General features: G+C 49.5%; 4 protein-coding genes across 12 annotated transcripts; 3 read left to right on the top strand and 1 right to left on the bottom strand.

Moving 5' to 3' along the window:
* The first annotated feature begins 27,189 nt into the window (after nt 1-27,189).
* Nucleotides 27,190-30,854, top strand: LHX1 (LIM homeobox 1). The gene is made up of 5 exons (XM_086763143.1): nt 27,190-27,359; nt 28,124-28,350; nt 29,032-29,309; nt 29,974-30,139; nt 30,475-30,854. Exons 1-5 carry the CDS (start codon nt 27,190-27,192, stop codon nt 30,852-30,854), a joined length of 1,221 nt encoding a protein of 406 aa, XP_086619269.1.
* A 9,762-nt stretch (nt 30,855-40,616) lies between these two features.
* Nucleotides 40,617-93,714, top strand: AATF (apoptosis antagonizing transcription factor). Its single transcript, XM_086763309.1, has 12 exons — nt 40,617-40,701; nt 43,018-43,206; nt 43,832-44,260; nt 44,916-45,053; nt 61,106-61,220; nt 61,574-61,781; nt 62,516-62,680; nt 63,436-63,519; nt 74,286-74,353; nt 76,019-76,099; nt 79,377-79,448; nt 92,965-93,714. Exons 1-12 carry the CDS (start codon nt 40,617-40,619, stop codon nt 93,026-93,028), a joined length of 1,698 nt encoding a protein of 565 aa, XP_086619435.1. The 3' UTR covers nt 93,029-93,714.
* A 4,544-nt stretch (nt 93,715-98,258) lies between these two features.
* On the bottom strand, nt 98,259-227,444 carry ACACA (acetyl-CoA carboxylase alpha). 8 transcript variants are annotated; one of them, XM_086763185.1, is made up of 56 exons: nt 227,322-227,444; nt 220,528-220,574; nt 218,248-218,500; nt 206,097-206,229; nt 205,316-205,454; nt 204,982-205,091; nt 204,439-204,520; nt 203,940-204,038; nt 203,236-203,342; nt 202,361-202,471; nt 201,673-201,882; nt 200,975-201,145; nt 198,483-198,644; nt 198,042-198,205; nt 197,086-197,236; nt 195,465-195,568; nt 194,869-194,950; nt 193,562-193,707; nt 192,424-192,574; nt 190,962-191,096; nt 189,909-190,055; nt 189,586-189,774; nt 188,916-189,016; nt 188,258-188,346; nt 186,742-186,866; nt 182,437-182,550; nt 180,763-180,876; nt 180,047-180,136; nt 179,453-179,571; nt 172,010-172,033; nt 169,316-169,459; nt 168,596-168,692; nt 167,139-167,246; nt 164,895-164,951; nt 164,542-164,586; nt 161,844-161,885; nt 161,023-161,238; nt 160,371-160,526; nt 158,395-158,598; nt 155,889-156,044; nt 155,137-155,283; nt 143,043-143,312; nt 142,591-142,688; nt 141,349-141,469; nt 140,789-140,899; nt 128,160-128,303; nt 127,310-127,430; nt 124,818-124,914; nt 121,075-121,171; nt 120,258-120,393; nt 114,712-114,889; nt 112,912-113,024; nt 104,312-104,466; nt 103,451-103,621; nt 100,491-100,627; nt 98,259-100,005 (listed from the first exon to the last, which is right to left on the bottom strand). In XM_086763185.1, exons 3-56 carry the CDS (start codon nt 218,472-218,474, stop codon nt 99,879-99,881), a joined length of 7,044 nt encoding a protein of 2,347 aa, XP_086619311.1. In that variant the 5' UTR covers nt 218,475-218,500; nt 220,528-220,574; nt 227,322-227,444; the 3' UTR covers nt 98,259-99,878. The 8 variants fall into 8 exon arrangements, with proteins under 8 accessions (XP_086619311.1, XP_086619310.1, XP_086619313.1 ...); XM_086763184.1 differs by lacking the exon at nt 227,322-227,444 and adding an exon at nt 225,066-225,135; XM_086763187.1 differs by lacking the exons at nt 164,542-164,586; nt 227,322-227,444 and adding an exon at nt 225,066-225,135.
* Nucleotides 227,445-227,767: 323 nt separating this feature from the next.
* On the top strand, nt 227,768-233,522 carry C19H17orf78 (chromosome 19 C17orf78 homolog). 2 transcript variants are annotated; one of them, XM_086763337.1, is made up of 6 exons: nt 227,768-227,820; nt 230,076-230,156; nt 230,767-231,033; nt 231,476-231,589; nt 232,159-232,298; nt 233,478-233,522. In XM_086763337.1, exons 3-6 carry the CDS (start codon nt 230,862-230,864, stop codon nt 233,505-233,507), a joined length of 456 nt encoding a protein of 151 aa, XP_086619463.1. In that variant the 5' UTR covers nt 227,768-227,820; nt 230,076-230,156; nt 230,767-230,861; the 3' UTR covers nt 233,508-233,522. The 2 variants fall into 2 exon arrangements, with proteins under 2 accessions (XP_086619463.1, XP_086619462.1); XM_086763336.1 differs by having other exon boundaries at nt 233,316-233,515.
* The last annotated feature ends 54,174 nt before the right edge of the window (nt 233,523-287,696 follow it).

Here is a 287,696-nt window from a genome sequence, read left to right as displayed (position 1 = left end):
CCTCACACCCACAAGCCTGCCCCCTCACCGCGGCCCTAAACCTCCGTTGACAAGCAGGCAGACGGTGGCAAAGCTTAAATGAACTGCAGACAAGTGTCCATGTCCCCAGCCTGATCGCTCAATCTCCATGGCTGCCGACATGCTGCGTTATCAAAATCTGTGGAAGGCCACGCTCGGGCTGGGCTTTGGAGCTGAGCGACATCTTTGTCAGCTCAACGTTTAACCCAAAACCTTGCCTGTGTTCCCCTGCCACACTCCGTGCATCAGGAGTCGGGGTCTTTACAAGATGGGGCGGTGGTTCTGGCCTGGCACTGCAGATCAAGAGGCATCGCAGCCTTTCTCCAGCTTGGAGGTGGGTCTGGGGGGTCCGTGAGCAACCAAAGCCAGGGATGTTCCCCCCTTGTCCCGTGTGCCGTCTCACTGTGAGGATTCGCGGGGCAGAACACAGCACCACACGTGCCCCTCAGCATCCTCCCCGCGGCAGCAAGGATGCTGTGTCCAGAGCTGCTCTTACCAGTAGCTACAAACCTGAGGAAAAACGGAGGTGGACATAAGGGAAACTCTGAGGAGCTTTACCCAAAATACACAGAGATATTTTTTTCTCAATCACAAAATTCCAGCTTTAAAAGAAACGAAAGCTGCGAGCGTTCAGTAAGCTGGAACTTACAGTGCCGGAGGAGGCAGGAGACGGAGCTCACTCCCTTCGCGTGGTTTCATCTCCTTACCATCCACCTCTGTTGACCTTTTCCTTGGACATCAGATAGCCCAACAAAGTATTTTAGAATAAAAACTTGGAGAAATACTCTCCGCTCCAGACAGTGGCCTCTTTCTACTGCTAAAAATTGAAAGCATTGTTGGGGTTTAAGCAGATTAGGGATGAAGGTGGATAAATATTGAGACAGATGCACCTCAGTATCTTTCCAGTAGTTAAACATGCATTTCGTATGTATGGGCTTTAACGAGTGCTCAGAGATTTTGACCCGCTGGTATAGATTACTGTGAGAGAACCTGCCAGGCCCACATCATTGTTTAAGACAAGTCCGTGATGCAAATTGGCAGACAAAGCAGTGAGCAGTCAATACAGATTAGAATTAAGTCTCTCCTCTTCTCCGCAACCAGGGGCCCTGCATTGATCGCATTGCAAACGCCAGGAACCTGGGTTTTGCCCAAAGTGGCGGCGAGGGAGCGGGAGCTGTGCCCAGCTGGGATGGTGCCATTGCTTGACTCTCTCTCCTGATGCCTGGGCTCAGCATCTGCAGAAAGTGGTCCCCAGCCAGGCAGGTAGCGTTGACACCAGTTTATGCAGAGAGGCACTTCAAGAAATCCAGGAAGAGGAGCATAGAGGGGGTCAAAGCTGTGTTTTAGCACAGGTTGAAGACTGAACATCTGCATGTCCTGCACTGGGGCCTCTTCCAGCTACACAACAGCTGGCAGAAACATCTGCCAATATTTTCCTCTCCTCCTCCATCATTTTCCAAGACGACCCTGCTCACGCCCTGCTTTGCCTTTTCCAGTAGCATTCATATCAGTGGCATTTTTGTCTTCACCAGTGTGGAGAACCAGGCTTGTTTGTGTAGACCCGCACCCACAGGTGTTCGGAGGGTGTCCGCGCATCTCTGCCGGATTTGGTTTGCCCTGCCCGCAGGCAGCCTGTGCCCGCCGGCGGGAGGGGACCGTACCTTCCCGAGGTACCAGCCCCGCCGTGAGTAATGGCCGTTTCAAGGGGTTCAATTAGCAGCCAGCCCTTAGAGCGGCGTATGTTCACAACAAAACCTGCTTGAGTGCCCGAGAATAATGAGTGCATTCATAAAAATCAAAGTTTGCACTTTGTAATTTGTCTCGGGGAAGGAAAGGCTGTTTTTGTTGGGTCACTCGTTTCCTAGCAGTACTTTGCCTGGCTATAATTTCAGCCACAGTTCAGCGTCTGCCTCTTATCGCGTCGTCAGCTGAACGAACAGCAAATATATCCTGCGTCGGGACACCCCGGTGCGGGCCCGGCTTTGAGTGCCACCGAAAATTAAATCAGTTGGTGCCCAGTGTTTCTGAAAATGCAGCTAGGGATACGATATCAGTGGTGTTTGTTTTGCAGAGAGGCAAAGGGATAGGGCTTAATGATTTCTTGGTTTGCGTCGGCAGAGGATCCGTGGTGTCTTGCAGCGCTGTGATAGCAGATTTCCTCGTGCTGCAGAATTGCCCCCGAAATGCAAATATCTCTATCAGTCGGGATCCAGAGCAACAAAGCGCAGCCCTGAGTGACCCCCAGCCCTCCTGCTCGCGCTCTCGACCTCTGGTGCATTTTCTTCTCAAAATAATTTATTTGGTAGAGGCTGCAAGAAATAATCTATCTTTTTTTTTTTTTCCATTTGCGTTCTCATGCAAATGATTCCTGCTAACTTTTATTTTCTTTATTTCCCAATTGTCATGCAAAACTCATCTCGCTGAGCTGTATCTCCTCTCGATTTTTTTCTTCTCCCTGAGGTAATTCCCTCTATTATGGCCAAGGTCAAAGCTCGGGTGCGATGCTGGCGCTGGCGAGGCATGTTTCAGCAAAAGGCCACAAGCCTTTCTCACCCTGCCGGGGTCGGTGGGAAGGAGCGCTCTCACCCCCCTGCTTGCTGAGGAAACGGAGGGCTGCAGAGGTTAAAAGATTTGCACAAACATCTACAGGGGGAAGGAGCTACGCCGGAGCCAGGTCAGGTCCAGCCTGACGGCAGCATTAAGCTCCAGAGCTGGGCTCTGGGAAACACCTAGACTCAGAGCGGTGGGGATGTGGGGTTTCAGGGCGCCGGCACAGCTGGGTTTAAGTTACTGACTCTGGTCCCAGGCACCCAACGGTGGGGCTGGCTGTGGGCCATCCTTGCTCTTGATCGCTCGGCACCGGCCTTGTCACAAATCTGGGACTTGATTTGGTCAGCCCGGATGCCGAGCCGCGGCCGGCAGCTGTACCGGCCAGAGAGGCTCATCCCTTGCGTGAGAGTTTGGGGTCTGAGCGGTGTTACAATGCGCGTGCATCGCTGGAAGGTTTGGGGGTGAAAATGGAAAATATGGAATGACTGTTCCTTTCCTATTTCATAAAATCTATCTATGTAGTGTCTCTTAGCTGTTTTTTTTCCCCCCGTGAGATATTCCCATTGGGAAGCTCCTGGTTTTGCTGGGGGGTTGCCCCGGTGTTCGCCTCTGGCTGGGGCTCCTCCGCGCAGAGCCCCTGCAGCCTGGCTTAGCCCCTCCCGCGTGCCAAGATTTCCCCATAAACACCCCCTCTGGGAGAAAGCTACCTATCCAGGGCAAAAAAAAAAAAAGGTGAAAAAAGATCACAACAGGCAGTATTGTGCATGTAGAACTAAACCTTCGGCTGCTGCGGAAGAGCCCCCGGCAGCACGGTGGCCTTTGTTCGCGCTCCCTCGCCCCGCAGAGCCTGCCTGCCTCCCCTCTCCCAGGCAAGCCTTTGAATTTTTATGCCGGTGCTTTTCTTTGCATTGACCAGAGTTTATCACATATCTCTGGTTGGGATCCTGCCTAGCTTAGCATAAGACAAAAATGGGGAGGAAGAAAAAAAAAAAATCGTCTGAATAATAGGACGGATTTGTAGCAGCTGAGGATTTGCATTCAAATGTTCGCCAGCCTCCTCTGAGCTCGAGTTTTATCATGTCTTTACAGCCAACAGCTTGTTTATGAATAAAAAATGTGGCATGAAACCAGAGGAGTGAGTTGTCTTTGTTTTGTCAAGTGTGCGGAGACAAAATGCTCGCTTCTCACAAGTCTTCACTTCATACAAGTCTTCTGGGACGGGGGCAGCTGGCCGCGGGCTGCTACCTGCGCGTTGCCATGGCCAGCGGCACCTCCGTGCACCCCTCCATATGCATGAGCCCCGAGCCGGGACCTGCCGTGCAAAGCAGCCCCTGCTTTGACAGGCAGCCACTTTATTAACTCATTAAGCTCATCTTGTTCCTTTAAACGCAGTATAATTACAAATAAAGCTGTCACACTTTGTTTGCAGTTATATAATTTAGCTAAGTGCCGCTACGACCTGGGCTTCAAGGGGGAAAGGGAGGTTACGAGACGGGGCCGCCGCCGTGCACGGGGCGGCGGGGAGAGCCGAGGAACTTTGAGTCTGTCCTTGGCGTGTGGGGACGGGTCTGGATGGCAAACCGAAGGGCAAATCTGCAATAACCCCGTCAGCTCCGGCGCGTTGGCACAAGGAGCATCCCTCCTCCCTTCGCCGCTGCCGTGGAGAAGCACGAGAAGAGCCCCCAGGCCTGCCACGCGCCGGTTGGGCCGCAGCCGTGCGGCGTGCCTTGCGCGTTGGTTCGTTTGCAACTGGAAAAGCGCTGGTGCCATGTTCAGATAAAACGGGGAAAATCGTCCGTCTCTCTTCTCGCAGCGTTTTGTGGCCCTGCGCGGGAGGCGAAGGGCTGGCGAGCGGAGCGGGCTGGTGTGCCCCCACCTCTGCCTCCAACCGGAATACAGAGCAGGGCTGAGAGCGTCATTGGTAGTCAGGGCACAGAGCCGGGAGGGACGCGGGCTGGAAACCGGAGCGGGAGAGGGGAGGAGAAGCAAAGGAGGCGATGGCATTCAGAGAGCGAGGGGAAACGGAGGGGTAGGGAAGAGACGAGGGGGAAAACTTGGAAGGAAAATGTCATGAGCCCTGCACTTCATCTGCCTTCAGCGGGGGAGCGCGTGAGAGGCGCCTGTCATGAAACCGCGCTGACGTGCGGTGGGGAACGGGGGGTTAGTGCTGGGGAGGGGGTGACGTGCAGCGAGGGCCTGACAGGGGGTATGTCCCACTGGAAAGCATATTGGGTTGTTGGAGAAAAGACTTTTTAAAAATTATTTCTCTCCTTTTTGGAGAGCCAGGAAAAAAGGATAAATATTTCTACAGGTGAGAATAAACAAAATTATGCGTGGAGGCTTTTCTAACATCTGACTCAGGGGCAGTCGCCTTCCTTGTCGGAGAAGGAGGAGGTCTCGTTCAGCAGGAGTCCTGGCACAGCCCTCTGCCGCTGCCTCGGCTTTCGTGCTCCGTCTTTGCTCGCCCAAGTGCACTTGGAAAGAGGGATGGTGGTGTCTTGGGAGAGGGAAGAGTGGAAGGATCTGGTTTGTGAGAGATTTCGGCCGCAAACGCTTAAAGAAAGTGGATAATGCACGCATGTGAAAGCATCCCTGACTTTATGCAGAACGGACTTCCCCGGGCGCTGGGGAAGGAGCAGAAGGCCTGGTGTCCGCTCGTGGGGACAGCAGGGAACCCTTCTGTGTGCTGCTGGGGCGGGAACGGTCTGGCCCAGCACCCCGCTGTCCCTGGGAGCTTTGCTCTGCCTTCCCGGGTGCCGCAGGATGAGCCCCACACCAGCAAAGGTGAAGGCTGGTACCTTCAGAAGGGCTGAACAAATTAACACCTGATTAAGGTCCCAAATGTCTTTTGGCCTGCCGAGTAACCCCGCTCTGATGACATTAAAAGATGATGGGCTGGTGCTGGTAGCTGATACGCTCCCGGCAGAGTCCCTTTGGAGCTGGAGGGGGATCTGCAGCCCCACAGCATCCACGCAGGACCGAGCACCACCACGACACTGCCCCTTCCCCGGGGACACGCAGAGCCTGACGGGGAGCGGGGCCCAGCGTCGGGGCAGGATGTGCATCCCGCTCACAGCACGACAGCCCTGGCTACCCTTCCTTACACGTGGTCGGGGCAAAACCCACCTCATCCGAATGGGAGCAACGGGCTCCCGCTCCGGCTGGCACACACGTGTCCTGGGAGGACGAGGACCGGGCTTGTCACGCATGGCGCACTGTAATAAAGAGCAGCTCGTTCAAAAGTCCTAGCAAGGGAAACAATGAGCTGCGATTCATTTTCCTGGCTTTGCAGAAGCTCCTCTGCGGCCGTGTCCTAGATTTAGCGCAGGTTCTGATAAGGCTGAGAGAGATAAGTCCCAGATTGTACTGCTGTGCCCAACAGACTGGTTACACCGTGCTTGATGACACTTCAGCCCCGTTGTCGTGACCCCATATAATCTGGCATCCTGGACCATCTGACACACATTTACACTTAACATTTTGTTAGAGACTCTATAAATGAGATCTCTTTGACCTTCAGTCCTCGGCTAATTGCTAGTTTCATGTACAAGACTAGCCTAATTTTATGTGATAATTACCCGAAAGTGGCAATACATATGGCATGGCATGTTTGAAATGTCAGAACTGGAAAAATATCAAGTGGCTGGAGTCTTAGGCAAATGGAGGGAGTGGAAGGGTCAGAACAATATACTTTACTGCTCAGATGATGAAGAGAGACGATATATCACTATAAACCCTAGTAAATAGTGTACATCCGTAATAAATCCTGTGCATAATGTTTGTTGAAGGGGGTTGTGTCCGTGTGCGGCTGGATGCTAAGGCAGCCATAAACCAAAAAGAGATCTTGAATTTGCAAGCAGTTAAGTCATTCGTTCAATTTGTTGCTTTTCAGGGAGGAATCGCGCTCTGTCAAATAATCCGGAATTTCTTGTACCGCGTTGGTAAAAATCTCGCTGTCTCCCACCATGGGCAGTGCGCAGCACGGGTAAGGGGTGAGGAGCGGCAGCTGGGGCGCTGTCATTAAACGAAGCTTTTCATGTTTGGGGGGAAAAAAGGGGAAAAAAAATTCCCTGTCGCTGCAGCTGAGGGGGTGCCGGATGGGTTTGCGCGGTGCCGGGAGAGGGACGGGGCGGCGGGGAGCAGCAGGTGGGCAGCACCCCAAACCCATCCAGCCTGGAAGGACCCTCCTGGAGAAGCACTGGTGTCCCGGGTCCCCCGGCTGCTGGAAGTGTGATTATGCCGCGTGTTTGCTTACCAGGGTGTAGCCACCAAACAATGTCGCATCCCGTATTTGGATTTAATTAATTGGTTAATAAGATTATAATTAATGAAAATAAATTAAAATCACTTCATTAATTCACTGTAAACATTATTGACAACGCTTCCTAAATACTTTAAACTCAGATTTAGAGCCCTGGTTAAGGGATAGCGGGTGGCAGGATCGCTGTAATTCGAGGTGGAACAGACCTGTTGGGTTATTGGGCATATCCCCACGTAGAGGCAGGTTATGTGTCCGTATAGTTATATATATATGTGTTGTTGGGGTTTTTATCTTACCAGCTTTCTGCTTTAAATGGTCAGCGATGCTTCTCTCCAACAGATGTTTGTATTAAACTCATGAAAAGAACACGTTCAGGTTCTCACACATCCCCTCTGACCGAAGTAATCTGAAATTTTATAGGCTGTTTTTAGACACACAAACTTGTTTTATCCCCGAGGCTTCGTGTCGGCCCCACTCAGCGCCCAGGCTGAGGACAGTGTTTTTAACGTCTCCGAAAACGATGCCCAGCGCATGGGGAGTTTCAGCACGGGGCGTAAGGGGGGGGTTTCTCCCAGAAAGGATGAGAGGCACGGCGGCTTCGCCAGCACTTGCTTCTCTGTGTCTCTCTGGAGGCTTGAAAGAAATACAGCCGTAAAAACCCTGCTATCTCTTAGCGGTGTTGTTCTGCCGCAGCCTTTGGGGATGAGAGGAGGTCTTTGAGTGATAACACTGCGCCCGCGGCTCCGCTGCTCCCGTCTCGGGCGTTGGACTCTCTCAGGGCTTTGGGTCTGGACTCAGGCAATAGGATTCGGGCTGCAGCATCTTTCCCCATCCCTCCTCCATCCTTTACCCTGTCTTGTGGTGATGTAAATAGGGAAAACGCTCACTGGAAAGAGGCCTCAGGATAGGATCAGTTTGCAATTAGAGGCAGAGATAAGCGTGCGCTCCCATCCTGTGCCATCAAAATTTGCAGGAGCTGGGAAAGAAAAGCCCATGGACACGGACACGGCACCGTGCACCCCCTTCCGCTGGCACCTCCTGCTTCCCGCTCTGCTAACAAAGCCCGTTTTGTAGCCAAACAACAACATTCACGGTGTTTGCGGCGCATCTTCTCCTGCGATGTCTCGACCCCAGCCTCTGTTTTCTCAGTGTAAAAAGCTAATCCTTTTAGAAACATGTAAATTGGGAATCAGGCCCGGTGTCAGCCGGAATCATGTCTCCTCCCAGGTGTTCGTTAAGATTAAGCGCTTTTCTTCTCTGGCCTTCTACGCAAACTGATAAGCAGCCGTTTAATCAGATAATAAAATGGTAAACAGCAGAGTAAACCGGTTGGTAACAATTTTAGTGGAAAGGCTTTAGGGGAACAAGAGGTATTTGAACTTCAGCTTCCTGTGACCGCCTCGGCTGTGTCTGGACACCCCCCAGGTTGCTCATCTCCGCTAATTGTAAGCACGGACGGCTGAATCCAGTATTTCCACCATCCTCTGGGATACGTGGGCTTGGGTGCTCCAACACCCTCGCCTGGCGCGGTGGCTCGGTGGGTGCCATGGTGCGCAGTACGTTTGCCGGCGTGGTGCTGTTGGTGTCCGTGGTGTCTGAGCTGGCTCGTTCGGAGCCGGTGCAGAGCTTCAACCCTGGCTACAGGCTGCAATATGTCCTCACCCAAAAATGCAGCAGGGTTTTATCCTGTGGGAGGTTTGCGGTGTTGTTTTACACCTTCCAGGTTGTGATGGATAGATGTGTTTGGCAGAGAGCAGGGCCCTGTGCAGAGCAGCCCCGAGCTCTTTGCGGACCCGGGAGCGCGGTGACCCATATTCACTGGATCAAATCGCTGTGCTCAGCAGAAGTCCTGGTAAAAGGTACGGTGGCTTGAGGCTATCTTCACACCTGTTTGCCCCTAGGGCCCTGCAGAGCAGGGATCCAGCTCAGCGGCTGTACAAACATTTGGGCTGAACTCTCGTAACGGCCCCAGCCTGTGTGGGGACCTTCGCCAAGCCCAGGCACGCAGAAGCATCCCTGGGGATCCCCCTCGGGGCTCTCTGCGGTGAGGAGGTGGTGTTCTGTGGGGACAGCACTGCCTCGGTTCTCCTTTCAGCCCCACGGAGATGTGGGATGGCATCCACCAGCGGTCGGTGCTGGACGGGAGCAGACCCTTTTCCTTCATCCAGCTTCCAAAGCCACTGCTTTGCCCCATGCGCCCAGTCCCGTCTGGGCCAGCGTGGTGGGACGTGTTGTGCTTGAATCCTATGAGAAACACATCGGTACCCAACGGACAGAGGCAGGAGAAGTGCTGGTTTAGCTTTTGTTCCAAAGGCCAGAGATGCCCTTTAGCAGACCTGCTTCAGAGGAGCTGCCGAGCTTCCCCAGATGTTGGGGTTTGCCTGCTTTGGGTAGCAACAACTCATTTTGGAGACTCATTTTCTCTCCAGCCGCATCTGTGGGTGCCAGGCACGGCGCGCGGTGGGTAGCACGCTGTTGCCCTCGCTGCGTCGTGGCCGCAGGAGGTTGCGCAGTGCTAGGGTTGTGGTTGCGTTGTGAGCGGCGTGAAAGCTCAACGTGCCCCGCGTGCGGCACGCGGCCCAGATGCTGCCTCATGTGGGCTTGCCGCTTCTTTCAGACTTAAAGCCTGTATCATATTTTGTGCTGACTTAATACAACGCGGATAGTTGTACTTTCCAAGAAGCTGGCAACCCTTAATCAATGTTAATTGGCTCTAATTAGCATATGTTAATTAATGATATTTACTACAAATTAAAGGTATGAGTGCTCCCAGAGGGTTTCCTGTTCATCCAATTAGTGCCAATTAGTTGCAATTAACACGTGTAAATGAGATGCCATTGAACCCAAAACAAACAGCGCATGGGCTGCCGTACGCGCTTACAGTTGAACTTGGGCAGGCGGTGGCGAGGGGAGGGGAGAGGGACTGCAGAGGGCTTTTCCGGAGCTGGGAGGTCCCTAGCATCTATTTAAATGGGCTCATTATCTCTTATTTTGTCTCTCACCCCGTGCGAGCAAGTTGAAGGCAAGTTGATATAAATAAAAGCCCTTGGTAGAGTAAACAGGGACGTGTTTTCTTGACTGCGAAAAGGACACCGCACCGGTTTGAGCAAACTACCGTGTTCGTATGTGCACCCAGTCCTGGCTCTGCGTTTGGCAGGGGGGACCCGCAGCCCCGAAATCGAGCTCCGTCGCGAGTGTGGAGGGGACCCAGCCTAATAATCCGGTGCAGGCGTGGCACAAGGGAAGCCCCCAGCTGTTCCAGAGGACACTGACCACCTCAAACAGGTCCCCGGTCTCCCCTTCTTGTTATTTTCTCCCAGCCAGTTTCCCGTACCATCATCAAAAGGTGCGCTTTCTGCTCGGTTTTTGGCCTGGAGGTAAACACAACCGCAAAAGTTCCTTCCCCTCAGCTTTGATTGTGCGTGCAATCTGGCAGGCAGCAGAACAAATTGTCATAATTGTGTTTAATTAAAAAGCGTAAATGGATTATCTTCAGGTAAGGATGATTTATTTAACTAATCAGTCTGATCACAGAGAATGTGGAGTCTGGAGATGGAAATCACGTGGGGGAAACGGGTAATTTCTTTTCCCATTAGCCCCAACGTAAGTGGGGATTTTAGCACAAAATACAGGCTGGAGAGAGGGGCTAGGCCAAGCGCACAACCCTTCATCCCAAGAGATGGCTTTGAACATCCTCTCGCCCCGCGTCTCTTGCCCTGGAGTTACTCTTTTCCTTTTACTTCCCATTTTCAGATAAAACCAGCTGCCTAGCCCTGTTTTTGATGGTTTGTGCCATTCACCGTGGGCTCGGTGCCGGGCTCCACAGACACACAACCCCTCGGCCCGCTAATTCGGCAGGGTGGGGAGGATAACGCTGGGTGGGACGCAGCCGGCAGCACCGCTGCACCCCTTCCTGCGATGCAGGCGTACACAGTTCGGACGCGGAGCCCAGGGCCAGGCACTAGAAACACCAAACGAGCGTAATTAATTGACCGTCTGCTTGAAAAGCCAAGTATTGGGTGGCACCGGCGTACGGCTGCTGCGTCGTGAGGCTGTGAAACGTCTCAGGAAACTGGGTGCTTTGGATAGTGATGTCTCATCCATCCTGAGCTTTCCTTTGGTTATGTCTGAGCGCTCGTTGGTTTTGGAAGGCGGAGGTGCCTTGCGGCGTGATGCAGAGCCTGTGGCCGGGGGATTTGTCACCTCCAGGGACTGGCAAGGGGAGAAACCCTGGGGAAGGTGCCAGCCAGCACCCACACATCTGGAGAAGGGTCTTTGCAGACCTCAGTCCTCGCCAACCACATCACAATTCCCTTGTTGTGGTTTGGGGAATTATTTGAAACCATTACAACATAAGCTGGGAAATAAGGCACCTGTGGTGTTTTCTGTTATTCCTGAGAAAATTCTCCTTGTGTTTAATAGGTGATGTTTAATAAAAATGAAAATGAGCTTATCCTGAGCAGGCATGCACGCCAAAAGCTGGCATTTAAATTAGAAATTATGATTTAATAACTTGTCAAGAAACTCACCAATGTAACAGCGTGATAATTATTGAAAGGAGGCTTTATAAACACTGGAATGTCGTGATCTGTTATGAGACCCGAGCTCATAAACGCCCGGTGATCTCTGCGTGGGACTGGCCCTCACCAGGAGAAGGCTCTCGGAGGAGCCCTACCCATGAGGTCCTTGGAGCATCCCCATCCTGGGGTTGGTGGGCCTTCAGTTTTGGTTGCTTCACCGTAGGGTTGCACTGTTGCACAAACAGTGATGGCAGTTGCGTCCAAGAGATTCTCTGTGGGTGCAAAGGGGAGGCAGGGGAACGCGGGTGCTGGGCTGGGCGGGGAGGGCTCCTGATGCTGCAGCAGGACGGGACTGGGTTTGGAGTCACAAGCGGGGTGACGTAGCAGGGAACTGGGCTCCAGGGAGCCGAAACGGAGCCGCTCAGCGCTGGAGGCAGAGCAGACGGCGCGTGTCGGGGCACTGGGGCCAGGGAAGGATGTGACAGACGGGGATGGGGAGCGCGAGCGAGCCCACGCGGAAGGCGGCAACGGCTTTGCCTGGGGGAGGTTGGCCATGGCCCAACGATGGTGTTCGGTGTCCAGCTCTACCACACAGAGCCAGCCCCGCTGGGCAGGCAAACACGACTCCACCGCTGAAACCTCCGAGGTGCTGCTTGGAGACGGCCCACGCAGGCTGGGCAGAGTCTTCTGTTCAAATAATCTGACAACAAAAAATATTTATAGTCTTGGGAGGTCAAGATTGCTCCTTCGCACCCCCTGAGCCTCCTCTGAGCCCTTGACTGCTTTGCTAAGAAAAATTATCTTTGGGTGAGGCCTTATTCTTTGAATCATGTCCCATCTCTTAATTTAAACAAAATGTTCACATAAGGACTTCTTAATATATACTTTAAATTACAATCTTGACTTTCTGTTGGTTGATTGCGGCGTATGACTCTCAGTTGGAAGGCCATTATTCCTGCTATGATTTACAAAGCAGTTAAAGCGAAATCTGTGTCATAAATATTGAAGCATCGTAATAGATAATTCCGTGTGTTTAAATACGACAGACCCCTTGGCACAATGTTTGGTTGGCAGAAGGGCGTGAAAAACCCGGACAAAAGCAACTGACAGGCTCAAGTTTTGGTTTCTGGCTCAGCCACGTGTTTTGGAGCAGAGCGGCGTCCTGATGGGAGCTGGGTGCTGGGCGTCTTGGTGGAGAGCGGCATTCCCATGGGACCTGGGTGCTGGTTCCCACGAGCTGAGAGCAGGGAGCTCACCTCAGAGTTCTCCCGTTAAATGTAAGCCGTTCCCGTTATGTTGCTTACAGTAGGATGCCTTAGCGTGTGCCATGCCGTGGTAAGAATGGACCTTAAACACCACCAAATCGTGAGCGTGAGAGCCAGCGTTTACAGCAGATTCCTGCCATAAATTCAGGGAGTGGAAATGGACGCTCAATCCAGATTGGCTGCAGGGAAGGGAAACAAAAGAAAATGACACAGGGAAGCCGGAGGTTTACTGCAGCCCCCCCACCACCGCCATCCTGTGCCATTCAGCACGGAGAAGCAGGGCTGGTTTGGGGACCCTCTCTTGCTGGACACATACAGAGCTGGCCTGCTGTGACCCCATTCCAGAGGAAACCTCGGGATGCCGCTGTCATGCAGATACTCTTACTAATAATAATTAAGCAGCACTCTGGTACAGCTACTGGTTTCCAAAATCTAATGCATTGAGGTTTTCTGGTCAGGAGAGCTTTAGGGAGAGGGTTTTCCTCCTCGCTTATTTAGCCAGTTGGGAAAGGATGCTTTGAAGAGCTGCTGCGGTTTGTGCTGGTCCACCGCTCTCCCCTGGACGGACGCACACCCTCGGCACTCGGGGATGAACCAGCACCCTCGGCTCAGCCTGACCCTTCTTCCTCTAGTCTGTCTTTGGCTGTGAAGTCAAGTTTGAACAGCTAATCCCGTTTACACCACCGGAAATCCAGATTAAGGAGTCTCGGTGACACGCTGCTGTCGAATGCTAACAGCCACATTTGGGTGAAGCACAGAACGGGGCGTAGAGTAAGGGGTGCCAAACGGTCCATCGTAGCAACTTCTGTCTGAGGGTCTCAAAGAATTCCGTAAAGGATTACTCTTCAAAATCGCAAAACCCAGATGAAGCAGAGCTTTTATTTCCATTCTGCAGTGGAGTGATAGAGTCACGAGTAGGGATCATGAGGTTTCTGGGATAATACAGACAAATATTGGCTGAGCCAGGGCCAAAACGCAACCATCCAAGCCCCCTCCCAGGCTGCTCTCGCTCGCCCAGTCTCGCTGGCTCCAGGCTATCTAGTCAGCTTGTAAGGCTCATAAACTTCGGTTTTGCTGAAAAAACAAATCTCGTAGAAGCCAAGAAACCTTACTTTCACAAGGAAAATATTAAAAACTGGCTTATCTTGGTCAAATCCACTTTGTAGAATTAAAACATTTTAATATTTATTTGGAAAGCATCAGAAGCAGAATAACTTTGCTTGTTTCTCCTCGTTGAGATGCATCCTGGTTTCCCAGTGGTTCCCAACGCCTTGTTCATCCCACTCCTTTTTTTCTTCTTGTGTGACTGGCCATCCTGGAGGAAGCTCTTGGGGATGAGTAGAGAGAGGGAAGAAAAAATAACAAACTGAGAAAGTGATGAGGAAAAATTGCTCTCCTGTTTCCTCTAAACCAAGAAAATGTCAAGGAAAAACTTTCATACAGATTTTTCCAGTATTTTTCAGTGAAAAAATATGTTTCCTCTGAGAAATTTCAGGCCGTTCTATGACTAAATAGTGAGTCTGCTTATTATTCTGTCGAGTGCTCCAGGACTTTTTTTTTTAAGTGAAAACAACTTGAGAGAGAGAGAGAAAATCTCTTTGACACTAAAATCAAATAGATGTGTTTGAAAGTAATTGAACTGGCCTGGAAAAAAAATGCTTAGTCGATAATTTTGAATTATAAAATGACCATTGTGCCATACGGGGCTGACCGGGGAGGCTCGGTGGTGACCGTGGATCGTGGACGCAGCCTGTGTCCCCCACGCCCTCCCGTCCTCCTCCTCCCCACCACTTCCGTCCGCTTTGGCACGTAATGCGGCGGAGAGGCGGTGGAGCGCTGCGGAGCTGGCAGAGCCACTCCCTCGCTGAGCTGGGCCTGGCAAGATTAAAATTCATGACTTGTGAGATTGTAGGGCCAGATCAGCCGGGGAGTTTAGACCAAAAATCCGTCTTTTTGTTTCATTTTTTCTTATTTTTGCTTTCCTCATCTTTCCCTTTTTTCCGAAAGCGGACCGAGGTACCGCACCTTCGTTATTCAAAGGCGATGGCGTGGCCCGACGCCCCGCGGAACTGTAGGGCCGCTCTGCCCGGCGGGTCCTGCTGGGATGGGCTTGTGGTCCTTCCCGCCGTGTCGCCTCCTTCGGCCCGTGAAATGCCAGCGGTTTGTCACCGGCTCTGGCCAGGCTGCCACATCTCTCACCTCCCCTCCCCGTCAAACGTGGGGCAGGGAAAAAGGTTAAATTCAGGTCAGCCCTCCCCGATCACACGTTTCCGAGCGCATCCCTTGGAAAGCTGCGGGGATCCCCACGCCGACAGTGCGCGCCGACTCCGGCAGCTCGGAGTCAAGGTGAGAACGGCGACAGCGGGCGCAGGGACGGGTTCACAGCCCCGCGCTTCCTGCGCTGCGGCCCCCTCCAAACAAACCGAGCGTATGGCGAGCTGGGGGTGAGAGATGGATGGCAAACAACTGCGCCTTTGAAGAGGGGCGGTGAAATAAATCACCCGCGTACTTCGTTGGCACACTTGATAATGCCGTTATCGTAAAGAAGGGGCTGTCGGGAACTCCTGCCGTGGTGCCACGGCGGGGGCTGGGGATGCCGGCGGGGGGCTCGGGGTTGCCACCTGGCAGAGGACTGATGAACCGTTAGCCGGTGGCCATCGGTGTGTGGCATCCGTTCCACTCCACCAAAACCATCCTTGGCTCCGCCAACCTGGAGCACCTGATGTACGGACACCCATGTTCAGTTTTCCCTGGAATTCGACGGATTTGGGATCAGGGTCACAGCCTGGGCTGGGGGGTTTGTCCCAGGGTGGGAGGGATTTCTGCTCACCACCGAGCTGCGTGGTCCTTCCCCAGCCTGGCAGCACGTGGGTCCCTGGCCCAAAGCCGCTTCAGCACCTCAGCCCTGTTGGTTTCAGGCTCCTATTTGCTTAAAACTGGTGGGATTGGTTAAATTTCCTCCTGTAAATTCACCGGCTAAAGCTGAGCTGAAATAAGCTGGGTGTCAGCGCGTCTCTGGAAGTGGGCACAACCCTTTGTTTTCACTAAATCTGCGTAAAATCGTGCTTTTACCTGATGCGGCTCTGTGCAAATCCCGCTCCTGACTGACTCAAGGCAAATCTGAAGTAATCCTCATTTTAGCTGCGTTACGTGTATCCGGACACTGCTTTTCCTGCTGGACCCAACCAAGGCTGTGCAGGCTGCCCGCGCCCCTCCTGCGCTCCGGGTAAGGAATTCCCCGCTTTTCACTGGACCTGGATGGGGACAGGAGGATGGAGGAGGAAATGAGGAGGAGGAGGCTCCTTCCTCACTGAGACCTTCAGCCCTCACCATGGTGCACAGGCTTTGTCGTGGCTCAACTAGGACTTCTCAGACCCTGGGAGTAAAGTTAAGCCGGTGCTAAGCAGCTTTTCCTGTTGGCTTGAGGAGGAGCAGGATCTGGCCTCGGGTCCCCGCGGATTTAGGGCCAGAGGGCTCTGTGCCTCCCGCGCTCCTGCCCATGAGAAAGGAGAAGGGAGAGAAAAGGAAAGAAAGGGGGGAAAAATAGGGAAAAAAAAATGAGGAGTGCTGAAATGAAGTTGTGCTCGTTCAGCTCCCTCAGATGCCCGGGTCTCCGTCGTTAATATTAAGCAATCCCTGACAATACCGCTCTGCATTTTCCGAAAGAATAACTGTCAGCCTGGTAAACAAACCTGGAAGTGTACAAAATTCAGCAGAATGCCTCATCTAAGGAGGCTTTATGATAAATGTAACAAGGCAACAGCTATGCCAAAAAAAAAAAAAATTAAAATGTAGAAAATTGACATTTGGAATTGAGCTGGGATGTGCGCTGGAAACGCCGCCGTCTTATCGACAAGGGGGGGGACCTGCAGCCCTTTCTTAAACCCCAATGATACGGGCTAATTTATATGCAGTTATTCACGTGTGCAGTAAATTCCAATTATGTTTACAGATGTCTGCTTAACATTTATGGAAAAGGAACCTCAGCATGTCTGAAATATCCTTATAAGGGTTTGGACTGGGCTAGCTTTTTTCCTTCTTGGTTTTTTTTTTTTTTTTAACCGACACCAATTTAATTATGTTTTGCAGATTTAAAAAAAAATCCAGCTGAGCTCTCTGATAGAAGGTTTAACATCTAATGCATATATTTTGGTTTTATGACCATTTCAGAGATGTTTTAACTATTTTTTTTTGTTTTCATATAAAACTCCAGAGTTCAATTGATTTTTTTTTTAGACACACCACTAAAAGATGCATAGGTTTTCAAATGGCTTCCTGTTGTGCATTATTTTTATTCTTCGCCTTGGAGTTTCTTTATTTGGAATAAGAGTTTCATTGTGTCCGCATTGTGCGTGCGGCACTGTCAGACCTGGGGGTGCGGCAGTCCCGTCCGTCACTCGGTGGCATTTTGTCCTCCGAAGCCTCGCCTCCATCCTCAGGTTTCCCCGTAAAAGGTGTTTCTTGCCCTTCTCCTCCCATTTGCGCGTTCAGCTGCGGTTTTATACCACATTGTGCGCCGTCGCTGCTGACGGCCGTAGCGTTCGTGGGGCTGAGTAATTGGTTCTCCGGGCCCCGGAGCAGGGGGTCCCTGCCCGGAGACCCCCGGCCTGGGAGCATCCCGCGGGCATCCGGGCACGCACCTGCAGAGATGGATTTTCTTACTGTGGTAGGAATAAGAAAAATGTGTGTTTTCTAGATGCGTGGGGCAAGAAGCTGCAATTTTCACGCTCTCCCACCTGGGTCTGGGCTCTAAGGGCGGCTGCCGCCCAGTTTGGTGACAGCCTGGCCCAGCCTCGCACCCTTCCCCAGCTGGACCTCGCCGGGGGGATTTACCCCGAGGAAAAGGGTCTTTTCTGCTAATCCTCAAACTGCTCTGTTCAAACATTTTCCCTCCTCTTTCTCTCTAAATTCAAAACGCTCGTAGTTTATTACAGCACGTGGTGGCCTGGCTCTGCAGACGTGTCCATCTGGGGACAATGCGTGTCCGGCCGGGCACCGAGCACCGGGCACAGCCCAGAGAGGGATTTCCACACAAAACGTGAAGGGTTCTGAATGCTTTATTGGTGCCTGCCTCCGCTCGCTTTTCCTCTTGAGAGCCGAGGCGATGGATGCTCATCGCCTGGGGCTCCGCAGGCGGGATTTTCCCTGCGTCCCAGCCTGGTGTCCTGGGTGGCGTCGGGTCCCTCAACGCGCCTGTCCGTGTCCGGTGGCTCGTGTTAAGTATTGCCAGCCAGCCCGCTGGCACAGCCACTCGCGGTGGTGGTGTGTATGCTGGGGGTGCGGAAAAGCTTTTCCACGGTCATTTTTAAAGCTGAACAAGTCAGTATCTTATGTATGAAAGCATCTGAATTCAAACAGGGGAATGAGAACTGCGTCGGTGTTTGGAAATGGCATTTCCCTCCCAGGTGAAGCGCTAGCCCTGCAGAATATTAATCTGGGGTTTTAAAAGCTACGGTAGGAAATGGGCTTTCCAGAGCGCCCGAAACCATTCCTCAAACACTGGAGCAACCCAGCATCACCAGAGTACCCTGCCCCGTGCGTCTGCTCGTCCAGTGTGCCGAGGGAGGTGGGAAGGGACCCTCTCCGTGCATTCCCCGTGCAGGGATGTAATCTCCTGCAGGTATGCAGAAAAGGTTTGTTTCAAATTAACACCGTATTGATTTCGTGTAAAGACATCCGAGGGAACGGCAGCGAGCGGGGATTGTGCGCAGCGCACGGCAGGCGCTGGCAGTGATCCGTCGGCACGCGGCCCTGCTCCACTCTCCCGCTGCATTTCACCTTGTGCGCGGAGGCCACGGTGACGGAGCCGCTACAAACGCTGCGGGCTGACCCTGCGCCATGAAAGGAAACACTTCCCTTGGCCATCTTTGGAGCGGCTTCTCTGGTTTTACAGGAGAAGTTATAACAGCCTACAGGCATCACCTTTGGTGTGGGATTAGGCTGGTGTGAGAGTAGGGAGTTGGTCCAGGACTCGGAGATCCATCCCAGGACTCCCTGCCAAGCTCAGGTCAGGATGAGGACAGACGCCCAAGCTCCTTCGCAGGGGCTATGTGCCGCTTTGGGAGGCCCCTCTGGCTGGCAGCAGGACCAAGGGCGACAGGGTTTAATATCTAGAGTGCTGGGTGGGAAGAAGTGCTTCTCGTAATCAACAACCCAGCACGGCAAGCGTTAATAACGAGAAATTCCGGAGAGGGGGAGAAGAGGAAGACCATGCTGCGGGTGGAGTATCTTGTTTGATCTGAAAGCATATGTGGAATAAATGTGCCAGATTTTAAAAATGAGTTTTGTTTATTAGCACACCCTTAAGGAAATAAATCGTACATCATTAGGAGTGATGTCTTCTCACCAGCCATCTTCATCATTATTAACGCATTTATCTAATAGCCATGCGAATTTCTTTCAGACATTTATTCTGAAATCTTACAGGCTTTACAAATCTTAACTGGTTACAGCAATGAAGATTTTATTTCATAGAATCATAGAATCATAGAATGGTTAGGGTTGGAAGGGACCTTCAAAGGTCATCTAGTCCAACCCCCCTGCCAGGAGCAGGGACATCTCCAACCAGATCAGGTTGCTCAGAGCCCCGGCCAACCTGGCCTTGAACGTTTCCAGAGATGGGGCCTCCACCACCTTTCTGGGCAACCTGTTCCAGTGTTCTATAACTCGCATCGTAAAAAACTTTTTCCTAATTTCTAATCTAAATCTACCCCCCTCTATTTTAAAACCATTACCTCTCGTCCTATCGCAACAGGCCCTACTGAACAGCCTATCCCCATCTTTCTTGTAGGCCCCCTTGAGGTACTGGAAGGCTGCTATCAGGTCTCCCCGGAGCCTCCTCTTCTCCAGGCTGAACAGCCCCAACTCTCTCAGCCTGGCCTCATAAGAGAGGTGCTCCATTTCAACAACTGAAAAAAAAAAAACCACATTGGTAGGGAATTCTGCAGCTCATAGTTTCTGAGCCTGAACACCTCAGGAAGTTTCCGTTTCCACACGCACTGGACATCGCCACGCTCGCAGCACGAGGCAGATCGGCACGGAGGAGCTCCTTCGGATAATTGCTGTCAGGGAAAGCAGCGTGATTTCACAGGCAGAGCGAAGATACTTGGCAAAACTCTTCGCCAGGGTTTGGGCTTGCTCCCGAAGGAAGCGTAGATAAATAACGGCCTCTCCATCTGAAACAAGCTCCTGTGCCTTCGCCCTTACGCTGGTTCGGGGTTGGATGTGTCAGCTCTCCGGAGCCACCTTCACCTGTGGATACAGAGAGGTGGGAAGAGCCCACAGGGACCCGGCGGATACGGAGCTCTCGGTGCCCGGTGACTCCCGAGTGCCGAACTTGGTAAGGAGGTATGGCAGGCCGTCAGCGGGGAGAGGAGCAGGGCAATGTCTCCCCAGCGGGCTGCTCAGCGATTCCGGTTACGTAGCACTGTGCGTGTTTCTGGGAGCAGCTGGCAACAGAAGCTGTAACGTGCGACGTTAACAGCCTGCTGACAGGAGTTCGGCAAATAACCCTGCCTTGAAAGTACCGGATGGGAGAAAGTGTGGTTCAGACTGCGGCGTAACAAAGCAGCCTTTCGCGCGACCTTTTTGCTACATTGGAGTGATGATACCGCTGCAGAGCAAGATGGCCCCACCAGTGCTGCTCGACTCCAGAGCCTCGTCCAGCCCTGGGGAGGGGAACGCAGATGGGGCTGGGGCCGGCGGGTCCCCATCCAGCAGGCAACACAGCTTGAGGGGTGATGGAGCCTGAAAGGTGCGGTGCATCCACGTGGGAGTTGGGAGACTTGAGATGTGCCTGTCTCTGGGTGGCCCTGGAGAAGCCACTCCGTGCCCTGCACCCTCCCAGCCTCACCAACACAGCGGTGCTGGCGAGGATCTCCGGGCCCGACTGGCATACAAGTGAACGATGACGTTGAGGAGTGTTTTTTTTAGAACCATGTGGGTTTTTCAGAGTGAGCTTCTGAGCACGGAGAACTGGTCCTCCATGAGGCCGATGTGCGGCTCTGCCCTGCGTGAGGGGCTTGTCCCAGAGTGCAGCAGAGCATCGCTCACTGGGACTGAGCTCTGCCCTGGCTCCTCCTGGAGAAATCAGCTGAAGCTAGTGAAATTTCACATTCTAGAATGAAATTATCCATTTTTTTTAATCTTAAAAATGGTATATCGGTGCATTTCAGAGTAACGGGATGGTGGCTGTGCACGCCGTACCCTTGCTGTAGCGTTGAAAGAAGCTGTGTATGTGTGCAGCCCAACTTAGAGCGTGGCTTCCGGCTGCACAGAGGAAGGGAAGGCAACAGGGGGGTTAAACTTGCGGGACTTTGCTGGGCTCAGACTGCACAAACCCAGCTGCCTCCATTTGCGGGCGTGTGACAAAGCAGGGAGAAAGAGGGGCACGCTGGCCAGAGCCTCCGTGTCCTGTCAGAGGCCTTAAAATAGAAGCCCGTGTACATGGGGTGTGACACGGGATTCTATAGCAATTGGTATCAAAGCGCAGAATCTGTCTGTAGAGGAAGATCAGTCAGAGCTCGGGATGAAGCAGACGGACAGAAGTACAGCCAGGAGCTCCGGGCTTGGATTCACAAGCGGCGAGGGGAGTTTGCGGTACCGCGGTACCTGGTCAAGGTGAGACGGCGTCTCGCCCCGCGGGCGAGGTCAGCTCCCACGTCCGCAGAGGTGGACAGAGCGCAGGGCGGGTTTCCCACCAGCGCCGCCACGTTATCCCTGGATTTTTATCGGGGTAGTCCTGTTCGGTGTGATTTCCGTTCTTTTTCTCAAGCGCTCTGCGCGCCGGTGATGTCAGACACCAAAAGCTGACGTTCTGCCAATGACATAAAACCTGGTGCGTTGGGAACCCTCTGCTCCAGCTGCTTGCGCAGGGCAGGTAACGCAGAGCCCTTCTTCTGTACGCGCACGGGAAGCCAACGACAGCGCTCGGTCAAGGAAAGTCCACGCGGTGACACCTTTCGAAGCAAGAAGATACGTTCTTGGTGGGCAGGAGTTGCCCACCCTCAGAAACAAGAAAAATACAGGATTTGCCCAGAGCCAGGCAGCAGGTGAGCGGCAGGAGCAGGGGGAAAGCTCCGGACACCCGCTGCCCTGCGACACTGCCGACAGCCCCGCTGCCGGGGCGCAGCATCGCGCATCCCGCGTGTAAGGTGGGCGGGGGGGACGGACTCTCACTCCCAGGGAAGTTCAGCGACTGTGAAATTAGTAAATTACCCAGGCCCACCAAACTTAGAAAAACAATATAATCCTGGGGGTACTGAAATAATTAACTTGCTAATCAACTACACATTGGCTTTTTTTTTTTTAATTTGCAAACAGCGCTCTTTTTGTGCTATTTTGTTTCCATTTTCTGCTGTAGTTTTTTTTTCCCCATTTCAAGGGAAATACCGCTCAGGGAGCGCGGTATTTCGGGCAGCAAAGCCGGGGGGCCCAGGGCAGGGCCAAGTGGGGTGCGGGGCACGGGGAGAGGCTGCCCTAGTGCCCCAGTGACCCCAGCAAGAGCTGGGCGATGCTTTTGGGGAGGGGGAACCTCCCTGCGCTCTGGATCCGGCCACCAGCTCGCCGAGCTGCGGGGTTCCCGCGGATGTTTTGTGCTGGTTTTGTCTCCCGCTCTCGCCGCACCGTTGTTTGCTTTAAATCATGTCAAACGCGGAGGTTGTCAGACAAGACAATTAACATGGGGAAGGGGGAAAGTATTACCATCCATTATTTGCCATAACATGAATTTAAGCCGGGAAGTCAAATGATAAAATATGTGGTGAAAAGTGTCGGTGGTGGGAGTGCCTACATGAGTGATAGCCTTGGGCTCCCGAGCCTTGAACTTAACGTGCTAAGTAAATCCCTGAGGTCAAAAAGTATGAAAATTGTTGCAGCTTGGGGAGATATATTTTAACTTTGCAAAAGGTCCTTGCAAATCCGCTGCTGGGGTTCGGTGAGAGGCAGACGCAAGAGCAGCGAGCTGTGCCGGCAGCCGGCTGCCGCTCCGGAGCAAGCTGCTGGGGTCGGATCGACAACGGGGGGGTTGGTTTTGCTGTTTGGGGGGGGGGGGGGGGAATAAAAGGAAATGAAATTAAATAGAATAGAATAAAACAGAATAGAATAGATTAAAATAGAATAAAATAAAATAAAGTAAGGAGTGTGCTGGCAGGGGGTGATGGGTGCACGCAGGGCATTCTGTGGGGCAGGATGAGCCGGGAGCGCCCTGTGCCCCCGGGAACGGCTCCGGGGGCAGATAAAGGATCGAAACAGGCGCAGGGATCCCCCCCCCCCCCCAGCATCCCCCACCCCCCCGAGCCGGGGGTCCCTGCTCCGCCGCGCCTCCCCCCGCGGCTCTGCCCCTTTCAAACTCCTGCTCCCGAGGGAGCTGACCAGGCGGGTGAATTTATGGAGAGGGAGGTTTTAGCAGAAATCCCCCCGAGCCCCCCATCAGCCCTAAATCCCCAGCCCGCTCTCCCCGGGAGCCCTCCTGACACGGAGCATGCCAAAACAGCTCCGCTTTGCCTATGCATTAGCAATCCATTCTACCTTTCTGACATCTCTCACACATAAAACCGTAAGAGAGAAATAAAATATCTGTCTCTGGGCGAAAATAAAGCTTTGCCTCCCTCCTGATCTATAGGATATAAAATAAAGCCATGGCTTTGATAGTGGCTTTTCCTGATACCGGAGTTGCTTTTGCACACGCGGAGACAATGAAGATGGATGGGCCGGGGTGGCTGCATCCTCCCGGGGTTTGCTTCACCCTCTTTTTTTATAGTCGTCCCCCCTACCCCCCGCCACCTCTTTACTTTTCTTGCTTTTCTCTTTTATTCGTCTTTTCTCCGCCCTTTCTCTCCTCACCCACGCGAAGGATCCCGGGCAGCTGTCCCACACCCCGGTTCGCCCCTGCCCTGCCCCGCTCCCCCCGACCCACGCAGGGACCCGCTCCCGGGGGGGGGGGGCTCGGGGGTCCCTCCCGTGTCCCGCCCCCCCAACCCCCCTCCCCGGGGCCGCCCCGTCCGGGCGCTCTCGGGTCTCAGCCAAAAGCAGGGACGCGCACCTCGGTTTGTAATTATTTATTAACTCTGTTGGCTATAAACAATGCATGAGCTCGGAGCGTAAGCGACAACATTTAGCGACGTGGGAGGAAACCCGGCGTGGAAGGGGGAGAAAAATAAATAAAAACGGGAAAAAGCGAGCGGACCCGGGAGGGACGGAGCGGGACCGGGCGTGTTTATCCTCAGCATCGACCCCAGCGCGGCAGAACAAACCGGGAGCCTCTCATACATCATTTAAAGATTTTTTTTTTTTTTTAATTCCAATCTCCTTTTAAAGCAAACCTGGCGCGGTGCGCAGCGATGGATCCCGTCCAGCGGTGCGTTTATCGCGCGGGGGATGCTCCGCGGGCTGAGTTACCTCCTCACTTCAGGGTTTGCTTGGTGCGTTAGCCGCAGGCGGATTTAATCGGGCGGAGGGGCTCATCCTGCGGGGGAAAGTTGGGGGGGGGGAGAGGTGTGACCCCCAGCCCTCCCCGCGGGCTGTTCCCCTGCAGCCCTGGCCGGGAAAAAAAATAGAATAGAATAAAATAAAATAAAATATACTAAAATAGAATAGAGTAAAATAGACTAGAAAAGAATATAGTAAAATAAAATAAGATAAAATAAAATAAGATAAGATAAAATAAAATAAAATAAGATAAAATAAAATAAAGTAAACGAGGGAGGAAGGAAGGCGACGTCCGGGAGGAGCGGGCCCGGTGTTTGTACAGCACTGGTGTCCCGTAAAGGAGAGAGAAATCCCATTACCGAGCGCAGCGGTGTAGAAAGGCTGATGATAAACAGGGTGATGTTTAACTAAAAAGACGGGAACGACACCAATAAAATGCAAATTCCAGCTCGCCTGAAGGGGACTTTTTTTTTTCTTCTGTATTAGATTTAAAATAAATCTGAGTTTTAGTTCGGTTTGGGTTTTTTACTCTTTTAATTTCCCCCCCTTTTTTGTTTCAGCCCCGGCTCTGAAGCTCCCCGGGCTGCGGGTGGGCTCGGCCCCGTCGGGCCCGGGCGAATTGCAAAATATCATAAAAACCGAAAATAAAACAAACAAAAAAAAACCCAAACAAAACAAACAACCGCCACCCCAGCGGCGCGGCCCTGGGAGGGGGCGGCGGGCGGACTCGGGCACCCCACGGCCCCCATCTCCCGGGGGTGTCAGCCCCCCTCGGTCTGCGTTGCGACCCCCCGCAGTGGGGTTTCGGGGGGATTTGCCGGGGCGGGCGGGGACCCCGCCGGTAAATCAGCGCTGCCCGCCCCATCGCACCGGCTCCGCTCTCCCCCCGCAGCCCCGCGGGTTTTGGGGCGGGGGGGCTGGGGAGAACCAGATGCTTTCGCTAACGCCTGGGAAAGGGAGAAAAAAAAAAAATCGCTGTGAAAAACTGGTGTTTGATGGACAAGGGATGCTGATCGCCTTCCCCTCATCCATCCCCGCCAAGGCGTCACCGGGGGGAGCGGCCCCCGACGGCAGCCCCCGCAGCTGTCGCCTTCCCGGGCGGCGGAGCGGGGCCGCCCCGCATGAGAAGCGGCCCATATGCGGGGGGACCGGGCTGGGGGGGTGGGGGTGTGCCCCGGGCTCTATTGATCCCCGCAAACGGCGGCAGAGCGACCCGACAGCTGGGCGGGGAGGGGAGAGCCCGACGGGGCGGTGATGGCCGCGGCGCGGGGCACCGGGAGACCCAGGGGGTGGGGGACCAAATGGCGGACGCGGCCCCGGGGTTTTTAAACACCCGCAGGGGCCCGGGGACGGCCCCGCAAACTGTCCCGCCGGTTCTCCCGGCCCGGGTGAGCTCCGCGCCCCCCGCCCGCTCTGGCACCGCAGCGGGTTTTCCTGCCTTCGTTTTCCTTTTTATTTCCCAATTTCTCCCTCCTCTGTTTTCTTTTCTTTTTTTTTTTTTTTTTTTTCTTTCTTCCCTTCAAGGACGAGGAAAACCCGACGTGAAAGAGAGCGCAGAGAAACCGCGTCCCTGCCAACTGCCCCGGCCACCGCCCGGCGCCTGGGAGGGGAAAAAACAAATCCATTTTTATTTGCCAAAAATTAAAAAAAAAAAATTAAAAGTACCTCAGCGGCGGCCCTGGATCACGGCGCAGTGCCCGGTACTCGCCCGGCCCTTCCCGCACTTCTTCTCCCGGGAAAGGCGGAGCCGTGGCGGGCTTTTGGGGGGATTTTTTTGGTTATTTTTTTCCCCGGGACCCGCTGTTTAGGATGGGGAGAAGCCGTTCCAAACCGGGAACTCGTTTGACGCCGCATCCCAACCGGCCGCTCCGGTGACCGGCGGCGGGGCGGGACCGGGCCGCTGCGACCCCGCAACGGCTGCGCGACGCCACAGGGCTGCCAGACCCCGAGTGTCCCCACACCCCCTACACCCCACCGCGGACCCACGCACCTACCGGGCTGCGGCGCGATCCCGGGCCTCCGAGCAGGGCGCGCCTCGATCGGTCGGTCCGTCCCGGTGCGGGGCGGGTGCGGGCGGAGGCGGCCGGTGGCGCCCCCCGGGCCGCTCTATAAAGGGGGCGCGGACGCCCCGTCCGGTAGCGCGGTGGGCGCGGGAGGCGGAGGGTCGGGGGCGGGGGCTTGGGGGGGGGGGCCGGGAAGCGGCGGCGGCGGCGATTGGCCGGGCGGGGCGGTGACGTCTGCGCGCGGTGCATAAGGCGGCGGGCGCGGGGCTGCCGGGAACACGCGGGGCGCCCAGCGCGGCCGGGACGGCGCGGCCCGCGCCGCTCTCTGCGCTCCCGCCCCCCTCCGCCAACCGGCCCCGCGGAGGCGGAACGGAAACCCGGTAACGCCGGGCGATGCCTCGGCGGGAAAAGGCGGGCGGCCGGTAGCGCGCAGGGGCGAACCGGGCGCCGCGGTACCGGCCGAGACGTCGAGGGAGAGAGAGAGAGAGAAAGAGGGGGGCCGGAGCGAGAAGCCGCGGAGCGCCCCCCCCTCCCCCCTCCGCCTTCCCCCGCGGAAGGAGCGCGGCCCGCGCAGGGCCATGGCGCAGCCGGAGCCCTTCTGAGCGCGGCCGGGTCTGCACGTCTGCTCCGGTCGCTCGCTGTCGCCGTTCCTGAGCCTCCTGCGATGTCTCCGGGAAAAGCACTTTGACTCCTGACTGCTCTACCTCAGACCTGAGAACAAAACTCACCACGCTCGCTTTCTGGCGTTTTGGTTTTTGTTTTTAATTTTTTAATAATTTTATTTGTATGAGCGCCGATCTCCACAGCCGCCGCTGCGTTGCCGTTCCCGTTATTCTGCCCTCGCCGCCGCGGCTGGCAGCGGCCGCGACTCCGCGGCTGTGCCGAACCGCTGCTCTCCGCGGGTTCCTCCCGTCCATCCCTCCTAGGACACTCGAACGAAGATTTTTTTTTTTCTTCCTCCTTTTCTTTTTCTCCTCCTTCACTTCTTCAAGGCTTTTAAAACATATACACACACAAAAAAAAAAAAATCAAACCTACGCCGGTGTTGTCGTCTTTAAAAAAAAATATTGTTTTTTATTGTTTTTTTTTTCTGCTTGACATCTGGGAAACCAGTACCCCCCCGCTCTCAGAAATAACCAAAGACAATGGTTCACTGTGCAGGCTGCAAAAGGCCAATCTTGGACCGGTTTTTGTTGAATGTACTGGACAGGGCTTGGCATGTGAAGTGTGTTCAGTGCTGTGAATGTAAATGCAATTTGACAGAGAAATGCTTTTCGCGAGAAGGCAAGCTTTACTGCAAAAACGACTTCTTTCGGTAAGTACCGGCCCCCCGCCCGCAGCCGTAGCTCCTTCGCATCCGTTTTTCATCTCCCTTTTTTTTTCCCTCTCTTTTTTTTTTTTCTTTTCCCCAGCCGTTGTGACCCACAGACGCCTTTTCCCTCCCCGTGCGCTCCCGGGTCTGTCGTTATTTCTCCGGGGTGAGGGGGGTCAGGCGCGGGGAAGGGGCCGCCCCGCCGGATTCGTTGTTCCCAGCGCGACCGGATCCCGGTCCCTCCCGTCAAACCGGGCCCCGGCCGCCTCCCCGCACACCGGCACTGCCCCGGCCGGAGCCGAGCGCGGGGGGCGTCCCGAACCGGTACCGGCGGCTCCTCCGGCCGTGACCCGTTAATGACAGATGAGAATTCCTGCGTAACGTTTATTAGAGCGTCGTTAATCAGCGCGGAGGGGAAACCCTGGACAACGTAGCCCCGGCATTTAACTAATCCCGCAACAAAAAAAAAAAAAAAAAAAAAAAAAAAAAAAGGAAGGAAAAAAAGAAAAATAAAAAGCACTTCATCCTCTGGAAAAGCCCAGATCGAGTTGTTGTATTTTTTAATATACAATTTCAGGCATTCCCCCGTTAGAAAGGGGAACGCTGTGGAGGGATGTTCTCTTTGATTTATTTCGTATTTCATTTCGGACAGCCGAGCGGTGCAGCTCGCCCGTCGGGGCCGGGTCCCGCGGTTCGGGTGGGGGCTGCTCCCCGGTCCCCGGGACCCAGCCCGGCCCCTGACCGGCCCCCCCGGCCTCTCCCCGCAGGTGTTTCGGGACCAAGTGCGCGGGCTGTGCCCAGGGCATCTCCCCCAGCGACCTGGTCCGCAGGGCGCGGAGCAAAGTGTTCCACTTGAACTGTTTTACGTGTATGATGTGTAACAAGCAACTCTCCACCGGCGAGGAGCTCTACATCATAGACGAGAACAAGTTTGTCTGCAAAGAAGATTACCTAAACAACAGCAATACTGCCAAAGAAAACAGCCTGCATTCAGGTGAGGGAGCGCGGCCGCGCGGGGATGCGCTGGGCGCCGGCTCCTCGGCGGGGCCAGCGCCGGGCTCCTCTCCGCTCCCTTCTCCTCGCCTTCCTCCTCTCCGATCTTTTTCGTCTCTTCTCCTTTCCTTTTTTCGCTTCCTTCTTTTTCCTCTCCTCTCTTCTCTTTTCCTTTCTCCTCTCCTCTCCCTTCTTTTTTTTCTCTCCCTTCTTTCTTTCCTCTCCCTTCTTTCTTTCCTCTCCCTTCTTTCTTTCCTCTCCCTTCTTTCTTTCCTCTCCCTTCTTTCTTTCCTCTCCCTTCTTTCTTTCCTCTCCCTTCTTTCTTTCCTCTCCCTTCTTTCTTTCCTCTCCCTTCTTTTTTCCTCTCCTTTTTTTTTTCCGTCCTCTCCCTTTCTCCTTTCCTCTCCCTTCTTTTTTTTCAGTCCTCTCCCTTTCTCATTTCCTCTCCTTGTTCCTCCATCCTTTTCATTTCCCTTATTTCTCCTTTTTCCTCTTCCTCCTTTTTCCTCTCCTCTCCCCTCCTTTTTCCTCTCCCTTATTCCTTTCCTTTCCCATCTTTTTCCTCTCCCGTCTTTTTCCTCTCCTCTCCCTTTTCCCCCTCTCCCCCGGCTGTACCGCAGCCCATCCCCCGCCATCCCTATCCCCCCCCCGCGCTGACCGTGTCCCCCATTCTCTCGCCTAGCCACCACCGGCAGTGACCCCAGCCTGTCCCCCGACTCCCAAGACCCCTCCCAGGACGACGCCAAGGACTCGGAAAGCGCCAACGTCTCCGACAAAGAGACCGGCAGCAACGAGAACGACGACCAGAACCTGGGGGCCAAGCGGCGGGGACCCCGCACCACCATCAAAGCCAAACAGCTAGAGACTCTGAAAGCCGCCTTCGCGGCCACCCCCAAACCCACTCGCCACATCAGGGAGCAGCTGGCCCAGGAGACCGGGCTCAACATGCGGGTCATCCAGGTACTGCGGGATGCGGGGGCCGGGGAGGGGCCCGGGAGGAGCCCCTCCGCACCAAAACCCGCGCGGGGAGGCAGCCGAAATGTTACAGTGTCTGTGCATATATATTTATATATAAAAAAAATTATATATATTAAAAAAAAATACACGGCCCGGCAGCCCCCCCCCCCCGGCTCCCCCTGACCGGCAGGCGGGTTGCTTTTGGAAAGTCCTGAAGAAGCTAAAAATGATACCTGAATTATTAAAGGCGGTCTGGGAATTAAAAACCGTATCGGAATTAAAAACAGTATGAGGATTAAAAAAGGTCTGGGAATTAAAAACGGTCTGGGAATTAATAACCGCCCGTGCGCGGGGCTGATGGAGAAACAGAAACGGGAACGCGCCGGGGGCGAGGGGCCGTGAAAGAGGAGAGCCGCAGTGTGGGGGTAATTAGGAGTCAAATTGTCAGGGGAATAAGAATTAACTCCATCCGTCTGGACCTGCGGGGAGCGGGTCACGCGTGAGCTCGGCCCCGCGTGAGAGGAAGGGGAGCGGGGCCGCCCCCGCGGAGAGGGGGAACGAGGAGAGGAGGGGAGGGGAGGGAGGATCGTTCCCCCCGCGCGCGGGGAGGTGAGGGGGGCACCCACCCGTGACCGCATCTCCCGTGACCGCGGCCTCTCCCGCGCAGGTCTGGTTCCAGAACCGGCGCTCCAAGGAGCGGCGGATGAAGCAGCTGAGCGCGCTGGGCGCGCGCCGCCACGCCTTCTTCCGCAGCCCGCGCAGGATGCGGCCGCTCGTGGACCGGCTGGAGCCCGGCGAGCTCATCCCCAACGGGCCCTTCTCCTTCTACGGAGGTGGGTAACCCCCTCCCGTCACTCCCCCCCCCGCACCCCGGGAACGCCACCCCCCCTTCCCTTGCCCCTCGGAGGGTCGTGCCCCTGCACCCCGGGGGCTGCTGGACCCCCACACCGCGGGGTTTTTTTTGGAGACCAGGGTAGTTTCATGTTGGTGGCCCCGCTGCTGGCTGGGGGGCTCTGCTGGGAGGGGTTTCCTGGGTCTCAGCCCAGCCGTGGGCGCATTTCCCCCTTGGCTCAGCCGTTTCGAGCCCCCCGTGCCGGTAAGGCCTGCTCTCGTGTCTCTCCCGCTTCGCCCGTGCCTTACCTTCGCTCCATCTCTCCTTGCCCACCAGATTATCAGAGCGAGTATTACGGCCCTGGCAGCAATTACGATTTCTTCCCGCAAGGACCTCCGTCATCCCAAGCTCAGACGCCCGTGGATCTCCCCTTCGTGCCCTCCTCGGGGCCGTCGGGCACCCCGCTGGGGGCCATGGACCACCCCCTGCCCGGACATCACCCCTCCAGCGAGGCCCAGCGCTTCACCGACATCATGTCGCATCCCCCCGGAGACTCGCCCAGCCCCGAACCCAACCTGCCCGGGTCCTTGCACTCCATGTCGGCGGAAGTGTTTGGCCCCAGTCCTCCGTTTTCTTCGATATCCGTCAACGGTGGTGCTAACTACGGCAATCACTTGTCACATCCACCAGAAATGAATGAAGCGGCTGTGTGGTAGCTTTAAAAACAAACTGGGTCTAAGTAAGTGACGATCCTCTAGTCTGCTTATTGTTACGGTGTACAGAAACGAATAAATAGAGCACCTCTCCTGCCCTAAGACAGTGTGACCTTGGGAACGAACTGAACCCGAATCGCTCCAAGGCAAGCTTTGCGCTAGACCAGGACAATCTTCGTGTTACGGTTGTATCAGACGAGCAAGGGGACTTTTTTTTTTTGTACCGTTGACAAAAGAAACTGGTGAAGCTGTACAGTAAAGTGCTGCCATACCGTAGGATGGCGTAAGTTGGGTCACCCTGTTGGATGTCATCCTAAGAGCCACAATCCTTAGAAACTTCTCATTTAAAAAAAAAAAAAAAAAAAAAAAGAAAAAAGAGAGAGAGAATAATTGAATGAAGGAAAGGTCAAAGAAAAGGGGGAAAAAAAAGCGTCAAGAACTCTAGCGTTCCCGGTTCAGGATGGTTCTGGCGTTATGAATTTGTTTGTTAATTTTTGTCTCTCAGAAAGTTCGACAGCAAGGAACTCTTTTTAGCTTCAGCCATTTCAGCCTGCTGACTATCAGGTGGGACAACTTTCTTTTTTCCTTTGTTTTTGTTTTGTTTGCCAAAATAGCGAATACTAAATGGTAAGCCCTCAGCACCAACTCTTCTACCTTCACAAAGCTACTCGTACAAAACCTCCTCCTCATAGCAAAGGTCGCCACCCAGACCTCTAGCGAGAGTGACTTGAAAAAAAACAAACAAACAAAAAGTATTCTACCTTCACAGAGAGAAAAGCTAAACAAAAAGACTCTATTGAACTAAAAGCAGTCAACTGTTTACGTCTAATGTTAAATTCAGGAGCTCGATGTTTTACTAATAAATCCTGTTTTAGAACCTCTTGTTCAAAAGCAAAATATTTTGAGCAGCCAACCAAAATAGTTCCTTTTCTTTTCTGTAGGTGTTCTAACAGATTGCAGGGCTTGTGGTTCACTGTGCTAGTTTGTAAAAGGTGTTGTTTACAGAAGGCAAAGAAAAAAAAAAATAAACCCACGAAACCCAGACAGTTGCCAAATAAAGTAAATATATAGCACAAATACTGTAAGGTGCTTTGCACCAGCAACCCCAGAAGGTGTTTCAATGTGTTACAAGGTTAAACAGACAAACAGACAAGCAAACATCTTTGCTAATTTTTAGTCCTGTTGAACATTCATGGAATTGTTAATATGACTTATATAGACCCACACAGGTTTTATTTTTGTGTCTTTAAAATGAAAGTCCAAAATATTTAAATTTTATGGTCAAATATGCAGTCAACAGCTGCTACTTTTTTCTTTATATATTAAATTTCTCATATGTCTTTTATTGTTCTAATAAACCTAAGCTTGTGTGACCTCCAGTGCATATTAGACCATTCACTGTATGAAAGAAAACATGTTGGATAAAATTTGTGCGTTTTTAATAAAATTAGAAAATCTGATGTTTAGATAACTTGTGTTTCATTTGATGTTTTGAGCAATTTTTAGATGGATTCTCTTTAGAATAGCCCTGAGAAGGGACGATCGGCTCGCTGCTGACCCTGCGTAGCACTCTCGCTTTGGCAGGAGGCTCGGACCCTGGTGCCGACGCACGCAGCGGCCGCTCCAGCCGTTCTTCCCGTCGGCAGCCTCGGCGGTTGAAGTGCCGGTGATAGGTTAGGCTGTACCTTAAATTGCAAAATTGGAAACTAAGCAAATGGTCAGCTCCATTAACCTATTCGTGGTCTATGCTGAGAGAAAACGTGTTCAAAATGCTTATTTTTATGCATAGAAAATGTATTGTGAGTGTAAAAAACGTGCAAAGATACAGTTTTTAATTGACCCATTTTTAGTGAAATTAATTCTCCAAAGGTAATTTTTCTTTTCTTTTTTTTTTTTTTTTTCCTAATTGGATGGGTTTCAACACAGCGTAACCTCAATGCCATGAAAGTGATTTTCATCCCTTTGTAGAGCTGATAGCAAGCCAATTGTTTGATAGCGTTTGGTATATGCGAAGTTCTCCGAAGGGCGGTGGGGGAGAATATTTTGCTTTGCACTTAGATACGTACTAATTTTCTTGGAGAAAAATGAAACGAAACAAAACAAAACATGCTGGAACCTTGTGAAATGACAGATTTAATGTTTGAATTACAAATGATGGCAGAATCCCAGATATTCAGTTCTCCAAAAGCAAGTGTCTCCCTGATTCCCAGAGGACTTTGACCCGTGTTAGCCACAAAGGATTGGGTTCGGTTCTGAGCAGTCGCTGGTTTAAACGTTTTCCACCTGCTGAGCTAATAGAACGCGATGAGCTATAATTGCCTATTTTCCTTGATCTCTTAACTAATCGTCACTCTGGCTTCTTTTTTTTTTATTTCGCGTAGACACAGAAATTTACACTGAAACACAGACTTCTTCTTCCCCGGTGATTCAATTATTTATTTCTTTGGACTGAGAGGGGGGAAAAAAAAATCAAAATGCTTTAAAGTTGGATGATTTGTAATTTTCAATGGTGATTTTTGATTTTGTTCACAGCCTCGTTTCTCTGCTCAGCAGAGAGGCCACCTAGATGAAGCAATAGTTCACTTTAAACACAAAATGTCTTATATAATAATATAAAGATAAAAACTATCTGCAAGGGAACTGTTAGTGTTTCTAAAAAAAAAAAATTCATGCTTTATTAAATACAGGGGAGACTTCTTAAACTCACGGGCTCCGTGTCTAACTCATTTGTTTGTCTTTTGTATCCTTGCTGTGGTTTGTTGCTCTGTTTTGCATTTATATAAGCCAAGTAACGGGCGATCTATTTATTACAAACTTTTCCTTGGCTGCGCAAGTGCTAGTGATAAATCCCGCTGTTCGCGCTTCTGCTCTGTGCTGCTGGTTATTGCTGGATCAATTATTTTGGAGGAGAATTTCACCAAGGCTTAATTTGTAGAAAATATGTTTGGCGAGTGTTTTTTTTTTTTTTCCCATTTTTCTTTCTTTTTTTTTTTTTTTTTCCCCTCTTTGTAACAAGGTGCTTGTACGGTTTACTCCCTGTTAATTTAGGCAGCGATGTGATACGGTTCAGTTTTGGTCAGCGGTTTATAAAAAGGAGGGAGAAGAGCCTGTATTTTTCCGAAGCTCCTGTCCCTTCCGTAGGGCTTTGCCCATCTTCGGAGGGGAGCCCGGGAGGCGTTCCCATGCCGAAGGCCGAGCGCATCCCTCGGTGCTTCCCGGGACCCGCTCTGGAGGCCCCAGCGCTTTGTGGATTTGAATTCTGTGCTCCTCAGAGCCAGCTCGGTTTTTCTGAAGACCCTAATCCGGCAACAATTGCCCAGTCAAAACTCCTTTTGAAATCATTGTGACGTCGGGTTCTTGTAAGCCCTTGTTTACAAGAGCGTTTCCATTGACTTCGGGAGCGTTACTGGGGTGAATAGAGGTCTGCAGGAGAAAGGCCACCAAAATCCGCGCTGCTTGGACGGCTGGTACGTGCGCGCGTTAATTTTTTTCACAGCGGAACCGCGGGCGTGACATGTATGCAACTACACGTATGTGCGATGTCATTTCAAACGTGTTTTTAGAAGTAATTACTCTCTTTTGATCTTTTTCTTCCCTGGGCGCTGCTGGTTGCCGTGCCCTTCCCCTCGGTGCTGTGTCCCGGCGGAAGGGGCAGCCCGGCGCTGTTGGACCCCGCACCGGCCCACGGCCGCTCGCCCCGTTTGGGATGGCGCCCGTGGCGTTGGCGGGGCGAGCGGTGCGTGGAGGGAGGCCCAGCGGTTGGCGGTGCGAGACTGAAGCCGTGCACAAACCCCGCGTGTAGGAGCATTTGCCGTTGACTAGGAGAGAGGTGCAAGGCAAATACTGTAAGTATTTTCCATATTGAGCTAATTTACGGGAGGGAGATGTTCTGAGGGTTAGTCAACGAGTCTTTAGAGTTTCCAGCACCCAAACCACTCTGCTTTTGGCCCAAACCGGTGGCGCGGCCTGTGCCCCCGCGCGTCGCTGCGTGGTGCTCCTCACTGCCCTGTCCCTTCGTCTCCGGTCCCTGCTGGTCTCCCTTTCCTCGGGGAGCGGCAGGGGATTTGCCAGGATCTGCATCCCAGGAGTAAGCGTGTACTTAAACGACGGTTTGTTGACCAATTATGTATGTTATTTTAACACGTATATGCGTGCATACCTAGATGCCGAGCGATGGGTACACGATAAAAATCCATAAATAAATGTAATTTTAGAGTATCGGTGGTGATCTACATACTTTTGCCACCCTAGGAAGTGGCAGACACTGCAGCGTCCTCCCAGGAGCAGTTCCTTTTGCCAGAGTCTGGATTTTTTCCCTGCACGTGTGTTGTATTTAAGCTTTGCATGTTCTTACGTTATTAAATACGAGCAATTGCAGTCTCCATTCCTGTTACTGCCCCCAGTAGATAAAGTCACGTATATTAAGATTAAGTGATTGACACATATCCTTAAACGCTGCCGAGCTGGGAACGGGGAACTGCGATGCTGGAGCAGGTTCTGGAAAGCCTTTTATTGGTGTCTGTCAGGGCAGCGGGGTGCTCAGCGTTCCTCGTGCCAATAAAATATCCACGAAGTTATAAATGAGGTGAATGGGGCCATTAAAAATATATATTTTAATTATAAATCCTTCTGGGGTTGCTGTCTTCTGTTGCTTTTTCAATAGTGTTTGTGGTGCTTTTTGCTGCAGCCCGTGGGGTCACGCTTAGAAAGAGTTTGTTGTTGTCTGGAGAGTTTTTCATTCTCTAAAAGCAGAAATTGAAGAGTTAACATGGCCTTACAGTTAGCTGACCTTCAGACTGCCAAACCCCTGGATCTGGGATTGCGGTGACGGGAGCGGCGCGGGCGCGTTCCTGCGCTGCGTTTGCCGTTGGCGCGTGGGAAGGCTGAGGGTGATGCGGGCGGCTGTTGGTTCTGCACATCGCGGTCTGGTCCCCGGAGAATCCCGCTGGCCCTGGGTATCACCCTCCTCGGGGATGCGCAACTGATCCTCTGAACTCTTCTGTTCCAGGCTGTCCTCAAATTCAGGGATAGCTCCGCTCTGATGGCATTGGGTGCACCGTTTAGAGATAATTAGATTTTTAATTTTTTTTTTCTTCCCTGATTGCTTTTACACAAGCTCGCTTCCTGCAGAGCCTGACCCTTCAGAGAGGCCGGCGGCACGCGCGTGGTTTGGAATGCCATCCTTAGCACCGCTCCCGCAGGAGGCCCGCGTTCGCAGGACGGGTCTGGTGTGGTTTTGTTGGAAGGTCTCCTCGTGGCGCGAGAAGCGTCGTGCAGCACCGGCTGCAAACGCGAGCCGGGAAACACGGCCTGCGCGGCGCGGGAGCGAGAGGCGTGCCGAGGCGTCGCGGGGAACGGCCGGGAGCGCAGCTGAGGGCAGGGGCTGCCGAGCGTGGCGGGGCCGAGCGTCCCCAGAGCGGCCACGTGCTGGTGCGGCTGTGCACGGAGGGTGCACATGGGGAGATCTTTTTGTGGGTGAAAAATTAGATTTTTTTTTTTTTTCTCCATCTAGTAAAAGGTTTTCTTCTAGTTTTTCAATTGTCTCCGGATGGCCTTAAAATTCTTGTCAGCTGGAAGCATCTCTAGGCTGTGCATCTAGCCAGGCACTCGGTACTCATCGTATTTTTAGAAGTGAGAACAATTACATTGATTACGTCTTTAGAACAGTTGTGTTTTTTGAATGAGTGATGGGTGAGGAATATCAAAAATACTCAAGTAAATAAAAACACGGAAGAAAAATGGTAATAAATATTTATAAGGAGTGTGGGTTTTTATGTACCTAATCTAAATTTCCTGTTATGTAATTTCTTTTAGTGGATATGTTTTACGTGTGCTCTTTGCCTCTTCTCCACAATTTCTTTTCTCTTCTTTTTTCTCTTTTTGGCTGACAAATTGTGTTGCTGATTTAAAAAGAAAATCTCAAAATGAAATAGCACGACTGAAATGAAAAGGGTTGGTTTGGGAAATTACATTGGCTAGCCAAAGCGCTGGAAAGATAAGCTCGTAGCTATTTTTGGACAGCATGCCGTCCTCTGTATGTGGGTCAAATTCTGCCGTTGATAACGCAATTCAATTAAATGCAGTAGGCGCGACTCGGGCGAGGGCAATTCCCGCGGATCTCTGTGGGAATCCCGTCGCGGATCGGTGCCTGCAGCCCACCGCTCCGCTCGCCAAGGCAGGACCCGCGCCGGGCGCTGCTGTCTGCAGGGCGGGCGGGACGGGGTGGGGGTGTCTGAACGGCTTGGCATTCCCAACACCATTCTTTATTTATGTACCTAAGGAAAGAAATGCACTGAAAAATGGGTTCGTATTAATAACCCGTAATTATAGCGACGCACAGGGATGATACGGTCTTTCGCTGCCAAGGCTCCCATCTAATCTGACAATTTCCTAAATGATGACAAGCTCCACAAATACAGGGGAGCAAAGGGAGCCGGGTGTGAGAAATTAAAAGTGCTTCTTTTGTAGCACAGACTATTCAAAATCCACTTGTTTGTTTCTCTGCTCTGCGTTTGGGGTGTTGTTTCCATTTTAGCAAATAAGCATGTAAATAAAAAGTGAAATTAAGAGGAAAAATGCCAGAGAAATTATGTCAGTTGGTTTGATGGCTTCTGCTTATAGTTTATCAACAGACAGAGGGGTTTACAGAATATACCGTGATGCAGAAAGAGGCTTTCATGGTTGTCTTAAATTGAACAGTATTGATAGCATTTTGGTACAAATATTCCCCCGCATGATTATGAGTCCAAACCGCGGCAGCATGGTTTGAGGGCACGTGAACCAGAAATTAAAACCGAGCCCGAGAGTCTGATTTAATTGCCCTGCTAAGTGAAAGGCACAAGACAGAGAATAAAGGGCGAAGGAGAGACTGTTGGTGAAATATTTTAACAATCCGTGACTTTTGTACGCTGCTTTTTCTGTTTGATGTTGGTTTACGCTGACGGAATCTTCTCATCAAAAATTCTGGATTAGCAGCTCCTGCAGCGGTGTGCGTGCCGGTGAGTGGAGCTGGGGTAACTGGCACATGTCGTGGGGTGTGGGGGTCTCCCCGCGTCCGCCCTGTGCACCCACGCAGGGGAAGGCGGGCGCGATGCCCCCGCCGCGTTTGTCTTGCACCGACGTAAGCGGTGGGCGCAGGACGGAAAACAAACATGTCTACATGCTCCGTCAGAACCCCTCGAGATTACTGTCCTGCACAAGCGAATTTTAATGCATTCCTGGATTTGGGATTTGCGCCGAACAATTGTCCCGTTAGCCGCAGTGGGTGAAATCCTGATCTCGCTGGCCCGAGTGCAAAAATGCTGTGGACTCCCGGAGGCCCATTTTTTACCCCAAAGGACTAATGCCACCCATTACGTTTATGAATTATGTTGGGTGTCTGTTATTCAAGCATTGCCAAAAGCCTCTCTCCCATTAGGAACGGGGCTATTTGTTATCTGGTAGGTTAGAGAACATCCCCTTTTCACCCTGTAAGAGCGCAGAGGTTGGAAAAGGCGGTTATGCAGGGGGTCCTGGTGCTCGGGAGTGGTCAGTTCCTGCTAGGTAACGGTTCAGGTAAGCACTTGTTTCTGCTGCTTCATTTTCTGCAGATTTATTTCTCCAGGCTCCTCCCTTTGTGTATAATGGCATCTTTTACTCTGGAAACAAAATACCTACAAAGTAAAACCAAAAAAAAAAAAAAAAAAGAAGAAGAAGCAAAGGCAGGCAAGGCACATTGTACACATCTCCTGTTTTATAAGTTTCCTGCTTTATAAGACCATGTCTTAGTGAAAAAAAAAAAATGTAGCAGTGCTTAATTTCACATTGCTGGAGCAATGGCAAACCCTCGTAATATATAATTAATATATACTGCAGAGCATTATAGCTGTCAGTCAATGAACAAATAAATACAAACTACAAAATAAAGTTGAAACAGGATTGAAACACTCGACAGCACAAAATCCGAGGGTTTTCCTTGCACTGAAAGCATGCATTTTTAGCAAACATTGGTTTGCAGATAAATTGCACTGTGTATTTTCTTCGCAGCACACAGTGTCCCACAGGTTTATAGGGCGAGTCGGAGGGCGGTTGAGAGGGGGTGAGCTGTTTGGGGCTTTTCCAGGCGTCTCTCAGGACTCCGAGCCCCCACGGCCGCCGATGGGCAGCCGCAAGCGGCGGGGCTGGCGGCGATGGCAATTAATGATATTCCTCTGCCCTCTGTAGGAAAACTGCCTGCAATGAACGCCGCCGCCTGCCCCGCGCCTCGCTGCAGCCTAATTAGGAAGCCTGGCTGGATTAATTTTTCATAGCATTTAAAAACAGATAAGGAGTGGGGAAGAGCCTTGCGCTGACAAGAAGGGGATGAGCGAGCAGCCCGTGCAATTCGTCCACGGGCGAGGGCTGCAGCCGGTACCCAGCTCTGGTTTGCAGCTCGCTGGTGGCGGCTTCGCCGGCAAAATCTCCGGGCCGGCTGTGGAGAGCCCAGCTCCCGATCCCCCGGAGCTGCTCGCTGAGGGGGTAGGACGCTCAGACCCGCGCCTGCGACTCGGGCCCGAGATGCTGGTTTGCTGCCTTCTAACAAAATACACGCCAGCCTCTGCCGCTGTTCCCCGTTCCAGGTCCAACCTCGTCTTCTGCGGCCACCTCACCCCACAAAGTGGCCGGGAGAAGCTGCCAGTGGGTGAACCCCAAAAGAGCTGGGTTCTTGTGAACGCCCTCAGCTGCTCCCTTCTGCATCGCTTCGCTGCCGGGCCCGAGCTTGGCAAAAGCCCCAGGAGCATGGGTGCTGGTACGGATCCACCGAGGCTGGTGTAACACTGGTGCACGGATCCTGGGGTCAGGACCCACCTGGTGTAACCCTGCTGTAGGGATCCTCGGGTAGGGATCTGCCCGGTGTAACCCTGGTGTAGGTATCCTGGGGTAGGGATCTGCCTGGTGTAACACTGCTGTAGGGATCCTGGGGTAGGGATCTGCCCGGTGTAACCCTGGTGTAGGTATCCTGGGGTCGGGACCCACCTGGTGTAACCCTGGTGTAGGGATCCTGGGGTAGGGATCTGCCTGGTGTAACCCTGGTGTAGGGATCCTGGGGTCGGGACCCCCTCCACGTGCAGGGACGGGGTGAACCGGGGAAGCTGCCTTTCAGCTCTCACTGCTGCAGGAGGGGCCTGGCTTCCACAGGGGCCACAAAATGTTTAACGTGTGGGACAAGAAAAGCTGCGATTCAGTTCTGCGCGTTAGCAGCACTGAGAAGCGCGCTGTTGACTTTAAAAAAATAATTGTTGTAGCATTTTTGCATGCCATAACATGATTTTGCTGTCAGTCCAGTGCTGTTCAGCTTGAAAGCACGGGGCAAACACCGGTTCTCGTGACCCCGATGTACAAAACTGTCGTTACTCCGCCCTTAACGGCGGGGGACGGGGACGCCGGTGTACACGGGTGTATCTCTGTGGATGTTTCTATTTATTCCTGGCCATGCCGCCCGCGCACCTCAGCCCAGGCGCCCGCCGGGCACAGGGCGGACACTCGCGAAGCCCCGAGCCCCGGCGGGCCGGTTCCTCCCGCCCCACGGTGGCCGCTCGCCCCGGCGCTGGGACCCGGCTCCGGTACCGGGCCGAGCCCGCCGCGCTGCCAGCCGGCGGGCGCTAGGACCCTGCGGGCCCCGTCCCGTCCCGTCCTGTCCCGCAGCCCCGGCCCGGGCCACAGGCCACGCCCCGCTTGTTGGCCACGCCCTTTCCGCGCTCCGCCCGGTGGCTCCGCCCCTCTCTCCTTCCCGCCCTCCCTCACAAGATGGCGGCGCCCTTAGCGCGGCAGCTGGAGGAGCTGCTCAACCCCCGGCCCAGTCTCCGCGACCCCGAGGACGACGCGGAGGAAGGTGAGGGGGGGGCCCGGGAGGAGGGGTCGGCGCCCGCGGCTGGCGGGGGAGGGCTCGGGCGGGCCGGGCGCTGCCGGACCGGGCGCACGTGGCTCCGCAGCTGGGGCGGGGGCGGGCTGGGCCCGGACGCGGGGCTCCCTCGGCCGTGGACGGGGGTCGGCTCTCCCCGCTGAGCGCCCAGCCCCGGGCGGCCACGCCACTCGGCGGGCCCGGGCTGCCCCAGGGGTCGGGGTTACCTCGGGGGTCGGGCCTACCCCAGTTCCCTCAGGGCTGGCCCGGTGCAGGCCCCGCCGGAGGCCGCGGTGTGCGGAGCGGATCCGGCTGGAAGTCTCCAGGAAAGGAGGCAGAAAAGCGCAGGAGTGCTTCCCCTTCCAGTGCAGCGCGGCCGGTGGGGCTGCGGGAGCGGGGCGGAGGCCGAGCGGGCGCGGTGGCCGATGACACCCCTGTGCCGCACACCGAGCGCTGGGAGCAGGCTGCAGCGCTGCGCGTGTCCTGTTTGGCGCTTATTAGCGGCCAGTAATCACCTTGTCTTTTTAATCAACCTCTTTTTGCCTTAGGTGTGACTTTTGAGACTTTCTCCTTTTCCCCGTGGCATGTAGGTGGCAGTGCCATCTTCTGAGTTTCCAGGCTGGTGCCTGCTGTTCCCTTGAGCCTCTCCAGAGCAGAGTTTCCCCACGGGCCGCCGGACCAGCCAGGCCGTGGGGCAGGACCCATCTCTGGACCACGTCTGTCTCGCAGTTCCTGCGCTCGCACCTTGAGATAGCGAGTTGATCGCCACGCACTGGCAGCGATTGGCTTTAGGAGGTAGCAGGCACCGGTCACGGTAGATGTTGTGCCAGCTAGCCTGTTTCTGCTATACAGGTGTCTGTGAGAGCAATAGTATCTTGTAAGCAACGTCTTGGTAACCATTGAGGAAATGAATATAGGCAGCAGAGGCATTTTCCTGTTTCAGTAAGCATGGTTTAGTTTCAGGCTTAGTACTTTAATGGTGCCAAGACTGAGAACGCCGGAAAAATCTGTAGAGTGCCATGGGTCATTCAGCATCTGCCCCTCCTGCCCAGCCATTCCTTGGTCCCGAGCATCTTGCCATCCTCTTGTAGCTGGAGTGACTGTATTTAGACATGCTCTTGTTGCTTGGATTACGAGCAAGAGATTTTTTGCTTCCCCCCTGCCTCATGTAAACACTGTATGCGAGGCATTAACATTTCCAAACACACATTAAAAGAGCACTTAGCGATGTGCAGCCAGTTGGATCACTCAATTGGTTGAACAAAGGTAACCCTGTAATTTTGCATACAGGGTGTCTTGCACATGAATGGGAATAAGGAGGGAGTATGGGATGATGTGTTCTGTTGCTGGACTGCTCTGTTCCTGTGTCCTGGAGAAGATGGGTATGAAAGAGCATAATAACCACAGCAAAATTGGTTTCTCTGTTAGCCATTCTAAAACACTTGTGTATTTCTGTGGCTCATGTATGTAGCAAGAGGCCAAAGGGCATCTGAGTTGCAGTTTTCCTCATTTAATCCGTAAGGGTGAAGTGGTTGAAGGCATTGCAGCTTTACTGAGTCCTCCACCCCTCCCTTGAGACCCTCATGAATCTGTGGAAGGGCTTGGATAGGCTTTGTGTGGGTTCTCTAAAACAAAGAAGAGGCAGGGAAGAAAGGGTGAATGTAGGCAATGTCCGTTAAAAAAAAAAAGTATAATTCAGCAGGCCTTTCGGCATTTGTTAATAAACGTCCATCTCTACGTGGCATGTGAGCCATGTGGTACCAAACCTGTATATGGAGAAGTCCAGAGTACTGAGAGGAGGGACTGGAGTTGATCAGTTTGTGTCAATCTCCCTTCCTCCTGCAGAGGTTAAACTGACAGGGTGGATAACACCCCTGGTTGCAGAGAAGTCACAGGATGTTTTCTGAAAAATACCCTTGGAGCTGTCTTGTCTCTTCTGCTAGATCTTAAGTATTACTTTACTCGTAGTTTCTAGGCAGAACTGGTGCTGATCTACACAAACCCCAGCTTTGAGGCTTTTTCTCTGCCTTTGCTTCCCCAGCAACCTTTCCCTCTTTGTACAGAATTAGTGTCCTGGCTTTCCTTCACCAGGCAGGGAAGAGCCTAGCTCCCTCGCAAAGCCTAAAAGCCAGACTCTTACGTGAGGCTGTGTTGCCGTCTGGCTCACCTTTGCGTTGTATTTTTGTTTGTAAAGCATGAGGAGTTTTCCATGAAAGAGGAGAGCTTCTTCCTACAGCTGGTTCTTCTAGTCTGAGATTCAATTCAGTTCAGACATCACTCCCCACCTCTTTTTTTTTTTCCCCACAGCTACAGTTGCTAAAGTGATTGACAAATTTGAGGATGAAACTGCAGATGACATTTTCCCTGTTGGTAATATACGGAAAAAAGCTTCAGCCTCTCTCTTGGAAGCTGATAAAAGGTACCGTGGAAAAGCTACATCTCGCAAAGCCTTGCAAGAGGAACTCTGGGGAGATGCTCTGTCTGAAGAAGGATCAGGTAAGAAATCTCCTTTCTCTCAACTTTTCACTCTCTAGTGAAAATTTGAGGGTAGCATGTTGACAGAGTTGGTGCCATCTGAACTGAGATGACAGACTTTAGGTCCCTGTTAGAGAGCACTAGACAGGTACAATTAAGTTGGACACCTTCTTGAAGTGCCTTCCTGAAATTCAGGCCATATTTCTGGCCTGAGGGAAGGGGAAATCCCAGAGAGGAGCTCCACTTCTACAGACTGAAGAAAGAGTGTGACTAAGTGTCAGGTGAGGTTCAGCATGCTGACTGAACGTTGTGTGGAGGAAAAGAAACAGCTCCCTTTTTTAAGCCAATATGTACAGATTCTCATTTTAAAATGCATATAGCAAATTCTGACCACCTTGTTTGCTTATCACGTCATTGTTTCATGGCAAAGCTGAGCCATGGATTTACTAATCTTTGCTGCGGAGAATGTGAGCTGAGGTATTTTTGTGGATATGGCCTAGTGTTTCCATTATTTAGCCAAAACAAAAAGTAAGGTCATACACAGATAAAGCAGAGTTTGCAGCTCAAATACCCTGAACCGGTAGCTACTGATGATGTGGCACGACTTGCTGGCCAGTAAATAACTTTTTTCTCTTTTAATTATTAGCTGAAGAAGCATTAGAAGAGTGGTACAGTGGCAGTGAAGATTCAGAAGAGAATGGCAGCTTAGGCAGCAAGACAAAGGATAAGCCCAGCAGTGCTGGCAGTGACCAGGAGGATGACTTGGAAGATGATGAAGAGGCAGATCGGTCTGTCAAGGCTAAGGCACCAAAGTTCAGTTTCCAGAATATCTCAGACTTTGAGAAATTTACGGAGGGGATGGATGATGTAGGAAGCAGTGAGGGAGAAGATGATGATGATGATGAAGATGATGCCAGCATGGAAGAAGGAAGCGATGAGGAGGAATGTAAGACTGAAAACCATGACAATATAAAGGAAACCAAAGACAGTGAAGATGATGGGGGCGTGATGACATTCTCAAAAGGACAAGAGGCTGAAGAAGTAGAAAAAGGAAAAGCTGTGAAGAACCAGCTAGGTTTGTGCGTGTTTGCTTTGTATTTTGACAAGAATTTCACCTTGCTGACCTATAGAAACTGCCCATGTTAGGAACCACTGCAGCACGTTAACGTGCTGTTAGTGTGTACTACATGTGCATGCGACAGCAGCGCTGGTCGTTTGCAAATGTTCTGCCAAAGCTGCCGTGCAGGCTGGTGTCACTGCTGGTACAAAATCTCATGTTCTGAAGTGTATTTATCCACTGGCTTAATTGAACCAGTACTGAATATACCTGTAGTATTGGTGGCGATAGAGACTTCCTGCGCTGGTTGTGCCATGCAGTGATGCTGATAGCGCTTCTGTTTCTTTTCAGAATGTAATGCTGAATGCAGTTTCTGTCCTGTTAAGCTATCAACCTCCATTTGCAGCATGTCCTTTTGAACAGTAAAACAAAGGGGTGTTTCTTTCTGTGGATCACAGAATTGCAGTCAGGATCATAGGATGGGATGCTGCTTTGCCCAGAGACACCTTGTGGTACCAGTTTTGTGCTGCATCAGTGAATGCAAAGATTTGCTCTGATCAGGATTCACATAGCCCAAAGGAGAGAGCCTGTGCTGTTAAATCAACAGCTCCTTCACGAGGAGCGAGTGCTTTGGCTTGCTAAATAATTGTTTTATTTTCCCTTTGTTATGAAGCACTGTGGGATCTACTGTTGGAAGGGAGAATCAAGATGCAGAAGGCACTCGTGACAGTCAACCGGCTTCCGCAGCCAGATACTTACCCAATCTTCAGAAAGGAAGGCGGACAAGAATTTGACAATGCTGTCGAGAACTGTAAGAATTCTTTAATCTCTCTACTTTGGGTAGGCTCTGCTGTAGCCAGGATGTTTTGCATGTGTGGGGAAGAGTTAATGGGAAGGTGAGGGCATTGAGTTACACATGTCTGTAGTACTTGGTAGTTGGTTTGTATTACCTTAATCATTAGTTAGGTACCGTGCAAACAGAAGCCGACAAGTGTTTCCTACCCTAGACAAAAAAAAAAAAGGTCTCCTGTCACCCAGGTCTGTATATGCCTACTTGATCTCTGCTGTGGCCTGTCATCATTTGAGTCATGTCAGAAAGCCTCAGCTCAGATCCTGCTGCTATTTCTAGTTCGTGTGAGGATTGAAGTTTACTTATCAAATTCACATTTCACACTAGATCTTAGGAAGAATTGGTTTGGTTATTGCAGTGCGGAGTTGGGGTGCTTCTTTGTCCGTAGACACCTTGTGGTACCAATTTTGTGCTGGGTCAGTGAATGCAAAGGTTTGCCCTAACCAGGAGTAATGTAGGCCGAAGGAGAGGGCCTGTGTTATTAAACAGCAGCAGATATATTTTCAGCTTGGAGCTGCTTTGTCCGTTTATTTCTTAGGATCACTGTTAATGATACTGATCTGATGAGATTCTTAGTAGATTCTCCAATATGGCAAATGTAATATGCACACTCCAGTTAATAAGTGCAAAGTACTGAACTTCAGTGTGTTGTGAATCGATTTTATTTTTAGAACTGTGCACCTTTTTACTGGCCTTAAGGTAAATGCACAGGGAGGTAAATGTCTGGTGTGTTATCCTTAGGAATAAATACAAACGACTGCGGATATCAGTTGCTGTCCATTTCTCCCTGACATGTTTGTTGTTTTCTGTCAAAACCCACACAGATTACAATGTCAATACACAGATATTTCTTTTTTCTAATCCCACTAATCAAAAGTTAATGAACTTCCTAGGATATTCTTCCAGTGATTTTGAATAGTAAAGATAAGCCCAGGAGCGTTTTAAAGTTTGCCAGGTCGGTTATCCCTTTCACTTCTGTTTCTTCCTTCCCAATCTTGAGATAGTGCTCGCTTTCCAGAACGTTTGAGCTCCGCAGGGGAGCACCTGGTGGAGGATCCCGAGAAGGCCCCTCATGTGAACTGGTCGGTAGGAAACACTGGTGGCGTCTACAGCCTTTCATGCCGAACATCAGCGATGTCGGTTTGGTTTGCTGTGGCTGCCTATCCGTTCCTCCACACCGTCGGCCAGTTTGTATGTGCTGTAGTGGTAGCTGCGCGTTGAGAAACTTTGGCGTGGGCTGGCACAAGCTGTCTTAAACCTGGTTTAGGAGCTCTCGCCATCGTCAAACCTGACCCTGAGTCTTGCCCCTACGCCAAGTTTTGACTGTGATCTCACGGCTTATAGCTGATCTGAATGTGGTAGCTAATCAGCTTATCTGGAGTTACAGCAGGTGAGAGACTTTAAAATATGAAGTTAACTCTGCTGCTTTAAGCGAAGTGATTAAGGGAAAAAAGGCGAACTTCCAACAATACTAAGGTGACCTTTCAGTGAAATGCATGTTATTAATGTATTTAATGAGATGCATTACAAACTGCACTGAGCACCGTGTTTCATTACAGGTCTAAAATGCAATATCGTTAAAGACCTTTAACAGAAACAATGGTTGACATTTTGATATTTCCCATAAGCAAAATATGTCCAGGAACTTGGAGTATAATACTGTACGCGGTACGGCAGAGAGGTTAATCTTTCAGTTGTTCGGACCGCTAAAGGAAAATCCGCTGTTCGTAACTGCTCAGTGATTCCGTCCCCACCCTCTTCTCGTAATCTGGGCAGGGAAGTTGCAGTCGTCTACTCTGATATTCCTGATAACCTGGGTTCGTGTTCTGTGTTTTGTCTGTGAAGACAGCAAGAAAATAAAGCTGGAGTGACCTGGGCGAAGTTAGCAGAGGAGTCACTTGGACTGACAGATGGAAGTAATGAATTTAGGAATATTCTGGTACTACTACACTTGTTTAGTGTTTTCTAATGGACCAAATTTATATTTCTTTTTAATTTCTGGGGTTTTTTTTAAAATACAGTCTGTAATTGTGCAGTAAAGTAGGTTACAATAAGTAGTCATTTTTGGTGAGCTGCACTGTTATCCAATGCAGTTACCTTTCACTGCTCTGCAAAGATGCTCTTTCCAGAAGTGCCAAGCATGAAGTAAGGAGTAAATTTACACAGGAAGATCTTACGAAAGACTAGGGATGTAGTTGGTGTTATGTGGCAAAGACCCATTTCTTTCTCCCTTTACTGTCTTGGACCCTAGGAGAGGGATTCATGTCTCGTCAGCAGCTCGAGCTTTACCCTGTGGGCAGTCTGAGCTGTGTTACATCCTCACTCACGGAGGTTCTGTCTGGGTAACAGGGCTGTGACCTGTCAGTTCAGGAGGTGAAACACTGCTTTCTGAGAATATACATCATAATATATTTAAAGTTTTTTCATGAATTGGTGCACCTTGATTTAGGGGGGAAAAAAAGAACCTCACTTATTATAAATCAGCTTCCAGTAAAAGTCCTAATTTTTCACTGATCAAGTGGCTTAGTGACTTCTGTAGAAATACATTTTAAAAATTATTCTGAACAGTGATGTAGTGGGCTGGGTAAACATTTCTGGACTCCTGAGTTCTTATCCCAGTTGTGTTACCAGCTTATGGGTAGGATCTCGTTCCCCAGACAGGAAAATTAACAGAATTGTGCATGAGAAAGTTTAAAGGTGATGGAAGACAGGACTTTGTAAATACTGAATGTTGAGGAGGTTCCATTGTGTGTGATGTGCCTCAGTGTTGGACAGGGTTTGGGATAATCATGGCTTTGATGCTGGTTTGGACTAGATGATGCTCTCCTTTCAGGGACGCTTCAGCACTTCTTTCCAAATCCACAAAATAAATTTGGCATGCTTTCATCATCTTCGTTGAATAGGAGGAAATGGTTTGATGCTCAAGTTGCACAGAGCAGTCGGTGCCAAGAACTCCAGCCCCTCAGTGTACGCTGTAGCCTGCTGAGGGCAGGAGAGCACAGAGGGGTCTCGGCACCCAGCTCCCTGAGGTCCTGGGCGAGTCCCTTGCATCTCTTTGAAAGCTGCCCCAGAATGCTTTCAGTAGTTTAGCCCAAGTCCTTCTGTTGCTCGTGAAATTTCTGCTCTGTGCTCACAGGAAGGATGATTTTTTTTTTTAAGTGGAAAACAATCCTTCCTATATGTGCCTCTTTGGTATCTCACACTTGTGACAACCCTCTGTGCAGCCGGCGGTGGCAGTGAGATTCCCGAAGGGTTTGAGTATAATTTTGTTAAAGAGTAGACAGCAGTGCTCTGTACGTGTGCAGTTTTAAAGCCAAATCTGAGTGAAAATGGTCAGGCTTATTTTCCAAATTTTGAGATTGGAGGTTATAAAAACCTCAAGTGTTTAATTTTTTATTTTTGTAATCTTTTATGAATTTTTTTTTTAAAAAAAAGGTACAACGTGCCTTGGACAGTCTTGGATTCCTGAGATCTCAGGTTCTGGTGGATGATTTACTGCAAAATTGCTTATAAATTGAAGTAGAAAATGTTTTGCAGACCTGGCAGCTTTCAGGCTTCACACCCATTTGTCACCCAGCATTTCCCTTTGTGTATAGAACAAGAATTAATTAGGCTGCACTGCAGGAAAAGTTTATGGCCATAATTTATATAGGATGAATTTCTGTTTAAAGAGACAGCATTGCTTTGTTTGCACTGTCTTACTTTTTCTTTCCTTTTTTTTTAATCTTTAATTAGATTCCAGATTTTTTTTCTGTCACCCTTTTTACATACAAATTGGAGACCAAACCGTGGTCATGGAGCTCATGTTTATTCCTGTTTTGCATCCATGGAGAAAGTCTGAGTGGTTTTTAATACTGAAATCACAGTGGCTGCGCTCTGAATGCAGTGGAAATGTTTAATGCGCTGCACATGTGAACTCCCACGGCTTCCGTTTCTGAGGTGCTGCTGCCTGGAGTGGTCTGTTTCTCCAAGATACATTTGTATTCTCTTGCACCGTATCTTCCAGTCTAGTCCAGGGCTTGAGATGTTGCCTCTGTTTGGGGTCTTGCACGTTCAATTAATGTTTTTCATAATCAATGCAAGTCAGAATTTGCAATCTGCTCCTGATTTGCACATTAAAGAGACCCATTAATTAAAAATTCCAATGCCTGGCATGTTCCCGCAGGATCCTCGCATTATTTACATAGAAAAAGAGTGCAAGGTGCAAGTTTCTGCGCTGCATCTCTGCACAGATTGCATGCCTGCCATTCATATTCCTGTGTATGTTTTCAAGGGGGAGGAAGGTTAGAAGTGGATCTCATGAAAGTGTCACCGAAAATTACCTCGAGGGCAAGAAAGAGCTAAAGAAGAGGTGGAAGCAACATCAGTGAAGCCACATCCAGTGTCAGGAATTAAACAAGTCCTAGGGTTGGGGCTTGTTATGTTAAATCTCGATTCAGTGACAAAAAACCCACAGCTCGTTGGGGGGCAAGGGGGCAACAAGAGCTTCAAGAAACGATCTCTCAGTCAACAAAGGCGAGAAGCTGCTGTTGTATGGGCTTCCCAATATGGTCATGTAGCTCTGTTCTTGCTGTTTTAATTATTTTCTGTTTAGAATTCTTGTTAAAAAGACTAAGCTGGGGATGTTTCAGTGACTGGTAGTTAGACAGTGATACTTTGTGCTTCACAGAGCTGGGAATTCTAGCTTTTAAATAGTATAATACGTCATTTTCAGTTTTTAGTTGTCGAGATGATAAATTAAAAACATAGAAACGCAGGTGAGGATCTTGCAGAAGGCAAGATGCCTATGGAAACAGCAAGACTTTAAAAGGACAAGCAGTTGTGTATGTTTTCATATCCTTATGCTTTCACTTTCCGAGAGTTCAGTAGGTCCCTGAAATGTAAACAACCAGGTGAATTTTTGTGGGTTTCTTTTGCTTTGACTCCATCTGTCAGTGGATTAAGAGAAAACACTGGAATGCCACATTTCTGTTCTTGAGCATAAGCTCCAGATAAGTTGTTGTGGAGAAGTGGAGAAAATACAGGTTTTGGTAAAAGGTAGACATGCAGAGTCTGTAAGAATGGATTTGCTCACTGAAGGGACGAAAGTGGGGACAACAAATATTAACTGTTGTTTACACTTTGTAGAGCTGTGGAGAACCTATAGAAAGGTTTGTGATCAATAAGAAAATAAACCTGAATAAAGTGAATCAGATAAAAAAGCAAATTAAATGCTCCATGTGCTTGCAGGGCTGTTATTCCCAAACCTGCCGGGGTTATTAATGTACTCGTGGAGCAGCAGCAGCTCAAACTTTTCAGCACAGTGCCTTGTCTGCTGCTAATGGATACAAAATTGTACAGCTTTTAAAATTCTGCTGAAATTTGCGCATCCTTTATCAACTCAGTGATGTTTGAACTTTAATTTGTATTCTCTGTAGTCAGCTGGGTCTTATTTTCTCTATCACTCTGGTGTTACTCGAGATGGTTCAGGCATGGACATTCTCTGGCCGTGAGCTGGTGGCATCCTTGCAGAGGATGCAGTTCCTGTGTTCCTTGTACTCAAGGAGGACGCATTATCCAGAAGAAACCTGGTTTCCCCCCTCGTATACCATTTCTATAGTATCCCCTTTGAAATCCCTCTGGAAGGTTTGTTGTGTTGGGCTGACTTGCACAAGATGAGCTTACGTTGGAGACGGCTGATGAGCAGTGCTGCGGTGCATGACCTTGTCCGCCCTGTGAGCACGCTGCACTGGGGCCCAGAGATAGCTGAACAGTGCGTTTTGCCTCTTGGGAGCAAGTTAAATGTAATGATGGAGACCAGTCCTTTTTTGTACCCTGCCAGCGGTGCTCCTTGCAGCCCGTGTGGCAGTACGGGTAGCGTGGCCGCTCCAGGGAGGCAATTACACCTTGAAATGGGAAACAGCAGTTGCTGCCAGAACAGTGGTTCCCAGCCTTGCCTTTCCTTTTCTGTTTTGAGTTGGGACTGCAGAATATTAGAGCGCGTGCACCTTTCAAGTCCTTCAATATGTATTTTAAATAGGGTGCTGTGAAGAAACTTTGTTCAAAAGGAAGAGGTGGAAAGATGAAACAAGGGAAATGAGTGTGAACTACTTGTAAAGTTTGCAGGAAGCAACTGACTGTTCCTAATCTTATTGTAGCCAGTTTTTCGACTCCCAGTCAGTTGCTGGATAACTTGTTTCAGGTTGATTAGTTGTTCCCTTAAGGTGGTGTGTGTCTCAGGTGCCAACAGTTGCTAGTTAATTATGTTCTATTGAAAAGTAGAGCTGAAAGGAGCACTTGCAAAACTTGGCAGGATTTGCCTGGTGTTCGGTGCCTTCTGGAAATGGAGGTGCTAAGTTTTTGTTCCTAAATGTACAGCCATCCAAATGCTTCAACACACCCAGAAGTGTCTGTTTCTGGGGTGGAAATACGTGCGTTTGTGGTGGGTGTGCTGGTGAAGGACTGTGCTCCCACCTGGAGCTGGGAACCCTTACAGTAATTGCCTGAGCGGGGCTCTTGGTACGCCAGACGGGTTACCTGCTGCTGCGACAGGTATGTCTGGCTTGTGACTGAACAGCGCGTTTGCGGACAAGGCCTCTGAAGGATGTGATTGAGAACCCCACTTACATTCATGGCCGCCAGGAGACCTCCAAAGATGCCATGTGTTTCCTGCTTTTACATTCTTGGGTATTAAACATTGTGGTATGAATGCTTCACACTGAATATCTTTCTATTCTTCTGGGTTATTTCTGCAATGTTTTGCTGAAAAGGGACTCAAGACAAAGGGAAAGATTCTAGTATCTAGTATCTATTTAGTGTATGTTTATGTGTTCTCAGTGTCTTTTTAATAGAGGATTTTTGCTGGATTCTGTTACTCGGATTCCTGATCTTTAAAAAAAAAATTGTTTTATGCGGTATCCAGGTGAGTTGTGTTAAGTAGCTGACTAAGCATTGACTTAACATCAAATGGGATCAAGTCTGCTTTAGGTACTGGGGAACCTGTTCCACTTCCTATAAAAGAGGATGTGTCTGGCAAGGCATGCTTCTCTCCAGTTGTGCAGCGTGCTCCGTCTGCTGGGCTCGCCCTCTGCCTCACTCCTCGGCCTCGCCTGGCTGCCATTTTACACATCTGGTTAGAGAAAAGCTGTCAGGTGAAATGTGCCCCATTGACATAGGCCTGGGATTTTTCAGAGAAGGAATCGCCTGCCAATAATTCACTCATAATTTTGTTATCATCTCTATGTGTGGATCACTTTTAAAACTAAAACATCTCCGTACGTACATCTGGAGATGATAACGCGTTCATACAGGGCAGGGTAGGTGTCACAGGAGTGGGGGAGGAACTGAGGCAAAGGCTGATGACACAGTTTCCGGAGGCATAGAGCAGTTGCAGGATTAATTGGTGCTATGCAAGATCATGGACTTAAATATTCTTGCTTTGAAGATTTTACTGGGAGCCTGTGCAAATACGTGACAGCAGAAGTGGGTTTCAAGCCTGAGTATGAATTATTGTGATCAGATCTAGCCCACTTAAAACTGGTAGTTCATTTTAATTGAATTGTATTAGTCCAGACACTTTATGAATAGAGAAAAACATCCTGCTTGTCAATTCGTGCAGGGTTGAATTTGATTTAAATGGATGTGGATGCAGGTGTCCCCAAATTCCACCTTTCCTCTCTGATCTAATGAAGAATCTGTTCAGCTCTTTTTGGGACTGAGCCAAAGCCTGTTGACATTAATGAAGACTTTTCTCTCGACTAAAATAAATGAATGAATCAGACCCTTTTTGTAAATTTTGTTGTAATGATCCTGTGCCTTGGAGAGCTGTCGGTAAGAACTGGGGTCAGTGAGTGTGATAGGCTCCTGGGTTCATGGGTGGCCATTCTGCGTGTGTGCCAGCGAGTGAGAGGGAAGAGCTGGGAAGTGAGAAGCTGTAGACGAAGGCACAGGTCTCCGCTTTGGAGCTCTGGTGTTGTTTGTGTGCGTGTTTAGGTGGTCAGTGGGGGCTGTGAGGTTCTGCACACGTGCAGAATTCGGGCTGTGCAAGGTGCCAGGAAGGTGTTTTGTGGCCTGTCATTGCTGTCTGGGAATTGTTCGGAAATCCCATGTAGAAGGTGCTGGAGAAGCGTAGGATGTGTCTTTAACTTGCAGATTGAGGGTTGTTTTTTCAGGGGGAAAAAAACCGCTCTGGCCCTTCCTTACTGAGTGCCGAGGCTTTTAGCTTGTCGTGTCTAGTCTCCTTGAGCAGAATTTCTGTCGGTTTCTCTTGTACAGCTGTGGTAAAATGGAAATGCTCCCATTTTATAGGTTATCTCCACAGCCGTGTGTGTTGGACGCCGTTGGCGTTTGAGGTTTATTTTAAAGCTGTCTTAAATTCTACTGCAAGAAACGCTAGGAGAGTCCGGAGTCATTGACCTGCTGCACCCGAACTCCGGGCCGTGGAATTGCACCAGGCGTTAAGCACATCGACTAGGTTTGCCTACACTTGAGTTTCCTGAGATAATTAATAGCTAATTAAATTTAGTTTAGCTAAATACTTGTGCATGTTATTCTGTATACTCCACAAAGAAGATGCAGGGAAACAAAGGCTTGCAAAGCATCCAGACAAGCGTGTGCAAATGTCAGCTAACTCGGATTAATTGGCAATTGGTTACCTTGAGATGGGAACTCGGTGCTTGTCATGATAAATGTAATTAATGGCCTGGTATTATATGGGGAGGTCAGTCTAGATGGGCTAATGCTCCCTTCTGGCCTTAATATCTAGATAACTATGAAATTTCACATTTCTTCTTCCTTTTTCACTCTTGCATGTGTACTTGGGGATTCCTGCCTGGCAGAGACAGGAATGCATGCTGTCAGCTTCTTTACATTTACAGTAATGTAAAACATCAGTTTTTATAAATCTCATTTTTACAAGCCCCGTCCCCTCCCTGGTTTGGGCTGATATCAAACGATGACGGTTGAGGCGAATCAGTAGAGCATGAACTTCATGGAAGTGTCTCTCTTTCTCTCCCTTCTCAGCTTTCCCCCTCCCCCAGTCCCCACTAATGAAATCCTTGAATACCAAGCCTTTTATTCTGTTGTTGCATTTGGTTATTTTCTTTACTTTTAGTAAACTCATCTGTGTCTGATCCTGTTGTCCTTACTGTCACATGCAGTAATATTAGAGTGAAAGGGCTAAATTGAGTCCGTTCTGTAACTCTTTGGGAGTCAGCTGAACCGCTTGCGTGAAAGGGGTTTGCGGCGTTGGCTCCTTTGTGCTGGAGGAATACAATTTTCCCCTCTGCAAAGGCTTTTGCATCATTTGCATTCCAATGGAACCAGCAAATTGGGCCTTTGCTGTGGAGCAGACCCTTTTATTGCAATCTGCAGAAAAGTCAGCCTTTTCCCCACTATAATTTGATAAAATGCCACAAACTCAGTGCTTTGGGAAGTGTGAAGAGAATGTTACTCCTGCGATTTCCTAAAATAACCTGGACAGATTTACAAGAGCTTTGTTCTAGGATTCAGCTGAAGTCTGTGAGAAACATGTGTGTGACTATACCACCTCTAAAAACTGGGATCACTCTCTGCTGCCAAAGGACTTGGAGCCAGCCTGTCATTTAGTCCAGGCTGGCTCTTGCAGCTTCTGTCGTACACTTATCCGTGACCTTTTATTTGGGTTTGGGGCACCGGGACATACGAGGGTGCAAATCTGAAGGCAGTGGAAGTCCTGTCCGCGCCGTACTGTTCATCCTAGAGGTACTTACGCGTTGGGGATTACAGAAAGCTGTTGTCCAAAGCCCCGTGTTTAAGATGCGATACGTGGAAGAATTCCCTCCGCCTTTTCCTGGCTGGTAAGGTTGCTCTGCTGTTGGGAATATAGAGCAAGCTCCAAAAGTAATACTGACAGACTTCAGAATTATGATACACTGGAGCTCTGGCGTAATTCTTTGTTGAAGAAGTTAGAGGCCTAAAATGTTAAGGCTTATTGTTATTCTGAGTTGATAATCTCTGCCTTGCTTTAATAATTTTTCCTCATGCCTGGATAGCCTGCGAGTTGCACAATAATCACTCACACAGCTTTGTAATCAATGCCCAAAGTAATAGGATTCCGCTGGCCAACGGCAATTAATAAATTTGTGTCTTTTTTAAAACACTAGCAAGTCGGGCCTGAAATACGACTGACTGGCTTTCCTCATTTGCATATTTATTGCAGTGGAAAAATTCTTGCCGAATGATTGATGTTGAGCCTGCCTCTTGAATTCCAAACAGCACATTATTATGAAATGAAAAATGCCGGCCATACAGTTGATTAAAGTTGAAGACAGTGGAATCGGTGTTTTTTAAGATTGTGGGAGAATTAAAGGCATATTTTAATAGATGTTGACAAGAAGTGAACTAACAAAAGCAAAGCAAAGGATTTGCTTGAAAAGATTTAATCAAACGTGTTTCTTGGGGGATTAATTGCTGGGGATGACTAGTGCAAGTGGCTGGCTTGTGGATTTGAATGAGAAGTATTGTTCTCGGGCCAGTGTATTGAGTGCCATTTTGACCTGTCGTTTAACTCCTGTCCCACAGTCGTTTGAGAGGAGTGAAAATTCCCTGTCGTCATCTGAATGTCGGGATAAATGCGGGTACCTGATAAAGATACTTTTCATTACGTGCAGCTATTAAAATAAGAGGTTTGATTCCTCTCCTCCTTGTAATTTGCATAATATGACCGTTGCGCTGGGCACGGCGCCTGTTCCATGCGGTGGGGACACGGTGGCTCTCCACGGTGGCAGGGGGAACTCTCCCAATATTTGGCAGCTCGTCTTTTGCTCTGCGTGGTGGTTCAAATGCCAGCCTTGTTCCAGCTCCTCTGTGCGAGCGCTTCACACAGCCTGTGGAGGTACATAGATAATTAAAAGCTTGCGTGCCAACGATATTCCTGTGATGCCAGATCCTCAGATTTAATTGAGGGGAAAAAGTAGTTAATTTCCAGCTTTGAGGTGGGCTCTGGCTTTCCGCCGTGTCCTGTGCGTGCGGTGTTTCGTGTTGGTACATCACGGTAAGGATGCTGCCACAGCAATGTCCCATCGCGCCCTGTAAGGTGCCATGAACGTAGGGCAACGGAGTGAAAATCCTGTGCGGTTTGCTCCACTTTTAGGATTCCATCCCTGAGCGTGCTGCTCTGAATCTGCTGGATGGATGCACCAGGGTTAGGCGGGGAGGAGGTTTCCTGGTGGAGCAGTTTTGGGAATCCCACTGGTTGGCTCTCCATGAATACCTTTGAAAGCCTGGCCTTGAGACACCGGCTTTTTTCCATCGACTTAAAGTGTCTCTGCGTGAAGTCGCTCCCTGCTGCTCCACACCAGCTGCTGCTCTCTGCAGCTGCTTGGGAAGATGAAATGAGACCCCACTTTTAGAGGTCGTGAAAAAGAGCGCAGATATTTTTCTGTGCAGGAAACAGCCTTGCTGTAGAAATGCTGAAACAGTGATGGGTGAGTGCAGAAACCGTCACGCCTGCGAGTCCCCAGCGCGGCAGTGCTTGGGTTCCAGCGGCAGAGAGAGAGGGCTGGTGTGGGGAGCGCTGGGGGGTCCAATGCCCTGCAGCCAGCAGCCCCCCCACACAGAGGGGGGACGCCAGCAGCCCGTTTGTCCGTAACCACTGGCATTGACAAAATTGATTTTTGTGGTTTGAGAGCAGTAGGACAGATTTCATCTCTGGTAGGTCTCCTGACACTTTGATGCATGGCAGTGCTATCCCTGAGTGGAGCTAAATACTCCAGGGCTACTTTCTGACTGGGTGAAGGGATGTATAAAAGGAGAACGTACAAGAGAGTGTTAACAGAAAGGCACACTTTGATTTACTGATGCTGGCTCCCAGCTTTCTTGGTGGATTGATACGCTGTCTGCTGGATCTGGGACAACTTTTTCACTCCTCCACACGAAATAAAGGGGCTCCCATTGACTCTTAAAAGTGACTCTTACGAGTTAGCGTCTCACCACAGACACTGAGTCCCATTTAAGCTGTAAGTTGTATTCAAAACACGTTTGCTATGTTCTTGGAGCAGCTGCAGATGGATCCCACTCAGCATGGTTTTTCTTTCCCGAAGGGCAACTTTAGGAAGGGTTTGATGGAAGAGCAGTTGCGTGTTGTCGTGGGGTTCCTTGGCCTCTCCTACACACACTGGGGATTTCAGTTGCTCACACTGAAATGCTGTAAAGGGATGCAGCTTCTTTTGGTTTAAGGCAGTGCTGAGCCACCTGTCCTCAAAGAGCACAAGTCAGACATGCAGAAGTCCCTCCTGGGAAAGGAGAAAGTTTTGAGATTTTTCTCATTGATTACCTGTGGCCCAACGTTAAAGATCTCAGTTGTGACACTGAGGTCGATATACGGTAGGATATTTACCCCAACACCTTCCAGTGCAGACTGGAAGAGAGATGCAGCAAACTTGCCAGCAGAGAGTGGGAGAGAAGGGGTGGGAGAGGCATGGACTGGAGTTAACTGGGGCAATAGACTGTGCCTGCAATGTCAGGCCAGAAGAGTTTTACATACCACGGATGAACAGTTGCTTTCACAGCACTGTGCCTGTAGTCTCTGGCCACTGCCTGGTGCACTGGACTGGGAAGGGGCAGCTGGGGGACGTTGAAGCATCTGTAGTTGGCTGAACATAATAGAGCGGAGTTAGTGTAGTAGCTCTGGGAATCAGCTGTTGGCATCAGGATCTTCCCACTGGTGAATGAGTGGTGGGAGGGCACTCACAGAGCTTTAACAGCGTTGTTTCAGCCTTGGCCAGGTTGTGGTGCTTGTGAAAACCATAGTGTTGATACCTTCTTGGCTTTAGAAAGTGAAAATCATCAGGGAGTGCCCAGGAGCTAACACAGGTCGTGGCAGTGGGAGGCCCCTGCTGCGTGGTCAGGGCTGGCGTTGCCTGTGCTCTTCGAGGCTTTGCTGGCTTTGTTCTGGGAACAGAGCAGGGAAGGGAGCAGGAGGTACAAACCTGATAATTGCCACATGTGAAAGCTGCTCCTTGGTTGCCTGGATGTACTGGTGTGCTTGAAAGCTCCATGTTTGTGACTCTCTTCTGCTTAATTGTCTGTTTCAGACAAGGAGCAGCGTTTAAAAAAAAAAAAAAGTGCTGGGAGAGGGCATGAGAGCAGGAGGGTTAGCGTCCGGCTTTCCTTCAAAATGACATAGTTTGCATCTATGAAACAGCTTTGTTTCATGCCGCCTTCGTTCACAAATGGATTCAGTCTTTTCCCCAAAGCAGACGGTCTAAAGGCAGATGAGGGCATTAGAGGGAAGAGAAGATGAAGAGAGAGAGGAGACTGGGAAGAAAACAGTCCCTTCTGGAATTAAACTGAAATGGATAGGGCAGGGCTGGATGGGAAGAGGGCAGGGGAGGGTGGCACTTGGCTTCTGAAGTTGAGTTTACAGCGCACTTAAGCACCCAGCAGTAACAATGAGAATGTCGTCCAATAATGCCATTAAATACACAAGAACTGAAAGCGCGGAAATTACCCAGCTGTAAGAGGCTCATGATGAAGCCACTGTCTGGAATAATTAGCCCTCCCACCTGGTTAGACGCACGGTCATTGTCTTCCCTGCCCTCTCCATCCCCTTCGCTCCAAATAAAATTGCTCCCCATCCCCACTTCTGCTGGGGTCCGTATCTTGTAGCCTGGAGGAGCTTGAGCCTGTCTTTATTCCGTGCCTGCTCGCCGTGGCCCTGCTATACCCCAGAAGAGCTGGAGTGCTACTCCAGTTGTAATTGACAGGATCAAAGCCGCCTGGGGTGCATTAGCACTGCTGCTGGAGGATAGGCAGTGGGTAGAAAATAAACAGTTTCGGAAGCTCTGGGGACGTTTAGCTGTGTTGCAGGCACCGGGAAAGATTTTTACTGTTGTAAGCTGTGCACTCAGGCTAGGGTGGGGGCGCTTTCCTTTTGCAAGCGATGCCTTAGCCACAGACACGTACAGCAAATGCATTTTTAAGGGCTTTTGTCTGTTTGTCTCTTGGAATTGTTTTAATGCTAACACATGGCTGTTTTACAAGTATGGCAAAGCTAATCCGTTAATAGGTTTATATAGAAGAGCTGTCAGAACGTATCTGTAATGAACCGCGGCCCAGGGAGGATGAGTCCAACAGCTGATCTGCAACAAAAATCTTAAAGCATCTTCTCCTTGACATTCCTGTTACTGAGGTCAGGCCGTAATTTATCTGGAGATGGTGACAACTGAGCAATATCACAGTGGTAACATGCAGGAGATTGAGACCTCTGGATGTCTGGGCTGATTTCTGCTTGCGCTGTCTCTGTCTGGCTGATGAAGATTTGCTGTTCACTCTACCCATGATCTCTGTGTCCTCTTTTTTCTTTTTTTTTTTTTTTTAAAAAAAAAAATTAAAAAAATAAGAAAAAAAAGCAAGTGCTGAAAAGTTATTTCTGTTCTGTTATGGTAACTCAAAGAAAGAAACAGGTTTGGGAGTTCAGCAAAACAGCCCCACTGACTTCATGTCAGTGGAGGAACTGGCAGAGGGGAACGTCCTGCGACCACGGTGCTCCTCCTCCCTCCGGACAAATCCACCTGGTCTGAGAGCCAGGGTTACTGCTGCCCGCGAGGGTGCTGCTTCAGGGTGCCTGTGTGAACATATCCTGCAAGAAAGCACTTCCTGACGCGGTGTGCTATGTTCCTCCACGCGGTGCATTTTTTCCCCTTTCAGTGGAGCCTCTTTGTAAAAGTAGCAGGCAATACACCCGTGTCAGGTGTGCATGAATTGATCCGTGTGAAGTTCGGTTTAGGGGTTTGCGTAGAAGCGTGCTAAGTGTTTTACCTGTAAGAGCTGACGCTGTGATTGACGTGTACCGACGTACAAAGGCAGAGTCTGTGTAGGCCTAGACAAACACTTGTTTTGTATCAGAGCATTCTGCAGGGAGACTTGTTGGTTCCACAAAAGAACTGTTTTTAAAGAACAGATGCTGCAACAGTGTGCAGTTAACCCTTCCCACAGTCAGCTGCAACGGTGTGTCCTTGGAGAGCATATGATCATTGGAACAGAGATTGTTTTCTCTGCATCTGCATAGATACAGGAAAGCTGTCGGCCATGAAAGCCTTTGGATACACAGGATCACATCTAGAGTCGGGATTTGTGTCTGCAGATACCCTGGAAAGGAACTACTTGTCCCTGTAAAGCTAACCTTCACACCATGTATTGATCATTTTGTACACCTCTCCACCCCAATCTTTTCTTTGCTTTCTCTCTTTCTAAGGATCTCTGAGCCTGCAGTTCTCCTTTTCTGATCAGAATCCTCTCACTAACTTGCCAGGTCGTTGTTTAAGTTTCCCCCATAGATGAGATGTTGCTGCATTTAATTTTACTTACAATCTAATTTCGTATACCTCCTACGTGGTGCGCACAGCAGCGTAGAAACCAGCAGTAGTCACAGCACTGCAGGAGTCTGGTTTTTCTTCTTCCCTTCCCTCCGTCTGCTCCCTATAACATGCACATTATGCGCAAGAAAGAGAAGTCAAGAGGTCAAGTGTAGACAGGATGTACATATATACATTTTCCCTTGTGTTGCTTCATATTATTCAGCTGAAGCTGGCCTCTGCTGCTGAACTTAACCCAGGAGATAAACAATAAATGAGTTAGCAAAAAAGGCTGTTGTCATACGCATGTGTCGTCAGACGCTTCTGCACACAGTACTTGCTGCTTCAGTGTGTTAATCCTTTGGGCTCTGTGCTCTGAACGTTTGTCGATGAAACTTTAGAGCAGTGTACTCTCGATGTGCAGCCAGGCAGATGTTTAGAAGGCAGTCCTCCCTCCCTTCCTCCCTTTTTAGGAAAAAAGCGTTCTTTCCCAGCATGGTAGTGTTTGACATTAACACCTATAAATCAGTTTGAAGATAAACCACAACTCTCACTGATTACAGAAGAACAGTTAATGGGACATGCAGTAGCTGTGGCAGAAATTCAGAGTCAGGATGAGAAACTAAGCGCTGCAAAGCTAAGTCTTCACCAGAAGCAAGGATCAGTGGGAAATTGTCACTTCTGTCTCTTGTTCTGCAGGTTGTAAAGCCCTGGAGGCATTGCTGGAAGTATTAGTGGACCTTCAGGATGAGCTGCTCTATCAATACCCAGGCACGAGGCACCTGGTAGATGGAAAGCAGTCAAAAACTGACAGGTGAATACACAATAAGACAAGACCTTTTTGAATCCTTTGGTCTCCAGCTCTCCAACGAACAGGACAACGCACAGCCTTCCTAACCATGCTCACTGTCTGCTGTTCTCTCAGTTGCTGCTGGATCTGGGTGGCAGACACTCTGGAGAAATGACTATTTGAATTCTTTCTGCCAGTGTGGGAAGTCTGTTTTGTAATCTTTCTGATAATGGAGGAAGGGCTAAACCTTAGGTGCTTTAGCATAAATCTCACCACGGTGTGGAAGAAGCATGGGTGGTAGTGGAGGGGCCATTAAGCACTCACACATGTTGCTTCAGAGAGGTGAAGGGTGTTTAGTCTGCATGTTTTTGTTCCAGTGATGATGAAATCCCTAGCAGTAGCGATGAAGAGCAAGTGGATAAGGTGCAGGAGAAGAGGAGGAGGAGCCCCCCCAAACGAAAGCTAAAGTTTGAGGACTACCCAGAATTCATAGCCAAGCGGTATGCCGACTTCAGGACGTATCGGAACAACGTCTTGCAGAAGTGGTATGAGAAGACAAAGCTGGCATCTGGCAAAATGGGAAAGGCAAGTCTTTGTTTATGTGTGCTGACGTGCTTATTGCTTAGCAGAGGTTTGTGGGACAAGCTGATTGGAAAGTTTTGTGTTATGATGTTCCAGGTGAAGCCAGGAGTTACAGCAGTGAGAATTAAATACAAAGATACACACTCTTGCACAACATTAAAGGAGTTTGGAACAAATCTTAGCCCTCACGTTTCAAAGGCATAAGCTGCTGTCTTTTGTTTTGAGCAGATGGGCAGGAAATTTTTCAGGGCCAAATGGTTTCCAAGTTTTGGGAAAAACTCTTGGATAGTATGAGTGTTCTAACCAGGCATCTCATCACAGCCAGTTTCCAGCAGCAAAAATGCCACTATTGCAGATCAACAAGCTGTTTGTGAATGAGGAGGCTCTGTGGCTCTCATTCTCCATGAAGTGTAGACTTTAGTACAATGAGTAGTCATTTCACCCGAAGATCCAGCGTCTCCTAACATCAGTAAGTTAGTATGGATCACTGAGAAGTTCATCTGAACCAGAACAGCAAAGGCATTTTATTAAGCCAGAAGTCAGGTTGCCTCAGGTTGGGAAGGGAGGGAGAGGGAGAAACAAATAAAAAATTCTAGCAAAAATCCCTGCCACAAAAACCTAAACCCCCTCCTCTTGGGATGCTGTCTGCTTATCCACTGACATGGAAAGATAGAGGAACATTGCTGCCTTGAGGAAAATCTTTCTGCATTATCTGACACTGGTTAATGTTGTTGCAGGGTTTCGGTGCCTTTGAGCGTTCAATCTTGACTCAGATTGATCATATTTTGATGGACAAAGAGAGATTACTACGGCGGACACAGACCAAGCGATCAGTGTATACAGTGCTGGGAAAGCAGGAACAGGAATCTCATCCAGTCCCTGAACGTGTGCCAGAAAATTCGGTAAGGGTATTTTGTTTATATAACTGTAGAACAGTGAAATTCTCTGCAAAACAATTAGCTTGAGCCTTTAGCAGGTAATATTCTTGTTTGTGAGAGACTGATGAAGGAGATACCTGAGTGTTGATTCCTGTAATGTAATGGCTAAGAAAAAGAAAGATGTAGGCATTTCAGTTCAAGTTTTATGGTGTTTGCATTATCTCCTGTGCCAGTTTTTGACAAGGTTTGGTCTGTGATTGTGCCTCTCCTGTGCTGTAGGAACTGATGCTCACTAAATCTGTTTTGTGAGGTAGCGGCTACAAAACTTTGTTTTTACTCTGGAGTTTAGAATCTTTAACCCAGAAAGTCACTTCTAAAATCATACTGCATATAACCTACAGAATATATTAGTAGTAAGTCTGTTATTAATTTAGTATTTAAGAATGAATAAATACTCAATTCTGAGAGATCACGTAGAATTACTGCACTTGCAAGATGTATTTTTGCCATTACATTAAAAATATCTGTAGTATTTTGCCAGAAAGACTTTGCACAGTCCTATTTATTTCCCAGTAAAGGTATCATAAATCTGTTTTGGCATTGGCAGCATTTCTGCCTTGCCTTTAAATGTATTCCTAGTCCTTAAAAACTTGTTATGTTGGGAGCTTTGCTCTATTCCTTCGTATCTTCAAGTGTGTTTACAAACTGCTGCGTGTGATGTCATCGGAGTCAGGGATAGAAACCCATTTGAGCTTTCGGTATTTCCTTTGTGCTTCCAGGAAGCCCTCCCTCAGTCAGATTCCAACAGGCACCTGAAGGACATAGATGAGGAGATATTTGATGACGATGACTTTTATCACCAGGTAAGTGATGGTAAATCTGTGTTGGAATTATGGCTCCAGTTGATTTTTTAATGCTTACAGAGCTAATGCAGTGGGTTCTGTGCTCTAAATTTCTCTGGTCAGTGAAACTCATTTATCTATTTTAACATTTGAAATCTGTGTAGATACCTCTGAGGACTTCACTCTCAACTTCTGATGTAGGACTGTGTAAGCTCGAACTTGCGTTGTGGATGTTAACTCACCGCCGTTACTGGCAGTGCTGTACTTGAGAGTCAGGGCTGCAGCAAAAGGTCTGTGCCTGTAGTTCTCTGGTGAACATTGCTACACAAGAGAAAAATTACTGCATTCTCTAAAGGTGACTGTTCTCTGTGGGTGGAGTCCCGCTATGGAAAACAATTCTGGTAGATCCTCAAAAGCACCTCAGTTACTCTTGTCTCAGCCGAGATCATCTCGTCTGCCTACAGAACGAAGAAGCTGCAGGGCTTCTCTAGCACTTTTCTTGGAGTCGTGCCAGCTTGGATTTAGGCCAGTTGTCTTTTTATTGGCAAAATTCTTAGAAACAAGGAATCTGCAGCCAGTGCATGGAGGCTGCAGCTTAAGGAAACAAATATCATATCATTAGAAAGGCGGAATTTTCTAATCTGAATAGTTATTAGAATGGCTAGTAAAGTGTTAGGGCGGTGGAACAGAGCTGTTGCCGTGTGACTGTGCTCTGATAACTGACTTAACCAGAAGCATTTGAATACTTTCAGAATCTGGGGGTTCATGTACAGAGCCAGGACTAAAGATGAATAAAAAGATGTGTTAACTTGGTGATTCTAATCCATGTTTTACAGTAGGAAATACAGAGAACTTTAATGCTGCCTTTTTTTTCTCCTCCAAGATTTTCAACAAACTTCTAACCCTTTTGCTGTAGATGTGCAAGAAATTTTTGTTGTAGACCTTACATAGTGCAGAATTAGCACAATTTGAATATTGAATGTTTGTGGGGGCAGCCTGCCTCAGAGCCAGGAATGTATTCCCAGCTAGCTCCTCTCCAGGCTGTGTATTTAGGGTAAGAGCATCTCTGCTGGTATTGCTGGGAATTGAGCAGCATCTCTTGGGCAGGTGAAGATGCCAGGTTCATCTGTGTAGACTCTAAAATGGCGATCAGAGCGTGCCTGTCTTGTTGGCAACAGTGGTTGAAGAGGCCAAATCTGTAAGGCCATGAGAAAATACTGAGGTGAAATTTGCAGTCCAAGTGGACCAGAAGCCCAGCTTTGGGGCCAAGAACACAGAACAAATTAAGTTGGTATAACAAAAATTGTAAGTGGTCAAGGAGAAATAGCTGTGATTGACAATCCATAGACCTGCACAGAGAAAGTGCTCATTGGCCATGAAATGCCAAATTTTTAAAAGGAAAATAGCAGTAGATGAATGGCCCATCTTCCCTTCTAATAACTTCAACTTCGATAAATCGTGATTTCAGAAATATGACTAGTCACAGCTTAGCTTTTCCCCTCACTGGTTAATTGGGGTGCTGGGGTTAATCTAAATTAAAACTTAAACTAATAGAGGTCATTGAGAGAAGAGAATCACCTGAGTAAAACAAATGGGTCTGCCAGGCACAACTGTATCTTGGCCATTTCCCAAGAGGGAAGTGGCAGCAAATTGGAGTTGTTTCAGCATTCGGTAGAGGTGAAGGATGGGTGACACCGGTTTAATGTACGGCACCTCCGGAAACATTCCAGATTGCATTCCTCGCTGTACCAACTGCTGCCTCCCGCACACAGTGAATAGGAGCAGGACCAGCCAACAACATCTGGCAGCACAGCAAGGAATGGGTGCAACTTTCGAAACCCCATAGACTCTAAATATGGTGCTTAGCCTGGTGGAGGCTTTAATCACTTACCACTCTTTGGCAGCGGGCTACGACAGCTTATCCTAGCCTCGTACATCACGCACAGACATCTGCTGAGCCGCGAGGCAGCTACACATTCATTTTCCTTTCCTGCTTGTGTTGGTTTGTTTTTTTTTTTTTATCCCTCCCTCCCTCCTTCTTTCTCTCTCCCTCCCTCCCACCCTTCTCCTCCTCTCCCGTCCCCAATATGCTTCTTGGGAGAGATGATCTGTAAAGATTACTGCTTCATTGTGTGCAAGTAATTGTGGGGATGCCAGCCCCTTGCCAGACACTGCGCAGCACCTGTTCCGCTGACCTGGTTAATGTCTTCTGTTGAGTGGGATTTGGCAGAGATTGGAGCTGAAGCCAATTCAGCGATAAGGCTAAAGAAAATGGCTGTATGTTTTCTGTCACCTCCCAATTAAATGGGTTTCATAAAGTGCTTTCCTTTATTTGTCAGAGTGGTAAGCTGAAGCTGAACATTGCATTCAGAAAGGGCAGAGTGCATGACAATAGAGCGCTGACAATACAGCAAATGTGTTTTCTTTCAGATGGGTCATAACTGTGCAGCGCTTTTGTGTGCCTGTGCATGTGTGATCGCGTGTGTGGATGTACATATATAAATACAGCATAGAAAGGGAACTGATTCTTCAGGAGTAATCGGCAGTGACGTCTCTGGTTGTTGGAGCTGAGGTTGCTCAGAAACCCTGACCTCTGTGCGTAGTACTTACTGGAAAGTGTACCATTCAGTGGGTGCTGTTGTCTTTGTGTTTGCATTTAGATTCAGACTTTTTTTAGTATCACTTACGTTTTTCTAAATAACATTTTATAATGATTAGTTTATTTTGGTTGCTGCTTATTGTTTATTAAAGGTAAACATTCAGATAAAGGAGGACATTGGAACCAAATTCCTGTGTATTTCAGTGTGAAATCAAGCAAGTACAAGTGAACGAGATCTTATGAATGTGCAGAAGTTCATGATAACAGAATAAGTAGCTGTACTCTTTTGTTATAAATTATAATACAAAACGCTTCAATGAATCTGTTTTTCCAGTGGAAAAACAATTTTATTTTCCAGGTCTTGGTATTCAGTGGAATTCACCATGTGGGTCTGGTGGGATTTTACGATGATTCAGGACTTGACTTGGTTCTGTCTGTTCATCCCACTTTGCCTTTTCTAATCTTCTTCACTTGTTTTATAAGCAGTTATAATTTTTATTGTGGTGGCCCACGTTGAATGGTAATGTAAAGCGGAGCTGAATAATGCAAATGAAATATTTTTATTTGGGTTGCGCTGGCTGTGAATAGTTAAACTGTTTCAGAAAGATCCTCGTTACTGATAGCAGTGAGAGGCTAGACCCCGTTTCCTTTTCTTTTAAACTCTCCTTCATAGGTGGTTTTAAGGGAAGAAAAAGACTCTTTATTTCTAGGAGTCGTATTTACGTAGAATTCATTAATGCTGCAGTATCGACTGTAAGACTTAAAATTCCAGCCTGCTACCAGAGAGCTGCTGGTCTGACATGCTACAGTGGAGATTTTATTATTAGGTTGAAATACTCCTCTGGTAAAAAGGAGAGAGTGGAAATTGGTTTATTTCCAACAGGAATTAGGTTAGTGTTCATATGCTAAGCGTTCCACTGGTAGCAGCTCTTCCCAGAACAAATGTTCATCATTGGTGGCAGCAGGTATGCCTAAGGAGAATGAGGAATATACATAATCCCTGTTTTTCTCCGCTCTCCTGCTCCCTCCTCCCCCTGATTTTGGTTGTGTTGTATGTCACCGCATTTTACAACAACCCGCAGTCATTGGTTTTGTCTGTGATCACCACAACTTCCAGAAGCTCAGCAGAGCCAAAGTGGATGGGAAAGGCTCAAAGAAACGCTGAAGCCTTCCAACAGAGATGGCAATGGTTGGCCAGGAGGAGAGGGCTGTCGTCGCACAGCTATTGCATCGTGTTGAAATGACCTGTTACTGTCTGGGATTTACTCCCAAAGTGAGTGCCCTTAAATAGCGAGAAAGGGGCTTGTTCCCTTCTTTACCTATATTGTAATTACCCAGGAAAGGAATCAGTCCTGTAGAAAATGTTGTTCAGTTGTAGGAGTTGTAACTTTCTTTGTTGTTGTCCCTTGTGGAGTGGCACTCTATGAGCCTCTAAGAGTGCGGAGCTCTTGCGTGCTCTGTGTGACAGGTGTGGTTTTTACAAGTGCACAAGAGGTCTTACCGACTTCTGTCTCCTAGCTTAGTGCCCAAAATGCCTGCGTTAATCTGAGTAACCACAAAATGATCTTCTGAGTCTTGAATCTCTTGTCAAGATACTTGCAGCTCAGTTTGCTTTTCTCCTGTGTTGTACTCGTGTCTATATGCCATTGTTTGGCTTTTTAGAAAACTTTATCTGATGGGGTAGATTTCTCCCTGCGTCCCAAGCGAGAGTTGGCCTAACGCAGTTCCGGGGCACACGCTGTGGTTTTCTCTCCCAGGTATTTGATAACGCCATAAACAAGTAATTACTAATCCAGTGAACTATTAAAAGTCGATAGTGGTGAAGAATAGAGAGAAGACTGGCTTTCTGACAAGCTGGTTTACCTTAATTAAACTGGTGAGTGATTAATATGGACAGCTGATCTTGTGGCTTTAATTAGATGCATTTAGAGTTTTGTGTGAATAAGAGATGTCTCGAACCATCCCACAGGTTAATGGCAATACAATACTCTTATCACAGGCATGTATCTTTCAAATGGCTGGGTAGATGGTTAATAACACGTTTTAAAGCTTGATTTGAAACTTCTCTTAATGGCTTATTAGAAAATACGCAAGTCTGCCTATTTTATACAGAACTGAATTTTAATAAAATGGTTTTTAAAAGGAGACTGTCCAGTGATTTCATCTTGCAGTGTAAGTTTTTACATTATAAATAGATTACAGAACATTGCATGTTAAAAAAGTGTTTCGAGGGGATTTAACAATTTACAATTTGAGCTGCTGTCTAAATTTTCTCTGATATTGCTAACAATCCAAATGCTGTTATGCTACTACTGAGTGGGAGCTTGAAAGGGGAAAAGAAACAGCTTCGTTCTACATCCAGGCAGAATGCAGTGTAAAATAGATGCTGAAGCAACCTTTTCTTAATGTATGCTGGTTGAAATAATTGTATGGTGTGTAAATATGAAAATGAAGGAAAACTTCATATGATTTATCATGTGTATGGAGAAAAAAAAGTATTAGAAAGTATTGAAACTGCATTGATAAAATGCAGCTTTGTCAACTTCCATTCAGTAGCGGAGTGACTTTGCATTTTCACCAGGAAAGAGGAAAAGCATTTGGTGTTTTTAAGCTTACTTCTTTACTTGGACTTGACAAGTTGTACTTAGCTTCTCTCTTTTTGTTTCCTGCGGTGACTTTGTTAAAAAATAACTGTTGTTTAAACTGTTGAAGGATAACTTGACAATAGGACATTTTTCAGATGTGGCATGTCATGTTGCGGCTTTGCGAGGCAGGATGAAGGTGATTTGCCTGAGCTTTTGAAGGGATCCTGTGTTAACAGACAGCGGAGTGCAGGATGTAGCCCTTCTCACCACAGTGATTGTTTGTTTACTGTCTCTAGTAACAAATACACATTTAGCTGTGAAAGTCCACAGAAACAATTTGCAGATGTTTTAGAGTTCCTCACTAATAAACTGAGTATTTTTCTAGCACAATAAGTGTGAGTGTTCTAGTAAAGGTAAGCAGCCGCTGGTAAACCGAAGTCTGAGTTTCCCACATTTTTCCCATTGTTTCAGAATCCGTGGATAGTCAAATCTCTTTCTGTTTCTGTTGCTTTCAGCAAATGGCTAAGATGGCAGAAGCAGTACGAGGTTCTGCTTTTCCATTGTTCTGCACAGTTGTTTAAAAATGAACATTTTTGGCCCCTTGTTTGGGATTATTACTGGCGCAGGGAGCCTGATCGGACTGTTTCGACTTCCTTGTACAGCAGCCAGCGCAGTGCCCGGGCTGAGGCTGTGTCTCACCTCTTCGCACACCTGACTCGCTGGATTCAAAGGCAGCGGAGCCACTTGAAAGAGAGAAGAGGTGGCTTTGATGCACCATAGCAGAAGTGACCCGTGCTTTTACTGGCGTTTCTGAAGATTTTAATAACATGAGAGAAAAAAATATTCCTTTTGTTCTGAGGTTTGTAAACGAAACTGTTTCCTGTGATATCCTGTAGATCAGCTTTTGCCAGGTATTAATTTTAATTGGGCTGTGAGCTCTAAGAAAAGTGAGCCTTTTGTCACGAGGCTTATTTCAGCTATACTTAGCTCTTTGTCTCCACTGGAAATTCTTAGGGGTCTGCAAATCAGAAAGGTCAGCAACTGTAGTATTAGAAACACTGATAGATAGTGCGTGAAAATGAGACCTAACCTCTAAAATGAAAATTGACCTCTAAAATGAGAAATGAATCTCTATTACCCTTGAACAACACCCTGATGGCATTTCTAAATCCCTCTAATTTTGTCCAATGTACTTTGTGTGCATCTCTTTAACCAGCGTAGAGAGGGAGTCCTTTTAAGGTGAATTCTTCAGAAAGCACACATCATTGACTGCAGTGTAAATTTTAACAATGGCTTTGGTGTCAGCAAAGGCAGGTGAATACTAACCGCTGTGGAAGCTCTTGTCTTTGGACATGTTCCGCCTTGCTCTTTGTTAGGGGCTGCAGATTTTAAGCTCTCTCGCGCGCTGAGGGCACAGGAAGGGCAGTCAGTTCCCATCTGCTCCGAGTCCTCCATGAACGCGGCCCGTGGGCCGTGGCAAACCGCGCGACCTCCGTGTGCTTTTCTTTACTCGTGTGGTTGGGTAGTCTGTGGTTTTGACTGGGGAGTCTGACGGGGTTGGTTTTAACAGCAAAGCTTCGTGGAGTTCAGAAACACACGCGTGCAGAAGCACTTGTGGCAAGCATTGCTGCTTTGTTCCAAAGACAAATAAAATTGATGTTAGCAACTTTCTTCCGCTTACTGTTGCCCGTTTTCCACTTTGAACGGTTTGTCCACCTGGTTCCAGCATTGGTAGGGGGAGCTCGGAGCTGGTAGTTGAGCTGCAGGCGTGGTTGCACTTCGTTGCAGGTAGGCAGTTGTGTTTGCGTACGTGGGAGGCTGAGCTTAGGTTTTTGAAGTTCAGGGAAGATGTGAAGAGGTGAAGGAGGGAAAGCAAAAAAGGATATGTTTCAAATCAAAGCCTTTTGATGCTGAGATTGCCTGACTCAAACTCTGTCTTCACACATCAGGGCTTAATGCTGATAGTGATTTACTTACACTTCCTAGTTAATAATTAGACGTTGGGAGACACCATATATCACTCCTAATGGAATATATGGGGCCTGATGAGAGTTTTCTGTTTTGACTAATAAATTTTAACCAGAATCACCAAGCTTAATGAAATATTACAGCTTCGGAAGTGTTTTAAGTCTTGTGCTGAGAAAACAGTGTTGCTTTATTCAGTAAATGAATTTATCATTCATTCTGTATCCTGAGCCCTAGCTTCCTCTGGAGCACGGGATGAATGCAAGACTCTGAACTAGAAAGCGGAAAAACTAATCAAATCCTTAAAGACCAAAGGCAGCGAGGCAGGTCTAGAGTGACTTTTTCAACGGTAGCCTCTGGCTACATCCACTTTTATTTTAGTAACCATTGTTAGCATGATGTATAACTTCAGCTTTAAGATGTATACTATTTAGCTGTAATAAGATGCTTTGCAGCTTTTATTTCTATTCCTTAATTTCCCTCTTGTCCCTGCCTTTTGAATTTTTTTTTTTTTTTACTTCCTCCTCATCTTTGACTCCCTCTCCTCTCCCCAGCAGCGTCCCCAGTCCTGCAGTTGATGCTGCATTGAAAGAACATTTCACTGTCAGCCCCAAGGTCGACAAAACCATCTCTGCCTCAAGTAATGGCTGATCGACTGGTGGCCTGGTTAGTGCAGAGGAGACAACTGTGCAGGGTTTGGTCTCCTACTGCTGCACAAAGCTCTTCCCTGCTGATCCTGGTGAGAGGATCCTCTGTAGACAGAGGAGGGGACGTGCCCCTCGGCAAATAATGGGATCCCTGCTGTCGCCCTGCTAAGCGACACGCAGTTCAACTCCAGGCGCTTTGCAGCCGTCACAGGAACGCTGCCTTGCCAAGAGGAGAGCGATCCCGTCCAACAAAGTCCTGCCTGCTTCCCAGGTGCAGCATTAGGAACCTGCTCCAAAAATGCATCTCGTTCTAACCGGCGTGGTCGCAGCTGTAAGACCGTGGCCACACTCCTTATTCTGTCCATCTGTGGATTTGGTGGGACACCAGGAAGAGCCAGTCCTGCTGAAAAAGTCTTGTTCCTTAGCTCTCCAAGAGTGTAGGACATCTGTGCGTTATTGTCCTCGTGTGCCTTAGCCTCTGCCGTTACTATTCAGCAGTTTTTTCTGTGCATCGTGCCGAGGAAGCAAGATAAGAGGAGACAGTAAACACACCTTATTGCCGGTGCAGGAAGGAACCACTAAAACCTTGCTGCACCGTTTCTCGCTGCTGTTAAAACCCTCCCTCCCACCTTGCTTTTGACAGAATATTGACTAGAAACCAAGATCCCATTTCTGCTTAGCCTTAAGGGCAGCTGTTTACAGAGTAGCGCTGTTACACAGGTTTACTGTGTCGTATGTCTGTGTAACACTGGATTTGGATCTTGTATTTAGCTGCCAGAAGTGACTGTGATGAAGTGGGAGAGATAAACTGATAGATTGCGTGCCAGAAAGACGTTGGGAATCAATCAGATAAACAGGGCAGAGAAGTAGCATGCTGTTTTCTAGTGATAATAAACCAGTGGCCTCTCCTGGAATTTTTAGATGTAATTGCTGTAGTAATAATCTCCAAAAATAAGCAAAAACAAGTCATGGTAGGTTTTTAATTATGCTTGAATCTTTTTCTTTTTTTTTTTTTGTAATATGATGTATGCCTTGAAGGAGAGGAAAGATGTGGACAGGTATAAATATTTTCTGTTGCTGGAGCATCTCTTATTTGAAAACAAATAATACCCATCTACCTTTATGGCATTTTTCTTTTGTGGAGTGCACGCCTTTTCCCTCCCTCAATCCAGTATGGTACTCAAGTGATCAGAAACTGTGGGGGTCAGGGAGTTTCTCCCGTAGCACTGTGCCCAGGACAGCTTTTGGTGTCAGCTGTGCTCAGTGGGGCAGCGTCGGTGCCCGGGAAGCTGTCTGGGAGCAGGCGGCTCTGAGCACAGCAGTAATTGAGAGCTAAGCTGTGCTCAGAAATGCTGTCGTCTCACTTGAGCTGGTGTTTCCTTCTCCACGTCCCCAGCTGGAGCCTCTTTCTTGTCCTCTTGCCTTGTCTGTGTGTGCTGTCTTGGGTCAGGTGAAGACTATAACCAGGACCACGGCTGGCCCCAAAGCCCTGCGTTCCATGACTGTTACCGTACCTCGGTTGACCATTGCACTCCAGCTCTCCTGCTTCAGCAAAAGTATAGGGTGGAGGAGAAGCGTTTTTCATGCTTTCTTTGGCATCTTGTTGGAATTGTCTGGACTCTCTGGTTTTCAGGTGGGTCTATTTCGGGCTCTTTCTGAGCTGAGGCAGTAACTTTTGCTAGTCAGTGAAATGTCACCATCCAGAAAGCATTCTGTGCCGCCCAGCTTTGGAGAGTTTATTTCTGTTCCTCGTGTTAATGTGCTGGCTGATACCCAAGGCGCAGCACGTACAATTTACAGTGAGTGGTGATAAACATACAGCACTGGTCAAGTATCCAGAAAGGCTGTTCACAATATTCTTTGGCTGCAGGAAGCAAAAAGGACAAAACCCAACCCTCAGGACATGAAAAGAAATAGGAAAGCCTGCTTGAGCATTCCTGCCCTAGCTATAAAAATTATTTTGCTGTGCTGTTCCTCAGAGTGAGCGTTGCTGCCCAGCAGTGCTTGACTTCTTTTGGGTGAAGTGCTTCAGTTCCCCCCTGCCCTCCACACTTGAACCGTGGGGCGAGACCTGTGGGGCAGAGGTCTTACTGCGGATCCGCTGGTGTTACATCTGTTGCCCTTGGGAGCTGTGTACACAACAGCCTGTGAATGTTCAGGCATTTTTTATCCTTCCGAAGTCCTGGGAACAGTACTGGCCTCTGAAATACAAGCGGAGTTCTTCATTCTGCCTCTCCGGGTGAGAAATGGCCATCTCGTGTCAGTCTCAGTTGCCACATTTCCCCAAGCTTGTGACTTATTTGCCCGCTGTGGGATTGTGCACTTTGCTCTGGGCTCCCGGTATCGGCAGTTATCGAATGGTTGGCCCATCTGACAATCCCAGAGGGGCCTTTACAGTGTCCCCAGGGCTTCCAGTCCTTTGCCATTGCTTAGACCTAAGATCGTCACGTCGCTTTGCCCATGTGGGGCTGCTTGTGCTTGGACCACGGTGCTGCTAAGTTGTGCCACTCATGCTCCGCATAACCTTTTAGGTTCTCTTCAGATGAATGGCGTGATGCTACATGTCACCTAAATAAACCATGATGCATTGAAGGGAAGACTGTGTTGCTCCTAGATCCATCTGAAATTTTATGCAGGAACTCCTTGTTGTGGCCTTCAGTGTTATGCTCTAGTCACGTAGTCTATGGGGACCTTTTTGGAAGAGGGGGATGATCTACAGTTACTTAAACTTTTAGAATAGGGTTTTGCTTCCTTGCTTGAACCTTTTCAGAGCCATCAGCTTTTTCCCTTGGAAAACTCTTTCATGCAGAGGAAATGTTAAAAAGCCTTGGTTCTTGGCTTGAGGTTTTCCAGGGAGTTTCGAGAAATGAGGCATGCAGGTTCCCTTGGGAACTTGGTGGCTAATTACTTAAGTCTTCTGAGAAACGCGTACCTGTTTGCATCGACATGTCTTTGCTATGCTTTTAAATGGGATTGTTGTCTTTCTTCTAGCTCCTTCGAGAACTTATAGAACGTAAAACCACTGCGTTGGACCCCAATGACCAAGTAGCAATGGGCAGGTGAGTAGGACGTTGCCTGTAATATCGCTAGCTTCACCCCACCATTGCATCCCAGTCCGGAAGGGCAAAACTCCGTGTGGGCTTCCAGTCCAGCTCATTGTAGAGGGCAAAATTTTGAACGACTCTGGAGAAAGCATCTAGGTGTAAGAAATTGCATAACAAAATTTTAAAACAGTATGACGTTAGACAGAAAAGTCATCCTCTGTGACATATTCATTCGTTATGCTCCCGACCCTAGCGAGGGGGAACTAGGCAAAGCGACTGCCTGCTGCTGAAATTTGGCTTTTCTCATAATGAGCTCTGGTTTGTCATTGTTTTAGAGGGGCAAACCTTCTGTCGTGAGATCAGTTAAAGCAGTTCCTGCGTGTGCTCTCTCACTGCTGTAGGAAGAGGTGTTATACAATTAAAAGAATATCAAGGAATGTTTCCTGCATGCAGAAGTAAAATATAATTCCGTATAGAGAAGCTCTTCTTTTTCTGTTTAATTTTATAGTTAGAAAATGAAGAATCTTCCAAATACCACTTAACGAACAGGGTACATTTAAATAGCTGTGGCTGTAATTTAGAAAAGCGTAAAAGCAGAGGAAGGCTGAAAATGTTGGAGTAGGGCTCTCCACTGAAAAAGTGCTGTGGGGGTGTGTGTATGGGGAGGGGAAGAAAATGCATTAGGAAATTTTGTGATGGTGAAAGAACTTTTATCGTTGTAAAATATTACCCAAATTTTAGTGCAGTGTGTCAAATTTATTTTGGGTATGTCTGGAATATTATAGAAAGCTATTCACTATAATTTAACATGATATAGACAAAATTACATTTAAGTGGTGATTACATTGTACATTTATCTGACTTTACAATAAAATAGATTACAGTAATTAAGATTATATTAAGATTGCAGTAATTGGATTTTGCTAGATTTTTTTCCCTGATGTCGAGTTTCATTGTATAAATCAGGTAGGATGACGCTCGCTTTCGTAAAAAAAAAAATAAAATATTTGTAACTAGTAGAAGTTTTCCCCTGCTGAAAACTTCTTTGACTTGAAGAATTTGCATTTGAGGAGTTGAGCTCCCCCTGCCAAATACGGTCAGGGATCAGACAGCACTTTCTGCAAGTGTTTATTGCTTTTCTTTCTTCTGTAGCTTTCTGTAGTAAGAGTTGGAGCATTACGTAGGGCTTCTTGCTGGATTGCCAGGTTTAAGTCAGAGATGGTGGGGAGAAATACTTGCTTATCATTTTCAATATACTTCACAAAACTGAGGGACGAAATAAATTCAGAGCACATCTACTGCATAATGATAATTCTGTTCGTGAAGTTAGCATAACTTCTCTCAAAGAATCAGTATAGGATGTGACCGCTATTCTGTTATGGGCTTTCTGTGTGCAAAACAGAAGTCATTCTAGTCATCAAGGCTGAAACAGAAAAGCAGTACTTGTAAAGACATTTTTTACAGATTTTAGCATTTATATTTTGTAAAGATTTTATTTTTAATTCTGAAGATTCTTAAAAAAATGCAGTAATCAAGAAAGTATAAAAAATGGAGCCAAGCTTGTGGCATCCGTGGGTTTCCCTGCAGGTAGAGTGCTCTTCCTGAACAGCAGTCCTCTGACTGCCATCAGCAGGGCTGGTGGCTCTAAAAGTTGTGTCGCTGTCGTTTTGCATTCCTCAGGCAATGGCTGGCCATCCAGAAGCTGCGAAGCAAAATAAAGAAGAAAGTGGACAGAAAAGCCAGTAAAGGAAGAAGAATCAGGTGGGTGACTGCTTCTGCAAGAAGTTCTGATTTTGCCAAATGAAGTCTGGCTGCACTGGCTTGCCTCTGGGGTGCATTGCTGGGCTTATTCATGCCTTTTAGGGCAAGCTGTCTTGCTCTGGGGCATCCACTGGGGAACTGCAATGTTCTTTGAGCCTGGAATCAGGGCTTGGTTGGATGTAGCCTGGGAGCATTGCCCAGATCAGTCTTGGCAAGAGTGTTCATTGGTCTCAGAAAACACTGGAGAGAGATGTTCAAATGTCCCTGAGTGGTTTGGGGCTGTCACTTCCCGTGAAAGCCAATAAACACCTCTTGTGCAATGTATATTTAGCTGACAAAAAGGTGGATAGCAGCTCCAGGGGAAGATGCAGAAATGCCTCAGTGAGGCAGATGTCTGTTTCCTACTGACTGTCAATTGGAATTTGCTGTCTAATCTCTCTTTATTTTTCTAAGTCCCATCGTAGCTTTCTTTAGCTTCAAAGCATTTCACATCCTGACTCCTGGATCACTAATTTGGGTTGATCTCTCTCATTGTGTTTCCAGTGGAAGAATCTTCCACACAGCAGGATGGAAAGGGAAGCAGTCTGGAGAGGATAGGGTTTGTTTTTTTTTTTCCCCTTTGCAGAGCAGATATATTAGTCTCCCTGAGTTTAGCATGACTGTATGATTTGTAGTGGAGGAGGTATTTGTGGCAGGGAGGCATGCTGAAAAGCTGCACCGCTTCCTGAAAAATCTGCAACATTAACCATCCTTTTGTGAGTAAACTATAAATCGTGAGTTTAGATGGCATCTGATAGAAAGTCAGCGGAGTCAGTCTGGGTCAGGCCTGGCATAGCAATTTTTAAGATAGATGTCATAAGATAATTTATTAAAAGAGGGAAGAGCTACTTTGTTGGCCTGAAAAGCCTATAATTATTGACTATCAATATTCTTTTCTGTCAGCATCACACATAATTGGATATATTCATGATTCAGTCAAAACTACTGACAACATCACACAACTGAGTCAGACTCGTAAACCTCCAGGAATAATGGGGAAGTCTCTCATTGTGTGCAATCTGTGCGCTTCAGCATTCCTGAGAGATCAGCTATCTCGCCAAGTCAATTGCCTCTTAGATCTTAGGTGCCTTTTTTTTTCTTCTTTAAATAAAAGTTGCACTGACCCTGCAAGGAAAATATCAATACAAGAAAAAAGTGTCATCGTCTTTGTTTAGGATTAACATGCGGTTAAGCTCCAGCATCTTTTCAGAATAGTTTGGTAGAGTGTTTTTAAAGTAGTTGGTTCTTCCACTGAGGGACTCAGTGTCACCCCAAGCAGATCACTTACCCTCTGTTCATCTTTTTCCTTCTCTAAAATTGCAGCAGCAGTGCTTCACGGTGTTTTTGTGAAGGACTTTGAGACACTGGAAAGCAAATTGTTGCATACTAAGTTTCATCTGTCTCCTTAATTCTTCCTTTTCAGCAATCCTTTAGCAAACCTTCAATGTCATAGCATGTTTGGATGAAATATGCTGTTAGAGTGCTATTGTAGGGTCTGGGGATCTTCAAGTGCTTTCAGAAGTACCTGTCACGAGTACCTGTCCCCTTCATAGACAGGGAAATTGGGGCACTAACGGGGAAGTGAGCTCATCCTAAAACTGCACAGTCAGGCTTTGGAAATCTGGTACCTAGAACTCTGCTGTCACTCACTAGAATGTGCCTTTTCTTGAGGTAGAGATGGGGGAATGATGTGTGCACAGCTTTCTGGTCCTGTGCTGCATGAGATGTCTTGCTGTGAATGAAATTAAATATTTTATATCTACTAGACTGGGATTTTTAAGGTCCTGATTTAAAAAATGTGACAGTAATGAGTTCTGGACAAACAGCTCACTTCAGAGAACTTCTCAGAATTGCTAAGTCCCCTTGCCATTACGCAGACTCCCTGTATAAGCTCCGATCTGTATGAATCCATCAGCTGTTAATGTCTCATAAGCGAACTGTAGTATAGTCCAGCCTATTGACCTGTTGTTTGTTGCGGTACTAGCCCTGCACGGCTGTGTCTGGTCCCTGGCTCAGTCATTACAGCCTTAGACCATGGCAGTTGTTTCCTTCACGAGTGACAAAGAGATTGTGCAGAGGAGCCCTTGTGTAAGGGTGAGCATGTGCTGTGCCTGAAGAGCCAGCCTGAAATAGTCTTGTGAGCTAAAAATCCCCTCAAAGGAGTGTTCCTGCATAAGCAAACGAAAGGGAGTGCAGAGGTGACAGAGTGGAAAGGTGACTCTGGGCAAATGCTTGTGAATCCTTTTGCCTGCTATTTGTCAAGCTCTAAAAATAGCAGCAGCTTGGATAAAACATTTCAGGCTTGGGTAGGCAGCAAGGTAGTGTACACCAAAAGCCGTCGGTTTGGAACCCCTGCCCTTAGACACTAGGGTTTAAAGCCACCTTTTCAGGTAGAGGTTTTCAGTACTCTGTTAAATTTTATATGCCAGGTCCTTGAATGTAAGTCATGAAAAGCTACTGCAGGTTCCCAGCCCAGTGTGGAAAGTGGGAAGGGAATCCTGTATCTGGAGGTGCAGTACAGCTTGCAAAAATATTTTGGTGGATCAGAAGCCGAGGCAGGTGCAGCACTGTATCACCTTGGGCATGCCCCATCTCTTCTTTGCACAGGTCTTTTTCCTGTCTCCTCCTTTCCTGTTTTTACATGGAAGTTATTTTTACATGTAAATTATTCAGAGTGAGACTTTCCAACTACGAATATGGCTAGCAGAGCAGGATTTTGATATCCTTTAGGGCCCCAGATACCACAGAGCAATGGAAAAGTGGTAGCAGATGGATGCTTGAGAAGATCTGATGCTCCAGTGCCTCTGCTGCCTGCAGTGGGCTCTTTGGGCACAAATTCCAGAAGGTGATTAAGACACCAGCTGAAGGGAAGGCTGAAAACGAGTTCTTGTTTCTCTGTCCCTGACTTTCCAGGGCAGTCTGTCTGCGAGGCTGATTAGGTACTCACACACAATTAATGGATGCTGTATGTCCTCTTTCTAGCTGTGATAAAAAAAGGATTTGCTTGCTATTCAGTTCATTGCATCATCTGATTATTCTTCTGTCCATGTTATAAGAAAGGAGGAGGAGAGAAGGGAGGGGGAATTGCCAGCTACAACTAGTGACTCATGAGACACCAGCCACCAGGAAAGCCAGTGCTTTGCATTTCAGGGACGGGTGTGTTTCTATTCAAGCAGCAACGTTTCATTTTCATTAATAGTTACTAATGTGCTGCCTGCTTATTTCCTGCACTGTTCAGGTATCACGTCCATAGCAAGCTGGTGAGCTTCATGGCACCTATTGACCACTGTACAATGAATGATGATGCCAGGTGAGTAATAGATTAATTATGTTTCTCAAATGGCTCCATGACAGCGTGATATTGACCTGTTCTTCAGTCTGTCGCCCCCTCCATTTCTTCTTATCAGTTAACCATTTGTCACTGGCATCATAGCCCGGGTGTCTTGGTCACATCTGTCCAGCCAGTCTGGCTGAGCTTTCACTCTCTAATTACCGTGACACCAAACAAGAAATTTTCATAAATCTCAGTACCTACATTTTGATTCCTGCTTTAAAACTCCGATTTTTGAAATCTTCTAGTTTTATGGAATTAATTTGGAAACAGACAACTTAGTTATCTGGTGTCTTCAGGTATCATTGAAACCTTCAAAGACCTTGTCTTTTAATAGAAATGGCAACTGTTTAAATTCTGTTTAGTATGCATTTTCTAACATCAGTTAATAACTGGAATAGGTCAGATAAGATTCACTCAAGACCTAAATAAATGTTGTTTGTGTTTATGTCTATTTAAAGAGTGAGGAATTTTATTGGAAAACTATTATTTTTTAATGTGCTGATTAGTAAAAAAAAAAAAAATAAATAAATCAATGAAGTTTTGTGCATAGTTACCCAAATTTCCTAAGTGTCACATTTTAAAACTAAATCTCAAAATGCTGAGCTTTTTGTGGGAAGGAGGTGGGATAATTTTTCCAGTGAATGGATGCAGAGGGCTTGAGAAACATCTTTCCCCTGGGTCGTGGAACATTGTTTGTGCTTTGTGAAGAGAGAGATGTCATTTGTCTGTTTGTGAAATGGAAGCCAAATACCTGCTGTTCTTAGACAATTGCCTTTTGGGGTATTGCATCTTTCTTATGGTTTCTTGACTCTTTCTTTTTTTCAACTTAGAAAACTGCTCTCATTTCTGAATATTGCCTAGATCCTCTGGCTACAAAAATAAACGTGTTGGGTGAAAGCTGTGCCTCCAGCTGTATAAGGTGGTCACTTCTTCCAGCATCTTATTGGATCATAGGAAGAGAGGAACAGAAATGGCCTTGGCACTGTGAGATTAACCGTACACATTTTCGTCTATTTGGCAAATAAATCAAGTGCATTTTTGTTTCTGCTATGCAGGATCAGAGCAAGCAGCTCTCCGTGCTTCCCAGCTGACAGGGACCTCCTTACCTGCATGGAATTGGGGACTTTGTTGTTTTGGATAGCTCCAAATAAAATGTGATGCAGGACAGACACACATTCCTGGTACAGTTGTACCATCCTGTAGAAAAAGTTCTGGGATGTGCTGCTCATTCCCCACATCTTTCTGTCTAAGAGCAATTACCAGGTGGTGTATGTGTTCAGGAAAAACCAGTTCACACCATATGCGTTAATGATACACATGACTCTAGTATTTTTCTATCTTAGCCCCCGCTCTGTCCCCAGAATGAAGGCAAGCTCAGCTTGCAAGGAGCATGCGTGATGGGGAGGAAGGTGAAAAAAAGTTGAGGCTGATCCTCATAATCTGGGAGTTATACTATGTTTGCTGTCCCCAGAGGTGCCTCCTTCGCAGTGCACCGCGCTCACTTGTGTTCCAAAAGTTGCTTAGAAAATGCGTTCTGGAAGCCAAGATCCTCCAGCAGGTCAATGCAAACATGAAGCACATCGGAACAGCTGGGCCAGTGGAGTTGTTCTGCACAACGGCCTTCTTGGGCCTCAGCTACGCTTCATCTGGCTGCCATCTTCATAACCCTTATTTCCCCGCTTCTCAAGAGGCACCTTGAGTCCACCATAGGCTGCCCGGGGTCCAGCTGCCCCTCAGAAGCGGTTACGGCTAATGGGACGCTATCTCCGTTACACTGTGTCCACACGGTTGTCGTTGTGGTAGGGACAGAGCGTTTGACATTTGGTTTCCAGGAAATGTCTCCTGGGGGTTTCTCCACGTTGAGCGGGTGATTACATCGCTTGCATGTTTTACTGAGTCTTTGGTGGCAGCAGCTGTTGCTGCTTATTGTCTGGCTGCGGGAACTTAGTTTTTACATTAAGTTTAATAGTCACTTTGGAGGCCATACTTTCTGTTAACGGCGTTTTCGCCGCTTACCTCCTGATGTTGGTTAAGCTTCTAGAGTCAGACTGTCGGCTGCCGCGTTCGCACACCAGCGAGCGTGCCTGAGGGTCGTACCGTGTGGGCAGCCGTACGCCGTTCTGCCAAGATCAGGCTTTCAGGCAAACCGTGGACGTGGATGGGGCGACACCGGAGTCGGGCTGGGCTGGTTCCTAGTTCTGCCGGTGGCTTTGTGGGTGACCTTGGACAGGTCGCTCTGTGTTTCTGTGACGCTGATTCCCCTTCTGTGCAACTGAGGTCTGCTGTTGAGAAGTGCCTATAAAAAACAGTGGCTTAGCAATAGTAGTATTTCATTTTTTAACATACTTAGGAGAGCTTTTGTTTCAGACAAGACACAGATACACAAGGAGAAGCCTAAGCTTTCCTTGCTGTTTGCCAGATGCCCACTGGTGACTTGTAACACAAAGAACGTGCCTTACCTTGGCCTACTGCAGGCCTCACAGAACTCCTTAAGCAGTTTCTCTGCACCTTCCTCCCCGTGTATGTGCTTTGGCATTGTTTAGTCCTAATGTTGAGCTTAAATTTCCCTCTGGTGTAATTTAGGCCCATTATTTCTTGTCCTCTTCAGTGTGGGCTTTGAGAACAGATTCTGGTTTCCTCTTCGCAGCAGCCCTTCCACGTTGGGGTGGATATCCTTGCTTTGCACACTGAAAATCTGGGCGTTATGTAGTTTTGCTTCCCTTCCTCCCTCGTTTACACCATTTATGTTTGCATCCAGACGTAAAACATATTCAAAATAATGGCGTGGCCAGTATCTGAAAATTAGACCTCTGTGGATGTTTTGGTGCAGCTCTCCCAAAGTGAAGCTATCTGCTGCTATCAGTCATTTTTTTTGAAAATCACAGCCGCTCTCTAGGGGTCAGTTCACATCCCTGTTTGAAATGTCCCTGCCCTTGCAACGGGGTGCAATACCTCTCTAGCAGCACGCAGATGTACCAGACAAGGCAAGAAGAATTCAACATCTGCTTTAAACTGCAGGTGAATTAAAAAGAAAGGACCGGGCCGGTATGCATGAGCGGGAAGCAGTAATGATAACAGCTTTCCTTTGTGACAGAAGAAGGTAATTTTATTGTTTGCAAGTGTGAATTACTAGATTGAAAATGCAAGTATACACTTCACAGTGATGTGATCATGCTCTGAGCTGGTTTTTTTTTTTTTTTTTCTGGTCAGGCACTTAAAAGGCATGACCCCAAAATAAATACACATCTGCACAAGGAGGGGCCCTGCGTTGTAGTGTGAGAAATTTTAAAGTGTCAGTGAGCTGTAGACAAACAAGGGTTGTGGAAACAGAGCTGGCAGAACATTCCTCTTAAGTTCTACCAGTGGCTACAGTGGCAGGTAGATAGCTGGAAAATGCCAGTAAATAAATATTTCTGTGCAGATGTGGATGGGCAGAAGCTTGAGGGGATTAATTAATTAACTAATGCAGCCTAGGAGTACATTTGGGGCCTGATTCTCCTGCACATTTAAGCCATTTTATGCTACTCTGGCTGCGCAGAGACCTTAACGTAGCGCAAGGACCTGCTAGCGCTCCCCTGAGGGGCCCTACGCGGTGGTGTCGTGGCTGTGGGATGCCCAGGACTTCTGGGGACCTGGCACGTCAAATTTATCACTTGCTGCTGCTGGCTGGGAAAACAGAGCAAACGCGTTTGAGGAGAAGCAGCCTGAGCGCTGCGTGGAGAAGGGGATGACTAGTCACTCCAGAATTGTTTTACAGCCTGAATTTGAGAAAAGAAACGTGTGAGTGTAATAACTGCCTTTGTCAACATCACTGCCACTTTCTTTCTTATTCCTGCTGCTGGTTGGAATAATAGCATTCGTGCAGGCAATTAATCTTCCACTTGCCAGTTTTCCGTGCACCCTACGCATGGGCACGGCTGTTTAACCTTGTGCTCACATATATTATGTTGTAATGTGTGGGACACGCGCGGCCTCGAGCCCTCCTCTGTTTTAACCCCTCTTGGTAGTATTTTAAAACATACACTGGAAAATGATTTTTATGGTTGTCTTGGGGTGTATGTTTATAGACTTAAATACATTTATTGTACTCTGGGGCCAAGGTTTTTCTAATCGGTCCAAGGTCATTGCTATGTAAGTGGGCCTGCCCTAAGATGAGGAACCTGAAGGCGAAAGCTTGAATGTAAGCGCGCTGTAGAGGTTGTCCAGAGGAGAGGGCGGGAATTACCCAGGATTAGAGCAGGGTTGATCTCTTCCTGGTTGTGATTTCGCCTGAGTTTGAGGGTGGCATCACGTGGTGCCACTCCTTGGACTTCCCTTGAAATATGCTTGTCCCATCTTCGTGACCCAGGATACGTTGCTGATCCCGTTGCTCCAGTCTCTAGCGTAGTGTAACCTTTAATATCATCATCCTTCAGGAGCACCATGTGCAGCAGAGTTGGGAAGATGCCAGCCTTCTCTGGTGTACACGTTGGGAGATGAGGCGCAGAGGAATGATAGCCCGTATCTCCAAAGGCGTTTGGGTCCAGAAATCCGTGAGTGAGGAGCCTCAGCGACTTGCCAAAGGTGGCACAGCAGATCTGGGCTAGCGCTGAGTTGAACCCAGATCTTCCGTGCAGTCACCTTCAGCTGGCCCAGCTCTGAACAGCCTCATGTTTTTGGGAGATGAGACACCTGTGCAGAAAGCTCCTGTGCTATGTGGGTGCATTTCTTTATGGGCAGACTGAGGCTGGAGATTCCCACTGAAAGCTGCAGGTCCGTAGACAAGCGAGCACATTTCCAGTATGTGCAGCGTTGCTGTGTCTGCGGGAGTGGATCCTCTAAACAGCCTGGTTGTGGCAAGGTCAGGTGAAGTCTGTGTTCTGGGGAAGAGCTGTGTGTGGATTTTGGGTTTGTTACATCTCTCTGTCAGCTTTAATATATAGATCTTCAGATCTCTGCACTGTATGTGAGTGTGTGGAACAGAGACTAAACACAGGTTAAAAAAGGGTATGCTATCAAATTACTGCTAAGTTTGATGAACATCACTATTTCACCTCTGGAGGACAGTGACTTGCAGGAGAGACGTTCTTTAAGGACACAGATGTTTGGTCCAAACACCTTTATCTCCCAGGACGGCTCAGGTTATTGTGACAGGTAAAACAAGATTGTGCAAATATGCAACAGTGATCTAATCAGCTGGAACAACAGCAATATTTTAACTGGCGCTACCTTTTAACAGCATCATTAAGGGCTCTCATTACTCTTTTATTAGAGGCTCACTCTATTTCTTATCAGATTACAGAATGAACATAACTCATGGCACTGATTTGATCTCTTGTTAAAGAGGATTACAGCTTTGCATTAACTTGGATTGACACGGTTTATAATTTGCTGTTGATACACATGCTGGCGGTGTCGCATGTGTGACCCGCTCCCCACAGCACCGCCGAGGAAAAGGACACCCATACATCATCATTAAAGATGGCACCCAGTGCAGAAATGGGAGGCAAAAGGAGCCTTTTCGGCGGTAAAGTCAGGCAGGACAAAGGAGACGTGTTCTCAAGCGCAAGCTGAAATTCTAAACGGGGGTTTCTGACTGGGGGAAGGTTGGGGAGAATATATTGGCTGTTAGATAGGTTGCTTTTTACCTTGGCAAATGGTTCTTCATTACGGAGGAGGACTTCCCATCTGTTATGAGCCAGATTAGAGGGAAGAAGATGACCATGATGGGACTGGGCCAAACTGTGTGGTTTCACTGCAACGTGAGGCACAGAAGCCTTTCCAGAAGCTGGGGAAATTCCCCCTGCTCTTCTCAGACCTCTCAGCATGGTGATTGTCACCAGTTAGTGAACCGGTGGGCAGTGTTGATTGTACACCACCAGCTGCTGGCATTAGTTTAGCTGGATAACTTGTTTGCCTGCTGTAGAAGTCACCTTGTTGTCATGTCTCTGGTTTGTAGGAACCCCAGGCAACTGGGACTTCAAGCTAGGGGCACGTGTCCATGTTGTGGCTCCCTTCTTCCACGTCCTGTGTACTGCCCGTGCATTGTAGGACTGATCACAGTGTATTTCCTCTGCTTTTTTTTCTTTAGCGTATGGTCGAGTGCTGACCCGGTTTTCCAGCGCACACTAGCATTACTGTATAGATACCCGTATGCATATGCAGATGGGTAAGCAGTCTCTCCACAGCTCCGCAGCTGCCGTGGTATGGTTTGTGTTTGACTTTGGAAGGGCAGACTTGCAAGGCAGCAGAACTGGACTCAGAATGAAATCCCACAACCAAGTGCGAGAAATGAAGCCCATGACTCCACAGTCCCGTTGGCCTCGGATCATGCTCGGTAGAAGAGCATCCAGCCCGCTCGTGTTCCTGCACGAGCAGACCAGTGCCTGCTGGGAAGCTGAAGTAAGACACAGATTATCCAGCTGCCAGTGAGGTTTGGATTAGAGCAGTTCCCTTGGATCCAGCCAGGATGTTACGTATTTTCCCAAGCAGCGTTCTCACTCTTGGACTTAATGCAGTTGCTTTGTCACAGTGTGTCTTGCTGCAAGCAGAGGGGGGTCCGTAGTAGGAAATCCTGGTATTAAAAGATTAGTTTACTTATATGACATAAGAGTTTAATATTAAAAAAAAAAAAAAAAAGTTGGTGAGATACCAGCCTTTAACTTAGCTCACTTTGTGCTTTGGGAATTAAAACACCATGGGACTAGATTAATGGAGGAATTTGGGCTCTGCGCTTGTCAATCCAGTACATTCACCATGACAGAAGTCCCTGAAAAGAGGCAAAGCCCTTCTTTCTGGAACAGCCGAACCAGCAGCTTCTGTGCTGCGCGGCACAAACCTCGGGTGGGAAAAATTATTCTAAGTTTATACAGACACAGCCTGTCTAAACTTTTTAACCCTGGTTGTTAGAAGGGCCGGTATTTGAACAGGGAGTCTTTGCGTGTTTTGAAGCTGGCGGCAGCGAAGCGGTGTACGTGACCCTGACGAGTGCTGATGGGCTGAAATCATCGTGTCCCAGCATTTGATGTTTGACATCCCCGGTAAGAAGACAGACGCCTCTGTTATGGAAATTTCCTTTTTAAAGGGAAAAAAAATAACCTGTTAAGAGCGGCAAGATGATTTGTCGTCCTTCCTTTGTGAGACAATTTGTCTTCTCCTGCATCAAATCTGTTATAAAACAGGCAAGCTGTGAAAGAGGGAAATCATCCTAGGAATATGGGATGTGAAGGTACACAAAGAATGGGCCCGTCCGCGCGGCTGTGTGCGCGTCTGCGCAGGGCACTTCACACGCAGCATTACAGTGGCTGCTCTGCTCAGATACCCATCTAAAACCAGAGACTGATAAGGCAACGTTTTATGAATTTCGTGAGGAAATTATTGCTGCTGGAAAGCATGCCAGTGGAGATTTCTGAACCTCCCTGTGTTTTCTACTTCTCCAGCCACTTGTCCGCATCTCTTATGCTTTGTGCTGTGAAAGCTCCTATGAAAATGTGAATGGTCTTTGGGCCAAAATCGGGATGGGAGAGGTTCCATCCCTCTTCCTGTTAATGCTGCCCTGAGCTCGAGGCTGGTGACTAGGCGGGTGTGTGCTGGTGACAGGGAGATGTCCAGAACTGGTGGCAGAGTGGGCAGGCCCGAATCCCAGGTCCGGTTAAGTTTGGGGGACGGTACGCTGAGCAGCAGCCCTTCCGTCTCTTCGCTGTCCTTTCGCTCCCCACCTCGTCCCCGGATCCAGCCTCACAAAATGTGCAAGTCCCTTTGTTTAGGGCAAGAACCAGCTTTCTGAAATATTTATAAATCTTGTGCCTGGTCTCATGAGACAAACCAGAGGTCACATGTCACCTTTCGTAATTTAAAGCCGTGGGGCTAAAAGCATTTCCACAGACTTGAAGGACCCAATCCTGACCTGCCTGAGCGAGAGGGAATTGCGGCAGACCTTTCTGAATCTCCTTCAAGCGTCGGGCAGGGTGATGAGAGCCGTCTGGCTGGGTAATTTATAGCCGGAGTTGCACGCTCCAGTTTTGGGCCGTGGCGGGGAATCGAGTGAGAGAGTGCCATCTCGTGGGGCTGCCTTCCCGGCCAGCACCGCGCCGCCCGCACCGCATCACCACGCGTTGCACCCCCACCGCACGCCGGACACCCAGCAGCGCTCTGCTCTGCGTTTCAGGCCCCTCGCTTGGAAAGCACGGGTATTTTAATTCTGCTTTGATGATTGCTGCTGCTCATTTTGCTCCGCGTCGTTGACCGTAGCGTGGGTTGTAGCTGCGGAAGTGCCGGAGTGGGGAATGCGCTTTGGAAGGCGTGTGAATACAGAGCCAAACCAAACCCCACGTGCGTTACACGCAGGGTGATGCCTTTGACTGGAAATTGAGAAATACAGGGCTGCAGCCTGTTTTCTCTTCCTGGGAACCTGCTGTGCTTGTGGGCACCCAGTAAGCTGAATTTCACACTGCTGCACAAGAGATTCCTTAAGATACAGACAGAAAGTTTTCCAAGAAAATTGTCAGCCATCTGTTCCACAGCCAGCTTCAGGTTTCATCGGGACACGTGTGTTTTTCATCCTCCCTTTCTTCATGGGTATCCATGTTTTGTGAATTAGAAATTCGTTGTTCCCAGAGGAGGATGGCAGTAGGAATGGGGTGGGTATAGTTATTTCAGCACTGCTTGGGGCATATTCTAAATTATCTTTCTTTTTCTTTTTTTTTTTCCTGGAAGAAGAGAAGAAGTAAAAGGTACATGGAAAAAGGTACAGAAATTTGTTGGAGGACATTTTTACTAAAACAACACAGCAGCGACTCATGCCGTATTGCTGTATTAATAACACTCTGAAGAAAACCCACCAGACACTACATTTTCACCCTTTAATATTGTTCTTCTACTAGTTTACTATATTTAAAAAACCCAAATAACGTGACTTATGACGTGAGGTAGCACAGCGTTGGCCACTCTCCTCTCCCGTGTGGAGGTCTGTGTTCTCCCCTTTGGTGGACCAGTGCTACTGCAGATGGGCAAGGCAGCTTTCTGGAGAACCGTTAATGGTTTTTATGGTTTATATTTTGATGATTCATGTATTTATCAAATGTGCTGTTGCTGTTAATACTCATCTGGGGCACTCCTGCCCTCTGTGTGTTTCCTTGCTCTCCATTGCAAGGATTTTCCCTATAAAATGTGTGCAGTAGCAATAGGTGGGGTTTGGAGGGGGCAAAGTCCACTGCTCAGCACACAAAGCTCGCTGTGAAGTACCTGCTCCTTCTATTTATTTCTTAAAAATACTGCCGTTGACATGAAATCACCAGTTTGCGTGGTGTGGAGCCGGCCAGCATTTCTGCGCCGCCGTGGAGTGGGAGCTGCACACGGGGCTGGGGCGAGCCAGCCTTGGCACCTCTCCTGTGCGCAGCCACATCCTTTGTCTGCGACGTGCACGGTGCAGCCGCGACCATGGCCGAGCTGTGCGAGCGTTAAGCCGCAAATGGGCAGCCCGTCGAGCTGCTGGCTCGGGGCTTGCGTGGGGAATGCCCTCCCCAGGGTCCGCAGTGCGGCTGGCGCGGTGAGCGTCCCTGCCTGGCTCTTCCCAGAAAACCAGCGTAACCACAGCCGCCTTGCAGACTGCACAGAAAACAGGATTCTTCTACCGGAGAGCAGAATAGAACACCTTCCTCACGCAGACCTGTTGTCTGGGGCTGCCGGCGCGTTGAAGGAAGGGCTGTACAAACTTTCCGGGTGCCTGCGGAGCAGGGCCCGGAGCTTGGGAAAGGGTGAGTGCCTGGGCGCGGCGCTCCGGCACTCGGCACCCGTGCTGTCCCCCGCCTTCGCAGCCGGCTCAGAAGAAAGGCATAAATAATTAAGGCAAGGTACTTACACACACATGTTTTATGGCAAATGGCTGTGTGGTTCGTGATCATTTTTTCCAGAAACAGGTTTTATGATAATATAGTAAAAATATTAAATTAGAAAATGCCTCACTAAGGGTGATAAAACCTTACTACAGTGGAAATAGGTAATTATCCCCTCTGCAGCCTAAATGACAGTTTAAAAGAAATAAAAATGTTAGTGCTCATTACTTGCTTTTGTGGGTTGCAATAAAGGGTAAGTTAAATTTTAATTCGAGGAAGACCCCTGTATCGACCTGCTTCTTCCACACTCTCTTACCAGAGGTGTGAGTACCGTTAATTACTCGCGCAGGTTATTCCTCGGCGCGTCGCTGGGGCCAGTTCCTCTTTGTGCTGAAGTCACCTTTCCTTCATCCGCGGGAGCGGACATGCGCTGGGGGGGGTTGTTTCAACTCCGTGGCTCAAGCCTGATGTTTAATATATGTGGATGGAGGAGAGAAATTTTATATTTTGTAACCAAAATCCGGGTTCATTATGCGTAGCCTTAAGGGGCTGGAAGTATTAAAATCCACACTTCCCCTGGTGAATTGAAACAGAGACAAGGTTAAACCTGGAGGATTGATGAGTTTTACTCTCTGCATGGTTAAATCCTGCTGAGGGGAGAGGCTGTAGAGGAAAGGGAGCCTGGATGATGAGAAGAGGGAAAAAATGGTGAGTTTTGGGGTTGTTTTGCAGGGTGAAATATTTGTTCTGTTTTGGGGGTGGTGGGGCCACCTGATTGCCTTCCTTCTCCCATCGCTCTCGGCCCATGCTGTGTTGTTATTCGAACAGCTCCACTTGAATTTTTGCTTCCGCAGAGGTTGCCGGCGTCTTGCCAAGCAGGATGGGGGCCGTGGGGACGCTGGGCTCGGCGCTGCAGGACCTGCCTGTGGGTGCAACCCCTCTTTGCTCCCATGAAACCTGGGCCACGAGTGTCGGCATCTGCCAGCGCTGGCAAAGACAAATTCTTACTTGAAGTCCCCCTGGGCCCTGCCTGCTTGGAAAACGGCTGTTTATTTAAAATCTGTAGGACTGGAGCAAGTTCAGCATTGATCCCTGGATTCTTGTATCTGTCAGAAGACTCTCAGAAAACAAAAATAAAGACAAAAAACCTGAGGACACTGGTTTTCCACCAGTGTGAAAAGGCCAGGGCAAGGAATATCCCCACGCTGGGCGGCTCATGTCGGTGGAGGGCAGTGGGTGCCCCCAAGCTACGGCCGTGTCTGCAGAGCCAGCTGATGGGTCAGGACTCGGGGGTGCGATGGGGTTTAGGTTGGCTGTACGAATCCCGTGGGAGAGCCTGCAGAGCGCTGGAAAGGTGCGGAGACCACGTCGTTCCTTAGCAAAGCCCGGAGGGATGGGAGCGAGGCCGCGGGCGGGAGCTGTGCGTTAATAGCTGAGAACCGCACTTCTCTGGTCGGCGCCTGCGCCCAGCACACACGTTAAAGCAACCGACCTGCAGGAGCTGTGCGGGCTGCGAGCCCTGCGCCGGGGCGGCGGCAGGGAGAAAATAGAAATGATCCTGAGATCCCGAGAAGAGGAGCCGCCAGCTTTCCTCTGGGTGCGTTTGGTGGTGTTATTTCTGTTTTCCTCAGTGCAATTAAATCGCCCTGTTTCAAACGAGGCATCTACCAGGGAGAGGGGAGAAGGAACGAAACCGGTGCTGTTTCGTTGACAGTACGCAAGCCGCTCAGCTCTGGACAGGAGCAAGCGGCGAGTGTTTGTCAGCTTTGCCCACCTGAGTGTGAAATGATTTTCTATCAAAACACTAGTTTCAGCATTTCCCACTCCGCTCCCGACGCGTGAGCCGCGCTGCGGATGGGAGCTGCCCGGGAGTTTCACTGGGATTGCAGTGCGGGTGGAAACGTTTGCTCGGGGTAAGGACGGGGTCTGAGCCAAGCCGGCAAGGCCGGGCTGGAGGGCCGTGGTTGTCGGAGGGCTAAGTAGCATCGCTCTGCGTTTCCCTTCCGCTCACTTACAGAGCCTTAAAGCCGCAATGTCCCTGTGGCGGTGGCGCCGCTTGCCATCCGATTTCCCAGCTGAAACAGCAGAAGCCAGTTACGTTTGTAATGGTCAGGAAAGATGGAAAATGGTGTAGGCTTGGGTAAGGCGTTCCTCTCCCTCTCTTGTTTTCTTTCAAGTTTCAAAGTTTTCAGCTTTTCAAGTATCAGTTCTGGTTTGATTTCGCGTTGCTGTTCAACTTGCCGAAGCCTGCGTGCGCGCTCCTGACGTAACACACGCTCCAGCTGTGCTCCGTCGCGCCCAGCTTTGCACACAAAACCTGGCATCCACCATTTTGTTGGGTACGGAGACACTGCCCTCGCCACAGACTCATTTTCTGAGGGCAGAGCAGCTGATTGGTTAATTAGCTTCTAAATGAAAATTAATTAGAGAGATGTGGCCTTGTGAATCAGAATGGTTTCTCTTCTCAGTGGTCCACGCGTGGCTGTCCAGCCTCCCGCGTCGCTGGAACGGCTGCGTTGTTCCTCATCTTCCCGGGATTAATGGCTGGCGTTCTTCTGCCATCACCATTCACAGCTCCGAAGTTCCCTCTTTCAGGAGGCTGACGGGTGACTCTCCGGGGGAAGTGTCTGCAAGAAGCAGACAGATTTCAAACCGGTTGCCATCTTTTATTGATCTACAAAACAGCGCCTAGCGAGAGTGGTCCCTGTTGTGATCTTAACTGAGGAGGCAGCCAAAATCCCAGTTCCTCTGTCAGCTCTGAGTTTCGTCCTCTGAAGCCGTATTTTACTCATTCTCGAGCGGCGGAGCAGTCTCTTCCTCTGCCTGCCCTGACAGTTTTCCTGGCCTGGCTCCCGCAGCAGCTGCCGGCCCAGGCGCTGGCCCTGCCGAGCCATCGCAGCGCTGGCCCACGGCAGCAGGATCGCTGGTTGTGGTTCTGACAATCCTTGCGCTCCGAAGGGAAATCCCGGCCTCCGTGGCCCCAGCGCTGCCTGTGTGTGCAGGCTTACAGCGGGCTGCTGCTTTGGGCAGTGCACGTGTGGGACACAGTCCTCTCCCGGTGCCTTTTCCTTGATTTCCGGGGATGTGTGATTTATAAAAGTGCTCTCTCCTTTCCCCCATCTCTCATCAGGTTACTTCGGTTTTAAAATTAAAGATAAATAACGCCAGCCCACTTATTTTTTTCTTTTTAAAGGGAAGCTTGCTCCTGTTGTCAGAACTGCTGCGTGTGTGATATCAGTTGGAGTCCTCTGCTGGGTCACTCCCATTGTTTTTCAAGTACCCTCAGGTCCAAGAAAATGTATGAACGTGAAATTACAGTTCGACGCAGACTGATTGAATCTTCCGTAAGGCTCTGCAGCCTCACACGTCCTGTTAAAATATTCCATCTTGCTTTCCCACGTGAAGAGCCTGTCTGGAAAGGGCAGCCGTACAGACACCCCATCCTCTAGCGATGCCGAACCCAGCCACGCCGAAGTGGTGACGTGTTTCTGTACGGCCTGTGAGCGGCCTCATGCAAGTGCTCCCCTTTGCCTGTGTTTATTAGTAAAGGTTGTTGAATGCGTTTTTAATTGCACAAGGCCGTTTCATTTTGAGCAGTGGATAGTTTTGCTGGCCGCCTCTTGCTGCCATTTCCACCTTGAAAAGTAACTTTTCCCCCTTCTCCTTCCTCTTTTCCGCAGGACGGAGCTGTATCGCTCGCTGTTTGGCAAACTGACGAGTCCTGAGGAACCCGAGCAGAATTAGCACCGGGCCTTCGCGCCGGGACGGAGCGGGACGGAGCAGCGCCGCCCCGGCCAGGGTACCTCTCGCTGCGCTGGACGCTGCCCCGGCCCGTGACATCCCCTCTGCCCGGCCCCGTCCTCCTGTGGTCACTTAGTGCTGCCCGGGAGCGCCCAGAGCAAAGCCTCTCCCCTCTGGTTTGGTCCTAAAAACCTCGCCGGAGGAACATCCAGTCGGTCGCTGCTGAATCCCCCCCGGCTCCAAAGAAGAGCATGGGTTGAGCTTGGCTCAGCGCCCTCCTCTCCAGCTCTAAAATGCACGCTGCTCCCTCCCAAAGACACTCAGGCCGCGTGTGACTGTTCTCTTTCGATTCCTGACCTTCGTCTTGCAGGCTGCTCGGCGTTCCGCTGGAGGCAGGGCCCACCGGCCCCTGCAGTCAGCTCACCCACGTTTGCGTTAAATCCTTTGAGACTTTTTATTCGGGGGATCGGGGCATGCTGTTCTGGTCGGTGGCTGCGTATCTGCAATGTGTGACTTTATTTTCACCGAGTCAAGAGGATTTAAATGTCATTTACATAATTAACATGGCCTTAGAACAGAGACAAGGTGCTCTCCCTTGCAGCCACCCAGAGCCCCCCGTTCGTGCTCCCGTTTCTGACTGAGCGCTCGCTGCACGCGGGGACGTTTGCTGAGTGGCGATGAGCACAACGCGGGGTGCAGCCGGGGACAGTCCTGCGGTTAGATCATACTGGGGAGGTTGTCAGTCCAGTACTGGCCCTGTGCACTTAATGATTTCTGCTGGTGGTGTCTGAGCCAGCCTGCCTTCACCAGCACCGTGACACTGCCGACGGATGCCAGGATGGAGGGCAAGCTGGCCAGAGGAGACGACTCACTGGAGGGGTTGTGTGGGGTTGTTATAGCCGGGGGCAGAAATTAAATCCCTGTAAGGGGACTGTGTGAGCCTGCTGTGAGCAATCCGAACTGGGGGTTATCCTGCGTAAATAACGTGCGTGTGCGCCACACGACCTGCCCTGGCTTTGGTTCGGGTTTTGCACAACCTAATTAAAATCTTCTGTAAACGGATTGTCCTAGCGTGATCCGTGCAGAAGAGCTGCCAGCAGCCGCGGCCTCTCAGCCCCGCGTTACTGCGCCGGCATCTCCGGTGTCCCTTTGCACAGCGGCATCGCTGCGCGAGCCCCTCGCCCCACCAGGTCCCGCCGGTGACGGGAGCTTCTGCAGGGGCGTGTGTCTGAGCGTCCCTGCGGTGCTGCGGGCCTGTCGGCGCTGAGCCGAGCGGCTTCCCCGGCCTCCGACGGGCACAGGGCGGCTGCCAGCACGGACGTGTGGAGGCCTGCAGTAGAGTTTACATTTCTGTTCAGCGACTGCACAGCCACAGTGCGGGACAAGGGGCTTTTTTTTTTTTTCATTTATTTTGCCCTCTATAAGTTAGAGCTGACCAGCTTCTCAGTGGGCAATTAAATTTTACTTTTCTAATTTTTCTTAATATGCTTAGATAAAAACCCATTCCATTTGTCAGTACATAACCAGTTAGGTCACAGGGAGGGAAGCCCCTCCGTGATCCGTGCTTCCCTGGCAGGCGCGGCCCAGTGCGCAGGAGCGATGATCCCGGCTGGGTCTCCTTGCTGTGGCCGCCGCTTTCCCTCCGCTCCTGCCATCCTTCTGGTCCTGCCTCTGCTTGGGCGGGGATGTGTTGCACCATGGTTTTATCATTTGTTTGTTTATTTGTTGTTTTTTTTTTTTTCTCCTGCGAAGACTCTCTGTAGCTGCATTGCTGCACTTCGCTGTGTCCCTAGAGCCGTCTGCGGCGCTGCGACTAATTAATCATTTTTGCACCTCATCATTACAGAGTTAAGTCTCTCCTCCAGCCACCTGTGTCCAGCACATCGTGCCCCAGTCCCCTCACTGCTGCACGGAGCAGAGGCCCCACCACGGCAGGGAGAACCAGCTCAGCCGCAGAGCCCTGCCTTGTGCCGCGGCTGCTGTGTGGTGGTCTGGGTGTAAAGCAGGAGAGAGCGCCGGAGTACGGCCCAAGCCCCGGCTGAATCCCACCATCGGCAGGTGAAGCGGCCTGGGCCGGCCCTGCGCAGGGGATGCGAGGGACCAGGTCCCAGTTACAGCCATGATTGCTTTGGGTTAGGAGGCAGGGTGCTACCCCAGGCCGCTTTTGTGGCTTTTTTTTTTAAAAGCACAAAAAGAAAAAGTGTGATAATGATGTCCTCAACCCCAGCTCCTCTGAGCAGTGCACCCAGGAGCAGTACCTGTGCCTGGAGTTGTCCTGTTCCTCAGGGATCCACGAGCCGGGTGCCTCACGCTGCCAGTGCCAGGAGGAGCTGCTGGCTCCGCAAAGCCGTCGGAGATTTTCTCCCTGTTCCTCCCTGGTGCTGAGCCTTGTCCCCTCCATCAATGCGGGGAGAGGCGGCAGCGGAGGGAAGCTTTTTTTTTTGGCTTTAAACATAAGAGAGTATTGACTGTGTGTGGCAAAGCCAGGTACCACGCATGAGTAGCTCACAGGGCCGCCGAAGCTGCAGCTCTCAGGGGTAGGTGTTGGTTCTCCCGGCCCCCTGCAGCTCGCAGCTCTCTGGTCAAAATTCGTCAGGTGGAAACGCACTGAACGGCACCGGCAGCTCCTTCCTGCTGCCCTGTCCGTGTCAGGGTCCCACTGGTGCCCTCCTGTACAGCAAAGACCCCGGCGGTGACGCTTGGCCCTCCCACAAAGCTCTCAGACGCTGCGGGAGTCACGGCAACGCTCCGTCCGGGGACAAGACCCCAGAGGGTCCAGGGCTACAGGGACAGGCTGAGTTTTTAAGACACGGGTACCAGGTGTGGTGAGCAGTCCCACGCTCGAGACCCAGTTAATGTCATTGAGTGCGATGCCCGGTAGCGGGCTGCCATGTGGTCATCAACCATCCTTAAGCTCTCGTGGTTTAATAACCACAATTCCGAACGGCATCAAGGGGAGTAAATTAGGTGCTTCCAAAGTTTGTGTCGGTGGAATGGGTTCATGCTGCGTGCGCTGTCAGCACGATATTAAGGACGTTTAACAGGAAGCCCCGGCTCCCGGCCCGGCTTCGGGCTGTGCTGTGCTGGGAAGGGTTCTGGCCTGGCTTTGGGGCTGAGCTGGGGCTGCGCGGACACTGCAGCCACACCGGCCCTTTCCAGCTTGCCTTCTGTGTCCTTTACAGTTGGAGCACCAGCACACTCGATTTTTTTTTTTTTTTTTTTTGAGAGCTGACTGTATGTTACAAGGGCAATATGAACCACTTCAAATGTGATAACTTCTCGTTCGCATTGTTTGAAGAGATGAGAGTCAAAGCCCCCCCAAGCATGCTTTTGCATTCAGTTACCAGTGCCGAAGCGGTGCCGATGTCCCTGTGTCCAGCAGCAGGGCAACTGGTGGCCCCGTGGCTCTGCCAGGCCGTGGCGGTGTCCCCTTGCACTGCCCTGGGGACAGCCCGGCAGTGGCAGCCCCCAGCGAGGGGTCACACGCGTGTGTGGGAGGCGGCCAGGCTGAGTTACCCACCAGCAGCTCCAGTCCGGGTGAACTGGGCCAGGCTCCGCTCACCCAGTGCCTGCCCAGCCCCGGCAGCCCCAGCACATTGACAGCGCTGGCGTCCGGCATCGCGGGGCTGGGGCACAGACAAGCAGGATGATTGCCACTCAGTTTTCCTAAAGCTGCCAATTCACAGTAAGTGAGGTACGCACGCCCCCCCCCCCCCGCCCCCCCGAATATTAATTCTTTATTAATTCATGATACAGCTGCTAATTAGTACCTCCACAACCGGGCATTGCACCTTTGCAAAACCACACAGCAGCTGGGCGTTCTGGGGAATGACGTCTGCGACGGGGGGACAGAGGGGGTCTGTTAATCCCCCCCAGCCCCACAATAGCGAAGAATTTCAACTTTCAGACAAACAACTTCATTTACAAGTGTGTCTCTAATTAGCTGCAGAATTAGTAAAGCTGAGTTTTCCCCCCATAGATCGGCCGAGGCCCTGAGGGAGGCTGTGGAATAGAGAGAATCGCATTTCCAATTATTTTGTTGAATTGCTAATTTAGTTATTGTGCCTGGCGTAATTGTGATGGGTATTGGGTGTGCAATTCAATTTGTTTTAAATATTTGTGGGAAGGCTGATCAGTAATGGAGCTGACCTATTTCATGGCCCAAATTGAGAGAAGAGACTAAAACAAAACAGCTACAAAGCCACAGTTTGCCTCAGTTTGTATTTTGATGTCTCTCATCCCTCTCAAGACTGTGGATACAACAAAAGGTTCGCATTAAAAGATGATGGCACTTTGATCTCGGGCTTTGGAGAGCTTACAGCTCTGGTACTTCTCTTGGCATTTTAATGTGCAGATATTTGAGGCTGAAGAGTTTTAAATGCGTTTCCGGAGTTCAGTGGGGTCCATCCCCTCACCGCCCCCCCCCCCCCCCCCCCCATTGTATGAGGTTTGTTAAGGTGATTTCTGTTTTCAGCCATCAGGGTTCTGGATTGAGAAATGCGTGAAAAATAAACACTGGAGGTGCATTTGCGATCACGGGCAACGTAATGCGCCGCTCCAGTCCGCATCCTGAGCGCGGGGAAGGGTCACTGAGTCCGGGAGGGGACAGGCACCTTCCACCCGCAGGGCCTGGCCGCTCCATCCCCGTGGGCTCCTGCTGACCGGGCCCCTCACCCGTGGGAGTTCTCCTGCTCTGCCCAGAGACAAGCGCTGGGGTTCGGCTTTTCCCTTCTGTTTGTTTCAGGCACTGTAACGTTAAGAAAATCAACCCATGGAGAAGGGCCAGGATCCGCTGGGATGGTGGCCGTGGGCTGGGAGTTACGCCCGGAGCCTTGGGCAGAGCCCGCAGCGGGACGAGGGTGGGCACGGCGACGCTCAGGGAAGGGTAAATCACGCCGGTGCCTGATGGGCGTGAGCGCTGCTTTGCTCTGGCTGAGGTGTCGGGGGGCTCTGCCCTGCGGGGTCACAGCTCAGGGTTTATTTCCAGCATCTGCAGAGCCCGAGCACGGCGGGAGCGCGAGCGGGAAGAGGGGCCTGGCCAGAGGCAGGGTGCCGTGATGAGCCCGAGCAGCCCAGACCACAGGCCCCTCGGCTCCGTGTTCCCCCAGCCCTCGTTCAAGAGGAGCCGCGTAAAAGCCCCTGCTCCTGCCCGAAGGAGCGGCAGAGCTCCCTGGGGGCAGCTCAGGACGAGGGGTGACAGATTCCACTCCCGGCCACACAGCTGTAATTCATTTTCTTTTTATTAAAAGAAACTGAGGTAAGTGAAATACTTCAGCACCAGCGAGAACTGTACGTACCAAGGGCGCGCCCCTGCCCCGCTGCGTACCTGGCCCAGCCTGCGGCACGGGGGAGCACGGCCGGGACGTCAGCCGGTGACGCTGGCACGGTGCTGCCGCAGGCCTGGACCTCCACAGGGCTCCGGGGGCTTTTCTTACCGCGAGGAGGCCCACGAAAATAAAGAAGGGCAGGAAGAAGGCAGGGACCCGGGCCGGGGTCCGCCCACGGTGAGCTACGCCGCCGCCACACTCCCACCAGGCAGCCCGGCGCGGAGCCGCGCTGCGCTTCACTGCAAACACCCGCCGGGGACCACCGGCTGCAAAGAGTCCCCGTTGGAATGGGTGAAAAACCAGCTGGTGCTAAGGAAGGGGTCACCAAAACCAACTTCTCTGATATTTTCATCTTCCCAGGTGAGTAAGAGCATCCCTCCCCAGCGCCGGGCAGGCGCAGGCAGCTCCGCTCAAGCCAGCTCCTGGGCAGAGGTGAGTGATGGAGAAACAAACAACTTTGCTCAGATGCACCAGGCAGATTTCCTTTCGCAGTTACACCCCCGGGTGTATCTGACTGTCCTTTTCCCTCCCTCACCCTGGCAGGCTGTCAGCTTTCTGCTTCAGGCAGCTGCTCACACTTCCACGATGTACACACAACAGCGGGGCTGCCCCACATCCGTCATCCCTCAAAATAATGCAGGGAAGGAAGAGCGGAAACGGCTGAGCAGCTGCGTTTTGCTCTCCTGCCTCCTCCTGGAAGGGCCTTTCTCACACTTTACTGACCTGCTCTAACAGAACCGGGCACAAAGGCAAAGCCAGCGGGGATTCAGCCTCCAAAATCCTGCCCCCGCCACCTCCACCCTCCTGGGAAGCCCCGCAGCCTGCCCGGGGCGTGGGGACAGCCCTGGCCACACCGGCTCAAACGCTGGTTTTCCTCCACTTTTCCAGTAACAAGACAGACGTCTGAAACAGCAACCCCCACCGGCTGCCAGGGACAAGCGGGCTGGCGTGCGGGGGGCTCCGCTCTCCCCCAGGACGCCAGGCGGGAGGATCGCGGCTCCCGGGGGGCAGCGCCCGTCCCTGGCCGCAGCGACGCTCTCGCAGGGGCTGAGGTTGGCACTTGTCGGCACAAAGCTGCCGCTACCGGGCGAGGTGCGGAGAGAGAAGGAGGCAGGGGCACGGGGCGCGATTTAAACGAGCCCGTGCGTTGCTACGCCAAGAGCTCAGGGTGCCGGCGCACCCTTCATCACCTGGCTGCAGTGCTTTGGGGTGGCAGCCGAACAGCAAGCCGACGCCTTGGTCCAGTCACGCCTGGTTAAATAAATAAGGTACAGTTAGGCAGCCGTCACTCAGTTCTGCAGGCGCTTGTGTTTATACATTTGCCTCGTGTCTCTGGCCAAAGAACACACTTCCTCTGGTCAGTCTGATTTGAAAAAAATAGAAATGTCACTGTTCCAGTGTTTCCCTGAGCCTCCCCGTCTCGGTACAGTGGTCGCAGTTGAGCAGACAAAGGGCAATTCTGAGCTGCTTTTCTTTTTTTTTCCTCCACTGTACCAGGCAGGGGGAAGTGTGGGAAATCGATGCTCTTACGTTGAAGAAGGCGAGTCCATTGTGGAGAGGATCCGCACGATCTCGGCTCGCTGAGTGGGTGATATATGCTGGGTCATGTGCACGATCGAATCCATGGCAACCTCCGGATTGGCCTGCACCAGGCTGGAAAGGGGCGAGAGTTAAGCGACGGCAGCACCCGCACCCCAGCGCGGCCGACAGCTCCCCGTCCGGCCCCGGGGAAGGGCCGAAACACGGGGTCTGTGAGGCACCAGGCAGGGCAGCAGGCCCTCGTGCGAGCTGGCTGCGGGCAGCGCGACAGCCGTGCTCACTCGGAGGCCCCTCGTGCTGCTCCATCTGCGGTGGCAGAGCTGCTCAGACTACCAGCAGCACCATCAGAGGCTCCCCAGAGCACCCACGTCTCCCCCTCCCAGGCGCCGCAGAGCCCTGGCCCTCGCACCAGCGGGAACGACGGGAAGAGACGGCCCACGGCACAGGACATGGAACCACAGGAGCTCCGCTCCGCAGTTCAGTACTCCCCCAGCTCCCTCCAAGGCAAAGGTGCTTTAAGAGCCCTCCAGTTTAGGACATGAAAATGAACTTTTGAAAACCCCCGCTGCGCAGGGGCAGCGCGCGTGCCGCCGGCTTACCTGCGGATCTGTTTGAGGATGTAGTCCCTGGAGATGTATTTGATGTTTTCATCCACAACCGAGCGAACGCCTTCCTCCTCCGCCAGCTGTTTTTCCAGCCACTCCACCAGGTCCTTATTGCTGTCCCACAGGTACGCCTGCGAACACACCGCACGCATCACCCGGCGCGGCCCCGCGCCGCGCGCGCCCTGCTCCCCGCGCGCCCCTCCCCAGGTGCAACTGCTGGTTACTGGCAGCGGAGGCTGGCAGCCCTCTGTGGGTCGCCCGGCGCGCGTGGCTCTCATAAACACGACTGACCACGAGCAAAGTCTATCTCATTCTGCATCTTCCTCCACAAACGGGATCGAAGGGGAACCAGCGGCTGCCGCCAACCCAGCCGCGCCAGCCCCAGCCGCGTCCCAGCTGAAATCCCAGCGTCCCGCTGCGGACAGATCCCCGATTTCTGGTGAAATCCGGCTGCCCCCGCGGTGAGGGCGCTCAGAGACGCGGCTGATCCCGGGCTTCTCCCAGTGCCGAGCTGTCACGGGAGCCAGGAGTCCCCGTCACCCCGCGCCGGTGTCCCCCGGGGACCGCGGGATGCCCGAGCCAGCCCAGGAGGCCGGGGTGTCCGCAGCCCTGCGCAGCCTGGCCAACAAACCCTTTTTTCCTTTGGCCCGCTCATTTCACCCGGTGCTTGCCAGGTAGCTGACCACATAATAACTCAGGAGTGCGCTGGACGCCTCATAGCCTTCTCGCTCCTCTCTCCTCCTCTCATTTTCTTTACAAATCATTTAAGAATCGTTTTGTTAATGGTTTCCGGAAAAGCAAGTACCACCATTAGCACTCATTCATATTTATGTCATTTTATTTGGGTAATTAAACACAAAGCTCGTCATTTAAAGGTGCACTATCCTTCTCTGTTATCACTAACGAAGCCAAAGTCGGAATGCCAATGAGCTCGGCGCAGCAACGCAGCGCGGGGCGCGGGTGCAGACCCCGGCAGCCACGGGCAGCGGAGCAACCACGGCTCCAGCCGGGAATCCCGACCACCTCCGACCCCCGTGGCCGTCCCCGTGGCCCGCCCGGGCGCAGGGCGATTTCGGGGGCTGGCCGGGGAGTGGGAGCCAGGAGTGCGCGACGGATGGCGGCACTCAAAGGCGAAGCGTGTTTGCTAAGAGCGGCAGCGGCGAGGGCAGCAGAAAACCTCCCTGAGCAGGACTCTGCTCCACCGCACGCGACGGGTTCCTCCAGCCGCGCCACCTGGCATCGCCTCGCCACCCCCGCTCTCCAGCACAGCGACGCCTGCCCCTCCCCAGCCCCAGCCCACCACAGCCTGCCCACAGCGGGTTCTCCCCGTCCTTGCCCGTACCAGGGAAGAGCACAAGGGCGGCACTGGCACTGACCAGCCTCCTCACTGCTCCCCCTTTATTTACATATTTAATTACCAGTCTCCAAAGTCCAAGCAATTGTTTCCCCCTTCCCTGGGACTCTGGCGGGTGGCGCTCCTTCCCCGCGTCGACGAAGGTGTTGCTACACCCACGGGTGAGGGCCGGCACCGCCGGGAGGACGCCCGAAGCGCAGACCCCGTTGCAGCCCCCAGCAGCAGACCCGCCTCACGCTTTAATAAAAAACCTGGGATTTTTGTTTCTTTCACACTGGGTATATGGCTGCCTTAAAACAGTGATGGCACCTCAACCTCAGGATTTTGCCTATTTAATTGTTTTTCCTTATTATTGTTTTAAACTTGTCAGGTTTTGCTCCTTGCTTCTGCCCCGAGACACGACAGAAACGCTCCCTGCATGCAAAGTAGGGCACTTCGGAAAAATCCAGGGAAGGGGGAAAAAAAAAAAAACCCAAGCAGCTGCCTTACAGTTGCAGACCTGCATAAAGCTAGATTTACCCGAGAATCCCAACGCTTTTAGTTTAGGAGAATATTTAATACTCTTATTAATCATTTTTAATCCGTTTGCTTTTAATTAAGAAACAGCATGATGCTTTCCTATCAACATATGCCAGGGAGCAGATTAATTGTGGCTTAAGATAACTCTCCTTGATTGGTGTAATGTATTAGCTAACGAGATGCCTGCTTTTAAAGATGCTCAGACACCACCTTGGAAAGCTTGCTGCCCTCCAGAGAACAGTTCCCCCCCTTTTCTGGAACCCCTGAGTGTTCGTGACTTTAAAAATAGAACAAAATAAAATAAAATAAAATAAAAAAAATAAAGAACTCGGATTGGAGAGCTGTGACAAAACCAGCCTAAGAGCAGCTCCAGAGATTGCTCTTCAGAGACTGCCAGCTTCAGAGCTGGCGCACAATGAGAGGAGAAATCCTCAGCGCGGCTATCAGGTGAGGGCTGTGGCTGGCGCCGAGGCGAGCCGCAGCCCAAGCCCCGGCGCTGGGATGGCGCAGCGGACCCCCAGCCCTGCCCTCGACGGCGTGCTGCTGCGCGGGGCGTCAAAGCACCGTGCAACCCGGTGTAGCCACGGCCCGCTCTGCAAGCAGCGGGACGGGGGCAAGAGAGCCTGGCCGTATATCTGCCCCACAAAATGTAAAAAGAAAATAAAAACCCTGCTTTCACATCCCCAGGGTACGCAGGGACTGCTCTGGAGCAGGAGCAGCTCCACAGCGCTATTGTGGGCACGCTGCGCGCAGAAACAAGGAGCGGGTCATGCTCGGGGCGGGTGCACGGAGCACCTGTTGTGGCTCCCGGGGTTTCTTGCGCCAGCTCTGCCGGCAGCAGCACCCCTGCGCAGCCTTCGCCCCACACGCTGCCCTGCCTCGCTCTGCGCAGAGAGCTGCTCGTCGCTGTGAGATCCTCAGATTTTCATAGCAACGGTGCTACGTGCTTGGGAAAAGCCTGGTTTGCTTTTCTGGCCTGCTATAAAAAGCGTCCCCACAAACCAGAAGTTCTCCCTCATCACCTAAAACGGTTTTGGCCATTACGATTACAAACCAGAGACAAAACTGCTTTTCCATTTACCTTCACTGTCCCTTCAACCTCCACGAACCAGCGCCTCAGCATAGCCTGGATCTGCCCGTCCGTCAGCTCAGGGTTGGCATCGTGGATCTTCCTCTTGACCACATCTTCTAGAAGAAGACGTCTTAATCTCCAGTAGAAGAAGGTACGGGAAGTTTTCCAGTCTAGAATGTCCTGTCCAAGAGACAAGTGGAGAAGGAGAAATGAGTGAGGGACAACACTTACGAGGAGAAGTATAGATGCTTTATTCCCAACGGCAAAAAAAGGCTTGCACTCGTTATATACTTAGTGGTATCGCTTGTGCAAGGGAAATTCAAAGACTCCCACGTCTGAGCTCTGAAGACTTCCACCCTGCCATACCAGAAGGCACATCCAGCCCCCTCTGTCACCCAGAAATCTGCTCCCTTCTGCAAAAAGAGAGACAGCTCCCCAGATGAGCAGCACAGCCCAGGACACGGGCATCCGGGGAGAGGGAACCAGGCAAATCCTATGGGCCAGGGTTCAAACCCTGACGTGACAGCAGCCCTTCCCGTCGCCGAGGGTGCCCAGGGGCACAGCCTCACCACGCTCCCCGCCTCCCCTTGCTGCCAGGGCAGGCTGCGGTGCGCTCTCGGGGGGTTTGATGTGGTTGCTAGTGAGCTCACGGTGAAATCTAGAAAACGTGGGGTCTCAAACGGACAGGGATCAGGTAAAGGTGCTAAAAAACATGACGGGCTTGTGTTCCGGGCCAGAAAAGAGCTGGTGGAGTGGCAAGAGTCACGGGGGCAGAGGTTTGCAAGCAGCAGCTTGCCCCACGGGAGACCGCCCTTTCCCAGGTGTCAGACCCTCCGACGGCGTCCCCGAGGAAAGCCCCGCCGTACTCACAGTTATGGCGCCCTTCTCCTGCATCCTGCCCGGCGTGTCGTGCAGGTCGGCAAACTGCATGGCTACCTGGTGGTAGATGGGAACGAGGAACTCCTCCCGCTCCTTCAGCTTGGTGTCCAGCTCTTTTCGCTCCGCGGGGCTCAGCTCGGGGGTACCTACGAGCAGGCAGAGCCCGTCAGAGAGCCCGGCGGGGCGGGACAGAGGGCTGTCCGAGGGCTGCTGCGCGGAGGACGGGCGCGCAGCTCCGGGCAGCCCCGAGGGAGAATGGAGGTGTCGTCTGCCCCTGCGTACAGGCCAGACCCGGGCTGCGTTTGGCCAGGACCAACGCCAGACCATCATCTCCCAGCCACGCCAAGCTGAGTCTTGAGTCAAAGGTAAGTGTTCCGGTCCAGACTGCCTGCCACAAATTCAGGCAAGAGCTCCGGAGGAGCTTTCACCATGGGGACTCTATTCCATTTAAATGCCGACGAGCGGAGCCATCAATTCAGTGACACTTACTGGACTTACTCCTAAAAAAGAACAACGCCGCAACACACAGTTCATTTAGCAGGAAGCACGGACAAGGTAAAACCACCTACACAGTCTCAAGTTTTCCTGCGGGCTGGCTCCTGCCAGCAGCCGTTAGAGCCACGGCCTCGTTAAGGAAAACACACCAGTCATGCTGCAGACACCAAAACCGCTCACGTTCACCCGACCAGTGATCAGCACACACTGGTCTCCACCACGGACTACCCTGATGGACAAGAATAAAACTGTGTCAAGAAGATAACGTCCTGTGCAGTTAGTAATTTTTAATTTTTTTTTAAAGCATTCAGCTCAGATAAAGTGAACTTTGATTAAAACAAAAACGTGCATTAAATGGTTTCTGATTCATTTTGGAATTCCCTGACCCAGGCTAAGCCAGGAAGGGGAAACACATCGCTGCGGGCGCCTGCCGCCGCAGAATGAGGAGCTCCTTCCCCGGCTGCCCCCTTACCGAACTGGGAACGTACCTCCCCTCTCTCCCCGTAACGGGGCACGGGGCGCGTAACCGTAAGCGCAGCTCTCCACTCAGCCCGCAGTAATTTCCACCAGGTCAAAGTTGGCCCAGAAGTAGGCTGATGCCTCTCCACTGCCTCACCAACGCATGCGTGAGGTCCTTGTGCAGAGGCAGAGGATTCGGAGCCGGTCTGAGTTCAATTTAAGCAAAGATTGCAATCTGAGCCAAATTATACGGTACAGGATCTATCTACTGAATTGCGCTGTTTCCTAACCTCCTGCCCATACCAGAAGCTCTGGTTGCAAGTTCACGGCCTCGGGGACAGCTGCCTGCCACCCGCCTCCCCTTCTGACGCCCAGGGCGCTGGCGATCTGGAGCCGCGTCACAGAAGAGTCCTGCTGGAAGCACTGGTGGGTCCTAACATCCCACCGTCCAAGGGCACCTTCCATTCAAATGTTAATCTAACCGCCCCTGCGCCGGGGAGACGGCAAGCGCGACCGCTCTTCAGCATACGGAGGGGAGCTGGGCTCTGCCACAAAGCGCTGTCCTGCCCAGGAGCACAAGAAATCAATGGCAGAACCTGGGACAAAAGCTGGAGCCATGATGCAGCCAGAGGAAGCCGCTCCTCCCCTTGCCATCCCGCAGCCCGTGTACCACGACCGCATTTTGCGGTGCGTTGTTTCTGATCTTTCTCCCTTGGGAAGGAATGTCAATGGGATGAAATGCAACATCTACCGCTACACCAGCACCTCTTGTTACAGTGCCACACCTCCAGGCCGGGTGACGCGGACGGTGACGGCCCAGGGGAGGCAGGAGGAGAGGCTTCCAAAAGCCCCAACGAGAAGGAACACGTTCACACAGGGCAAAACCAAGTGGCAGGGCCCGTTGCCACAGGAGGTCCCGAGTGCCAAAGAGATACAAACGGGCTCACAGAAAGCCATCAGAGAAATTCATGCAAGGAAAGTCCTTCGCAGGCTTCTAAGCACGAAGACGCAGATACAAATCTGTTCTCAAGAAGCCTCTAAACCACAGGACTGCTGGAAGCCTGCGTTTGCATGACGGCTCCGCTCTTTCCCCGGCACGGGCGGCTGACCTCCCACGGCCGCCACGACGCAGGGCCGAAGGACCCGAGGGCCCCGGGGCTCCCACCCTCTCACCGGCGGGCGCAGCGCCGCAGCGGCTCACGCACGGCACGGCGACACCGGGGCTTTGGCTCAGACCCACCTCTGGGGGCCCGGCGCACGCGGGCCCTGTTCTTTTCCTCTTTGCACCTTTCTCTCCTTTCACCCTCCTCCCGGGGTTTCTCCGACAGGCCTGAACACGCGCACGTGCATTTCCAAGCCCCAGGCCAGCCACACGGCGATTCTTTCAAGGGAAGCAATGTTTTTATGTGCCTACCGATGTTATAAATGCCACCTAACCTTTCAAACGCTAGCAAGAAGGTTTTAATTAAGAGAAGCGACTCTCACAACCTTCAGAATAAAAAATTATCTGTATTTATCCATGCTGAATTCCCAGGTTCCTACACCTCTCTGTTTTAAATGGCAGCGCGCGCACTTAAGCCAGCGACGCTCGTGTATTCCGGCCGACCCGCCGCGTACAGCCAAACCAGCCAGGCCCGGTAATGATTTAGGTGAGATTAACAAATATGTCAATGTCTATTTTCTGCTTAATTTAAAGGCAGCGTCTATAAAGATTTTTGACTTCTGAACCCTGTTCTCCTGGAAGAAAGGAGGTAACAATGAGGAGGGGGGATAAAGAGTGATTATCCCATCATCGATCGTTTGTCAGGAGCATTTCTTATTCACTGGACTATTGTAAAAAGCTAAGCTCTCGATCAATCCCGTAAGCCCCCTGTACAATTAAATATCTTGGAATGGTTTTCTTTCTTTCCTAGTCAGATCTCGAGGCCTCGGGGTTTTTCAGAAAGCTGGGGCTTTATTTATTTATTTCTCAGAAAAAAAAGAAGTCTCCTTCCACAAATCTTACACTGGCAGGGAGAGGGGAAGTAAAATATGGGATTCCTTTGCTCTGAAGGTACTTGACAGTTAATGAAACTGTTGAAGTTTAAATCATAGGAACATTATAGACCTCTAGCTATGGATCGGCTGCTGATCAATAGGGAAACCAAAGCCGCAGCGCTCCGAGACGGCCGCGTCGCAACGCAAACAGCGAGCGCAGCAGGCTCTGGCGCGCAGGCAAGAGCAGAGGACGACTCCAAGGAAGAACGAACGCGCGTGACCTTCCTGACTCGGCAGGCAGCGCGGGACACTGTCTACAGCAGCGCTCTGAGTGCCATAAAATGTCCCATTTATCTTGAATTGCAGTTTGCTCCGCGGTCTCCGCGCACGCTTGTGTATATAGCGCCGGCACCATCGCAGCCATCGGCGTGACCGCGAGAGGCCAGGTCCTAATCCGGCTCTCGGCACCTTCAGATCCTGCCCGTGGTGGTGAACGCACCAAGCCCTCTTCATTCTATGCTGCCTTTGCTTTTTTCTTCTTTTGATCCACAGCAAAACTGCCTTAAACAAGCTGAAAAAATACCCCGGGGAAGCAGTAACACTGGGGTACCAAAAACCTCAGAGCTTTTGGGAAACGCCAAACCCCCCGGTTGCCAAACCAAGCCCCTTACCCGCGCCGCAGAGAAGCACGCCCCGCCGCCGCCGCCGCCGCAGGGACGCGCGGGCACGCTTTCCAGCCCGCCGTGGTGGAGGAAGGCTTCCGAGGGGTCGCCCTCCCCGCGCAGCCAGACGGAAAAGCTGTGCGATAAATCCACAGCGAGACCTCTCCCGTAAAGCGCTCCAATACCAAACGGTGATTTATACTCCTCTCCAAAAGTTAAGGGAAAGCGTCGCGGCAGGGAACGCAACACCTAAACTATTTTGATTTGTGCCCCATTAAACAACAAAAAAAAACCCCTCTGGAGGCAGCGGGGTCTCCGCACGCCCCTCAGCGTGTCCGTGGCACAGGGAGCCGCGGCGGCAGGGCGCGGGCTGCCTCTAATAAAGTTCCTGCCAGCCGGAAACGGCTCAGCAGGACCATGAATCACAGCTTCCCATAACATTCGGTAGCGAAGTGCTTTTTTTAAATATGACCAGTTTAACAGGTTAGACAAAATGACTTCAAGAAGTGTTATTGTAGGTTCCCTCCGACTGCAGAAAGCCAGGCAGCTTCTGAATCAATTTGATGGGTTACGGCTCCTAAGCTGTTAAAACGTGGGATTTTCTCCCTCGCCCTCGGCACGCAGCCTCCGCACGGCCAAGCGCTTGTCCATTTTCTTGCCTCTTCCTCAAACACGCACTCAAAGAGCCGGGCAAAGCCCAGCACCAAGGCCCCCGACCCCACCGATCTGTGGAGATGGCCTCACGCTTACTCTCAGACTCCGCACGCCGAGAGCCGGGCTGAGCAGCTGGCTTCAACCCGGGCTCCAGCCCACCACACCCTGGTTACGACGGCTCCATCGAAACTCCACGCCAGCAACAATAATGCTTCCACCCGAACCTCACCTGCTCCTCCTCTGCCTTTAACGAAGCTCCTGCCAGACAAAAATTTAGCAAAGGCAGCAGGAATGCCAGCCGCGCGCAGGCCGCCCAGGCAGCACAGCTCCCACCCCGGCCGAGGGGCTGCGCGGCGGGGAGGAGGAAGGTCACTCATCACCGCCCACGTCCCTGGAGAGACAGGCATTTTTGGATCGTCGCTTGTTTCGTTAAATGAGACTGCTTGTAATTGCTTCACTTAATATTCAGCAGGATTTATGTTACAAAGGTGCGGTACGAAACAGCAGTGAAGGTCACCCATGCTCACGACACGGGCTGGAAATGGCCTCGTACAGCCGCGCCGTGCGACGTTCCAGCCTTGTCCTCTCCAGCCCTCCGCTCCGAAGGCCTCGCTGCCACCAGAGCCAACGGGCAAAGTGCGGCAGGCAGGTAATTCCCCAAAATTCCTGCTCTGGGGGAAACAGCCACAGTGCTCCTGGGAGGATATTCGAGTTGTCACGAAGGAGCGGACAGAAAGCAGCACTTGCTCTTCCAGACCCAGGATTGTGAATTAACACTTCAAATGCAGCAGCCCTTGCGTACAGAAGCGGTCACTGGAAACCAGCATCCCCTAAAACGACAAAGTTACAGCGGCACTGACTGCGTTCGTCCCAGACTTCCTGAGGGATGGGATCGCCACAGCAGCATTTTTCTGAGTTCTTGCTCAAGAAAACAACTGGCATTGTGATTAATTACAACACTGAACGAACACCCCCCAGGAAAGAATTACTGGACTTCAGCGCCGCAATCGAACTTTCCGAGCGAGGCCCGGAACCAGACAGGTCATGGGATGGGAGGTTTCAGCCACTCCAGAAGCAAGGCTGGGTCAGGGTCTCTGTCCCCAGGCCACCAGCACAGCCCTCACCGGGCGGTGCAGCCAGGGCCGACAGGGACCCGCGGGATCAGTTCCGGTGCCGCAGCCACGGACCGACTGGGAATATCACCTGTGGGAAGCAGAGGGCTGCCCACTTTCACTACGAACACCTGAGAGGAGAAAGGTGAAAATGTCATATCCAGTCCTGCTCTAACTGGAGCCATTTTGCCATTCCTCTCATCCACATTCCACCAAATTTTTGCATCATTACACTGTGCCTCAGACACCCTACACGCCTAGAATCGGCACGACAAAGCTGGTTTTCATTCCACTGCTCCGTGTTTTACTCTAAGTATAATAAATAAGGAAAATGAAATTGAATCTCCATATTTTTAACTACGGCCTGAGGCTCACGGCCTGGATCGCTCCCACATTCCCAGGAACCCCCGTCCCCCTCGCGCAGCGATGTGCCGGTGGGCAGGACCGGGGCCATCCTTTCCCTCCCTGCCCTTTGCTCCGCGCCGCTCGCTGCGTTGCCATACCGTGACTCTGAGTGACGTTTTAATAAAACACGGGGCTAATCAACACTTCAGCAACAGTGCCGGGGAATGGATAATGAACAGATTTATGTCAAATTATTCCATATCTGCCAGCCTTCCCGGCTCGCGCACTCCCCAGTTGCTGGTCCAGCCCCAGCATCTCAAGCGCCTGGGATGGGACCGCAGCCGCTGCCTCCCCAGCCCTCTGCAACAGGCGCATCTTGGAGAGCATCTCCCTTTCCCGGCCGCTCAGCAGCTCCAGGGAGGGATGACAGCCATTCAGGGGTTAAAGAGAGGCAGTGAACCCCCAGCTAATGAGTAAGAATTCAGCAGGCAGTGTAAGATAAATGGAGCTTTCTCTGCTTCTGCTGGAGTCAGCATGAACTGCGGCCCTGCGGCTTGTTTGTGGCAAATGGAGTGCGCGAAATATCAAAGGGCAGTGATCCAGAAGAAGACCGACTTTGACAAATTTTAAATTGGCCAGAAAGAAAACCAGAAAAAAAAAAAGAAAAAAAAAAAAATTATGCAATTCACCGTGTCCTGCAATCTCGGCTTTCCTGCTATGGCACGGAATTAGTGGCAAAACAGCAGCAGCGCTGGCGATGCTGGGAGCAATTACCAGCCATCGGAGTGAGATGCTTATCAGCCAGTGAGGCTTTTAGAGCCCTGGGTATGTACAGTTGTAAGTGACTTGCTCTTGTGTTGCAGTCATTTTAATTAAAGTGTATGGAGTTTGCTGGGAGTAATTACCCTGTAGAGGAAGAGAGGAAAAAAAACCCTGAACTGCCTCCTCGCATAGCGCTGCGTTGGATTTTTGAGACTGCTGGCAGAAATCTCTTTCCCCCCTTTCTTCCTGTATTTTTCCCGAGGATGCTGGGGCAGGTCCCAGCGGCGCGATCCAAGGGTGCTCTGCAGGCGTCTCGCACCCAGCTGGGGTGACGGACCCTCTGCAGGGGCCACCCTCTGCTCCCCACCTTCCTCCACCTCGGGATTTAAACACTCCAGCCGTTCTCTTTGTCCCCAGCCCGTGACTGCTCCTGCGAGAGGATTCATCCGCAGTCGCCGCGCAGGAGACACCATTACGGTCTGTTCGTCGGCAGAGCCAGTGGTTTTTGTGGCGAGGTGAAGGTAAATAACTCTCAGAGACAGCGCCCCAGCCGTGGTGCCATTCATCCGCGTGGGCCCGCGCTGACCGCTCGGCGTAGTGCCTTCTCTAACCACACATCTGATTCCTCCTTCCCCTGGAGAGGCAGCTCTCCCGCAGCGGCGCACACGCCTGCAGAAGGTGAGGCTGTGAGCCCTGACTGCGCAAGGAACGCGACCGCAGCCTTTAAACTGCGACGCTTCGAACGCCTCTGGAGAGCATTTGTTGGGACCCCGCGCTGCGTCTCCACAATTTGGTGTTGCCACGCTATCCGTTTGCTCCTAAAGGGACACTGCCAAGTCTAACAGAGGTCACAAGTGAAAGGAATCTCTACAAACACTAAAGCTGGTTTTTAATCCCCGCGGATGCGGGCAGACAGCGAGCACATCCATCCATCTGGGGGTCTGCGTCTGCCCTCTCTGCAGTAACACACCGTGAACTCAGATAAAACCGCTGCCTTGCGCTGGTCTGCCAAACTCAAACACCTGCTCACCCGCTTCTCGCCCAGAAAGCAATCGGCACAGTGAGAGAAAACAAAGGGAGTGTCAAAATACTGTCATTAAAAAAGAGAAAACATCTTTGATGCTACCAAAGCCATCGGTAAGAACCCGGTTTTCAGCAAGCGGTCTGATCCTTAACACTCCCCTTTACAATTATCGTTCTCTTTCCAAGGCATATCATGGTTGTTTCATATATAAATTAAAAAAAGCCAAATAATAAAACGTAACTGCAGCAATAGCCACGATCTATCAGTCATTTGCAGAATGCTTTTCCTCCCGAAGGACCCCAAAAGGCTTTAGGAATTCAAACCATACCCACGAAGCACGCTCCTTCCACTACTGAAATGCAGTCAATTTTGGAGGTAAAGAGAGGCTCGGTAAGATTATATTCTTGCAGTAAGAGCTAGTAAAGAGCTATTTAAAGAGTCCGTTCCCCTGAGAGAGTGCATATCTGATTTTAAGTGCATTTTGCTGAACGCTCTGTATTTTGGGTTGCTGGGTGTATACCAGGCACTGGGTCACCTGGAGCGACGGGCGCAGTAATAACACACACGCAGTGACGCGCTAGCCACCGAGCCCTGCAGATCGCCCCGTATTCTACTGAGAAGGCAAGGAATACTTTTTATTTTCTTGAAACTGAAAGGCAGACGGGTATCATTACTCTAAACTACCTCAGTGATAGCCCAGCAGCCCAAAATGGCTGTGACCGAATTCTTAGTGATGCCAACGACACCTGCTGAAGGTTTGGCCCACGAGCTTTCAGTAAGCTGAGCAATTGCTGAGATGGAAATCAGACTCAAGCATCTGAAATGAGCGTCTGTTTTAAGACCCATTGAATTAAAGAGAAATCAGTTCCAAAAGACACTACATTACACACACTCTAGGCACGATACGCGTGAACATGATGTCTCTCACAAGTACATACACTCAGCTCGTCTCATCTGGTTTTCTTCCCAAGTCAGATGACAGTAAATAAAAACAATCCCGAATTTGCTAAAACGCCTCAGCGCCCCTTTGTTAGGTCTCTAAGGACACCCATCAGGCAGCAGCTGAAGGCAGCTCTGCTCCGCCAGCCCGCGCAGACCTACCCAGCCGCTCTGCCAGGTGCATGTAGACGGGGTCCACTCGCCTCATCGTTTTCACCAGGTCCTTCCTGCGGAACTTGATTTCTACCGTCCCCTCCGGTTCCAGGATGCCTCCTCTGATCAGCGACGGGAAAAGAGAAAAGAAAGGCACTTTCAGGTCATCAGACAAGGGGAAACACAGAACGGAATGGTGCAATGTTATCTAGAAAGTATGTAAAAAAAGAAGAGAAGGGTGGAGGGAGACAAAACAAAGAGAAAGAGAGAATAAGAAATAAAGAATCTCGGCTATTATTTATCCAGCACCACAGATGCACAGCAGGCTTCACAGAAACACCTCTATCCAACAGGACACAGCACAGCCGGTACAAGCAATGCTCTTTGCCGTCTCTTTTAAGTCGGGACCTGAAAGCTCTCTCCAAAGGTAGGTAAGCCTTGTGAAACAAAGCATTAACCAGCCATTTCCATCAGAGATGCTGCCCACTCCCCAGGTCAGAGACAGAGCAGAGCAGCACCTCATTTGAAACTTGGGTTTGGTAAAGAAAATCACTTCAGTCTTTCACTGCGAGGGCAGGAGTACCGGCGAGGAGGAAGGTCAGTGCTGAGGGTTACAGAACAGCAACAGCGATGAAGATTATTACAAATGCACAGCGGTTCTCAGGAACAGGATGACATATTTTGCAAAATCTCTTTCTTGCCTCCTGGAGCTCAAGGCCTCTAGAGTCCAACTACAGCTCTGCAAACCACACACGGTCCTTCCTGCTGCCCTGCAAGCCGGGGAGCTGGCCTGAGATCTCCGAGAGGCCAGCTCACACTGCCAGCATCCCAGAAGGGAACGGGGCAGGAGCAGCGGGAGGGAGCTGTTCCTGCGTGCATCCCGAAAAATGCTTGGTGGGGCAAGCAGCTTGTAGAAGTCCCGCTCACGCTGCGTCTGACTGTGAAGCGAACAGGCTCCACGTTCCTAAGTAGGAAAAGAACAGCAAAAACTTCTGACTTCCAGGAGGTGATCATTAGACAATGTTTGCTCAAGACGCAGGACATACCGAGGCCAAGGACCACACGTGTGTCTGTCTTGTTTCTGTAGAGAGAGGCAAGCATCCCATCGGGAGCAAAATTCAGCTGGGAAGGGCAAAGGAAACGGGCATCTGGAAAGGGCATCTTCTCAACTTCTCCCCACATACACTTTTTTTCCTCCCCTTGGAGAGGTTACCGAGGAGTTTAGCCCTGCTGAGACTGCAGGAGTTGAGAGGATGCCCTGGTAGCACAATATTCATGCTGTCCTACACACCTTCCTTCTACCTGCTACAGACAGCCCAAGCAGGGCTGGCTTTTTCCTCCTAATGATTCAGTCTCTCTGTATTTTAGAGATTCTTTAAAATATTTTTCTTTAAAACCTGCTTCCAAGAGTTTGCCTGTAGTTTTTTATCGTCAACCACCAGTAACTAGGACTTCAGTTACGCAAGTTGTATTTAATTAAAAAAGTGCAACTAGCCGAGTGCCCATACGACAGATAAAAATCCTAAGCACCAACACCTCTCGGTGTTTTGTGAGCATTAGGAAAAACCTTCAGAGAGGCTGGCTCACATTGGCTACAGAATTTACCCCCATCCAAGTCTGAGCCAGACTATCCGAATTGTCCTAGCTGTGATCCCTACACAGCAAACTCCTCTGAGACACGGTTACAGCTGGAAAGTGGTCACCTCCTTTCAGTAAAGAACTGCCACACGCTTTTCTGAGGGCTCTTCACTCGGCCAGGTGATTACGTCTCAGAGCAGGTGGTCACGGAGGGAGGAGAAGCTGCCATACCTGCTTTCTCGGTCTGCGTACATCTCCATATGACGGGGGTTGATGGTAGGGTCAATCACAGCCCAGGATCCTCCTCTCAGCTCCGCTTGCGGGGGGATGTAGATGAGCACAGGTTGGCGATACTCTCTCAGGCCGTCCACAATGTAGGCACCAAACTTGAGCACTTGGTCATACATGTCTGCAGAAAAAAAGGACACCGCGCTCAAGTCACAGCACGTCAGTGCTGCAGCCCTGCCACATTTGGTCAAACTGGGAAAAACCCCCCAATTACTCAGCTCTTCTAACCACCTCCTGCAAGCTCTGGCTGTGTTATCTGGACTTGGGCAAGACAAGACTGAGAAAGATGTTCCCTCATCCGTCCTGCTCCCAGACCATGGACCTCCACTCTGGAGATCTGGTCCGGTTACTGGAGATAATCCATCCCTCACTTCCCAGGCAAGCCGACGCGTGTTCCGGCAGTCAGGAAGTCAGGTCAGGTATTTCTGTACCGAACGCGCGCACAGCTGCCCAGCTGCAGCCGTACCACCGCAGACCCGTGTCACGATTCACCTGACGTCCGTGGCACACCTAACGGCAGCAGACCTTTTGCACATCTTTATAAAAATCAGCGCGTGGGAAGGGTTCTGATGAAAAATAGCATTCTTCTCCCGCATTAAAATCCGTTTAAGGCATTTTGCTCAAATTAATAAGAACAACTCCACTGGGTAAAGACGGTACCTTGAAAATACCAACCCCAAAGGTCGTTTAAATAAGAGAGAAAAAAGGAAGGCAACAGAATTTATATGAGATGATAGAGTTTGTAATGGAAACAGGCACCCTTGAATATATATATTTTGTTACATATAATTATATATAGAAGTACCAAATTAAATACACAAGAAATGAAAAACACTTTTCAGGATCACCTAGTCCATCTCTGCTCACACGGGACTGTACCCTACATTTCTTTCCCAGCACTTTTTAAAGCTTTCATTTAGAAATCCCAAACAACCTATCCACTACTTCTACAGGGGCATTTCCACAGCCAAATAGATGACATTTTCCTCAGGATTCAGCCAAACTCCCCCTCCTTCCCCATCCCCATTAATTTCACACTACTACTCCTTGCATCACCCTACGTAATCTCTCCGCTCCTTCGGGCTTGCTAGAAACAGCAGTAGGCTTTCCGTGGGGTTTTTAATTTTTTTTTTCCTTAGACACACTACAGGCATTCGTTTCTCCTCTCTCCCAGGACAGTATTTTCCATCCCCTTCATCACTTTTGTTCTTTGCTGTTCTTAGTTTGCCTTATTTTTTTTCTGGCTGTTAAAACACCAGTGCACACCGCAGAAAAGCGAAGTGGGCTGCGTGTACGCACCACGCACACATGCCGGCCTTCTGAAACGGTCCTGAACAGACTGAGACACTCATTCATCTGAAATCCTTACAATCACTGAGAAAGTCGTCGTTTTGTTTTAACAAGCACCCAAGAAAAGGAGTTTCATGTTATTTAAGAAGCATCAAATAATGAAGAGAAGAACAATTTAATTTCCTCTAATTGTGAATAAACACAAATTCCAGCAGAGACGGCGGGGACTGAGAACCAAACAAAACTCCAACCTTTCCCTTTGTCCTGAGCGAAGAAAAAAGACCTCAAAAGGGGTGACAAATTTATTACTAATTACACAATTATTTTATTATGTAGTGCTAGTAATAAACCACTTGAAGTACTTTCAGCTGATTCTAGTGTTAAGAAAATAATTGCTCAATTCAAATTATTTTAACTGAATTAATTCTTTACTAGACATTTTTTACTAGTGCTACATAATAAAATAATTGCGTAATTAGCAATACATTTTTCACTCCTGCCACGGGTATATATTTTACTCAGGTTAAGTGCAGAAAAAAGAAGTGCCACTTGTTTGACCAAGGCAGAAGAGGAGGAGCTCGATGTGCCAATCTCTCTCCGGTTTAGCAGGCGGCAGCAGCCAGGCGAGGGAATATTTCTGTGCCCACAATGCTTTCAGGATCAGACTGTCCAAGCCGTCCAGAAGCACGAACTTCACCGCTCTGCGCTTCTGTACAGTCACTCCTTTCGGGATCCTGCAAAGCAGCACTTCCCTTTTCCCGGAATGTCCCAGCAAGGGACTGCTCACTATTTTATACACGGACTGACGCCAACCGCCGGCTTCTCCTGCACGCCCCAAACTCCCCGCGAGGCCGACCGGTCTGCTGCTGCACCGGTCTCAGGTCTGGCTGCAAACGTCCCTGTTGTAGAGGATTTCCCCCCTTTTTTAAGGCAACAGCTTCCACTAGCAGAGACCGAGACTTCCGAGACAGGCTAGGGAAGGGTCTCCAGCTCTACCAGCAGCCCACTCTTCTGCAGGGGCTTCCCCTCCCGCCAACCCAACTGCTCAATCTGCCGACACCACTCCAGCAAAGTGGGGACTCTCAAAGAACGCGTGTTTTTAAGAGGTAAAACATAAGCAGAGTGGATGAAGATACTGAAAAAGCTGATAAAAGCACTGAAAAGACGACCCAAGACACCCGCCTGTTGTCCCCATGTCCCATCACCAGGACACACAGCCTCCCTGACTCACATCAGTATCGCACTCGAGTGCGAAACCGTGAAAAATTTGTCACACTGTGACCACTGCCTCTTACTCGCAGTTTTGCTGCATTTTCCACTCTTACAACAGAAAATTGCAGGTGGGAAACGATGCCAGGTCTCAGCGGCACGCAGTGCTCTGTGCTGGAGCTGCCCACGCAGCCCCTCGTGCCTGGGCAGGGCGCAGACGTTATAACCCGCTCACGCTGAAACGAACACTTCCGACGGTTAAAACAAAACCCAGTCGCTTCGTCGCCATCCGTGCAGCCAAGAACACCACGCGCGTCGGCAGAGCAGGCTGCTCGCAAAGCTGTTCTTGCAAAGTTGCTTACGTTGAGACTGGAAAAATTAAATACTGTATTTGTGGCTCAAATTTAATTGCTGTATTCATTTAAGCCTCAGCATAATAAGCCACTTTCAAGACAGAAGGGCTGCAGAAGGCCTCCAGGAAGAGAGTGGTGGCCGTTCCTCAGCAGGGCGGGCGGTGTTTGCAGCCTGTTCTCCGCCTGCTGAGCCGCGCTGTGCAGCAGCGTCTACCGTGCGCGGACGTGAGATCTGCTGGAAGCTGTTGTCGTGACGCCGTACGGGTAAGTATTGGCATTCAGGTGCATCCAGCACGCCGGAAAGGCTGCAGACGGCTTTTTGCATTTCCATAGCGCCAGGCAGCGTGCCCTGAACCTCCAAAGCTGGAACGGATCTCATCAGCTCGGCTGGATGATCAGATAGGACCCGAAGGCAAACGCCAGGCAGGAACGGGCTGCAGACACATCACGGCCCTCGTAAACCCGTTCCCTACACGCAACACCCTCATCCAACACCCAGGCAATCAGAGATGTAAACCAGCCTTTTCATTCTGCTGGAATTTCTTTTATTGTTATTTATCACCTGTCCCAGGAAAAAATAATAAGTAAAACATGAAAAACCAACGGCGAGTGACCCTGTAGCACAAGCAGCGCGGCGGTTTAATGTCGCGGGGATTTGCATGCTATCAAACTATTCATGCCGAGTCCAAGACTCCGGTGCTAATTTCCAGGAAATTTCACGCTTGATGTCTCCCCGTCGTGGGTCACTGCCGGTTCGCCTAAATAAACCACTTCCAAATGGCTCCTCCATCTAAATATTCAAGCCAGTTTTTATAATTTAATTTTGCATTATGCTGAATAGCCTTCCGGCCAGACAGAGCGCACTGGGGGAACCACCGACACCATTGTGATACGCCTTTATTTATGGCTTTATTTATTTATTTTACGGCTTGAATTAGACCTCCTAGGCTGACTGGTAAAGAGAGGGGGGTTTTTTCCTCTCTTTTTTTTTTTCCTCCCTCCGCTAATGTCAATTTTCAGCATAGCAAGAGCTGTCTCTAATCTTTTCCTACTCATTACACACAATTTTGGAGTCATTTTACCCACAGTGCCGTCGGCTCCTGGCAGCGTGTTTGTGTGCACTGAGGGGTGGCATAATTGTTTATTTTCCCTCCCTGCATAATCCCCAGCCAGCACTGAAACCAAAACTGCAAACAACTCCCCAAGGGACACCGAGAGCGTCGGGAGAGACCAACGCTCGCCATGCAGGCCCCACCAGCAAACGACACACCGGGAAACGCACGGAGCGAGGTGCAGCGGCTCTGTTCTTCCCCGCTCCGCCGCGGCGCTCTCCTGCTACCGGCCGGGGGATGTGCAATGTGATCGTTACCGTCCTCGCGCCGCCTCTTCCACCTTGGGCCCCGGGCCGCAGCTCCCAAGCCAAACTCCGTTTCTGCGGAGCCCAGCAAAGGGCGCCGGCGAAGGCAACAGGCCTCGCAGCACAGTGAGGCAAAATAACGTTCAGTGAATGCTCCATTACATCAACAACACCCCCCTAAGCTTCGTGGTACGGAAAGCAAGTCACGCAGGGCGTGCGGTTCCAGCGATGGAGCAGAAACCATCCTGAAAGGTAACAGGTATTTTCCAGAGGAAAGACTTTTTCCATCTTTTGCCATTTTCCATCTGCAGCTCAAAGGCATTGCTCTGCCCCGCTAACAAGGCAGCAGAGCAAGCCAGCCTTGGCCACCCCGTCAGCCCTCCCAGGGCAGGAGCTTTCACCATGTTAGTGGATCTAGAAGTTTTCCTCACGCAGGGAAGAGGCCGTCATCTTTCGCTTCTTTAAATTTTATTGTAGCAATCTCACATTCTTGGCACTTCGCTATATTTAAGGCAGCGATACGTGGTGCAAAAATCTAACTGCTGGTATATCAGCTGAGCAGTTTTACAACTGTTCACACGAACACCACCACCACCACAGCCAACTGGGAGACGTCCCTGACAGGACGTCACAGTGGGAAAAACCGTCAACGAGACAACGCTTCCCCTTGACAGAGTGTGCCTGTACATTTTGGATACGCAGTAATGTTGGCTTATCCAGCCCCAATTTTAAGCTGAGGCAGAAGGATACACAGCTCCCCACGCAGAAGGGGTTTCCTGAGATTAGTCTTTACCTGGCCCAGGCTGGCAGCCTACTGCAGCACAGAGCATCCCCTCTCCAGCTGGTTGGGCAACAACCTCGACCGACCTTCAGCAGAGCCGGGCAGAGCACTGCCGTGATTTTGGAAGGCTGACTTGTCCGAATGCTCTGGCAGGCCCAGAAAAGCGTGCCCTTACAGGCATTTCTAAGGGAGGTCACATATTTGCCATGGAAGAGGGGGGCTGAATGCAGACTGCATCAAAGACGGGTGAAGCAGATCCGCTCTGCAAGTTCATGGGCGCAAGCTGTCACCAGAGCTAAGCCAGTCTAGCAGCTGGCTGCTGCCCAAAGACAGGACCTGCTTCTGTCCCTTGCCACACGCTCCCACTGCGGCTCTGTCCCCAGAGAACTGCTTCAGGATGCTAAACCACAGCTAGTGCCATTGGATACGCCACAGCGGTGCCCTCGGCAGGAGAAGAAAAGCGGGACAGCACTGAAAGGGGATCCAAGTTGATGGTTACCTTTCATTCCACCAGAGAAGCCTCTCCAGTTCGCAAAGACCATCAGGGGCAGCCCTTCTCTGTTAAAGTCATTGATAGCCTGCGCCGTCTTAAAAGCAGAGTCAGGGAACCACACCTGGCCAGCCTGCTGGATTATCTGTTGGGAACAGAGAAAACTGTTAAGCCTTGAGACACACAACCATAAGAGTCAGCATCAAGATACAGGAATGGATGCAACACGAGCTGTGGGGTGAAATTAACAACGAGGAACGCAGCACATGAAATGCTTAGGATCTGCTTGCCCATGGAAAAATCGGGACAATCCCTTTGTCACCAACATCAACAGCAGCGTTCCCACTGGTTTAGCTAAGAACAGAGATGGTATGGAAAGCCTGATACTACGGCTGCTGTAAGAAGGTGAAGGAGAAGAAGAAAGGGAAGAGGATGTGCAAAGGAGAAAACCCCAAAGAGATGACGTAGGGGCAGAGCTGTGAAATCAGGCAGGAGAAAAGCAGAATGTCAGAGCATGAAACACTATGGTCACAACAAGAGAACAGGGGAATGTTTTTTGCTTGCCAGACCTCCTGGGCCCCATTCCCTGCAGCTCACCCAAGTGACAGAGAAGCAGGACTGCTGGGGAACGCGTCTCCCGTACCAACTGCCAGCACAGCTGCCCACTCGCTGCTCCCAGCAACCGCCATGCCTTAGCACCTCGCCAGGGAACAGCTGAACATTTTGTCCCATGTTTGGGGCGGGGGGGACCCCATCAAAACAAGCGCTCTTTCCACAGAGACGTTTGCAGAGAACAAGCAAACAAGCGAGAACACGTTCAACCCACCTTGGCCTCCGAGTCCAGGTTTGCGGGATCAGCAGGGATGCTCAGCTCCACCGTCCTCGTTTCTACGGCAACTACTCCTACAGGTATTCCTCCCAGCCTGGGAACATGAGAGACAAATCAAAATTTGTATTTTTCCTGTTACAAAAATAGACATTTTTTTTCCAATTTCCATCAAAATACCCAAGAGAAACAAATAATGCAAGCAAACGGCGGAAGAAGCATTCTGGCCTTTTTGAAGAGTTTAGGCACGCGGCTAGATTTCAGAGCAGAATTTACAGTTCTCAAAGCAAAATCTGGTTCTAAAAATGAGTAGATATCTCACTAAAAATTAAACAGAATAAACCAAAGCCCAAAGTTTGAAGGACAGAGCTGCATCTCCACCGCCCCTCACCTGCTGCCACACCGATTTCGATACTGATGGCCCTAAGCACAAAATCAACACGCAGAGCCCAGGTTGCCCAAGCCCGGTTTTCACGAGCGCCGTCAGCTGATGGAATACATCCACAGGCCGCACGGCTAAGCAACGCTGGCGTCTCAGCCGCTCTAAATCCCCACTGCTTACAAAAACTCCCTCTCCCAGGAGGGCAGGGTGAATGACGGGTAAAAGGCCTGGGTTTGCCCGTCAGTCTCCTCCCCAGACCCTCCGCCGCAGGGGGACTGCAAGGGCGGGAAGGATGCGGGGACACAGGGCCGGGCAGGGAGCGTAGGGACAGGGGAGGATGCTCAGCTCTGCTTTCCACAGCACGTAACCGTCGCTTCACACAAAAGGCATCTCGCTTGCGACGCCGACTGCGTCCTCCCAGGATGGGGTCCCAGCAGAGCCCACACGCTCTCCTCAGCCACCTCAAGCCGGATGACACGCGCTGCGGGCAGAAAAGCGACAAGGCCCGCGTGCACTAGGGGGTTGAAAATATTCCCATTCCTGATGATTAAGAGTCTGCCTGGAAACCCATAATTGCAGAAGCCGTCTTAAATCGGTAACTTATAACTTCTGTATTAGGGCCCATGTGACCTAATAAAGAACATCTTTATCCAAGTATTACAGTTATTTATTGAACTTGAAAACAGCTCAAAACAACTTCTGTTTTCCATTATACTTCATATAAATTTTATCAGGCTAGCACATGAAGATGCTACATCTTGTTTTATAGTGTGTCCCTGGACAAGTTGCCATAGAATAATAAAAGACAATTTACAGCCAGCAGCACACATATTCCAAACATACATACAAAAGATGAGTTTTGGCAGCACTTAGAGTAACAATCCCAGAAGAATACATTCATATTTGTTTTTTCAAAACGCCACTGCTCTTGAAAGCAGCCAGTTTCATTTGTGTTATATATCCCTGTGTGTGAGAGCCCAGAGCAGCCTGGACTTTGTCAGAAGAAAGGGACAGCAGTGAAGCTGAGCATGGGCCCGGACAGAGACCTGGCCTTGCCCAAGCACTGGTTTCTCCCCCCTTCCCACCCCCAGTACATTGCTTAACATAAAAGCCTTTACATAATCACAGGACGTTGGGAGATAAAGCTTTAGAGTGCCATGGATGGCAGAGAAAAACACCCAAGTGTAACAGGTCACAGGAGATCCCAATGTTACGTGCTGCCATGAGGAGTGGGGTCAGGAGGTATTTTTGGCTCCTCTCAGACAGTATTCTGAGTGGAAAGGGTCTCTGGGGTAATAGCACTCAGGCCCCTGGGACCAGCGGTGTCAGAGACGTGGAACTCCAAGGCAGCAGAGCACACCCACGCCCCTCTGGCTCAGCAGCAGCTCATCTCCAGCCGGGCTTGTGCCATCCAAACATCACCATGTTGCTCTGTCCTGAGCACTGACTCCTGCCCTGGTATGGTACCTGAGGAAACAGGTACGTTTCTCCGTATCACGTTCTGCACTAGGATGGTCCAAAGGCAGTTCCAAACCCATCAAAGATCCTCAAAAGTTTTAAGAGAAGAGCAACAGAGGGACATTTCGCGGGAAGCCTCCTTCAGTTACTAGGCAGCATTTCATTGACATATTAGGGTGGCTCCTGACGGCCATTTTAGAGGTGTCCAGAAGGAACACAACCCTCTGATAAGTTGCACACGAGCTTCAGCAAAGGCCATGAGCTCTGCTATCTCACAGCATGACCTCTGACTGGTTACGACTCTGCAGAGCTGTGGCTTTGAGGAGACCAAAAGAGAAATGGGAGCTCCCAGTGCCAAATATTCTGAGACCACGTGTGCTATCAACATAATGGAGATACAAAACAGCATTCATGGCTACACTGGCTGGGAGTCCAGCTGGCTATCCCAGTTGTGCCGTGTGTTCAGAAAGAGCGGCGCGTCTCCCTGTCTCCCGCTGAACCCTCCAGCAATCAAACACAGCATCACCAGGGATACCCTGATACTACGGTCAGTCCTTCCGTCACCGACCTGGTGAGGCTAGAGGCTGATGGAGTCACACTCAGGGGTGGCCAAAGGATTTCCGGAATTGTAAGCATTATCAGGTGATTTGGATTGTTGGCACTGTGACACTGACAGTATGGGAGGTGAAAGACCTGTAAAAGATTTTTCTTTGACGCAGACTTCTGCTAGGAACTAAGGCACCCTGAACTAAGGCACCCGTCATGGCCCGGCACCTCCAGGATCCCACTGAGGCACTGCAGGTTTTTTTTCTCCCCTTTCACTTGTTAACAAAGAAAAAAGCCTTGTTGACAATTAACCAAAAATACTGACACCACTTAGGAGGTGGAAGTCTGCTGGAGGCAGGAGCATGAAGCTCTGTCTTGAGAGGAGAGCTGGCGGTAGTCTGGGGAGCGAGGAGTGACAAAGGATGAGCACGCAGCGTTTGGACAGCTCAAGCACGTGTGGAAACTCAAGGGAGATAAATGTACTCCTTCAAAATGGCTTTATTCTGAGAGAAAGTAGACAATCAGGTCAGGAAACTCCCAGTGCCATTTTGGAGGGGGAAAAAAATAAAGGGAGAGACAATAAAAGAGGTGACTGAGGGGGTTTTGTGCCCAGCTCTGATTTGCATCCTGGCAAAATCCACAATCCTGTCTCCAGGCTGCTTCTTCCTGCCAGCTCTGAGAGTTCACAGACCTGCTGCACCAGGAATGATCTGTGCTGCAAATATTTTCACAGCACAGACGTACACCTCAAGGCAACGGGGAACGCTTTAGAACCCCGCACGGGTCACTTTGCAGCAGGGTAAGGGGAAGCGACTCCCTGGGGAGCAGCCGAGTGCCACAGGTCTGGAGCTGCACATCTCTGCATTGTGAAAAGCAACAAAGATCAGCTGGGGTGGGTGCTCATTTGGAAAATGCTGAAAGTTCTTCCACACAAACCTCAATGTTAAGCTCTCCTCTATGCCAAGTTTCTTGCAATTTGCTCTAGTTTAAGCTGAACTTTTCTCGCAAGTCAAATAAGATTGCAAAACAATAAACTGCGTAATGTACCTCCAGGTAAGTCAGAGCGGCGCGAAGGCCTTGCTACGCAGCCATGTACCTAGGGAAGCACGTGCTGCCTGCCATGATTTGTAACAATACCTCTCTTTTTGGCTTTTCTGCATGTTGAAGCTGTCACCTCCACACAAAAGAGGAGAAACGATCAGACCGTGCTTCACTCGTGTGGTAAAGAAGTATCCTAACTCAAGTAATGATTTATTTTTACATACAGCCATAAACTTTCAAAGGGAGTTCTAGAAAAATGCAAAGCATAACGAAAACTGGATTTCTACAAACGTCTGAAATGCCTCGTAGAATTTACCTTGCTCTACCAACCACAACCGTCTGCGCCCAGGGCTGCATGATCTCCAGGAACGAGCCATTGTCAAAGAAACCACTTAGCCACTGTCCTTTTTGACCTGAAAGGAAGGGAAAAAACCAGAAATATCACAGGAGAGAGGAGGGAGCAAAGGAAGGAGAGAGAATATCAAAGGAGCAACTGAAATTTGCTTAAAAATGCCAACTGGAGAACTTGGCACTGTCTTTTTATTTATTTATTTTTAAATATATTGTAATACAAGGGAACATTAGACAGCTGAGCATTTGTCTGCCTTCAGCCATCATGTCTTATTTCATTTGCTAGGCTGCATAAAGACAGTCATTTATCAGCAAAAGCATCATTTATTGTTAAACGATGGGGTTCGGATAGCAGAGGGACTTCGCATGCTTTTAAATAAATAACTCTGTTTTTCAAGACACCGCAAACATTTATCAAAAGGCAGTAAAGTCATCAAACATGTTTTCCAAAGTGCCTCTTTCTGTTCTAAAACTTATCTGACATTCTCCTCCTGATTCTGCTTAATCTTTCCTTGAAAAAAAAGAACGCTGAAGAAATTCAGGAACTAAATGTAAAGATTTCTACGGTATTTTAAACCTATTCCACACACCAGCACGTGTTTCACACATTCTTTTAGGAAACCTGAACTGAAGCACTCTGAGACCCAGCACCCTGGGTCAGACCACAGCTACCAGCCCTGTTTCTCCTGCTCAAAGGCGGCAGCAGCTTCCTAACGCTTCAGAGAAATCAAACTGTTTGGGAAGAGCACATTACCAAGATGACAGCGCAGTTCCAAGAGAAATAAACTTCTCCTGCCCCTTGCAGACAACCAGCTTCTACCCTGAAGGATGAGGGCTCGATTCCCCTGATGACGCTGATTATGAACTAGCATTATTCGCCCCTTATATACAGCCAGCGCGGTATCAGAGTTGGGGTTCCTCCTGCATCCCAAACTCCAATATACAGACAATACATCTCCATCCCACGTGCAGCAACAGATCTGTACGCTAACAATCCACACACATTCCCCCAAATAAAATTCTCAGGATAACAACTACCCCTACAGGAAGGGGGTGGCAGTTTACGGTGCATTTCTCTACATTGCACCCGTGTTTTTAAGTGGACTCAGAAGACACTATGGATGAGTTCGGCCTCACGCCGCCGACCTGTGCAGCAGCACAGCGCTGTTTCCACTGTCCAGCCAGGAAGACCGTGGCAGGAAGGTTTTCCAGTATTTCAGTGTGGACCCTGCTCCAGTGAACAGGTAAAGACACGACGAAGAGCTCTCATCTGGGCTGACTGCTGATGCTGGACTGGGGAGTGACAAGATTTGCAGACGCCTCTCTCTCTCTGCAGTCCTCCAGCCTGATAAGCTGTATATCCCAAAGCCAAGGCATCGCAATACTCTGCCCACCCAGACAGTTACAGAAATCACACCTCCCGGGGGACACCTGCTTCCCACTGGGGCTTCACAAAGCTCTGCAAAAAAAAAAACAACCCAAAACCCAACAAACCAAGCCCAAATCCCTCCCAGCTTTACCCCTTGGCACATGGCTTCTGAGGAATGCTTTAATCTGAGCAAGCACCTCTGCTTCTGCAAACCCAAGTCCAAAACCAATTAAAAGTGGAGATCCAAGCAAGCTAACCTCTGCTGACTTAAACAGGATGGAGAGTGTTTTATCAAGACCAAACTTGTAATTACTGTGTTCTACATTCCTTGCCTCCGTGGCCCCACTGTAAAATGTGACCATCCATTTCAAAATTATCTCTTTATCGTGAGCCCAAAGCTGATCGTTTAGATTCTGGCCTCGTGTCGTGCGTCAGTTTGAAGAATATCACGGCAATATCTCCTCTAATAAATGGCTTTAACTTTTCACCTAGGAGATATCTGCTTTAACTTATCACAGGGAATCATCTGCTTTCCTTAACGCTTCCACTAAATTAAAATCTGAAGTCACTCGATTTGGAAGCCAGCGCTAGCTGCACTCAGACAGCTGGATGAATTACTTGAGAGATGATGGAAAAATATTATCCAAAACCAGAAAACTTAGTTTATCACAAATCTCATTTTAGCCCCCCAAACCCATTAATAACAGCAGGCGTAATGGTCACCCAGTTTGCAGCTTGTACCTACACAGGCTGCACAACCCCAAAAGCGTGCGTGGGGCTTCAGTGGTTTGCGGTGTTTCCAGTATAATTATTTACCAAGATCTGCAGGAATTCTGCAGTTCCTTTAGCGTAAAGACCTTTGTATGTGGACTTTTCTCTGAACCTTAAAAAAACCCAAACCTATAAAAGTAACTAATAATTGCAAGTGTCCTCAAGCACATGGTATTTTTATATATTATATTTAATTTGTTTAGAACTAACTACTTTATAAGCTCTGAAATATATCTGGATTGCAGCTGTAAAGCCTTGGTAAACAGGCTCAAAAGAAGACACATTATGGCCTATCCCGGCCTCAAAGATCCACCTACTTGGATTTGGGCGTCCAGCCAGCATCCAGCGAGGGTCATAGGGAGTCTTGGTCGGAACAAACTCTATGGTTCTGTCTATAGGATCCTTGACTTTGAGGATAGGAACAGGGCTGTAGACGCTCTAAGAGAAAAAGAAAAATATTGAAGGAAGTAATTCTCCTTCACGGCTTTGCACCAACCACCAGCTCTAAAGGACCTGGTCAGAGGCCCCCCTGCGACCGACAGGAACCCAGAGCCTCGGGAAGGGCCCGGGGAAGCTTCCAGGCTATTCCATATGCTCTCACACACCCTCCTTTGCCATCACATGGCCTGCATTGTACTTCGTTTGCTCTTGAACTCCAGGCACAGCCAGCATTAGCGAGGGGTTGCAGTTTAATTTCTGAAAGGTGACAGGCCACCTGACTCATTCTACGCACTCTTTCCCGCAGGAAGGTGACCTGCCTGTTCTTGCTGCTGCCTTCCTGGCTGCAGAGCAGCTTCCACATATACATCAACTCCTACAAACTGCTGCCTCAGAGGGGAACTTTGAGTCTTTTCAGCAAGAGACAATCCATCGCTTACATAAAATCCCGCTGCCCGGCGAGCCGAGGGCAGCGCGCCAGGGCAGTGAGGTGAAAGCACCCAAGGCAGCGCCAGGCTGTCCTGCATCCCAGTTCCTGCAGCACTTAAAGATAAAAACTACTTTGTGTACTTCAGAATCATAACGCTTAACAGCCTTGATGGTGAGCCTGAACCATCTTGCTACACTCTAGACAAATGCAGAAAAAACCCATATACAGAGAGCCCTCCACCCCCAAAACTCCGTGAACAAAGCGGATGGGTAACAGCACCCTGCGGGGCCAGGAGTTACCTTTGGCATGTAGGAAAGCCACTGCAGAATAGTGTAGACTCCTTCAAAATCATCACACACAGTGCTGTGCGTCACGCCGTTGTTGTGCATGATCTGGATTCCGCCCAGCTGGTTGTTGGAGGTATAAACTTCCCGTCCCAGCACCTTTTGAAAGGAAAACGGGGAAACCATCAGAGGACGGGATGTGGCGAGGAGGTGTTGGCTGAGGAGATACGTACCAGCCCGTCCCTGCAGCCAGTCACGATCGCGTCAACACCAAAAGATGGAGCAAACCACTCACAACAGAGCTTCCCAAGGCCTGTGTGCAGGCAAGCTCTTACGAACAGTGATCCCCAAGGGGAATGAATGATACACATGGGGAAACTGAGGCAGGGGGCAGGTACATGACTCGCCCCTCCCCAAGCAGCAATGGAGCTGATATGCAACCAAGTCTCCCGGGTGCTGACCCGGGCTCAGCCCACTAATTCAAAACTGCTCTAAGACAACTGGAAGGGTGGACTCATTAAAACCTTTAACTCGGGGAAAAAACCAACACCGAGCACAAAGATGGGCATAGCAAAGACAAGCTCTCGCCACCAGCTCCTCAGAGGGACTGGAAAGAATAAGACACTGACTGCTGGGCTTCCAATTCTCTTGCACAGCTCCATCTCTAATCTGAGCCCGGGCACCGCAGCTCTTTTCTCATTCTCCTGCTGTCTCTTTCCATTTGCCCTCTCCCTGACTGATACACTGATCTCCCGGTCACTCGGCTTTCTGCTCCGCTGAGTCCATATTACTAATAACACCTCTGCCACGGCCAGTTTACCTCATGAAGGCAGGAGCACATCATTACAAAATAAACTCATAACTTTGACATTCTAGCAAATACATGCCGTTTGTTATTTTTATGGGTTGAGTCTTTCTAACAGACAGAGGGCATTACCTACCTGCTTCATTTAGATCTTAAAAAAAAAAAAAAAAACCCTCAAACACACACAACCAACCTGCCCTCCCCCACCAAAGCACCGGCGCAGCTCGTTTGGGGAAGGGCTACCCCAGAGAGCAGCAGCGCAGAGGCCAAGGCAACGCAGTCCTTACGGAAGGGATGCTTAAGGACTTCATCCTCATCCTGACATCCTACAACGAGCTCTCAAGACATAACCCATCTCACCCACAGTACCGAGGAGCTCCGCGTTTCTCAGGATTTGACCTTTTGGGCTGAAAGTAAGAAGGCGTTAAAGGGATATGAAAATAGAAAAATTTGATCTGGTTATAAAACTACACTGGCTCAATCAGCTTTGTTCCTGCAAAACGTCAGTTAATCATGGCTGGGGTCAGAGAGCCACCGTGCCCCCCTAAAGCACTGCCTAACGGGCAGAGCACAACGCTGCCATTTCTTACCTCCAAATCTATTTCCCTTTGGAGGAGAAAAGGCCCAGTGGTCTGGCATTTCACAAAACTCAGCACAGGATTATCCTTCCAAAACTCCCCATGATACAGACGTCAGCTGAGGTTTAGGTACAGAAGAAACCAAGGCACAGAAGTTATGCACCAGCCCCAAATTTAGAAGTCAATGTAAGAATTGTGGGTTTGCACAGAGGTGCTCCTGGGTCTCCCTTCTGAGCTCAAACACCTTCATCTTCCTCTAACAAAATCAGTGCCACGAAAAGGCACGGTAGAAAAGACAGCAGCATAGATTTAGGCTGAAGGAAAAGAAAAGCGCAGGCCTCCAGATGTCAGGCACAAGCCTAGCTAAATGTTTTCCACAGAGAAAAATAAAAATAAAGGGGATTTAAACTCCCCATCTCTGAACTAACGCAAACGTACGTACATGCAAAACGGGCCTCTGCTGCTGCTTATCTGGAGACACCGCAGACAGCTCGGGTTTACCGCTGCTGAGGGGCAATGAGAACAGCCTGCTCGCGCCCTGAAATCCCTTTTTGGAGATCAAGATAAATATGCAGCTCCTTTCCTGAGTGCTCCAGACGCTGCGGTGAAGCAGCAGAGCGTTGTGAGGGGCTGCGCAAACGAAACCCCTCTGCAGCTCCGTGCCAGTGCAGTATTTACCTGTCAGCGCTCGGCAGCAGAGGCAACGCGGTCCCAAGCTGCGTTTAAAAGTTGTACTGCCGCGCGCCGGCTGCCTTCCTCTGTATGACACACGTCCTCGCACGTGCGCCCGCGCCGAGCGCAGCAGCAGGGATGGGTAACACGGGCACACGCGAGCTCTAAATCAGACCCCGACTTAAGCACAGCCCAAGCGCAAAGCTGCACCTCGTTGGAGGTGAAAAGGCACCGGAGGGCTAGCCAGCTTATAGATGACAACGGTTGGGCTTGAGAAGAAAACGAACGCCACAGCTCATCCATTCAGCGTTGCTCACCACCTCATCCCTGACCTCAGAGGACTGCATTTGTAAAGGCTGACAAGTAATTCAATCTCCAATTAACAATCTTAAATGGGGCAATGCATATTGCTGTATAAATGTTTCTGCAAGAAAATATCCAAGGGTGAAAGACAGTACAGCTGCTGGAGAAGTCCAAAACTGATGCTTCTGCAGTTAAAGGATCCGGATGTTCCTCAAGAAGATACAGTCAGCAGAGACATGAGAAATGTTGCTCTATCAGTTAGGCAAGTAATGCTGGAATCAAACTTGTGGGAGAAAAGACTGCACAGGATTAAATCCTGAATGTGATCTGAGCAGGGTCTGTCTCAAGGGTGAACTTCAAGAGCGGGGGTCCTCCACGGAGGTACACAGAGTCACAAAGCAGGAGGTTGAGGAATGAAAGTAGCATTAGCCCAGGGGTTAGAGAAGGCATCTGTTTAACAACCAAACACGTGCACAGCAGGGTTAAATTTGCAAAGCAGGTCCTTCCTCGCAGAAAGGTCACTAGTGCTCCAGGGAAAAGGCAAAGATGCAGCTACCAGTTGGCTGCATAGACCAGAGATCGTGAGAGGTGGGAAAGAACAGGTTCCACAATTTCAAAGCTGAGGCGCACAACACACATCTACCTGAATGTTGGCAGTATTTGACCCCGATCTTGTGTTTAATCCAATGGCAAAGACAGACATAAGAGTAGCCACGAACAGCAAAGCAGTTCACAGTAAGCCTGTGGCACCAGAAAATCTGCTTTGAATTGAAATTCTTTCCACCCCATGAAAGCTATAAAACCCACAAACCATGCTTCCGTCACCCAGAGCCTGACGTGCTACCAGTGGAAGGAAGCTGCTGTAGGAACCTGCTCCTTGCCTATGTGATGCCAAACAGCGTCCCAATTACCAGGGACCCAGGTTGGATTTGGGGAGCCACTCAGTCTCCCCTTCCCTCGCTCCTGAAGACAAACCTCTCCAGCATGCAGAAAGCTGTGCATTTGCCAGGGTACCCAGGAGAAAACGCTTCCGCTGCGCCCCCGTCTCAAGGAAAGGATGAAGAGATCAGTGAAGCGGTCGGAAGGCAATGCTAGACCTACAACGGCACGTGATAAAGCTCAGCCCACGACTGCAAGAACGCACACTGTTCTCCAGATAATGTAACCCCTGACACCGCGTGCTTACAAAATACACAGGCAGTATTGTCAACACTTCTCTCGTTTGGTCCCCCAATAGCCACTCTTCCTACCATAACGCGAAACCGCATTTCTTTTCACTTCAGATGATCTTTTGAGGAGTACAAAGGAGAGCCAGGATTCTAGCAGCTTTTCCAGACCGTCCTCCACAGGTTTCTAGGCATGTCATATGAATATTAACAATTTTCTAGCACTCAGACCCGTGATGACCAGCTGCTTTCTGTGCGCTCCTTTCAGAAGCTAAGCTGCTAGTTAGTTGAGACATTTGCCGTAGATGGTTCAGCTGCAAACTCCATTGGCTCCTACGTTTCATCAAAGATGAAAGATCTGAAAAAATGACAGCAGAGGGCTTGAATGGGAATCATTATGTAACATAAGTGCTGTTATTATTCAGAGCATATCATGTGTTTATATCAAATATAAGTGCCAGATTTTTATCTGAATAATTTCAATAATTGCAATTCCCATCCCACAGTTTATATTATCTGCCAGAAACCTGAAGCAGAAGAGGCACATGCGCGTACTATAAATAGCCTATTTTTCATAAACAGGCAGAAATGATCAAAACAAATGTCTCATCAGAAAACACAATGTAGGAACTTAAAACTTGACTGCTATTACGTGCAGTCAAGCCTCAGCAGATCTTAGAGCGCTCATTTCCATCACTCAGCTCTCCCCACACGTATCCTGTCATTAGAGGGTAACGCAGCAGCGACGCCGAGGAGAACGAAGCTGAGGTGGGACGCCAGCGAGCGCCGCGCCCCCGGACAGACCCGGTCCCGAGCCGTCAGCGTATTCGCACGGCGGCGCGAGCGCAGGGACCTCCTCTCCGCCGGGAGACGGAGGGCGCTTCTTGCATTCCTAATCTACGAACGTGTGCCGCTCCCGCACTTTTAATTTACGAGCGTTTGGTGGGGGACCCTCCTGACTTGGGAACATATTGGCTCGGTCTAATGCTTGGAGATTATTAAAGTCAGAGCTCTACTCCACTATCGAGTCTACAGATCTTTTATTTAGAAGATATGGTGCTCTAAATGCACAAAGAGCTCCCTGTCACCTTCACATTAAAGCCCCTAGTGCCTGGTAAATGGAATTATATAGCTGTCATCTCCTTTCCCCAAAGTTTTAAGAGTACAATGGGCTCATTTTTTCACACTCCATCCCAGCTTCAGAACTAAGAGACCTACTTTGTATTGATTTAAAGTCTCAGAAATAAATAAACCTGCTCCACCAATGTGATTCACAAGAAATTCATGATACACTATTGCATGATATATTTCAAGCTGTGGCTCCGGCTCTTTTTTCCCTTTGGTGAGCGATGGGGGAGGCGGGAGGCAGGGGAGGTGGGGGGAGCTGACAGCCTGACGGTTATTGGAGATGGCTACTGACTGCAAATCCAGGAGCGGGTCTTGCTGGTGGAGCCTTTTTCTTGCTTTAATTTGGCGAAATCAGAGGGGGAAGGGGAAAAAGCAATTGGACTTCACCTTGGAGGCGGCAGGGGAACGGCACCCAGACGGACATCGCGACTGCAGCCAGTCCTTCCGCACCTCCTTCTGCCTGGGGATCCCAAAGCCCCTCACCAGTCAAAGGGAGCAGCTTCACAGCTCAACAGATACAGAAGAGGCATCCTCTCTGTCTGCAGACTGGCAGAAACAGTTCTTCCACCTTGCAAGAATTTATGAGGATTTTGGAAAATTTCTGGATTGCAACAGAACATCAAATTTTGCAATCTTGAGATCTGAACAAATATCAGACAGGGTCAAGATGTCTGTTTCTGACTTCTGAAATATTTGTTGTAGGTATTAGAAATAAAAATTAATTTGGGAAGAAAAGTCAGTTAGAGAAAAATTTTTTTTCATTTGACAAAAAGAATCCAAATGAGAAACTCATCAAAACGGATACTTTTTCCGGAAGAGTTCCAATTTCAGTGAACTGGCATTTCCAAATGAAAAATGTCTTGTCAGAAATCTCCTGCCTAGCTCTCCTCTCCCGGCGCAGGGAGACCACGTGTTTTGCTCAAGGTCACTCCATCAGTCAGTGGTAAATCAAAAGGACTCAACACACTTCGCAACCCAAAATCACAGCCCCTGCTCTACATGGTGCAAACGCTCACCAACCCGTCTGCAGCAGGCAGGGCTCCCAGATACCCCTTTCACCAGGACAGCGACGCTTTCTTCACTTTGCAGCGTGGGTTTAGGCTTCATCACGAGCTACGTGACAACTCTCCAAGGCCATTCCCAGAGCTCCCACTCAGGTGTCCAGAACGGCAGGTAACTCCTCCACAGTTCCCTGCAGAGAAGACCCAGGGGCAGGTCACCCCAACACCCTCCTAGGGACACCCACGAGAGGGAAGGTCAGGACCACTTGTTCTGGTTCATGTTCAAAATGTGCCTCCTTCCATTCCACTCCAGTGGAACACCAGTTAACGCTCCAGTACTAACATACCCTGCAGGAACGGCAGGAACTGGGATACCATCCTGGTTACATGAGACACATGTAGAGTCCAGAGTACACAGGGGCTTCCCTGGAAGGTACGGAAGAGGTTTGCCAGGCAGAATATGGGTCACCATGCTAAACCCCTCTGTAGGGGAATAAATACACGCACAGCCCCACAGCACCGGCACCATCCACAGAGATAAACCGATCGAGATCCGTATTAAAAATGATAGAAGGAGGGAGGAAAAAAAAAGTCAACAGAAATCTATTAGACTTTCTTCCCTAAGCAAACATAAAGGGACTGATAATGCGGTGCCTGGAACGTAAATTGTCTCTAATGGGAACAATACACAAATACCACCACTTAAAGAAAGGCAATTAAAAATAAAATGGAGAAACGGAGAGCGGCGGTTGTTTATTTGCACTCGTCTGAAGTCCAGGCATCCATCCTGCTCACATTAATTTCTCTACACAGAGCAAAGACCTTTGTGCTACCACAGCCACAGCTGACACCAACCAGACGCTCCCAGTAGCTAACGCCTCTCACCGGCATTAAAATAAAGGAATTCTGCTCTCTTGCTGTTGCCAAATATTGCTAAACCGAGACTGACTCGTACAGCAGCTCTGCTCTGACCTTGGTCCTCAAATGAAACTGGGTGTGAGCAACGGTGACCTGTACCAGGGAGACCTCCAACAGCACCGAGGTCCTGGATGGCTTCCGAGAGAGCTGAAGGAACCAGCCTCCACCCATGACACCACCCTCGCGCTCACCACATCCGCCGGATCCACCCGCGGCACAGCGGAGTGGCCCTTCCCGCTACACCAGTGCTGGAGCCAAGAGCGGGGTAACCTTGGGGAGATCCACGAGAGGAACCACCGACAGCCAGTGCTGCCGAGGTGTCAACTCCTGTTTGACATTTCCTAGACCCTCTTTGATTAGCATTCTCAAACACCCCGCGCCCATACGTATCTTCCTAATAGTCTTGCTGTGCCACTACAGAAAGATTCATATCATGCATTAATAATTATAATGCCTCTTTGAATGACAGGGCTGGCACTTGCTGTTCTAACTCACACGATTGCTCTCACACGATTGCTTTGATCTCATCCCAAGACTGGAGTCATCTTGAGCAGATACTGAGCTAGCCCTGCCTTGAATCTCAAAAAAACAGTTCTCCACATTCTGTGTTTTACAGTGAAATCCCCAAACGGCATCCGTCTCACAGGGCTTTTATTTATTTTTCCAGATTGGGAAGCTGAAGGGTAAATACTACTGCTTGCGATCACTCACACAAGGCAGACTGGCAGACTGCGTAAGCTCCCGTTCCTCACACCAGCGCTCCTCCAGTCGGCCTCAGACTGGACCCCGCAGCCTCTCGCGCGGCCCCAGCGCCCCGAGCAGCTCTGCCCGCTCCTCCCAAGCCCTGTGCCGCCGTCTCCCCCCGCTACCCGTCTTCCACGGCACCCGGGTTCTGCAGCCTCCCTCAGCAGAGACCCGCAAGCAGCAGGTCAGCGCCAGGCTGCTTTAGCACGGAGACCCAACAAGCAGGCAGGGCGTGTCCGCGTGCCAGGCAGAAGATGTTGAAGAGCAACCAAGGTCAGACAGCCACGCTGGCTGAAGCGCCTCAAAATAAACTTGTCTCACCCAGCAACTCAGAGCTGGGGGGAGCCACCATCCCAGCGAGCAGCGTCCGCACTAACGAAAGCTGCGCTCAGGAGAGGTCATTGGACAACTCCTGGCTCAAAAGTCTGTTAGATATTTACAGATTGGATTAGCAAGCCATCAAGTTTTCACTAAGCAGTTCGTCTCACAAACACCCCTCTCAAAGCTGCTCTTCAGAAATGTTTCCTTCCCCTAAAACCACCAACTCACAGTGCCAGCAACAGTGCTTTACTAACCTGGCAAACTGGCTCCTGGGCTCTTTCAAGCCTAGAACAGGTTATACAAGAAGACATGTGTAAATTAAGATCATTTTGAAGGCAAAAACTTCTACAGAAAGAAATCCTGAGGACGGGGTTACCTACCCTGCCAACGCACCACCGCGACAGGCACCTCCCATCTGATGAGCTCAAAACAAAGGAGCAAATCCAAACGAGCTCAGGTTTCCAGACCACGCTGCCAGCAGGTAACTGCCGCTGTACCCATTCTGATCGAAAACGTCAGACCACAGCGGGCAGTTGGCTGCAGGCTGGGAAATGAAGCCCAGTTCTGGTTTGGAACTATGCTTTCAGTGTTTCATATTTTGGTGGTTTCTGACTCTTCATCTTCACTCTTTCCCCACACGGACGTACGCTGCTGGCAGGCTCACGCCTGGCACACTTGGGCGTTCTCGACAAACCAGGCCAACAGCAAGGTGCCGTGGGGCCCCAGGGAGGAGCACAACGGAGAGCTGATGCATCATTTAGGCAGGCCAAGCCTGGAGAGCCTGGGGGAAAACAAAGCTGAATAGGAAGGACAGTTCTTCATCATCACCCAGAAAATGAACCGTTTGAGACACCAGGTTGAATATCTCTATAATGAACTGCGGGGTGTCAGCTTGGCGGCAGTTCCCGAAAATCCCTCCCAAATCCAGCTTCCCTCAGAAAAAGCCTGGAACATGTATCTGTGGAGAAAACGCGATGGAAAGCCACTATTTGTGGATGTGAACGAAACAGTCTTAAAGACAGGATTTCTTTTAAACACAAAAGACAGGGAGGAGCAAACCAATTAAAAATAAGTCAGCAACAGACTTGGGAGCATCTTTGTGAGGACTGAAATGAAATGTACTCCTGGAAGCTTGAACCATGTAAGCAATGCATAAATTAAGAGAGCTGGGTTCTTCAGCCTTACCTCTATTAAACACAAACCCAATGGAAATTACCCTGTTAGCGCACGGCGGCACGTCACCCGTCTCTCGTGAAATCGCACCACGCTCAGCTTACGACGAGGACAGGGAGCCGAGGGAGGTGGAGGAAGGTACAGGGGTGGAAAGAGGGGGAGGCAGGGAAAGTTTAAAAAAAAAAAAAAAAAAAAAAAAAATCTCTGCCTCAGCAAAAGTTTTCATTAAAATTTTAGACAAATGATCTCTGTGTCCTTCTCCCATGCTGCCTGCGGCTCCATGCTATTTCTATGCAAATAACAACCTCGTGGTTTATATCTTATTATTTCCACCGGAGCTGCGGCGACATGACCCGAGACGTGCGCGAGGTAGACAGCGCGAGAGAGAGGGAGAGAAAGAGAGGAGAGGGAGGGAGAGAGATGGAGTGGCTGCTCGCTGAAGTGTGAAAAAATCTTGTCAGGAGTGAGCGGCAAGAATAAAAAAAAAAAAAAAAAAATTGCAGGGATAACGTGTTTATTTCAGCCCCTCTCCCCATGTGAACCAGCACCTTTTAAAATTCATTGGGCATCAGGCGATCATGCACAATCCATCTGCTTTCACTTTATCATTTGCATTTCATGCCTCCTGGCTTTTGATGTGCTGATACTTTGATGCAGTCAGGAGACGCGCATTATCATTATTTCAATTTTCAGGGGGGTCAGCGGGCTCAGCACAGGCGCGCGCACGCACTCACGGGAGAGGAATGAAATGTCATTTCCACCTCTCCACCCCCTGCCGAAACGCGGCGGTGCAGACAAAAGGGGCGCGGATGAAACGCGGCCCCGCCGCCCCACGCGCGGGGCATCGTCCCCACCGCAGAGCGCAGCATCGCACCTTTTCCCCAGGTCTCTCCCTTGCCTGCACCAGAAACAAAGACAGCTTCATCCGGAGCAGCGGGAAACCTCGCGCAGCGCCCGTGCAGCTTCTTGTCACCCCTGACAGGCAACGGGGCTGGGAGCATCCTTAAACCCGCCCGGTATCCGGTGTCTGACGGCGACGTGCCTCTCTGCGTACAGAGCAGCGACGCGGACGCGGGGAACAGCCAGCGCGTGATCAGTCAGCCTCCAGAACCAAACATCAGCTCCAGCTAACAACGGCACTGACCTTGAGCTCATCAGCTAAGTCAGAGGTTGCAGGCTGGTTCTGGCAGCTCGACCCTTCCCTCTACACCTAAACCCCCCGGCTGGTTTTACATCGTGATAATGAACGAGACCAGCAACAGATCTTCTAGCACGTAATGTTTGTCACGGTCTCCCTCGGCTCCCCATGTAAATTAAAAAGAATCCCGGATTTCACAGAAAAAAAAAAAAAAAAAAAAAAAAATCAAACAACTTCCCAGAAAAAACCTTGCTGCTCTCTGAAAGCCTAATTGTCTCCATCGCTGCAGAAACATTTCTGCACAGCGTTCTCTTCTTGCGGAGAAAAGACATTTGGGAGAAGATGTGTAATCTGTCAGCTTTGCACAGCATCCTCCACGAAGAGAGGATTTAAAAGTCAGCAATGGAAAAAATTGTCCCAACTCTCTGACACCTAACTGGGAAAACCTAAAGGAATATTTGGATGGAACTGTGTTAGAAAACACCCAGTTCCAACTGTCACGCAAGGTAGCGGTTTCCATTTATTTATTTTTGTTTCAGTCCTGATCTCTCCTCAGACCCCGCCGCTGGGCTGGTGACCTGCTGATTCCACCGAGCAGAGTGCTGACTTTGCCGCGCAGGGCTCTTCTCACCACCTACTCTAAGGAACCACAGGAAGCAAGGCTCACTCACTCCAAAGAGAAAAACTACAATAGGTTTCCACCACGAGACCCTTCTGGAGGCTTACTCACGTGAATGAACAAGAACACATCATACACCCTGCTCAAACAGCCTCCGCGCTCCTACAAGGGAAGGCTTTGCTTAATTGGTCCCTGGCTGAGAGTGACCCGACCATAGCTGGATCCACTCAAGAAGCTCTGACCAGAACCGCAGCGACTGGTCATCGAAGATCACAAGAACTAGCAAGACACATCACACAACATCCAGTGATGGAGGAGGGATTCCCAGTGGGGGTTCCAGGTCTCTCACTACTCAAGGAGAAGTAAATTTCCTGTCGGGCCTGGGCTTAGCTGCTTTACTGGGCAAACTGGATCGGATGCAATAGCTTCCTCCTTCGCCTGGCCTACAGGCAGGTAGAAGCTCAGTGCCTACATTAAAATACACGCCCTTGCAACACAGCAGGGAGGAGAGGAAAGGACCCGTGGGATTGCTCAGCCCACTGAAATACTTGGGATGAATTAAGTCACCCCCAGAAAGCATCTCTTTCTGCCTACGCCTGCTGGCAGATGTCAGGGCTTCATTTAAACTAAATCCTTAATTTTTAAGTGCCTAAAATTCAGTGAGATTAAACTAGTCCTATAAAAACACTCACTCCTTCCACGGGCAGAGAGTGCAGTTCAACCTGGAAAGGAGAGAGCAGGAGAGGGGGACTGACCAGACTGGCCCTGCCATCTGGGAAACTCTGCAGGGCCCCGATCCCCACCAAATGACAGCTGGAACCAGGCAACTTACTCCACTTCAGCAAGCACTAAACTGACTCAATTTCTTTTTAAAGGATGGATCTTCAAATGCCTCTCTTCCTTCCGTTGATGCAGGTGTGTGTGATGTGTGTAAGAGATCTAACTGAGGGTGCTGCATCCTAGAGTTGATAGGATCAATGCTTCATTTTCTGCAGAGCCCCCTTTATTCATGGGAATAATTCAACGAGAGACTATTTTCCTTTTATCTCCCATTGTCAGGCAGGCACTCCTTGAAACACAGCTTGCGCTGAAGCACAACCACCCCAGGTGCTGGAGAGTGCCTGAGAACAAAGCTGCACAATGGGGAAGGGCGCTCGCGCCCGCACAATCCTAACTCCCACGTAAACAAAGCCCTCGGTGAGAGGGACAAGAGCGGAGTCGGCTGCGAGCCGCATCTGCTACAGACAAGGAGCTGGAGGCTGTGGTATTAATAGGCTTGGGGCAGCACAGGAGAAAAAGTGCCTCTGGTGGGGAGGGGAAAAAAAAAAAAAAAAATAAAAAGAGCCACTTTAGTAGTGAAAGCAGTGAGTTTTCTTCCAGACAGAGTTACTCCTCCCTGCCCCCACAGCTGATACTTCCAGCAGGTCTGGCCCCTTGAAAATCACCATCCATACACCTTCTCAGGCTTCAGGGCTCCCTCAGCATCAACGCAATGCTGCGGATGGGGGAAAGTCGAGGTGATCCTGCCCCACGTGTTTTGACACATGGTCTTGCAGACACTGGGAACAGCCCCGTTTCCTCTATCGCAGCACACAGTGGGTGGGAGATGCTGCCCAGTCGGTGGGCTTCTCCACTTCTGTCATTTACTCACTGCACACAGCCTACGTTAAAAGCTGCTTCTCCTTCTTCCCCATCACCTGGCCCATGCTCAAACCCTTCAGCGTGCAGTTCTGCCTAGGGCCCCTGCCAATCTCCAACCCGGACAGCAGGAACAGTGCCCCTGGCTGTCAACAGGATGCTCTCGTCAAGAAAAGCAGGTGCACGAAAGGACTCCTTTCTGACCAGAGAGGAGAGAAAAAAAGACTTCAAAGGCATGAAAGTTTCACAGCTGCTGCCCTGTGTCAGCTCTCCTCCTCAATCGGGAGCGGTCTGAGAAGGGAGAACGCCAAAGGGACCGAGCGCAAGGACAGGTGCGGCTCCTCCAGTCCAGAGCGGTGCGGCTCCTCCAGTCCCCAGCAGAGCTCACAGGAGCACCACCTCAGTTCACACAGCTCTGGAGGCTGCAATGCAAGACTTACTTTGTTGAGGGCTCCGTAGCCAGTCAGGATTATATGAGAGTTCTCAACCTGGATGGTCCTCTGACCCAGCCGAACCAGGTAAGCCCCAATTCCAATTGCCCGACACGTAACCTCAAAAAAAAAAAGAAAAATAATTAAAAAAAAAAAATCACATTGATTTCTGCCTTACCACACAGCCAAAACTTATCGATTCAAACATCTAGATAAAACTAGGCATGTTTGTATTACAAGGCTATAAACCCCACTCTCACTGCAAAACTCCAGAATCTATTTATTTTTTTTTAAAACACAGTATCTGAACATACGTGTATGTTATTCTAAAAAAGAGAAGCAGTAACTTACAGACTGAGCAAACATGAAGCCAAATGACTGTTTTCTAAGAAAAGTGTTCTAAATCTAGTCTGAAAGGGACCCCAGCCCTGCGATGGTGCCAGCAGCGTTGCTCAAAGCCTACAGCAGCCAGTTTACATCAACCAGAAGCCTCATCCTAGACGGATCTTCTGGATTTTTAGCTGGAACAGACAATACCGTTTGAAGGAGAGAAAGCCGTGGAGAATTACCAAGTTGATGGTGATAATGTTCTCATAGGCTAAAGATGATTCTCCAGCAATCATGCCAGATCCTCTGAGGTTCTCTATTCCAAGTCCATCTTCCTTTCCGATAATATCTGTTATCTTGTACCTGAGGGAGACACACACAGCCTTTCAGTCACAAGGTCCAGTGATCTGCTGAAGCAGTTTGCTACGAAGAAAATGAAAAGTGCCTAAATATCACCAAGGCTCCAAAGAGCAATGTGCATAAAACCCGGCCAGGACCTGCACGCGGGCTCGTTTTGCAGCCTCGCTGAGCACCACGGACTAGTCCTACACACGAGCACTGCAAAGAGGAAACGCCAGGGGAGAGGAACGCCCGTGAAAAGTGTTCTGTCGTTCCCACAGGACGTGAGGAGCAGGCCGATTATAGGAAAAAGGGCAAGAAAGGAAGAGAATGCAGGCAAAAGGAAAAAGAAATAGAACAAGAGATTATAACGAGGCTCTTACCCTTTCTTTACTTCCTTCTTTCCTGCCTTCCTTGCCCAGCATGGTCCCTTCTTACTCAGTGCTCTCAGACTGGCTTCTGTCTTTTCCACTGACTTCCCCACCACACACGCAGGCACGCACACCTCCCCGCACCCAGCACCATCCCTTTGTTCTTTCAGAGCTTGCCAGTCTGCAAACTAGAGTTGGTTTTGGTTGTTTTTTTTTTTTTTTCTCTTAAGTACATCCTCCTCCCTCTGCCCAGGAGCACCACTGCAGCTGCAGCCTAGCTCCGGGACCTCATTTTCAGATGTGCTGCCTTTGGGATGTAGCTGGGAAGATGCAGGTACCTAGCGCAGCCGTGAGTGGAAAACCACAGGCCAGAAGGCAGTTCAGTGCAACCGCTGCAGCCCACCCCTTCAAAATGCATGGAGAGCCTAGCCTCCACTCAGGAATTCTTTTATCCTTTCTACGGAATCTAGCAGAAAAGTAATTTTCAGAATTTAGACTGCAAGTCTTTGGGCAAGAATCGTTGTCCGGGTTATTCAGTGTTTACCGCTGCAGGACCTCAGCCATGGCTTGGGCCCCCAGGCACCGCCTCAACCAAGGCATGTCACGACACAACTTCTAACTCTCTTGTTCCACGCTCTGAGCACACGCAGCTACGGCTTTCTACACACCTGGATCCCAAAGAACATCCTAGCTGAAGCCGAGGACGTGATATGCATCACCTTGTACACCCAAGGATGAACAGGAAGCTTTTTACTCTGACCTGCCTGTGCTTACCTGGACTCTCCGTTGTCCTCCACATGTTCACAGTGAACCGAGTTCAGCGCACTGACTTTCTTATAGTCTTGAGGAGTCAGGTACAAGTATTTGTATCCCTGCAGGGAAAAACAGTTCATTCATCTCATTCCCATCTGTAGTCCCTTCCTGACAACAATAACCTCTTCCAAAAAGCAAGTTTCAATGGAACAGAATTTAGTTCCAGATGAGAACATCCTCTCAACATCGGAGCTCCAACTGAGGTCAGTGAACGCTGGGGATGTTTTCAACACTTAGCACCATCTCATTCTGGATCCCAGTCCTGCTGCTTGAGAGATCCAACACCAAGGAGAAATTTGGGCCTAATGGTCTGGCAAATATTTATCTTACCTCCATTAAAAGAGGCGGTATAAAAATAAGATTCTTTTGCAAGCTATTGCAGAGCTTCACCTCTGCTTCCTGTGCCCCTTTACCTTGTACGGGTCATCTGGCTCTTCCCAAGCCACGTGGAACATGTGCCGAATCTCCTCAGCCAAACCAATCCTGGCTCCGCTGTTGGCAGCCACGTAGATACGGGGGATGCCGTGTGTTCGAGCAAGCTCCGAAGCCCTCAGGAACAGCACGTCCTCTTGAGGCCCGAAAGAACCGATCCGGTACGTAATGTCATTGCCAATGACAATGATGTCACGGCCTTCTGGATACTCGGGGGTCTTCAGAGTCATCTTCCAGGCCACCATCCCAATCTGCAATCAAAGAGCAGAGAAAAAAACCAAAAACTAAATATTTATCTTCAAGACGTGAAAGAGGGGAATCGCGCAGCAGCCATCTTTCTTGCTTGTGTTGCAGTTTTGGTATTGTCTTCGGGAACTTTGATAACAGCAGCTCAGATACACGCCGCCAGCACAGAGCACAGCTGGCAGGACTTCATCCTTTCCACACTCGCTGGAGCACATCCTCCATTGCTCTCTTCCCACCCTAGACACTAATACTGGCCCTCCCTCTCCCCATTCAGGGATTTGTCACAGATCCAAAACACATTTGCCCCCCTCGCAGGGTGCTGCATTCATTCCGCGTGCCAGAGCTCCCAGGGCAAGGATGGATCTGACCATCTGCTTTGGCTGCCCAGATATCACCCCAGAACCTCACCACCTCGCTTCTCTCTCACTCTGTCCTCATTTTAACAATCCTTTTATTTCATAACCATTCTTTTTCCCCCTGTCCTTCCTTTCATTTCTTTGGCTCTTCCCTTTTCCTTCCCAAATATTGCAGCAGTTTCTTTCCAAACCTGCCTGGGTGAGTAATGCTTTTTGCCGCATATTTTTCTTTTTTAAAATCACCCAATGATCTCTTCTCGCCCATCTTATGGAGATCAGCAACATCTGTACCCTGCATCTCCCATCCCTCAGCTGCCGCGCGGCGCTGTACTGGGGAGCTGGCCATCCCGGAACGCCGTTAACAGATGGAAATAGCGGCGTCCCTTGAAAGCCACATGCATCACCCGGTCTCTGCTTGCTCAGGGATCATAAGCTCTGAGTACACATTCCTCAAGCCGATTGCACATCCTCTGCCATCAGGAGGGTAAAACTCTCATCGCGGGGACTCGGAATCCTGCACGCGATGAACTACGGCGGGAGGGGGAGAGGCAGCAGACAGATATCTGCCATTTCATCCAAATCAAAACGGCACAATACGCAGCTGAGATCCAATCAGCATCTGCAATAAGATACGCCATAACAGGCTCATAAAAAAAAATTAAAAGCAGGGGAATGAATCAAAGGGTCATCGGAAGGAAAGCAGGCAGCAATCCAAAAATGCGAGAACGGCCACTGGCAGATCCTTCCCTCACACCTCCCCTCTGAGAGCTGAGATCGCGAGTTAACAGAACAGCGGTGGTTCGGTTCCCCTTCTCCTTCGTCTCGCTTTCACTCACTGCTATTTTCACTGATACGTCGCAAAGGATTCACTTGTTTGCCTCCGAATATTTGCAGATTTACTGTTACACCTTAGCCTCCAACTGCAGCGTTCAGAAGAGAGAGGTACTGCAGCAGTTTCAAAGACAGGGGCATAAATCCTCAAAAGTCAGTGGGATGCTTCGCTAAAATACCAGTATTAGTGCAAAATTAAAGGGGAAAGTTGTAATGCTGAAAAACAGCTGGATGCAGCTGTTGGCGAGGCACGCAGACCAGAAGTGTCTGCGGAGACCACGGGTCACCCAGACAACCAGTGCAGAGCCTGGAAGGGCAACCTAGTTCATCCCTACCAAACCACACAGCTCCCTCGGACTTTCAGAGCAGAAAAGGGAAAAATAAAGGTGAGAAAAATGAGAAGAAAAGCAAGCTTTGTCCTTCTGACCTGACTGTTGCAGGAGAAGAGATGCCAGGGGCTGGATATCGCGTCTCTGTTCTAACTCTCGACTTCGGGCAAGCTTGCAGTTACAGAGAGCAGGGCAGAACAGCCTGCAGACCCAAAGCTAAAGGTCTCAAGAGCAACCTCCAAGAAATAAGGGATGCCCATCTCTAAGCCATCACCTACCGCAGCTCAGTTCTTCACTGTAGTTTACAGGCTTTTTTTTTTTTTCCTGCCATAACTAAAATCCTTTAAGCAGGCACTCACCAAAACTTTCTGATACCCCCTCAGAAACCAGCTTCAGTTGTTGATAGAAACCCACAGGGAAGACGGGGTAAGACTCTCTTTAAAACTGCACCACAAACTTCTTCCAAAATAGCGCGGAAGCAACGGCAGTTCACAGGGCTTTGCCGAACCCCGTTAGCACCCAGGGCTGGTCCCACAGTCCGCCCCGCCTGTCATGACGTAAGAGATTGTCCTCGCTTTCACCAGCTTGATGATTTTTGACAGTACAGAAAATAGGAAAATTAAAAGCATTTCTTATTTAGACAATTCGGATTGGAACTGAAATCTTGGAACAGCTCCCTAACCTGACACGGTGCATCCTCTACGCAAACAAAATCCCTTCTGTCAATGCTCACTAGTAGAACAGGAAAACCTGTCTAGGCAGGGCACAGTAAACACAAACTCTTGAAAATAGCTTACAGTTGATAAACATGGAGCACCCACGTGCAGTTTAAGACAAGAAAAACTAAAGCGCACCACTTTATTAACTCATGTGTCTTTCTGCCTCCTCAGTCCACAGCTCTGCCGTTTGTCCAGTCAAAAATCCCAGGACACAACTAAGGATGGTGTCGCTATGAACAACGTAGATTCTGCTTAAATTTACGGACAGGAAAAAAAAAAAAAAAAAAAAAAAGATATTTTTAAGTTAGTTTTTTTTAAGTTTAGCATGCAAAAAAAATTGAAAGTTGACAGGTTAATTAGAGAGGCTGAGCTAATCACCTAAGAGCACTGCCAGAACAACAACGGGTGGCAGCAAGCAGCGGTGGCTTCGAATCGGGCTCTTAAGAGCCAGAGCAGCCTGGAAGAGCTCCTCCTGCGGCAGCTCTGCTCCAGCACCCCCAGGAATGGCGGAGAGAGGCAGGAAAAGAGAAAAGCAGGAACCGTCTCGTTTAACTGTTTTTATGTTGGCAAAATGATTTGTGCCACAGTATTTCCAGAAGAAGTGGGACCATTTTTCTCCTGCAGGAACACATTTGGTTTGAAAAGTATCGCTGGACAGAACGCGGGAATCAAGCGGAATGAATTATTCACGGCCTCCGCTCAGGAGCGATCATTATTTCCGATGGTCCAAGCTGTGATTAGGGTTCAGCGCTCAGATGTTTGCTCCCCAAACAGCACCAGCAACGCAGAACGGCACGGCACACACACACTACACAAGTTTTATACAGATAATTTTACACACAGCTTCTCCCACACGATCTCTGCCTTACTGCAACCATTAACAGACAGTAAAATCCCGGTATTAACGAACGCTCGTTTTCATGGCGCTCGTAAACGCCGTTAGTTTGACACACAGTGTCAACACTAATCATGGCCTAAAATTAACACCAAAATTGACTCCCCCATTAATTGCGCTGCCGACGCGAAGGGTACCACGCACGCTGGTGCAGTTACAGACCAACTGCTGGCAGCAGCCCGAGCTGTTGGCAACGGGCACCGAGGGGAACGGAGAAGGAACCCATCCCAGCTTCCTCCTGAGAGCACGACGGACTCCAACCCGCGGGACGCCAACGCGCAGGGCGGCTGGTGTTCAGGCAGAGGGAGGCTGTCAGCCTCTTCCTAGCGGGATCTGTAATTCCTGGAGAAGAGCAGCTGACGGAAAATCTGATGTCAACAAGAAAAGCTTCTTATTTGACAGCATCCACACTCCAGCCGTGCCAATTGTGTTGGTTTAGAGACTCCTCTCATGAGAATGATGATGCTTGAGCCTGGGTACTCTATGCCATGCTCCATTTGATTTATTTATGTCCAAATTCGGAAACTCGAGTGTGGGTCTCAAAATTTCCAAGTAGGACATGTGAACTTAGAGAACCACGACAACAATATTGTCTCGTTCCTGTTCCATTGCATCTGTATCATATGCAAATTTTATATGTTAAAAATATATTAAAAATGTGAATACATTTGCGTGTCAGTATTTATCACATACAAAATTCATAGTAAGAAAGGAAATGCAACAGCTGTAGCAGCCTAGCACGTGCGCACTGGAAACGCTGAAGCTGAGCACTAACAAAAGCACATTTCTTCCCCACTGTGCACGCACGCTCCGACACCATTACATCAAAGAACGCGTGCTTTACTCCCTCCTCACAACCTGTGCCTATCCTGGAGGTAAACCGCTGACCCCAGGATGCGGAACCACCCTGCCGCACAGCCGTGGACACGGGGTGTTTGGAAAGGGAACAAAGACGTCCCCAGAAATTTTACACGATGCAGACTTACCAGTTTGGGTATTTCATCATTTGAATCTGCTGCTGGAACGTCAGAGCTGAAAGAGAGACTCTCTGCGCTTACACTGTGACCAAAAGCTGTAAAATGTGTATCTCCAGCATGAACCACCTCCCAGAAAAGGGCACGATGCACGCGGTTTGCTAGAGGCAGTCAGACTCAGCGCCCTGACAGGGGTGGAGTGCCAGAACCCAGGATCCCTTCATTCTCTCCTTGGCTCACTGAGCGATCAAAGCAGCGGTCGCAGGCAGTCCAGCCAACCACACATTGGCACGGTTCCGAGCAGCAGGCGGCCAACTGGGTGAGAGATGGGAAAAAACGGCTCCAGGAGGAGACGGGACAAAGGCTCGGCGGAAGGCGTCGCGCAGGGGACTGACGGAGAGGGGAACTCGGGCTGTCTCCGTTCCTTGCGGTGGACCAAAGGGCCCCTGGACAGCAAGCCGGGAAGCAAACCAGCCAGGGGCTGGCTGATATTTGGGGAAAGCAGATGGACACGTAGAGTACCAACAGGAAAGCTCAAAAACCCCATTACAGACAGCACAAAAGGAGTTTTACTGCACGCACGTCGGTGTGGCGAGGTATGGAGCTTCCACAGTGTCTCCTGAGGGTAGCAAATGGCAAAACGCTGAACCCAGCCCAACTCTCCACCAAATTCAAGTTTCTGCTCCAAGCCCACAATATCAACTGTGAGCAACACTGCCAGCTCTTTCTCCAAAACAAACGCATTTTTGATGAAGGTTTCCAAACGAGCCTGCCCTCCCTAGGCAGAGTGCAAGGCTTGAAAACTTCAGATGGAATAGTTTGCACCTGGTCAAGTTACAGACGGATGAAGATATACTCCAGAGAGCGACAGATAATGTTATCGGGAGCTTGCTGGTAGGCAAGAACTTTCTTGTCTACAGGACCTGTATAATCCACATACACATGTTCAAACATACGTAAAAATACAGAATAAAACTCTGTGCCATCACTTGTATCTCTGATCCAGTAATGCTTGTATTTGAGGATTTTAAAACCCTTCAAGAAATCTGGAGCTGTAGTTGCTCTTTGAGTAAGACACGATTTGGGCGGTCACTGCTTTCAGTGTCCTCTGCCAGCCTCACCTGTGATGTGGGTGGTTACTTCCCACCCAAGAATTTAAGTTTTGTAAAGCGTTAACAAAACATCCCAAAACATTAGAAGTGTGATTTAAATGTAAGTATTTGATAAAAGTCAGAATTACAAGGTAACAAAATTAAAATTCTGTATTTGTTTGATAGTATTATGAAACTCAACAGTCATATTTGATGATATAAAATTAAAAAGAAAAAAAAATCTATTTACTTATAACCTTCCAAAAATTCATCTTTTAAATAATTATGATACATTCTAACTCAAAGGTATGTTAGAGCCCCATAACCTCTGGTTCTGTAAGGAAAACCTTTTCAAATCTTGAACTTCTCGGACTGCTACAGCATGCACGTACCTTTACAAAAATCAGGCCATAGGAGATACTGCACCTACAACACCGAGAAACAGCACACTGACGATGCTGATCTGCATGAACATTAACACTTCAAACAATTCAAGGCATTACAGAGTGCTCCTGCTTAACTGGGCAGTCACTGGTCAGCCAAGGAGCTGCTCCATGACACGCATCCATCCCAACTCCGGAGTTCAAAACAGCTCCCGCACCGGTCCCATCCTCCCATGTACACACCTCCTGCTCCTAAAGTTACAGTAAATGCTCCAGGTCTGTAAGTGAGGGAAATAAATCAGCTTTCAGTGATGCTAGGGAGCTGCTCTTTTGATTTGTATTACACTCCACTTGTCACAAGACATTCCAGCTTTTACTAGAAATAACACTCTCCAGGCCATGACAAAAAACGGGCTCTGTCCCGATTGCTACCCGTCGCCATCCCATGTCTGACCGTGACCCCCGAGCATCTCATTGCTAGGGGCTAAAATTATTCTGCCAGAGGAGGATCACCTTCTGAAATTGCATCAGGGGGACTCCAGACAAGGGGACGCCCCTTGCTGTGCGGCACACACGGTTGTCCAGCTTCCCTATTCATTTAAACCCATTCCTGCTGCCAGAAGAGCCTTTGGGTGAGGAGTGTTCCCAAAACTCCTCAGGAAGGGCTAGGAAACCCAAAGAGAAACAACTAGTTTTACAGTAATCTCTGGGAAAAATAGCGGTGGGAGAAGACGCATCGGTGTTTTCCTTCACCTTCATGTCAATTCACTGACTCTGCCATTACCCACTCCCCGCTTTGTCTCCAGCGCTCACCACCGGCCGTAAGCAGCCCAGCAGACGTTTCAATCCCCCGTGCCTCTCATAAACCGCAGGAACATGGGGTGACAAAGCAGAACACGCAGTTCAGCTATGAAGCTCTGCTTGTATAAAATTCATTAGCTACACCTTTCAGCCCCAGGCAACGCGGGGAGCTGCCCAAGCTGAGTTTCAGCAGCCCTCTGCCCACCGCCGTCCTGGGTTTCACCTGGCCGAACCTCCCCACACTCACAAGAAAGGACGCCTGCCAACGCTCCAGCTAACGGCTCCGATTATGGATTATTTCTGATCCTCATGCGACTGAGAAGGAAAAACTGTGACACCTAGTGCCAACAGGGAAAACGGCACATCTTGCACGCACAGCGCGTGAGACCGAGATGAAGGGGATGTGTGGTGCTGCTGCAGGCGCTCCTTACGCTCACTTTCCCTTGTCCCTGAAGATCAGTTGGGTCTTACCAGCAGGTGGTGCAGCCCCAGCGCCAGAGGATGACAGTAAATTGTAGTCAAAATACATAAAGCGCTATAGAAAAGCATCAGGATGCACAGCTCAAGAACGACAAGTCATGTAGTGAGTTCTCCAGCAGGCTGAGGGACTTACCGCTCCACACTCCGATTCCCGCTAATATGCTAATCTTCAGAACAAAGCCGCCTTCAACGGGCGTTTGGAGAGGGTGTCACCACGTTACAGGTTGTGTCTTCTGCAGAGCTACTGCAACAACGTGTTTTTAAATCCTGTCTGAGTTGCCATATACTTTCGAATTCCAGCCATGTACACTTTGCGTTCACACAGCTCTGATACTTTCTGAGTTCTCCCCATTTTACCACAGCGCAGCGTCGGAGGTGGAGGTGGAAGGCTCCCAGAGGACAGACGGCTCCTTGCTCGCTGTCAGGCAGGGGGACGTGCTGCTCCCTTTCAAACCCATCCCGCCAGCATCACTGCAGAAAGTCCCCATCACACACCTCCACCCCACACGCCCAGTGAAGATCTCAGCCAGAAACACCAAAGATTGTGCCACTAAAAAAAAAGCTTCCTTTTTTTTTTTTTAAAAAAAAGTAAATAACTGAACTAGCAGGAATGTTAAAAGTCTTGTGGTATAATCTAAATAAGCATCCAGGCAGTGGCATGAACTTGAAGTTTTCTTCTTAATGACATTTTAGAGTAAAATGTAGTTGTTTGTAACCTTACACAAGTAAACTTGGTCCGTTTCAAGGGTCCCTGTCTATCTTAAGAGCCAGACTGGAGCCAGGCTGAGCACCCACCTTCTGGTGCTTAGCTCTTGACGTGCTCCCAGGAGTACGCTGAATCGCACCCCGTTTGTCCCAAAGCCTCTATCCAGCCTGTACTCAGGAGCATCAGAGCATCAGCTGCTGCTTGATTCTGCTGATGAAATACTCTCTTCTTCAGCTCCCTTCTACACCTGCTGCCTCTGGAAATTATTTACAGACTGTTCTCAACTTTTTAGTGTGGCACATTCACTTTTGTCAAGGGTGCTGGCTTACTGAAATCCTGTGGTAGCTGGCAGAGCTTATCAGAACAGTCTCACAGGTGAGCAGAGGCGTCAAAGCAGTCAGGCTAGTAACAGAGGACACACACACATACACACAAAAACCACCAAAATCCAAAAAATACCAGAGGAGAGTAACTAGAGACCAGGGCACAGTTCACAAGCTTAGCATGAAGGATCCAGAATAGGAACCACCTAGCAGAAAGCTGCAGGCAACACCCAGGATCCCGTCTGCAGCCCAAAGCAGCAGCAGACGTGCTTCAGGAAGAACTCCGGCTGCGCTGGGTGGACAAGAGGCTGGAAAAGGTCCCTGTGCTAGCGATGTAAGAGCAGGTGGCAGGGCCAGCAGCACCGCAAGCTCCCCCGCGCGGCCACGACAACGCGCGGGATCCTCTGCGCAGAAGGAGCAAGCGCTATCCAGGAACAAACAGCAAGTTGTACTTTCATGGTCCATTAAGTCCTTGGCTTCTTTGCAAAGAGATAATTACTGCCAAATGAGGGGGTGGGCTACGTGAAGTGGTCGCAAGCTGAGCAGAGAAAAACCCCTTGTGTTGGGAAAGTTCCGAGAATTCCCATTTCACAGATTTTCCTGAAAACAGAGACAGGTTAGCGCAGAACCCTGCTTGCAGACTCTGAGAGGACAGGAGAAACTCAGCCTCGAGCTCCTGCTCTGCCCCGAATCAGAGCAGGGACTGCAGCTGCGGTTGTTGACACTGAGCTGAACATGCTGACCACTAATCTGGATTTTATGCTGGTTTCTCCTTTTCGCCTGCGAGCTAAAACCATCAGGGCACTGAGCTCAGCTGAAGGCTTTAGGAGGGAGTGTCTGACCCCTTTTCACATTGAGAAAACGTAATTGTTCATACTGCGTAGCACAGCTCCAACAGGAAGACAAGCCTGCCTCAGAACAGCCGACACCTCGACGGCAGGCGCTCACTTGCAACTGGGAACGGTCGCGGCTGCGGCTCAGAACACTCGGGGAACTCCAACGAACCAACAGCAGCTGTATTCACTGCAGTCAGAAGACTTCAACAGAAATGTCCTCTTTAGTAAGAAACACGTGATGTATAATTTCTCAAAAAGACTTTGGATTCAGAAAATCAGCAGCTTTCACTGGGAAGAAAGGAAAAGTTTGTTTTTTTTTTTTTTAACAAAAAAAACACATTTACTTGGAAAGTTCCTACCAAGCACTCCCACCTGTCAGCTCACTGGGGTCTGAATGGAAACAGCTCACACCTCCGCACCTCTGGGGCACAGACTCCACCATCACCGACCATCAGGGGGTACTAACCAAACCTGGGGGTAAGCTGCGGAACCTAACACCCAGTACTGACTTAGCAAGTACAAATTCAAAGACTCTTAGAACATTTTTGTCTAACTTATCCTTATAAGCAGAACCTTTTTACTAGATGAACAAACTGACACAGTGAAAATTCTGCCTCAGGCCACCAAGCAAGCCAGTGCAGAGCCTGGGAACCCCGATGTCCCCGCTGTACTCATTTCTTTAGGGATCACCTCCCCCGTAACGTGAATTTCAGTGTATATGGCTCCCGGCATTCTGAAGTCAAACACATCTACCTAGGAGAAAAGTCTTGCTTAACAAACTCAGACAAGTTTAGAGAGCCTATGTGCTCTATTTTGAGAATGGTTCACCATGGCATCATACAGGAGAAGTGCAGCACCAATCAATATTTCCTCCTGCTCCCTGTGGCATGTCTCCTCTCCCTATGCAACACCACCAGCCAGGGCCACACGGATGGATTACCCCAAGGATCTTTGCTTCCTGGCAGATCAGATGTTTAGTACTCTGCCCAGACACTATGCAGAGTGATTCTCAAAAACAGCAAAATGGATCCACTTACAGCCTTAACAAAGAAAAGGCTTATGCTCCAAATTTATCTAGCATCCTGTCTCCTCCTTCTCCACCCCTGCAGCCATCTTCTTCGGAAAGAAACTTGAGCGCATGTGTGTGGAAATTTGTTTCCTTAGCCGAACGGGATTAAACCATACAAGCCTAAAGTCAGCTCATCCAGATAAAGCAAGTGCAGCACAGAGGAATGAACCTGCCCGGCAGCTCGTCACCTCCTGAATGTCATCTATCCTTCAGATGCTGCTGGAACCTGCGCCTCCGACTGACCGCTCTCACCTGTGCACCAGCGCTATTGCGTGCAGCGGCTGTTGGTAACAGAATCCGGTACTGAAGCCTGAGAGCTCGTTCCAGCAGCACACGGTCCTGCAGCGACTGGTCCAGCAGCAGACAAGCTGTGCTGACAGGTCTGCACTCCCGGCCTCTCTGGGGAGGCACAGGGCGCTCCGTCCTTGGCCTGACCGCTCTCCAGGCTTCCGCGAGACCAAACCCCAGGCTGGGATTTCATCTCTGCAACCAGCGCCCTCACCTCATTTCTGGGAAGTCATTAAAAAGCTGCTTAGAGTCTGATGTATACCTCCACAGGAGGTGATCTTCAGCAGCCAGACTGAAAAGCGCAGGGGGAACATCATGTTTTCCCCTCATTTATCTCGCTTTCCAGTGACTCAGCCCACTGTGTATCAGCCAGAGGCATGGCCAGAACCTGTGCATTGGATAACCACACTATACACACCACAACAGCCATGCAATTTCTTTTCAGATTGAGCACAACAAAGTCTACCAAGGGTTAAAAAAACTCCTAATTTTTTTTTGGTGGTCTTTGGGTACAGAATCTCCTATAATAAGACTATTTGTATTCATACTGGCAGAGTAAACACTACATGTTCATGCCCAGGCAGCTCTGTGCTTGTAATTTCAGCAAGAACAGAGCTGTGTCCCTGAGGGACTCTGCTATTTCCCCAGCCACCATCCACTCCAACGCTGAACGAGAGCAGAGAAAGAGAGAAAGATGATGGCGTAAGCCTCCACAGCACCACAGCCCCAGCTTTCACCAAGAACGCAGCGAACAGCTCATTCCAGGTTTAATTACACCAGTTAAAACATTGCTCCTGTACGTCAGCAAAAGACGAGGATGTAGTGCTCCCACAGTCCCCGTTTACTGATGGGGCTCCATTTGAAAACATCATATTCCAAACCTTCCCCAGACAAGATACCTGCAGCAAACGGTGATGAAAACCCCTCTTTCCTGTCATCGCTATACTTGACATTTTTGAACTGAGCTTCGCAAACCTTAACTTAGATATCTAGTTCAATGATACCAAGCAAAAATAAATGATACCACCAACTCAGAACTGTTCAGATTTAAATTCCTGTAGGAACATTCCCTTACTGAGCCCCACCTAGCCTAGGCAAAAAAAAATAAACACATCTCCACTAGTTAGCTTCATTCTTCAGGCGTTTCAACACTGCAGTCCTGGCTCGCTGGTGTACTGGCACACCAGCAACAGCCCAGCCCAACAGCACAGCCCGCTCCTGCTCGGGCTGAAGGAGTAACTCCGTTATCCCAACAGCACTAGCGGGTTGTTAGGCTCAGGAAAAGCGTTCACTAGAGGGGGATGTTGCACACACCTTGCCAGTGCGCTATGCAAACACCGCACGGCGAGTATTTAAATGGGAAACAGAAAATTGGTTTTTCATTTTTTAAGCAAATGAAAACATTTCTATTTAGTCTTGTAAAACACATTTTGTTCAAATACAAACCGCAGTTACCCGGAATAGCTGAATGGGCACTTTTTAATTATGAAGGAAAAACAGCCTAGGCACAGGTTTGAAATGGAGTCATCGTTTACTACGGAGGGTAAAATACCCATTGTAAGAAAGGTATTAATTTTTAATGAAACAAAAATCTCATTTTCAAGAGTGAGATTTCATCTGTGAAAGACTGAATGAACAGATTTTGTGCCTGGCTGGTAAATTTTCATTACAATTGTCAAACCTGGTCCAAAACACAAGGTGCTGCAGCACACGGAAAGAAAAGTAGCGTTAAAGAAAGCGCAACTTGCCTCATTTCCTCCCGGCAGCCTGTTCATGTGCACGAGCTGGCCCTGATCATCCAGCACCAATTCGGTGTATGTCAGTATGTCAGAAGGCAGCGGCGGTGTCGGTAGGAATGCATGTTCATTCATAGACTCCCAGAGTTTAATCAGAGACTAGAGGATGAAAAGATAAATCCTTGTTAAGAATGTCATCTGTAAATATTTTTACCCAATCCACTGTGACTGGAGATTCCAGACAGAACACTCTGAAATATCCCTCTGCCCAATCTGACTGACAATGTTCAGCGGACATAATTTTGGAATTCAAACCATGAAACACAGTTTCACCCAAAGTAGCGTAATTCAAATTATGTGGTTCAGGATAGAACCCAGCAAGTCAGATACACAGTCAATTCTGCCACTCATTAACACATTTAACGATGTATGAGTGCTAGTCCAGGAAGTATCACCCCTGCACTGTGCAGCCCTCTAGGAAGGCAAGGAACAGGGTGGGAAAACAAAGAAACAGACACAAGAAAGCAAGATGGTTCATGTTTCAGTTTCTACTGTTTGACTTATTAATGGCGCTATAGCAGCGGTGTACCGAGAGCTCCAATTTCTTTGCAAGCTGACTCAGTCCACAGCTGTACAGACCCCGGGAGACCACCGTTAGCCACTCCAGGCCACTCGTTTCCCTGGCCAGCAAGGATGGCAACGGACAGAAGTGCTGTGCAGGTATAAAAATTTAGACCAACCCATCGGGGCTGAAGAACACTTACCTGTCGAAACATCTCGGGAATGTCATAGACATAGGATGTCCCTAAAGACTGTGCCTGGAACCTCTTGGACTGAAGCAGGTCTTTGGTCACGTACGGGGTATTGATCAGCATCCCATGAAGTGGTCCCTGTTTATCCCCATATGCTTGGAACATGATCTGCAGCACAAAACATGACCAAGTACAGTTTCATCCACTCGTTCCATACACCCATCTCATCCAGATTTTGCAAAAAATCATCAGGCTTTTCCAGACCGATCGGGCTTATTTCTGTTCTCTACCAATACGTCAATACTCGCACACCCTGTAACACCGTGCTCCATCACGCGTTACTGCCCTTCGGAGACAGCGCTGGACCATTACTGCGCGGATCCCGGTATCGCTGACTTATTACCATATCAGAGCAGCAAGCAAAGCGCACAGAGCCACATCCCCGCCGATAAAAAGCCTGTGACTTAGATGACTTCACATTCACCAGTATTTCCCCTGACACCGTATCTCTGCCGATGGATTGCGATAGCTGGGAGCAGAGAGGAGAACTCTGTTATTTATGTAGTGAAACAGCCCGGTATCCGTATCTCCACTGACTGATCGTGGAAGCTAGGTCAAGACTTGCATATGTCATTTGGCTTGAAGTTTTGATATTATAAGTTTAAAAGATTTTCCCAGAGTAGCAACATGAATTATCAGCTGCCATGCTTCACGGCACTATATATTCCACTCAGCCAGGACTCAGAAGAAAATCTATTTCAACTAAGAAACAGGAGTAGCACTGCTTAACTGGGACAACACCGCACAACTGCTGCTTAGCAGAAACACGCCTGACAGGAGCCACAGGGCCAGGCTGTTTTTAACAGAACAGTGATTGGATAGGGTGTTACAAACAGCAGATCGTTTTCTAAATGAAGGTGAATTAATTGAAGAACGCTACTAACAGGAAAATCAGTAAGTAAAGCCCATTTTAGTTTTTAGATTAAAAATAGTGCTTCGTGCTCTCTTCAGTCTTCATAAAGGTTGCTTTGTGAAGCAGCTTCTTCAACAGGAGAAATATTTATTCAGGGTATCAAGCATTTGTGCCAGCGCCTGTGTTAGGATCTGTTTCTGCACTTGGGGACCAACTTTTCTTCCATCTCTGGAAAGCTGCTGAGCAGCTCTGTGGGAACAGGAGAAGTCTGCGCATTTCTCTCACGATGAATCTATTTTTCTGTTCTTCAGAAATCATGGAAGTGCCCAGTACATCAGTAGTGTTTGATTATTTTTTTTTTAAATAATTCTCTAAGTTCAAAATAACCCTCTGAAAACACAGGAAAACACACACAGATCTGGACCCGTCCCGTAAACCTCCGTCATGACGGGGATGATTTACCCAAGTTTCTTACAAACTTTGAAGGCATTAGTTCTTTAAGACAAACCTTCCTCCCAACTGCTCTAAGAGTCAATTCAAGTAATTCCTATCAGTACAATTTTTTAATAGAACTGGTTTAATACCGGGGAGGATCCAATTTTAAAATAAAATACTGGAAGAGCTGCTAAAAGCTGTACAGACACGCGCGCGTTCTCCAAGCTTTACAAACATAGCGCTCGCCAGAGCTGGAGTTGAAGAGGGAAGGTGACCTCCACAAATGACTAACAGAACTCAAGTGTTAAATTCAGCTACTGGAGATTATTAAAACGTCCTTTTCTTTCCTCATCTCCACTCAAAGGCAGAAACGAAGTAAAACATACAGACACTATCTGCTCCATGATCTCCAGAAGCAGACGGACTTGCTGCAACAATTTAAATGGAGACGAGGGGGAGAAAAGGTGACTCAGCATTTTGTGTTCAACACGAATGCTGCCCAAGTGATTTATTCTGCGGCTGCTACTGCATGGCAGAGAGATTATTACAGAGGGAGATGTAAATATTTCTGTATTTAAATATTTCTCATGCATCCTATGCCCCATGTATTTCAGCACATGGAGGTATTTCAGTGAACCACACTATTCCTACACCGTGAAAAGAAACACCAGAATAGCCACAACCATTACAAAGAGCCCATTATGCTTCATAAAAATGATATAAAAGCACCTTCAATAATTTTATATCATCTTACCCAGGTCATTCCCTATATCTTTAGAATTTAAAGGACAAGTTCACAGATTTTCTCTATCTACTCAGAGAAACATATAATTAATAATATTTTTTATTACGACCTACAAGATGAGCACCAACAGCGATGACTTTTCTATTACTTTTTGAGCACTCTACCACAGATGAAAACAGATGTACAGATGACTGAAGGTACGTACAGAACAATTACAAGATATTTTACATAATCGATTACATTTTGCACACCTACATGCCTACAGCAAGATTATCTTATAATGATCATTATTCTTCCTTTGGAAAAGCTGGACAGCAATTTTATCTCACCTGAAAACGCCACAAACCACAGAAGAGCTTCATTGGGTAGGACATGTCCCCCCAGATAATTTGCTCCTCACACCACGGAGCCATGTGGAACCGTACCTGTGCTGTCCTGGAGTCTGTCACTTCTTTGTACAGGCTGATATCCAGGTAGTAGCCCGACTCATTGGTCAGGAAGAGACGGATGGGGATCGCCTTCCCAGTCGGTGTCAGGCGAATGTTGATCTTCAGCTCAGCTTGGAGGACGCGGAGTTTCCACAGGCGACTCCCGTAGCGCATCACCATGCTCCGCACAGATTCCTCAATCTTAAAAGACAAGAGATTAATTTCCCTCACCTTTCTGGACACATCACTGCTTTCTCACCCCTCCACCCTGCTGCTGTGAGGTCCTGCTCGACGGCCACCCCAGTGCGCAGGGGAATGTTACAGAACAGGAGAGCTGGAAGCATCAAACAGCAGCACAGTGCTGTTACGGGACCTCGGTGGCCTGTCCATCCTCTTCCTAACGAGCCCAGAGACAGGCAGGAACCGAACTCAACCTGGGGACAACTGAGGCGGAGGAACAGTGCTGGATTCCCATCCCTTTCTCCTCCCACCACACCACCTTTCCTCCTGTGAGCACAGCTCAGAGCCGAGGACTACAACCTGCAGGAAAGTTAGATGCTGGACAAAGTTACGGAGCGCTTATGCGCACAATAATCATGTTTCACCACACTCGTGGTACGGCGCCTTAAATCAACAAAGCAATTACTGCGTGGAGCTCGGCGTTCTGGTGTTCTATTAAACTGTGTAATATACTGCTGTTGGCAAATAGCGCATATTAAAAGAAAGCAATTTATAGTCTGTTTTTAACATTCTTTCAAAAACCAAAAAGTCTCTTTTCCACAGCAGCTGAGGGAAAGGTCATGGTAGACATCTGAGGGCAGTCCAACTTCCAGGGGCTGGATATCCCAGCTTCTTCTGAACTTCCTGGGAACTAAAGATTTTGGATGCACCAAGACAGGACTTATTCAAAAGTGATTTAAGCCACCAATTTTTAATCATGATTTAAAAGTCAGAAAGCAAGAGATACTTATTTTGATAACCAATTCATCATCTTAAACTTTCGGTTATTCCCATAAGGAAAGGTCAGCTCTCATCTCTCGGTAGCCATGAATAGAATGTTGATTTCCAGCTAAACGCAGCCTTTACAGTTTATTTGGGACTTTCTTTGTGGTGGTTCTGCTAACCAGAAACATGCTTTATGCCTAAACACTTTCATTTTTGCATCTACAAAGCTTAATGCTCATTTATTTATAATGATGATCTCTGTGCTTTCATATCAGAGAAGAAAAATAAGGCTTTTCTTTTTGTAGCTGAATTTACAAATTCTTTTTAAGTTCATGATTCCTCCCACGTTTTATTTGGATAGAATCTGGACTTTCGTAACAAATAGAAGAAGATTTAAAGCTATTTCCTTATTAAAATTGTTTATCTCAAACACACAATGAAAACATAAGGTTAGTTTCAAATAAAAAACATATTCTTAATAAACTGTTCCTTAGTTTACACAGAGGAAGTGAGCTGCACTGCCTGAAAGACAGCGTTACTCCACTAAAAACATGAGCTCTGCTAGTTCTGAAATCTTACATTTAACATTTATTCATAGATCAGAAGAAAAACCAAAGCGTTCTTCCTCACTGCCAAACAGGTTCCTAAGGCTTGCCTTAACTAGCTAAAATAAAAGCCATTCTCTCTGCTTTTGAAGAGAAGTTGGTTTAGCAGCTTAACAAGCCATCTTTAGTTAGAGATGCCCATTAGTTACGTGACTCCATCTTCCTTACCAAAAAGCAGAACTCCAGTATTTCTAGAGTAACTAAACTGATCCTCATGTTACCACTTCTAACACTGGTCCCCAATTTCTTGTGCTTTCTGCTATAAAATGGTGGTAGGAACTGCAGGTCATTCACCAAATTGTATTAAAATGTCCTCAGTCCATAGGTGCCCTTCCACAGCGTAAAGACAACACAAGACCATGTAATTCTGGTGAGTCAAGCCCAAGAAACATAAACAGTTCAGAGCTGGAGAAGAGGCCATACCTTAGATGGGTCCATGATGACAGTAGGCACAAAATTTAAGAAGATGTGATTGCAGTCAGTGCGCACGTTGGTGTTGTTAAATGCCACCTCCAACTCATCCATGGCTTCCAAAAGCAATCGCTCTCCCTCATTTTGCAGATACTCAAAGGAGGCTTCCTGCCAGATATGTCAACAAATAACTTACTGTCTACTCAAAAATCTCAGCCCAAGAATACAGCATTTGAAAAACTTGACTGAGGAAACGGGTTACATGAGTTTCAGCAGGATGTGCAACCCAAAACAGATCCATCACACTCAGAGTCAGTACTGCCACTGCCTGGATTCGCGTGCCCAGCTGACTCGTGCCCTCGTTTAAGTCAGCATAAACCCAAAACTAGACTGGGCAAACCATTACTGCAGCAGTGCAGGAGAAAACTGCTGCCTAGGAATGCCAGGATTTCTGACTACCTGCTCAGGCCACAGAGAAATCTCCTTGAAGCATGGGAATACCACGTCTTCGGAGATACGCTTCTGCAGAGCCCACGCTAGCAAAGAGAGGGCACACTGCCACAGTGCTCTGTACAGGCAGTGTGTCTGCATGCAGGTTCCTAGAATGACTCGCAGCGTTTCATACGCTGTCTTGGAAAGAGACCTTGCACGGGTGACAACTCACCTTGGTAACCAGATCTGAATGCCGTATGATAGCCCGCACGAAGAACCTGTAGTCTGTCACTTCTGTTCCCACTTCAACTTTGGCTGCTCCCAGGTAGAGATGCATTTTGTGATTGGCACACGGAATGGCAGTGAGGTCAAAGTTTCGCATGCGGTTCAACTCCAGCTGAAAGGCCAGAGCTGGCTCCAGGTGACGGTAAATCCTGTCTTCCTCAAACTGGAGGCACCCAGCGTCACGCAGGTAGAAAAGAGTGTAAAAGAGGAGGAGAGGTTAAGAAGCTGAAACACTGAGGATGGGAAGAACTAGACAATACCCATTGTGAAGTTTCATATTTAACTAAAAAGGTAAAAATCAAGTGAATCCAATTCCAAATTTCCTATCTGACGCAGAGTCATTAGCACTAAGAGATGCGTTGACATTGTTGAACTTTGAAACACGAAGAGTAGAAGACAAATTGCAAGACAGCAGGTTCTCAAGCTCACCCCCCTAAACCCCTCTTTTTCACAGTAACCAAAAAGTCTGGTGTTGAATCACTGTGCTGCTTCTAACACTCCCTTGTTACACTGCAACTAAAAACCTCAAAAATAGAAGTTTCAGGTCAGGTTTCCAGTCGCACGAAATTTTATCCCTAAATATCAGAGACTCCTCACTGTTACTGACATCAGTTGCTGCGTGTGGGGACAATTAGCTAGTGAGGGAGGAGAAAACACAGTGAAGCTGGGCTGAAATAACTCCCGCCCTCTTGGACAGGCAAGGAACCGTTAGGTGAAAGAAGGAGAAAGTCAATGCTTAGAGAAAAGTATTAAGAATACACAACTCACCTTATCGCGGGCACGGAATGTGAAGAACTTTGGAAATTCCCTCTGTTTGAAAATAAAAACAACGATGTTAGCCGTCAAAGGTAAGCCAGTTCTACCCAGAGAGAGCTCACAGGCCAGATCTGGAGTAACACCACAGCGAGATGACAGAAGTTTGACAAGCTACTTTTTCAGCATCACAAAGGGTGGTGGAAAATTAGTTACCCTCAACGAGGCAGCAGAGGTAGTTTAACCTGTCTTCACTGCTAGTTCAATAGATGCTACTTGATTGGCTTTTGATTATTATTGTCAGTTATCAACAGACAACAACAGGGAACTGTCCAGATACGGCAGTGGGAAACTTCTATTATGATGATGGTTGGTGTGGAAATGTCTGGAGCCACACAATGGTATTAACACCCCATTATGTAAGCAGGTGTACACAAAACAATGATCTCTATTCTATAGCTCTCTTCACACCATTACTGCTAGAAATACTCTTCCCAAGGAAAACTATGAATTGTAATCAAATAATTTTATCCTCATCTATTAAATAGTACTCCACAAAAATCCCCCAGAGATTATTAGGTTTCTCTGTTATTCTATTGCACAGATAAAATCCTAGCAAAATGTAAGGGCTTTACATTTTTGTGGCATATTACACGTGTTTTAGGAGAAGGGAGAAAGACTGGACAGCATCTCTCCAGCCTGTCCAAGCAAAGCCATCCATTTCTGTGGAATTGCACTTTCACTGGTGGAGGAACCACCAGTGGAAGCTGGAGGAACCTTCGTGAATGGTTTGTACCAACGTGAGAACACCAGCCTTCTATGCTAAAAGTGACAGGAGAAAGCATACACAACTCACCAGAACCCTCTTATTAAGAAAAAAAGAAGGATCTGACCTGGTGTCTCTGAATTTCTGGATCACATTTCACTATCCAAGACAAATGTGCGATCCCAGCTCGATTCAGAGCACCTGTGCATGGTGACAGAGTGCAAGGCTCCACCGAGCAACACAGCTTTCAAGGCTGGAAGTCATCTTCTAGCTAGTCATTTTGTTTACCTCCTATAAAAACCAGTCCCTAGAACTTCACCTGGTGACTCTTGGTTGAACAAAATAACTTGTGTTTGCCTGGAGTGTGTCTTCCAGACCAGCCAGTGGTACTGGAAATCCTGCCTGAAAATTCAGGCAATGGGTGTATTAGGTGAGCCCGTGAGCATCTACTATACTCGGAGAAAACAATGACTTCCATGTTTCCTCACTTTTCTTCCAAATCCCTCCTACCTGTCCTCCTCTGCACGCTGCCAATTGCTCCTAACACCATCCATGCTCATTCTGTCGCTAATGTAATTGCTTTCAAGGCATTTGACTGGTGGTGTGGGCAAATATAATAATTAGATGTGCACACACACAAAAATTCTCAGTGCTCTGGTACCAAAATCCAAAAGAGTGCTCCATTTCCAAAGCAGAAGAATTATACCCCTGCTGTGTTCTAATCAACCAACCATCATCAAGACAATCAAAATAATTTGCCTAAATTAGCCAATCAAGACACCCTGCAAACTGCAGAATGTGAAAAGCTACAACAGAAATCATCATAGTTGATTATTATACTAATAATCACGTTAAAAACCTAATGAGATGAGGAAATTGGAAGCTTGCTGGAGCAACTCTCTATTACCTCAACATGCTGGGAACTAATTATATAGACTGTAATTAAAACAAAAACAAACCCAAGCCCAGGCCCTGGCTAAGTTAATAGTTGGTCCGGTAATAAACGGAACAGAACAGGAGATGGTGATAAAGACTGACGCTCACAGAAGATCCCAGAGGTACTCTACAAACTTTGCAAACTGATGACACCACGCTGGCTCCTCCGGCTCAGGAACCAGCACGCTGCTCTGAACGGTAGCGCGGAGCAAACTTTTGGGACAACTCCTTTCATTCTTTGCCTCCTTTCTGACCACTGACACACGCTACAGTGCTTATTCACAAACTCATTTTTCATTCCCCAAGTTATCCATTCAGTTCTCTAAAGCTTCCTTTTTTAAAATCTAAAACCTGGACTTCCTTGCTCGTCCCAACACCTCTCCAAAGAGTCTGGCTTCCTACGTAAGCCGTTGACAGATACACATCGGTACCTGCGCCCATTCCTGCGTAGTGATACCCACGTTTGATCAAATACTATTTTTACCGCCTTGTAAACTAGTTTTTCTTTCATAAAGCTTGCTAAATGAGGCATGCTGGGCACAGGATGAATTTCTTGCGCTTTCAAGACTCCTAATAACTTCCAGAGTTGTAAAGCAGACACACAAGGGATAAAAATCTGGTTTATGCCTTACATTGCCACCTTGAAAACAGGGCTAAACGAGCCCTCACGGATGCCCAAGCCCCGGGGAAAGAAGCAGTTCCTAGCAGTAAGAGCATAAAACATTTTCCACGTCACTAAGCCGTTACGTGAAATTTAGCAAGTCACTTCAATTACTCCTCTAAGTTGTTTTAAAAATCGGTAAGAAGCCTAAAGAAATCACCAGACTACACAAGAAATGCAAAAATTTAATCATATAATTACATTTTAGAACACAAAACAATACTGAAGATCTATTTTAATGGGGCAGTTGTGAGTTCAGCCAGGTAACAAGAGAGACTTCAGCACGCGAACAGCCCCAGGGAACGGAAAAGGCCCAGAATACCCCCGTGCTCATGGCCCTTTTTACTTACGTGAAATCTCTGATCCACCTCATAGTTGACCTGTTTCCTGAAGTCCTTACAAACGAAACGTACAAACACAGGAAAGAAAAAAAAAAAAGGCAGAAGAAAGCTAGCAATTAGAATTAAAATCAAAAATTAATTAATTCAAGAATACAAGAGGTGCCAAGATTGTTTACAATTGTAAATTAATTTTGTTAAGTAAATTCATCAAAACCACCCCAAATTTTAGAGAACAAAACCAGTGAAGAGAGAACTAAATATAGTTAATACAGCACTTAATTTGGGAAAAACACATCAAATGTCAATGCTATTACGAGCTAGAAATGAAAGAGCTCTGAGCAGCATGAGAGATCTCAAAATACCTTTTGTGCTACGAGGAACGTCAGCCTCCGAATCCCGTGCTCAATCAGGACCGATTTCTGTAAAAAAGGCAAGGATGGAATCAGGTGACTGGATTATCAGAAAAGGAACACACGAACTTCTTCCGTGAACTGAAAAAGCTCCACAGATCCTCCTGCATCTCTGCTCTAAGTTCCCAGTCCACCTCAGTCGGCTCATAGCCGTGGTTTCTTACCTGACGGTTGTCTAGTAGCACAGACCAGCAAATACACTAAATCTGAAGGGGGAAGTGACCAAATGACAAGAAGAGAGTATCCCAGCTGAGCCCTGCTAACAAGTAAAGCAGAAAAGGCGTTTACAAGCCTTGCAGGAAATATTCTTGTTCATTTGCCAAAGAAAGGTGGTCCGTTGAGGGGAGCACAGCGTAGATGTGGCAAGGCCATGGAAAATGATGGAAAATGAGTTTTAAAGGAACTGACCCAAGGAAGCACGTAGCGCATACTTGATTTTGGCACAATAAGCACACGGACGACCCAGGACAGATGTGTCAATAGTGCAAAGGTGACGAATGATAAGTGTGACTTGAGTTTTTTTCAAATAGATGAGAGAATATCCATTCCAGTTGCTTCTTTACCAAATTCCACTAAGCCACATCTCAAACGAGTGCTGCCATCAGTATTTGCCACACCACTGATCTTTTGAAGAGTTAAGATCTCCTAATTTGGTTCCTCTTTCTAAAAGTTTTTTTCTTTCTCCTTCTTTTTCCAATTTAAAAGCAAAGGAGGAGGGAAAAAAAACCACAAAAAACAAACCGCCAAAAAAGAAACAAGAACTCAGCTAGACCAGAACAAACCCACCCCTTTCAGCACAGGCTGCAATGTTTTCCTAAGGTTAAGCCCTTTGAAAATGAGCATCAGTGACTATATTCATGGCAAGAGGAAGAAAATAACTTTAATAATGCCATGATTTAAAAAGCAAAAATTGTTATTGCTTTTAAAATTCCACAAGTGGCAGACAATAACAGCATAGCAACAGGATTCTGATTACATGGTAATAATGCGGGTCTCACAGCAAGGCCACAGCTATTACAGAGCGATTAGCCATCAGCACCTGGAGAAACTCCATTTGCACTGACTGCCTCAATCTCCTCCACAAGTCATTTACAAGTATATGATCCTAATTTCTATTAAAAAAACCACACACAACATGCTGGGACTAGAAGATTATTTGGACAATTTGGATCAACCTATTTGATAGTTTAATGTGTTTTGGAATTTTTTTTTTTATTTCTTTCCTTTTATCCCCTCCCATAAAACGCCTGGAGCATGATCAAGAAGATGAAAAGCAAAACTAGTTTTAATTTTTATATTTGATTCTTTTCTTTGCTTAAAGAGACAGGAAGCTGCTGAAGTCGCGTGGACACCAGCCCCATTTTGGAGCCTCTCATTTCTGCAGAATGCATACCGCCTCCCAGACTGGGCAGTGAAGTTGGAAACCACTCGCTGAGTCCTCCCATAGCCATTGCCGGTCCCAGGATGCAGGAGAATCTCAGTGCCTGCTGGGCTGGTCACGCCCACAAGCCAGCTGGGTTCTTTGCACCAACCAGAAAAGCAAGTGCAGGCAGACGCCAGAGGACAGGAGGAGGCCATCCCCAATCCATGTGGTCTCACACCTGACCACAGGACTAACATTTGGCACGCTAAAGCGTATCCCGTACTTATGAAGGAGCAGCAGAACGTGCCACATCAATTCCACCTTGTGCCAGAACTATCATACTGGGTGGATGCTCCAGCGTGCAAGCAAAAAGGAAAAAAAAACCATAATTGCATTAAGACTATCGTGATACAGCAAACATAGGCCATTTTAATGTCCATGCCTCTGCTACTCACATAACTTCATCACCAGGCAGAGGGACACAGCACATTTTTTTCTGTGCATTTGGAGATGGATGCTGAAGGTCAACCTGATGTAATTAAAACCTTAAAGGTTTTTTACCTTATCAAAAATTAAAGGGAAGAAGTCCTGACCTGATGGATTAGAACGCACTGCAAAGAGAAACAATGACCTGGAGGCTTCAGAAAGGTGCAGCTACATCCAGTCAAACAAGTGGTAAGGTTTTAGAGGGGACAGATTAAGGATGTAACTAGTGCATTTATTTGTTTTGAAAACAAACGAACAAAAAACTGAGGAAAGTATGGACTTTTCCCAAAGCAGACAGAACTGTCCTGCACAATCACACAGCTACAGAGAGAATCAAGACAACTTACCTTGCTTTGTGTGAACTCTCTGAACATGGCTGCCAGCCCATCATCATCAACGTCGCTGTCTGTTTTAATAGCAACGTTCAGAATGTGAATGGGCTCCTCGCGGGCAGTCTGCGATTTAAATAAAACATTCCCCATAAATGAATAGTTAACACCTTAACACCTGTGAGTCCTGAAAAGAGGCTTCGGAAATACCACTCCAAAATAAGTTGCCCTAGGGAAAAACGACCTCAGCAGAGCATGCCGTAAACCAGGGAAAACCGTGAGGCAAATCCTTCACCGAGAAGCCTCAAAAATTTGCAATTTCACAGAAGTAAGAGTTAATGCCCACAAACAGCAAACAGGAGCTTCATTTGGAGAATCCAGTTCTGCCAGTGACATCTGACCCGGCTACCTCAAGCGTGCTTCATTTGGATGCAGAACAAACGCAGGGTCAGGTCCTCTCTTTACAAGGTGCAGTACAGGCAGGACATTAGAGGACTTGAGCATCAGGAAAGGTAATGAAATTAGGCAAATTCAAAGTGTAGGAGCAAAACAATATGTGTTTTCATATCTACAACAAAATGAAATAATGTGGAAGCATCAACTACATCAGAGCTCTGAGAAATGACAAATTTAGGATTTAAGAGCATGCGGTTAACTGTGAAAACCTGAGTATGAACAGGAAATTATCCCTGGTGCGGTGAGGGGGAGGCAAAGGGTGAGACCTGAGGACATCAAGGTTGACGGTAATATTCTGGAACAAGGGTAGAGTACTCACACACATCAAAATCAGTGGCTCAGTTTAAAGCCAAGCCCTGTTCTGGACACAGACTGTATTCCAGCAGAGCTTCCCGCTGCTGAGGGGCAGGAGAGAGCAGCGGAGCAGTTACCGGTGTCTCTAAGGGAAAGGGGTCTTCTGTCACTAAGGGTTATGAAGCATCTGCTTCCTCTGCACCTGTTCTCCACATCAATGCAAAAATTGAGGGGTTCCCCCCATCCTTTCCTCCTACAAACAGTTCTAAGAGGTAGAACAGAGGGAAGAATCAGAGGTAACGTGACTAGGAAGGGTGTAAGACAGAAAACAAGGCAAGGCAGACTTAAGGTAAAGGCAGGTGAATATGCAGTTCAACACCTCGATGCACTGAGAAGGACTGGAAGCTTAGTCGTGGGTCTAAACTCTCAGTTACACTGCTGTAAATCCAGTAATTCTGCTGATGTTAAAAGCTACAAACTACATTTACATGGAGAGTAAGAGACACAGCCACAGTTTTAGAACAGTCAGGAAAGAAATGGCCACCTACTTTGAATCACCTGCTGTGGAACAAGCAAACAAATCACATAAATAAATACATAAAGCTCTTAACTCCTGCTTCCAGCACTCGAACTAGTGAAAAGTATCTAGCCTGCAGTCACTGCGGCATTCTGCACGCCTTTGATTTCCAACCAGAGAGCAATCTCAAGAGAAAACGCTACCGTACCTTGTCTTCATCATACAAGGAAGCATGGCCAGCTTCAGGGAAGGTTGGGCTCTGGGGAGGAGAGTCGCAGAAGCAACCCATCACTTCATCAAAGATTCTGAAACACACCAGAGGGGTATTAGTCATCAACATGCTGCTGCCAGCCCACTGAAAGCAACAGCTCTAAAATCCACAAATCGTGTTGCTATGGAGGGGAGGGAGAGAAAAAATTCCTTCCCTTTGCAGAACCGAAACTCAAAAGATGAGAAGGTAATACCTCCTCCACCCCTCAAACCCAAACAGAGCCTGGATCTTCTAACAGTTGTCAGAGATCTTATGGTTGCAGGCCCTCACGGCTGCTACAGACTCTGCTGGATTTTTTTTTTTGCGTATCCCCAGAAGGCTGGAAGCATAAAGAGCACATCCTTCCGCACGTACAGGCGTGAACAAGAATGTTAGAAAAAATCAGCACATTTGTAAATGATCTCCAATCAGCAGAAATTCAAGATGCTCATCCTTCTGGCTGCAAACTGTGCTTACAGCTGCCTGAAACTTTCAGTTCTCTCAATAAGACAGACAAGGGGATCCAAACAACCTTCCACTTGAAACTCCAGAAACTTAGCACGCAAGCCCAGGACCAGTTTAGACCCGACTCTAGACAAGGCAAAGATTTTGGCCGGTTGCATTTGGGCCCCCCTGGGAAGCCAGCAACACAAACGATCAGCACCCTTCCCCACATACCTGACAAAATCTTCAAACGTGCGGAAGGAGACCATTCCACCCATCCGCTGGCACGGCGGAGTGAATGAGTTGTCGAGCAGGACGTCGCTCACGCTAGCTACGTGGACCATCCCGTAGTGATTGAGGTTGGAAGAGAAGGACATTCTAAACGGCAATTCAATAAGATCACAGTTAGCAGGGACAAGGGAGAGGGGAACATCACTGGAAAAACATTTGTGCACGCGCGTGTGCTCTGACCCCGTGAAGCATGGCTGTTTATCCAATACAACTGTTGCACGATTTGTTAGGACGCCAGACGTGCCGTGCTGTCTCCTCCAAAGCCCCCACAACGCCGGCACGCCTCTGGTACCATTAATGCCCTTACCTGGACGTTGTCCCAATGTACAGGAACAGTTAAAAGTTAGGAAATAACGTAATAACCCTTTAAACCAAGCATTTCTTAAGTAGTTCCTTGAGATGACGGGTGCATTATGACTGTGCAAAGCTGAAGATATTTTTCCTCCTGTGTGTAAGTTTTGCTTTACAGGTGGAATACTGAGATAAACAACAATAATTCTAAGCTTCGACACTTTAAAGATTTAGTAAATTTTTAGAAATTAAGTTAAAGTGTACCAAGCTGTATTATCTTATTGCTTCCGCAGTTTTTCTGGCCATACTATAACTCACGCTCCTCAAATGCAGCGTGGTACGGTGACCTCTCTAAAATCCTATCCTGGAAACGGGGTTTCTGTACTCTTACGCTAGCATTCCTGCCCTAAATGAAGCCCTGTTACAGTGCCTTCCTCTTTAACTGCTGGCCAAATTCAGGTGCTCCTGCATCTAACTTACCCCATGCTTTAAAAACATCGCAAGTCCCCCTGTTCATTTATTTTGCTCTGTTTTGATCGCTAAAAGGCAGCAGCTGCTAAATACCAGCAGTTGGCCACAGAACCCCTGTCTTACGGAGCGAGGGAGGCTGAGCTCCAGACACTCCCTACTGTCATCCTCAGGCTTCTATTTACAGCAGGAGCGCCGCTCACCGAAGGCCAGCGTTCCTTCCTGGCACAGGGCAAGATCCCAAAGCCGTTAAAGTATCCCTGCGGTCTCACACAGTTCAACTGCTGAGGCAGCACACACTGGCTGTGAAACAGTTTGTGTTATTTTGGGGTTGGAGATATTATTATTATTTTTATGGTTTTTTGAAGACCCACAATGTTACAGTCAAGACTAGCAGAGGAAGTTTCTCACACTGAACAAAAAGCATACAACTAACTAGATATCCTTTCCCTTGCTGCTAGAATTGGGTTTTACCCTCCCTGCAATAATTATTCCTAATTTCTGAACTGTGCTAGAAAGTCATCTTAATTCAGTGAGGGCCCTAGTTCAAAAGTTCCCTGCAACATGCCAAGATCTTTAAGCTTGCTCTGAAGAGCAGAAATGCCAAGCTGGCACACTGCAGCGTTCTGCGACACGGAAACAGCGCTCTCTCGCTTGCTTTGCTCTCCCCGGGGGTTAGGAAGGCAGTGACAAAATCCAGCTTCTGTCCTCCCCAACTGGTGCCACCACAGGAGGCAGAACGCAATAGGGGGAAAACAAAACAAAACAAAACAAAACCCCCAAAATCAAGGCCCTGATTCAGCACAGCACATGCGTGACTTACAACTTGTAAAGTCAAGAAGACGCTCAAGTGCCATGCTGGATCCGACACCGGTGGCACAGCCAGCAAACCAGGGCCCAGCCGTGCTGGCTGCGGCGCTGCTGCCAGGCACACGGCTTCGGGACCAAACTGTGGAATGCTGACACTGCTACTTACCGGCTTCACTAAGGTTTCTTTCTTTCCACGCACAGAAAACCATCACAACACAGTCCTAAGTATACTGTTAAGAAGTCTAAAGAATCATCAGTTTGATTAATAGCTCTCCATGTTTAAAGTTACTCCGGGTTTCCGTAATTTGTCTCTGATTAAGAGCCATGAGACTCTCAAGCCCATTTTTACTATTTTTCCCTAAACAGGCTTGTAAGCAGTAATAAATAATAGGTATTCATGTTTTGAAAGAGAAAAATTTTTCAGGACATGCCTTGGTGTACATTTCTTACAACTAATACAAAGAGTACCACAGAACAGTAACTGAACAAAGAGACAGCAGACATTTCTCAGGTGTTATTTAAAACAAGAAATACTTTTCAACTGAGACATGGGAGGAAAAATTAGCATCCAAAACACAACAAAACATGCTGTCAGCTGTTTGAGATGTAGATTCATCTATGGCGTGAGGGAGGTGAAACAGCCTCGACAAATTCTAAGCTAGTTGCAAGAAACCAGAGCAGCAACAGGTATGCTATCAGCTGGGAGCGACCGCCTGTTCCACTGCGACGCCTGCCTGAGGGTCAACAGCCGGGAATCGGGTCCCAAAAGCAGACCCTAGAACCAGCGTTCTACCAGAAGTTTGCTGGGTGCCGTACTGCAGATGAGCCGAGTCACCTGGCAAATTTAATTTTTAAGATTGCCGCATGCAAAGCTTTTTTTTTAAAGGGTCAAGAAAAGCTGAAAACATGTTTTAGACAAAAGGAGAGGAAAAGGGAAGGAAAAAGAAGAGTTACGTTTGAGAGCTTCCCGAGATAAGGGCACTAAAACAAAACATGTTAAAACATTAAGTATTAGGCTACTTCTTTCTAGTCTGTCTTTTCAAATTTTAAAAATGACAAGTACCATACCTGTTTAGCGTGGGGATGTTCCCTCTGTAATCAAACAACCACAGTTAGTTACAGATTGGTTAGTGAAAGCCATCATAAAGAACTGTCATCAAGCTGATACACAGACCAGCAACAAGTTTACGATTTACCAACCCAAAATTTGTCAATCATCAGGTAACAGGCAGAATTCAATTTCATGGACCCTGAGAAGGCACCCGCCACCTGACTTGGCTTGCCACGGGACTGAGGGCAGACCATGCACGTGCCACGCAAATCATACACGCCAGGAAACACCCTGCATTCACAAGGAACCCCGCGTTTCTGTAGCATCTTTCATCGTACCCACTTCCAGCCCTTCGCCTATACCACCCGAGCTCCACCAGCAAGCCCAGAGCAGGAGTTTGCACGCCCCGACAGAAGGGCAAACAGCACAGAGGCAAAAACAACCACACCAGGCGGGAGGACTGCGGCAGGCTCAGGTAAACAAGCCAAATCCTCCTGCCAAACCGCGACGCTAAGCAGCAGCCCACGCGCTGGCTCCCACAACAGTGCAGTAATAAAGCAAACACACACGAACACCACGTAACAGTTTGCATTTGCAGCATTCAAGGCCTTGAATACCAAAAAGAACAAGCAGACCTTCAGGCTAATTTTAGGAAAATCTTACAGTTCCTTTTTATAACACCAGGCCAACTCTCCGCACGTTTGCATGCAGACCAGGGCTCAGCGATGCACGCAAGACAGAAAGGGGGCACGTTTTCCTGCTGGCACAGGATCAGCACAGCCTAGCCCATCCTAGCTACGTTCATGAAAGCACAAGGTGCACACTGCTCCATGCAAGATGCAGGAATTGCTGCAGTCCGACATTCAAAATAGTAAAGGTTAAACTGAAAAAAATACATGCACACAGGAGGCTTGCGTAAAGAGACGAGCAAACATGAAAAGACTGAAAGCAAAGCTTCAGGGAGCACGTAACCAGACATTCACCCTCCCCTTCCCCACAGAAACCCATAGGAGCTCACACCACAGGCTTCCTCAGCATCCTGAACCACAGGCAAGACCCCAAGTTAGCGGGCACGACGTGTCAGTAGTTAATGACCAGTGCATTTTCCATGGTCACACCGCTAAAGACACTGACTGCGCCCAGTCCTGCTCACGAACTGGTCTTGTTACAGCAGAGACGTGTTCACTACACGGCTGTATGTTTGGTGCGTTACTGGTAGAGGCATGAGAATTTCCCACAATCTCCTTAAGCCATACTGGAGAAAGCACAAAGTGGCCCCAGGGTGTATCTGTTCAATGGCAAATAACCCGAGTATTTCACTTCATTTGGAGGCAGTGGCGAGAGAGACTGTGCTGTAGAGCCTGTGGCTAGGACCGAAAGGGCCACAAGGCCTCAAGGGGTTGAGAATTTTTTTTTTTTTAGCTTGGCAAATGGTGGGAAAGCTGCATGTGATCTACTTCGGTTGGAAAAAATAGTCTGGAGAGAACTGGCAGTTCCTACCCCTCGTACACTTGTGTAGCAGTCCCTGCCATGCTTTCAGAAAACAGACAGAAAAAAACCCAGCAGAACAAACATTCCTTTCTGTCTCAAAAAGGGCACCCTGTTGCCTTGCTCCAGCAACGGCTCTCAAGCCACTGAGTATGGAGCTGAAGAGACTACGGCAAGAGTCACAGTGAGGGAAAGAGAAGACCCAGTGGCTGGAGATGTCAGAGAAGAATGGAGGAATGGTCTTCAAGCTGCACACCATGGGGCTGGCTTTGCATCCTAAGGTCATCACAGCTGTGGAGGGCTTTTTTGTACCAGGAGCTGGGCTGTCACTTGTCACTGAAATGCACTAAGGAGCAAAGGTTTGATATCTGGAGCACAGTCAGGCCCTGTGGAAAGGCCTTCCAGTCCACTCACTGAGCTACACCTCTGCAGCTCTGACAAAAACCCACCAGCTGCACGCCAGCCTGCTCGGCCTCACGGGAACAGCCGTGCCAGGAGCAGCACCACGGTTCCGGGGGCTGCACGAAGGCGCAGCTGATGGAGTACGCGCCCACAGCGGTCTGCACAGCCAGCTCCACGCAGCTCATCACAGGAGCAGAAACCTGCTCGCTGCACCAGCCCCAGCCCTTCTCCCTGTCTCTTTTGAACTTTTTAAAGGGCCCTTCTTGACTGGGGAAGCTGGTCTCACTGGGAATCTGCTCCACAACGATGCAAGCTCCACTGCTACCATTACTCCTTCTGCTCAGGCAGACAAAAATCCCCCCTGCACCTCCTGGCTGAATCTGGATTTGTTTCCCCTTGCCCCTGCCTTTCTTTTTTTTTTTAAAAACAGGAGCGTTCCCCTATGAAAATGACGGTAATGCATGCAAAGCGCCACCGGTTATATCAAGCTGTGATTGAGTGCCAGCGCAGGGCAAAGCTTTTGAAATCAGGCAGCAAAGCGGAATCAGCAGAGGTCGGCTGAATAACCCACTTGTAGTTATTAACAGCGGTACCACAGGAGAAAGAGCAATTCCACTGGCTGTGACCAGTGGCATTCCTCTTATGTTTCTTCATTTCTGTAGAAGAATCTAAACAGACGGCTGTGAAACATGCCTCAAACCACACATTTTGATTGGGTTTTTCCTCTCCCTCTTTCTTTCCTCATTCTTCTGTTCCCTCTGTGATTCAGCCAAGCTGAATCTGCTACTGAAGTCCAATTTGCATAAAATTATCGTCGTTCCATTCAGTTTGCTGCCCCTTCACCAGCCCCTCCTTTGCTCTGCTGGAAGATTTTGCCCTTTCTGAAACAGGCAAGCCAAGGGAACTGCAACACATTACCGCTGCCCGCCGCCTAATTAACATCAAACCCTCAGCACCACGCTGCAGGGATTTACAGGTGTCCTGGAATCATTCTCCCCTCCTCCTCCCGGTATCAGCCGGTCTCCCGCAAGAAGGAGCGGACCTCAGGCTACCTAACGATACACTGAGTTATGCGCTCAAGGTCTCCGGGCTCGTGGGGTTCGAGTCCAAAGCAGCACAGCTGATTCCACGCTGGCAAGCCACAGACTGATGCAAGAGGGCGTTTTAGCAGCTACTTCAGTCCACAGGAAACGCTTCCATTTTGTCAGAAATTCAAATCTTACATCGTGGTAAAGTGACAGCGGGAAGGAACCTATAAACACTGCTCTAAGCGTAAGCAAGTTTTGGTTTCTTAATTCTTCTGTAAAAAGCACTGTTTGGAAACAGCATTATTTAATTTGGCTTTCCGCCTTCAGAATGGTTTCTACCTGTAAGCTAAGGAAGAGGCTGACAAAAAAGAACAACCAAAATACTCCATAGATGATAAAACATCAAGAGACAGCAAAGGAGAGATCATGCACCACTCTTAAGCCTTGAAATCAGCAACATCGAAGTCCAGGAAGGGCGTCAACAAACATCCACGAGCACAGAAAGGGGAGATAACAGGGCAAAACCAAGCACAAGATAGTTGAGACATTTATATTGATACCGCTGGAAATACAAAGCAACTAGTGACTAGACTTGAATGCCACCCTCGGAAGCATCATGGACAGCAGGATGCAGTCCCAAGAACAAACTCCACCTAGACAAGTCTAAGCACGGCGCTTGCCTGTACGTCCATGTTTGCTGAGCTGTGTGCATTCCCAGCTCCAAATGCAACGAGGGTCAGCTGGTGCCAGGTATCCTGTTTATTAAAGTCTTAACCTGCAGCGCTAAAACCTCCCTTCACTCCCCCCTTCCACTGATACATCCGGACTCAGGATTCCCAGGACATCTCAAGGCCAAGTGTGGCAGTTATGGGTGGCACATGGGACAAAAGGAAGGCGTGGGCCTAACACACAGACGGATTGGGAAGGCATGGCTGAGGCATCAGAGTGAGCAGAACAGGCCGGGCTATACTTCAGTTTCCTTCGGGGCTCATCATATTCAGAAGGCAGAGCCCTGTGGTATCGCTGCCATACCTCAAAATAAAGATCCATCCAGCACCTGTAAGCCACCCTTGTCAGCAATTGTCTTTGCATCTGACAGAGGGAACGCATTTACCTCCGAGTTCATCCCTTCTGATCCTCCAGCACATCTGCTGCTGGGGAAGTAAAGATCAAGAGAGCAGCTGAACAGCCTGGCTGGGGGAAGGCAGTGAGCTGGAGAAAAGGGGCTGCTTCGGGAGGAGCCGTGCAGCAGCATGATTCTGCAGCAGGCTCCAAAAGCTGGCTGGAGCAGACAATGTCCCAGTTTAATTTAAACCTTACAGCTTCAGACGCAAGAAAGGCTGTCTGAAAGCAGGAGAGGAGAGGGGGATTATTAGAAGAAAAAAAAAACAACTTCTCCTGTTGAAAAAGCACTGTAATTCCCTGTCCCTCTTCCTGTATGAGACACACAATGTTTCTTTGAGCAGAAGATTTTAAGCTAAGATTAGGTAAGCACTGTTTCGTGTGCTGAACACCTAAGAAAGGCCTTTCAGTGTCTGTCACCTGCCTTGCCATTCTCACAAAGGAAGCCGAACTCTCTAAACACCAGTCGATATTCCACCAGCTTCCCATCCCAGCAGGGCAGTCTGAGCAAGAGGGAAGCAAAGAACAGCTCAGAACAGGGCTCATTTCTCTCTCGCATCTTCTCTCACCAGGACTCTAGAGGACTGAAAGAGGCAGGTTATCCGGATGCAAGGGGCTCTGCACACAAGCCTTTGTTTGCAGTACCCTGCTGCAGCGCGCGGCGATCAGCATCCCGTAGGTACCCTTGGATCGCCGCCTCCAGACCGGATTACTGCAATGCCCTCTGCTTGGAGAGGGCTGGAAACTCCATTTACTGCAAAAGGCACCAGATGGTTGCACCATGCTCCTCATCTGCCTTGCACCGGGCAATAAGGAACGCTGGTTCTCATCTATAAAGCCCTCTATGGTTTCAATTATAAGCAGTTTTTCTCCCTGTGTCTTACCCTTGCAACCGGGATCGGTGGGGATTCTTACAACAGGATGTTTTCTATTAATTTAAACAAATAATTCCCAAAATGGTTTCTGCCCGCAAAACCCACCAGGAGCAGGTTGCATTTCTATGACTTTGTTAGCGGATTTAACAGTTTTTCTTTTCTCTCTGCTTCCATGTAAAGCTTTCCTGTGGATAGCTGATGGCAACCATTCAGTGGCCAAAAATACAAAGTCTGAGTGCCCAGCTGCGAGCAGTCAGATCAGAGGTAGTGACTGTGATGGTTTCTGTTACAACTAAGTAAAGGCATAGTGGGGTTAACTACCAATAACAAAGAATTTAAATATAGCAACCATTATCAATTTGCAATTTTCTCTCCATGAATATTTGCTCCAGTAAAATTCAGGCCCTTAAATGTCCACAGAAATCAGACACAAAAGGGAGCAGGGCTTAAAAATATCTGATAACGTGCTGAAAAATGTGGGGCATCATACAACGAACAGCAGCTGCAAAGGGAAATGCTCTCCAATATCTACTCCTGGTTTCCCAGAACCCAACCCTGCAGCGCCTCAAGGGACCTTTTGCTTGGTCAGCTGGGATATTTTAGCTTTGGGGTTTGTCCTTGGAATGCGTTTTTAGCTTTTCAGTCTAAAAGTTCATGCTACAGAAGACACAGAAAAACAGATGATGGACGTAGAAGACGGTCAAAAACAACAAAGACAACCTAAGAAAGACAATGCCAGAGTTCTGAGATTTCTGTGTCTTGAGCTTAATGTAAGGTCTGCCTTTACAGCCAGCTTAAATCTACACATCCAGTGCTAATTTTAGCCCCCAGGTACCCTGCTAGCAGCTGTGCTCCAGCACCCAGCCACACCACAGCCGCACAAGTAAGTAGACGCTGCAAGAAGCTGCATCAAGCAAGAGGAGCCAAATTCATCGCTAACAGACGGAAGTGCAACTCAAAGGAACTGAACCTGCCTGTGAAGCAGTACACTTGTCCCCAAGCCTGCTTGCCTCTGCACAAGGACTGCGATGCATTTTCAGCCAACCATCAGCAGCGCCGATGGTTGAGAAGCAGAACTGAACTCCAGAACATTGCCCCAGCGTAAAGGGGAGAGGAGATTTCACAGAGTAGTTTGGGTTGGGAAGGACCTTTAAAGGTCATCTAGTCCAACCCCCAAGGGTTTCAGGACAAAGCAGCTGCTCCCCAAGCAGGTAACAGATCTCCTCTTCCCACTGACCTTGTCCAGTCAAGCTTGTGCACAGTAATAGAGCGGTGGTCAGCACAGGCAGGCCAAACAACCCCCGAGCAACAGAGGTAACCGAGACCAGCAAAGAGAAGATGTGGAGGAAGAACGGGGGATGGGGAGAGAGCATTATAAGGGGGTACTAAAAATAGTATGCAATTATTTTGAAATATTCTAGAAACGTAGCAAACAGATGAGACCAAATGCACGTCCCATTTGTATTGAGTGTTTTGCGCTGCTTGTTGAGGACAGTCATTCATTTCTAGCAAACCAGATTCCGAAAACCATTTCATAAAATGTACTGATGGATTCTCAATGAAGCGAGACTGGGCCCCGTCACCCAGCCCCACCAAAAACAAAATAAGGAAAAAGATGTTTGGAAACAAAGAAAAATAGCACTGGTACCATACTGGGAAACCAGCACAGACCAACAGTGGCACCCGGCGGCCACGGGGACTCACTGCGCCTCTCCGCTCCAGCACGCTCTCCGCTGCCTGGCACAAAAATAAAATATTGTCTAAAACACCCTCCTGAGCTGCTGTTGCAAAGGGAAAAACAGGGAACTGACTAACCTGACAGATGCTGAAGAAGTTCTGATAACCAAGTTTGTTTGGTTGGGAATTTTAAATGATCTTAGCACACACCCGCAGATGTGACCCTTCCCTGAGACAGGGCAGCGAACAGTTGGTGCTTTTGGCTGCAGTCGTAAGAAATACGCTCTGAAAAATGCTGACTGAAAACCAGAGTGTGTCAACTCTAGCATTCCTACATAAATTATATTCACGCATGCATCCTGGTCTTCTCAGTCAAAAACCATATGCTAGAAAAGACTTCACCTTATCCAGCAAAGCCAGGTCTGAAACCAGAGCCAATCACAAAAAAAATCACAAAGGGCTGGCAGGGGAACACTGCAGGGAGGGGACAGAGACTGTTGACTGTTCTTTATTAAAATTCCCAGTAATTGATTATTCTGTCTGGAATGGTATCTTTCAAAAGGCCTGGGATTCAGCTAGAACTGAGTGCTAGAGGCAAGTTACTACACAGGCTGAACTTAAAAAAAGAAAATACGTAAAAACTCTATCTTATTTAAACAAATCCAAACTGCAGAAACTACTCCTGAGGTTTAAAATAACTTAGGAGAAGGAACTGGGTAATGTATGGTTTTACCTTAAATAATTTGTGCTTATTTGAGGCACTGGGACTCTCCCTTTCTCCAATTCTATTGCAAGTTTTCAATGCCAAGATATGATGCAGCCCCTCATAAACCTCCCATTCCAAAGGCACCTGAACACGTGGTCTGACCTGTTCGGATGGGAGGTAGGAAGCATGAACTGGAACTCCACCACACAGGTGTTATCCTTCAGCTGGCGATGCTGGACACTGTTTAACTCGTAGGCAATATATGCCCTTCGAACGTACACCTGGTTAGAGAGAAACCTGATCAGCCTAACTGCTAAGGAGGCAGAAAGAGAGAAAGAAGACAAATGATACACCAGAGACTTCAAAAATACTAAAAACCAAAGAGATACCTCCAAATGAGTATCTAGACAGAACTCTAATTCACCCAGAATTTAAAGGTGTTCTTTGAGAAAGGCCAGTCTGGCAGGAGGCAGACAGGCACACAGCCTAGGCTGGCCACATTCTCTGAAAGCAGCTTCACTTTCAATCCTTTCAACTCCCTAAGTCGTCTTCAAGCAAAGAAGAGAACTTGAATCTGAAATTTCAGTCAACTATGAATATTAATGCTGTTAAATGCCAGATTCCAAGTCTGCCAGATTCCACACAACCTACAGCTCTCTTAATCTTGCAGGGTAACAGTGCTCAGAAAACCAAACAAAACCAAAACCAAATAACAGAAAAAAAAACTATTTATTTTTTCAACAGGAATAAACTTACCTCCAAAGCTGCCATTCTTACTACCTGGTTGCTGTGGTAGAAGAAGTTGGGTAGCACATCAAAGATGGATGTCTCGGACAAAATGAGTTTCTAGAAGAGATCACATCATGTGTTTTTAAAGAAAACTGCCTGGCTTGCAAACAGGGTCAGGCAAAAAAGCAAGAACCCCAAATCAAACCTGACTAGTCTGATTTCCATGCTTTTCCTGTTGCTCATCGGGGGTTATGACCTTTTTATATTAAAACACAGAATCACAGAATATCTCAAGGTGGAAGGGACTCATAGGGATCCTCGACTACCTAAAACTCAACCGTACGACTAAAAGCTCCTTGAACTCTGACAGGCTTGGTGCAGTGACCACTTCCTTGGGGAGTCTGTTCCAGTGATCGACCACCTTCCAGTGAAGAACCTTTTCCTAATGTCCCATCTGAACCTCCCCTGACGCAGCTTCATCCCATTTCCTGATGTCCTATTGCTGGTCACCAGAGAGAGGAGATCAGAACCTCCCCCTCTGCTGCCCTCCTGAAGCTGTAGGCTGCAATGAGGTCATTCTGGTATCAGTGTAGGAACGAAAACAAAAATGAGAGGAACCTAGAAACCAGAACAATACAATTTAAAGCCACAGGGACCTTGGGACTACAGGTGAGATTAAATACAGAAATATTAAGATTATTGAGAAGAAAGCAGGGCAACAAGGAGAGAAGTCTGGTGGATACCTGCAGGTTCTCAATGCAGAACTGGTGTCCGTACATGTCAATAGCGGACAGGAAGATGGACTCCACCTGGTTGTGACGCAGCTCGTAGGATGGCAAATGGGAAGCAATGAGAACCTGGTAAACAGCAAAGACAAGCGGTGTCAGTGAAAGGAGCTATGGCGGGCCATCGGCAGGAGGCTGCTACCTCCAAGGCAGCAATAGTCCGCTCCATCCCACAAGAGGTGACTGGTTTCTCCTGTGAATTCTGTGGCACCTGGGTGATGCTGCAAACTCCCTCCCCTCCCCAGCCTCATTTGTGTATCTGCTCAGTTTGTATTATTGGCAATTCCCCACGGAGAAAAGGAACAGCTTCAATCAAGTTCCATCAGTGCATGTGATTTAACACTGCAGAGCTGCTAGTCCTGGGGATTGCCTGACCGGCTGTTAATTGGAAAGCAGATCTGGCAGGCAGCAGCTGCGGGGAGGCCAGCAACGGAGACCGCCTCTCACAGCTTCCGAGCAGGGGAAGCAAGGGACGCTGGTGCCAGGTATTAAATGCCCAACATGAAGGATAGGGAGATAGGAAGGGGAGGCAGCTTGCAGGGGAAAATGAAGTGAAAGAGCAACATAAAGACATACACAAGGACTGCAGCACCACCCCAGCACGCTGCTGAGAGGTTCAATAACTGAGCGGTTCAAGGACACAAATACAATCCTGAAGGAAACATAAGGTCACTGAGCAGCTTCAAACGTCCCATTCATTTTCAACAGTCAAGCTCTGAAATAAAAGGAGAGATCCCCAAAGTGTCAGCTTTCCTGCTGAAGACTTTTAGAATGGAGATAGGGACAGTGGAGCGAGAGGAGTGATCAAACTGCAGGGTTAGCATTACCGTGAAACGATTAATCCCTCTCACTCCTTCCTGGCTACCGACTAACCGCTAAAGAGGAAGCTCACAATAATATCCAGCTGGATATCTGGCATTCAAATTATTATCTGTACTAGATTCTGGGAATTGACAGTATCAAGAGTTTTTCCAATTATTTTCACGTTAAAAGGAAACTGACAAAACCCAACTCAAAAGCCAGAAGAAACCCTGCAAAAGACCAACAATAATTCCTTGCAATAACTCCTTAGCAGTTGCAAAGAACATCTGGCTCTTGTGTAAATGTCTCTCCCTGTTCTCTGCACACACTGCTTTGCAACTGTAAGGCAGCTGGTGAACCCAAACAGCATGTCCTGGCTGTTCCCTGCACGTTCCAGGCAGCCTGTGCTTGTCAGGTTCACAGATTATAAAGCCAGAGGGAACCACAGCGACCATGTATTTTGACTTCCTCTACTGCATAAACCATAGGCTACTCTCTACTAACTCCTATTCGAGCCAGACAAAACTCTTTGGACTAGCAGGGACAAAGGAATGTAATCTTAACTTCAAATTGTCCACTGCTTGGGAATCCACTGCAATCTTTGTTGGATTGTCACAATGGTTAATCACTGGTTCATTAGCTTCATTGTCAAAGCAGTGCTCACAGTAATCTACTCTTCACATTTGCATAGTAATCAAAATGAACATCGAGAGAAATAGACTTCCCAAAAGAGCAAGCTCCACACGGGAGCAGCGCGTATTGATCCGACCAGCAGCGGCACAGCCCGCCTTCAGCAGGGATCAGCGTGGATTGCTGAACACGCTCCCTCACCTGCCGCGCTCGCAGGGCCACTTTGGCGTTGGTTGTCTTGCTGAGCTGGGTCAGGTCTGTCAGAATAGTAATCAGCTCGTCTGTCAAGGTGGGGTCACGGCCACATAGCTGGTCCTAAAATCAAAGAGAACAGAAAATGTTTAGAACAGAGGAAAACCATCTTCTGTGCTCCCACAAAGGAGTTTAAACCTGAAATACACACACAGATGCACTCAGGTGCTGGATCACGTCACCTCTAGAGGTTCCTGTCTAAATTATTCTGTAATCCTGCGCTGACAAGGGTCCAAGTATTAGGCTTTCAATAATTTTACACATATAAATAAAGCTACAGAGGAAAGAAGAGACTGGCACTATCACTCATTTTCTTATTTGTAGCATGTGTTTTGGCATCCAAACACGAGAAATACTGACTTGTCAGAAAGATTCCAATTAAGCATTTTTTCATTACCCTACTTCAGCTTTGCACCAGAAGTCTCCCCTAGCAGCCATGCAAAATCCAAGGAACATTTAATAGCAGCAAAATGCCTTGTGTAGCATGTAAAGATTAGCAAACTTTCACTGTGAAAGGCAACCAAACAGGGGAATTTTAACTGCCAGGAGAACCTTCTTAAACAAACACCTCAAAACCAAAACAACCCCACAACTACAAACCAACCGCACGCGTTGTACGGCTTCAGCAACACCAGAAAAAAGGGTTCCTGTGCTTCCTCTAACAAGGCTAAGAAAGCTAACTAAAACCACACAGGATATCATGTGTTTACCGCCACAGTACAGGACTGACTCTATGATATTTCTTCTAATCAGGGAATTCTGGCTGTGAGGAAGGTCACCAGCTTACTTTACTGGCTATCAATAAAACCGAGCTGTGTTAAGGCTGTTTCAAAACTCTTTTGGATTCAGCCATTCCAAAAAACACTAACAGTAAAGACTTCAATCTGTTTTGTTTTCTGAACAGAGGAGGTGCACTCTCATTCACACTTTCTTCCAAAAATAGTTTCAATTTCCATGAACTCCCACAGTCTTCAACTACTCACACTGGCTTGTGAGACTCTTCCCTCCCACTCCCAAGCTGGAAACTCTCTAGGAGCCTCTAATGTGTTTCCTCTACATAGCACTTAACAGCTTTTCTCTTGGTAAATGAATCATATGAGGGAAATGAGAGATGAAACAGGGATTTGCAACAGGAAAGAAAGCTCGTGCCTTAAAGTTTTAAGAGATTTTAAACACAGACAGCCCAGGAAAGGCCCTCTGAAAATCCAAGAAATAGAAAGAGAAAAAAGGAAACCTCTGCACAGCAGGTTGGACTGATAAGCATGCCAGGGAAAATAAAGTAAAAAACAAAAACCAAGTAGTGCAAGTCTCAGACTAACCAATAACAGCTCACACTACATGCAGTTCCGAAGCGACATAGCTTTTCCCCCACACTGCTCTTGATCCCTTTCTCTCTGACCCCGCTCAAGCACGATGCCATCTCTAGGAACGACGGCATGCTTCTCTAGGGGAGAGAGAGCACAGCCAAATCACTCTTATTTAAAAAATCTAAGCTACTAACTCATACTAGATTGTTGTCCCCTACTAACCAGTCTTGGGCCAGCAAACATTACAGTGATTGTTCCCAAAGAACGTTCTGCGAATTTATCCACTCCAGCTCACTGTGTGAATTCCCAGTGAATAACTCAAGAACCACCTTCGTTGTATTCGAAATACAAATTCCTGGGTGTTGCAATGTTACTGGTCAAGGTAAGAAAAATCCAACAGGACACAGGACATCTGCCACGCCACAGGTGATTCTGTCCAGTTAAGGCTGGGATGTGCATACCACAGTCAGCTAAGTACATAAAACGAACACACAACTTCAGATCACACTATATATCAACAAATACATGAAGGATGAAGTAGTTCCCATCCTGCCTTAAACGCCTGCTAGCTAAAAAAGGTGAATAATGGCAGCGTAACACTATTACTAACACCATCCTCAGAGCCCCTTGTTAATCATGGATTCCTAGGGATACATCAATAACAGCAACACAAGCTCCACGGTATTCCGACACGATGCTTGCCCTTGGAGAACAAACTTAAACCACACCACACAAACAGCCTGGCAACCCGTAAAACGCCACGGTCTTCACCATGATTACACCAAATGCGCCACGGGGTCTCTCTGATGTGAAGAGTAACGGGAGTCAGAAGAAAGAGGAACGATGATCTTCTGGTTAACGGCGTGACCTGTAACTCAGCAGAACGGCTACACGGGAAGGAAAAAGGAAAACCCTTTGACATTCCTCTGCTTTCCCTATCTCCTAGCAGGCCCCTCACTCCCTCAGACGGACATTGTGCCGGCCAACATGAAGACACAAGGCTCTGCCTCCAAAACAAGGCTGACACAGAGGTGAAAAACTAGACAAAAAGTTTCGGTCCCGTTTTAGCAAGAAATAATCAGGACGACAACAACAAAATAAAGCAGGTAGTTGGCGCTGCACTGGCTTTTGCCTGCGCTGATTGGCAAAGGCGGCGAGCAAAGCCTCAAACCAGCTCTTTGACAAGGCCCAACGCCTCCCCAGCACCCCCGTGTAATTACACACTTGAGTGACTGGACTCTGAAGAAAATTGAAGGCCTGAGCTGCGAACAGCTGCCATTTTCTCTCTCCATCACGCCAGCATGATTACTTGAGAAATGAACAGCCCTGGCTCAAAGCTACTCCAGAATTCTCAGAGGAAATATGGCTCCGTGTTCAAATAATGAGATTCTTAAGGCAAGCGTTACTTACAATCACACCACATACCAAAAAGGGAAAGGAAAAAAAATAAAGGGAAAAAAGGAGAGCCAGAAAGAAAGAATGCCAGGGTCCTTATATCTTACAAATTAGAATTTAAGAAACCTGGCCTCAGCCTAGGACAATTACGACTCTCTCTCTGCTTTTGAGAGTTATTCAGTGGAAGGCTACTTTGGACACATTTTTGGCAGTAACACCACATTACGTTTGTAAGGAGGGGAAAAAAAAAAAAAAAAAAAGGAAAAGCCATAGGGGAGAGAGAGATAGTATTGTAATTAGCCTCTTAAAAAACAGGATACCTGACTCTAGTCTATCAAAAATCATGTCGTAGCTAAATTAATCCTACCTTGAGGAAGGTGGCCGTTCATTCTGCTTCAAAGCATTATGTGGGACAAGGGGTTTTTGAGGCTTTTTAGGAAATAGGAAATAAGAGACAAGACTTAATTGTTTTTTTTAAATTATTTTTCTTGGGAATATAATTTACTTGGCGTTTTACCCATTAGAGTGGGCCTGAAGTTAATATATATATAATATATATATATATAACAAGTTAGAAGAACATGAGAAGGTGATGACAGGTCCTGGCATGAGGATTCATTCTTGTTTCTAGGGCAGAATCTGTCTGTCCAAGAGGAATTTCAGCCCCAGGAAACTCCTCATTCCTTTGCAAGTCCCCTGGACAGCCACACACCATCCCAAGGGTCAGTGGCTTGATCTGCAGTGACCAGCTTTGCGCTGAGATACTCAGTCCTAGTCAGATTCCATCATGCAGCCCAGAGTACAGCCCATCCAAAAGCACCACTGCAGACCTGCGATAAGACTTTGAGACTGTAACCAGGAAGAAGTTAAAATAGCCACTGCCAAACCTATACAACCAAACTATGGCTCATCAAGGAAGAACATGTGAGGCCCTCAAGGGCCTCGCTTGCTAATGCCATTCACTCCCGGGAACTCATCCTCATTAGTAATGAAGGACCACAAAAATGTTGTTATTACAGAATTATTACCACCAAAAGAATCATCTGGTTTTTTGTGCTGGGGGTACGTTGCTTTGTTTTCCAAGAAACTCCAGGTTGAGTACCATGAGCTATATAAAGACAGAACCTCTCTGACACCCCTGAAGATGAAGAAGCAAACTAAACCAAGTATAAAGTCAGAACCCAGTGTCTGAAAGTTAGCCTCTAGCATCCTCCCAACGTAAGAGCTAAGTCTACATTCTTATCTCCCCACAGATGCCCACAAATCACTTGCAAAATTAGCTTTCATCGCACTCTGATAGGCAATCAGTGTGGGACAGTCATGAACCAGAAGGCGCACAGGCACTGAACTAAGGGCATGTCCTGTGTCTCCTCTAACGTATGGCTTACGTGCCCTAAGAACACACGAAGAAACTCCACACTGCTGCCACTGCTTCTGTAGCTACAAGTCTTGCATCTTTAAGGATGAGAGCTGACAATTCAGTACCTTTCAAAGCATCAAACATACAACTACAAGCAGCAGCAAATTTCTAGAGCACCAGTAGACAACTTACAATGAGCATTGTAACAAGCAGGTTCTTCTTGGTGACCTGAGCGTGTGAGAAGATGTAGTTCAACACAGCATTCATATCACTTTTGTTCTCTTCCCGAAGAGTAAAGACACACTTGTCATAGTGACCTGCAATCAGAAACGCACATTTTTTTCCAGTCTCCGCACCTCTGTGTCAAGGAATACAAGTTACTACACGTGTCTATTTTTCTACATACGTGTTTTGAGAATTTACTTTGCAGGTCCACACAATCAATTCTGGGATGGAAGCATTCCTTCCACCACCATCCCCTCTCAACTGCAAACTTTAATTTAAACATCCTACTCTTACTAAAACAGTTCCGATACCAAACACCTCCTCTGCGAGCAATACAAGGAGAGGAATGTTGAGCTCCGTCTTTCATTCAAATGACAACAAAAATAAAATACTGCCAAGAAGACTTGCACCATCCTCTACTACCAGCAAACTGAAGTAGAAATGAACCTGCAGTACCACTAGGCTGGCGCAGGTATTGGAGCAGGACAAAAGAAGAGTGGAATCTGAACTATCTGTAAGAGCTAAAGCCTCAAAATTAGCTAGTGCTTCATTGCCATCTTGTGCCTGAACACAGCAGTGCAATGCATTTATTTCAATTCCAGTTTCAGGTTTGCTCTTATGAACAGCAAACAGCTTCCTGGTATTTTATAGCAGATGCAAATAACTCAGCAACTTTTTTTTTTTTTACTGCACTTGATTTTCTTACTATAGAATTTAGTTCCGTCTTGCCTGTTTATTAAGTAGCATGGTGAATTTAAACAGTTTTTTTTTTAATTCTGATTTTTCTGCAGATGCTCAGAAATCAGGAAATAAAAATCAAGCTTCTAATACGAAGCTCCTACGTGTGGAATACCCGAGTAGGGGAACTCTCCAGTGGTTGGCCACTGCTGACAGAGTCAGTGAGGGAACGGAAAGGAGAACTGCTTCATCTCTGATCTAGAACAAGCAGAGACCACACAGACTGGCTGAGCCCTAGCGAGCTCAGTAACAGACCAGAAATGGCGACACAAAGAAACCCATTACTCAGTGAGTCTATCTTTTCACTCCAGGTCATACAAAAGTCCTCACTTAGAGGATATAAACTCATATAGGAGCTATTCTTTTGAAGATTTACAGAGACAAGGAGCATTCCTCCACCAAAAAGAGACCAGAGTCACATTACTACATGCAAACTGTGGTTAAGATGGCATGGGATGTAAAAGATGATGGCTACACCAACAGTGGAAAACCAGCAGAACAGACAGCTCTGGGGTGGAGTTTGTCATTTGCTTGTCACAAGCATTATGAGCACTCTTACCATGAAAACTCAAACTGGACATAAGCTCCTTTTCAAAAAACAGGATCTGACTGGCAGACCTTTTGAAGAAAACCTGCGTAGCTTAGCCTCACCACAAAGTCAGAGTAATCTTTCTTGAGGGGGGTCCATGTGACCTTCTGGGACCAAATGTGGTTTTTTCAGAAACCAAATCCTTCATGTACTCACCGTGCTGAAACTGAGTCTCCACCTTCAGATACTGACGGAGCAGATCCATCACCACTGCTTTCATGTGACCCCGAATACCGCTCCGGTACCTGCAGAAGCAAGTAAGTCAAACCTAGCACTGAGAGTGGCAAGGCTCGGCTTCTTTAGACTTGCAAGTGCATAACACTCAACATGAGGGGCAGAATAAGCCCGTTTGCTTACGGAAAGAAGCGTACCTGGTTCTGAAAACCCCAATCGTTACGTGAATACATAACCCCTGCCATTACTGGTGTGAGGTAGCATGGCTCATGTTTTGCACCAAAACATCCTTATTCTTCTAAAAATACTCAAAACTCTAGACACCAAAAGGCATAACACACACCAGTGGCTTGATGAAACGTCCACGACGTGATCAGTGTCAGGACAGAAGTTAAATCTTCCTTACATATGACAAAGGGAAAAAGAGGAAGGATCTGTATGTGTGCTTCACACAGGTAGCAAGGAGCCACACACACGGTCCCCTCACTGTTGACCTCCCTGAAGGAAGTATGCAGGCTTACTCCTAGCAATTTAGACTCTGAAAGTAATAAAATCATTTGAATAAAGACAAGCAGGCTCAGGCCTTTCAAGCTGCAGCAGGGAAAAAAAAAGTTAGAGGGCACCCCTGAAAACGGCTCACCTCTGTACAAGCTGCACAATGCTCTGAGTGTTCATAAAGAAGACCTCACGCTCTGATTTGCGGTTCAAGGTGGCTGCATGGCTGTCCAAGATATTGGCAATCTGAAAGAGAGCAATCACATGACAGTTCCACTTCTGGATGAGATGATCCGGCTGAACAATCAGGAGAGAAGCTGAGAACTTCCAGACAGACCAGACCAGAGCTCCAGCAGAGCCCAAAGCCTTAAACTGCTAAGGAAGTTAGCAACCTGACAATAATAAAAAAATCCATGCACAACATCCTATGCTGGAGAAATCATCTTCCAACATCTCACGACCTGATCAGGCCTCCCTCTTTTTTAACATTACGCTGACACTACAAACTCCACTGCAGCATGCATACCAGGAAAAAAGCAAACAAATAAATGCCCACAAGGCCACTGATATGATTAAACTGCTTCCAAACTGCACGCTTAAAGCTATACTGAGCAGGGAACACACATCCTTCAGCACAGGCAAAGGAGGCAACCCTTTAAACTCAAGTGATACAGGTAAGTATCTTCCATCACGAAGATCACATGTTCAAATGGACCTTTCAGGTCCAACTAACCTCCAGATAATTTAGAGGAGCTTTCTCTCTCTGCCCCAACACAAAATAATATTTATTCCTCTATATAAGCATGGTTGATCACCTGTTGGCTGGGAAACTGGCAAAGGACCGATGTGATGTTGCTGGCATACTGGGCCATCTCCTTCTTGATGGACTTCTCTACATTGGGTGGGATCCGTCCAGAAACACTGGTCATGATGTCCTGAAGTTCCAGCAGAGGCAAAGATGGATCTCTCAGTGTCTTCATTAGTCGCTCAACCCAGCCTTTCACCTAGAGACAAGTCAGTGTAAAGGCAAGCACAAAGAAAAGAATAAGCAGCAAGAAAGGAGAAAAGAAAAGGCTTTTCCTTGAGGTCATCTTCAATACTGTTTTATCACACAGCTAGTCCAGGGACCAAAAGGTACCTTGTTGCTGAAGTAGGGCTCTGGCAGGCAGTATCCATTCATCACATTGACCAGGTTATCTAGGACATAATGGAAGATGCGATGGAGTTTCTCGCCTCGAAGCGCTGTGCTCTGGATTTGCGGCAAGGTACCCGTGTGCAGTTCAGCCTGGAAACGCAATGAACAGCACGGTATCACTAACCCTCCTGGATGGCATCAGCCATGGTGGTAACACCCAGCTACCCTCCACCAGAGGCTCGGGTTTAACTTGGAAGAATTCCCAGAGTGGAAAATGCACTTGGTTAAGAGACAGAACAGTTACGAGCTGGATCTCCAACAGCTCGACGTTGTGTACACCCACAAAATAAGCTTCCAGCCTCTCTCCCAAATACGTTACAATTGATCTTACTGTTCAGATCCAGTATGACCAAAAATCTCAAAGAAAAGCACAGGAAAAGCCAACAGCTTGGTGCTGACAATCACTTTCCACTCCACGCATGACAACCTTCCACAATTTTCAACTTGCTATTGCTAAAGGAACAATACATTCTCTTCCATCACCACTGTTATATCCCAGCCTACCATCCCTAAATTAATATATCTCTGTGGCTTTCACCTTAAAAAAGATCTGTGTCCTAGATAATTTTTTTTGTATTTCCAGATTTGCTACAATTGCTTTCACAGGCCCTGACACGCTCAGAGTTGGGATATCAACTCCTGTCCTCACAAAGAGGGTTACTTAAAGAATACATGATAAAAAGAAGTTAAATAAACTTGCATAGGAGTAAAGCAGATGATAGAAGAATCTGGCCAACCTCCAATATCCTGGACAGTCATGTACCCACAACAGTACTGAGGTAAGAAGAGAACGTAAGCTCAGTCTGAATCAGACAAAGAGACAATAGTCTGAGTCCCAGTCCTCATCTGAGACAAATAAAGGATAACATGATAATTCCAGTACAGTGCACAAACCTGAAATTGGTTCAGTGCACTGGACAATCTCGTACCACTCTTAACATCACTCCCTATTAAAAACACAACAAACAAACATGTGTGCTTCTTGCAACTTCTCACCTGCTGAACCCTGCTGGGATCATCCAGCTGGAGCTTGGCAATCACACAGCCTGGATCCAAGACTGCCCCTGGGCGTTTGACATAATGGATGCAGCCTGATTCTCCTGCTGTTAGCGTCATCACCATTTTCATCACCTGTAGTAAGGCAAACAGGTTACACACGCAGCTCCCACGTTCCCCAAATGGTTCTAGGTTTGTGAGCCAGTAGCTAATATCCTACCACAGACCAACTAACCTGCACGAGCACCTTTTGCGTTCAGGCTTTCTCAAAGGCTTAAAAGCACACACATTGGGAATGAAACCCCAGACACTAAATTGAGCGATAGAACAAATTACTAGGCCACAAACGAGCACAGCAGGAAGCCATCCTCAGGAATGTCACCTGTTCCACACTGCTTGGACAAACAGCTACTCAAGAAGGTCTCACATTCAACACCATAAACAAAGCAGATACAATTCACCGCTGCAGCTGCTAGAAGTGGGAGAGCCACTCTCAAAAGCTACACCACCACCTTCACTTTTAGCAGAGGGAACTAGGATTACTCGCTAGAGGCCACAGGTCTCAGACCACTCTTCACAGAGATGCTTCCTTAGATCAGCCATAGAAGCTCTTGCCTTTGGAGCAGAACGGCTGGGCTTGCGGGGAGGCAGTCTAGTTTTACCACTGCTACACTATACACCACAACTGGGAACACAGGAATTGAGTAGGTGGTTCCTTCCGAGCCATGGCTCCGTTGCAGCATAAAAGCACTTACATAAAATATCTGGATCTCTGGCTCGATATTTTTCTCCTACACATTGTCCCCAACTGGTTTAACTGCCCCTCTGTCAACACACCCTCCCCTCCCTCAAATCTGTTTTGAGCCATGCACTCCCACACAACCTCTGGTGCTTTCCTCACAGTGACGCAAAAATTGTTCATCCTCCTCCTCTCTAAGAGTTAAGTAACTTCCATGGGAGAAGGGAGGACTAACACTTATTAACTCATCTGATCAGCGTGATAAACGATCAGGTAGTCAGAAAAGTCTTAATTTGTTATTTAATCCTGGCATATAACTCTGCTTCTGAGTCTGTGTTAGTACTAAATAGTGCTCTACAAGCAGGCAGCCTTCTTCACCACGGCTAGAAAACACAGAAACACCTGGATCCCACTCTCCCTTGGTATCACAGCAAGATTATAACTGTGGTCTCACTGCTGAGAAATTTTGCTTATCACTTGGTATACAGTCATTAACACTCAAATTTCAGCTGTTAAGTAATTTCTTCCCTACTCCATCACTCTCACTGCTGATTCCTGAGTTAGTCCAGGTTAAAACACAGATAAAATTTGGAAAGGAAATACTGTGAATTATCCCTCATGCTCAACTCCCAGCTCCAAAGCATTCAACTTTTTTTTATTCCCAGCTTTTCCCTGGGCAGATTCAGCATCTGCAGCCAAGCCAGTTCTCTGAGACTCTTTTACCTCTATTTCTGCAAAGCACTGGCCTGCAAACACGTGTCCCCCATCCTCCACCACATACTGGATAAGCTTCCCGGCGGAAGGTGAGCGCAGAATGGAGGGATCGTTCTCCTTTTCAAACACACAGGTCTTGTTACCTATAGTGATGCGATACCTAGGAAAGAACGGGGCAAATCACAGCAACAGAATTTCTTGTGGAAGGCATGGGAAGTGGAAAATCCACTCTCTCTTTCCCTATTCTACTTCAAAACAATACAAAAAAAAAAAAACAACAAAAAAACTCAATAGCTCTTCTGAGCTGAACGGTACAGCCCTGCATATCAAAGTTGAGATTAAGCATATCAAAACAGGACTATGGAAGCCAGAGACCAGAAACCAGAGAAAACAGCCCTTAGCAAGGTTGTATGTTATGCCTGTGCTTCTTCTCTACCAGCAGGTATCACTCACTGTCAGAACCAGAACCACTGAAGTTCCAGATTTTAGATAAACAAAACCTGATGTTAGTGGAGATTACGCTTGCCATACGTAACACACAATACGCTCACCAAACTGCCCGCCTGATGCAAAATGCTCTTGTACACAGAGCAAAGCTGAAAAGAGCAGGATGCACCCATGCAATAGACTGAGAGACTGAGATGTTATCACCTTTTCTAACCCAGCAAGTTACCCAAACTCTTTGTAGTGCTGACAAGATTTCTTACATCTGTCACAGAGGAGAAACCAGTAGAGGGGGCAGTGGTTCACATTCCAGGAGCTGGCGATTTACTGACCTCTCGGCTACGATCCCCGCAGGGAATTTTGAGGGAATGCACTGAAATAGTGTATCTTGTATCTAATTCTAATAGGCTGTGGAGTTTCAAGGATTTTAGGATTTGCAGATTTTTTTTAAGTTTTTCTTATAATCCCAAAGGGCACTTTGTAAGAACCAGCAGGAGAATATGGACTCCACATCCGTAGGCATTCACATCTGTTCTTCAGGTGAAGGCCACTTCTCCCTTTAAACTCATCCCTAATACATCTAGTAACCTCTTCCTAGGAGAGAATTCCATTCCTAGCTGATTTTTGGGAAGCATAAAGCTACAAGTACACCTAATTTTGGCTTCTACGTAAGTGTTAAACACTAATATTTACAGCTTGCTACCTGTCTACTTCTTCTTTCATGTAGGTAGTATAGCTGCTACCGTCGTAAGACAGGAGCAGTCCCCCATCGCTCAGTCGGTGCACATCAACCTCCACGCACGAGCTGTTCATGATGACCACGTAGGAATTGGGAGACTGTCGGGTCACCTGCAGACCCACAAGAACGGCATGTAGCGTAAGAAATAAACACAGCATCGAGAGTGCCACAACGTATGCAGTTTTCAAAGTACTGTAACAGTGAGAATTAAAGAACGGGAACAGAGCCATTTGTTCCCATGTTAGATGGAAAAAAAAACAATGCAAAACAAGTTGGGATCACAAAGCCAAGTATTTAGTGGTCAAGAGATGCCAGAACTAAGGCTGTTCATAAATCTTGATTTAGTCCTCTCACACTTACGCATTAATTGTACAGCTTGGATTACACACTCATACACCATTTTTTCACCTCAATCTATGCACAAGTCACAGTTGTGTACTAAAATTGCATAATGAATGACATGATTTGAGGAAAGAAAAAGAAAAAAAAAAAGATACTGTCTCAGAGAAAGCAGCTAAAACTCTCCCTGGAAAAAAAGGGATCCTACCACAGTCTCTGCCACGGAGTTCCTATTTGAAGCTGGGTAAATCACTTAAAGTGTACTTTAGCTGCTGTTCAGTGTCTCTCCATTTCTCATCAAAGGGGTACCAAGATAAAATCATGGAGATGCAGGGGTGCAGCATACTTATAGCTGCAAAAGCAGTATATGATCATGTCATTAAAAACTTCACCATCATAAATTTGCCCACGGAAGCTAATTAAGATTGCACAGGCAGTCTTAAGTCTAATATTTCCTAACTTTTGTATGCTTGGTTTCGCAACCTTTAAACAGTATTTCTAATACTGTTTTTTGCAGGCAGCAAAGAAAAAGGAACAAAGGGAAAAATTGCTACAAATTCCATCATGCTGATGAAACTGGGCTCAAATATCCCACAGAGTAGATCAACATATTCAGAAACATCAATTGGAAGTTTTGATCAATAAACAGACAGTAGTCTTTGCCTGTAACAAAGTATTCTCCACCCTATGCACAGCATTTCTTGATCCTGAAAGGTTCAAACGTTTAGATTTACACAGAGATACTGCGATGGAAAGATATGATGGACTATTATCATAAGGGAGATTTCCTAACCCCACTAAAGCAAGGAAATAAACCCTGCACAGATTTAATTCCAATAATTACAAATATTATAAAGATTAAGCCAGAGCAGCACAGAAAAATTGCCAACTGAGAGAGGAAAGAGGATGGGTTTCCTCACTGTGCACCATACCTTCAGCACGTACTTCCGTCCTTCATAGATGAGTTCCACATCCACAGTGTTCAGCAGAGTATGAGCAGGCAGGACTTGGCCCCTTGAAAGAGAAGTACAAACCAAAGCTGGTCTTCCAGGAGCCACCAAATGGTTATCAGGGCACCAAGCAAGTTCGAAGATGCATGCAAAAATTTGGAAAACACTAGCAGAGAGACGGGAGTAGGCTTGTAAACTGTCTCTTCCTAGGAGAGACCCATAGCAGTTGGACAAAGCCAGCCCATCTCTCTGCAGCCACGCAGACCAGCTTCACTCTCCTTTCCATTCACTCACTTTTGCCTTAGAGAAGAGTCTGCAAAAGGAACATCACAGCCTGATTTACAGAACATGTAGCATGACTTAACACAGGGATAAAGCAGCTTTTCCTCCTGCAGGTCTGTTTACGCAGGGACTCACCGACAGGACACTGAGGGGAAGAACTCTGTTAAGAGCAGAACAGTCAGCAGATAACAAGCTCTGTGCATTTCTGGACTGCACTGTACTTGAAGAAAACATGTAAATCAAAACTAATTACTATCTGCTTATCAGCTATCTATCAGACCAGCTTGCAATTTTACCTTTCTAGAGAGTGCAGGAAGTTTGAGACGCTGTTTCGGAAGCTCACGTCAGCCACATGCAGAGCTCCACACACCACTCCCAGCATGGTATCAGGCCTTTCAGCCTAGAAAGAAAGGGTACACAACACAGTTACATCTCCTTCAGCTCCAGTCCAAGCTGGACACCCACTTGAAGAATCAACAGTCTCGGCTCTATTTTTGGTTCATGACCAACCTCTCTTTAAAATTAAGTTGGTGTAGCATCCATGCAAACACTATATAGAGACAATTACCTCTCTGCCTCCTTAAAATAAAACAATTTTTTTCTTCCTGGATCAAATCTTGAGGCTCCACCTACATTTCCACTATCATCCGTCCCAAACTCCAAACCAAAATGCTAGCCTTAATTCACACGTACACTAAGATGCCAACTTTACGACCACCTTTCCCTGACAGGGAAGATGGGGATTTTGATAAAAATAAGAATTAAGACCAGTGAAAATGTTCATTTATAAAGTGGGATGTGGAAATTAACCACTCCTAAATCCTCGTCCTCTTGTAACCAGCATGGACCAGCTGGCAGCCTGTTACAAGTGGTGTCCCCCAGGGGTCGGTACTTGGGCCCATCTTGTTCAATATCTTTATTGATGACCTAGATGAGGGGATTGAGTGTACCCTCAGTAAGTTTGCAGATGACACCAAGTTGGGTGGCGGTGTTGATCTGCCTGAGGGTAGGGAGGCCCTTCAGAGGGATCTGGATAGGCTGGATCACTGGGCTGAGCTGAATGGCATGAGGTTCAACAAGGCCAAGTGTCGGGTCCTGCACTTTGGCCACAATAACCCCATGCAGCACTATAGGCTCGGAGCTGAGTGGCTGGAGGACTGTGAAGAGGAAAGGGACCTGGGGGTGTTGGTTGATGCTCAGCTGAACATGAGCCGACAGGTGGCCAGGTGGCCAAGAGGGCCAACGGCATCCTGGCCTGCATTAGAAATAGTGTGGCCAGCAGGAGCAGGGAGGTAATCATCCCCCTGTATTCGGCACTGGTGAGGCCGCACCTTGAGTATTGTGTTCAGTTTTGGGCCCCTCACTACAAGAAAGACATTGAAGCCCTGGAACGTGTCCAGAGAAGGGCAACAAAGCTGGTGAGGGGTCTGGAGCACAAGTCTTATGAGGAGCGGCTGAGAGAGTTGGGATTGTTTAGTCTGAAGAAGAGGAGGCTCAGGGGAGACCTCATTGCACTCTATAGCTTCCTGAAGGCAGGTTGTGATGAACAGGGGTTTGGCCTCTTCTTCCAGGCAACAAGCAGGACCCGAGGAAATGGCCACAAGTTGTACCAGAGGAGGTTTAGATTGGACTTGAGGAAAAACTTTTTCTCTCAAAGAGTGGTAAGGCACTGGAACGGCCTGCCCAGGGAGGTGGTGGAGTCTCCGTCCCTGGCAGTGTTCAAGAGGCGGCTTGATGAGAAGCTACAGGATATGGTTTAGTAGCTGTGGCAGCAATGGTAGTGGGAAGACGGTTGGACTAGATGATCTTATAGGTCCCATCCAACCATGTGATTCTATGATTCTATGATTCTATGACCAAGCTTGCCCCCCACCCCTTCCCCTCCAAGCTGTAGTCCTGTAAAGCAAGCAGCTGCACCTGAACTTTCTCAGCAATAAGCCGATCCAACCAGCCAGTGTCAATTCGGTTCTGCTGGAAGCTTTCTGTTTCCAACAGTTTAATCAAGTACTCCACGGTGGTTCGGAAATCTCCTCGGATGGACAGCTCCTTCAAAGCCACTACCATGTTTCTGGAAGAGAAAAGAGAACCTATTATCTATCCCATACTAACGCTAATGTGCAAGCTGGTAACTGTAGGTAGCTCCCCATGAGCTGCTGGGAAAAAACAGTCTAAAGGTAACAACAGAAAAGCATGGGCACTGCAGCAAGATCCTATATGACATGCTTGGGAATGAAAGAATATTGATTTTCTTCAATCTGCCGCGGGTGTGAACAAGAGGAGCTCAGCCAGCAGCAGCTATGAGATCAGGAGTTCCCACAGTTATCACCATCTAGGCCCCTACCACATGTCAGAAGTGTACGTAAGACAGACAGACGTGGTCTCCATCCCACTCAGAACAGAACAGAGGCAAGGCTCCGGATGAAAAACGGCGTGGATGACAGGTCAGACAGTCCTGTCTTATGACCGGATAAGGACACTCAACGGTTTATAAACCACTACAAGGCTTTGGCATAACAAGTCATCAATATTTTTCCTGTTAGAAGCCTTCCACCTGAATGCTTTCAAAGAGGGATTTCAACACAGTGGTAGCTGTATCATACTGCAGCAGCATGCATACAAGGCAGGAATGAAACAGAAAGGAAAAAAGTAAAAAGAAGTAAGCAGAAAGTGCAGAAATGTAGGTGCAACACAGTAGAACTGCAAAGCAAGACAGCATGAGAAGCCTCACCATGATGCGGAAAACAAGGTAAAGAGAGGGAAACTTCTCTTAAAACTCCTAGAAGTAAAAAGTCCTGTTTTATCCATGGCACTTCGGATCAAAGAGGACCAAAAGAAGCAATTTCCAAGGTTCCACCACTATTCTGACTACTTACGAGATGGCTTCTTCGCGATTTTCTCCCCAAGAGAAGCAGTGACCAAACTGAGAATCAGCAAATTCATGAAGCCCTCCTGCAGCAGCAACACTGAAATAGCCCCAGACATTCTTATTGCTGCGGAAATTCAGTTCCTGAACTGTACCAGAACTGGGCTTAAATCCCTGTAAAGACAGACAGACATTGCTATACATCCTAATGGAAAAGTAAATAATTAAATTAATTAGAGTTCTGAAAGCTAGAGCACCTCTTTGTGCTGCAAGATGACATATACACAAATAAGTTCAGGCTGTGTCTAACCACAGTCTACAGAACTGTCAGCTAAGTGAGATGAGGGAAGAATCTCTTAAATTTTCACAATTAGTGGCAGGAATTGAACCTAGGTGTAAAGCCTACAGTTATCAGAGTGCGACTGGTAACTACAGAATTTAAAACACTCACCTCATCAGGATTCTCACTGGTGATACGTGCAGCGATGACATGGCCGCGTGGACAGGGGACATGGGCTGAATTCTCAAAATCAATAGATGCATCTCCCCATGGAGAAACACCATACATCACTCGGATATCCTTGATCCTATGGAGGGGAATCCCCATGGCAATCTAAGGCAATAATAACAATAATAATAACAACAATAATAATAATAATAATAATAGAAACCACCACTAAGTAAGTTTCTCTCCTCACAGAGAGTATCTATTCCTTGAAAAATTAATTCCATCAATTCTCTGTACAAGCTGACGCTGCGGTTCTGTACAGCAAACATGCATGCCTGTTTTCTGCTGCGAGCCTTCCCCATTGACACGTCTTGGAACATTCACATTTCTCTGGACAGCTGAGCTCGGTGTAATATCCACCTTAAGCCTTTCAGGCAGTATTTTCCATTGACTGATTAAACGGCTCCAGAGAAAGCTGGTCAGTGCTAGGTCAGCTGAGGATGGGCGTGCATTAGGCCTGTTAAAAATACACTAAGGACCCAGTGAGACAGAAGGGCCGCAACAGGAAACCGCAGAATTTTGCAACTGTAAACTGCAGAGAGAGTAGCCGGCAGAATCGGCTGCTGGCTGTATCCTTCTGAAGTAAAGTCCCACTTGTTCTGTTCAGGATTTTGTTTTCTCACAGCTACAGTTCAAAAAGGCTGAGCTTTAGCTTAACTGCTTATTTCAGCTGTTTATTAACCAGACACCAACAGACCAAAGACCAAACTGGATACAATATCAATGCACCATTCTATGAAGTTGTATCTAGCATGAGCAATACAAGGAACAGTGCCCAAACCATGAGGAAAGTATGTGACCAGTTACAAAACTCTCAATGCCTGGCAAATACAGACACAGACCTACTGGAATCACCTGCCGAGAAGGCTCAGGCCAAAGCCAAAGAGCCTCCCGACAACATGAAGATGACCCTACTCCTGGGCATTCTACAAGACATTATAGTTCAACTGCCTGTTTTCTCTACCATCCATCCAATAAACTTCAAAATGCAAACAGAAAGGAGAAGAAAGAAACTAGAAAGCAAGCAAGAGGGTAAGAATGGTAGGGCTGAGAAAATGGAAGTAGAAAAGCACCTAGAGCCCCTAATGTGGAGTAAGACAAAAAGGGAAAGAGGACTACGGCATGCATCTCCTTCTTCACAGCCCCCATCCAGTGGAAAAGATGGGGGCTGTGAAGAAGGAGATAGCATGGCAGTACACAGGGAGTTGGGTGGGGATGCACAAGGGACAGATGAGCCACAGCATATGCAACAAATGCTCTCTACGTGACCTGTGAGGATTCTGTCATTATTTTGGGGATCAGAACAAAAAAAAGACCTACTGGTTCATGTAGGCCATAACTGTCACTCACTGTGATGACTTCCCCTTGAAAAACCAATAAATCAAGACAAATTCTTGGTCGATTTGCCACATCTGTTCAAGTACTTAATTATTAGGCACAAATCCTGTTCACTAGAGAGGCTAAAGAGCAGGGATCTCGGTCAGGAAGAGGAAGCATCTGCTACGAGTGAGGGGCTTAGAGATGTGGATGACATTGCCCTGGAAGTCAAAAACTGCTCATCAAACAACTGCTCATCAACTTGCTCAAAGGTGAAAAATTGTCTGTCCTTTTTCCCCCTCCCTCTGTCATTAGAAACTCTTATTGGACGGGGGGGTAGGATGGAGACAGGTGTGGGATAGGCTGTTGTCCCTTGGAAGCAGTGGAGTGGGTGATGCACTGCTCACAGCTGGCACAGCATTTGATCGCTCTGCTAGCCTCAGAAGCCAACTCATCAGACAAAATAATTTCAGAGCCTAAAGCTGAACAACTCATCACTAAAGCTTGTTGCGACAGGCTTTTTCACACGCAACCTTTCCTTAAATCAGTTTTCCTACCCCTACGTTTCACTCCTCTATCGCTCCCCTTCACTCCTTTTAACTGAAGGTCTCCCTTAGCAGTCCAGGAAGGACAACTAGAAAATAACCTCCCTCGGCTTTCCAAACCAGAAAGAGCCCAATGGTAGAACTATAACTTAGTGAAATAGCCATAACAGAAGGCATGCATATATTTTGGAATACTAAAGCTTTGCTCCAGTCAGAGAAGTAAATCCCAAACTGGGAAAGTACCAAAATGAGCCCTTGAGTTATTGGGTATTTTTGTTGGGGAGGAAATGTGGAGGAGACACCTACCTGCACACAAAGATACAGGCCATACTTAGTAGAGCTCTCTAATGCTTTCTCTGTATTCTCTCCTCTATCAGTACCAAGATCTAGTCATCTGCATAACGTCAGTGTGCAAGCCAGTTTTAACACACAGCCCTGGCTGTGACTCAGAGTCCACCCCCCTGTTTTACTAGGGCTTCAGCAGAACAGGTTTTTCATGCTCAGGCCTCCACCATACCACAGCTTGAGTACTTCTGAAAGCCTCCCGGAGCAAGAGCCTGGGCACTGACTCACCTGGAGCTGTGCCGCAGGCAGATTGACATCAGCTACCATCTCCGTGCAGGGGTGCTCCACTTGCAGGCGGGGATTCAACTCCAGAAAGTAGAAACTGCCGTCCTGGCTGTACAGGTACTCCACCGTGCCCGCGCTCACATATCCCACCATCTTGGCAAGCTTCACTGCACACTAGGATACAGGAAAGAAGGGTATTTGATTTCCAGGCCCCATGCTCAGTTCGGCCACCCCACCCACTTCAGGCTTACTGCTGGCATTCTGAAACATCCAAAAGCTTGAAACAGGACCAAAAGCTGCTCAAACAAAAAGCACGTGGCACAGGAGTTTGGATTTCCAGGTTATTTACATTGTTTACAGAGAGTAGAGTTTGAAGCTAATATTTATAATACTGCGCATTAGAAAATTCATACAACTTCTGCAGCTTGCTTTTAATGTAACAATACACATGTAAAATACACTTCCCTCCCATTTTTGGGGCGCACATATTTTTGAAGGGAGCTCTACAGCTGTTTGTCAGCACATGGTGGACTCAGTTCTGGAAATCTCAGTGGTTGCTCACTAGTTTAAGACACACAACCCTATATTGCTCCTTTAAAAGATTCAACAATGCAAAACTCTCAGCAGTGTGAAAAAAAAAAAAAATCCTGGCTGTCTGTGGAATCTCACAGGGAAAACAGAACTTGCAGAGCCACTCTCACCTGTTCCATGTGCTCAAACACCACCGACGTCGCAATAGAAGCAGGTGCTTCCTCAATAATCTTCTGGTGCCTGCGCTGCACGGAGCAATCCCGGCCAAAGAGAGAGATGGCATTGCCATACTGGTCTGCCAGGATCTGCACCTCCAGATGGCGGGACTGCTTGGCTAGTCGCATTACAAAGATGGGAGAGCCCGGCACTTCCGCTTGAACCTACAGCAGAGGCAGCATATAAACAGGCAGGTCATTTTTTGCAAACACCTTTCTTAATCACAATCATCCCAAGTTCATTTTTTAAGCAAGGAGCCTCCATAATACTTCCCCTTGGCCACTTAAGGCCAAAAATATCCTGTGTTCAGTTGTATATAATTACAGTGCTGTTTGCATTCCTCTCAGCTTTCCCAAATAACCCATAAACTAGAGATGGCTTGGGCTCCTCAACATTTTTGAGTTACACTGCAGATGCCCTCCATTACTTGGATTAATTCAGCATTTGGATATGCAGCTATACTTAAATCCTACCAACACACAGAGCCAAAGAAAGCATGAACTCATGATTCAAAGCACCTAAAAAGGCTCTGATACATAATGCCGAATTTTTCAGTTCTTTAACACTTCTAATTCAGTGCTCTCAGAATCGCCCAATCTGAACATTCAGAAGAAGACAGTACAAATCAACAGGAAAAGTTACCTGTCTAAAGAGGTTGGGGAAGTCATCTGCACTGTTAACTTTCCTAATTCCTTTTCCTCCTCCTCCTTCAGAAGCCTTGATCATGACAGGGTAGCCAACTTCCTCAGCAGCCTAACCAAGATGGGCAGAAAAACATTGGTAAGTGCAAAAAGCTGGCAGAATCAAGTCGATAAGAACATTACTTCCCTGTTGATTTCTGCCCAAGCTTGCATGTATAACTCTATTTAGCAACCAAGACATGAATTGGATAGAAAGCAAATACTCCAGTTGAGAGGGTGCCTGTAGTTGGAAAAATCAGCAGTGATTTTGTAACTACAGAGAACTCTAGTCTCTCAAAGTGACCACAAAATCTCTTGTCAGTGCTTCACACCATTAAATTTACAAACTCACAGAAAAGGTTTTTTGTAACACAGAAAATCATTAAGCTGGGTAACATGTAAAAATCATATACTCCACCTCCCTCTCTTCACAAAGGAAAATTCCCAAACTCTGTACTGTGCCAGGAATATTTCCTATTCTAGAAATCTTCCCCAAAGGAAAATTTAACAGAAGATGAAACCAAGTGTGAGGTCATGGGTCTTTATTAAAAACACCTTCCTCCTGCACTAAACTAAAACCAGAAGACAGCCCTTATGGGAAAAAAAGTTGTATTTCATTATTTTGTCTCTTTCTCCTAACTTTCACCTAATTCTGCAGGCTGGGCCAAAAGATGAAATGGTCATTATTGATCACTTTCCAATTTCCAAGACTCAGTTCTGTAAGGCTGACAGTCTAGTTCTAGTTTGTACTCCCATTAGAAATAAATTTAACCTCTATCTCTCTCCAGGTGTGCATGCAGCAAGGCCTCAAATACCTTCAGAATACTAGCCACCCACCCGCAGTCCATCATCTGCGTCCTTCACATAGCCCTTTTCATATAGTTCCTGAGGAACATTCAAGATACGCTTCTGAAGATCATTCTCCTGCCAGTCCACCCGAAGACCTGAAATATAAGCATTATCTTGTTAGGTAATTCTACCAGAAGGCTCAGCGAGAACTCACATGCCAGACACTGGTGAAACAAACAGGAGTCGAAGTTCCACAAGGAACTAGTCTGGAAGCATTTTTAAAAAGAGAGAATACAGAATGGAAACTGATCTTTCTGTTTTCTGAGGAGTAGATCTTTTCAACCAACAAATTACATCTTTCTTCATTTACCTTGTGCAACTCTGAGAAACGGGTTGTTATGTACAGTCTTTTGAAACTGTACAGAGCTTCCACAGAAGCGGAGCATTGGCTGTCTGCTCCAAAACTACACACTGTATGCTGGAAAAGTAGAGGCTGCAGAAATACCAGATATTACAGCTGTACTGTCAGTCTAAAAGTGCATCATACAACACGTAAATTTTGCCTGATATATCCATATATATCGTAGTCACCATGTGTAAGCCTCACACAATACAAATTTGAAACCCTAAACAGATGGAACATCTCTTGGAACTCCTTTTTGTGCACAGCCACTTCTTAAAGATTTAGATGTGTTGAAGAAAAAAAAAAATTCGATGATCTTGACAAAAAATTGAAGCAATTTCCTTCTTACCACTACCACTCCAAGGAAGAGTTGGAATGCCAGCAGTCTGAGCCACTATTGAAGAAGCAATTTTATCTCCTAAGGCCCACATTGCTTGGCTCGGAGGACCTGCAAAGAGCAAAAACAATGCATGAAAGACACTTCTCTTTTAAATGATAACAGTGAGATTGAGCTTTTTGAAACTCTCTGCTTTGTTTCAATATTCAATATTGAATCAATATTGTATCTCACAATATTCAAAGACGCGTTGGAGAACTTGCCACTTCTCCCATACAAGAAGCTATTTCCCAGCCTACGTCCAAACCTTATCTAGTTTTGTTAGTCTTCACAGACTACGCTGCCAGACAGCATGATCTGCTGCTCTGACTACCGTAAAGAACATATCATCAATCTTGCACTTGTAAACCATACCTCTCTGCTCTCTTTTAGACTCAGGATTTTCTGTCTCACTAAACCCACCCATCTTACAATAAGGACTAGACGTGAGATCAGAAGTACATATCCTCACCCATGAAAGCAATCCCATTTTTGTGGAGAAGTTCGGGTAGTTTAGGGTTCTCAGATGCATGGCCCCAGCCCGCCCACACAGCCTGCAGAAGAAAATAACATAATTCACTCTTTGTTTTAGTAAAACAAGCAAGTAAGCAGAAATGGAAAGCATGCAGATACTTCAAGTCTTTCTTTTCCTCATCGAAAACAGCCTCCCAAAATACATAAAGCAGACCAGCCTCCTGAACTACACGGCACGCTTGGTTTAAAGGGCTAGTGCCCTGCATCTTTGCAGACAAGTCGAAGAAGGCTGCCGAAGCAAGCTTTTGAGGAGAAATTAAGTGTAGGGAAGTGAAAGGGTGAAGGGCACCTTTTATCTCCTGCAGATCTTCATACTGGGAAATCCACTGCATTGACTATGCGTTGCCTTTTGGTACTAGTATAGGTTTGTAATTCCAATTTCTTTGACCCATCTTTTTGCCCAGATACAATTCATTATTTAAGAAAAGAAGATTGCTTAGTGTTACCTCCTGTTTTGAAAACTACCTTTGACACCTCTCACCTGCACTGGAATTCGCTTAGCAATATCAAGAATGAGTTCCACATTTGCATAGTTGTTGTTGTTCGGTCCTCCTGGAACCGGGACGTAGTGATCTGCCATTTTAATATACTCTGCAAACACAAAGAAGGTCTCGTTTAGATGGCAAATCTAATAATACTTGGTCTAAAACTCCCTGAATCTACAGTACTGGAACTACTTAATCTACTCGTAGAGAAATCTGTTACTTGACAGAACGGTACACGATGCAGCGGATGTACATTCAACTTCTTGCATCCTTGTTGGCACGTAGGTCTGCGCAAGAAGGCTGCGCACCTTCACACGCTTTACAACTCACCCGCATTTGCTTTCAGGTCCTCAGGAGTCACCATGACAACAAATCTGATTGCCCGCTCATTTCGAAACATCTCATAGGACCAGCGGCGGATGGACCTCATGCACTTCACTGCTGCAATGCCATTATTTGCTATCAGGACCTGAGCACATTAGAAGCAGGGATGACATAGAGTCTAAACAGCACAAAACACTGAACGATAATGAAAGCAGTTTTTTTTCTCTGCAGTCTCTTTGTGCGATTTTGGGGCTGTGCAGTTTCATTAGCAAGCATTCGATTCAGTAAGAACACTTAATGGCCCATCTGTCAATTCAAAAATCAACTCTTGCTCCATTGTAAAGATTTTAATGAATTACGCTTTGTTTGGATTAAAGAGCATAAGGACACAGGAGAATAGGCATAACGAGTGGCTAAAACATTCGATACCTGCAAGGTAGAAACCTCATCCATTAAACTATTATGTATTTTTAAACACATTTCTTAGTGTTTTTTTCCAGTCTACTTTTGTTACATCTGCCTATAAATTCTTCTGTGTATCAGCAGAAGTGTTCTAGCTCACTCAATTCTTTTTTCCTGTCACACTAAGCTAAAACAATGGGATGTTTACTTATGACATATAATGTAAAACGGAAACGCAATGATTACAGGCAGAAGTACAACTTTCAAGCTCAGGAATATTAATATTTTGATATTTGCAATGCACAGCCTTATACAGAGAGAAATCATAGCTTGAGGGAAGGGAATACAATGCAATATGCTGAAATCAAAAAGGGCAGTAACTTACCTTTTCAATAACTTTATTCCCTCCAAAACGAGTAACAAATTCTGCTGGAGAAGCCACAGTGAAATCCCGCTGCACGTCAACTTTCTTCCTGTCCCGGCCTTGCTTTACAAGGTGTAAACCAGACATACTGGGCCTAGGGAAATTTGTGGGAGACAGAAAAAAGCAACTTGGCAGTGCAGATGTGCACAAATAGAAGAGGACAGGTGAACAATTTGTGAGGTTCCCCTTGACCATGTTCCCCAAGCAGAACCACTCCTTGCCTCCAGACCAGTGTCGTGCCTGGTCCTCAGCTTTTACAGGGATGACTTTGTTTTTCAAACACCTTTCAGTTCTTTCTCTGCAAAAGCCAAGTTATCTGGACAAATTCTGGTTATGCCAATATACAAAGAGGTAAAAATATGTTCACTGTGTATTGCTGCCCAACACAGAACAACAACACTCCACCACATTGCTTTCAATTCATCTAGGAAAGCTGGGAAACAACACCACTGTTTTCTGGCTTTGGTGAAACAAGCTACTATGATCAGACCCCACGAGGAAATCCTATTTGGGAACCACAGCAAATAAGCCTCCAGGTGTAAATGAGAGACACCGCTATCGTTTTACAAGAACCTTACACCATCCAGTCTTAAATACCTTCCTCAAAAGTCCTGAGAGCTAGAGGACAAATTAATCACGTTACTTCTACTACAAGCAGTGAAAGCCAATTTTGTGTCTGACAAGACCAACCCTGTGCTCTGCCACTGTCTTTCTGTGTGGGAATGGGACAGTCACCTCCCCGTCTTACGCTTCAGCTTCCTCAGAAATGACATGTGGACAAATCCCCCTTTTGCAAGCACTGCAGGATTCCTGTTGCTTCAATTGCTAAAATTTACAAAGCTGAAATTGTGAGAGGAAACTCAATAGAAAAGGAAAGACCTACTCTTTGCACCGTGCGTCTACCGTAGTGCAGCACAACTGCAGCAATAACAAGGTATTTTTCATTTTAAAGCCCCTGAAGCTGTACCTCTCAGGTCACCCCACAGCTTACCCATTTTTCCTACCGTATTTAGTGTGTTTTTCTTAACACGTTCCTTTCCCACAAACACACCAAAGTCCTCACCCCTGCCACCACGCAGGATTACAGAACCTTTCTGTAGGAAGGAGAGATGAATATTGGGAAGGTATTTAAAAGCTACTCAATGCTTTGTGAAGACCCAACTGCAACCAAGGGGGTCCGCGCTACTGGAGCAGCTGTGTAACCGGCAGCGTCTGTCCCCATGAGCCACGCGGGCCCCGCTGGCTGCCCGTCAGCCATGGGAAACCCACCAGGAACCTCTGGCCTAATCAGCTGCTGAAGCGCTGACACCATTGAGCAACTCCACTGGGAAACGGGATGGGAGGCGGCAGAAAGTGACTGGAATTGCCGGAGGAGGGCACGAAGGGAAAACCAACCCAAGGACAAGCCAAGTCACGTACAACATCCAGAGGTGTCCTTTTAAACGCAGCCACCAAGGGCAGGCAGCCCCAGAGCTGTACCTGTGGGGTTCAGTGCCCCACATGAGGTCTGGAGCATCCTGGCTTGAACGAGCTGCTGTTAAAGGTGTTTGGTGAGAGCCTGAGAGGAAACATACAGATTCCCCCTCGCGTTCCCTCGTAAATACATTAGAGCCTACAAAGATGTACCCATCTGGAATGCAGACCCTCCTTAACTCTTCATCAGGAGCACAGTAACCCCACGGACCAGTATTTTGACTAAAAAATTTTCTGATGAAAGAAGCCCTGAACAAACTGCCAGTAGTATCTGGTTTAAATGAGGATTCTTCTCTTACCCATCTTTCCTATGAACGACCATGGTACTAACACAGATGATGCTGCGCTTGCAGTACACGTTAACGAAAAGGATCTTGGCCCATACCGTCTAGCACAGCCTATTTTGAAAAGTCTATGCCAAACCCTGATACAATCAACAAGAACTGTACAGAATGAAAGGCAATCTGGTCAGGTAAAGCAAGATCAGTGCCCAGCTCTGACCACAAAGCCACGTTTATCTACCTCACACAGGACAGAGTGGATCCTTCCCTGCCTCCCCGCCTTCACGCACACCATCTACTCAAGCTGTGACATCCTACTGAGGCACAACCCGGACTTTGTGAAGACTTCCGGAACAGCAAGAAAGCACATTTACAGCGCTTGAAATTCAGATCCTGTCTTCTGCGTTAACACATCAATCTTTCTCTCCCACACATGAGATATTTCCATGACAAACGGCCTAACCGGTGGAGAACTTCAAGTTACAATCTTGCAAATGTTGAGCTTAACTGGGAAGTGAAAATCTGTTCTAAGCACGGTGAAAGAGACTTCCAAGCAATCCATGAAGCCAAGAGAGGGAGAAGTAAAGGTAACAGGAAAAACAAGATCAATAGGCTGATAGGAAAGCATGCTAAAAAACCAGCTGCCTATCTCCCGGTGGTATTCTGGGACACACAAATGACTGCATATGTCAGACCAAGGTACATCCACTCCAGTAACTTGTCTCAAAGAAGAGCTGCTAGCTGATATCCAGAGAAGGGCACAAGGACAAGTTAAGCGTGCAGAGGTTTCTCCCCCGTGTACTTTCCCTTCTTCCAGTGAGCCATGCTTTCAGAGATAAGACACTGTCACTGAACTCAAAACCTGTCCCTGTCAGCAAGAGTTCACAAACCGCTCTGTGATAGCATCAGCCCAGGAATTCAACAGGCACGAAAAGGAGGAAAGGTGCAGTTAAGGTTGAATTTCAACTAAATTCATGTGGGGTCAGAACCTACGGCGTGGCAAGGAAGGAGTACAGTCCAACAAGTGAGACAGGTTTATTCATTGCAGGTTTATTGAGAGCAGTCTCAACAAAAATAAAGATTAAAATCTTGGGGTCAGACTCTGTAAACACGTATGAATATGAACTATCTCGTCAAGTTTAACTTACCACACGCACAAAGATACTGCTACAGATAAAATCTCACAAAACCAGAAGTTCAACATCCAGAATAACGCACAAACATTTGTTTACAAGCAAGTACAGATCCATTTGAATTGGTGACAGCAAGCATAACAAGAACATCAAGTTTATTTACTAGTAACCACAGGCTGCACATTGTAATCAAAACAGGAGAGAATTTTTTCTTTCTGCAGGGTAAGATGAGGTAGAAGTTGGGCAGCAAAGAAGAAAGAACAGCGAGCTCTAAACAAAACAGAATAAATGCTGAGTTAGTACCAGCCATCCCCATTAATCACCAGGTCACAACTGCAACGCTTTGTTACACAGGAACTTCCTAAATGCTCACCCATTCTTCACTTTACAGAGGTCAGAAGTTGTGCAGAATCGCAGAGTTTTAACACTGATTCCCCATCTAAGATGTATTCTAGCATCTTTCTTACAGACTGCATGCACAGAAACCCCAGTGTCACTGGTGAGGGTTCAGAGGATAAAATTAACATGGAAAAACATCAGCATGCATTTCCAGCACAGTGCCCAGCTGCCTCGATCCATGACGGCTGCCGCTATGAGGAGACAGTCGTATCTGTAATTCTTACCTTTGCAGCATGTGGTATCTCATTTCCTGACTCTGCTCTGCAGAATCCTCCATGCTGTCTCAGTGAAGGAATTAACAGATTTCAGGCTTGCTTATGACTTGTCTAGTGTAGCTGCTGCTATTTTATTTTTTTCGATACTGCAGCTCAAAACCCAGCAGGACAAAGCTGCACAGAGCCTCCTGCACTCATATGACTCTCCTTGAAGCAGTGGCACTTCCCAGATTGTTTCAATCTTTCAACTTTTGTCCCTTGCTCTCCACCACCCCTCTGTCTCTCTGTCACTCCTGCCGTGACGCAGCATGCACAGAGAGGGTAGCGGCTTCTCCCTTCTGCATTCAGAGGAAAGCAGCTGATCAGGGAAGAGAGAAAATGATCTACAGGTTACGTAATCAGGCTTAACACACAGCACCGCTGCTGCAGCCCACACGACGCACTGGGGCTGCTCGCCCCAGCTCACGCTCCCCTCAACGGCGGCCACGCAAGAGAGCAGAGACTGCACAGCTTCCCTGCGCGCCAAAGCCCCGTCAGCACCCAGAGGAGCCCCGCACTGCCGGGAGCAGGCGAGCAGCTCCTCAGCAGCAAGCTTTGCCAGAGCAAAGGAGCAACTAGGGGGCCAATTAGCCCGAAGAAGTCAACCGACACGTAGGATTTAATATCAGATTTTCAGGAGGGGAGGGTAGGTGATAAGGAAAGTGTTTCCAGGGCTGCAGAGAAGAAAGTCAGGTGCACAGTTCGTACAGGCACAGGGAGCACAGTGGTGATCCAGACAGGAGACAACAGATCGTACCGGACACCAGCCTGGAAGCTGGAGTACTGTATTAAATGTGAAGACACTGGGGTCTGTCCTGGTGCGGGGACACATCCAGGTGGCACAGCTTTTATTTGATACACACGCATTCCAAGAGTCTGAGCCAAAGCCATGCAATCGCCCAGGAGGGTGTCACTCAAAACCAGAAACAAGAACAGAGGAGAAGTGTCACACTAACAGGATGACAGAACACAACCTTGAGTCCTGAAGGGCAAGGTGAGGGCACTGCAGGAGACAGGGAGCTAAGAATAGCACAGGGGAGAGGAGCCGCGACCAACAGCCAGCGCCGTGCGGCCGACAAAGCGCAGGCAAACAATCCTGTGCGGGTCCAGTTTCCTCAGGCATTGTCAGCAGAAGGGTGAAGGGACAGCGACACGCTGTGGCAGGGAGGAAGGCAGCCGCAGTGGGAACAGATCTCTTCGCCACACAGCAGAGACAAGAGATACGGGGAAAGAATAGAGTTCAAATAAACAAAAACCCCCAATGTTACATGTCCACCTAATAACTAACGCCCCTCTCTCCTGCCAGCCTTGGTTTCCTCTTTGAAGAACTACTCAAACCATCCAACTACCTCAGAAACTTCCCATTTAATTCACTTAAAAATAGAAGTATGTAAGAAAAAGCCACTTGTCTTGAAGCATTTTCCAGCTCTGGCTCCATCCTGAGGCCTCCCGCCACACCACTGACCCAGCTGTGGTACAGATCCCCGCTCCCAGCCCATCCCAGCAAACTCGGGAGTCCCAGGCTCCCACATCCCAGCACACGCGACTCTGGCCATAGAAGTTTGAGCTCCTCATTCCCGTCATCTCGGCAGGGAGGCTACCACAAACCCACCATTTCACCAGCTCCAAACAAGCCGTCACTAGGGTAGAGAATCGGGAACATACATACTCTGCTTGACAAAATCTGTGTCACCTTCTCTTCTGGTCATCACTACGCAAGACCAGCGGAACCCAACGGATACTCAGTGACTCTACTGGATATGAATTTCATGTAGAAAATGGTACAGTCCATAATTTTCAAAATAAAATACCATTAGATTAGATTTGCTCAGTTTTTGATCCTGATTCAAGATTAAAATTTATACACGGTATAACTGAAATTCTATTTTTCAGGTTTTGTGAAAATGGCTTCCCAAATATTTGCCTGTGCTCCAAAAAACCCCACCCACAGCCCCCAATCCAAACAGTTTCTGACCACTGTAGCTGCAAGAAAACAAATCCTACAGCTACGCAGAGCTTGATGTTAGAGGAGCAGCTTCAGCATTGGCTAAAAATATTCACTGTGCCTTCTAGCAGCTGAATGCACTGCTATGAAATCAACGGACACGATTCGCTGCAACATCCCAACACAAATACGCTGCACAAGGACGTGTCATTCTGACACAATACTTACCATCAAACACGCATACGCGCCACAAAGCTCATTTCCTAAACATAACGCTGCTCAGGACCCGCATGGCGAATATCAGATGACAACCGCCCCTCTCTTTAGTTTCGACTCCAGGCCTGCTGTTAGACAAAAGGAAAGCCTGCGCGGTTCTTTTCTAGCCTCCAAGACAAAAAGCGTTGGTTACAGACATACCTGACGCACATCGCAGCTAGGAGCCTGCATTGATCCCAGCACTGTAACATGCCAAGCGCTATCGGTGACGTAGCAGCTTGCTCCAGAGGCAGCGATGCATGAGCTGCCTTGTTTGAGAGGCAGCCTTGAGGAGACTGCAGCACACACACACACGCACACACACCCCCTCGAGAAAGGGTTTGGTTTTTTGTTTTTTTTTTTTTCCCCTCCGGATTAGGCCTGTAAAGGGTGCGGAGAGAGGGCAGCTCTCATCACCAATTTGCACTTTAGGTTTTCTGAATATGTAAGCTCTGATGTGGACCTGTATCTGATCCGAGCGGTAAGACTCAGGCCAGCTGAAGCATACGTAAGATCTGCTCCAGTTTTAGATCTGTCCTTGCAACCTACTTCACAAAAAGGCAGAGAGAAAGAGCAAGCCTATGTGTAGTCCAGCAAGCAGTGCAGAATCATGCAGCTGGAGTAAATGGTTCGCTATGTCTCGGGCAATAGGCACGGGGAGGCAGCAATCCGGACTTATCCAACGACAGTTTTTGCCTGCGAGTTTAAAGAGAGAGAACAGTTGGCCTGAACTCAGGCACTGACAGAAGTCAGTGCTTCAACCTATAAATCAAAACAAAAGTGAAACTCGACTCTGCTCTGATAAAGAATTGAGCCTAAGGAGTTCAGGAAATCAAATAAAGGATGCAGCACAAAAACAGGAGAAGCCCTCTCCCTACTCCCTGGTTAAATAACTTCACTTCTGTGCTAACGCAGATTTTGAACAGCCATCAAGGCAGGTCTACAGCTGGAAGCAGTAACTTTGGTTCCAAAACTACAGAACCCAAACCAGCACAAGCTGCTAGGATTCCTCTCCAATAGCCAAGTGCCAACAGCCGCAACACAAGCAGACTTTAAGTGTTTAGATGTTTATTTGTCAGCTATTTCCTTTTCCTAAATTACATACCTGTCTTTTTATCTGCATTTTAAACTGGACCATACCCACAGGACAGACACCCCAAATCACTAGTGCTCCTTGCAAGTTTCAAAGCAACGTCACAGCTCTTATTATGGGAGGGAACCCAATGATTTAAAGCTCGCGGAGCTCCTCTGGATCACACACTCTTGCGTACCATGACCAAAATCACTGAGGCTCTTCTACGTACCCAGTGACCCATTCCCTCTGGCTGCTCCTTCCAGGATATTCGGCACTCAACTTTAGGAGTCTCATGCTCAACAAGCCTCTAGCCTCCTGCACGCTCCAAGACCCTTCCTTCTCCTTCAAATTTATCTTTCAGAACTGATTTCTTCATCATATCCTTCCTGCCTGGACCCACAGCACCAAATTCCCACCCCTCGGAAATACCCAGTAAATCCAAATCTCAATCAACATACTACTGTCCAGACTACGACTGAGGTGCCCTTTTACTTTAATAGATGATCAGTTCTTAAGCATCTCAGTAATTTATTGAGACTATTTACTGAGAAGTAATAGACTGAGAAGTCCAAATATTAAGGGCTAAGGTGCTAAGGGCTAAAGTTTCTGTAGATTTAATATCAGAGGTAACCGCTGAGCTACCTCCAAAAATTTGGCTTTCAGTTGACGCAAGTGGATTGTCAGGTAACTTCGCACACCCATTTAATCGCTTACGAAACCAGAGCCCCGATGTATAAACACCAGAACACATGTAGGATTTATTCTATTTTTAAAAAGAATTTGATACAAGATACTTATCTCTGAAGCTCGGCATTAAATTTAGAAACAGTCAAGAACAATTTATTAAACAAAACAAAAATACCCAAAGAACTTTCCAAGTGGCATTTATAGAGAAGTTACTTAACCTACCACTAAAACTTCAGAAAGGAGCCTAGCAACTGTCTAACATCCACCGCACAACAAGCAAAAACTGTATCCCAACAAGACTACTGCCTTCGGTTGGAAGTACGGATTGAAAGTTCTGAGTATAAAGATAACACAATCATGCCTGGAAGCAAAGAGGTTAAGAAAAAAAATAGTATGTTTGGGTTTATTATCTAAAAGTGCAAAATGCAACAAAGTGTAAATTTTGTTGATGCAGACTGCACACAAGTAGAATATTTTCCTTAAGAACACTTGTTTCCAACGTTAGATGCTATAACTAACAGAGCGAGGAGGATATTTACATTATTTTTATTACTGATACTCTTTAAATAAAGCACAACTACAAGCCAGATAAGAATCAGAACATTTTAATCTGCATGGTTACTCTCCCAACACACCACAGGTTTTCTGCTAAGCACCGATGTACCACACACCAATCTGAAGTTCATTACCAGAGCGCGGCTTTCTCAATCTGTAAAACAGTAGCCAACTGGCACAACCAAAGGTCTTCACAGACCTCCAGTGGTACAGAAGTCTGTATTGTACAACCTGTCCCAGCAAGACTGTCTTTAGCAACAGCGCAAACGCTTAACAAGATCAATACGGTGATAGACGGCACAACACAGCGCACATACACTGTGCGTGCCCAAATGAAGAAACACGGGTTGGCGTACACACTACCCATCGCTGGGTCAGGATACATCTATCGACCAGATGCCACAGCCCCGTCAGACGATAAGGCTCTTGGCAATGTTTTCCAGCTCAGACAGGAGACCTGCAAATCTCAGGTACTGAACAGACGCCAAACAGTCTACCGAAACATCTGTGTCATGAACTGGTAACGTGATGCCGCTTTTCACAGGGGTTTAAGAGCAAGAGAGAAGCAGCAACGCCTGTTACCACAGGAAAAGGGGCTCTCAGATGGCCAGATGTGACGCGAGGCATGACTGCCATGAGACTCCCATCGTGGCATCAGAGGCTCGAGCACCTTTCACAACGACAGTTAATTTGGCCTCTACTACAGTGAGTCTACTTGCCATAAAATAGCACAAACAGGACAGTCTGCGAGAGCTGAGGGCCAAGGAAGAGCATTCCTAATTATCACAGTCATTTTAATATTGACACAGTGCTCCTCAGGGGGGTGAAAATCTGCTCGGGATGTCAAGGTAAGCACTGTCGCTCAAAAGGTGCAAACAATCGCAGGCACTGATTATTATAGGATGGACTGGACAATCTTACAGTCAACCTCCACAAAGCAACAAAATGGAGTTTAGAGAAAGGAAGTTTTACTGTCTAAACTTCAGGAACCTAGAGTACGAGAGGAAAAAAAAAAAAACTTCATCAGATGGCTGACAACCCAACTTTCCAGCTCTCCTGTGCTGTAAGAAGAATCTCTTTTCTCTAGCTATCAGAGCAACAGGCTCACTACCTGCCATGCTCTACGACGAGGTAAAAGGATGGAATCATAGAATGGTTAGAGTTGGAAGGGACCTTCAAAGGTCATCCAATCCAACCCCCCTGCAAGGAGCAGGGACATCTCTGACTAGATCAAGTTGCTCAGAGCCTCATTCAACCTGGCCTTGAATGTTTCCAGGGATGGGGCATCCACCGCCTCTCTGGGCAAGTTCAGGTACACTCACAAACTCTTCTTCAGCTGGCTAAATGATGGATTTTAGACATAATTATTCCCTGAGAAGAATTTCTCCCACCTCAAATACAAGCTGTCACCATCTTTAGCTGACCAAAATTTCCTGTGTGAAACTAAACAGCAAATGGAAAGATTTTTGGCAACTTCTTCGAAAAGATACGCTCCCTTGGACCTGCACCTTGATTGACCCATTAGTCAAACTGTACAGAACCCCCATGAACTTATCTTTGTCACTTCAGAAAGTGTTGTACCTTTGTCATTACCAAAAGGAAGCTGGAAGCAAGAATACCTGTGTTCCATTAATTCACTGTCACAGAGTGACTTCAGGCAAGTTGTTGAACTTGTCTTTGTCTCAGTTTCTCCATCTGTAAACATTATTTGGAAATCTTTTGATGAAAGGGACTACCATCTCGGAAAACTCTTTCAATTCATCTTACTTTATCTTAGAAAAACAGTCTATAATGCTGTAACTTTTTTTATTTGAATTGGCATTTCTCTCCAATGCGAGTGAAAGCCGAGTACCCTCAAAAGAGAGTGCCAAAGCAAGCAGGTTACAACAGAGGTGCTCAAGGTTGCGCACCTATTGCGTTATAGCTCTCTGATGCCAGGCAGAGCCCTAGAAGTTGCTCGATTTTCTTGTTCTCATATTGTCTGTTTCCACACTAATGGTTATGAGTTCAGCCAGTTTCTTCTGCTCTGAAAATATATATAGTTACAGGGCTAGACCTTTTCCTGCTTCAAAATTACCTTTTGTGCTGCCAAACTATCACAACTGGTAGTCAACGGAAAGGTAATCCCCTTTAAGTTTGCGTTAAAATTTTGTATCTGTTATATTACTGCCAGCTGGCTAAACATGTCCATCAGCATGACCTTAAGCAAAGAAACCAACAAAACAGAAGAATAAGCTGCAAGGATCAGCTGGTTGTATAAATATCTACTACTGGTCAGTAAAAGGCAGCAGCCTTTTTGGAACCAACCATTTCCTCAAAATCAACAAAGTAAAAGTAGCGAGGGATTGTTCAGCAAAAACTCTTGTGGGATTCAGACTGTCCTGAACGTTCCTGGCACGGGACAACATCTTTTAAAAAGGCAGGCAGACAGAGCAGCTCAAGAGGAAGCTCTTCTACATGTGGTTTCTGACCACTGGGAGGATCTGCTGGGAGAAACCGAGGCTGAAAGGCACCAGAACAATCACAAATCTATTTGTAAGGAACGAGCAGACAAAAAGGTAGTAAGTTATATCCAGCTGGAAGATGGCAAGGACAAATCTCTTCTAAACAAAAATGCATTTCCTTCCTTACGTGCTAAAAAGGCTTGCAAACAGAGGACTGTCAACTGCTGCAGTAAATTCGGATGTGATGAAGACTTCTAACATTGTTCAAAATTACATTTTCATAAATAGAGCAAGTACACATGAAACAACTGAGGGACAGTCGGAAACTCAGACAATGGTGAGCAACTGTTCTGTTAAACTGGAAGGATGTAAGAAGTGGGGCTTTGGTAAGGATCCATTCCAACACCAACACTGTTTAACATTTTCTTTTTAAATTGATCAGTTATGAGCTTACAATCAAATTAGGAGTGACTGAAGATGCTTTGGAATCAAGACTCTAATTCTAAAGGAATTTGACTCGGTGGCAAAGTAACCTGAAATGAGCCGCTGCAATTCAGTAGTGACAGGTTACACCTAGTATAACTTTATCAATACTCAGGGTGGCAATTGTTCACAGAGCGCTGCTCCCCATGTACACCACATCCTCACCCCACCCAGCACTGCCAAGACCTCAGGGACACTACTGCGTACAACTCTGCGCACCTGGAATATGGGAAACAAATGACGTGGATATGGAAGAGTGAAGCCAGACTGATCACACACCAAGAAACTGATCTGTACACACACTGAAAAGTACAAGATACCTAGCCTATAACAAAGAAAACCCAATGTGCACATCCCACTAGTGGTATGCAAACCAGCAATGCCGTAAAAATAAAGGGGCTCTTTGACAAGGAAATATTGACATCACGATCTCAAAAGCCCAATTTCATAGCTCATTTGAGCCACAAAGAATTAGGAGTAGGAGTGAAGCAGCCCTTCTCCCAGCTGTGAGGCCAACATCTCCCTGAGCTGCAAGCAGCAGCTACCATATTAAGTCTTGGCTTATCACCACTTCGCAGGACACCAATCTTTTCTTTGGCTGTCAACAAAATTTTGTCTATACAAAACAAAAAGAACATTCCAAGCAATATGGAGTTATTGATCTTGCCCACTGTAGCGCCAATTCTTTGCCTACATATAAAGCAGCAAATCCCACACGAAGACAAAATAAGCAAATAGTGTCCTTGTTCTCAAAAAAGATGGTCTACCTAAAAGACATACACAAGTGAAAACTTTAAAGATCTCAGTCAATGCATTTCAATTTTCTGAAAGTTGAGACAAGAGACATGCAGTATAAGCAAACCCACCATAACACTCAACAGCTGAGATGTCTGAAAGGTGCTTAAGGAACTTGGGCACAGATATTTCATTAAAACCAACGGAAAATAGAAGGTTTTGATACAGATAAACACACAAGAGATCATTTAGAAATAGAATGCCAGAAGACGTCTTGGCACAACAAAAACACCTGAGGCCAAACCCGGATATAAAGCTGAATTGTTGGATTATCTTTGGAATGGATGGGGTAAGAAGACTGAAGACCGAATCTGAGTACGATTTTATCCATACCTCATATGGCTTGCCAGGCCATCTTGAGCGTTAGAAAGTCCTAGATCTGAAAGGGAATCCGAGCAGACAGACACAGGCGACAAAGACCTCTCTTTTTCCTCTAGCAGATCAAGTTTCACCAAGGAGCTTGTCTCATCTTCCGAGTTATCCTCTGACACAGAGCCAATGATAAAGCGAGAGTGAGGGTTCACCTCCAGGGGTTTAGTGGGTTGGGAAGACTCTTCCATGACTCCTACAAATTGGGCTCTCAGCACTGTAAAGGGCAAAAGAAAGCAAAAAAAAAACAGAACCTGAGATCAATACCCACTATTCCGGGGCAAAGAAGAGGACAAAGCAAGGTTCACTTCTGATAGGAAATACAATGTTAAAACACCATAGCTGAACCTAGGTAGGAGCCCAAGATCAAGAACAGTTACTTCAGCTATAATCATTGACTTTTCTGTTTGCACAAGGACTACACGACCAAAGCAGGTGGTCATTCTCATCTGTTGCAGAACTTGCTAGTTTAGACAAAGCTGCAGGAGTCACTTAAGAAAAAAAAAAAAAAAAATCACGTACAAATGCACAATTACAAATCCCAAATTTTTGTTTTGCTATTATTCTTTGGTTAGTCAGTCATTGGTGACATTTAAAACCTGACTGGACATGGTCAAGCTGCTGGGCAAGTGGCTCTAGTTGAACCTGCTTAAGCAGAGAGTTGGACTAAATGATCTCCAGAGGCCCTTCCAACCTCAGCCATTCTGTGATTAAAAACTGGAACTTCAACAGCATCTGAATGCTGGGACTCACTGTGCCAGGTACTGCACACAGCATTTTTTACTGCTACTCAAATGATGGATTTGATTGATCTAAAACACCCTTTTCCCAGGCCTTGTCAGGTGTAAGACACATTCTCTTACGTTTTTTTTTCAAAAGGCCTCATGTTTCTCAGGATTCTTTTAGGAACCTGAGCTGACGTACCAAACGCTGGGGAGCAGACACAGCACAACGGCCAGCGGCCTGCCAGCCAGGCGGGGCTAGGCAAGACCTACGATCTGTTCGGCACACAAGCCCGGCCTCCAACTGCGGTCACCAGCAGGTACTTGGGCAAGAGAAAAAGAATGAACTGAACATATAGTTTGCCTCCCTAAAATATGATCTCAGCTTCCCATATCAAGAGCTCAAGCACAGTGCAGAATTGCTACCTTTGGGCTGAATGGCATGGAAAGTTTCATCTCAGGCAAAGTGAGTAATTTTGAAATTTCACTTAGAGAAGCATCCACAGACTCCTGAACAACTGCAGGATTAACTGAATAACTTCTTAAAAAACAGCTCTCTAAGAGTTCTCTACACATGTAACAGGTATAACGCAAGCAGCAATTAATTTTAAGCTTGTTCCACATGCTCTTGTGCCATCTGCTTTATCCTTAACTTGAAAAGATCAAGCTTTAGGAAGACTTCAGTCTTCAAAGTTCATTCAAGTCTGAGGATAAGTGACCACCAGGATGACTTTACAGAATCGAACAACCCACCGCTGCCAAAGGGAAAGGTCTCACTCCATTCATACCTACCTCTTCCCTTCTCCACCCCAGCTGTGTTCACACTGCCCACTCCCCACCTCCCTCGTGCTTTCCAGACCACACTCTGATCTAATTCAACAAAATCATCAGAACTGTAACCAACAAGACAACCTCCTGTGAGGTTAGCAAGTGGAATCAGAGCAGCAAAGGGAGCAGATGGGAAGATACTGGTAAGGAATGACTGGTAAGGACAGAAGCAAACATCCCTTTTTTGGCCACAGTGAGCTGACTACAGTGAGCAGTGACTGGCTCAGCCACCTTGTGTAACTTCACCCTGACTTTAACCTTTTGGTCCCAGATCATCCCTGGCAATTAGGGGATAGCATCTACTTCATGGTAATATATTGAAACTTAGTGGTATGACTTACAATTGTCAGAGCAAAATACTAAAATTCAGGTCTCCATTTCCCATTAAAAAAAAAAAAAAAATCATTACATGGAGAGAGAAGAATCTCTTAACACAGGGAACTGAAAGTATCAAAAATTCAGTGTTGTTCCAGCAGGGAATGAACGCGTTTTCTTCAAAATTAAAAAGAACAATAATTACAACTGAGAAAGAGCCTGGCAGATGGAGAAAACAAAGGAGCACCTCACAGCACAAAGACAGGTGGGATGGGGAAGAAACATGTGATACGCCCCGGTCTGCCTGACTTCGACGCACATATATGATAGCTACACACAGCTGGAAATCACACCGCTATAAAATCAGGAATGCACTAACCTCTTGTTATTCTTGCAATCTGAGCAGTTATCCACCTCCAAAACGAACTGGAAAAGAAAAGAATTAACAAGTAAATATTATGAAGAAGAATATTCTATGTGTGTTTTCCCAACTATACAAATCATTGAACACAAAACTGTTGTGAAAAAAAACCCCCACATATACAAAGCAGACTAGATCGCTTTCTCGGGTCGCAGAGTAAACCAGGCACTGAACCTGCGATGCTCAAGTCAAGCTGTGACACCTCCTGCTCGTCTACCGTTCTGGCAACTTCTGAGCAACGCGCTAGCGCACACCCCATCAGCCCACACATACTTAAGTTCTGTTTCCAAAATGAACTATGCTTTGTGCTGGTGCTACCTACTTACGTCCAACATTTTTTTTTTCTGTCAACTTCTGATTCTATTGGCCAATTTCAGCTGAATTTGATGGCCAGGAATAAACCTCAATGATAATTAGAAATGTCAAGAAAAAGTGGTGGCTAAAACATATAACTAACATACCATATTTTTACATTAAAAAAAAATAGTTTACCTGCAAAAAAACCAACCACCTGTGATGCAGCAATAGAGACAAGGACAAGACGAGCGGACACTTATCTCGGGGCCCCATTCCCCCAACAGGTACTTCACTACACAGAAAGGACTGCTGTTTTGACACCCTTAACTCGCATGCCCCACTGACATCCTAAACCAGTGGGAAAACCTCATCAGTCCTGCTAATTATAGTCACGTTATGCCAAGTACAGGGATGCAGCATAATTGGTTTGGTGTGAACATGACAGCTCTCATCCGGTACACAAGCAAAACTGGACCACGTTATAACACAAATAGGACATGATCACGCTTTTAATTAGAGCACAGACAAGGAATTTATAGACAGTGCAATCTTTAAACACCACACTCTATTTTCACCAGTAAGTGAGAATTAAAAACTGATCCAACTGGCTTATGCACTTTTACCATGAATGTACTTGACTGAATTATTTAGATCAAACCCTGTGTCGACATCACTACTCCCACAAACTCCAGTTTCACTGGGGCCACAGGCAGTTCATTTTAGAGAGACGTCCTTAACCATTCATCGCATGACTGAAAAGCCACAAATACCTGTCCGACACAGGCAGTAAAAGGGTGGATCGAGCTGCCTTTTTTGAGGCTAGAGATGGAGAAGAAAGGGAAGCATGACTGCAAAGTCTGCATACCTGTGACAGGCAGAAACTAAACCATACAGGAAGAGTTCTCTAACTGAGGTGCTTGGGCAGGACTTACAGCTCAACAGCACAAAGTTTAATCAAATTTTGTTTGCATATATAAACATGAAGACAATATTTACGTGTGTACTTATCCTGGCATCAAATCAGTCCTAGAGAATTTCTTCCAGATGGATTTACTGTTGGCACAGTTATCAGCACTGAAGAACCTGGGATATAGCCAAACTAACTTCAATTATTTCTAAACAAAGAAAATTTTTTTCCAATTTCAAGAACTTCTACATCAATAAGCAAGGCTTTTTTTTTTTTTTCCCCTAAGCAGAGAAGGAAACAGAGTAACAGGCAGTGAAGCATTTCACTCAAACACTTCATGAGAAAGCATCAAACCAATACCAAGGCTCCTGATCCCCAATGCTGCACTCAAAACAGCTTGACTCGAACACCTTGTTTGTACAACTGCGCTCAAAAGCAGTCAGTTACCCACGAAGCCCCATTCCAGTCCATTTACCAACGCACTTCCAGCTCCTTGTAGCGCAGTCCCTATGTCACGAATTCCGCTCAAGTTTTGCAATCAGCTGGTAACTCAACATTGCACTGAATGAGACATCAGCTCAGCTTGTTCTCAGCATGCTGAAATTCATCATTTGTATTTAAATTAACTTCAGCATGGTCCGGAGCCAAATAAAATGTACACTTTCTCAGAGATCTCCTCACAGAAGCCTTTCGCTTTCAAAGCCGCAAACGGAATGCACAAGTCTCACCAAGTCTCTTCACTATAGTTTTCAACACAGCACCCAGCTGATCACCTAGAGAACATTCACGTACCACTAACCTTAGCAGTACTGTTTGTTTTAACGACATTGATCTAGACCCCAAAATCCAAAACTGTCTGGCTCCTCAACAACATGCAGCCCCCAGGCTTATTTCTGCGGGTGGCTATAGCCTGTCAAACAAGGCAACTTTTGCAGAGGGAGAACATCTTGCTGAAAAAGAACTGTAAGTTACAGAAGGATACAGACTGAGAAGTCAATCTTGCAAAGATTTAAGAACAGGTAGCATCATGCACTCTGAACGTGTTTAGTGACATAAAAGTGTTTAATCACAGCTGAACCTTTACAGATCCTGAGCCACTCTGTCCTCCCCTCCTCCTGAAAACAGCTCCCATTAGAGTTCTGAAGACACACAGATTTATTCTGCCTTCTCAGCTCTGCAGACATCAAGGTATTTAAGACTCAAATCATGCTCTTCATACGCCTCACACTACAAGCAATGAAAACTCTGCAATCTAAATTCAAAATGTAACCTGGTTTTGCCTGAGGTGAAGCAAAATCCAATTCACTTCTCCACAACTTCAGCACTACCATTAGTAAAATTTTTGCTTGCTAATGAAATGCACATGTAAAAATATTACTTTAGAAGTTTTTATAAGTTTCACTTTAAGATCATTTTTATTGTTGTAAAATACACCTAGACATGAAACTTATATAACGTCATCTGGAAATTAAGTTTCCAACTTTTTCAAATCACGCCATTCTGAAGAGAATTACACTACTGAAGAGAACATTATTTCAGTGAAAATGAGCTGTAGGTTCTTTCAAAGACTCAGAATAGCACCTCTACAATATCGATAAGTTATATCAAAATGAAATGAACCAAGCTAGTTTTATGTAAAGGTCTCCTGTTTAAAGCCCAGGGAGCTGTGGCGTTGCTAAACAACACAAGTCATTTTCAGACAATGAAATGGACATGTGTACTTTCACCTTCCTTGCTGAATGAACACAGGTAATAGAAAACAAAGGAACAAAAAAAAGTTAAAATAAACTAAAAACAGATGGTATCTTCTTAACAGGTTGACTACTTACTTGCTTTTACTGAACACAAAAAATCAGCACCATGCTCACCTACACCAGGACTGGAAGTACATTTCCAGATCTGGAGAGCGCAAAGAGATTTTTGCACTGAGATGGGCCACCAAGCATCAAACCACTTACCTGCAGAGCTGCTTGCCTGCGTTCTCCCGTCAGGCCAGCTGCCACTGCATTTTAAGACTCGCTCAGTCTCAAAACTTCACCAGCCTGTACCTCTACGCAACTGGTGGGCTGCGATTCAAACTCTGCTCCACCTGAGCCATGCCTCCTGGTTAATAACTGGGCATTGCTTCACTTCCCACCCTAAAATGTTCTCAGGAAATACCAAATACCCTGTGAAGTTCTATTGCTTCTTCTGTATCGAAAAGTACTTCACAAACCACATGCCCACAGGTTAGAAGTTCTACTTAGTCAGTGTTCAGAGTCACTGTATCAACATCAGACACACAAAGCTAAAAATACAAGTGGAATATATGCTCTGTAGGCCTCCTCAGGTAAAATATGCCTGTGTCACTTTCAAAAAGAACATAAAGCCAAAAAAAAAGAGCCTATGTTTACAGCTGTCCTAGTTTGCTAGAACACTCAAGATTGTGTATAAATCTCATTGTCTTTGATAGAATTGTGCATAACTTAAACGGTTTGCTGCACATTTACAGCCTGCTAAACTGGAATAGATTTCAATTTTACTTTGGTTTTGTTTTTTTTTTTCAAACGTGACACAATTCATTTTAAAATTTTCTCATGAAGACTTAAGAGATATCCCGAAAGGAGAGGTGAGAATAACAATTCGGTTCGTTCTGCAAAGCCGCTTTTACAACGGGATGACTTTAAGCACCCCGCAGCACCTTCCAGAAGGCTCCCCCAGGGCTCCTTTCCGCCCCTCTGCAAAAGCAGGCCCCACACTCTCCCCGAAGAGGCTGGAACCCCGTCAGGGGCGGGAGGAGGATGACGGGGAGGAAGAGGGATGCCCGAGCCGGCAGAGCCAGCGCCCCACGCTCCCGCCCTGCGCCAGTCCGGCGGCTCCAGCACACGCGGGCTCGGTTTTTGTGAATTAACGCGCTCTCACGAGGGAAAGCCACAACCAACTTGTTGTTCCGCGCTGGAGCGGCAGCCAGCTCGGCCGAGGCAGGCGGGTGGGCACCGGGGAGGCCCCACGAGCGATCCCTACACGGGAACCCCACGCCCCCAGTGCGGCACAGACCCGCGGCGAGGCCGGCCCGGGACCAGACCGCGCTCCGCCGCGGGCAGCGGCGAGGTACCGGGTGGAAACCGGCCCGCCTCTTCCGCGCCGCATCCCCGCGGCCGGGAACCCCCTGCCCGCCCTCCCCGCCGCCCGCCCGCCCGCGCGGCGCTGACAAAGCCGGGGCGCTGCGCGGCCCGCGCTCCCCCGGGCCCAGCCCCGCCGGGTCCCGCTCCCGGCCTCCCCGCCCCGAGCCCTGCGGCAGGGCCCCGCTCACCTCAGGGTGCCGGGTGCTGCGGAGGCGCGGCGGGGCCCCCGGCCTGGCGCTGGGCAACGGAGCTTGCGGGGGCGCGGCACAGGACCACCCCCCCCCCCCGCTCAATTCACCGCGCGGTCCCGGCCCCGCCCCGCCCCGGCCCCGCCTCCCGCGCCCGGCCCCGCCGCCGCGGTGGTGTGATGCGAGGGGTTACCTCAGGTCAGCCACCTCTAACCCCGCCCCTCCCGCGCCCGGCCCTCCGCCGTTCCCATTGGCTCCCGGACGGAACACGGCGGGGGGCGTGACCAATCACGCGCGGGGAGTGGCCAATGAGGAGATGCCTAAGTCCCGAGCGGCCGGCTCGGCGCGCCCACTGCCTGCCGGTGCGGCGGGGGCGGGGGCGCTGCTGGCTGGGCCTGCTCGCCCGCTGCCCCTCCGGGCCCTGCCCGAGGGCCCCCGCGCGCGCCCCGAAATTGCTGCGTTTTGGGGAAAAATGCACCCCGGGGGCTGCGGGACGACAGGCAGCGGGGCCCAGCCTGCCGTGGGGCCCGGCCACAGGGCCTGGCACACGCGGCCAGGCCCGACGCGGCCAGCGCCCTCCTGGCACCCGGGACCCGCAGCAGGGCCCGGCCCGGGCAGCAGCACCCCCTACGTTCTGCGAGACCCTCGCCTGCAGCAACCGCCGGTCGTGCAGGAGCGACCCCGGCCCTGCAACGCAACACAGCGGGCTCAGCACTTCGGCACCCCGGGGAGCAGGGACAGCGGCCGGGCCCCTCCGGGGCGCGGGCAGGGCGGCAGAGCAGATAACGCACGGCCACGACGCCGCAAAGCCGGCCAGGCGCTGCCAGAGCGTTTCCTACTTGTTCTCTGACCTTTAGCCACTTGTTCTGTAGGTGGACAAGGGTCTGAAGAACTACTCCTCCCGCTTTTTTTACTTTTTAACACGGACATTTTTATTTATTTATATCTCTAGAGATACGTCTTTTACATAAAGGATCTTCCTCCATTTAAATATTTGTATGAAGGAGCTAAGAGAGAAGGCGAGTCAACGTTAGCTTAATCGTACACAGTCCTAAAGCCCAACTCACGCAAAAGTGAGGGGGAGCGCCTGGCACGCTGAGGGATGCTGTCCTAAATCACTGACAATAACTATATACAGAACTTACAAAATCGGAGATTACGACAGGTGCTTAGTTCATCCTGTCTACTGTTCCGAGTACTCCGGTCGTGCTAAAACCTGCACGCTGCTTGTCCGCCCTGCCCACTTCATCCATTCAGCTGTTAAATACTATTCAAATACTGCCGGAGGAGTGATTGCTACATATAATTAAATCCTGTAGCAACTCTCCCGTTCAAGGGCAAAGAGAAAAAAGAACACATGAAAACAGCAAACTAAACGCTTTAACCGTAAAAATAAAGCATGGCTTTGGAAGGTGCTTTTGAAATTAAACAGTAATAATAGCCCTGGGCCACCCTCAGCTTTGATGGCCTTAAAGCAGCACTTATTAGAACATTAACGGTCAGGCTTTCCACAGATGGATCCCAGGGCACGTCAGAAGGACAGTTGTTAATAGCCTATACACATACAGCCCGGGACAGATCCCAAAATATTCCATTATGTGAATTTTACACAAGCAAATCAAAGCTTTGGGCTTTATACCTTTCGTACCTGCTCTTACTCGCTGAAGCCAGCCAGAAAATCTCACCTCATTGTGAGCAAGTGTTGGTGGAACACTTTTAACAAGGAAAGACAATTTGGGAGGAATTAACTGATTTGGAACACACCGCAGGGTAAGGAACACCCAGCAATTATTAGTGGCCACGCTGAGCCAAATTCCGCATTTAGGACATCTGGTGAAGTTTGCGGTGACTTACATAGGAGCAGAAATGTGTTCAAAATTTCCCTCTGTTCTAGGTTGAAGTAGTTACAAAGGACTGGTTAAAAACATGTCCAAGCTTCAAACTGTGGGCAGCAATAACGTGTTCTAATGCAACCACTGTTTCACAAAGTACAGACATGCCTCCTAATAGTTTAATCTGAGTTTGAACTGTAACCATACTTCTGCTTTGCAGGGAGGGGGGTAGTTAAATGCACATCCTTTCTCTACTATGTTCAGAAATTGGGCTCGGTACATCGTTTACTTTTACATGACTCATGAGTGCGTGCACTGTTCACACGTGCAACCCCTCCTCCTCCCATTTGCTCAAAAAAGCAAGCATAGCCTTAATAATGCAAGTCAATAATTAAAAAAAAATATACAGGGAAAACGTTATTACCGTTTATGACACCGAGTTAGGATTCCACATCTCTTCCCCAGGCTCTGATAACATCACCAGTGCAAACACAGGAGAGATCATCCTAGGTTAGGGGGGTTAGTGACGCCATCCATCCTGGCACAGCTCACGTCCTGGCAGGCAAATAAAAGAGAGAAAGGTCAGATCGCTTTTTAAAGCAAAATAATGTTTTAGCTATTTAGAAAACGTTACAGAAGATTTTAAACATCAGAACGAAAACGTTAATCCTCACAACACTGACAGTATCTGCCTGTTTTCAGGGATAATCACTAACAAAATACCTCATTCTTTCCAGTTAGCTGCCATCGCTAACGCGGTCCACAAGATGTGCTGTTACTGCTCCTAAGTTTTCTTACAGCTTCAGGAAGCACCCTAAATCATCTTGTAAAATTACCAAGTTAGGCTTGTCTCGGCATTCCCAGCCCAGGGAGAGACGCAGCAGAACTAACCGGAAAGCAAAACTAGCACTGCAGATGGGATGGTGAGTATTTAGTAATGGTATCAGATAACTGCATTCAAAATAAACATTTAGTTGTTTGGAATTATTTATAATCAAATTGGCTTTCTAATGTTTTTGAGTTTTTATTGACAAAGATGAGTTTTTATGTACAATTTTGGATTCTTAATGGTTACTATCTTGAGAAAGTTGCATAAAAATTAGCAAGTATGGAAATAGAGCTTAAGAAAGGACACAGAAGGGAAGCGTCTGATGAGCTGAGAACACACATTGACAAGCTGATGAAATCCCCCTCTATAAAGGATCCTAATAGCTCTTTCTTGGAGACCTATGCACTGCATCTCACAAGCAAAGAAATGTGAGTGAACATTTTTATTTTATTTTGCATTAATACACTATTTCCAAAATAAAAGATGCATTCAACTGGATAACCATTTAAATGTGTTGACTTGCAGCTACATATTCTTTATATTACACTTCAGGAGGGGGAACTGTATGGGATATTATACTTCTCAGGAAGACAAATTCTTTTTTTTTTTTTTACATTGGAAAATGGTGAATGGTGTCCTTATTCTACATTAATTCTTTATGGCTGGTGTCAAGTTGCAGCTTATGGTAACTGGATGTCAAATATGATCAAACACCGCACTTTAGAAAAATACTTAATCGTAAATATGAGGGCCAATTTATCAGGACGCGCAGATCAAACGTATCTCACACTAGCCATGCGATTTCAGATTCTAGAACTATCTTATCTTTTCACATCTTTATCATTCTGGTTTTTTTTTTCAATTCTACTATTGGCTTTTCAATTTTAATTGAAAAAAAAATTGAACTAAAGCAGCTGAATACATTAAAATTAAAAACTGGCAGAAGAGGGAAGTGCAAAGAGAATCTGTTTTTTATACCACCTGATGGATTGTAAATAGTAAATATTTACACTAAAATGCATCCCACTAGTAATATCTAGATGAAATAGGCATGCAAAATAAATATTGACGTGCAAGCCGTTGCCACTCCACTTGCTCTCTTTTTAAACTTAAACATCTTCTGGCATTGTCAATGCTTATGGAAACGTCTTCCTGAGTCCCTAGGGTTTCGGTCATTTGAAATGTCAGGGGTTTAGACTGAACACCGATACTCCATCCTTCTGTGCTCGGAGACAAACCTGGGGTTACTCAGCATGCAAAAGCCAGAGGCTTTGGAGGAAAAAGTGATTCCATCGCCACCTTGTGTCCAAAACAGAAAATGCCAATTCTCCAACAACAATCGCCCAACAGCCTAAGGAAATCTCACAGCGGCTTTTTGATTAAAACTTCAGACAGGTTTACCAATAATCTAAAAAGGCCCGGGACCAGCCTGTACTTCTCCCCGTGGGAACCCCCACCCGTGCTTGTCACCCAGGCGGCACACGGCGTTTGTAGCCACGCTTGTGCACCAAGGCTCGCCCTTGGCCCACGGGTGTTGGGGGCCCGGGCTGGCTCAAGCCCTCTTGCAGCTCTCGGCAGGTTCCGAGGCCCCTCTCTTCGGGGCAGGCGGCTTTAGGAAAGGGTTCTGTTTGCCCCTCACAATGGGGCCACATTCTAGAAGGAGCTCAGCCCCGCAGCAACCATCAACCCCCAGCTCACACCAGGACCCCGGCGTGGCTCGGACGCCTCTCCCACGAGACGCTGCGTTTCCCCATTCCAGTGCTTAGTTCTGGGACGCGTGTTCAGGTTAATTTGTGATACACCTACTGAAAGGAGATCTGACCGACAGACAAGGTTTTTTTTTCTGACCAGGTTAAAGGTGCAGGAGTTTTGAACAGGAATACATGATTATAGAGCTATTCAAGGATCTCTGCTAATCAGCTCGGTATCTGCTCAAACACCTTTACAACATCACTCAAAGGAAGCAGTAAAGATAAAAGGGGCTTCGAGATTATCAAGAGAAGATAGAATTATGCTCACTGTATTAATATTTAGCTTAATGTTTGCTCACAACCATCTCAGCAGCAAAGGTAAGTTCACAAACTTGCAAGCTCTAAATGAATATAACTAAGGATTTTGTAAGAGACTAACTCACGTAATATTAGGAATAAATATATCTTTGTATGTTAACTTTCTCTCTTCTACCATATGCTGAACTAAGTCTTTAATCTGTACGCCCTCACCTCCAATTCTTGCACCTTTGCTGTCAGCAAAAAGTTGACATTTAAAATAAGTTACTAAAAGAAGGTAGTACTGACTTAACTGCGCATTGTAATTAAAAGTGGTTCATCCTTCGCTCCATTCCCTCAGACCCTTTGGAATACACATGTCGTGTGGAAAATGCCTCAGAAATATCTGGCAGATTAAGAAGGCTGAACATCTTCCTGGAAGGTAAGGAGTCAATGGAGGAGGAAAGCTGTCAGGGTTCGTAATGGTGTGGTTAGCATTTTCAGCTCTCAGCTATTCCTCAGCCACCTGACCAAGAAGGATGCAGGAGGTCATGCAAAATTTTAGCTCTGTTTTGCTAAAAAACAATGAGAGACCGCTATAGTAACCTGTGATGAACTGGTGTCACTTGCCGTCAGCAATTATGCATAAAATCTGAAACTTGCAGATTTCAGCATCCGAGGGCCTCGACTAGAGCCTCAGCTCCCACGCAGCCTTCTGAGTTCCCAAACAGAGAGCTCTGTCTGTTGCCTATTCAAGGAGTTGCCCCTAGTTATGTTACTAGAAAGTGAGACGGTGTGAATATTGTCCTCTGGTGTGTAACAACGCTTGGGCGTTAAGAATAAAGCCAGTCCATCAAAAAAGAACCACCAAAGGGATTCCACACAGAGAACCTGCTTGAATTTCCTCGTTGTAACATTAACAGCGAGCTGTCTCTGAAGTTCCTTTCCAGCAGTACGTCCCCCCACAGCTAACTGCTGCTCTGAACCTTTTGCAGGATGAATTGCAAATAATCTAAGAGAGACCATTTCTAACGTTTCTTATCCTCTTCCAGCCCCTGAGATAGCAGAAACCAAGGAGAAGTTAAGCAGAACCCAAAAAGTCATCAGTCTGGAATGCCTCAGTCTTCAAAGACCTGTGTAAATAAATATGTATTTGAAGATGTACGAAGATCTCAGAAGCGAGACAGCAGAGGAATGTACCCTGCAGAGCCTGAAAGTCATCACCAGTACAGGCACGAAATCTGTTACCAACCACACCTGTGTTTTACTAATGCACCATAGGAAACAGTTGCAGAGAAAATTTATTCTTATTCAAAAAGGTAAAAAGTTCAATGTAGCAAATGTATGTTTAGGTATGTCAGAGGATGGCAGTCTTCAATTCCATATAACTGATACTTTAGCAGTTATTAAAAAAAAAACCAAAAAAAAAAACTAGGAGAAAGTAATGATTCAGAATTAACACTATTGAAAAGCTTCAGGCTTTGGAACAATTCCATGCTGTTGTTTGCCCTTCTTTTGGGAGGGCCAGGACATTCTGGCAAACACAGTTTCCAATATTAATACATACAGAAAAAGCTGTACATTGGGAAATTGCATACGAGCAAGAAAACGGTCTCTAGTACTTTACTGCAAATTGCCAAGTATGCTGCCACCTCTTGCCAACTGTGTCAGCATGCAAGTCATTCTAGCCTTAAACTGCTGCTGGTTCTTCACTTCAAACAGAAACAAACATCCAGCTTTAAAACTTCTTTTTACTTCCAGTGTTTCTGCCCGGGATATCAAACTGTGTTACAGCAGCAAACCTGCCCAAGATGAAAGTTGTTTCAGAGACCTTGACTGTCCAGCATGTGCACCTAGAAGGACAAGCTTTAGAGAGTAAGTCCCAATTCTCCCTCCAGAGCCACAAAAGTAGCATAGCGGTAGATGCAAAGGACAGAAGATACTGGCGTTCACACACACAACTTTGATGAGTTCTCCCAAACAGCAATTTCTTTGGAGAGCAGCATTGCCTCTACCAATAAAGGCACTGGCCCAGGTGCTTTGTGAATCCACGTCTGTAAGGAGAAAACAGCGTTTGAGCAGTGAGATTCACAAGAAGCTACCCACGTTTAAGCGTGCCCCACAGGGGCTCCTAGCTTCCCTTAAAAACCTCACCTGACTTCAGCAGGAAGTTACAAGTCTTACTGCTGTGACTGGGCTTACACACCAATTTCATCTGGGGACCAGGCAGAAACTGAAAGATACCTGAGATACTTCAAAGTAAAAAGTTTCTGAGATTCTAGAGAGATCTACAGCTTCCCATGAAAGCCTACAGCACACTGTGAATTGTTCCTCTGCTCTGGTCCACCTAACCTAGCCCAACCTAACCAAAATGAAGAAAATTTTGAATTGTCAAAGGCTTCTAAACACATCTGAAGTATTCTCTCTTCTCTCTCTCATTTCAGAGGGAATTCCATCCACAAATGACAAAGATATGGTGAACAGACTAAATCTAAGTATCATCATTAAAATGTTCATCATTTGCGTCATGTTAGCCCTTGCAATACCCTATTTCATGTTTGTCATATTTGAAATTCCCTTGTCGGTAAGTTTTTGAAGATGATAGCTTCTCATTTCAATCCCCCACACTCATTCAGAACACACCCTTGTCACTATGACTGATGAGGTGAAGTATGTTCACAGAGTTCTCAGGAGGGGGGAACTTGTCTTTACAGATATGGACAGAAGCTGGGAGCTCAATACAGTGAAACAAAAAAAGATACATGGTCTGAGATTTGCAGACCTCCTGAATTCACTGTACTATGACGACCACAACCGCCTCACAAACTTCTTGATCTATCAGGACCATGAGGGTTGTAGAACACTGGCCCAGGTTGCCCAGAGAGGCGGTGGATGCCCCATCCCTGGAAACGTTCAAGGCCAGGTTGGACGAGGCTCTGAGCAACTTGATCTGGCTGGAGATGTCCCTGCTCCTGGCAGGGGGGCTGGATTGGGCGGGCTTTGAAGGTCCCTTCCAGCGCTAACCATTCTATGATTCTATGATTCTAGGATACTGCTCTTCCTAGAGAAAACCTTGTTCCTCGTTCTCAGCAGAGATTAGCAGCAGAGTAATTCACTAACTCTCTTGTCAACCCAGCTACTGGTTTACAGGAGGCATGTCTGATTTTCGATTGCAGTCCACTGCTCCCCAAATTACTGCTGTCAGTGTGACACAATTCTCCCAAAAAGCAGTCCAGAACAGCCTTGTGCTCTTGTGCACAAGCAGCTGGGAAAGGTACTCCGGATGCCAGAGGAAAAACATTTATGGATGGAAGAGAACAGGAAAGACTTTGAAAGGATAGGTTACCCTCTCTAGTCTTCCAGGCTGCAGGATGAACTATTTAAGCATGCTAGTTGAGGACATATATACAAGAGGGAGATACTGAGAACAAAAGACCCGATGGGCTGCGATATGCAGACTTACTTCTGTAAAGCCGTATTACTTTGACGCCTAAAAATCCAGTAGCATTCACCATGGCCCCTAACATTTTGTTAGTTTTGAACAGCTGGTATTGCCCATCATCCCCTATAGACCCCTAACTGTTTTTGCTTCTTTCCCAAGTGCTTGTGGTCTAAAAGGTTCAACAGCGCAAGGAACAGCAAAAGATGCCTGTCTGCAACCCGTGTCCTGGTGCACGGTGAAACAGAAACACTTCCATTCCTGAAGGGCTCAGAACAGACGCGACTGGAAGCTCTTGTCTGACTCTCACCCTTCCTTCCCCAGGTACTACCGGTCAGTGTCGACAAGATTTGACCGAGGGATAGCAGGCAGGCAAGTTTCCAAGTGAAAGATCTGATTAGGTAGTAAGGAGACAGCTAAATCTCTCCCCAAGGGAAGCTGGGTGGGCTCAACCGTCCCCAGGCTGGCCGGCAGCCATCTGACAAGCCTTGCGTACCTCCTGGGCAAACAGCACATGCAGCGCATGCCATCGTGCCCGTGGTCACAGGCGGAGATGGAAGGGAGCTGAGTGAGACAGGAGGGAAGCGGGGATTGTCGGCGCGGGGAGGGCGTATGGGGCCAGTCTGGGCTCATCCATTCTGCTCTTCACAAATTAACCTGGCTCTGGGTGCATCTAAGCAACAATTACTGTGCTTGTAAGACAGACCTATACCTTCTCCCTCAAAAAATTAAGTATCTCTGAAGTACTAAGGTGCCTTTTCATGAAGAAAATATTTAATCTTGGGCTTTCTACCCCATCTGGGGGCCCACTGAAAAAAAAACCAGAAAAATCACGAACGTCGGACAATTGCTCCCACACCGAAAGTGCCAGCCAGTCAAGCTCTTGCTGCTCCCCATGGGCCATTCCCAGCGCATCTACAGCACCACAGACATCGGGGCTCCGGGCTTTCCCTGATGAACAGGGCTTCGACGTTTACCACCCGCTGCACCTGGGCTCCCACTGAAAAAAGCCCCCGAAAAATCACGAACATCGGACGATTGCTCCCACAACTAAAGTGCCAGCAACACAAGCTCTTGCTGCTCCTCACCGGACATTCCCAGCGCATCTACAGCACCACAGACATCGGGGCTCTGGGCTTTCTCTGACCAACAGGGCTTCGACATTTACCACCAGTTGCACCTGGGCGCCCACTGGAAAAAAACCCCGAAAAATCACGAACGTCGGACGATTGCTCCCACACCGAAAGTGCCAGCCAGTCAAGCTCTTGCTGCTCCTCCCCGGCCACTGGCAGCGCATCTACAGCACCACAGACATCGGGGCTCCGGGCTTTCCCTGACCAACAGGGCTTCTATGTTTACCACCAGCTGCACCTGGGGGCCCACTGAAAAAAATCTTTCAAAAATCACGAACATCGGACGATTGCTCCCACACCTTAAGTGCCAGCAACTCAAGCTCTTCCTGCTCCTCACCGGCCATTGGCAGCGCATCTACAGCACCACAGACATCGGGGCTACGGGCTTTCCCTGACCAACAGGGCTTCGACGATTACCACCAGCTGAACCTGGGCGCCCGCTGAAAAAAAAACCCGAAAATTCACTAACGTCGGACGATTGCTGCCACACTGAAAGTGCCAGCCAGTCAAGCTCTTGCTGCTCCTCGCCGGCCATTGGCAGCGCATCTACAGCACCACAGACATCGGGGCTCCGGGCTGTCCCTGACGAACAGGGCTTTAACATTTACCAACCACTCCAAATGGGCGCCCACTGAAAAAAACCCCCGAAAAATCACGGACATCGGACAATTACTCACACACCGAAAGTGCCAGCAACACAAGCTCTTGCTGCTCCTAACCGGCCATTGGAGGCGCATCTACAGCACCACAGACATCGGGGCTCTGGGCTTTCCCTGACCAACAGGGCTTCGACATTTACCACCAGTTGCACCTGGGCGCCCACTGAAAAAAATCCCAGAAAAATCACGAACGTCGGACGATTGCTCCCACATCGAAATTGCCAGCCTGTCAAGATCTTGCTGCTCCTCACTGGACATAGGCAGCCCATCTACAGCACCACAGACATCGGGGCTCTGGGCTTTCCCTGACGAACAGGACTTCGACATTTACCACCAGCTGAACCTGGGTGCCCACTGAAAAAAAACCCCGAAAAATCACGAACATCGGACGATTGCTCCGACACCATAAGTGCCAGCAACTCAAGCTCTTCCCGCTCCTCACCGCCCATTGCCAGCGCATGCACAGCACCGCAGACATCGGGGCTCCGGGCATTCCCTGACCAACAGGGCTTCGACATTTACCACCAGTTGCACCTGGGCGCCCACTGGAAAAAAACCCTCAAAAATCACAAACGTCGGACGATTGCTCCCACACCGAAAGTGCCAGCCAGTCAAGCTCTTGCTGCTCCTCACCGGCCATTGGCAGCGCATCTACAGCACCACAGACATCGGGGCTCCGGGCTTTCCCTGACCAACAGGGCTTAAACGTTTACCACCCGCTGCACCTGGGCGCCCACTGAAAAAAACCCCTGAAAAATCTCGAACATTGGATGATTGCTCCCACACCGAAAGTGCCAGCAACACAAGCTCTTGCTGCTCCTCACCGGCAATTGGCAGCGCATCTACAGCACCACAGACATCGGGGCTCTGGGCTTTCCCTGACCAACAGGGCTTCGATGTTTACCACCCGCTGCACCTGGGCGCCCACTGAAAAAAATCCAAAGAAATCACAAACGTCGGACGATTGCTCCCACACCCGAAATGCCAGCCTGTCAATCTCTTGCTGCTCCTCACCGCCCATTCACAGCGCATCTACAGCACCACAGACATCGGGGCTCCGGGCTGTCCCTGACCAACAGGGCTTCGACGTTTACCACCAGCTGCACCTGGGCGCCCACTGAAAAAAAACCCTCAAAAATCACGAATGTTGGACGATTGCTACCACACCGAAAGTGCCAGCCAGTCAAGCTCTTGCTGATCCTCACCGCCCATTCCCAGCGCATCTACAGCACCACAGACATCGGGGCTCTGGGCTTTCCCTGACCAACAGGGCTTCGACATATACCACCAGTTGCACCTCTGCGCCCACTGAAAAAAAACCCCGAAAAATCACGAACGTCGGACGATTGCTCCCACACCGAAAGTGCCAGCCAGTCAAGCTCTTGCTGCTCCTCACCGGCCATTCCCAGCGCATCTACAGCACCACAGACATCGGGGCTCAGGGCTTTCCCTGACCAACAGGGCTTCGACGTTTACCACCAGCTGCACCTGGGCGCCCACTGAAAAATCCCCGAAAAATCACAAACATAGGACGATTGCTCCCACACCGAAAGTGCCAGCCAGTCAAGCTCTTGCTGCTCCTCACCGGCCATTGGCAGCGCATCTACAGCACCACAGACATGGGGGCTACGGGCTTTCCCTGACCAACAGGGCTTCGACATTTACCACCAGCTGCACCTGGGCGCCCACTGAAAAAAAATCCCCGAAAAATCAAAAACATCAGATGATTGCTCCCACACCGAAAGTGCCAGCCAGTCAAGCTCTTACTGCTCCTCACCAGCCATTCCCAGTGCATCTACAGCACCACAGACATCGGGGCTCCGGGCTTTCCCTGACCAACAGGGCTTCAACGTTTACCACCAGCTGAACCTGGGCGCCCACTGAAAGTAAAACCCCGAAAAATCACGAACGTCGGACGATTATTCCCACAGCGAAAGTGCCAGCCAGTCAAGCTCTTGCTGCTCCTCACCGGCCATTGGCAGCGCATCTACAGCACCACAGACATCGGGGCTCTGCGCTTTCCCTGACGAACAGGGCTTCGACGTTTACCACCAGCTGAACCTGGGCGCCCAGTGAATAAAAATCCCCAAAAATCACAAACGTCCGACGATTGCTCCCACACCGAAAGTGCCAGCCAGTCAAGCTCTTGCTGCTCCTTACCGGCCATTGGAGGCACATCTACAGCACCACAGACATCGGGGCTCCGGGCTTTCCCTGACCAACAGGGCTTCGACGTTTACCACCAGCTGCACCTGGGCTCCCACTGAAAAAAAACCCCGAAAAATCACGAACATCGGACGATTGCTCCCACACCCAAAGTGCCAGCCAGTCAAGCTCTTGCTGCTCCTCACCGGCCATTCCCAGCGCATCTACAGCACCACAGACACCGGGGCTCCGGGCTTTCCCTGACCAACAGGGCTTCGACGTTTACCACCAGCTGCACATGGGCACCCACTTAAAAAAATAAACGAAAAATAACAAACGTCGGACGATTGGTCCCACACTGAAAGTGCCAGCCAGTCAAGCTCTTGCTGCTCCTCACTGGCCATTGGCAGTGCATCTACAGCACCACAGACATCGGGGCTCCGGGCTTTCCCTGACCAACAGGGCTTCGACAGTTACCACCCGCTGCACCTGGTTGACCACTGAAAAAAAACCCTGAAAAATCAAAAACGTCGGACGATTGATCCCACACTGAAAGTGCCAGCAACACAAACTCTTGCTGTTCCTCACCGGCCATTGGCAGCGCATCTACAGCACCACAGACATCGGGGCTCTGGGCTTTCCCTGACGAACAGGGCTTCGACGTTTACCACCAGCTGCACCTGGGCGCCCACTGAAAAAAAACCCCGAAAAATCACAAATGTCGGACGATTCCTGCCACACCTTAAATGCCAGCCAGTCAAGCTCTTGCTGCTCCTCACCGGACTTTGGCAGTGCATCTACAGCACCACAGACATCAGGGCTCTGGACTTTCCCTGACGAACAGGGCTTCGACGTTTACCACCAGCTGAACCTGGGCTCCCACTGAAAAGAACCCCCGAAAAATCACGAACGTCGGACGATTACTCCCACACCGAAAGTGCCAGCCAGTCAAGCTCTTGCTGCTCCTCCCCGGCCATTGGCAGCGCATCTACAGCACCACAGACATCGGGGCTCCGGGCTTTCCCTGACCAACAGGGCTTCGACATTTACCACTCGCTGAACCTGGGTGCCCACTGAAATAAAACCCCGAAGAATAACAAACGTTGGACGATTCCTCCCACACCGAAAGTGCCAGCAACTCAAGCTCTTGCTGCTACTCACCGGACTTTGGCAGTGCATCTACAGCACCACAGACGTCGGGGTTCTGCGCTTTCTTTGACCAACAGGGCTTCGATGTTTACCACAAGCTGAACCTGGTTGCCCACTGAGAAAAATAAAAGAAAAATCACGAACATTGGACGATTGCTCCCACACCGAAAGTGCCAGCAACTCAAGCTCTTGCTGCTCCTCACCGGCCATTGCCAGCGCATCTACAGCACCACAGACATCGGGGCTCCGGGCTTTCCCTGACCAACAGGGCTTCGACGTTTACTACGAGCTGAACCTGGGCGCCCACCGGAAAAAAAATCCCCAAATACCACAAACGTCGGACGATTGCTCCCACACCGAAAGTGCCAGACAGTCAAGCTCTAGCTGCTGAACTCCGGCCATTCCCAGCGCATCTACAGCACCACAGACATCGGGGCTCCGGGCTTTCCCTGACCAACAGGGCTTCGACGTTTACCACCCACTGCACCTGGGCGCCCACTAAAAAAAATAAACGAAAAATCACAAACGTCGGACGATTGCTCCCACACCGAAAGTGCCAGCCAGTCAAGCTCTTGCTGCTCCTCACCAGCCATTGGCAGCGCATCTACAGCACCACAGACATCGGGGCTCCGGGCTTTCCCTGACCAACAGGGCTTCAACGTTTACCACTCGCTGAACCTGGGCACCCACTGAAAGTAAAACCCCGAAAAATCACGAACGTCGGACGATTGCTCCCACACTGAAAGTGCCAGCCAGTCAAGCTCTTGCTGCTCCTCATGGGCCATTGGCCGCGCATCTACAGCACCACAGACATCGGGGCTCCGGGCTTTCCCTGACCAACAGGGCTCAGAAGTTTACCACCAGCTGAACCTGGGCCCCCACTGAAAAAAAACCCTGAAAAATCAAAAACGACGGACGATTGCTCCAACACCGAAAGTGCCAGCCTGTCAAGCTCTAGCTGCTCCTCACCAGCCATTCCCAGCGCATCTACAGCACCACAGACATCGGGGCTCCGACCTTTCCCTGACCAACAGGGCTTCGACATTTACCACCAGCTGCACCTGGGCGCCCACTGAAAAAAATAAACGAAATATCACGAACATCAGACGATTGCTCCCACACCGAAAGTGCCAGCAACTCAAGCTCATGCTGCTTCTCACCAGCCATTCCCAGCGCATCTACAGCACCACAGACATCGGGGCTCCGGGCTTTCCCTGATGAACAGGGCTTCGACGTTTACCACCAGCTGAACCTGGGCGCCCACTGAAAGTAAAACCCCGAAAAATCACGAACGTCGGACGATTGCTCCCACACCGAAAGTGCCAGCCAGTCAAGCTCTTGCTGCTCCTCACCGGCCATTGGCAGCGCATCTACAGCACCACAGACATCGGGGCTCTGGGCTTTCCCTGACGAACAGGGCTTCGACGTTTACCACCAGCTGAACCTGGGCGCCCAGTGAATAAAAATCGCCAAAAATCACAAACGTCCGACGATTGCTCCCACACCGAAAGTGCCAGCCTGTCAAGCTCTGGCTGCTCCTCACCAGCCATTAGAGGTGCATCTACAGCACCACAGACATCGGGGCTCCGGGCTTTCCCTGACCAACAGGGCTTCGACGTTTACCACCAGCTGCACTTCGGCTCCCACTGAAAAAAAACCCCGAAAAATCACGAACATCGGACGATTGCTCCCACACCAAAAGTGCCAGCCAGTCAAGCTCTTGCTGCTCCTCACCGGCCATTCCCAGCGCATCTACAGCACCACAGACATCGGGGCTCCGACCTTTCCCTGACCAACAGGGCTTCGACGTTTACCACCAGCTGCACCTGGGTGCCCACTGAAATAAAACCCCGAAAAATCACGAACGTCGGACGATTGCTCCCACAGCGAAAGTGCCAGCCAGTCAAGCTCTTGCTGCTCCTCACCGGCCATTGGAGGCGCATCTACAGCACCACAGACATCGAAGCTCCGGGCTTTCCCTGACCAACAGGTCTTCAACGTTTACCACCCGCTGCACCTGGGCTCCCACTGAAAAGAACCCCGAAAAATCACAAACGTCGGACGATTGCTCCCACACCAAAAGTGCCAGCCAGTCAAGCTCTTCCTGCTCCTCACCGGGCATTGGCAGTGCACCTACAGCACCACAGATATCGGGGCTCCAGGCTTTCCCTGACCAACAGGGATTCGACGTTTACCACCAGCTGCACCTGGGCGCCCACTGAAATAAAACCCCCAAAAATCACAAACGTCGGACGATTGCTCCCACACCGAAAGTGCCAGCCAGTCAAGCTCTTGCTGCTCCTCACCGGCCATTGGCAGCGCATCTACAGCACCACAGACATCGGGGCTCTGGGCTTTCCCTGACCAACAGGGCTTCGACGTTTACCACCAGCTGAACCTGGGCGCCCAGTGAATAAAAATCCCCAAAAATCACAAACGTCCGACGATTGCTCCCACACCGAAAGTGCCAGCCTGTCAAGCTCTTGCTGCTCCTCACCGGCCATTCCCAGCGCATCTACAGCACCACAGACATCGTGGCTCCGGGCTTTCCCTGACCAACAGGCCTTCGACATTTACCACCAGCTGCACCTGGGCGCCCACTGAAAAAAAACCCTGAAAAATGACGAACGTCGGACGATTGCTCCCACACCAAAAGTGCCAGCCAGTCAAGCTCTTGCTGCTCCTCACCGGCCATTCCCAGCGCATCTACAGCACCACAGACATCGGGGCTCCGGGCTTTCCCTGACCAACAGGCCTTCGACGTTTACCACTCGCTGAACCTGGGCTCCCACTGAAAAGAACCCCGAAAAATCACGAACGTCGGACGATTGCTCCCACACCAAAAGTGCCAGCCTATCAAGCTCTAGCTGCTGAACACCGGCCATTCCCAGCGCATCTACAGCACCACAGACATCGGGGCTCCGGGCTTTCCCTGACCAACAGGTCTTAGAAGTTTACCACCAGCTGAACCTGGGCGCCCACTGAAATAAAACCCCGAAAAATCACGAACGTCCGACGATTGCGCCCACACCCAAAGTGTCAGCCAGTCAAGCTCTTGCTGCTGCTCACCGGACTTTGGCAGTGCATCTACAGCACCACAGACATCGGGGCTCCGGGCTTTCCCTGACCATCAGGGCTTCGACATTTACCACCAGCTGCACCTCGGCTCCCACTGAAATAAAAGCCCGAAAAATCACGAACGTCGGACGATTGCTCCCACAACGAAAGTGCCAGCCAGTCAAGCTCTTGCTGCTCCTCACCGGGCATTGGCAGCGCATCTACAGCACCACAGACATCGGGGCTCCGGGCTTTCCCTGACGAACAGGGCTTCGACGTTTACCACCAGCTGAACCTGGGCGCCCACTGGAAAAAAAACCCGAAAAATCACGAACGTCGTACGATTGTTCCCACATTGAAAGTGCCAGCCAGTCAAGCTCTTGCTGCTCCTCACCGGCCATTGGCAGCGCATCTACAGCACCACAGACATCGCGGCTCCGGGCTTTCCCTGACCATCAGGGCTTCGACATTTACCACCAGCTGCACCTGGGCGCCCACTGAAATAAAACCCCGAAAAATCACAAACGTCGGACGATTGCTCCCACATTGAAAGTGCCAGCAACTCAAGCTCTTGCTGCTCCTCACCGGAGAGTGGCAGCGCATCTACAGCACCACAGACATCGGGGCTCCGGGCTTTCCCTGACCAACAGGGCTTCGACGTTTACCACCAGCTGCACCTGGGCGCCCACTGAAAAAAATAAACGAAAAATCATGAATATCGGACGATTGCTCCCACACCGAAACTGCGAGCAACTCAAGCTCTTGCTGCTACTCACCGCCCATTGGCAGGGCATCTACAGCACCACAGACATCGGGGCTCCGGGCTTTCCCTGACCAACAGGGCTTCAACGTTTACCACCAGCTGCACCTGGGCGCCCACTGAAAGTAAAACCCCGAAAAATCACGAACATCGGACGATTGCTCCCACACCGAAAGTGCCAGCAACACAAGCTCTTGCTGCTCCTCACCGCCCATTCCCAGCGCATCTACAGCACCACAGACATCGCGGCTCCGGGCTTTCCCTCACCAACAGGGCTTCGACATTTACCACCAGCTGCACCTGGTTACCCACTGAAAAAAAACCCTGAAAAATCAAAAACGTCAGACGATTCGTCCCACACTGAAAGTGCCAGCAACTCAAGCTCTTGCTGCTCCTCACCGGCCATTCCCAGTGCATCTACAGCACCACAGACATCGCGGCTCTGGGCTTTCCCTGACCAACAGGCCTTCGACATTTACCACCAGCTGCACCTAGTTGGTCACTGAAAAAAAACCCTGAAAAATCAAAAACGTCGGACAATTGATCCCACACCGAAAGTGCCAGCCAGTCAAGCTCTTGCAGTTCCTCACCGGCCACTGGCAGCTCATCTACAGCACCACAGACATCGGAGCTCCGGGCTTTCCCTGACCAACAGGGCTTCGACGTTTACCACTCGCTGCACCTGGGCTCCCACTGAAAAAAACCCCGAAAAATCACGAACGTCGGACGATTGCACCCAAACCGAAATTGCCAGCAACACAATCTCTTGCTGCTCCTCACCGCCCATTCACAGCGCATCTACAGCACCACAGACATCGGGGCTCCGGGCTTTCCCTGACCAACAGGGCTTCGACGTTTACCACCAGCTGAACCTGGGCGCCCACTGGAAAAAAAACCCAAAAAATCACGAACGTCGGACGATTGTTCCCACATTGAAAGTGCCAGCCAGTCAAGCTCTTGCTGCTCCTCACCGGGCATTGGCAGCGCATCTACAGCACCACAGACATCGGGACTCCGGGCTTTCCCTGACCAACTGGGCTTCGACGTTTACCACCAGCTGCACCTGGGCGCCCACTGAAATAAAACCCCGAAAAATCACGAACGTCGGACGATTGCTCCCACACTGAAAGTGCCAGCCAGTCAAGCTCTTGCTGCTCCTCACCGCCCATTCCGAACGCATCTACAGCACCACAGACATCGGGGCTCCGGGCTTTCCCTGACCAACAGGGCTTCGACGTTTACCACCCGCTGCACCTGGGCGCCCACTGAAAAAAATAAACGAAAAATCACAAACGTCGGACGATTGCTCCCACACCGAAAGTGCCAGCAACTCAAGCTCTTGCTGCTCCTCACCGGCCATTGGAGGCGCATCTACAGCACCACAGACATCGGGGCTCCGGGCTTTCCCTGACCAACAGGGCTTCGACATTTACCACCAGCTGCACGTGGGCGCCCACTGAAAAAAATAAACGAAAAATCACGAACATCGCACGATTGCTCCCACACCGAAAGTGCCAGCCAGTCAAGCTCTTGCTGCTCATCACCGGCCATTCCCAGCGCATCTACAGCACCACAGACATCGGGGCTCCGGGCTTTCCCTGACCAACAGGGCTTCGACATTTACCACCAGCTGCACCTGGGCGCCCACTGAAATAAAACCCCGAAAAATCTCGAACGTCGGACGATTGCTCCCACACCAAAAGTGCCAGCCAGTCAAGCTCTTGCTGCTCCTCACCGGACAGTGGCAGTGCATCTACAGCACCACAGACATCCCGGCTCCGGGCTTTCCCTGACCAACAGGGCTTCAACGTTTACCACCAGCTGCAACTGGGCGCCCACTGAAAAAAATAAACGAAAAATCACGAACATCGCACGATTGCTCCCACACTGAAAGTGCCAGCCAGTCAAGCTCTTGCTGCTCATCACCGGCCATTCCCAGCGCATCTACAGCACCACAGACATCGGGGCTCCGGGCTTTCCCTGACCAACAGGGCTTCGACGTTTACCACCAGCTGCACCTGGGTGCCGCCTGAAAAAAAAACTCCAAAAATCACAAATGTCGGACGATTCCTGCCACACCTTAAATGCCAGCCTGTCAAGCTCTTGCTGCTACTCACCGGCCATTCCCAGCGCATCTACAGCACCACAGACATCAGGGCTCTGGACTTTCCCTGACGAACAGGGCTTCGACATTTACCACCAGCTGCACCTGGGCTCCCACTGAAAAAAAACCCTGAAAAATCAAAAACGTCGGACGATTGCTCCCACACCGAAAGTGCCAGCCTGTCAAGCTCTTGCTGCTCCTCACCGCCCATTCCCAGCGCATCTACAGCACCACAGACATCGGGGCTCCGGGCTTTCCCTGACCAACAGGGCTTCGACGTTTACCACTCGCTGCAGCTGGGCTCCCACTGAAAAGAACCCCGAAAAATCACGAACGTCGGACGATTGCTCCCACACCAAAAGTGCCAGCCTGTCAAGCTCTTGCTGCTCCTCACCGGACTTTGGCAGTGCATCTACAGCACCACAGACATCGGGGCTCCGGGATTTCCCTGACCAACAGGGCTTCGACATTTACCACCAGCTGCACCTGGGTGCCCCCTGAAAAAAAAACCCCAAAAATCACAGACGTCGGACGATTCCTGCCACACCTTAAATGCCAGCCTGTCAAGCTCTTGCTGCTCCTCACCGGCCATTCCCAGCGCATCTACAGCACCACAGACATCGGGGCTCTGGGCTTTCCCTGACCAACAGGCCTTCGATGTTTACCACCTACTGAACCTGGGCGCCCAGTGAATAAAAATCCCCAAAAATCACAAACGTCCGACGATTGCTCCCACACTGAAAGTGCCAGCAACTCAAGCTCCTGCTGCTCCTCACCGCCCATTCCCAGCGCATCTACAGCACCACAGACATCAGGGCTCTGGACTTTCCCTGACGAACAGGGCTTCGACGTTTACCACCAGCTGCACCTGGTTACCCACTGAAAAAAAACCCTGAAAAATCACGAACGTCGGACGATTGCTCCCACACCAAAAGTGCCAGCCAGTCAAGCTCTTGCTGCTACTCACCGCCCATTGGCAGCGCATCTACAGCACCACAGGTATCGGGGCTCCGAGCTTTCCCTGACCAACAGGGCTTCGACGTTTACCACCAGCTGAACCTGGGCGCCCACTGAAAAAAAACCCCGAAAAATCACGAACGTCGGACGATTGCTCCCACACCGAAAGTGCCAGCCTGTCAAGCTCTTGCTGCTCCTCACCGCCCATTCCCAGCGCATCTACAGCACCACAGACATCAGGGCTCTGGACTTTCCCTGACCAACAGGGCTTCGACATTTACCACCAGCTGAACCTGGGCGCCCACTGAAAAGAACCCCGAAAAATCACGAACGTCGGACAATTGCTCCCACACCGAAAGTGCCAGCCAGTCAAGCTCTTGCTGCTCCTCAGCGGCCATTCCCAGCGCATCTACAGCACCACAGACATCGGGGCTCTACGCTTTCCCTGACCAACAGGGCTTCGACGTTTACCACCCGCTGCACCTGGGCGCCGACTGAAATAAAACCCCGAAAAATCACGAACGTCGGACAATTGCTCCCACACCAAAAGTGCCAGCAACACAAGCTCTTGCTGCTCCTCAGCGGCCATTCCCAGCGCATCTACAGCACCACAGACATCGGGGCTCTACGCTTTCCCTGACCAACAGGGCTTCGACATTTACCACCAGCTGAACCTGGGCGCCCACTGAAATAAAACCCCGAAAAATCACGAACGTCGGACGATTGCTCCCACACCGAAAGTGCCAGCAACTCAAGCTCTTGCTGCTACTCACCGGACTTTGGCAGTGCATCTACAGCACCACAGACATCGGGGTTCTCCGCTTTCCCTGAACAACAGGGCTTCGACGTTTACCACCAGCTGCACCTGGGCGCCCACTGAAAAAAATAAATGAAAAATCACGAACGTCGGACGATTGCTCCCACACCAAAAGTGCCAGCCAGTCAAGCTCTTGCTGCTCCTCCCCGGCCATTCCCAGCGCATCTACAGCACCACAGACATCGGGGCTCCGGGCTTTCCCTGACAAACAGGGCTTCGACGTTTACCACCAGCTGCACCTGGGCTCCCACTGAAATAAAACCCCGAAATATCACGAACGTCGGACGATTGCTCCCACACCAAAAGTGCCAGCAACTCAAGCTCTTGCTGCTCCTCACCTCCCATTCCCAGCGCATCTACAGCACCACAGACATCGGGGCTCTGGGCTTTCCCTGACAAACAGGGCTTCAACGTTTACCACCAGCTGCACCTGGGCGCCCGCTGAAAAAAATAAAAGAGAAATCACGAACGTCGGACGATTGCTCCCACAGCAAAAGTGCCAGCCAGTCAAGCTCTTGCTGCTCCTCACCAGCCATTCCCAGCGCATCTACAGCACCACAGACATCGCGGCTCCGGGCTTTCCCTGACCAACAGGGCTTCGACGTTTACCACCAGCTGCACCTGGTTGCCCACTGAAAAAAAAACCCTGAAAAATCAAAAACGTCGGACGATTGATCCCACACCGAAAGTGCCAGCCTGTCAAGCTCTTGCTGTTCCTCACCGGCCATTGGCAGCGCATCTACAGCACCACAGACATCGGGGCTCTGGGCTTTCCCGGACCAACAGGGCTTCGACGTTTACCACCAGCTGAGCCTGGGCGCCCACTGAAAAGAACCCCGAAAAATCACAAACATCGGACGATTGCTCCCACACCGAAAGTGCCAGCAACTCAAGCTCTTGCTGCTCCTCACCGGCCACTGGCAGCGCATCTACAGCACCACAGACATCGGGGCTCCGGGCTTTCCCTGACGAACCGGGCTTCGACATTTACCACCAGCTGCACCTGGGTGCCCCCTGAAAAAAAAACCCCAAAAATCACAAACGTCGGACGATTCCTGCCACACCTTAAATGCCAGCCTGTCAACCTCTTGCTGCTCCTCACCGGCCATTCCCAGCGCATCTACAACACCGCAGACATCGGGGCTCCGGGCTTTCCCTGACCAACAGGGCTTCGACGTTTACCACTCGCTGAACCTGGGCTCCCACTGAAAAGAACCCCGAAAAATCACGAACATCGGACGATTGCTCCCACACCGAAAGTTCCAGCCAGTCAAGCTCTTGCTGCTCCTCACCGGCCACTGGCAGCGCATCTACAGCACCACAGACATCGGGGCTCCGGGCTTTCCCTGACCAACAGGGCTTCGATGTTTACCACCAGCTGTACCTGGGCGCCCACTGAAATAAAACCCCGAAAAATCACAAACGTCGGACGATTCCTCCCACACAGAAAGTGCCAGCAACTCAAGCTCTTGCTGTTCCTCACCAGACTTTGGCAGTGCATCTACAGCACCACAGACATCACGGCTCCGGGCTTTCCCTGACCAACAGGGCTTCGACGTTTACCACCAGGTGCACCTGTGCGCCCACTGAAAAAAACCCCGAAAAATCACAAACGTCGGACGATTGCTCCCACACCAAAAGTGCCAGCCAGTCAAGCTCTTGCTGCTCCTCACCGGCCATTGGCAGCGCATCTACAGCACCACAGACATCGTGGCTCCGGGCTTTCCCTGACCAACAGGCCTTCGACATTTACCACCAGCTGCACCTGGTTGCCCAGTGAAAAAAAACCCTGAAAAATGACGAACGTCGGACGATTGCTCCCACAGCAAAAGTGCCAGCCAGTCAAGCTCTTGCTGCTCCTCACCGGACAGTGGCAGTGCATCTACAGCACCACAGACATCGGGGCTCCGGGCTTTCCCTGACGAACAGGGCTTCGACGTTTACCACTCGCTCAACCTGGGCTCCCACTGAAAAGAACACCGAAAAGTCACGAACGTCGGACGATTGCTCTCACACCAAAAGTGCCAGCCAGTCAAGCTCTTGCTGCTCCTCACCGGCTATTGGCAGCGCATCTACAGCACCACAGACATCGGGGCTCCGGGCTTTCCCTGACCAAAGGGGCTTCGAAGTTTACCACCAGCTGCACCTGGGCGCCCACTGAAATAAAACCCCGAAAAATCACGAACGTCGGACGACTGCTCCCACACCCAAAGTGCCAGCCAGTCAAGCTCTTGCTGCTCCTCACCGGACAGTGGCAGTGCATCTACAACACCACAGACATCGGGGCTCCGGGCTTTCCCTGACCAACAGGGCTTCGACGTTTACCACTCGCTGAACCTGGGCTCCCACTGAAAATAACCCCGAAAAATCACGAACGTCGGACGATTGCTCCCACACCAAAAGTGCCAGCCAGTCAAGCTCATGCTGCTTCTAACCAGCCATTCCCAGCGCATCTACAGCGCCACAGACATCGGGGCTCCGGGCTTTCCCTGACCAACAGGGCTTCGACGTTTACCACCAGCTCCAGCTGGGCGCCCACTGAAATAAAACCCCGAAAAATCACGAACGTCGGACGATTGCTCCCACAACGAAAGTGCCAGCCAGTCAAGCTCTTGCTGCTCCTCACCGGCCATTCCCAGCGCATCTACAGCACCACAGACATCGGGGCTCCGGGCTTTCCCTGACCAACAGGCCTTCGACGTTTACCACCAGCTGCACATGGGCGCCCACTAAAAAAAATAAACGAAATATCACGAACATCAGACGATTCCTGCCACACCTTAAATGCCAGCCAGTCAAGCTCATGCTGCTTCTCACCAGCCGTTCCCAGCGCATCTACAGCACCACAGACATCGGGGCTCCGGGCTTTCCCTGACCAACAGGGCTTCGACGTTTACCACCAGCTGCACCTGGGCGCCCACTGAAATAAAACCCCGAAAAATCACGAACGTCGGACAATTGCTCCCACACCGAAAGTGCCAGACAGTCAACCTCTAGCTGCTCCTCACCGGGCATTACCAGCGCATCTACAGCACCACAGACATCGCGGCTCCGGGCTTTCCCTGACCAACAGGGCTTCGACATTTACCACCAGCTGCACATGGGCGCCCACTGAAAAAAAAACCCTAAAAAATCAAAAACGTCGGACAATTGCTCCCACACCGAAAGTGCCAGCCAGTCAAGCTCTTGCTGCTCCTCCCCAGCCATTGGCAGCGCATCTACAGCACCACAGACATCGGGGCTCCGGGCTTTCCCTGACCAACAGGGCTTCGACATTTACCACCAGCTGAACCTGGGCGCCCACTGAAAAGAACCCCGAAAAATCACGAACGTCGGACGATTGCTCCCACACCGAAATTGCCAGCCAGTCAAGCTGTAGGTGCTCCTCACCTTCCATTCCCAGCGCATCTACAGCACCACAGACATCGGGGCTCCGGGCGTTCCCTGACCAACAGGGCTTAGAAGTTTATTACCAGCTGAACCTAGGCGCCCACTGGAAAAAAAATCCCCAAATATCACGAACGTCGGACGATTGCTCTCACACCAAAAGTGCCAGCCACTCAAGCTCTTGCTACCCCTCACCGGCCATTCCCAGCGCATCTACAGCACCACAGACATCGGGGCTCCGGGCTTTCCCTGACGAACAGGGCTTCGACGTTTACCACCAGCTGCACCTGGGCTCCCACTGAAATAAAACCCCGAAAAATCACGAACGTCGGACGATTGCTCCCACACCAAAAGTGCCAGCAACTCAAGCTGTTGCTACCCCTCACCGGCCATTCCCAGCGCATCTACAGCACCACAGACATCGGGGATCCGGGCTTTCCCTGACCAACAGGGCTTCGACGTTTACCACCAGTTGCACCTGGGCACCCACTGAAAAAAAAAACCCCCAAAATCACAAACATCAGACGATTGCTCCCACACCGAAAGTGCCAGCCAGTCAAGCTCTTTGTGCTCCTCACCGGCCATTGGCGGCGCATCTACAGCACCACAGACATCGGGGCTCCGGGCTTTCCCTGACCAACAGGGCTTTGACGTTATACCACCCGCTGCACCTCGGCACCCACTGAAAAAAATAAACGAAAAATCATGAACATCGGACGATTGCTCCCACACCGAAAGTGCCAGCAACACAAGCTCTTCCTGCTCCTGACCGCCCATTCCCAGCGCATCTAGAGCACCACAGACATCGCGGCTCCGGGCTTTCCCTGACCAACAGGCCTTTGACATTTACCACCAGCTGCACCTGGTTGCCCACTGAAAAAAAACCCTGAAAAATCAAAAACGTCGGACGATTGCTCCCACACCAAAAGTGCCAGACAGTCAAGCTCTTGCTGCTCCTCACCTCCCATTGGCAGCGCATGTACAGCACCACAGACATCACGGCTCCGGGCTTTCCCTGACCAACAGGGCTTCGACGTTTACCACTAGCTAAACCTGGGCTCCCACTAAAAAAAAATCCCGAAAAATCAAAAACGTCCGACGATTCCTGCCACACCGAAAGTGCCAGCCTATCAAGCTCTTGCTGCTCGTCCCCGGCCATTGGCAGCACATCTACAGCACCAAAGACATCGCGGCTCCGGGCTTTCCCTGACCAACAGGGCTTCGATGTTTACCACCAGCTGCAAATGGGCGCCCACTGAAATAAAACCCCGAAAAATAACAAACGTCGGACGATTGCTCCCACACCAAAAGTGCCAGACAGTCAAGCTCTTGCTGCTACTCACCGGACTGTGGCAGTGCATCTACAGCACCACAGATATCGGTGTTCTGCGCTTTCCCTGACCAACAGGGCTTCGACGTTTACCACCAGCCGCACCTGGGCGCCCACTGAAAAAAATAAATGAAAAATCACGAAGATCGGACGATTTCTCCCACACCGAAAGTGCCAGCCAGTCAGGCTCTTGCTGCTAATCACCGCCCATTCCCAGCGCATCTACAGCACCACAGACATTTGGGCTCCGGACTTTCCCTGACTAACAGCACTTCGACGTTTACCACCAGCTGAACATGGGTGCCCATTAAAAAAAAAACCCGAAAAAAACACAAACGTCGGACGATTGCTCCCACACCGAAAGTGCCAGCCAGTCAAGCTCTTGCTGCTCCTCACCGGCCATTGGAAGCGCATCTACAGCACCACAGACATCGCGGCTCCGGGCTTTCCCTGACGAACAGGGCTTCGACGTTTACCACCAGCTGCACCTGGGCTCCCACTGAAATAAAACCCCGAAAAATCACGAACGTCGGACGATTGCTCCCACACCAAAAGTGCCAGCAACTCAAGCTCTTGCTACCCCTCACCGGCCATTCCCAGCGCATCTACAGCACCACAGACATCGGGGCTCCGGGCTTTCCCTGACCAACAGGGCTTCGACGTTTACCACCAGTTGCACCTGGGCACCCACTGAAAAAAAAAACCCCCAAAATCACAAACATCAGACGATTGCTCCCACACCGAAAGTGCCAGCCAGTCAAGCTCTTTGTGCTCCTCACCGGCCATTGGCGGCGCATCTACAGCACCACAGACATCGGGGCTCCGGGCTTTCCCTGACCAACAGGGCTTTGACGTTATACCACCCGCTGCACCTCGGCACCCACTGAAAAAAATAAACGAAAAATCATGAACATCGGACGATTGCTCCCACACCGAAAGTGCCAGCAACACAAGCTCTTCCTGCTCCTGACCGCCCATTCCCAGCGCATCTAGAGCACCACAGACATCGCGGCTCCGGGCTTTCCCTGACCAACAGGCCTTTGACATTTACCACCAGCTGCACCTGGTTGCCCACTGAAAAAAAACCCTGAAAAATCAAAAACGTCGGACGATTGCTCCCACACCAAAAGTGCCAGACAGTCAAGCTCTTGCTGCTCCTCACCTCCCATTGGCAGCGCATGTACAGCACCACAGACATCACGGCTCCGGGCTTTCCCTGACCAACAGGGCTTCGACGTTTACCACTAGCTAAACCTGGGCTCCCACTAAAAAAAAATCCCGAAAAATCAAAAACGTCCGACGATTCCTGCCACACCGAAAGTGCCAGCCTATCAAGCTCTTGCTGCTCGTCCCCGGGCATTGGCAGCACATCTACAGCACCAAAGACATCGCGGCTCCGGGCTTTCCCTGACCAACAGGGCTTCGATGTTTACCACCAGCTGCAAATGGGCGCCCACTGAAATAAAACCCCGAAAAATAACAAACGTCGGACGATTGCTCTCACACCAAAAGTGCCAGACAGTCAAGCTCTTGCTGCTACTCACCGGACTTTGGCAGTGCATCTACAGCACCACAGATATCGGTGTTCTGCGCTTTCCCTGACCAACAGGGCTTCGACGTTTACCACCAGCCGCACCTGGGCGCCCACTGAAAAAAATAAATGAAAAATCACGAAGATCGGACGATTTCTCCCACACCGAAAGTGCCAGCCAGTCAGGCTCTTGCTGCTAATCACCGCCCATTCCCAGCGCATCTACAGCACCACAGACATTTGGGCTCCGGACTTTCCCTGACTAACAGCACTTCGACGTTTACCACCAGCTGAACATGGGTGCCCATTAAAAAAAAAACCCGAAAAAAACACAAACGTCGGACGATTGCTCCCACACCGAAAGTGCCAGCAACTCAAGCTCTTGCTGCTCCTCACCGGCCACTGGCAGCGCATCTACAGCACCACAGACATCGGGGCTCCGGGCTTTCCCTGACGAACCGGGCTTCGACATTTACCACCAGCTGCACCTGGGTGCCCCCTGAAAAAAAAACCCCAAAAATCACAAACGTCGGACGATTCCTGCCACACCTTAAATGCCAGCCTGTCAACCTCTTGCTGCTCCTCACCGGCCATTCCCAGCGCATCTACAACACCGCAGACATCGGGGCTCCGGGCTTTCCCTGACCAACAGGGCTTCGACGTTTACCACTCGCTGAACCTGGGCTCCCACTGAAAAGAACCCCGAAAAATCACGAACATCGGACGATTGCTCCCACACCGAAAGTTCCAGCCAGTCAAGCTCTTGCTGCTCCTCACCGGCCACTGGCAGCGCATCTACAGCACCACAGACATCGGGGCTCCGGGCTTTCCCTGACCAACAGGGCTTCGATGTTTACCACCAGCTGTACCTGGGCGCCCACTGAAATAAAACCCCGAAAAATCACAAACGTCGGACGATTCCTCCCACACAGAAAGTGCCAGCAACTCAAGCTCTTGCTGTTCCTCACCAGACTTTGGCAGTGCATCTACAGCACCACAGACATCACGGCTCCGGGCTTTCCCTGACCAACAGGGCTTCGACGTTTACCACCAGGTGCACCTGTGCGCCCACTGAAAAAAACCCCGAAAAATCACAAACGTCGGACGATTGCTCCCACACCAAAAGTGCCAGCCAGTCAAGCTCTTGCTGCTCCTCACCGGCCATTGGCAGCGCATCTACAGCACCACAGACATCGTGGCTCCGGGCTTTCCCTGACCAACAGGCCTTCGACATTTACCACCAGCTGCACCTGGTTGCCCAGTGAAAAAAAACCCTGAAAAATGACGAACGTCGGACGATTGCTCCCACAGCAAAAGTGCCAGCCAGTCAAGCTCTTGCTGCTCCTCACCGGACAGTGGCAGTGCATCTACAGCACCACAGACATCGGGGCTCCGGGCTTTCCCTGACGAACAGGGCTTCGACGTTTACCACTCGCTCAACCTGGGCTCCCACTGAAAAGAACACCGAAAAGTCACGAACGTCGGACGATTGCTCTCACACCAAAAGTGCCAGCCAGTCAAGCTCTTGCTGCTCCTCACCGGCTATTGGCAGCGCATCTACAGCACCACAGACATCGGGGCTCCGGGCTTTCCCTGACCAAAGGGGCTTCGAAGTTTACCACCAGCTGCACCTGGGCGCCCACTGAAATAAAACCCCGAAAAATCACGAACGTCGGACGACTGCTCCCACACCCAAAGTGCCAGCCAGTCAAGCTCTTGCTGCTCCTCACCGGACAGTGGCAGTGCATCTACAACACCACAGACATCGGGGCTCCGGGCTTTCCCTGACCAACAGGGCTTCGACGTTTACCACTCGCTGAACCTGGGCTCCCACTGAAAATAACCCCGAAAAATCACGAACGTCGGACGATTGCTCCCACACCAAAAGTGCCAGCCAGTCAAGCTCATGCTGCTTCTAACCAGCCATTCCCAGCGCATCTACAGCGCCACAGACATCGGGGCTCCGGGCTTTCCCTGACCAACAGGGCTTCGACGTTTACCACCAGCTCCAGCTGGGCGCCCACTGAAATAAAACCCCGAAAAATCACGAACGTCGGACGATTGCTCCCACAACGAAAGTGCCAGCCAGTCAAGCTCTTGCTGCTCCTCACCGGCCATTCCCAGCGCATCTACAGCACCACAGACATCGGGGCTCCGGGCTTTCCCTGACCAACAGGCCTTCGACGTTTACCACCAGCTGCACATGGGCGCCCACTAAAAAAAATAAACGAAATATCACGAACATCAGACGATTCCTGCCACACCTTAAATGCCAGCCAGTCAAGCTCATGCTGCTTCTCACCAGCCGTTCCCAGCGCATCTACAGCACCACAGACATCGGGGCTCCGGGCTTTCCCTGACCAACAGGGCTTCGACGTTTACCACCAGCTGCACCTGGGCGCCCACTGAAATAAAACCCCGAAAAATCACGAACGTCGGACAATTGCTCCCACACCGAAAGTGCCAGACAGTCAACCTCTAGCTGCTCCTCACCGGGCATTACCAGCGCATCTACAGCACCACAGACATCGCGGCTCCGGGCTTTCCCTGACCAACAGGGCTTCGACATTTACCACCAGCTGCACATGGACGCCCACTGAAAAAAAAACCCTAAAAAATCAAAAACGTCGGACAATTGCTCCCACACCGAAAGTGCCAGCCAGTCAAGCTCTTGCTGCTCCTCCCCAGCCATTGGCAGCGCATCTACAGCACCACAGACATCGGGGCTCCGGGCTTTCCCTGACCAACAGGGCTTCGACATTTACCACCAGCTGAACCTGGGCGCCCACTGAAAAGAACCCCGAAAAATCACGAACGTCGGACGATTGCTCCCACACCGAAATTGCCAGCCAGTCAAGCTGTAGGTGCTCCTCACCTTCCATTCCCAGCGCATCTACAGCACCACAGACATCGGGGCTCCGGGCGTTCCCTGACCAACAGGGCTTAGAAGTTTATTACCAGCTGAACCTAGGCGCCCACTGGAAAAAAAATCCCCAAATATCACGAACGTCGGACGATTGCTCTCACACCAAAAGTGCCAGCCACTCAAGCTCTTGCTACCCCTCACCGGCCATTCCCAGCGCATCTACAGCACCACAGACATCGGGGCTCCGGGCTTTCCCTGACGAACAGGGCTTCGACGTTTACCACCAGCTGCACCTGGGCTCCCACTGAAATAAAACCCCGAAAAATCACGAACGTCGGACGATTGCTCCCACACCAAAAGTGCCAGCAACTCAAGCTGTTGCTACCCCTCACCGGCCATTCCCAGCGCATCTACAGCACCACAGACATCGGGGATCCGGGCTTTCCCTGACCAACAGGGCTTCGACGTTTACCACCAGTTGCACCTGGGCACCCACTGAAAAAAAAAACCCCCAAAATCACAAACATCAGACGATTGCTCCCACACCGAAAGTGCCAGCCAGTCAAGCTCTTTGTGCTCCTCACCGGCCATTGGCGGCGCATCTACAGCACCACAGACATCGGGGCTCCGGGCTTTCCCTGACCAACAGGGCTTTGACGTTATACCACCCGCTGCACCTCGGCACCCACTGAAAAAAATAAACGAAAAATCATGAACATCGGACGATTGCTCCCACACCGAAAGTGCCAGCAACACAAGCTCTTCCTGCTCCTGACCGCCCATTCCCAGCGCATCTAGAGCACCACAGACATCGCGGCTCCGGGCTTTCCCTGACCAACAGGCCTTTGACATTTACCACCAGCTGCACCTGGTTGCCCACTGAAAAAAAACCCTGAAAAATCAAAAACGTCGGACGATTGCTCCCACACCAAAAGTGCCAGACAGTCAAGCTCTTGCTGCTCCTCACCTCCCATTGGCAGCGCATGTACAGCACCACAGACATCACGGCTCCGGGCTTTCCCTGACCAACAGGGCTTCGACGTTTACCACTAGCTAAACCTGGGCTCCCACTAAAAAAAAATCCCGAAAAATCAAAAACGTCCGACGATTCCTGCCACACCGAAAGTGCCAGCCTATCAAGCTCTTGCTGCTCGTCCCCGGCCATTGGCAGCACATCTACAGCACCAAAGACATCGCGGCTCCGGGCTTTCCCTGACCAACAGGGCTTCGATGTTTACCACCAGCTGCAAATGGGCGCCCACTGAAATAAAACCCCGAAAAATAACAAACGTCGGACGATTGCTCCCACACCAAAAGTGCCAGACAGTCAAGCTCTTGCTGCTACTCACCGGACTGTGGCAGTGCATCTACAGCACCACAGATATCGGTGTTCTGCGCTTTCCCTGACCAACAGGGCTTCGACGTTTACCACCAGCCGCACCTGGGCGCCCACTGAAAAAAATAAATGAAAAATCACGAAGATCGGACGATTTCTCCCACACCGAAAGTGCCAGCCAGTCAGGCTCTTGCTGCTAATCACCGCCCATTCCCAGCGCATCTACAGCACCACAGACATTTGGGCTCCGGACTTTCCCTGACTAACAGCACTTCGACGTTTACCACCAGCTGAACATGGGTGCCCATTAAAAAAAAAACCCGAAAAAAACACAAACGTCGGACGATTGCTCCCACACCGAAAGTGCCAGCCAGTCAAGCTCTTGCTGCTCCTCACCGGCCATTGGAAGCGCATCTACAGCACCACAGACATCGCGGCTCCGGGCTTTCCCTGACGAACAGGGCTTCGACGTTTACCACCAGCTGCACCTGGGCTCCCACTGAAATAAAACCCCGAAAAATCACGAACGTCGGACGATTGCTCCCACACCAAAAGTGCCAGCAACTCAAGCTCTTGCTACCCCTCACCGGCCATTCCCAGCGCATCTACAGCACCACAGACATCGGGGCTCCGGGCTTTCCCTGACCAACAGGGCTTCGACGTTTACCACCAGTTGCACCTGGGCACCCACTGAAAAAAAAAACCCCCAAAATCACAAACATCAGACGATTGCTCCCACACCGAAAGTGCCAGCCAGTCAAGCTCTTTGTGCTCCTCACCGGCCATTGGCGGCGCATCTACAGCACCACAGACATCGGGGCTCCGGGCTTTCCCTGACCAACAGGGCTTTGACGTTATACCACCCGCTGCACCTCGGCACCCACTGAAAAAAATAAACGAAAAATCATGAACATCGGACGATTGCTCCCACACCGAAAGTGCCAGCAACACAAGCTCTTCCTGCTCCTGACCGCCCATTCCCAGCGCATCTAGAGCACCACAGACATCGCGGCTCCGGGCTTTCCCTGACCAACAGGCCTTTGACATTTACCACCAGCTGCACCTGGTTGCCCACTGAAAAAAAACCCTGAAAAATCAAAAACGTCGGACGATTGCTCCCACACCAAAAGTGCCAGACAGTCAAGCTCTTGCTGCTCCTCACCTCCCATTGGCAGCGCATGTACAGCACCACAGACATCACGGCTCCGGGCTTTCCCTGACCAACAGGGCTTCGACGTTTACCACTAGCTAAACCTGGGCTCCCACTAAAAAAAAATCCCGAAAAATCAAAAACGTCCGACGATTCCTGCCACACCGAAAGTGCCAGCCTATCAAGCTCTTGCTGCTCGTCCCCGGGCATTGGCAGCACATCTACAGCACCAAAGACATCGCGGCTCCGGGCTTTCCCTGACCAACAGGGCTTCGATGTTTACCACCAGCTGCAAATGGGCGCCCACTGAAATAAAACCCCGAAAAATAACAAACGTCGGACGATTGCTCTCACACCAAAAGTGCCAGACAGTCAAGCTCTTGCTGCTACTCACCGGACTTTGGCAGTGCATCTACAGCACCACAGATATCGGTGTTCTGCGCTTTCCCTGACCAACAGGGCTTCGACGTTTACCACCAGACGCACCTGGGCGCCCACTGAAAAAAATAAATGAAAAATCACGAAGATCGGACGATTTCTCCCACACCGAAAGTGCCAGCCAGTCAGGCTCTTGCTGCTAATCACCGCCCATTCCCAGCGCATCTACAGCACCACAGACATTTGGGCTCCGGACTTTCCCTGACTAACAGCACTTCGACGTTTACCACCAGCTGAACATGGGTGCCCATTAAAAAAAAAACCCGAAAAAAACACAAACGTCGGACGATTGCTCCCACACCGAAAGTGCCAGCAACTCAAGCTCTTGCTGCTCCTCACCGGCCATTGGAAGCGCATCTACAGCACCACAGACATCGCGGCTCCGGGCTTTCCCTGACCAACAGGGCTTCGACATTTACCACCAGCTGAACCTGGGCGCCCACTGAAATAAAACCCCGAAAAATCACGAACGTCGGACGATTGCTCCCACACCAAAAGTGCCAGCAACTCAAGCTCTTGCTGCTCCTCACCTCCCACTCCCAGCGCATCTACAGCACCACAGACATCGGGGCTCTGGGCTTTCCCTGACCAACAGGGCTTCGACATTTACCACCAGCTGCACCTGGGCTCCCACTGAAATAAAACCCCGAAAAATCACGAACGTCGGACGATTGCTCCCACACCAAAAGTGCCAGCAACTCAAGCTCTTGCTGCTCCTCACCTCCCATTCCCAGCGCATCTACAGCACCACAGACATCGGGGCTCTGGGCTTTCCCTGACAAACAGGGCTTCGACATTTACCACCAGCTGCACCTGGGCGCCCACTGAAATAAAACCCCGAAAAATCACGAACATCGGACGATTGCTCCCACACCAAAAGTGCCAGCAACTTAAACTCTTGCTGCTACTCACCGGACTTTGGCAGTGCATCTACAGCACCACAGACATCGGGGTTCTGCGCTTTCCCTGACCAACAGGGCTTCGACGTTTACCACCAGCTGAAATTGGGCGCCCGCTGAAAAAAATAAAAGAAAAATCACGAACGTCGGACGATTCCTCCCACAGCAAAAGTGCCAGCCAGTCAAGCTCTTGCTGCTCCTCACCAGCCATTCCCAGCGCATCTACAGCGCCACAGACATCGCGGCTCCGGGCTTTCCCTGACCAACAGGGCTTCGACGTTTACCACCAGCTGCACCTGGTTGCCCACTGAAAAAAAAACCCTGAAAAATCAAAAACGTCGGACGATTGATCCCACACCGAAAGTGCCAGCCAGTCAAGCTCTTGCTGCTCCTCACCGGCCATTGGCAGCGCATCTACAGCACCACAGACATCGGGGCTCCGGGCTTTCCCTGACCAACAGGGCTTCGACTTTTACCATCAGCTGCACCTGGGCGCCCACTGAAAAGAACCCCGAAAAATCACGAACATCGGACGATTGCTCCCACACCGAAAATGCCAGCAACTCAAGCTCTTGCTGCTCCTCACCGGCCACTGGAAGCGCATCTACAGCACCACAGACATCGCGGCTCCGGGCTTTCCCTGACGAACCGGGCTTCGACATTTACCACCAGCTGCACCTGGGTGCCCACTGAAAAAAAAACCCCGAAAAATCACGAACGTCGGACGATTGCTCCCACACCAAAAGTGCCAGCCAGTCAAGCTCATGCTGCTTCCACCCAGCCATTCCCAGCGCATCTACAGCACCACAGACATCGGGGCTCCGGGCTTTCCCTGACCAACAGGGCTTCGACGTTTACCACCAGCTGCACCTGGGCGCCCACTGAAATAAAACCCCGAAAAATCACGAACGTCGGACGATTCCTCCCACACCGAAAGTGCCAGCAACTCAAGCTCTTGCTGCTCCTCACCGGCCATTCCCAGCGCATCTACAGCACCACAGACATCGGGGCTCCGGGCTTTCCCTGACCAACAGGGCTTCGAAGTTTACCACCAGCTGCACCTGGGCGCCCACTGAAAAAAAATCCCGAAAAATCACGAACGTCGGACGATTCCTCCCACACCGAAAGTGCCAGCAACTCAAGCTCTTGCTGCTACTCACCGGACTTTGGCAGTGCATCTACAGCACCACAGACATCGGGGTTCTGCGCTTTCTTTGACCAACAGGGCTTCGACGTTTACCACCAGCTGAACCTGGGCACCCGCTGAGAAAAATAAAAGAAAAATCACGAACATCGGACGATTGTTCCCATAGCAAAAGTGCCAGCCAGTCAAGCTCTTGCTGCTCCTCACCGGCCATTCCCAGCCCATCTACAGCACCACAGACATCGGGGCTCCGGGCTTTCCCTGACCAACAGGGCTTCGACGTTTACCACCAGCTGCACCTGATTGCCCACTGAAAAAAAACCCTGAAAAATCAAAAACGTCGGATGATTGATCTCACACCGAAAATGCCAGCAACTCAAGCTCTTGCTGCTCCTCACCGGCCATTGGCAGCGTATCTACAGCACCACAGACATCGGGGCTCCGGGCTTTCCCTGACCAACAGGGCTTCGACTTTTAACACGAGCTGAACCTGGGCGCCCCCTGAAAAAAAAAACCCAAAAATCACAAATGTCGGACGATTCCTGCCACACCTTAAATGCCAGCCTGTCAAGCTCTTGCTGCTCCTCACCGCACATTCCCAGCGCATCTACAGCACCACAGACATCGGGGATCCGGGCTTTCCGTGACCAACAGGGCTTCGATGTTTACCACCAGCTGCACCTGTGCGCCCACTGAAAGTAAAACCCCGAAAAATCACGAACGTCGGACGATTGCTGCCACACCGAAAGTGCCAGCCAGTCAAGCTGTAGGTGCTCATCACCTTCCATTCCCAGCGCATCTACAGCACCACAGACATCGGGGCTCCGGGCTTTCCCTGACCAACAGGGCTTCGACATTTACCACCAGCTGCACCTGGGCGCCCACTGAAAGTAAAACCGCGAAGAATCACGAACGTCGGACGATTGCTCCCACACCGAAAGTGCCAGCCAGTCAAGCTCTTGCTGCTCCTCACCGGCCATTGGCAGCGCATCTACAGCACCACAGACATCGGGGCTCCGGGCTTTCCCTGACGAACAGGGCTTCGACGTTTACCACCAGCTGCACCTGGGCACCCACTGAAAAAAAAAAACCCCCAAAATCACAAACATCAGACGATTGCTCCCACACCGAAAGTGCCAGCCAGTCAAGCTCTTTGTGCTCCTCACCGGTCATTGGCGGCGCATCTACAGCACCACAGACATCGGGGCTCCGGGCTTTCCCTGACCAACAGGGCTTCGATGTTTACCACCAGCTGCACCTGGGCGCCCACTGAAAAAACTAAACGAAAAATCACGAACATCGGACGATTGCTCCCACACCGAAAGTGCCAGCCAGTCAAGCTCTTGCTGCTCCTCACCGGCCATTCCCAGTGCATCTACAGCACCACAGACATCGGGGCTCCGGGCTTTCCCTGACCAACAGGGCTTCGACGTTTACCACCAGCTGAACCTGGGCGCCCAGTGAATAAAAATCCCCAAAAATCACAAACGTCCGACGATTGCTCCCACACCCAAAGTGCCAGACAGTCAAGCTCTTGCTGCTCCTCACCGGCCATTGGCAGCGCATCTACAGCACCACAGACATCGGGGCTCCGGGCTTTCCCTGACCAACAGGGCTTCGACGTTTACCACCAGCTCAACCTCGGCGCCCATTGAAAGTAAAACCCCGAAAAATCACGACAGTCGGACGATTGCTCCCACACCGAAAGTGCCAGCAACTCAAGCTCCTGCTGCTACTCACCGGACTTTGGTAGTGCATCTACAGCACCACAGACATCGGGGTTCTGCGCTTTCCCTGAACAACAGGGCTTCGACATTTACCATCAGCTGCACCTGGGCGCCCACTGAAAAAAATAAACGAAAAATCACGAACATCGGACGATTGCTCCCACAGTGAAAGTGCCAGCAACTCAAGCTCTTGCTGCTCCTCACCTCCCATTCCCAGCGCATCTACAGCACCACAGACATCGGGGCTCTGGGCTTTCCCAGACAAACAGGGCTTCGACATTTACCACCAGCTGCACCTGGGCTCCCACTGAAAAGAACCCCGAAAAATCACAAACGTCGGACGATTGCTCCCACACGAGAAGTGCCAGCCAGTCAAGCTCTTGCTGCTCCTCACCGGCCATTGGCAGTGCATCTACAGCACCACAGACATCGGGCCTCCGGGCTTTCCCTGACCAACAGGGCTTAGAAGTTTACCACCAGCTGAACCTGGGCGCCCAGTGAATAAAAATCCCCAAAAATCACAAACGTCCGACGATTGCTCCCACACCAAAAGTGCCAGCAACACAAGCTCTTGCTGCTCCTCACCGGCCATTGGCAGCGCATCTACAGCACCACAGACATCGGGGCTCCGGGCTTTCGCTGACAAACAGGGGTTCGACGTTTACCACCAGCTGCACCTGGGCGCCCACTGAAAAAAAACCCCGAAAAATCACAAATGTTGGACGATTCCTGCCACACCTTAAATGCCAGCCTGTCAAGCTCTTGCTGCTCCTCACCGCCCATTCCCAGCGCATCTACAGCACGACAGACATCAGGGCTCTGGACTTTCCCTGACCAACAGGGCTTTGACTGTTACCACCAGCTGCACCTGGGCTCCCACTGAAAAAAAACCCCGAATAATCACAAACGTCGGACGATTGCTCCCACACCAAAAGTGCCAGCCAGTCAAGCTCTTGCTGCTCCTCACCGGCCATTGGCAGCGCATCTACAGCACCACAGACATCGGCGTTCTCCGCTTTCCCTGACCAACAGGGCTTCGACGTTTACCACCAGCTGAACCTGGGCGCCCACTGAAAAAAATAAATGAAAAATCACGAACGCCGGACGATTGCTCCCACACCAAAAGTGCCAGCCAGTCAAGCTCTTGCTGCTCCTCACCGGCCATTCCCAGCGCATCTACAGCACCACAGATACCGGGGCTCCGGGCTTTCCCTGACCAACAGGGCTTCGACGTTTACCACCAGCTGCACCTGGGCGCCCACTGAAATAAAACCCCGAAAAATAACAAACGTCGGACGATTCCTCCCACACCGAAAGTGCCAGCAACTCAACCTCTTTGTGCTCCTCACCGGCCATTGGCAGCGCATCTACAGCACCACAGACATTGGGGCTCTGGGCTTTCCCTGACCAACAGGCCTTCGACGTTTACAACTAGCTGCACCAGGGCGCCCACTAAAAAGAACCCCGTAAAATCACGAACGTCGGACGATTGCTCCCACACCGAAAATGCCAGAAGCTCAAGCTCTTGCTGCTCCTCACCGGCCACTGGCAGCGCATCTACAGCACCACAGACATCGCGGCTCTGGGCTTTCCCTGACCAACAGGGCTTCGACGTTTACCACCAGCTGAACCTGGGCGCCCAGTGAATAAAAATCCCCAAAAATCACAAACGTCCGACGATTGCTCGCGAACCCAGAGTGCCAGACAGTCAAGCTCTTGCTGCTCCTACCGGCCATGGGCAGCGCATCTACAGCACCACAGACATCGGGGCTCCGGGCTTTCCCTGACCAACAGGGCTTCGACGTTTACCACCAGCTGCACTTCGGCTCCCACTGAAAAAAAACCCCGAAAAATCACGAACGTCGGACGATTGCTCCCACACCAAAAGTGCCAGCCAGTCAAGCTCTTGCTGCTCCTCACCGGCCATTGGCAGCGCATCTACAGCACCACAGACATCGGGGCTCTGGGCTTTCCCTGACCAAAAGGGCTTCGACGTTTACCACCAGGTGTACCTGGTCGCCCACTGAAAAAATTCCCCGAAAAATCACGAACGTCGGACGATTGCTCCCACACCGAATGTGCCAGCCTGTCAAGCTCTTGCTGCTCCTCACCGGCCATTCCCAGCGCATCGACAGCATCACAGACATCGGGGCTCCGGGCTTTCCCTGACCAACAGGGCTTCGACGTTTACCACCAGCTGCACCTGGGCGCCCACTGAAAAGAACCCCGAAAAATCAGAAACGTCGGACGATTGCTCCGACACCAAAAGTGCCAGCCAGTCAAGCTCTTGCTGCTTCTCACCAGCCATTCCCAGCGCATCTACAGCACCACAGATACCGGGGCTCCGGGCTTTCCCTGACCAACAGGGCTTCGACGTTTACCACCAGCTGCACCTGGGCGCCCACTGAAATAAAACCCCGAAAAATAACGAACGTCGGACGATTGCTCCCACACCGAAAGTGCCAGCAACTCAAGCTCTTGCTGCTCCTCACCAGCCATTCCCAGCGCATCTACAGCACCACAGACATCGCGGCTCTGGGCTTTCCCTGACCAACAGGGCTTCGACATTTACCACCAGGTGCACCTGGGCGCCCACTGAAAAAAATAAACGAAAAATAACAAAAGTCGGACGATTGCTCCCACAGCGAAAGTGCCAGCCAGTCAAGCTCTTCCTGCTCCTCACCGGGCATTGGCAGTGCATCTACAGCACCACAGATATCAGGGCTCCGGGCTTTCCCTGACTAACAGGGATTCGACGTTTACCACCCGCTGCACCTGGGCTCCCACTGAAAAGAACCCCGAAAAATCACGAACATCGGACGATTACTCCCACACCGAAAGTGCCAGCAACTCAAGCTCTTGCTGCTACTCACCGGCCATTCCCAGCGCATCTACAGCACTACAGACATCGGGGCTCCGGGCTTTCCCTGACCAACAGGGCTTCGACGTTTACCGCCAGCTGCAGCTGGGCGCACACTGAAAAAAAACCCTGAAACATCAAAAACGTCGGACGATTGCTCCCACACCGAAAGTGCCAGCCAGTCAAGCTCTTGCTGCTCCTCACCAGCCATTCCCAGCGCATCTACAGCACCACAGACATCGGGGCTCCGGGCTTTCGCTGACCAACAGGGCTTCGACGTTTACCACCAGCTGCAGCTGGGCGCACACTGAAAAAAAACCCTGAAACATCAAAAACGTCGGACGATTGCTCCCACACCGAAAGTGCCAGCCTGTCAAGCTCTTGCTGCTCCTCACCAGCCATTCCCAGCGCATCTACAGCACGACAGACATCGGGGCTCCGGGCCTTCCCTGACCAACAGGGCTTCGACGTTTACCACCAGCTGCACCTGGGCACCCACTGAAAAAAATCCCTGAAAAATCAAAAACGTCGGACGATTGCTCCCACACCGAAAGTACCAGCAACACAAGCTCTTGCTGCTCCTCACGGGCCATTCCCAGCGCATCTACAGCACAACAGACATCGGGGCTCCGGGCTTTCCCTGACCAACAGGGCTTAGACGTTTACCACCAGCTGAACCGGGGCGCCCAGTGAAATAAAACCCCGAAAAATCACGAACGTCGGACGATTGCTCCCACACCGAAAGTGCCAGCAACATAAGCTCTTGCTTCTCCTCACCGGCCATTCCCAGCGCATCTACAGCACCACAGACATCGGAGCTCCGGGCTTTCCCTGACCAACAGGGCTTCGACGTTTACAACTAGCTAAACCTGGGCTCCCACTGGAAAAAATAAACGAAAAATCACGAACATCGGACTATTACTCCCACACCGAAAGTGCCAGCCTGTCAAGCTCTTGCTGCTCCTCACCGGCCATTCCCAGCGCATCTACAGCATCACAGATATCGGGGCTCCGACCTTTCCCTGACCAACAGGGCTTCGACGTTTACCACCAGCTGCACCTGGGCGCCCACTGAAATAAAACCCCGAAAAATCACGAACGTCCGACGATTGCTCGCACACCCAAAGTGCCAGCCAGTCAAGCTCTTGCTGCTCCTCACCGGCCATAGGCAGCACATCTACAGCAGCACAGACATCGGGGCTCCGGGCTTTCCCTGACCAACAGGGCTTCAACGTTTACCACCAGCTGAACCTGGGCGCCCAGTGAATAAAAATCCCCAAAAATCACAAACGTCCGACGATTGCTCCCACACCGAAAGTGCCAGACAGTCAAGCTCTTGCTGTTCCTCACCGTCCATTGGCAGCGCATCTACAGCACCACAGACATCGGGGCTCCGGGATTTACCTGACCAACAGGGCTTCGACATTTACCACCAGCTGCACCTGGGCGCCCACTGAAATAAAACCCCGAAAAATCACGAACGTCGGACGATTGCTCCCACACTGAAAGTTCCAGCAACTCAAGCTCTTGCTGCTACTCACCTCCCATTCCCAGCGCATCTACAGCACCACAGACATCGGGGCTCCGGGCTTTCCCTGACCAACTGGGCTTCGACGTTTACCACCAGCTGAACCTGGGCCCCCACTGAAATAAAACCCCCAAAAATCATGAACGTCGGACGATTGATCGCACACCGAAAGTGCCAGCCAGTCAAGCTCTTGCTGCTCCTCACCGGCCATTGCCAGCCCATCTACAGCCCCACAGACATCGGGGCTCCGGGCTTTCCCTGATGAACAGGGCTTCGACGTTTACCACCCACTGCACCTGGGCGCCCACTGAAAAAAATAAACGAAAAATCACAAACGTCGGACAATTGCTCCCACACCGAAAGTGCCAGCCAGTCAAGCTCTTGCTGCTACTCACCTCCCATTCCCAGCGCATCTACAGCACCACAGACATCGGGGCTCCGGGCTTTCCCTGACCAACTGGGCTTCGACATTTACCACCAGCTGCACCTGGGCGCCCACTGAAATAAAACCCCGAAAAATAACAAACGTCGGACGATTGCTCCCACACCGAAAGTGCCAGCCAGTCAAGCTCTTGCTGCTCCTCACCGGCCATTGGCAGCGCATCTACAGCACCACAGACATCGGGGCTCCGAGCTTTCCCTGACCAACAGGGCTTCGACGTTTACCACCAGCTGCACCTGGGCTCCCACTAAAAAAAAACCCCGAATAATCACAAACATCGGACGATTGCTCCCACACCAAAAGTGCCAGCCAGTCAAGCTCTTGCTGCTCCTCACCGGCCATTGGCAGCGCATCTACAGCACCACAGACATCGGGGCTCCGAGCTTTCCCTGACCAACAGGGCTTCGACGTTTACCACTCGCTGAACCTGGGCACCCACTGAAAGTAAAACCCTGAAAAATCACGAACGTCGGACGATTGCTCCCACACCGAAAGTGCGAGCCTGTCAAGCTCTTGCTGCTCCTCACCGGCCATTGGCCGCGCATCTACAGCACGACAGACATCGGGGCTCCGGGCTTTCCCTGACCAACAGGGCTCAGAAGTTTACCACCAGCTGAACCTGGGCGCCCACTGAAAAAAAACCCTGAAAAATTAAAAACGACGGACGATTGCTCCCACACCGAAAGTGCCAGCCAGTCAAGCTCTTGCTGCTGCTCACCGGCCATTGGCAGCGCATGTACAGCACCACAGACATCGGGGCTCCGGGCTTTCCCTGACCAACAGGCCTTCGACATTTACCATCAGCTGCACCTGGGCGCCCACTGAAAAAAATAACGAAATATCACGAACATCAGACGATTGCTCCCACACCGAAAGTGCCAGCAACTCAAGCTCATGCTGCTTCTCACCGGACTTTGGCAGTGCATCTACAGCACCACAGACATCGCGGCTCCGGGCTTTCCCTGACCAACAGGGCTTCGACGTTTACCACCAGGTGCACCTGCGCTCCCACTGAAAAAAAACCCCGAAAAATCACGAACGTCGGACGATTACTCCCACACCGAAAGTGCCAGCAACTCAAGCTCATGCTGCTTCTCACCGGACTTTGGCAGTGCATCTACAGCACCACAGACATCGGGGCTCCGGGCTTTCCCTGACCAACAGGGCTTCGATGTTTACCACCAGCTGCACCTGGGCGCCCACTGAAAAAAAACCCCGAAAAATCACAAACGTTGGACGATTCCTGCCACACCTTAAATGCCAGCCTATCAAGCTCTTGCTGCTCCTCACCGCCCATTCCCAGCGCATCTACAGCACCACAGACATCAGGGCTCTGGACTTTCCCTGACGATCAGGGCTTCGACGTTTACCACCAGCTGAACCTGGGCGCCCACTGAAAAGAACCCCGAAAAATCACGAACGTCGGACAATTGCTCCCACACCAAAAGTGCCAGCAACACAAGCTCTTGCTGCTCCTCAGCGGCCATGGGCAGCGCATCTACAGCGCCACAGACATCGGGGCTCCGGGCTTTCCCTGACCAACAGGGCTTTGACTGTTACCACGAGCTGCACCTGGGCTCCCACTGAAAAAAAACCCCGAATAATCACAAACGTCGGACGATTGCTCCCACACCCAAAGTGCCAGCCAGTCAAGCTCTTGCTGCTCCTCACCGGCCATTCCCAGCGCATCTACAGCACCACAGACATCGGGGCTCCGGGCTTTCCCTGACCAACAGGGCTTCGACGTTTACCACCCGCTGCACCTGGGCGCCCACTGAAATAAAACCCCGAAAAATCACGAACGTCGGACGATTGCTCCCACACCAAAAGTGCCAGCAACTCAAGCTCTTGCTGCTACTCACCGGACTTTGGCAGTGCATCTACAGCACCACAGACATCGGTGCTCCGGACTTTCCCTGATCAACTGGGCTTCGACGTTTACCACCAGCTGCACCTGGGCGCCCACTGAAATAAAACCCCGAAAAATCACGAACGTCGGACGATTGCTCCCACACCGAAAGTGCCAGCAACTCAAACTCTTGCTGCTACTCACCGGACTTTGGGAGTGCATCTACAGCACCACAGACATCGGGGTTCTACGCTTTCCCTGACCAAGAGGGCTTCGACATTTACCACCAGCTGCACCTGGGCGCCCACTGAAAAAAATAAACGAAAAATCATGAACATCGGACGATTGCTCCCACACCGAAAGTGCCAGCCAGTCAAGCTCTTGCTGCTCCTCACCGGCCATTCCCAGCGCATCTACAGCACCACAGACATCGGGGCTCTGCGCTTTCCCTGACCAACAGGGCTTCGACGTTTACCACCAGATGAACCTGGGCGCCCACTGAAAAAAATAAACGAAAAATCACGAACATCGGACGATTGCTCCCACACCGAAAGTGCCAGACAGTCAAGCTCTTGCTGCTACTCACCGCCCATTGGCAGGGCATCTACAGCACCACAGACATCGGGGCTCCGAGCTTTCCCTGACCAACAGGGCTTCAACGTTTACCACCAGCGGCACCTGGGCGCCCACTGAAATAAAACCCCGAAAAATCACGAACGTCGGACGATTGCTCCCACACCGAAAGTGCCAGCAACTCAAGCTCTTGCTGCTCCTCACCGGCCATTGGCAGCACATCTACAGCACCACAGACATCGGGGCTCCGGGCTTTCCCTGACCAACAGGCCTTCGACGTTTACCACCAGCTGAACCTGGGCGCCCACTGAAAAAAAACCCTGAAAAATGACGAACGTCGGACGATTGCTCCCACACCAAAAGTGCCAGACAGTCAAGCTCTAGCTGCTGAACACCGGCCATTCCCAGCGCATCTACAGCACCACAGACATCGGGGCTCCGGGCTTTCCCTGACCAACAGGGCTTCGACATTTACCACCAGCTGCACCTGGGCGCCCACTGAAATAAAACCCCCAAAAATCACGAACGTCGGACGATTCCTCCCACACCGAAAGTGCCAGCCAGTCAAGCTCTTGCTGCTCCTCACCGGACTTTGGCAGTGCATCTACAGCACCACAGACATCGGGGCTCCGGGCTTTCCCTGAACAACAGGGCTTCGACGTTTACCACCAGCTGCACCTGGGCGCCCACTGAAAAAAAACCCCGAATAATCACAAACATCGGACGATTGCTCCCACACCAAAAGTGCCAGACAGTCAACCTCTTGCTGCTCCTCACCGGCCATTGGCAGCGCATCTACAGCACCACAGACATCGGGGCTCCGGGCGTTCCCTGACCAACAGGGCTTCGACGTTTACCACCAGCTGCACCTGGGTGCCCACTGAAAAAAACCCCGAAAAATCACGAACGTCAGACGATTGCTCCCACACCAGAAGTGCCAGCCAGTCAAGCTCTTGCTGCTCCTCACCGGCCATAGGCAGCGCATCTACAGCACCACAGACATCGCGGCTCTGGGCTTTCCCTGACCAACAGGCCTTCGACATTTACCACCAGCTGCACCTAGTTGGCCACTGAAAAAAAACCCTGAAAAATCAAAAACGTCGGACAATTGATCCAACACCGAAAGTGCCAGCCAGTCAAGCTCTTGCTGCTCCTCACCGGACTTTGGCAGTGCATCTACAGCACCACAGACATCGGAGCTCCGGGCTTTCCCTGACCAACAGGGCTTCGACGTTTACCACTCGCTGCACCTGGGCTCCCACTGAAAAGAACCCCGAAAAATCACGAACGTCGGACGATTGCTCCCACACCGAAAGTGCCAGCAACACAAGCTCTTTCTGCTCCTCACCGGCCATTCCCAGCGCATCTACAGCACCACAGACATCGGGGCTCCGGGCTTTCCCTGACCAACAGGGCTTCGACGTTTACCACCAGCTGAACCTGGGCGCCCACTGGAAAAAAAACCCGAAAAATCACGAACGTCGGACGATTGTTCCCACATTGAAAGTGCCAGCCAGTCAAGCTCTTGCTGCTCCTCACCGGCCATTCCCAGCGCATCTACAGCACCACAGATATCGGGGTTCTGCGCTTTCCCTGACCAACAGGGCTTAGAAGTTTACCACCAGCTGAACCTGGGCGCCCGCTGAAAAAAATAAAAGAAAAATCACGAACATCGGACGATTGCTCCCACACCGAAAGTGCCAGACAGTCAAGCTCTTGCTGCTCCTCACCGGCCATTCCCAGCGCATCTACAGCACCACAGACATCGGGGCTCCGGGCTTTCCCTGACCAACAGGGCTTCGACGTTTACCACCAGCTGAACCTGGGCGCCCACTGAAAGTAAAACCCCGAAAAATCACGAACGTCGGACGATTGCTCCCACACCGAAAGTGCCAGCAACTCAAGCTCTTGCTGCTCCTCACCGCCCATTCCCAGCGCATCTACAGCACCACAGACATCGGGGCTCTGGGCTTTCCCTGACCAACAGGGCTTCGACGTTTACCACCAGCTGCACCTGGTTACCCACTGAAAAAAAACCCTGAAAAATCACGAACGTCGGACGATTGCTCCCACACTGAAAGTGCCAGCCAGTCAAGCTCTTGCTGCTCCTCACCGGCCATTCCCAGCGCATCTACAGCACCACAGACATCGGCGTTCCGGGCTTTCCCTGACCAACAGGGCTTCGACATTTACCACCAGCTGAACCTGGGCTCCCACTGAAATAAAACACCCAAAAATCACGAACGTCGGACGATTGCTCCCACACCGAAAGTGCCAGCCAGTCAAGCTCTTGCTGCTCCTCACCGGACTTTGGCAGTGCATCTACAGCACCACAGACATCGGGGCTCCGGGCTTTCCCTGACCAACAGGGCTTCGACATTTACCACCAGCTGCACCTGGGCGCCCACTGAAATAAAACCCCGAAAAATCACGAACGTCGGACGATTGCTCCCACAACGAAAGTGCCAGCAACTCAAGCTCTTGCTCCTACTCACCGGACTTTGGCAGCGCATCTACAGCACCACAGACATCGGGGCTCTGGGCTTTCCCTGACCAACAGGGCTTCGACGTTTACCACCAGCTGCACCTGGGCGCCCACTGAAAAAAACCCCGAAAAATCACGAACGTCGGACGATTGTTCCCACACCGAAAGTGCCAGCAACACAAGCTCTTGCTGCTCCTCACCGGCCATTCCCAGCGCATCTACAGCACCACAGACATCGGGGCTCCGGGCTTTCCCTGACCAACAGGCCTTCGACATTTACCACCAGCTGCACCTGGTTACCCACTGAAAAAAAACCCTGAAAAATCAAAAACGTCGGACGATTGCTCCCACACCGAAAGTGCCAGCAACTCAAGCTCTTGCTGCTCCTCACCGGCCACTGGCAGCGCATCTACAGCACCACAGACATCGGGGCTCCGGGATTTCCCTGACCAACAGGCCTTCGACATTTACCACCAGCTGCACCTGGGCGCCCACTGAAATAAAACCCCGAAAAATCACGAACGTCGGACGATTGCTCCCACACTGAAAGTGCCAGCAACTCAAGCTCTTGCTGCTACTCACCGGCCATTCCCAGCGCATCTACAGCACCACAGACATCGGGGCTCCGGGCTTTCCCTGACCAACTGGGCTTCGACGTTTACAACCAGCTGAACCTGGGCGCCCACTGAAATAAAACCCCCAAAAATCACGAACATCGCACGATTGCTCCCACACCGAAAGTGCCAGCCAGTCAAGCTCTTGCTGCTCCTCACCGGCCATTCCCAGCGCATCTACAGCACCACAGACATCGGGTCTCTGGGCTTTCCCTGACCAACAGGGCTTCGACATTTACCACCAGCTGCACCTGGTTACCCACTGAAAAAAAACCCTGAAAAATCAAAAACGTCGGACGATTGCTCCCACACCAAAAGTGCCAGCAACTCAAGCTCTTGCTGCTCCTCACCGCCCATTCCCAGCGTATCTACAGCACCACAGACATCGGGGCTCCGGGCTTTCCCTGACGAACGGGGCTTGGACATTTACCACCAGCTGCACCTGGTTACCCACTGAAAAAAAACCCTGAAAAATCACAAATGTCGGACGATTCCTGCCACACCTTAAATGCCAGCCTGTCAAGCTCTTGCTGCTACTCACCGGCCATTCCCAGCTCATCAACAGCACCACAGACATCGCGGCTCCGGGCTTTCCCTGACCAACAGGGCTTCGAGGTTTACCACCCGCTGCACCTGGGCGCCCACTGAAAAAAATAAACGAAAAATCACAAACGTCGGACGATTGCTCCCACACCGAAAGTGCCAGCCAGTCAAGCTCTTGCTGCTCCTCACCGGCCATTGGCAGCGCATCTACAGCACCACAGACATCGCGGCTCCGGGCTTTCCCTGACCAACAGGGCTTCGACATTTACCACTCGCTGCACCTGGGCTCCCACTGAAAAGAACCCCGAAAAATCACGAACGTCGGACGATTGCTCCCACACCGAAAGTGCCAGCAACACAAGCTCTTGCTGCTCCTCACCGGCCATTCCCAGCGCATCTACAGCACCACAGACATCGGGGCTCCGGGCTTTCCCTGACGAACAGGGCTTCGACGTTTACCACCAGCTGAACCTGGGCGCCCACTGGAAAAAAAACCCGAAAAATCACGAACGTCGGACGAATGTTCCCACATTGAAAGTGCCAGCCAGTCAAGCTCTTGCTGCTGCTCACCGGCCATTGGCAGCGCATCTACAGCACCACAGACATCGCGGCTCCGGGCTTTCCCTGACCATCAGGGCTTCGACATTTACCACCAGCTGAACCTGGGCCCCCACTGAAATAAAACCCCGAAAAATCACGAACGTCGGACGATTGCTCCCACAACGAAAGTGCCAGCAACTCAAGCTCTTGCTGCTACTCACCGGACCTTGGCAGCGCATCTACAGCACCACAGACATCGGGGCTCCGGGCTTTCCCTGACCAACAGGGCTTCGACGTTTACCACCAGCTGAACCTGGGCGCCCACTGAAAGTAAAACCCCGAAAAATCACGAACGTCGGACGATTGCTCCCACACCGAAAGTGCCAGCCAGTCAAGCTCTTGCTGCTCCTCACCGGGCATTCCCAGCGCATCTACAGCACCACAGACATCGGGGCTCCGGGCTTTCCCTGACCAACAGGGCTTCGACGTTTACCACCAGCTGAACCTGGGCGCCCACTGAAAGTAAAACCCCGAAAAATCACGAACATCGGACGATTGCTCCCACACCGAAAGTGCCAGCAACACAAGCTCTTGCTGCTCCTCACCGCCCATTCCCAGCGCATCTACAGCACCACAGACATCGGGGCTCCGGGCTTTCCCTGACGAACAGGGCTTCGACGTTTACCACCAGCTGCACCTGGGCGCCCACTGAAAAAAATAAATGAAAAATCATGAACATCGGACGATTGCTCCCACACCGAAAGTGCCAGCAACTCAAGCTCTTGCTGCTACTCACCGCCCATTGGCAGGGCATCTACAGCACCACAGACATCGGGGCTCCGAGCTTTCCCTGACCAACAGGGCTTCAACGTTTACCACCAGCTGCACCTGGGCGCCCACTGAAATAAAACCCCGAAAAATCACAAACGTCGGACGATTGCTCCCACAACGAAAGTGCCAGCCAGTCAAGCTCTTGCTGCTCCTCCCCGGACACTCCCAGTGCATCTACAGCACCACAGACATCGGGGCTCCGAGCTTTCCCTGACCAACAGGGCTTCAACGTTTACCACCAGCTGCACCTGGGCGCCCAGTGAAAAAAACCCCAAAAATCACGAACGTCGGACGATTGCACCCACACCGAAAGTGCCAGACAGTCAAGCTCTTGCTGCTCCTCACCGGCCATTGGCAGCGCATCTACAGCACCACAGACATCGGGGCTCCGGGCTTTCCCTGACCAACAGGGCTTCGACATTTACCACCAGCTGCACCTGGGCGCCCACTGAAATAAAACTCCGAAAAATCACGAACGTCGGACGATTGCTCCCACAACGAAAGTGCCAGCAACTCAAGGTCCTGCTGCTACTCACCGGACTTTGGCAGCGCATCTACAGCACCACAGACATCGCGGCTCCGGGCTTTCCCTGACCAACAGGGCTTCGACGTTTACCACCAGCTGCACCTGGTTACCCACTGAAAAAAAACCCTGAAAAATCAAAAACGTCGGACGATTGCTCCCACACTGAAAGTGTGGGCAACTCAAGCTCTTGCTGCTCCTCACCGGCTATTGGCAGCGCATCTACAGCACCACAGACATCGGGGCTCCGGGCTTTCCCTGACCAACAGGGCTTCGACGTTTACCACCAGCTGAACCTGGGCGCCCACTGAAAGTAAAACCCTGAAGAATCACGAACGTCGGACGATTGCTCCCACAGCAAAAGTGCCAGCCAGTCAAGCTCTTGCTGCTCCTCACCGCCCATTCCCAGCGCATCTACAGCACCACAGACATCGGGGCTCCGGGCTTTCCCTGACCAACAGGGCTTCGACGTTTACCACCAGCTGAACCTGGGCGCCCAGTGAATAAAAATCCCCAAAAATCACAAACGTCCGACGATTGCTCCTACACTGAAAGTGCCAGCAACTCAAGCTCTTGCTGCTCCTCACCGCCCATTCCCAGCGCATCTACAGCACCACAGACATCGGGGCTGTGGGCTTTCCCTGACCAACAGGGCTTCGACGTTTACCACCAACTGCACCTGTGCGCCCACTGAAAGTAAAACCCTGAAAAATCACGAACGTCGGACGGTTGCTCCCACACCGAAAGTGCCAGCCAGTCAAGCTCTAGCTGCTGAACACCGGCCATTCCCAGCGCATCTACAGCACCACAGACATCGGGGCTCCGGGCTTTCCCTGACCATCAGGGCTTCGACATTTACCACCAGCTGCACCTCGGCTCCCACTGAAAAGAACCCCGAAAAATCACGAACGTCGGACGATTGCTCCCACACCAAAAGTGCCAGACAGTCAAGCTCTAGCTGCTGAACACCGGCCATTCCCAGCGCATCTACAGCACCACAGACATCGGGGCTCCGGGCTTTCCCTGACCAACAGGGCTTAGAAGTTTACCACCAGCTGAACCTGGGCGCCCACTGAAATAAAACCCCGAAAAATCACGAACGTCGGACGATTCCTCCCTCACCGAAAGTGCCAGCAACTCAAGCTCTTGCTGCTACTCACCGGACTTTGGCAGTGCATCTACAGCACCACAGACATCGGGGTTCTGCGCTTTCCCTGAACAACAGGGCTTCAACGTTTACCACCAGCTGAACCTGGGCGCCCACTGAAAAAAATAAACGAAAAATCACGAACATCGCACGTTTGCTCCCACACCGAAAGTGCCAGCCAGTCAAGCTCTTGCTGCTCCTCACCGGCCATTCCCAGCGCATCTACAGCACCACAGACATCGGGGCTCCGGGCTTTCCCTGACCAACAGGCCTTCGACGTTTACCACTCGCTGAACCTGGGCTCCCACTGAAAAGAACCCCGAAAAATCACGAACGTCGGACGATTGCTCCCACACCAAAAGTGCCAGCCAGTCAACCTCTTGCTGCTCCTCACCGGCCATTGGCAGCGCATCTACAGCACCACAGACATCGGGGCTCCGGGCTTTCCCTGACCAACAGGGCTTCGACGTTTACCACCAGCTGAACCTGGGAGCCCAGTGAAATAAAACCCCGAAAAATCACGAACGTCGGACGATTCCTCCCACACCGAAAGTGCCAGCAACTCAAGCTCTTGCTGCTCCTCACCGGCCATTCCCAGCGCATCTACAGCACCACAGACATCGGGGCTCTGGGCTTTCCCTGACCAACAGGCCTTCGACGTTTACCACCAGCTGCACCTGGGCTCCCACTGAAAAGAACCCCGAAAAATCACGAACGTCGGACGATTGCTCCCACACCAAAAGTGCCAGACAGTCAAGCTCTAGCTGCTGAACACCGGCCATTGCCAGCGCATCTACAGCACCACAGACATCGGGGCTCCGGGCTTTCCCTGACCAACTGGGCTTCGACGATTACCACCAGCTGAACCTGGGCGCCCACTGAAATAAAACCCCGAAAAATCACGAACGTCCGACGATTGCTCCCACACCCAAAGTGCCAGCCAGTCAAGCTCTTGCTGCTCCTCAGCGGCGATTGGCAGCACATCTACAGCACCACAGACATCGGGGCTCCGGGCTTTCCCTGACCAACAGGGCTTCGACGTTTACCACCAGCTGAACCTGGGCGCCCACTGGAAAAAAAAACCCGAAAAATCACGAACGTCGGACGATTGCTCCCACAACGAAAGTGCCAGCAACTCAAGCTCTTGCTGCTCCTCACCGGCCATTGGCAGCACATCTACAGCACCACAGACATCGGGGCTCCGGGCTTTCCCTGACCATCAGGGCTTCGACGTTTACCACCAGCTGAACCTGGGCGCCCACTGGACAAAAAACCCGAAAAATCACGAACGTCGGACGATTGCTCCCACAACGAAACTGCCAGCAACTCAAGCTCTTGCTGCTACTCACCGGACTTTGGCAGTGCATCTACAGCACCACAGACATCGGGGCTCCAGGCTTTCCCTGACGAACAGCGTTCGACGTTTACCACCAGCTGCACCTGGGCGCCCACTGAAAAAAATAAACGAAAAATCATGAATATCGGACGATTGCTCCCACACCGAAACTGCCAGCAACTCAAGCTCTTGCTGCTACTCACCGCCCATTGGCAGGGCATCTACAGCACCACAGACATCGGGGCTCCGAGCTTTCCCTGACCAACAGGGCTTCAACGTTTACCACCAGCTGCACCTGGGCGCCCACTGAAATAAATCTCCGAAAAATCACGAACGTCAGACGATTGCTCCCACAACGAAAGTGCCAGCAACTCAAGCTCTTGCTGCTACTCACCAGACTTTGGCAGCGCATCTACAGCACCACAGACATCGGGGCTCCGGGCTTTCCCTGACCAACAGGGCTTCGACGTTTACCACCAGCTGCACCTGGGCGCCCACTGAAATAAAACCCCGAAAAATCACGAACGTCGGACGATTGCTCCCACAACGAAAGTGCCAGCAACTCAAGCTCTTGCTGCTACTCACCGGACTTTGGCAGTGCATCTACAGCACCACAGACATCAGGGCTCCGAGCTTTCCCTGACCAACAGGGCTTCAACGTTTACCACCAGCTGCACCTGGGCGTCCACTGAAATAAAACTCCGAAAAATCACGAACGTCAGACGATTGCTCCCACAACGAAAGTGCCAGCAACTCAAGCTCTTGCTGCTACTCACCAGACTTTGGCAGTGCATCTACAGCACCACAGACATTGGGTTTCTGCGCTTTCCCTGACCAACAGGGCTTCGACATTTACCACCAGCTGAACCTGGGCGCCCACTGAAAAAAATAAACTAAAAATCACGAACATCGGACGATTATTCCCACACTGAAAGTGCCAGCAACTCAAGCTCTTGCTGCTCCTCACCGCCCATTGGCAGGGCATCTACAGCACCACAGACATCGGGGCTCCGAGCTTTCCCTGACCAACAGGGCTTCGACGTTTACCACCAGCTGCACCTGGGCGCCCACTGAAATAAAACCCTGAAAAATCACGAACGTCGGACGATTGCTCCCACACTGAAAGTGCCAGCAACTCAAGCTCTTGCTGCTACTCACCTCCCATTCCCAGCGCATCTACAGCACCACAGACATCGGGGCTCCGGGCTTTCCCTGACCAACTGGGCTTCGACGTTTACCACCAGCTGAACCTGGGCGCCCACTGAAATAAAACCCCCAAAAATCACAAACGTCGGACTATTGCTCCCACACTGAAAGTGCCAGCCAGTCAAGCTCTTGCTGCTCCTCACCGGCCATTCCCAGCGCATCTACAGCACCACAGACATCGGGGCTCCGGGCTTTCCCTGACCAACAGGGCTTCGACATTTACCACCAGCTGCACCTGGGCGCCCAGTGAAAAAAAAACCCCAAAAATCACGAACGTCAGACGATTGCACCCACATCGAAAGTGCCAGCATGTCAGCCTCTTGCTGCTCCTCACCGGCTATTGGCAGCGCATCTACAGCACCACAGACATCGGGGCTCCGGGATTTCCCTGACCAACAGGGCTTCGACGTTTACCACCAGCTGCACCTGGTTGCCCACTGAAAAAAAACCCCAAAAATCACGAACGTCAGACGATTGCACCCACATCGAAAGTGCCAGCAACTCAAGCTCTTGCTGCTCCTCACCGGACTTTGGCAGTGCATCTACCGCACCACAGACATCGGGGCTCCGGGATTTCCCTGACCAACAGGGCTTCGACGTTTACCACCAGCTGCACCTGGTTACGCACTGAAAAAAAACCCTGAAAAATCAAAAACGTCGGACGATTGCTCCCACACCGAAAGTGCCAGCCAGTCAAGCTCTTGCTTCTCCTCACCAGACTTTGGCAGTGCATCTACAGCACCACAGACATTGGGGTTCTGCGCTTTCCCTGAACAACAGGGCTTCGACGTTTACCACCAGCTGAACCTGGGCGCCCACTGAAAAAAAAACCCGAAAAATCACGAACGTCGGACAAAAAAAACCCGAAAAATCACGAACGTCGGACGATTGCTCCCACACCGAAAGTGCCAGACAGTCAAGCTCTTGCTGCTCCTCACCAGACTTTGGCAGTGCATCTACAGCACCACAGACATTGGGGTTCTGCGCTTTCCCTGAACAACAGGGCTTCGACGTTTACCACCAGCTGAACCTGGGCGCCCACTGAAAAAAAACCCCGAAAAATCACGAACGTCGGACGATTGCTCCCACACCGAAAGTGCCAGACAGTCAAGCTCTTGCTGCTCCTCACCGGCCATTGGCAGCTCATCTACAGCATCACAGATATCGGGGCTGCGGGCTTTCCCTGACCAACAGGGCTTCGACATTTACCACCAGCTGCACCTGGGCTCCCACTGAAAAGAACCCCGAAAAATCACGAACGTCGGACGATTGCTCCAACACCAAAAGTGCCAGTCAGTCAAGCTCTTACTGCTCCTCACCGGCCATTGGCAGCGCATCTACAGCACCACAGACATCGGGGCTCCGGGCTTTCCCTGACGAACCAGGCTTCGACGTTTACCACCAGCTGCACCTGGGTGCCCCCTGAAAAAAAGAAACGAAGAATCAAGAACATCGGACGATTGCTCCCACACCGAAAGTGCCAGCCAGTCAAGCTCTTGCTGCTCCTCACCGGCCATTGGCAGCGCATCTACAGTACCACAGACATCGGGGCTCCGGGCTTTCCCTGACCAACAAGGCTTCGACGTTTACCACCAGCTGAACCTGGGCGCCCACTGAAAGTAAAACCCCAAAAAATCACGAACGTCGGACGATTGCTCCCACACCGAAAGTGCCAGCAACTCAAGCTCCTCCTGCTACTCACCGGACTTTGGCAGTGCATCTACAGCACCACAGACGTCGGGGTTCTGCGCTTTCCCTGACCAACAGGGCTTCGACATTTACCACCAGCTGAACCTGGGCGCCCACTGAAAAAAATAAACGAAAAATCACAAACGTCGGACGATTGCTCCCACACCGAAAGTGCCAGCCAGTCAAGCTCTTGCTGCTCCTCACCGGACTTTGGCAGCGCATCTACAGCACCACAGACATTTGGGCTCCTGGCATTCCCTGACCAACAGGGCTTCAACGTTTACCACCAGCTGCACCTGGGCGCCCACTGAAAAAGAAAACCCAAAAATCACAAATGTCGGACGATTCCTGCCACACCTTAAATGCCAGCCTGTCAAGCTCTGGCTGCCCCTCACCGCCCATTCCCAACGCATCTACAGCACCACAGACATCGGGGCTCCGGGCTTTCCCTGACCAACAGGGCTTCGACGTTTACCACCAGCTGCACCTGGGCTCCCACTGAAAAGAACCCCCGAAAAATCATGAACATCGGTCGATTGCTCCCACACCGAAAGTGCCAGCAACACAAGCTCTTGCTGCTCCTCACCGGCCGTTCCCAGCGCATCTACAGCACCACAGACATCGGGGCTCCGGGCTTTCCCTGACCAACAGGGCTTAGACGTTTACCACCAGCTGAACCTGGGCGCCCAGTGAATAAAAATCCCCAAAAATCACAAACGTCCGACGATTGCTCCCACACCAAAAGTGCCAGCAACACAAGCTCTTGCTGCTCCTCACCGCCCATTGGCAGCGCATCTACAGCACCACAGACATCGGGGCTCCGGGCTTTCCCTGACCAACAGGGCTTAGAAGTTTACCACCAGCTGAACCTGGGCGCCCACTGAAAGTAAAACCCCGAAGAATCACGAACGTCGGACGATTGCTCCCACAACGAAAGTGCCAGCCAGTCAAGCTCTTGCTGCTCCTCACCGGCCACTCCCAGCGCATCTACAGCATCACAGACATCGGGGCTCCGGGCTTTCCCTGACCAACAGGGCTTAGAAGTTTACTACCAGCTGAACTTGGGCGCCCACTGGAAAAAAAATCCCCAAATATCACAAACGTCGGACGATTGCTCCCACACCGAAAGTCCCAGTCAGTCAAGCTCTTGCTGCTCCTCACCGGCCATTGGCACCGCATCTACAGCACCACAGACATCACGGCTCCGGGCTTTCCCTGACCAACAGGACTTCGACATTTACCACCAGCTGCACCTGGTTACCCACTGAAAAAAAACCCTGAAACATCAAAAACGTCGGACGATTGCTCCCACACCAAAAGTGCCAGCCAGTCAAGCTCTTCCTGCTCCTCACCGGCCATGGGCAGTGAATCTACAGCACCACAGACATCCCGGCTCCGGGCTTTCCCTGACGAACAGGGCTTCGACATTTACCACCAGCTGCACCTGGGCGCCCACTGAAATAAAACCCCGAAAAATCACAAACGTCGGACGATTGCTCCCACACCTGAAGTGCCAGCAACTCAAGCTCTTGCTGCTACTCACCGGACTTTGGCAGTGCATCTACAGCACCACAGACATCGGGGTCCTGCGCTTTCCCTGAACAACAGGGCTTCAACGTTTACCACCAGCTGCACCTGGGCGCCCGCTGAAAAAAACCCCGAAAAATCACAAACGTCGGACGATTGCTCCCACACCGAAAGTGCCAGCAACTCAAGCTCTTACTGCTACTCACCGGACTTTGGCAGTGCATCTACAGCACCACAGACATCGGGGTTCTGCGCTTTCCCTGAACAACAGGGCTTCAACGTTTACCACCAGCTGCACCTGGGCGCCCACTGAAAAAAGTAAACGAAAAATCACGAACATCGCACGATTGCTCCCACACCGAAAGTGCCAGCCAGTCAAGCTCTTGCTGCTCCTCACCGGCCATGGGCAGCGCATCTACAGCACCACAGACATCGGGGCTCCGGGCTTTCCCAGACCAACAGGGCTTCGACATTTACCACCAGCTGCACCTGGGCGCCCACTGAAATTAAAACCACGAAAAATCACGAACGTCGGACGATTGCTCCCACACCAAAAGTCCCAGTCAGTCAAGCTCTTGCTGCTACTCACGGGCCATGGGCAGCGCATCTACAGCACCACAGACATCGTGGCTCCGGGCTTTCCCTGACCAACAGGGCTTCGACATTTACCACCAGCTGCACCTGGGCGCCCACTGAAAAAAATAAACGAAAAATCACGAACATCGCACGATTGCTCCCACATCGAAAGTGCCAGCAACTCAAGCTCTTGCTGCTACTCACCTCCCATTCCCAGGGGCTTTCCCTGACCAACAGGGCTTCGACGTTTACCACCAGCTGAACCTGGGCGCGCACTGGAAAAAAAACCCGAAAAATCACGAACGTCGGACGATTGTTCCCACATTGAAAGTGCCAGCCAGTCAAGCTCTTGCTGCTATTCACCGGCCATTGGCAGCGCATCTACAGCACCACAGACATCGGGGCTCCGGGCTTTCCCTGACCAACAGGGCTTCGACGTTTACCACCAGCTGAACCTGGGCGCCCACTGAAAAAAGTAAACGAAAAATCACGAAGATCAGACGATTGATCCCACAACGAAAGTGCCAGCCAGTCAAGCTCTTGCTGCTCCTCACCGCCCATTCCCAGCGCATCTACAGCACCACAGACATCGGGGCTCCGGGCTTTCCCTGACCAACAGGGCTTCGACGTTTACCACCAGCTGCACCTGGGCGCCCACTGAAAAAAACCCCGAAAACTCACGAACGTCGGACGATTCCTCCCACACCGAAAGTGCCAGCATGTCAGCCTCTTGCTGCTCCTCACCGGCCATTGGCAGCGCATCTACAGCACCACAGACATCGGGGCTCCGGGCTTTCCCTGACCAACAGGGCTTCGACGTTTACCACCAGCTGAACCTGGGCGCCCACTGAAAAAAAACCCCGAAAAATCACGAACGTCGGACGATTGCTCCAACACCGAAAGTGCCAGCCTGTCAAGCTGTAGCTACTCCTCACCAGCCATTGGCAGCGCATCTACAGCACCACTGACATCGGGGCTCTGGGCTTTCCCTGACGAACAGGGCTTCGACATTTACCACCAGCTGAACCTGGGCGCGCACTGGAAAAAAAACCCGAAAAATCACGAACATCGGTCGATTGCTCACACACCGAAAGTGCCAGCAACACAAGTTCTTGCTGCTTCTCACCGGCCATTCCCAGCGCATCTACAGCACCACAGACATCGGGGCTCCGGGCTTTCCCTGACGAACCGGGCTTCGACGTTTACCACCAGCTGCAACTGGGCGCCAACTGAAATAAAACCCCGAAAAATCACGAACGTCGGACGATTCCTTCCACACCGAAAGTGCCAGCAACTGAAGCTCTTGCTGCTACACACCGGACTTTGGCAGAGCATCTACAGCACCACAGACATCGGGGTTCTGCGCTTTCCCTGAACAACAGGGCTTCGACGTTTACTACCAGCTGCACCTGGGTGCCCACTCAAAAAAACCGCGAAAAATCACAAACGTCGGACTATTGCTCCCACACTGAAAGTGCCAGCCAGTCAAGCTCTTGCTGCTCCTCACCGGCCATTGGCAGCGCATCTACAGCACCACAGACATCGCGGCTCTGGGCTTTCCCTGACCAACAGGCCTTCGACATTTACCACTCGCTGCACCTGGGCTCCCACTGAAAAGAACCCCGAAAAATCACGAACGTCGGACGATTGCTCCCACACCGAAAGTGCCAGCCAGTCAAGCTCTTGCAGTTCCTCACCGGCCACTGGCAGCTCATGTACAGCACTACAGACATCGGAGCTCCGGGCTTTCCCTGACCAACAGGGCTTCGACGTTTACCACTCGCTGCACCTAGGCTCCCACTGAAAAGAACCCCGAAATATCACGAACGTCGGACGATTGCACCCACACCGAAAGTGCCAGCAACACAAGCTCTTGCTGCTCCTCACCGGCCATTCCCAGCGCATCTACAGCACCACAGACATCGGGGCTCCGGGCTTTCCCTGACCAACTGGGCTTCGACGTTTACCACCAGCTGAACCTGGGCGCCCACTGAAAAAAATAAACTAAAAATCACGAACATCGGACGATTGCTCCCACACCGAAAGTGCCAGACAGTCAAGCTCTTGCTGCTCCTCACCGCCCATTCCCAGCGCATCTACAGCATCACAGATATCGGGGCTCCGGGCTTTCCGTGACCAACAGGGCTTCGACGTTTACCACCAGCTGAACCTGGGCGCCCACTGAAAGTAAAACCCCGAAAAATCACGAACATCGGACGATTGCTCCCACACCGAAAGTGCCAGCAACACAAGCTCTTGCTGCTCCTCACCGGCCATTCCCAGCGCATCTACAGCACCACAGACATCGGGGCTCCGGGCTTTCCCTGACCAACAGGGCTTCGACGTTTACCACTCGCTGCAGCTGGGCTCCCACTGAAAAGAACCCCGAAAAATCACGAACGTCGGACGATTGCTCCCACACCGAAAGTGCCAGCCTGTCAAGCTATGCTGCTCCTCACCAGCCATTCCCAGCGCATCTACAGCACCACAGACATCGGGGCTCCGGGGTTTCCCTGACCAACCGGGCTTCGACATTTACCACCAGCTGCACCTGGGTGCCCTCTGAAAAAAAAACCCCAAAAATCACGAACGTCGGACGATTCCTGCCACACCTTAAATGCCAGCCTGTCATGCTCTTGCTGCTCCTCACCGGCCATTCCCAACGCATCTACAGCACCACAGACATCGGGGCTGTGGGCTTTCCCTGACCAACATGGCTTCGACATTTACCACCAGCTGCACCTGTGCGCCCACTGAAAGTAAAACCCCGAAAAATCACGAACGTTGGACGATTGCTCCCACAACGAAAGTGCCAGCCAGCCAAGCTCTTGCTGCTCCTCACCGGCCATTGGCAGCGCATCTACAGCACCACAGACATCGTGGCTCCGGGCTTTCCCTGACCAACAGGCCTTCGACATTTACCACCAGCTGCACCTGGGCGCCCACTGAAAAAAAACCCTGAAAAATGACGAACGTCGGACGATTGCTCCCACACCAAAAGTGCCAGCCAGTCAAGCTCTTGCTGCTCCTCACCGGACAGTGGCAGTGCATCTACAGCACCACAGACATTGGGGCTCCGGGCTTTCCCTGACCAACAGGCCTTCGACGTTTACCACTCGCTGAACCTGGGCTCCCACTGAAAAGAACCCCGAAAAATCACGAACGTCGGACGATTGCTCCCACACCGAAAGTGCCAGACAGTCAAGCTCTAGCTGCTGAACACCGGCCATTCCCAGCGCATCTACATCACCACAGACATCGGGGCTCCGGGCTTTCCCTGACGAACAGGGCTTCGACGTTTACCACCAGCTGAACCTGGGCGCCCACTGAAATAAAACCCCGAAAAATCACGAACGTCCGACGATTGCGCCCACACCCAAAGTGTCAGCCAGTCAAGCTCTTGCTGCTGCTCACCGGACTTTGGCAGTGCATCTACAGCACCACAGACATCGGGGCTCCGGGCTTTCCCTGACCATCAGGGCTTCGACATTTACCACCAGCTGCACCTCGGCTCCCACTGAAATAAAAGCCCGAAAAATCACGAACGTCGGACGATTGCTCCCACAACGAAAGTGCCAGCCAGTCAAGCTCTTGCTGCTCCTCACCGCCCATTCCCAGCGCATCTACAGCACCACAGACATCGGGGCTCCGGGCTTTCCCTGACGAACAGGGCTTCGACGTTTACCACCAGCTGAACCTGGGCGCCCACTGGAAAAAAAACCCGAAAAATCACGAACGTCGGACGATTGTTCCCACATTGAAAGTGCCAGCCAGTCAAGCTCTTGCTGCTCCTCACCGGAGAGTGGCAGCGCATCTACAGCACCACAGACATCGGGGCTCCGGGCTTTCCCTGACCAACAGGGCTTCGACATTTACCACCAGCTGCACCTGGGCTCCCACTGAAATAAAACCCGAAAAATCACGAACGTCGGACGATTGCTCCCACAACGAAAGTGCCAGCAACTCAAGCTCTTGCTGCTCCTCACCGGACTTTGGCAGTGCATCTACAGCACCACAGACATCGGGGCTCCGGGCTTTCCCTGACCAACAGGGCTTCGACGTTTACCACCAGCTGCACCTGGGCGCCCACTGAAAAAAATAAACGAAAAATCATGAATATCGGACGATTGCTCCCACACCGAAACTGGGAGCAACTCAAGCTCTTGCTGCTACTCACCGCCCATTGGCAGGGCATCTACAGCACCACAGACATCGGGGCTCCGGGCTTTCCCTGACCAACAGGGCTTCAACGTTTACCACCAGCTGCACCTGGGCGCCCACTGAAAGTAAAACCCCGAAAAATCACGAACATCGGACGATTGCTCCCACACCGAAAGTGCCAGCAACACAAGCTCTTGCTGCTCCTCACCGCCCATTCCCAGCGCATCTACAGCACCACAGACATCGCGGCTCCGGGCTTTCCCTCACCAACAGGGCTTCGACATTTACCACCAGCTGCACCTGGTTACCCACTGAAAAAAAACCCTGAAAAATCAAAAACGTCAGACGATTCGTCCCACACTGAAAGTGCCAGCAACTCAAGCTCTTGCTGCTCCTCACCGGCCATTCCCAGTGCATCTACAGCACCACAGACATCGCGGCTCTGGGCTTTCCCTGACCAACAGGCCTTCGACATTTACCACCAGCTGCACCTAGTTGGTCACTGAAAAAAAACCCTGAAAAATCAAAAACGTCGGACAATTGATCCCACACCGAAAGTGCCAGCCAGTCAAGCTCTTGCAGTTCCTCACCGGCCACTGGCAGCTCATCTACAGCACCACAGACATCGGAGCTCCGGGCTTTCCCTGACCAACAGGGCTTCGACGTTTACCACTCGCTGCACCTGGGCTCCCACTGAAAAAAACCCCGAAAAATCACGAACGTCGGACGATTGCACCCAAACCGAAATTGCCAGCAACACAATCTCTTGCTGCTCCTCACCGGCCATTCCCAGCGCATCTACAGCACCACAGACATCGGGGCTCCGGGCTTTCCCTGACCAACAGGGCTTCGACGTTTACCACCAGCTGAACCTGGGCGCCCACTGGAAAAAAAACCCAAAAAATCACGAACGTCGGACGATTGTTCCCACATTGAAAGTGCCAGCAACTCAAGCTCTTGCTGCTCCTCACCGGCCATTGGCAGCGCATCTACAGCACCACAGACATCGGGACTCCGGGCTTTCCCTGACCAACTGGGCTTCGACGTTTACCACCAGCTGCACCTGGGCGCCCACTGAAAAAAATAAACGAAAAATCACGAACATCGGACGATTGCTCCCACACCAAAAGTGCCAGCCTGTCAAGCTCTTGCTGCTACTCACCGGCCATTGGCAGGGAATCTACAGCACCACAGACATCGGGGCTCCGAGCTTTCCCTGACCAACAGGGCTTCAACGTTTACCACCAGCTGCACCTGGGCGCCCACTGAAATAAAACCCCGAAAAATCACGAACGTCGGACGATTGCTCCCACACTGAAAGTGCCAGCAACTCAAGCTCTTGCTGCTACTCACCTCCCATTCCCAGCGCATCTACAACACCACAGAAATCGGGGCTCCGGGCTTTCCCTGACCAACTGGGCTTCGACGTTTACCACCAGCTGAACCTGGGCGCCCACTGAAATAAAACCCCCAAAAATCACAAACGTCGGACTATTGCTCCCACACTGAAAGTGCCAGCCAGTC

This window comes from Chlamydotis macqueenii, chromosome 19 (assembly GCF_036417535.1).
Source record: "Chlamydotis macqueenii isolate bChlMac1 chromosome 19, bChlMac1.mat, whole genome shotgun sequence".
Taxonomy (NCBI): Eukaryota; Metazoa; Chordata; class Aves; order Otidiformes; family Otididae; genus Chlamydotis; species Chlamydotis macqueenii.
This window is presented reverse-complemented; position numbering and strand designations above follow the sequence as displayed.

Bases quoted from the DNA above. Each gene is read 5' to 3' on its own strand.
- AATF (XM_086763309.1), top strand. From the start codon at position 40,617: ATGGCGGCGCCCTTAGCGCGGCAGCTGGAGGAGCTGCTCAACCCCCGG. The intron at 43,207-43,831 runs GTAAGAAATCTC...TTTAATTATTAG, and splicing joins TCTGTCTGAAGAAGGATCAG to CTGAAGAAGCATTAGAAGAG. The intron at 45,054-61,105 runs GTAAGAATTCTT...CTTGTTCTGCAG, and splicing joins TGACAATGCTGTCGAGAACT to GTTGTAAAGCCCTGGAGGCA.
- C19H17orf78 (XM_086763336.1), top strand. From the start codon at position 230,862: ATGTATTTGAAGATGTACGAAGATCTCAGAAGCGAGACAGCAGAGGAA. The intron at 231,034-231,475 runs GTAAAAAGTTCA...TTTTACTTCCAG, and splicing joins ATTTATTCTTATTCAAAAAG to TGTTTCTGCCCGGGATATCA. The intron at 232,299-233,315 runs GTAAGTTTTTGA...TTCTTTCCCAAG, and splicing joins TATTTGAAATTCCCTTGTCG to TGCTTGTGGTCTAAAAGGTT.
- ACACA (XM_086763185.1), bottom strand. From the start codon at position 218,474: ATGGAAGAGTCTTCCCAACCCACTAAACCCCTGGAGGTGAACCCTCAC. The intron at 189,775-189,908 runs GTACCTTTTGGT...ACTTGTCTCTAG, and splicing joins AGCCCTACTTCAGCAACAAG to GTGAAAGGCTGGGTTGAGCG. The intron at 142,689-143,042 runs GTAAAGGGGCAC...TTTTCCCTGCAG, and splicing joins AGCCAGATGACCCGTACAAG to GGATACAAATACTTGTACCT.
- LHX1 (XM_086763143.1), top strand. From the start codon at position 27,190: ATGGTTCACTGTGCAGGCTGCAAAAGGCCAATCTTGGACCGGTTTTTG. The intron at 27,360-28,123 runs GTAAGTACCGGC...CTCTCCCCGCAG, and splicing joins TGCAAAAACGACTTCTTTCG to GTGTTTCGGGACCAAGTGCG. The intron at 28,351-29,031 runs GTGAGGGAGCGC...TCTCTCGCCTAG, and splicing joins AGAAAACAGCCTGCATTCAG to CCACCACCGGCAGTGACCCC.